The following is a 288,358-nucleotide window of genomic DNA, read 5'->3' as shown; positions in this document are numbered from 1 at the left end:
TAATCCCCTTGCACCTTGGGCTCGGGTGGTCAGAGAAAGCCCTCAGGCAAAGAAACACATTTGGAAGTTGGTCTTGTATGTGTGGAAATAGCAAAGGCAAGGGGAATATGGTTGGGGCAATGACCCATATCCATCTACTGCCATAACTAATGATCTTAGTACAATATCTTATTCCAATTTATCTAAACACTTAGTAAATGTCAATTACTGATAAAATGTATTCATTCAACAAATATCTAGTGTACCACGTACAATAAGGCACATTGATTGTGCCAGTTGCTGGAAATAAAACATGACAGAGAATTTCCCATCCTTCAGGAAGCTGACAGTCTATATAATAGAGCTAAGCAAGTAAGCAAGAAATTATGTGCTGGCAATAAAGAAAGTATGGGCTCCTGGGAGAATGTGCATTTGAAGAACCTAACCCAGGACGTGTTTTCTAAGCACCTCCCCAGCTTTTGGCAGCAGAAAGAAGAAATTGATAAGAAGATTTAAAAAAAATAAATAAATAGGTGATGGAGGTGGGAAGGAAGTGGAGATTTTAAAGTACATCCTTTTGTATTGTTGCATTTCATAATGTGTGCATGTATGACAGATAAAAAAGTTAACTTTTTAGAATGATAATTATTTTATTTTAAAGGAGTAGATCTAGTAAGCATCAACATAGTGAATAAAATTACCAGCTGTGGTAGTAATCTAAGTGACTGTGAAGTGTGGCAAAAAAGATCTGGGGATACAGATTCAATTTAGGTGATGTGGTCACACGTCACATGAAGGCATAGTTGGAATGCAATAGCACCTGGAAACATATTGCCCTCTGGCTGGTCCAAGGAAAAGACATCAGAGGTGTGGCAGCAGGAAGCTGAGAGGGGAGAGGCGGAAATGACACGTCTGTCATCACGCCTCCACGCGGTCAGGGAAGAGGCTGCACAAACGAGCCATCACAATTGTTGGTCCCTCCTCGTAGGGCTTTGAGGATGCTCGACAGACAGTTACTGAATTAAATTAATTCTACTTGAAATGAATAAGCTAACCTAACACAACTCAATAACACTAACCATTAGGCACATCCCTGGCTCCAATTTTGCTCTCACTATAGAAACTCTTTGATTATAACTGCTAACACTGTGGAACTGGAGTTGGCTCTCTGAGCGAACTTTCTGGCCTCTTTGATATAGTTACACCTTTCTTTTTTGTTTGTTTGTTTTGGGGGGTTTTTTGGTATTATTTTTAGAAACATTTATTTTTGTTGAAGTATAGTTGATTTACAATGTTGTGTTAGTTTCTGGTGTACATTTTGATTCAGTATATATATGTATATATTCTTTTTAATGTTCTTTGTCATTATAGGTTATTACAAGATAATGAATAAGATTCCCTGTGCTATACAGAAGGTCCTTGTTGTTTTTCTATTGTATATATAGTAGTGTGTATCTGCAAATCTTGAACTTCCAATTTATCCCTCGCCCACCTTCCCCTTTGGTAACCATAAGTTTGTTTTCCATGTCTGTGAGTCTGTTTCTGTTTTGTAAATAAGTTCATTTGTGCCATTTTTTTTCAGATTCCACATATAAGTGATATCATATGATATTTGTTTTTCTCTGTCTGGCTTACTTCACTTAGTATGATCATCTCTAGGTCCCTCTATGTTGCTGCAATGGTATTATTTCATCATTTTTATGGCTGAGTAATATTCCATTGAGTTATACATTTCTTAAATGAATGCATTGGCTCATCTTCTCTGCTTGGTTAGTGTGATTCAGGGACCTTAAGCCTGATTTTTATATCAAGATAAACTGAAGAAAATCCTGTTTCTTGACCTATAGAGTCAAGTACAGCTTGAAGTACACCAGCCCCACCAAAATGAGCACCTGGTGATGCCCTAAATCACATTTCTGTTTCATTTCACTCTAACTGCCAAGTACATACCCAGAATTTTGATAAAGTTCATTCAACTCAGCACCATCCTATTGCTCAAGAATGCCACTGATCGCAAGGGCAAAATCCATGTACCCACCTCAGGATTTAATCAATGTTAACATTTTATTATTTTGCTTCATGTATATATATTTTTATTGTAGGAAATAAAATGTGCTGTGGTGAACTTTGTACCCTTTCATGATCCCATGCTCCTCCTTCTCTCCTTTTCTTCCGGAAGTTACATTATCTGTGGTTAGTATGCATTGTTTTATCTGTGTTTTTGTATTTTTACTAAATCTTTTGAACATATAAGCAATATAATATGGTTTTATAAATGTTTCAGCTTTAGATGTGTGGTATTCTCTCTCTATTATTCTGTCCCTTGTTTGTTGACGTAGTATTGCTTCCTAGACCTATGTAGCTTTACACAGGAGTACTTACACTTGAAGTTTTCATATGCATACTCAGCAACAAGGTTCTCCAGTCATCTCAAGCTAGCCACTGTCTCTGTTCGCTGCCTGCACAAGACAAAGACCGGCCTGCTTTTAACCACATCCTAAAAATCCTTCCATCACCTTTCCCATTATTGTTGTTTGAAATTTAATTCTTACTTATGAATACAAAATTTCCGCATTTTTAATTTTACCAATTTATATGTTATTGTTACATCCCTCTCTACCTCTCTGGGTGCAATTTCTTTCTTACTGAATGACCTCCTTTTACCATTGTTTCAGATCATCCTGAAGTTTCAGTGTCCTCTTGACTGAAAATCCACACCACGTTTTTCACAAAATGGGATTATATTATAAATATAGTGTGAATTTTCTTTTTGTTGAATGATAAATATAGTTCTACAGATACATTTCTAAAGCCCATTTAGTTCTGTAATTTAACCCACTGATTCCCCTGTTGGTCAATATTTAAGTTGTTCCCAAATATTTACTAATCAAAATAACACTGGAGTGAGTAGCCTGGGGTACCTGGGTCTTTGTGCCCTTGATTGGTTCTTGTCTTTGGTTAAATTCCTGATCATTTCATAGTAAAAGCTACATACATTTCAAATTTTGATATATATTATTAATGTGCCTTCAGAAAAATTGTTACATTTCTGCCAATGTTGGATGTTTTTCTAATTTTCCAACATTTCATTCAATATAAGTTTATCAATCTTTAAAATTTTTTCACCCATTTTTCTTTGATTAATAGTAATGTTGCGAGGCCACACTGACTTCCCTCTGTTCACAGAAGACACTTTGATCCTTGTTGCCTTGTGGTTCTTCATACATGCTCTTCCTTTTGCCCAGAATATGCCCCACTTTTTTTTTTCATTAAATACTCTCAGAAAAAAAAAACCTCCCAGATATATTTCATGACATTGAAAACATAAAGGATAAAATGTTAGAGGTCGGTCTGTACTTAGAAAGGAGTGGGACAATTTGCCAAGATGTTGAAAAGATGCTTGTTCCATGTTGTAAATTTGCCTCACTTTCTTGTCAACTTTCAGACCTCATCGTCAGGATCCCTCAGAGAAGCCTTCCCTGGATCCCAGATTAGTTTAGGTCCTCCTGTTACAGCTTCTCAGAGCACTCTCCACTTCTTCACATCCATGCAAGCGTTGACATAATAATCCGTATGATCATCTACCTCATGCCTACTTATTCTTCTAGTTTGTGCGGCCCATGTAGGCAGGAACTTTGTTTCTCTCACCAACAATAATATCCCAGCACCTGGGACAGGAGCTCTCTGACGCCCTCTTGGAGAGTAAATGAATGAAGCATGCAAACACTGTTTGGCATAGATTATTTTGTATCATGTTAAGAAAATATTCAAACTCTTCCAGTTTTTAATATTAAACTTTTGCACATCTAGTCTGCTTCTGAGACAGCAACAAAAACAATAAATAAATCAACAACTAGTTCTTTTAATTCCAAGTGCTAACATAATTTCCTCTTTTACTTAAAAAGCTACTGACACACAATTCAACAATAAATCTTTACTGAAAGAATTGTATATGCAGGGCATTGTGAATACAAATCTTTAAGAAGATGTGTCCCTAAGTTCTTTATCTCGTACAGAGAAATAGGCTTACAAACAGCAAGGTCAGTAAAGTATAGCATACTATAGAACTTGACTTAGGGTGTGGAAGGAGCACAAAGATTTCAATCAGGGGAAATGGTTCTCAACTATCTAGAAAGGTTCTTTCCCAGCAGAGAGAATGGCAGGAGTAAAGTCATGGACGTCTCTTGACAGGTTGGGGCAGACATCACAATGAGAAAGAAGACTAAAGAGTTAAGTAAGAGACCAGACCTTGGGGAGCCCAATGGGTCATGATTAAGTTTGGATTATTCTTTAGGCAATGACAACTCATGTTTCAGCAGAAAGATCTAAGATTAATGGTGATTTTAAAAAGTACTTGGAAACACTTTGCTTAAAGTAAAAACCCAACAGATATAGCCTTGCAAATGTCTTACAATGCCGTCTACCTTTGTAATCCTGTCTTCTTCAAACTTTTTCAGTACAGTCCATTAGGAAAATGTATTTCTGATGTTATCACATTTGTCAGCAAAAATTCCATTCAATTCCCTTTGTCATATGTTTACTGAACACCTAGTATGCTTAGATCATTATAGAAATTACAAAAATAAATCAGACATTGTCTTCTTCTTTGTACTACCCAAGGTGACAGAAATTATACGAACAAAATCCGATGTACACGTGAGGCAGAGATACCTAGTTCTGAATTATTTTACCAAAATTCATTTATCTTCCTCTTTGCTGAAATACATTTATTTCTCAATAGGATATCTTTGGAGGGAGAAGGAAAGGAAAATATACAGATCAATCTAAGGAAGACTGCTATCCCTATGGCACAGAATGTCTCTCTAACATCCCATTTATGCCACCTGTAAACAGAGCCCTCCCCAGCCGGTATCTGCCACAGGTCTGCCTGCCCCTGAATTCCTGCCTCCACTTCCTACACTCAGTGCATAAACTCCTGGGCCCAGGCCTCACTGCCTTCATGCCCCAGCTGTTACTGGAGCCTCCTTTTGACCCATGGCATGGTATGGGAGCTGCCCAGATGCTGATTTTTCCACCAGCCTTGATCCTGTTCTACAGCATGCCTGGGTTGAGAGAAATTCTAGTTTGGGGGTGGCTCCAAACTAACAGGGAACTGGGCTCTGGACTGAGAAAGATTGAAAGTTCAAACAGTGCTCAGGGTTTGGAAAAACATAGGGGGAGTAAGTAAACTCTGATTCCCTAGGAGTAGTACTGAAGCTGCACTTATGACGTCAACAGCCTTTTCGAGCTTACTGAGAACGACGTAACGAGGCCAAGACTTAAAGTTGACCTGGGTTAAAACCCCAGCGCTGCTATGTGTAAGCTGTGTGATCATCAAGTTACTTAACTTCTTTCAGCTTCAGTTTCCTTGTCTGTGAAATGGGAGTAATTTACACACTATATAATATTTTCTGGGAGACTTGAAAATCATACACTTATAAAGCACCCAATACATAGAAGACACTTTTAAATGCTGACTGTAATTATTGTTTTATATAGAAATACAAGGGAGAGTTCTAACCACCTGTTTATAAATTGGCACTACCCAGGATTAATACCTGACTAAAATTTTTTATCACTTTTTTTTAATCTTCTTAAAAAAATTTTTTTTGGGTGGGTAAAATAATTAGATTTATCTATTTATTTGCTTATTTGTTTGTTTGTTTGTTTAATGGAGGTCCTGGGGATTGAGCCTAGGGCCTCATGCATGCTAAGCATGTGCTCTACCACTGAGCCCCCTAAAAATTTTTTGTATCACTTTTAAATAATATTTACTGACAAAAAACTATTTAATGTAAGGCAATCAGTCTCTCAAATCTTTCACCCTCTTAATACAAAGGAGTGTTTTCAATAGTTATTAACTTAGATTCGTAAGCATGAAGCGCAAAATAGATACCCTAAATGATTATACAACAATGGAATCTATTCATAGAAAAATTAAATATTTTAACACAGCAAAAAAAGGGGAGTTTTTATTTTCACAGTTATTCTAATTCTATAACATGCTTTGTTACAAAAACAGAAAAATAAGGATATTTAGCCTCACTTTGAAATACAACAGAAACAAGCAAACAAAAGCAAGGTGATTTTAGATCCCTGATTCTCAATGGATGGTTTTCTTCCTGTTCCGAGTCATAGCCCGTTAGCTCAGCTGTCCACGTTGTGGTCTGGCTTCTCACTTTTCTAATGTGTTAGGGTGGCTGAGCACTTAGTCTGCAAACTTGGGTCTCTCTCTGGGTGAAGCAAAAACATCTATCTTACGGAATTCTTATGAGGATTAAAGGAGAAATCCATTTTAAGTCTTCCTGCAGTGCCCCGGCCCATAGAGACCTTCAATTAATATTAGCTATTATTTATTGTAACACACACTGAAGCCAGCTACACTGTACGAGACAGCACTCTGGTTCCATCTTATGCTGGGAAGCAACTGCACCTGATTGTCTTATTGCACCCAATCCATCAATCTAAGCCGCCATCATTGCTTCCCTGGACCAGTGTCAGTGCCTCCTGATTGGTGGTTTCATCACATCCACGTTTGCCCTTCCTACCCTCTGTTCTGTATACAGAAGCCAAAGTTATTGTGTCAAAAATAAATCAATATAATTTGGGGAGAGGGCAATGGCAACAACATTGTTCTAAGGCATGTATTTTTTTTGGAAGAGGAGTTAATATGCTGACTGAGCATTTTCAAGTTGTTAAGTAACCATGGTAACATTTCAAAGATTACTACTAAAAAAATAGAAACAGAGTAAATAATGAAGTGAGAAAAGAAAGAAATAAGGGGAGAGGGTATATAGCTCAGTGGTAGAGCAAGTGCTTAGCAAGCATGAGGTCCTGGTTTCAGTCCCCAGTGCCTAAATAAATAAATAAATAAATAAACAAACCTAATATCTCCCCCCTCCAAAAAAAATTAAAAGAAAAAAATTCCATTTCTTTCTAAAAAAAAAGAAATAGAAAAAATTAAAATAAAATTTTAAGTCAGAAACGTAATCAAAAGAAATGTAACCATAATATCATACAAAATAGACTTTATTTTAAAAATTATTTTTAAGGATAAGACATGTCATTACATAATAATAAAATATTCACTTCTTAATAATGAAAGATGTAACAATTCTTCAGTAGTAATAAATTGACTTTAAAATATGTAAAGAAAAATATATGAAACTATAGGAGAAATTGATAAATGCTCAATTATAATGGGAAATTTCAACACCTCTCTTCTAAAGACTGAGAGATAAAACAACAAAAAATCTGTAAACAAATAAGAGTTGAAGAACACAATTAACAAGCTTTATTTAATAAATACATAAGAGATCTGAACCCCAAAACTAGCCTAAACTTCTCCCATCCAATACCTAATGCATCACTGGCTGCTCATAAAGTAAAAAATTACCAAAACAAGACAGCAGCCACGCCAACATCAGATAGGTACAGAGGGAAGCAGGTAAGCCCCAGAGACTTAGAGGGGACGCCCTGGGTCTGCAAGCCGTGCTCCCAGATGAGCTAGAGACACCAGACCTTTTCCAGCCTGATCATCTGAGAATAACTTAGGTGATTTATTGGCTTTCCCAATCGTTTTTGAAGGTGCTTCTGGCACTGTGTGGGATGCAGGACTTATTGATTGATAGGCTTCCTCTTTTTTCCGGGCATTGCCAGGAAGGGTGACGGATAGCCCTTAAAAGCAATTTTTGTATAGTCCACTCTTTTCTGCTCTACTAGTATGTTTCACGATACTTTTGGTGAAAACGTATATTTTAAGATAATTCTAGTGTGCGGAATGTTAAATACAGGGGTTTTGTAACTTTAAAGAAAACATGCAAAGAGATTATTTTGAAAAGTTGACAATTTATTTTTTCCATTTGGAAGGAAAATATAATAATCATCTTAGATTTTTAAATACATTCGTTAGAATGTATAGTCTCCCCAACCACCCCTCCTCGCCCCCCACGGAATTGCCAGAACCTTTTATGTGGAAGGAATACATGCCCATAGGTTGTTAGATATTCTGGACTTTTTGCTTCATACATGTGAACTTTATATCCACATTATTGAGACATTGAAATATTGAAGTAAGCCAGAAAGAGAAAGAAAAATACCACATGCTATCACTTATATGTGGAATTTTTGAAAAAAAAGACAGATGAATTTGTTTACAGAACAGAAAGATTCACAGACATAGAAAACAAACTTATGGTTACAGCGGTGAGGGAGGGGGTGGGAAGGGACAAATTAGGAGTTCGAGATTTGCAGATACTAACATACATAAACCAGATAAACAAGTTTATACAGTATGGCACAGGGAACTATATTCAATATCTTGTAACCTATGGTGAAAAAGAATATGAAAACGAATATATGGATGTTCCTATATGACTGAAGCATTGTGCTGTACACTAGAAATTGACACAACATTGTAAACTGACTATACTTCAATCAAAATATATATAAAAAATAATGAAACAAAAACCCCCCCAAATATAATATGTTAAAAAAAATTCCTCATTTTATTGGTTCAAAGAGGGACTGTTGCCTGTTTAGCTCAGGAGAGAAATACTTCTAGCCTTCCTCACCATGCAGCACAAACATAATGTGAAAAACAGTATTATCACACCACATAGGTACAGTCTTCAACGGTGAAAAAAAGCAGCACATAGAGTTACTCTGCCTTTGTTACTATAGTCAGACGGTGCTGTTACTTTCTCAAAGCATCCTTAACAGGAAGAACCAAAGCGGGGGGGGGGGGGGGGTAGAGGGTGGGAAGGAATAGACTGGGATTTCAAAATTGTAGAACAGATAAACAAGATTACACTGTATAGCACAGGGAAATATACACAAAATGTTATGATAAATCACAGAGAAAAAAATGTGACAATGAGTGTGTATATGTCCATGTATGACTGAAAAATTGTACTGAACACTGGAATTTGACACAACACTGTAAAATGATTATGAATCAATAAAAATGTAAAAAAAAAAAAAAAAAACAGGAAGAACCAAAGCAAGTTTTGGCCAGAAACACCAATTAACTACCACTTCCCACAACTGGATATTCCCATTAATCAGGATTTTGCTCCACCTCATCACAGATTCAAAAAGATTGTATGCATTCATATAATCCAAATCTCTGGTCTCAAGAAAGATGGTCCCAAAATTATCTCAGAGATTATAACTGCTTATTGAATTTGTAACCATCATCAGGTAGTCATTCTCAACTTTGCCTACATGCGAAATCACCAGGGAAGACTTTTAAAATATCAATGATCCACCCGGTGCTTAAACAGGTGTTTGCTTTATTACCATTTGTTAAACTGTATATCTGTGTTTTATGTTCTTCTCTGTGTGAATGTTTTATTTTATCATAAAAAGAAGTCTTTAAAATGGAAAAACATATGAGATACACCACAATATAGGCAGATCAATTTCTAATTGTTTTGCTAACTGATTTTTTTTTTCTTCAGCTTCTTCCTCTCCCGATGTTCTCCCTCTCAGTAAATGGGATGTCCGTATACCCCAGACTGATGCTCAGGCTGAAATCTTGGAGTCATCCTTGAGACTCTTTTTCTCTCTATCTCATATCCAACCTATTAGCAAATCCTATAGTTTCTACTTTCTAAATATGTCTTGAAACTGAAACTGACCATTTCTCACTATTGTCATGGCTAATACCCTAATCTGAGCTGCCATCCTCTCTTGTCTGAACTATTGTTATAGACTTTCAACTAGCTTCCCTACTCCCAGCTTGGTCTTCTAGAGGCTGTTCTCAATATGGCAACCAGACTGAGCTTTTAAAGCCAAAACTTCGTTTGAATCACATTCACTCCGCTGACTTCAGTCCTCCAATGGCTTCCTGTCACAGTGGGAAGGAATCCATCTTTACCATGCTTTACAAGGCTCCACATGATCTGTCCCTTCACAACCTCTCTGAGCTCACGCCCTGCTCCTTCTCCTCCTCCTCCCCAACCCCTTCACTCCACTGTAGGCACAGTGGCTCCTTGCAGTCCTTCAAGAATCATGCCCCCTCCTGCCTCCAGCCTTTGTGTAACTCCTCCGTCTTCCCGGAATACACTTCTCCCATTGGTAAGCCTTTCCAAATCTGCTTTATCTAAAATAGCACACCCTGATCTTCTCTAACCTCTTACCTTCTTTCACTTTTCTTCATGGGTTTTAAGCATCTGATTTTATACATTTATTTGGCTATTTGTTAATTATCCGGCCATCCCACTAGAGAGTAAGTTCTGGAGTTTATCTTCTTCACTGTTAATTCCATAGCACCGAATAGGATACGTAAAACTTAGTGGGCATTTGATCATTTTTTTCAGCTGAATGACTAAAACAGTATTTCGGCTTATGAAGCATATTTGATTCAATGACTGGTATGAAGAATATATAGCACTTTAAACTGCCATTTTTCATCTTCCCTCCAATCCAGGACAAACTGAGAATGTTTTAAAGCATAAATCTGTTCTTGGTATTTTATATATATATTTATTTGTTCTTGATATTTTAAAACATCTATGTCTCAAAACCTCTATATCAAACATCTAAAGTTGAACTTTCTGAAGATACATTCTACTTTTGAAATAAAAGATTCCAAATAAAATTCTTTTTTTTATTCCTGGGGGTGAGAAATGTGGATCATGGATCACGTTACTAATGACCATTCCTATAATTATATCCACCGAATTCTCTCCATCATGGAAAACACTTTCCTGGAAGCAGGGACCTTTAACATGAATGAGAAAAAAATGAAAATTTTGAATACTGAGGAAAGACTTTCACTCTGGGTTTAAAGATTTCTTTCTTTTTCTGCTGATATCCGTAGAAGACTATGAAGTCCCTCTCCAAGTTCTAGGAAATACACAAGAGGAAAAAATCATGTAGAAAGAGCGTGACCCAGGACAATGGAAATCAAGGACAAGATTAAAACAGAGAAGACGAAAATGAATGGACACTGCCAAGAGACAGAAAGCCTGCAATCTAAGGGAAGAACTTAAAACAGTTTCAGACAAAGTGACTCAAGTTCTCTACAATTACTGAATAAATATTAGTATTTGAAAATGGCCAAATATGGATCAAAGTAAAGTGAGGAATAAATGATGGGTCGGAGATACACAGCTAAGACATGAGCCATGAAGGACAGTCTCCCAGGCACTGGTTCATAAATTACTATACCTGCAGGATGAGGGCTTGGAGGCAAACTACAGATCAACACTGAGCATCAGTACTGATTCCTTGTTTAAATTACCTGAAAATAAACTGTTCATAATGGGTTTGCAGTTAATTTATCCATTTGTTGGCTCAGTAAAGAGCTGAGCAAACACAATTCCTTTAGATGCTAAGGAGGCATCCCACATTATCTGTACATCTGTATGTTCAAGCTGAGTTTCTTCAAGCTTAAATATAATACATTTTTCTAAAGTCCAAAAAGTCACTTCATCAAAGTTCAATGTTTTGATTCTCAGAAAAATGTTTAGCCAAAATACACTCCATTTTTCTTTTACTAAGAAACTGAGATAATAGTACTGCTTATATCACTGGAGGTGAATAAGAATGACTTAATTAGAATTAATCCCATAAATAAAAAGCCTGGGAAAAAAAGGCTGCACAATCTCAATGGTCATTTTGGCATGAAAGCACTGTTATCTAAAACTGAATATGTTCCTATTTAGGTTTTGAATATACAATTAATAGTCATTTTTTATTCAATTACTAGTAATTTTGTTTAAAAAAAGGAAACAGAAACAAGGTGTCTTACAATACATAGATAGTCTGATACCATTTAACTAAGTCTCATGCATATAAACACATAGGTACTTATCCATAACCACATGTATCTTTACTGGACTCCTTATAGCTGGACCTTAAGGATGTTTTTAAAAATTTTTTTCCTATTACAAACAAGCTAAAGAACACAGACTTGATTTCGTAAAGAAAAACTTTAACACACCATGGAGATTAGGCATTAAATTTTCAACTAACAATCAGTATCTCAGTGTAATGGGATTATGGTTGATTTAAAAAAATAATCTACATTATGTATTTTCTCAGAAAATAAATATATATTACTTGCTTAATAAATATACAGTTAAAGTGGACAAAAACAAGCAAGCAAGCAAGCAAGCAAGCAGGCAAGAAAGAAAGAAACAAGGTATCTTAGAATCTCCCAAATGTTACTGTGTTCAGTCCATAGCTGACACTTAGGATTTTCCTTAGCCTCTGACTACAGGAATCTGCATTTAGCAAAGCATTCAGAATTCTGTATTAACAAGAGATAACTGAGGATCAGGGCCCCTTCCCTAGCTTGCCTTCCTCCCCACAGTTAAATTTTATAAAAATCCTGCAGATACAGAGCATGGAAGAGAAAAAAGGAAAAACACCATGTGGTATAAGCTAATAATTATTTATATTCCTAATCAAAGTCTCGTCACTTTACATGAGTGGTTTACCACACTGGCCCGCCCAGGCCCTGAAGCTATTTTTCTTTCTTCAAATTAGGAATTTGCTGATCAAATCAAATGCTGATTCTGTATCTAAAAATGCTATGTTTTCTCTTTGTGCAAGTGACTAGTCCCACTAAGAAACTAATTGCTGCCATTTCAAATTGCACAAGGAGCAGAATTGCGTTCCTTATAGGAAGAACTCCAGCTGTATCTCTGACAGTTTTTTCACCATTTTAAAGCCATGTTTTCCTTCAACTCTGTTGTTTGATCCATGAAAATGGCAAAGAATAGTTGAATGAAGTAACATGGTCAAAGTGGGTAAAATTTAAATATGTATTTCCTTTGACAAGTGTCTTATCTCTCATCAATCTTATATGCATCGGATACTTACACGCACATTGAATTATTGAAGCTAATACTTCAGTGTTGTCCTCAGTTTTACCCATGGCCTATTCACAGGTTTACATTCTCTCGGCAACGGGTCAGCTCTCCGCTTGTCTTACCAAGCGAACCTAAGTGGTTTTCCCTCTTTTTGTCCTGTCCACCCTAAAAAGTAGTGGAATAAACAGCAATTCACATTCTGTGATTTGAAGCCCACTTTTCTTTCTCCATCATTGTCTTCTTTACTAATGTTGGACCCTCTACAACTAAAGATTCACTTTGAGCTCTATTAAACTGCAGGTTAAATCTGCAGATTGCCTTGGATGGGATGGACATTTGAACAATATGAATTCTTCCAACCCATGAACGCAGTATAATCTTTCCATCTGTCTGAGTCGTCTTCAGTTTCTTTCATCAGCGTCTTGCAGTTTTCCAAGAACAGGTCTTTTACCTCCTTAGTTTGATTTATTCCTAAGATTTTATCCCTTTTGATGCAATTGTAAAGGGGATTGTTTTCTTAATTTCTCTTTCTGATAGTTCGTTGTTAGTGTACAGAAATGCAACAAATTTCTGTGTATTAATTTTGTATCCTGTAACTTTACTGAATTCATTGATAGATGTGATATATGAAAGTTATTAAGAGAGTAAATCCTAAGAGTTCATCATGAGAACAAATTTTTCTATTTCTTTAATTTTGTATCTGGATGAGATCACAGAAGTTTACTAAACTTACTGTGATAATCGTTTCATGAGGTTTGTAAGCCAAAGCATCATGCTGGACACCTTCAACTTCCATAGTGCTGTGTCTCAGTATGTCTCAATAAAACTGGAAGAAAAAAATTAATTAATTAAAAAAAATAAAGAGGTCGACAGGGCGTTTTCCTACATAAAATGTCTTTATAGGGAAATCCTCTATGAACAAAATGTGCAGCCCCTGAATCTTCTTTGAGGGTTCTTGTTAGTGAAGAGTAATCAAAAGCTGCCCATTACAGCGACCTCACGTGTGTGGTCTCAGTAGGACCTCTTTCTCCAGTGATTCCTCTTCCCTTTTTGTGTTGCTGGGAAAAACTGGGCCAGGTGATAGGGCCAGTCATTTGGTAAAAACCTGAAGTTGCCAGAGGAATGAAGAATGAAAACAAGCAAAATTAAAATGAACTTACCACTGAAGACTTTAAACATTCCATCCGTAAGGGGAAGAAAATGTCAAACTTGCACTGAAACATCTTGAATCAAACTGTGTGTGTGTGTGTGTTCACTATAGAAAAGTTTCATTCACTCAGTGATTTCATATACATGAGTGATTTACTTCCAGGGTTCAGTGTTGCACAAAATGAACTGAGATTTTGAGGAAAACTCTCCGTGATGCTACAGCACTTCTTTTCAGATTTACTTCTGTTCGAAATAGTAGTTGAAAATACAGCACTAGTGCTTATTTAAAAGCTAAAATAACTTTCAGGGGGAAATCAATAAGAACATAAAGATATTATTGAATATACTTTAATTTATTGGTAAAGTTGGCTCTGAAAATCATCTGTATCCTAGGGGAATGGGGAATGGGGAATTTTACTAGGACACCTTTTTTAATGCCTAAATTATAAATTTCAGACAATACATTTCACTATCCAAATGATAGTACATAAAATGTTAAATCGAACATTTGAACCTCAAATAAAAATTCACTGCATCATGCTATCACTAATGGTTACTTTAAACATTTTCTCTCATTTGCTTTTTTTCTGAAAGAGACAGGTAAAACTAGTCATTTGGTCCTATTTCCTGGAATTATTGATTTTTTTCATAAATATCTTACTTTAAAAAAAAAAATTCTCCATTCTCAGGTGTAGTCCATCCAAGCAGTACTGCTTTCAAACCAGGGCAAACTAGGCACTGTGCCAGGCCCATCCTTCGGGAGGAGCCCTGTGCTTTGGTGTACCTTCCTTGAAATTTTTAAAGTCATCCTCTGATGCCTTGAGTTGGCCAAGACCAGCAGTGCCATCCAGACAGGGCTTGTGGAGCTCGGGCTTGATCTTGCATGGGTCCTCGTTGCCAGAAGTACTTCCCGGAATCTTCTAATTCCTCTTCTGTTGCCAAAATGGGACTTGGCCAGCATGGCTGTCTGTCTGAGAAGGGCATCTCGTGCCTGCACTGGGACCTGTGTAGATCCTGGTCCCAGTTTTCTCCTCAGCTTGCTTTTAGACCCTGCACTCTACTCGTGTTTTCAACCAGATATCCCAAAGACATCCACGAATGAAGCCTATGGGGTCATCCTAAATTACTGTAGCCACATTCTTGTTCCAGGAGGACAGTTTAGTAAGTGGATTACTGCTGCTGGCCAGTGTAGTATTCCTTTCACAGAACAGTATGAGACAGGGGCACCAGAATGCTGTTGACACTCTAATTTGGGGCTTGAGCCAAGTGTCTAGGCCTGTGTATTGATTTTTGGCAATCCGTCTTCTAATCACCATGTCACCGCTAAGCTACAGCACCCAGGAGCAGAGGAAAAGGGGAGGGAGGGTGTCAGGCTTTTACTGCTCGCCTTCTGCCCCTGGAACTAAAAGTGGTTATCTCACCCTCTTTACCCATACCAAGCATCCTCTGGATGGCCATGCTTCCTCCTCTGAGAGACTTTGAAACTATGAGTCCACAATGTCAAAGCTCTTCTGATCAATGTCCTCTTTTGGCACTATTCCCAGTTAGATGCTATGCTCTTCTGGATCAGTGATGCCGTATTCTCCTGGATCAGTGATGCCGTGTTCTCCTGGATTGGCTTTATGTTGTGCCAAATTAAGGATGGATATCATTGAGTCCATCTTTTTCTCTGCCCATGTGAGTGGCCTCACCTATCTTTCCTGCCAGTGATGGGGTGTGGAAGGCAGGGTGCAGTTAACACTGTACAATCTAGAAAGGCACTGTTTATGGCCTAAAAAATTTCAAGAGAAAACATGGTTGGAAAATATACTATTTTATCCTTATTCTATAAAACTCTGAGAGGTAAATTTAACATCACCAGAGAACAAATTATAATTTACATTTTTCTGGATACTCTGAGTGTGACTTGCATTTGAGGTCATTGTCAACAAGGCACACTACAATGTTTGAGAAGATCAGCGGATGTCAGTATTCATGGACCACAGGAGGCAGGATGCAGAATCATGAACTATGATGCAACCAGCATTAAATAAATGGTGTTAGGACATTGCAGAGCAAGAAAATCTATATTGTATGAACACAAATATGTTCTAAAGAGCTATCTTTTTCTTATCATAGGAGATATGATAATCAGCCAGGAAGAGCATATGTAACAATTAAGAACATGAAGAGATGCTTCCGGGACATGTACAGGAAGAGGTGGCCCCTGTATAGTGTGAAGAAAGAATCCTCACATGTACTAACTTGACAGTAAACACATACATAAGTGCCTCTTCTCTATCCATCATTCTAAATCTTTATCAACAAATCCGTCTATATCACTTGAGCCCATGAATCTCATAATGCATTTTTCTTTTCTTAAAAAAATTTTTGAGGGGGTAGGTAATTAGGTTTATCTATCTGTTTATTTATCTTTCTAATGGAGGTACTGGGGATTGAACCCAGGACCTTGTGCTTCCTAAGCACACACTCTACCACTGAGCTATATCTTTTCCCTTTCATGATACATTTCTTGATCAAATTATTTAGCTAGACAAAGCCCTATAAGGTTTTCTTGTCTTATATTTCGTCTAAGTTTGCTGTGTGTTTGCAGCTAATGGGGTGGTTAAAGATTGAAGTTACTGCACCATCTTGAGTATAAATCCAATCATCATTATGTGTTCATTTTTCAATTAAAAACAACAACTAGTTTACAAAAGTTCTGCAAGTGTCTATCATCCAGGGAACCAAGATGGAAAATATAAGGGATCCTGCCTCTGAAAGTAGAGATGCTTTCTCAGTCAAGTGTCTTTTTTCCCTTAAACTAACCAACTGTGCATTTTTCCCCTAATAAAGTGTTGGAAAGGGTGAAAATACAGGGTCTGATGATACACGCCTTCTTGTCCCTGTCTTTTAGCGACCTAGGGAACATCTTGGTCCCACTCTAGGCAAAGAGAGGTGACATGGATTGCAGCTGAAATGATTGAGGCCATAGAGGGTCATCCTGTGTGATCCACAGTTGAGTGTCCGGTAGTTCAAGACTGGCTTCTCTGTACAAAACTGTGAGCTTTGCCACATTTTGGAGATGTACTATAAACCTTAGATGGCAAAATACATCCTTCTCAAGTCAATTAAGTACCATTTCCAATCTGTAAATATTCACTACAGCTAGTGATAGTGAGTGAGTTCAGCTGATGATTCAGCTGATGGATCATTTAGTTACAGCACTTTAAATAAGAGATGCAATGAATCTTGCAAGAACAAGTATGCAACCTGGGAAAGTTCTATCCATAACAACATCAAGTCCATACACACACGTAATTCTGATAATAAAAATACAGTTCATCATAGATAATTCGGAAAATTAAAATCTCTCACAATGCAACCCTTAAATGAAACACTTATTTTTTCACTATTTTCTGTGCATCTCTACACTTCTTTTGAACAACAACCAAAAATCATTGTTTTATATTGTTTGCTTTTTCTTAAAGAGTATATTTTCCCATATCATTAAATATTCTCTGAAAACATGATTGCAATGGCTGAATATTAAATAAGATATAGCTATATTAGTTTACTAAATTATTTCTCTATTATTGGACATTTAGATGTGCCCAGTTTTCACTCTGTGGCTTTTTTTTTCTCCCTAAGCAAAGCCAAATTGGTTGTGGTTCTTTTTTTCAGCTGTTTAGCACTAATTCCCTATGGGGAAGGGTCCTCACTCGGTCCTTTTCAGACACCCAGGAGAAGAAGGGGTGGTAGCTCCTACTAGGCTTCAGAGGAGAGGACTCACACCAGTGAATGGAAGTCCCAGGTACTGAGCTGAGAAAGGACCTTGCAGGGTGAAGAGCTGTGCAGAGGCAGAGCCAGCTCGCAGGAGTGGTGACCCACGGGAACAGGGGTGGAAGCAGGGGAACCCATCAGGGAGGGGAGGCACCCTTCCAGCTCCCTGGCCAGAGCACTGCTCTACCACAGGCTCTTGAGAATCAGTGCCTACTGGACACCAGGCTCCGAGACTAGGCACTGGGGATGGCACAGGTCACCCTTGTCTTCGCGCTCAGCCTGCAGGTCTGTACAGCCTCGTTTTCATGGAGAAAACATGTCTGTGGCCTGAGTCCCTTTCCATTCCACATGTCCAGGTCACATCTCCCTGATGCATCATGCAGACCTGATCCAAATCTCTGCTACTTCCTTCTCTACATCTCTAGTCTGGGAAAGTGGTTTTCTTGCCCATCCTCACATCTTTTTTTTTTTTAAATTGAAGTCTAGTACCACTCTTAGATTCACACCAACAGAGAATAATGGAGCCACATCTCTGCCTTTCAGTCACAGCCAGCGCCTGAACTGTAAGAGAGTCTGGAAAATGTAGTTTTGAGTTTCGCAGACTATGCAGTAGAGGAAGTCACACCGAAAGGAAGTTGAGTGCCAAGCTACTACAGATGCACATATCTGTATATATCTGATATGGATATATTAAATGAGTAGCATGAATATATGGTAAATTGTAATTTAAAGAGAAACTAGCCTATTCTTCTATGTCCAGTGAAATCAGCAGTCTGTAGACAAAAGTAGAAAAAACAGAAAAGGTAAATTTGAAATCGGAACTGCAAAGGAAAAAAGAATCAAGGTGTCTAGCAGGGTTTCTATAGAACTGATTGATCACGTGGTCCAGACCAGACAATGGAGTCCAGGAGAAACCAATGGAATATGAATACAGGACTATGTCAAGTAAGCACCATGTTGACAATGCCTTCTTTGTCCTTGCCCTTGACAAGCAAAGAAGGAGTTCAGTGAGCACATAGCATCACAAAGTGCATAGCATTTGTGTTTTGAAGAGGAGCGATCTTAATGCTTTCAAATACAGCATGCTTATCACAATGCTAGAGCAATTGAATGTCTTGAGTGTATTTCAGAAAAAAACTAGCCAAGGTACAAAGTTCTAACATATTCCAGAGCACATGTTAGCTGAGCTGGATCCTGATGACCTACATATGCATATAAAGGAGAGAAAAGACGATAGTACATATTTGGATTCATATATTATAATTCTATGGTTGATTCTCTCACTTCAGTATCTATGAGATTTATACACAAATCATAGGCAATATGTAAAATTTCAAGAAAGGATAAATGTTTAAACATAAGTTTATTATTGTTGTCATAATGTTCTGCTGCTGCATTAAAAAAAATGAGAGTGGACACCTACATGGACTCTAACATGTTTTATGCACCCAGGTCATATTTGTATAGCTAAGAAGTATTTATAATCTTTGCAGGCAATCTATTAGTATTTTTCCTTAGGTTTTTCTGTTTCCTGCAAAAGACGTGCTGTTTTTGTTTCTAATTCATCTGGGGATGGGGAAGGAAGGAAGGAAGGAAGGTTCAAATTCTTTAGATTTGAAAGATTTGACGTGGACTGTAGGTCTCCATTTCCTGATAGGTTCCCAGCAGATGCCTCAGCCATGACTTCACTGAATTCCACTTGTATGTCTGCAAATCTCTCCTTTTGTAAGAATTCCCTTTATCTCTTAAAAGAGGCAGTGAAGTTTGCTTTCTGCCAGCCTGCTTTGATTTCCTCCCAGTGCCTCCAAACATCAACGGAGCATTCTAGGGCAGTCCCATGTGTCTCTCAAACAAAATAAAGAAGAATATGCAGTGAAAAGCAGAATGTAGTCACTGTATCTTCCTTCCCAACATATTTTTAAAGGTTTAGTGCATGATTAAAAGTTTGCTCCACGATTATGTGTAGAAAACTGCTCTAAAGACTTTGGACACTGAAAACTATATACTGGAAAGAAAATAGATATAATTTAGGTAACAGAAAAACACACACACACATTTTAAAAAAATACTGGGACACATTTCCTTTGATCAGCAGTACAAGAATAAGGATGACAATGAATCCTTAAAGGATGACTAATTTTTTTTTAAGTGATCACAAACGGAGACAGGGACCAAACTGCTGCTTCATTGTTTTGTGAAATCCTTGTGGAATGGAACTGTCCACCCAAAATCTATTAGAGAAGCATGTGTCTCTTAGGCACCTATAAATATTTGTCAATGAGGATAGTTAATAGACAAGCCATCTGGTGCCCCTGATCTTCACAATTCGATAAGGTCTGTGTTCTTATTGCTCAAGAGATTTCTGTTGCATAAACTCTGACACTCAGGGTCTATGCTGAGGGAAGGAGGAAGGTCCAAGGTAACTCTGAGAGAATTAAAATATGCAGGGGAAACCAGGAAACTCGTCTCCTCTGACAAATGCACAGTCCTTGGTTAACTTCTCATTAGCAGTCTGCTCACATCTCATTCCCATTAAGAGTATTCCGTTTTCTTTGTCTAAAGTGTTGAATAGTAAGGATAGACTATCTGTAATTATTTTTTAATTATTAATGGTTTTGTTAGATCCTTTCACTTTTACATTACATTTCTGTTAATGTAAGTTAAATCAAAATGTACTTCAGTTTCCAAGCTTTTCCCCAATGTATTTTTCATTCTTTCATAACATTACTTCAGATTTCTGTAAGGTGTCTATGAAAAAGCTCGTCTTTCTAGGATCACCCTCACCATGCCAATAGATTCAGGGACCACTCATTCTGCACATCCACTGGCCATAGCTTTAGTAACCACCAAATTTCTAAGTTCCCAATAGTACCAATGTCAGAATCACAATATGTACAAAACTCATTTGATTTTAGCCAGCATCCTTAAGCTGAATGTGGGAGCATCTGTTTTATTTAGTGCCTCCACTTGAAGATCTTTTGACACTTCATAGATATAAAGATTTTCAATCAATTAGAAACCAAAGGAGAGGAGAAAATGGGTGAGTCTGAAAGGAACAGATATCAGAGAAAGAAACTAGTGTTCTCGGTTTGTGATCCAGCTAAATACCTTGAAGAGTAGTTTAGTCAGAACAAATATTCTAGTAGTGTGCCTTGGGAAGATAATGAAGATAGGGAGATAAGGGGGGGCGGGGGAGGAGGAGAGGAGAGGAGAGGAGAGGAGAGGAGAGGAGAGGAGAGGAGAGGAGAGGAAAGAGAGAGAGAGAGAGAGAGAGAGAGAGAATTTCCCTGGAGGGAAGGGGGGAAAGTCCACCTTTTAATCAATTTTTCCATCACCAGCCAAATGGCATTTTTTGATGGTACACTGTTCCTTCAGAGAAATGGTCCTGGCTTGTATTATCTAAGGGTCCCAGTTTCAGATCTAGTATTAAGAAACTCACACAAATTCAAGTACAGCCCCAGTGAGCAAAAAGAAGAGAGAATGGGTGAGATTTTTTTATTTTTTAACTATACACAACACTCAGCCCCAGGGATTCTTGTACGATTACAGTTGGTGACTTCTGAAAAGAAATGTTACGAGTTCAGCTCTGAGGAGTGGGAGGAAGGGGGAGCCTAGGGCAGGGCAAAATTCCGGCTGAGGTCAGGTGCAGCGACTCCCAAGGAATCCATGAAGGAAGCCAGATCTTAGCCAAAAGTATGGAGTTAACATACACTGCACCGAACACAAACGCTACTAAAAATGACTGGATAAATTATGCAGAGGGATTTCTGGATTTCTTTCAAGTAATTAAGTTTCGATTTCTTGCATTTATTTTAGTTCCAGGAAGCGCAAGGCGCCATGGATTGCAGAAGTCTTCATTGATTGTTCCAATGCTTTAAGTTTGATTTCGTGCCTGGACTTAACTTTGGGAAGAGGTAAACACACGGACCAAGGAAACTCACTGCGACGAAAAATAACAGTGTCGTTGGGGAAAGTAAACACTGGGGTGCTTGCCTGCGGGCGGAACTCGGAGGTCTCCCTCCCCTCCCCCTCCTCTGCCCTCGAAAGTGGCGCGCCAGAGGGGGAGGGGAGAAGCAGGTGCGAGCTTGTGTGAGTGTGCGTGTTAGCACGTGTGTACCTGCGTGCGTGGGCGTGCGAGTGTGCCTCTGGGTGTGTGCCCGTGCCCGGGATGTGTGAATTCACGTCCCCGCGCTCTGGGGAGTGCGGAGTTGGATACCGAGTACTCACTCCTTCCCTCCTGCAGAGGTTAATTTCTGTTCAATTCTGCGCCATTTGTGTGTCCTCCAAAGGTTGGTCGACTCCGGTGGGTGCAATCAGCTGTCCCCGCGTGCGGGTTCCTCGCCACACTCGGCCTCAGCCAGCCGACCCGGCGGAATCCGGAAGGCGGTTAGGAGCCCCGGGGGCATTCCGCGGGCCTGGGGCTGGCTGCGTCCCGCGGCCCCTTCTTCCCGATCTGCTTTATTTGAAATTCTGCTCTGCGCCCTCCCCTCCACCGGGGAAGGGTTCCTTTCCGCCGTGCCTCCTCTCAGCCTCTTGTCCCCTGCCCAGCCGCTGTTCTCAGTCCAGTCCAGAATTATCTAGAGAGAGCCCCACTTGGCTCGTTCAGCGACTACAGGGCCCTGGCCCTGGAGCAAGTCTTTCCCTGCCTTCAAAGTGCGCCCTCCGGAGCGCTAATAGCCACTTGTTTCTCGTCCCCTTCCCTTTTCCCTGCCAGACTTTGATGGGAGGGCAGGAGTTTGCAAGCCCGAATTTCAATATAGAAGGGCCTGGGAACTGCCTGATACAGAGGTTTCCGGAGACACTCGCTGACTGCTTGCAGTGGCATTGAGAGTGAGAGAGAGTCAGCCAGGAAGGCACCGAGTCGAGCTGTGTCATCAGGCAGGGGGATGCCTGGTATCTTTGGGCAAAAGAGGGGCTCCTTCAAATTTCTAAGCGAGGGGGACTTGAGACTCACGGCGAGCCAATGGAGAGAGAAAGTAAGAGACAAAAGCAAGAGCAATGGTGGACTTGCTCGGAAGAGGAAAGATGTTTGAGCAAAATGCACCCGTACTCCTCAAACTTAGCCCCAGGACGTGAGAAACCCAGGAAAGCCTTCCTGACCAGCATTCCGCTCTGTGACCAGCTCTCTGTACATTCCCAGAGGTCTTAATTTCAGGGAAAATTCCCTCCTATTTTCTTCCTTGGAACAGCCAAGGCCAGGGAGGAGTTTAATCACCCCATATCCTTCTGCCCCAAGCTACAGAGTGCAGAGAGAGCTCAGAGGGTCTGGCTTTATTCAGAATCCAGAGTGGATTGACCTTGAGAAGATGGGATGAGGGAGAACCCATGCTTTCCCTCTTTCCTCCTTCAAGCCCTGTCTATCCGAGATCGACATGGTGTATAGATAGGGCCAGATCTGTCCTTTAAGAAATCTTCCTATAATCCAACTCAATTCTGTTTGAAATACAGAAAAATCATACTGCCCTTAATGGATTAAAATTTAATAAAACACATTAGGTCCAGTAAAATATGAATGCACTGCTTAAAATTTTAATAGTAAATTAGGTCCCAGATACAGGGGAAGAGACAGTGATTACTCCCCTCGGGATGGCTGCGGGCTGATTTCGGGGTGGGGGGCGCCTACTGCAGGGACCCCACTGTCGGGGAGCTTAGGTGGAACCTCAAGCGATTCTTCGCGTGCCCGAAGGGAAGCTGGTCACATCTATGCACATCTGGCAGCAGTTGGGACAGAAGCTATTGTCAAACAAAGAGGCCTGGAGAGAAGAAAGGCGCTCCTTGTGTAGTCACACAGTTGATTCATTTTCCACTTCTCTGCTTAAAAACAAACAAACAAAAAACCAAATCACTTCCCTGTTTTCAGTTTCTTAGGTAGGTCCGAAGGTGTGCAGAGGCGCCAGCGTGTATAGGTGCTTGGGCATAAAAGTGTGTATTGAGATCATGTGAAGCAGATTTCCAGTGTGGATCCGTTCACTGCCATCCTTTGGGTTCATTCCCAACTTTCCAGTTGTTTAGATGGTTTCTGCTGTTCCAGGGGGCTGGAGACTTACTTCCTCAGAGAGCAGCTTCCACACTTGCGGAGTTCTTCATTGCCTGTGGGCAAAACCGAAATGGGTTTTATTGATATCACCGCAAAGATTTTGGTATTCTGAACACTTCTGTTAGTAGAGATTGTAAGACTGCAGGTCATGGTGATGAAGGAAGAAGAACTGCATTTTCCCTCTAATACAACACAATCACTGCTGTTGATTTTTCACTAGGAGTGAGAAAAGGGAAAATTTAACTGTAACCTGTTTTTTTTTTTTTTAAGTCTGTGTTTTCTGAGAAGTGAATACAGATAAACTCGAATTGCTCTACAACTGCAAATTAATTTATCTCACCTTGATAATTAGAATAAAGGGCTTCCCTTTTTTCCTCCCTAAAATTAGAGATATCACTGAGAGATATCTGGAAGATTTTTTAAAGTTATATTAATTTAATGATATACGGATTTTACTCATCAGGAAAATATTCTCTTGGGAGTTGTCTTGCTTAAAACAGTTTTAGTCACTGAATTCCATATCAAACAAAGTTTGTCCAGTCATTTTCACAGTGCCCTCTTTATTTCATGAATTTATTATACTACCTTATTTACCATATGAAGTGGTGACAAGTGTTTAGCATTTTGGAGATCAGTTGTCAGTTGCTATTAAAATCAAGATTAATTCATATTAACGATATGCATTTCTCAATACTCCCAGGTGACAACATACATTAAAACAACTATTGCAAGTAATTAAGCTCAATGAAGGGGGAGGGGACAGGGAGAGGTTCAAAACACCCCCCAAATACTTGATTTTGCAATCCAAGTTCAGCAGACTGATGCCACAATAATGCTTGAGAAACTCCTCAGGGTTGCTTTTCAGTTTACATCTAATTAGGCACCTAATGAAAGAGAAGAATTTTTTTCCCCTTGTGGTTTTTTCTCTCCTTGATATTCTTATGCCTTTATTTAAACACATAAACACACTGTTTAGGAGGTGCAATACCCACAAGTTTCTCCCGTGGTTCACTTAGCACTATAATCTGGGGCAACTAGGTGGATGTAGACATTTGTCTTCCAGTTATTTTCCTCCTCCACTCTCACTTTTAGCTCTTTGGTCCTTACACAGTACTGAGAATATATATCCAAAATATTTTAACAGATTTTATTAGGCTTTAAAGATGCTCAACAGTTTATACTAATTAGACCATCCAAAGCCTTTTGAAGATTAAGCAAATTGGACAACCCTGGTTAATTAGAACATAATTTGAAGTTTGAAATTATATCACTGATGAAGTAGTCTAATTAGTATGACGATATGTTAATGGACCAGCGAGACCCAGCAACAGTGGAGTTTGGCGTGAAACTCTCCAAGGCTTACGCGAAAATCCTCCCTCCTATACCGCCATTAATAAAAGATTTCTATAGACTTCAGCCTTTCCACGATGACATACAATTTATAGTACACACAATGCATTAGCTCATAGTGCTGCTCAATTTTTTCACTATTATGAAAACTAATAAATTCGTCAAGCTGAATTAAGCATACAAATCAGATGAGGCATAGCAGATTACACAGTGAAGCGCGGTGTCTCCCGAGCCTAAATGAAATTTCAATCTAATAATTCCTTCCTGGCCCAGTCATAATTTGTTTAGAGATGTTGTTCTACTTCTTTCAAAGCGCTATTCGCACTATAATTAAATGATACTCAAGCCTTTAACTTTGATTTATTTCATTTCTCGAAGCTTGAGACAGTGAGAGCTGTACAATGTCAATTTTTTTTATTTCTTTGAAAATTACCCTGGCTGTTGCTGAGGTAGAAATTAAACACCTAAGCATTTACTTGAACCATCCGGCACAAGGCACGTTCATTTATGTCAACACCCCCTCTCCAGTCCCTTGTCCAGGATTCTCCGAGCTCCTGCTCCGGAACACTGCTGGTAGGAATCCCCCCTTGGCTACTATTTATTATTTTCCTCCACTTAGGGGAGGAGAAAGGCAAGCCCAGGAGTATTCCAAGAAAGCGCAAGGGGTTTAAGCACCACGGACAGAGCCCGCCGTTTGCTGCAGTCTTCCTAGTACTCCGGCAACTCCCGAGGACCGTGCTCCCGACTTGAACCTGCCCTCCCGCCCCGCGGGGGTCATGGGCGAACAGGCGGCCCCCTACTTGCCGCCTCCGGGGGGCTTCCAGGCGCTGACCACTCGAGGGCCCCCCTTCGCCACGCTCCTTCCCACTCTGTTTTGTCCCCAGCGCGCGCCAGCGCCTCTCAGGCCTGCCTCCTGCTCTTGCACCTGCTCGCCTTCCCCAGGCACCGTGTTCCTGCACCTGCTCCCAGCCACCCCCGTCCTGGTTGGGCCACCCGCGGGCTCAAGCGTACGGGTCTCAGGGCTTTCTCACCCTCGCCTGCACCTTCTTCCACGCTCTGGGGAGGTGACAGCAGCCCCCAACACCGAGGGAAGTAGAGAGAAGACCGGAGCGGAGAGGAGAGGAAGGCTGGGAGTGTGTGTGTGTGTGTGTGTGCGCGCGCGTCTGTGTGTAGGAGAGGTTGTCTACTTCTTTTACAACTGGAACTAAGAGTGTGTGCCCACTTCTAAGAAAAGTGGTCCGCACTGGGACAAAAGTGCTAGCGAAGTGTTGGCTAAAAATAGGCTGTCTCTTCACCGAGTGGCTGGAAATGAAGATAAGTGGGGCTTGTGCCAGCCCCTGAGGGCGTGTGTGTGTGTGTGTGTGTCTGTGTGTGTGTGTGTGTTGGGGTGAGGGGGATGTTCTGCAGCACATGCGCTGTGTGATCTCTGGCCCTGCCTCTCCGTCAATTGCCCCTTCCTCCTTTGATTGTGGCTAATGAAGAATAATAAATCCAGTGGCAAGGTTTACCAGTGGATCTGCCCAAGACCCAACTCACACTGAACTGGAGACAGGAGGGAGGAGGAAGATCCGGAGGAAGAGAAAAGAGGGTGGAGAGGAGTGTATGTCGGTGGTGGCGTTGGGGGAGTACAAGGGGGCCTGGGAAGGGGGGGAGGAGTCGCATGCGCATAGGCGACCGAAGCCGGCTCCAAGGCTGTCCAATCCGCTGAGAGCTGTGAGAAAACGAGTGAGAGAAAGCCCTGCAGCCCTGTGGACCCTAGGTCTCTTCGGCACCAGACACCCGCCGGGCGAAGGGTCGCAGAGCCGAGCGCCTACCGCTACGCGTACCAGGCGGAAGCGCAGGGCAGCGGGGAGGATCCCGATCGGCGGCAGCGACCGTGTCCTCCACTGTGGTCGCGAGCCAGGGATCAGGGTCACCTGAGCTGCAGGGAGGGGCAGGCTGAGTTGGGGGCGGAGGCCTGGAACTTAGCGGTAAGCAAGAGGCGGGGGAGGCAGCCAGGTAAGAGGCGTTCCTTGTAGTGGGAAAACCTCACCCGAGGCTTCCCTGGCCCGCAACTTTATTTAGGAGTTTCTTTTGCCGGCGAGGCAGAGACGCGGCGGAAGAAGCAGAAGGGGCTGGAGGGCGGCTCTTAGGTAGGAACTGCCCCGCGACTAGAGTGCAGACCTGTCCAGCAGGGTGGGGTTGAGCAGGGGCGCAACTGTAAGTGAGAGCTGCGGCCCGCCGGGTAGGGGCGGCGGCATCCGAGCGCGGGCGGGGGTAGGAAGCGGGGTGTGGAGGGCGCGGAGGGGGAGCGGGAGGCGGGTGTCAGGAAAGCAGAAAGGACCAAAGCCTGGAGGAGGCAACCAGGGAGCTGGGGGACGCTAGAATCTGAGGAGGCTCTTCCTGGCAGGGGAGGGCGGAGGCGCGCGAGAGGGAGGGCGGGCGGGGGGTGCGGGGGCAGGCGCGGGGAGAGAGGAGTATAACTCCGCGGCCGCGAAGAGCGGGGGCAGTTTCGGGCGCCCAGGTCTGCAGCCAGTGGCAAGCGGAGCCCAGCATCCGCTCAGATTGACCGCGGAGCCAGCGCAGGAGCGCGTAGTCGGGGCAAGGCGAGAAGAGCTTGGAGCAGCGGAGAGTGAGAGCAACTTTGCATCTCCCTTCCCCGCTCTCGCTCCCGCCCAGCACTTCTCGGGAGGGTCCCGGCCGCCGGGGCCAGTGAGTGCGCTACGGACAAACGCCCGGGCGGGCGGGGAAGATGATGATGATGTCCCTGAACAGCAAGCAGGCGTTCAGCATGCCTCACGGCGGCAGCCTGCACGTGGAGCCCAAGTACTCGGCATTGCACAGCGCCTCGCCCGGGTCCTCTGCACCCGCGGCGCCCTCCGCCAGTTCTCCTAGCAGCTCGAGCAATGCTGGCGGCGGTGGTGGCAGTGGCGGGGGCGGTGGAGGCCGGAGTAGCAGCTCCAGTAGCAGCGGCAGCAGCGGCGGCAGTGGCGGGGGCTCCGAGGCGATGCGGCGAGCGTGTCTTCCAACCCCACCGGTGCGTATTTCTGCATAATCACCGCTTAAAGGCACATTTTGACAGCCCCCTTTATCTGCTTGATGTTTTTTTCATGTCTGCACAGCAAATCACCCCACACCTCCAACCAGTTTTCCCCTCTCTCTCTCTCTTATGTATTCAGCGGGTCTTTCCTTTCATATTAATTTTTATGACCTGGAATGCGTTGCCTGTGCGCGTGTTACGTTGTGTTGTGTTTGCAGGTTCACTTTCCTCCTCCTCGTGATCTCTTGGCTTCTCTCCGTGGCTCCTCTCCTCCTCACCTGCTAGTTTCAGGATTATTATTATTATTATTATTATTATTAATTATTATTTTAACGTTCTGGGAATGTTGTAGGCGCGGCGGCGGTGTCGAGCGCTGGGCCGTTGCTTCCGGAGAGAGTGCGCACAATTCCCTGCTGAGAGTAATGTGTGCCTTTTACTTGCAATTGCAGAGCAATATATTCGGCGGGCTGGATGAGAGTCTGCTGGCCCGCGCCGAGGCTCTGGCGGCGGTGGATATCGTCTCCCAGAGCAAGAGCCACCACCATCACCCGCCCCACCACAGCCCCTTCAAGCCGGACGCCACTTACCACACCATGAATACCATCCCGTGCACGTCGGCTGCCTCCTCTTCGTCGGTGCCCATCTCGCACCCGTCTGCGCTGGCAAGCACGCACCACCACCACCATCACCACCACCATCACCACCATCAGCCGCATCAGGCGCTTGAAGGCGAGCTGCTGGAGCATCTGAGTCCCGGGCTGGCTCTGGGTGCTATGGCGGGCCCCGACGGTGCCGTGGTGTCCACTCCAGCTCACGCGCCGCACATGGCTACCATGAACCCCATGCACCAAGCTGCGCTCAGCATGGCCCATGCACACGGGCTGCCCTCACATATGGGCTGCATGAGCGACGTGGACGCCGACCCCCGGGACCTGGAGGCATTCGCCGAGCGCTTCAAGCAGCGACGTATCAAGCTGGGGGTGACCCAGGCCGATGTGGGCTCCGCGCTAGCCAACCTCAAGATCCCCGGCGTGGGCTCGCTTAGCCAGAGCACCATCTGCAGGTTCGAGTCCCTCACGTTGTCTCACAACAATATGATCGCCCTCAAACCCATCCTGCAAGCGTGGCTAGAGGAGGCTGAGAAGTCTCACCGCGAGAAGCTCACCAAGCCGGAGCTCTTCAACGGCGCTGAGAAGAAGCGCAAGCGCACGTCCATTGCGGCGCCGGAGAAGCGCTCGCTCGAAGCCTACTTCGCCATCCAGCCGCGGCCCTCCTCCGAGAAGATCGCCGCCATCGCGGAGAAGCTGGACCTTAAGAAAAACGTGGTGCGCGTCTGGTTCTGCAACCAGAGGCAGAAACAGAAAAGAATGAAATATTCCGCGGGCATTTAGGAGACCCATGACCTCTCGAGAGACAGGCCCCTCCTCACCTCTTTTTCTCTCTCTCTCTCTCCTGCCTCTTTTCTTTCCACTTTCCGCGATCAAAAACAAGTCCAGTGAATGTGAATCCAGAGAAAGCGAGGATTGGAGAGCAAGCGAACAAGCGAGCAACTGAGCCCAAGACCGGTGAGAATGTGAAACGATTTCTCAAAGGAAAGAAAAACAAAAGAAGGGATTTGTCAAGTTGTAGCAAAGGTGTCCCTTTCGACCCCACCCCACCCGGAGAAGGCACGTTGGCCTCTTCACAGGAAGTCTGGAGCTGGCTGTTTGCAGGAAGGCAGACGAGACAGCCTTTTAAAAGGCCCCCAGAATGATCAAGTAAGATTTGTTTTTATTCCTAAAGACATCACCCTTGTTCAAGTTTAAAAGTACACTTTGCAGCTATTTTTCAGAAATAGAAATTGATTCAGGACTGAAACTTTAAACTAGAGTTGATGCTTAATGTGATAGAGACATCTCTAAAGTATTTTGAATTTTAAAAAAAGATGGCAGATTTTCTGCATTTACACTGTATATTATATATATATTTTTATTGTGGTTCCTACCCCCTCTTTCCTTCTCTGAAGTGTTAATGCTTAAGAAAGGAGTTGCGCCTGCTGTGTTCACTGATCTTGAAAGCTATTATTAGATTATTGCTGAACAACCCTCTGTAAATTATTAATTTATCTCTCTAGCAACTTAATTTGTGCACATTCTAATTAATTAAACTTCTTTAGTCTTAAAAATGGGGGTAAAGTATGGCTAGTGAAGTTAATTTTTTTATGTTTGATAAGTTTACTGAATTTTTACAGCTTTCCTCTTATACTGTATTCCTTTTAGCCCATTTGTATATTCTCACTTTGAATGAAGATTGTTTTTCCTTTGTTTTTACTGGTAGTGTTCTGATTTGTGAGTCGACACTCAGTAATGGACGTCTTAATCGTGTAGACCTGATTCACTGTCCAAAGTATTGTTTACTTCGTTACATATTTAATGGGGATTCCCACATTGTCCCTGCTACACACGCGCTCTCTCACTCACCCTTACACACACACACACACACACACACAGGCACACGTACACACACCTCTAATGAAAGAGAAGAACTCAAGCAGTTGGAAGCATGACTGTGATGCATCATTTTCTAGCTTTAGGTGCATTTGTCACTTGGTGTTCGCCTTTCCAGATTCTAAGATTTCACCAAGGTATTTCAGTCTTCTAGTTTTCAATTGCTTTGTTGACTACATTGTAACATTTACAAGAATCCTTCAGTTTTTCCTTTTGGAGGTTTGTTTGTAGAAAAACTAATTTGAACTATAAGAAAAGACAGTGCACTGCTTGTAAATTCACATTGTTTGGTAGAATTCTTTTGGAACAAAAAAAATTAGGTACGTGATGACTGGTACCTTATCTATTGTAAATAGTTCATTCAAAATGCACATATAGATATATTCTTACAAATTTTGTTGTATTGCTGTTCCCTTTAAGGCTCTCCGAAGTCTTGAGTTCTGTATATGACCTGGTTTCTTGTTTTTGTTAATAGATGGTTTATTTACTATGGTAATGTATTAACTTATTTTTGGTGTTGTTTGATTGTCTTTCATTGAAAAGATGATTTTAATGTTTTATTGGCAAAGTATGCTGCTTTTTTCATTAAAATATGCTATTAAAATTAAATGGCTTCTAAAATGTGATGTTGTTTTTAATCATTTACATGGGAATAATTTTGATGGGAGATTTTTTAAAAGCAGAAACACATTTGATGGTTTATTATGGACTGGTTGTTGTCAAAGTCTGACTTGGATTTAGTAGGAGATGTTTCTCTAGGAAAGTATGAAAGAAGAGAGTTTAGAATAGCCTTCTAATAGCTAGAGCTCATCTCAGGGGTGCTTTGCTTTTCTGCCTAGATGAGATCACAATATTTGGCTCCGGCTACCTCCCTTAGATTCCTTTCTCTAGATCTGAAAAATTCTGCAAAGAAAATCTTTGTGAGCAGAGATATTGCTTGGGTAAAAGGAAGAAAGGAACTCAGTTCAGTTATCAGTAGCACTGGGAGACTGGGTGTGGCAAGAGTCAAGGCCTGGTTAGGGGAGTAAGACACCTTGATTGAGGCCTAGGGGCTGACCCACCATAGTTCTCAATTCAGTTACCACTCCTGGAGAGCAGTGCCCCAAAGCCAGAGCAGGAAGCATTTGGGTTACTAATTACAAATTAAAGCATCTCTCTCTCTCTCTCTCTCCCACTCTCTCCATTTCCATGATCTTTAAGGAAACTCACATTCTGCAATAGGCAGAGTAGGGCTGAGGAAGAAATCCTGGGTGGTTAAAAGGAGCAAAATTGTGTCCTCTTTCTATGACTCACCCAGACACCAGAGTTGGTGGAAGTCTGTCTACAGGTAGTTTGGCAAAGTAATTCTGCCCATTTGATACACTGAGTTTTCTTTTTCTGATCTTAGTTTAAAGGATCCTCACTAATTTTAATAATTTTCAGACTTCCTACAACAGTTGGGCAACATATTAAATTTTCAAAGTTTTCTTCAGGATTTAGATATTTACATTATTAATAATGAGAACATCATATTAAACTATAGGTCCTACAGGAGGGAGGAGCCGGGCCATCCTCTACAGGTAATTCTGCTAACCTGAGCTCTTAACCCTCTAATATGAATCTGCCTTGGGATATTTCTTATTTTGAGGATGAGATTAGGAAATAGCCCACGAGTCAGTGAAAATTGTTATAAGGGTTCAAGTTGGGATTAAATGTTATTGGAAAATTGATTATGATTTCCAGGTGTAACAAAAAGAGTTGTGAAAGTTGGATGGATAATGGGTGGAGGGACTTCCTTCTCTACCGCTGAAATAAAAAGGACTCCTGAAAAAACAAAATCCATATGTCCATTTAGAAATAATGATATACATTGCATAGACAGCTAAGAAAATACAGAAAGTTGTGAAAATTTAAAAGAAAGAATTGTAACTTCATATATACTGATAGTGATGGTTTAATTCTATTTCTCTGTTTAGGAGGCCGAATGTCCCTTCTTCCACTTTACCCCCTGTTATTAGACTCAGTTTTCTTAAGTCTTTTCAGAGAGCCAGCCCCCAATCTCATTGTATGGGATACTGTTTCAGCACCACGGATAGTAACCACACGACTCATTTTTGTTCCAACAACACGTTTGACCCTGCAGTTCTAGCTAGTTGGAGAACTTTCTGCTTGCTTAGTTTTTCTGGAGTGGAGAAAGTGAATTAAATAGCTTGAATGTGTAGCAAATCAGGCTTTCTGATCTAGAATAAAAATTATCTTCAATAAATAACTCCTCCTCCTTCCCACAAGTGGCTGTTAGCTAAGGGTCTAGGAGATGTATGTTAGGAGGGAGGAGAGTCAGGGAGGAGACAGAGGTGTGTGCTTGTGTTTTCTTTCTACAGATATGACATCTTTAACTGAAGTGAGAAATCCTGTAAAAATAGTTGAAATTGAGAAATACAATGGATAGAAATAAAATAGGTGTTCTTTTTAGTGCATTTTGAGATGTATGGTAGCTTGCATGTATGCATGTTTGTCCTAGATTTTTGTGAGGAAAGTGACAGAAAAGCAACTATCCATTTACTTCAACAGTTGACAGTGAAGCCCTATATCCTCCCCATCCCAACCACATTCACCGAGTGTTCTTTGTCTCCTGTGTTCCTGGACTTTTAAAACTGTATCACACTCTAAGTTCCTCTTCCTTATGTTCTTACAATGGTTAGAAAAAAAAACTTTCTTTACTACGAGATAGTAATTATATCCATTATTCAAGCCTGCTTAAATGTGTTTGTTTTATGGGGAAAGAAGAATTTTAAAAAGAAATGTATTCTGAAAGTTTCTATTAATGCTAGTTGCAAAACATACCAAAACAAACCATAGAGATATGGAGAGAAGAGGATTGGTCTTAAAGAAGAAATTAAAGGTAAGGCTAGAAGAAATTGTGTATATATTGTTGAGAAATACCCATTTGATACTGGCTTTCAAAACACTTAGATGGATAAATAGCAAACTGTGGTGGAAGGTACTTGTCATATCAATCAAATCCATTGGCATTCATGACTCCTTTCCTAAATTTCCCCCCTCAAGGTTCACAATTACTATTTTATTCCAAAAAGATCTTTTATGAATTGACTTAGCAGCATGCCTAGTCTTCCTTATTCTGATGTTGCAGAACTATATAATTTGTTTTCTTTTAACTTCTTTAAAGGCAAATGATCCAATCTTTTTGTTCAAAGTAGAATCATTTAAGTGTAAGCTGGAAGGGAATAAGTGACTAATAGCAAAGATCATGTAAGGCCTGGTTGATATCTAAGTAAGTACTCTTTACACCAATTGGGTTATAATGTTATCTGGAAAAAATGCAATTTTCTTTAGATGTTTGTCATTAAATCAGTTGGTCAGCTCTTTATAGATTGTTTCATTGACCCAGAGCTGAGGAAAAATAGTGGAACTATGAAAAAGCAAATGAAATAATTCGGATTTTCAGTCAATGTAACACTTCCCTATTTTCTATACAATGTATTTTAAAAATAAATAACAATAAGTAACTAAGTACTTTGGCTATCAAAGACATATTTTGTGACTCTCTTTGGAATTCTGGAGGTAAAAATGCTTTACTTTATACTTTAAATGAATCATTTCATTTTGATCTATCTAGTGGGGAAGTGCTTGAAGAGATAGTGGAAAAGGCATTTAGAAATTCACTTGATTTTAAAAGGCATATTGTTCAAAAGATAAAGCTCAAATTTTTCTATGCAAGCTATGACATTAAGTTTATAGATTCATCTTTTCAATTGTTTGGCAAAAAGAATTTTTATCTCTAGGTAAATGGTCCACGTTAGAACTTAAAACTCCACTTGATTTTTCAGTTGGCCTTGAAGGGAGGGGCTACAACAGAAGGAAAAAAAAGTTGGATTGGTATCCTGATAGGATAAAAAAGGAAGACAAAGGTTCCTGGATAGTTATGATGATAGAAATGTTCCTGAAGTCTACATTTGTCAGGAGACAGATTTATGACAATGAGAAAAAAATCGCTAAATTTTGCCTGCTTTGCCCCTTTAAAGGAGCCATTCCCAGTCCTGAAAGGCTATTATGAGCGAATTAATAAATTACACAGCGAATTATTAAATCCAGATAATTACAAGGAATAAGTAAGTAATCATTAGTTATCTCAGCTAATTACTGTGGGTCACAGCCAGCCGGAATGTGAAATCCTCCTCGGGAATTGAAATTAACTTTGCACAGTGAGTCTCTCTGCTTGACATCCCCAGTCTGTAGGCACATGGCAGCTCCCTTGTGAGCCAGTCTTTCTATTTAACTTGGAGAGAATAGAAATAAAATTAAGTGGCGATGTGATAATAGGGAGCTGCTCACAAAGCAAACTGTGGGTTTTACTCTGCCTGGAGATGAAAAGCTTTATTTACACCAGTTTCAAAAAATGTTGACGCACCCTTGTTGAGACAGGCTTCCGGAATACACAACACACACACACACACACACACACACACCCCTACAGTCGTCTAGTGTGACAGTCAGATTAGTAGCACATAAAGAAGGCTCAAGAAGAACAGACGTTTTGAGGTGTGTGTGTGTGTGTGTGTGTGTGTGTGTGTGTCTGTGCTGGGGGTGCAGCAGTGAGAAAGAAAGAAATAAAGTGAAAATATGACTCTTTGCTTTCATCCCACACAGTGGAAAGGCTGTCGAAAAGTGTAGCTTGGTCTTATAATCTGTTTGTTTTGTTTGGGTAACAATATACTTTCATCTTGCCACAGGAAAAACCACCTTAGTGCAAATGTTGTCTCTCGTTGATCTTTTGCCAGATGCTTCAAGAACTGATGTCACCTTTTTTCCCCAAATAGCATTTCTGAAGCCAGTCTCTAATACCCTTCTCCCCCTTCAACTTCCCCCACCCCCAGGCCTTCTCAAAGGGCAGAGAAGACAGCCAAGCCTGGTGCCTGTTGGAAAGTAGAAACTGTATCTGTGTGATAAACTGTATTTATCACAGGGCTGGGAAAGACTGGACATACGAAGAAAACTGGTCTTAATATATTAAAATGAGGGGGGAAATCTAAGAGCTTTTTTTTTTATCAATTGCAATTAGATGGACAGTCTTTCCGCTCATTCCTTGCTCTAGTCTGGGATGATAATAAAAATTTAATGAAGCGTGGGACGAGCAGAGAGCTCTGTCTAGGGACCGTGGAATAGAATATTTTAACTGTACATTTATACCAACTGTCTGGCTTCAAAGACGTGACTGCTTTTAATCTCGAATTAGAAAACCACAGACCTGAAATTAAATATTAGATACCCTCGGATCCCCTTCCTTTCTGAAATATTGTCACGACTCTGTTTTCCTCCACTGGCCCGTAACACACATATCGTAGGTCTCCAATTACATTTCCGTGAATAATAGATGGCTTTGATAGGGTGCAGTATTCTGGTGCTTTTGTTTTTTTTTAATAGAGTTAATGCAATATTAATTGGCTGTAGATGTTATAAGAATGCATAGCCCCCTTTTCAGGAACAAATCGATGACATAGGGATGTGAGAGAGAGAAAGAGCCAAGGCGAAGGCTTTTCCCAGCCTAGGTCACTTCTTTGTGGAGGGGACATTCTTAGAGCTTTGGGTAAGTGAAGGGGCGCCTTAAGTTCCGAGACCCCGGCTGCCTGGTCTCGGCAGCCTGGAGAGAGGACTACCGGTAAGGGCGGAGGTAGAAAAAGAACAGTGAGTGTGAGAAGCAGGACCTGGGGACAGCGACCGCCGAGAAGCTTTCCTCGCTTTTCAAGGCTGAGGCTTCTCGCCCGCCTGGTCGGTTCTGGCGGTGGGAAGACATCAAGATCTTTGCACCCACCCTCTGGCTTACCATCACTTGGTACCCGCTGGCCTTGATGTGCCTGCAAGCCTCAACTTCCCCCTGCTCCAGGTCGGGGTGCACGTTGGTGAGAACCTGGTTGGGAGAGGGTGAGTGTTAAGGTCCATCGCGCTGGGGTGTGGGGAGGCGAGCCGCCCTCCGCGCTGGACAAGCTCGCCCCGGCCCCGCGTTCCCCTAGAGCCCGGGGGAGCAGGCGCCTTGCCAGGCGCGCCGCCGGGAACCCGCGAGAATGAGAGGCCTGGGCGCTTCACCCCCTTGCATTTTACTAATCACATCTATTTAAATTCTAGCGCGGTCCGCCGCGCTCTCACCGGGAAAGCTCTGGAGAACTGGACCCATCAATTATTCTGAAAAAATCCCAGACTACGTGAGGCTTCCAGCCTGCGGGAGGGAGGCGGCGGGAGGAGGTGGAGAACCTAGCCCCAACCCCTCTCCCCTCCTCTCCGCCCTCCCCAGCGCGGATCCCTTGGTGTACACTTAACTTCAGGCTTGTAGGGCCCAAGGGAGCGCCTGCGCCTTCTGAGGGTCTGCGCTCTCTGAACCGGGAGGGGACCTGGCCTCGATTTGCCTTCCATCCTCGAAGAAAGGTTTCAGTCCCGTGCAGCCAGAGGAGACGAATCACTGTTTCCTGGGCTGCTACCCACTTCGGCATCGACCCCCATCCCTCACTTTTTGCCAGGTGCCTAATGTGGGCCGAGTGGTTGAGGGCTGCTAGGCTTGGAGCAGTCTCTGCTCAGCCTTCCTTTGCGCCAAGGCCCTGCAAGGGTGAGACCTTGGGGACATTCTAGTTCAGAAGCCTTTTAGGAACCTCGATCTAAAGTCCTCTAGCACTCACCCCCACCCCCCACCCCATTCAGGCTCCAGGATGCCCCGAGGCCGAGCAGCCAGCCGAGCGCGCAGCTGGACGCGCAAAAAAGAACGCGGTCGCTCTAAAGTAGGGGGGCGGGTGAGCCTGGTTAGTAATTACTGCCCCCCTCCGCCCCCACCCCCGCACTGGGTCTACAGCCATTACTCCAGCTGTCACTTGGCGGAAAGCAAGAGCCCTTCCCCACCCCCAGACTTTGCTGTAGCTAACAGAAGCCCCCCTCACCCTCTCATAGTGTCTGAGTCGTGATTCTTAAATTTTTGTTATAATTTTTCAAAAATAGTTCTTCCTTCCTCTTTCCCTTAACCTTCCCATCTTCTGGACCCTGGGAGGGTATTCAAAGTGTTATTTGTGTCTATTGATGACTTTTAAAAAATTCGATGGGTAGGTTCTCTTGTAGCTTCTAGGTTTCCCTGAATAATTTGAGGCAACAAGAAAATGAGAAGTATGTGTCCAATATTTTTTAAAGAAAGCCCACTGGCTTCTGGAATTCTTGTAAGATGTTGAAGTCGTCCTGTTAATCAATGGAGTAAGATTTAGGGGAAAAAACACAAGTAACTGATGGATTTGTAAGTGATTGAAGGGCATAAATCGACACCCTTTGCATGAGTGGCTGGGGCAGTGCTTGTATTCTTGGAAGGCCTGTTGGACTCGGAGGATGCTGGGCTCGCTGGGAGACCGAGGGTTAACACACACAGAGCCAGAGAGTCTGACTTTCCCAGTGGGCCCCCAGGGCTTTGCTAAATGGCAGTCTGCATCTCTGAGCATTTTGGTTAAATGGGGTGGAGGCTCCCTGATTTCTAGAAACAGAGTAGGTCCTTGGTTTGTGGGGGTTATTGGCCTGGGTGTGCAAGGTGATGGAGGTGAAGGTGAGGGAGGGAGGGAATCCCTTTTGGAAAAAAAAAAGATCACTTTCAAGTTCCAAGTTCAACAGCAGTCTGGGGCCCAGATATGTAAGCGTAGATTTCACAGGAAGGCTCCTGACCCTTGCCAAGAATAGATGCCTTTTCTGCTCCAATCCTAGGTGAGCCTAATCACTTTGCAGCGTGGGGGAGGCACACAGCCCGCCAGAGTACACGGAGCCTCCGCGGCCTTGGCCTGAAGCTACGGATCAGAAGAGAAGTGGCGACCCTCTACTTCATCTACAGCATCCTTCCTCGCTACTGGTCATCCGGGTAACACACGCACAGATGGACATTCACAAACCAACACACAGGTAGACTCGGAGCCATTCCCTGAGGCCCGCTTGCCTTGGTGAAACTTTTCAAACTCACTCAAAGTCTCTCCTTCTTAGTCTATTCAAGACACGCAATTCGCCTGGGAAAGTGCTTGAGACTCCGGGCGGCGTGCCTTTTGTTAGTGCACCGCCGGGCTTTGACCTTCTGTTGGCCACAGGTGTCTTTCCTTCACGTCCTGCCTCTATACAGAGCTCGAAGACAGTGTCTCTGGAGCAGACCTCTGGCTGCAAAGTGGAAGCAGTCTGTGACTCCCAGGGAGGACGCGAGGACCCGGCCTGCCGCTGCGCTCCGAGGGGGTGGGAGGCTGGAATTAGACCAAGGGTTCCCTTGGGAATGAGGGTTCAGTGCTTCAGGCTCTGGGCTCTCCTGGACTTTGCGGCTTCCAGAGAGAGAGCAGCCTGGCTCACTGGTTTCAAGTTTCCTTTCAGTACCAACTCTGAGGTTGTAACTAACAATGCCTGGACTGGCTAACTTTCCATCTCAGGACCTGGCAGTGCCCACCTGTTCACCTGAAGCCAGAATGAAGGCACATGCTTTCTCCTCTCCCTCCAAGGTCTTTGGTCTTTGGGGAGGGCTGTGATTGGAGAAGAGACCCCAGCCCCTGGCTGCCCAGCTAGGACAGCCTGACTCCTTGAGAGGAAAGTCATTTTTGAGGATGTGGAGTTCACATCCCTAAGTTAAGTCTCTAACTTCCACCAAAGGATCCTAAAGGATTAGATAAGAATCAGTTGGCAACTTGCACTTTTTTTCCATCAAGTTTTCACTTTGCAGCTCTGAGAGCTTTTAATTGTCAGAGGGGTTCATTCTTCCATTTCCTAAATCATTCCATTGATTTTATTCCCCTTATGCTGCTTTCTTTTTCAGTAAGACTCCCCTCCTCCCCGCTCCTGGGATTCACTCAGAATCTGGGAGATGAACAAGTGAAAAAAAGGGAGTGTGAGGGGGAGATGGGTAGTTAATACGAGATGATCTCTATCTTTCTCCAGGGAGAGGAAGAAAGGCACAGTGACCAGATGTGGTCACACCTGCCCTCTCCCTATCTTGATAGTAACTGTGCAAAAGAGAAAGGGGCATTATAATAAAATAGAAAAGGCGTGTTTTGGGGAACCAGCCCAGCTTCATCTGGTCAGGGATTCTCCATTTGTCCCGAGGAAAAGTGGAAGTACGCAGGTAACTGGGAATTAGTCTTGATACAATGCGTTCATTCGCTGTAAATAAAATCACAAAGTTCCCTAAAGATGACATGAATTATCCCCTCTGGGCAGAAGGAAAAAGTGGGAAAATAAGCCAGTCAAGCTCTTGGAGCTGAATATGTGCCAAACACCACTTTCCGTTCCGAAAAGCTCAGCCACAAGTCCTCTCGCAACCAACTGAGGTCAGAATCCTGCAGCCTTGTTACTAATTTTGCTATTAGTGTAGCTGTTGCATTTTTCAAAGTTGGTTTTTAACCATCTGATTCTACCATCTGCCTGAGGATTGCTCTCAGACAAAATGAGAGCTGAGTCTGCTCTTCCTACTTGCTCCCATTGCTACAGAATCCCACACTAGTGGGTTGAAGAAATGTCCAGTTGTTTCTAGCATGGCTTATCAGCACTGGAAGTGTGTGTGATTGGGGAAGAGGGTTGGAGGGAAGAGTAGACAGATTTAATGCAAGACAAGAACAATCATATTTATTGTACCCCAATTTGAAACTACTTCATAACTCAGTCATGAAGGTAAGAAGCATTCTTATTCTCCACCATTTAACTCTTGGCTATTAGGTATCAGTTACTGAAAGATAAAATGATTCAATCAGTCTAGGAGAAATCTCTTTAATACTCAACCCCTCATCTTTCCATTTTCCCCTCCCCGTGCCCTTCTCATTACTTTCATCTCTCAAATGGCTTGAATGAGGAAATCTTAGAAGCTGGTGTCACTGGTAGAAATAGCTCCCTTATTGAGGCAGGATTTCTATATTAATTTTAACACTGCTCATGAGTTGCTTATAAAAAAAGATCCCCTCCCCAGAACATACTTTTCTTGTGCGTTTAAGGCAGAGAAAACTGCCATGAGATGAAGTAATGCTTTACTTTCCTGCAGCAGAAAGTTTGAGCTTTTGTTTGTAATTCATAATAAACAAGCCATTGACAAGCGAGAGTTGGCTGGTTTTTCAGGTTTGGCAAACTCACTCTTACACAAACTCTTTTCCCTTGTTCAGGAAAGGATGCTATTCCTGAAACTGCAGCCAGATGCAGCTCGAAGCAATCCCAGTGTTACACGTGGCATTTGGGCTGGCGGATGCCAAGTAGATGTGATAAAGCAGAAACTGGACACAGGCGACACATCTTAGGGTAACTCCTCTTCAGGCTTCCTAAGAACCATCAGAGCAGAAATAGGCTAGAAGATAACGCATTTTAAGAATCAATCCCCAGACCCTTTTATGCACTCTGAGACTCAACACTTACAATATGGGAGGCATAGAAGGGGGGAAAAACAAACAAAGCTACAAATGTCTCTTCCACTTTAAATTGGGTAGGCATTAAGAGTTCCTCCAATCTTTCCTATCTGAACTCCTTCTGCCCTCATGCTCATTTCTACTCTCCTTCTTCCCACCTCACCATTTCCATCATAATTTCCCCCAGCTCCTCTCCTCACTTTCCTTCTCCCAACCACTTCTTCTTCCCGGCACGTTCTTGTAGAACCTGAATTGTGTGCAAATCTATGAACGAGATCTCAGGCAATTTCATAGTGAGAGGATTCTAAAAAGTGATCAACAGATCTTAGATCCCAGTAAACTTGACTGTGTCTTTGAAGATGCTGTGGGGATATGTGGCTAGGGGGCATATAACACAGATTTGGGTCCCAATGAAATATATAAAATTGTGGCTGTTCTTGGCAGCTCGGTTGGTATGAGGTACAGGTCTAAGGGAGATGTCTGGATGCTCTTCTTTTGTGAACATCTTTAACCACGTGGAGGAGATGCCAAGAACATTTTTACCCTTTTGGTTGAAGAAGAAGCACACATCGACACTAGAAGCTATCCTATTTACCACCTAAACACACTGACTTTTAGATGGAAATGCCATCAGTTGTCTCTGCCCAGTTCTGTTGCAGATCTATTAATCATATCCGCAAGGATTGCCAAAATGGCAGGGCTCTCTTCGCTTTTCAGTTTATACAGAACAGAATCATTTACATAAAGTCCTTAAGGCAAATAACTGTTGGGGCTCTAATTTATATCTGATCGAAAATTAGCCGTCATTATGCGCTCCATTAGCAGCGTCTTTAATGTGCTTCTAAGCACCATTTGTCAAGCGGCTTGTTAATATCCTTCAAGTCTTTAAAGTTGAGAGCTCATTAAAGAGTGCGCTCTGTTATTGATGTAATTTAGATGAGTTTGGAAGAGCAAGTACACCATGCCTTGAATGGGCAACCTCCAGAAGCCAGGGCAAGGGGGCATGTGGTGCCCAAGTTCAGGGTTAATGATTTCCCAGAAGCCTTTGTGCTTCCTTGACAGAAGATCTCTGGGTCCTGCAAGGTGTTTTTGAAGCTCCCCTCCCTGACCTGGGTGTAAGACATTCATTTCTCTGGAAAAGCCTATGTTTGTCTTCAATGTTTCATGTTTTTCTCATCAATTCACTGAACGCTTATGAGAAAGAGTGGGGAGTATGAAAAAATGGGCTCTACTCTAAAATCCTTGATCAGAGAATTGATCAGTTTTCTTTTCTTTCCCTTTTGCCATCCCACACTTAGTCCCTCGTTGTTTGCTTCCTGAGGTCTGCCCTTTATTCCACAGGGTGGAGGAAGTAAATATCCATTGAGAAAACTATAGGCCTAAAGACAGAGATACTGCCCTTGAACCTATTTGGACTGAGGTACAGTAAACCCGCTTAATTATGTACGTATTATTGCATTATCTATCAACCACACCATCAGAAGAGCATAAAGTCCAATAAATTACTTCAGTTATTTATCTAAAAATCCATATATTTTGTCATTTTCTTTCTGGAGGAGATTATGTTAATGTAACACAATAAAGAAAATCATTAGCACGGCCAGAAATTGCAACTGAGCGCAATGATAACTCCACTGGCAGGGATAAATAACAGTTAGGAAGCTGCATTTTGCCCTGGATTTTCTGGTAGGTTAGATCAGCCTCTTTTGGATTCAGATATTGAGTGTCTCTGTGAATCTTGGCATCAGTGGTTTAGTAAAAGATTGTGAACTACCCCCCTTCTAAATCTCACATTAAAAGAAAAGCATTCAAACCACCACGATTTTTGAACCCCACTTCTATCTCCACTCTAAATTCACTTCCCTTCCTGAGACCTTCTGGGAGCTCGGAGATTAATGCAAGATAATGAAAGACATTAGGCATTTTATTCTCTCCACTAAATTTCCAAGATTCTTTCAGCCTTAGAAGCTTGCGTGCGAAGATGGCTCTACTTTATCAGATTGAAGCGAAAATAAAACCAAGAGTTTAGAAACTGAACCTGGATGGGGTTGGCTCAAACACCTCAAAGTCTTCTTAAAGGAGACCCATCTCCCCCTGTACCTCCTGCTTAAAGAATAATCTCATTTTCATCATTGTTTAACCAGTTTATTCCTGCACTCTACACCTTAAAAGAGTTCATCACATACACACGGAGAAAGAGAAGGGAGAAAGAAATTTATAATAAGATCAATCTAAGGACATATTGAGGTCATATAACAGCACAAATATTCTCAAGTGCTCTGTATAATGTGCAGCGGGGATTTTGGGCAGTTTTATTGTGTGGTAGGATCCTCATCTCCGTTGTTTTTTACAGGATTCCTCCAGGCTAAAGTAATAAAGCGAGTAATTAGAATGCTAAAGACAGATGTAAATAACAGGAACGAGACAGCGGTGACAGATGAGCGGCTGGGTCAGGAAAGAGCCCAGTTGGTGGAAATGACACCGCTTCCTCGCTCCCGGCCCCCTCCCCCACCCATTCCCTTTTTCTCCCTCGGCCTCTTTTCCGCCCAGCCGTGGCCTTAGGCGGCCGGCCGGGGACGCGCCGGTCAAATTGCTTTCGGGAGGCGCAGCGCGGCTGCGGTGCTGGGCAGCGGCGCAGAGGGCGTCTCGAGCCCCGGGAGCCGCAGGCTCGCCCTCTGATCGGCCGCGAGGCGGGCGCCCCCCGGGGGGTCAGGGCCTTCCCAGGGCCCCTCCCAGGCCGCCGGGGCTCGCAGCCACGCAGCCCTCGCCTCCCGGCACGTCCCCGCCTGCGCCCCGCCGGGGACCTCGCGCGCGGGGGCTGAGCCCCGGGCCGCTTCGTGCTCCCCTCTGACCAGCTGCCTTTGGGCCTTTGTCACCTTTTCTCCCAAACCAGATGCAAGGGGCCCCAGAGGTGCCTTCATCGCCCACTTTGGCCGATGAAGCCCGGGCGCGCCCTGGCGCCTCCGCTGGCCACACGGCTGTGGCCCAAGACCCGGGAAGCGGCCCAGCTGCGCCGGGGTCTCAAAGGCGCTTTTCCTCCGGGAAATCCCACCCTGGTGGTGCATTACAGGCCTTCCCTGGACTCCCCTCCAAGGCCACCCTGGTGAAAGCCAGCCATTCCTTATGTAAATATACAAGTTAGCCCACGAGGAGCCCGAGAAAAACAACTCACCTTGCCTTTTGATTAAAAGACGCAGCAGCAGCAAATTTGACTTTCCCGCCACTGACCTACCAACAGCCATACACGTAGGAGAGCAAATAGGGTAATTCCTAAGGGAATGAACTTCAGTTCCCTCCCTACGATGTAAACAGGCTGAGCAGCCTGGTCTTAGCTTGTTATATGTAAGTCAAAATACGTAAATGCTACTTAACTTCTGTCTTTAGTGTTAGAGAAGCAAGAATAATCAGATCTGATTCAAATCTCTTAACAGGTCGTTTAATCACTAAAACTCTTTTAGTGATGAAAGAAACCCTTTTATTTGTGGTTTGAGGCCTGGGGCCTGTGCAGGTTTGAAGATTCATTTTAAGGAGAGTCACAATTCAAAGGCCTGCTGCTACACTTTGGAGTGGCCGTGGTTAAGCCTAGACAGAAGGGACCATTGTCACCTTCTTATTTTAGCTTTAGAGCACTGAACGTCTTCTGTATAATATCAGTACTCTCCAATCACACACACACACATCAAACAAACAAAAAACCCCTGGGTGAACCAAACTAGGCCAGGGGGCAGGCAGCTCTAACCTCCCCTGGTAATGTTGGTCCTGGGGTAGGTTAGCAAGAGCTTATGAAATGCAGTGACATGTATGTCTTCTGAGAAATTCCTGTTACTGCCCAGATTGTTAGCATTAGTTGTACCCACCAGAGGAGGAAGAGAACCATTCTTCCAGGCTTTTAAAGGAGGATTGTAAATAAGTAGGGCAAAATGAGAAATATATTTTAAAATCAATTTTGGTTTTAACTTTTAATATCTAATCAGTACATATATGTTCATCATTTGTATCAGTAAATGCAATGGATGCATTTCTGAACCTGTTCCCTGACTGATTCAGACTGATTACTGTTTTGTTTTGAGTTAACATTTTATTTTTAAACAAACTCTCTCTTTCTTAAAAGAAACACTGGGGAATGTCTGTAGAGTATTTATGAAGCTGGTAATAATGGAGGGCATTATTCCTTTTAGGCGCTTAGGTCAAATCTATAGGGCAGAGTTTTGGAGGCATTTGCTAAGTCTATCCTTAATGAAAGCCAGTATTTCAGACATTCAGCATGACTAAAGAATGAGACCTCCTCCCCAGATAAAAAGTTTATCAACATTCGTGGGGATTGATGAGGGTATCGCTGGATGATTCATGTAAGATTGGTAGCCTACTCTGCATGATATATATTTTTCTAACTCTAGTAACTGCATTAAAATGGACCAGAACAATTTTAAAAGCTCTGACTTTGGAAAAACTGCATGGGGTCTAAAACTAATGCTTACGAAGAAACATACTGGACTAAGGGATAAATGCCCTCTGTTCATGTGTTGCCTCAGGACTTGAAATATAGGTCTGATCTGAAGTGTCGACCCACCCATAGCAATAACTCCATATGGGTGACAGCAATCTTCACTCACACTCGGGTGAAGGAGCTTCATACGTTTCCACTCAGAATCAGGCTGGTGCTGCTGGCGGTGGAAGATAGTAGGGGGGAATAAAGTCTCAGAGAAGGTTATAATGTAAATTTGTGGTGCAGACGCATTCTGAGTGTGGAGGGTTTTGTTTTGTTTTGTTTTATTGCTAAGCCAGCTATGTGACCGGAAATGAAGGGAAGGAAGAAGGAGGATGAGTGAGAAAGCATTAAGTCACGTTGGCTTGGATCACTTTTGTAGGAGGTGAGAATTCCTTTTGTGTTTCCTTTTGTTTTGTGAAGAAGTCTCACTGTGTGCAGAAATATTTTCTGTTATAGAAATCTCACATGTTAAGTTGTGACTCATTAGTGGGTAATGAACTTAATTTAATGGATTGGGACCAACATAAGGAAAAACGTAAGAAAGTGAAGTAGAACAGAAACAATCAATTGGACCACATTTGGTGAGAACAAGTTTTGCTTCACAAAACTTTAGTTTTATTATTTTTTTCCATTGATTTGATTTTTTTTTTATTTTTTAAACTTTTTTTTTATTGAGTTATAGTCATTTTACAATGTTGTGTCAAATTCCAGGGCAGAGCACAATTTTTCAGTTATATATGAACATGCATATATTCATTGTCACGTTCCTTTTACTGTGAGCTACCACAAGATCTTGTATATATTTCCCTGTGCTATACAGTATAATCTTGTTTACCTATTCTACATATGCCTGTCAGTGTCTACAAATTTTGAACTCCCAGTCTATCCCTTCCCACCCTCCTCCCCCTTGGCAACCACAAGTTTGTATTCTGTGTCTATGAGTCTGTTTCTGTATTGTATTTATGTTCTTTTTTTTTTTAGATTCCACGTATGAGCGATCTCATATGGTATTTTTAGTTTTATTATATACATCTCAATGTTTCTATTGGGCCATAGTGTAAAATGTATTTCTTACTGTATATGTTAGTCAGAAACACTTGAAAACTATTGTTGCAGGAACTACATCACCTCCTGTTGTCCCAGAGAACTCTTTCTGGGTTACACTAGCCCCTAAGGGTTTATCAGTCCCTTTGCCCGTTGTCACTTACTTGTGCCACTTATTCGATGCCTTTCTAGTGCTTTCTTGTATTATTGACTTCTCACATGCATGCATCTTTTCTGTGTAATTGAATTTAAAATTTAAACTGCTTCAAAGATGTGACTGTCAGGCTTCTCTGTATACTTCTTGGTCTCCAATATGGTGCTGCACACATGGTCCTTAACTGGCAAGGGTAGATGATTAATTATGTACTTAATAAAAGCAAGTCAGATCTCGGCTCTTATGCCACTTTCTCAGGGATGCATTTAATTTTTTTTTAGTTTTTTTTTGTTTTTTTTGAGGAGAGTAATTAGGTTTACTCATTTATTTATTTATTTTTAGTGGAGGTCCTGGGGACTGAGCCCAGGACCTCACACATGCTAAGCATGTGCTCTACCACTTGAGCTATACCCACCCCCTAGGGATGCATTTTTTAAACATGCTCCCTACCTCTGCTCTAAGCCAAATCACATCCCGATTACTGGCTCTCAAAGCCCTTTGTAATGCCTTAGTAACACTTCCTGGTGTTTAAATATAAATATCTGTGGGACTCAGTAAATTGTTTCCTCGACCAGAGTGTCAGTTTCATTAAAATGGACCAGATCCGTTGGACTCCCTTGTATTTAGCACAGTTCTTGGCACATGGTGGGCACGCAGTAAATATTTGTTGACTGACTGATTGATTGACAAGCTAAATGACTTCAAGAATGACCAGCGGTTCTGGCGGAGGCAGCTGGCCCACTCTTACTTGTTATCAGAAAGGTGTTTGCTAATGACCTTGGGATGACAAGAGAAGATTCTGATCTAACGATCTGAGGAAGTTAGAACTTTCTATGGTGACATTGTTATTTTTCTTCAGTTATGCTGTCCCCATGTTATTTTGGTTTGCCTGCACCTGGCTAGAGACGTGGGTCTGTGTAAGAAACACTGCGTGAGTGACAGCTCAGCGATTTCTGAATAACTGCTGTGGAGAAAATGGTTCTACTGTGTGAGGCGCAGTTTGCGCACAACATAAGAAATCTCTCTTTAGAACTTGTGAGCTGTTTTTCCTTCTTAATAGACTGATAGTCTTTATATTAGGTAAATGAGAGCTGCTACCCTTGTGACCTCCCTCTTTGCTTTGGCTGATAGTGCAGACCTAAGATTTGGGTTAAAATGCAATAGGTTTTTTCAATATGTGTATTTTGGGAATACGTATTTATCTTCTTTTTCTCTAGACTTTTTTCTGTGTGTGTGTGTGGTTTTTCTTATATCTATTTATCTATCTATCTGCTGTCTATCTATCTGTTTATCTGTCTATCTATCTATCTACCTACCTACCTATCTGGAATTCTGCCCTTTCTGGTTTTGTTATACCTATGTGATTTTATTATACCCATACAGGAAATAGTGCGCATCAGCTTTGGAGTGGGATAGACCTGGGTTCAAATTCTGAGCAAATCTGGACTGTCATAGTTCCTAGCAATGGGATTCTTGGAAAAGAAATCTCTCTGTGTCTTACTCTTCTCAACTGTAAAATGAGACCAATACTACTTTCTTCATTGTTTTAATTATTATCTGAGTTATTAGCACAGCGTTTAGCACATTTTAGGCTCTCAGAAAATATTAGTTTTCTTTCTTTCCATTCGTGATGTGTAACTTCAAATTCTTCTTGGAGGAAATTAAGTAGGATCCGTGATCACCAAAGGGTTTGATGTGTTAATGTTACATTTAAAAAAATTTTTTTGAGAACCTAGGAAAATAATCTTGTTTCTTTCAATAACTTTATCTACAAAATTCAGAAAATAATAATCCGCATATATCACCTCAGAGAATTGTTAATAATATTGATGTATATACTATTTGAGGATGCCCATAGATTGTCTCAAGGATAATCCTGATAAGGATAGAAAGAGATAACTTGATATGAGAATGTCATTTCTAGTTTTAATAACCAGGTTTTTGTATTAATCATGTAAAATGTAGTTTTTTTTTAAACTAGTGTTTTAAGTGGAAATTCATCTCATGTTTCTTGAGAAAACTGGAGATGAAATAATTTACATTCTATGCTGTCCTAAGAGGTTATCGTGTATCTGGGGAAATGTGAACAGGATTCCTGCCTCAGCTCTTGAGGTGGAATGCTAGGATATAAGCAGTGGCTGCAGAACCATAGGGCTAAGATTTAAACAGCAGCCAAGCAGCACTGGGTAGGTGGGCACACGGGCTTCTAGCAGAGCCTGGTTATCAGACACCAGCCAAGTGTCTGGGATCTAGGCGCTCGATTACCTGGGGATGAGAAACCAGGTGTCGATGTTCCAGGTAGGCGGGAGTTCAGGATGCAGAGAAAGGAGGCAGCTCAAAATTTGACGCCATCAACATATGCACAGAAAGGAAATGAACAGAGTGCGTTTCTCCAGTTTCTTCTACATTTCTTGGGCTTTACGTATGAACCTGAGGTTGAAGGTAAATTCTGGAAGTCGTTGCAATTTCAGGAATTTTGCTGTTCTATTTATGGTCTCAGTGAGATACGAGACCTTGTTTTCCAAATTATATGATTTTTTAAAAAACCAAGATACCTGAAATTACTATAACATTTAAATCATTTGTTTAACAAAGTTTTATTGAGCGTCAGGTATTTTGAAAGATGTTGAGGATAAAAGACAAGTGATACTTTTGCAAAGTTCGTGGGTTTTGGGGGAGAAGGATACCTGAAGGAAAAGAGGAGCGAGTGGTGGGAGCGGTAGAGTAAGCACCTCGTGCTCTGGGAAGAGAGAAGCTGGGGCAGCGGTTTTGTTTCATCAGACAGTGGTTGATACCAACCTCTTCTTCCCTTCACCCCTGAGACACACACCCTGAATGGGCACAGGCAGAATGAAGAATTTCTTTTTTTCGGAGCCCATTTTGGCTTATGTGAAACTCTACTTATTTGTTTAGGTCAAGTGGGAAAATGAGACAACTGTAGTGGAGGTTCAAAGAAAGATTCTATTTTGCCATTGGACTTTGCATGAATCTGCTATTTTGATGAACATACTTAAAAAATTTTAAATTAGTTATTTTTAATGGAGGTCCTGGGAATTGAACCCAGGACCTTGTGCATGCTAAGCAGGCACTCTACCACTGACCTATACCCTCCCCTCGAACATACTTTTTGATATATACATTTGCTCAAGCATTTTAGGTTTGTGCACATTTATGGTGAACGTTCTTGGCTCAGTGAAAACAGTACTCCATCCACTATCCCTTTAATGAAACTAGATCGTTTCTTTTGGCTTCTAGAAAGCAGAGTATTAGAACTAGAAAAATTTCCCTGTCTTTATTTTTACAAAAATGGCATGGTTTTATTTTTAGAATCAACAGTTTTGAGAAATTTAGTAGGTTGCAAAGTGGGCAAAGTTTCTCCTTTACTCTTGTTTTTCTTCTCAGAGCCATATGACTGTATTTCCTGTGCTACTGCTTCAAAGATATTTCACTTTTATTATCTGCAAAACATGTCAGCTCAATATGTGGAGAAAATGTTGTTTTTAGGAGAGAAATAGCCACTCCGTGCTTTAACAATTGTGGATGTTTGCAAGATGAGAACCTCATAGTGCTAATAAAAAACTTAAGAAAAGGCTAGCATGTTCGTAAGCCTCAGTTATCTGTTAAAAAATCTCTCTGTTTCTGATTTGCTTTTAGTATGTAATAATCTGGCCACTCTGGAGTAATCTGAGCCCCACACTTCCCAGCAGCTGGGACCCTGTCTTTGGCAGTCCGCTGCCCTTCAGGACTTGGCTGGGAGCCAGGCCACAAGAAAAGGCCGTGTGGAAGTCGGGTGGGGAGAATTAGTTAAGCTTTTAATTAACTCACCCTTTCCTGTTGCGGGGATGTGCAGAGACCCAAATCTTCAGTTATCCTTCCAGTGCTCAAACTAGCCCGCTCACTGAAGTAAGCAATAACAGAGTTTACTGAGCTGTAAGCATGCGGGTGCAGAGGTACAGAAAGGCTTTAAAGATACTCAGAGACGGAGGAGCCTGCCAGCATTTGTAGAGATGGAGAGATCTGAGGCGCCTCAAGGAACCGGGCGCTCAGCTCCAGTCAGTGTAGCCACCCCTCAGGGCGTGGAAAGCAGAGGTGGTGCTCACCAAAGTCATGAGACATTTGAACACGTCCCGCTTACATCTTTGCATGCGGCTAACCCAGGCACATCCAGACACGTTCAGTTTATTTACCTCCGGGGACTATTGTGCCTGTGGGGCCCTTGGTCTGGGCATGTTCTCCCTACAAAGCTGCTTTTAAATCCCCTAATTCTTATAGATTACAGTTTTGAGGGGTCAGACCCTCAAGTGGTCCCTGTCTCTGAAGTCAACCTTTCCATCTTTAGTACTGAGAAATGCTTATTCTTATCATGTGATAGGAAGTCCTGAGAGAGATTCACCCAATGGGGAAACAAATTTCATCCACTGAAGGGAAAGAAGGACGAAACCTATCGCCTAGCACAGTGTGGAGCATAGTCTACGGAGCAGAACTGTCATTTGAGTCTCAGACTCTAAAGCATGCAGCCCAGTGGGGGCTGCAGGCGGTGAGGGCGTGGCCGGAGGCCAAGGCGGTGGCTTGTGACTCTTTCTGTTCTTTTGGGAGGCTGGGGAGGGAGCTGAGGGGCACGAGTGTGTATGATAAAGACGGTCTGATCTGTATTTATTGTCTGGCAGATTTAGTAGACATTGCATATGACACAAGACATGATGAAAGGTGACTTCTCTGGTTGTCTCTTTCAAATACAAATGATAGTTTTAGCTGAGCTTTTAGTTTTCCCAGTCTGTTCTCATGGTACCTCAAGGTAAACAACTGCCTTCTCTCCTCCCTTCACCGCTTCCTGGGTTCCTCTCTCTCCCCATACATCCTATTCCTCATTTTCAATCTCCCCCTCAAAGGGCTCTTCTTTCTTTTCCTTAGGACAGGTTTTCATCTGAAACCTACTTCACACGACAGTGGTTATTTAAATTTTAATCATAGAGCTAAATTGTAATAGCTAAAATTTTTCTCTGAAAATGTTAAATGAAAGTGATTCTTTTTGTTTTTTAATACTAGCATTTTGATTTTATAGTGGAGCTTAAAGGCTTAGTATATAATAAGCACATTGGTAAACAGAAAAAGTTTCAGATTCATCCTGTGAGAAGGACCCGAGGGAAACAGAATCAGCAAGCGCTAACAAAAGATGTTGGATTTATTGTGCCCTATATCTTGAAGCACAGTAGCTAAGGCTTTGTGAAAAGACTTCCATAGAATAATAAAATATTATAGCCAAAAGAAGTCCGAGAGACAATTTAGTCCAGAATTCTCATATTATAGGAACAAAGAGATGAAATGGCTTATCCAAGGTCACACAGCAGGTTAGCAATATCGTTGGTGCTGGACTTCAGGTAGCAGGAGCATTTATTATGTGCCTTTTCATCAGATAATGACTTTGTTAGAAACTAGGATCACATAAATGTAAAATAAATTATTACCAATGTCCACCCCTGTAGTTGCACTGTCGTCACAATTATGTTCAAAGCAGTTTTTCATTTTGTTGACTGTGAGGCTGAATTCTGAGAAACCATGACAGGAGATTAGTCTCTTCTGTCTTGGTAGCATAGCTAGGATGGGGCAGCTGTTGCGTGTGTCTCTGTCTCTGACGCTGTCTCTGCCATATCGCCCTGTCTTGCCTTATTGACCTCTTGACCAGAAGATAATTCTTGATGACCTTCCTCATCCTCCTCTGTAGACACTTGAAAAGAGTCATGAATTACACTCTGCCTGGGCTGTCTGAAGTTCCATATGTCAAGCATCCCTGCACCCTCCTGCAGTGAGAGCACCTGCCTTGTGTGGATTTACCTCACCCCGTGATGTGACTGGGTGATGTCACGCAGTGGTGTACTTTCCTGGGTCTTAGCCATTGGTCTAATGGGACATGCGACCCATGCTAGGCCAATGAGACTTCTTTCCTTGGGTTTTTATACACTGGAAGTTAAGCTGTCCTGTCCTCCGGGGTTTCTAAGCTGTGATGATATAATTCGGGGCTTTCTGTTGCCAGGATCCCTGACGTAAGGAAGAAACTCTACAGTTGGGGGAAAAGAGGGCAATACAAAGAGAAGTTGAGATGAATCACTGTGGGTTGGGATGGGGGACGAGGGGAGAGGGAAAGAGGGTGAGATGGTAAGAGATGTGAGGAGAGGGGAGAAGGGGGTGGGGGAAGGAAGCAGAACAGAGAGGAGTGAGCTGAGTTCCTTAATTCAGTTATTCTCAAAGGCATCCAAATCCTTTCCTGTTACATCACCCAGTAATTCCTTCTATGTGGTTAAGTTGATTTGAATAGGATATCTCTGACTTGTCTCTGAAAGAGTCCTAATATACATTCCCACTTTTTTCTGTAGTTCCACTTTAAACTAAAAGTCTACAGTGTAAACTTCCCACTCACCCTTGCACCCATGCCAAGCGTGAGTCATAACCAGCATCAGTGTTAATCACAACAGAGACCCCTGCTGAAGCTAACAGTGCTGAATTGGTCAGCATTTGAATCCAGATTAGTGGCAACAGAAGCAAACACATTTTAAATGACTAATCGAGGGGTTGAAGGAATATTACAAGCTTATGGGACGTTTATTCTTCACCCTGAACTTAATATGATAGGATCGTAACTTTTTCTCTCTCTCTCCATCCTGCTCTAAAATGTCTATATTCTCAGGCAGAAAAGGTCCAGGAAAGTGAAATCCAGCACTTTTCCAGAAGTCAGATTTAAACTATATTTTGTCTTAAGCCTGGAAGTAATTGATCAAAGGCTTCTGAACACCAACGACCTGCTCAGGGCCCTTGGGGCTTCGTGAGAGAGGCTGAGCACTGCCACTGAGTTCTCACCCAGTGTTTGAAAAATAGGCAGCACACATTGTTAGTACGTTGAGTTAATAGCAAATAGCGGTGAAAAGAGAGAAACGCAAAAAGTTGACAGAAAAACTACAGAAGCACAGCCATCGGTGGCAGGTAGTGTTTAGGGACAGACTGACACCCCTCAGTCTTTGCTCCACAGGACTTTACAGTAGCTCCATGAGTCTCCATGAATTTAAAGAGTGAAATTATTTTTCTAATACCCTTTATTTAAAAAATGGTAATGGGAGATTTGCAAATGTTAGCCACTATATACAAAAGTAGATGAAAAACACAGATTTCTTCTGTATAACACAGGGAACTATATTCAATATCTTGTAATAACCTTTAGTAAAAGAAATATGAAAACAAATATACGTGTGTATATTGCATGACTGGGACATTGTGCCACACCAGAAATGGACACATTGTAACTGACTGTACTTTAATAAAAAAAAATGGGGTGCAATTTTTTTGTACGTGTTTAGAATGAAAAAACATTGCTTTGAAATAACGGCTTCTGTCATTAGTAACACACTTATGTGGAATATCTAACAAGGAAGTGAATGTATTTAGTAGTTGCTAAGAACGTCCAGATTAAGGGTATTTACTTGCATAAGAATTACCACTCTTACACTTAAAATCCTGCACAATGCTGACTTGTTTTTCTTGTAAAGGAGGCTGTACTTTCTCAACATTCTCTTACCCACGCTACATGGAGTTTTAGAAATCCTTTGGAGACAAGTATTTATCTCCTCCCTGAAGGATGCACTAGGAAGAACTCAGATCATCCCCTGATCAGGATTCCTTTGAACCCTTGATAGGAGAATCCTTCCTGCCCACTGACCAACCAGTTTTTTGGGAGCTGGAGCACTGTTTGCTGAAGGATATTGACTGGCTGCATCATCGCTTATTGGACCTGATTAAAGGCTCCCTTTGTTTTCTTTAGAGTATGTTGCAGACCTTTTCTGAAAGAGTTTTGTGATCTTACTCTGACAAAGTGTTTATTTGCCAGGGTATTTCGTGGACGAGGAGGGAGAACAATGGATGGGCAGAGATGATGTATGTGCCCTTGATTTCAGTTGTTGATAGACATCAGCGATGACAATACTGTGCCACAGATTTCTTTATTCTTTGCAGCTGAGGTTCAGAGACATGAATTGCCCTTGATTGCATGATATCTCCACATAGAAATTGTAAGGAGACCGGCAAGCCCTAACGTTGTTTATTTACACAGAACACTAGTTCGCTGTTTCCCCTCCGGCTTTTCTTAAACAAGCAATTTATTCTCAACAGTTTTAAATTTAAAATCAATATTTCTAATAAAATAGTTTTACACTTCTCCTCTTTATGAATGGACAAGTATTGGAAGAGAATCCAAATGATTCTGAGCTGTAAAGACGAGGCTATCAATAAAACATATTCTAGGCGAGTCTGTGAAAAGGAAATATTTCTGTTTATCTTTCAACACTAAAATATACGTGAATGGACATATAATGTAACTTTCATCTGTTGACTAGATATTAAGTAGTAAAATTGGTTTCCAAGAAAGAAAGTTAATCGACTAATGTCAAATTTTAAAAATGCATTTGGTAGTTTAAAAATAATAAGCAGCTTGCTTTTTAAAGTAAGTCTTGAGTACTTTTCATTGGCAGGATATTTCAGTAGAACACATGTAGAGAAAATTTACTTTGAGGGGGTCCAGGGATTTATAAGCATTTCTGGGGTTGCTCAAAATGCACATACTGAGATACTACCTAAATTATTCTTCGTTAACTTGGGGAAATGATATGATAAATTTTTAAAACTACTTAAAATTACACAGGTAATACATATTTGTCATTAAAAACTCACAAATACAAATCAGTAAACAGAACAAAAATCACAAACAAGTAAATGAAGAAAAAATCATACAGACATAGTGTCGTTAATAATTTGCTCTAGATTTGATCAGTGTGTTTAGGAAGATTACATTATATATGTATTATTTTGTTATGAGTTGGCAATACATTTTGTGAAACAGAATTTAAAAATCCACCGAAGTATGGATTTCCAAGCCTAGTTTTCATTCATGTCTGTTTTCCCTGTTACCCAGACCCACTTTCATTAGATTTGTGTGTATCCTTTCACTGCTTTTTTTTTTTAATTAAATTAAAAATTTGAAAAGATACTATTTTTTAGAGTACTTTTAGGTTGACAACATTGAGAGGAGGGTACACAGATTTCCCATGTCCCCCTGCCCCTTCACATGCATAGCCTCCACCATTATCAACATCCCCTGCCACAGCGTACATCTGTTACAATGGATGAACTCACAACATAATTTGCCATTGGTGTTACCATGCAATGGGTTTATTATGTTATTTTAAAATAAATAATGCTTTTTAAAAATTCTGTTTCAATTTCTAATATGGTAAGCATCAATATAAAAAGCCCACATAAACAGAAGCTCTTTGGGGTCATCAATAAATTTTTAGAATGTGAAGCCTCCTGAAACCAAAATGTTCAAGAATCATATTCTTGTTACTCTGCTAGGGCTGGGCAATTTGAAAATGGGTGAGGATGGAAAGTTCAAGGCAAATCAATCATTAGGGTTTGTGTTTTTTTTAAATATGCATGATCTATTCTCTGAGTCGGTCCTCACATCCTCATTGACGTAAATGGAAGTTTGCTTGCTTTAGCACAGTGCATAAACTGAGCTAAATAAACTACAGTGAGCATTTTTTTGTCTTTTCCTCCTCTTTCTGTTTTTACCATTTTGATTCTAGCCAGATGATTTCTATTAGGTCAATGCCTTCTATGCCTTAAATAATCTTGTTTTTGTTCTTTTATTCAGAATTCACCAAGAAGCCTACTTTGTTCAAGTCTATTCTGAAGCAGTGCTATCGCCTTGGGTGGAGTACGTTGAGCGCGGGGCATGGCTGTGTGTGGTGTCACTTGAGGGGCTGCCATGAAGTTTTATAAGTGACAGCAGATTGCGGATAAGAAGTCATCATTATCAACAAGAACAAGAACAACCATAACATGACCCACTGAGCATCTTTACATCCCATCTCTACGTTTTTGTATCTGGGCAAATTTAAACTTTGCAGATAAAGTTTGTATATGTATTTATGTGCATGCGGAGTAGGGTTCTGTCTAGGAGATGGATGTTTGGTTACATACGCCCTTTTAAGGATGCATCGTAGCTTGGCGTTAGCTAAAATACTTGGCTAACATTTCTGTCTTTGATTTAGGCTAAGGCTTTTGGAAGGATGACTAGACCAATGTCTACTTCAACTGTCATCCCTAAACCGTTGCAGAATCCAGCAATGTGGTCCTATAAGTTACTACCAGCTTGAATCAGCATAAAAATGTCAACAACACAAACAAGGCATATAATTCAGATTTACTGCTAATATCTGCATATTCACTTTTAAACAGATAGACATTCTATATGTAGTTTGAAATGAAAAAACTCTATTGATTCTAAATGTTGAAAGCCTGTCAATTTGCTGAAGTGTAAATGTAAATATTATTGCAAGAGTAAAATGCAGCAGTAATTAATGATTATAGAACTTGTTAACTTACAAACAAAAATAATCAGAATATTTCAAATAATAAATGTATAAGGAGATAGACTTAAAGTAAAGGTTAATATTCAGATAGACTATAGGAAGACTATTATATCCTCTGAGAGCCTTAATAACATTTAAATAATCAAGAAAAAATAATAGAAATCATAGCATAGACATTAGAATTAATCTTCGAAATTGTATTAACATCCAAACATTAATGAAAACAACCTTTAAAACTATTCTTTTTGTACAATATTTTTTAGCTGTCTAATTCCATTTAGGCCACGAGTCTTTTGGGATAAAGTTCTCTCTGGAAATTCTTCACATCTTGAAGGATGGGATTAAAAAGCAAAATGTTAAGTTTGCCTTGTTAAATTTGACAAGGTGGGAAAACAACCCAAATCATGTGCAACATCTGTAAAAAGTCATCTTTGATCTAGACATGACAAAGAATATACAGAATAGAGGGAGACAGTGTTAAACAAAAATGAGGAATTCCTAAAACACGCCCCTATTCCAATCTCTGTGACTGAATCTATTTAGTATCACAGATGAAGTGTAAGAAGTGTACGGTGAACTCAGGAGCAGTCCATCAGCTGACAGTGCCGAGGAATTGTTCTTTCTATATTATGTCAAACTAAAAAATTTTTACTAGTGGTTTTAATGAAAAATTATAGTAAAAAAGTACTTTTTTTTGTAAAACCCAAGATGGTGATATCTACAAAATTCAATCTGTGATGGTAAACTAAGAGTTTAGTCTTAGGTTGGGCTAAATATTGATTTTTTTTTTTGGCTTCATTTCCTTTTTTTTAAATTGAAGTGTAGTCAGGTTACAATGTTGTGTCAGCGTCTGGTGTACAGCATAATAGTTCAGTCATATGTATACATACATATGTTGATCTGAACATGTGTTTATTTTGTGTTAACACATTGATTTGCTGCACCCCTGCTTTTTTTTTTAAAGCATTACCCTCCACCCCTGTTTATAATAAATAAAAAAGGAAGAGCTCACAGTGCTGCAGATGAAGTTGGGCATTTTTTCTGTGTGTGTGTGGTTTTGTGTGTGAGTTTGTGTGTGTGTGTGTGTGTGATTTTATAATTTTTTTCTTCTCAGAAATGTTTATTTCTTTTTGTCCAATTTTTTAGGGGGAGTTGTGTATCTCTTTCCTTATAGTTTCATGAAAGTTCTTCACAAATTTTGTTTACCCTTGTTTTATCATTCATTTTGTGGCTTTTTCCCCCCCACTCTGCTTTTGGTGTCTCTTGATGAACAGAAATTTAAAATTTTTAATTTGTCAAATTTATTGATATCTTTTGTTTGAAAGGTTCTTTCCTAACATGAGGCCATAAAAGTATTCTCCTATATTTTTTTCTGAAGGTCTTGAAGTTTTGCCCTTCACATTTAAATCGTCAATCAATTTGGCATTTATTGTTTTGTGTATGTATTAAGATAAAGCTCCAATTTTATTCCCATGCGAATAGCCGAGTCTCCCAGTACTAGTCATTGAATAGTCTGTTTTGGTAATTTTTCAGTGCCATCTCTGGCATAAACCAAGGTTCCATCTGGGTATCATTCTGCTGTGGGCTTCTGTATTCCATTGGTCAGTTTACTTATTCATTCACAAATGCTACATTCTAAAATTACAATGGATTTACAGTAAGTCTTGATTTTAGTGCAAAAAATGTTCTCCTAATTTGTTCTCTTCCTCCTCCTTCTTCAATGGTGTCTTGACTATTTGTAAGCTTTGCGTTCCCTTATTTATTTAAAAATTGGGGTGCCAATTTATTCGAAAATTCTGTGGTGATTTTTGTTTCTTGAAGTAAACTTTACCTGCCATAAAACATGTGTCTGTTCAAATACTTTGCCTTTTTATTAAATTGGAATGTGTGTCTTGATTTTATTGAGTTGTATGAATTCTATATTCTGGGTCTAAGGTCTTTGTCATATAATTGAATGGTGAATAGTTTCTCCCAATCTGTGGTTTGAGTTTATTTTTTAATAGCTTTCATTAGCAGCTGCTTTTGGATTGTGTGTTTTTGTTCATTTTCAAATGTCTTTATTCCAACCATTCAGGATGTATTCATTCGACAGAAAGTTCTAATTTGATAGCTTTTTTAAATGCATAATTCAGTGAGTTTCAAAAAAGTGCATAGCTTTATATAAACAATAACTAATCAAGATATAGAATGTTTCCATCACCTCAGAAAGTTCCCTTGTGATTCCTTTCAGTTAATCTCTACCTGCCAGAAGCAACCACTTCTCCCTTCAGCAGTTTACAAATGTTATTTGATTGTCTTCTGGCTTCCATGATTTCTGATGTGAAGTCTGCCATGGCTTCTGTTGTTGTATATCATGTATTTTTTTTCTCTATTAGATTTTCTCTTTAACCTGGATCATCAGCAGTTTGACTTTGATGTACCCAACTTTGCTACCCTTTTTTATTTGGGGTTCCACTTGTTGGATTTGGAAGTTGATGTTTTACACCACATTTGGAAAATTTTGGCGTTATTTTTCTCACATACATATATGGCCTTGTCTCCTCTCTCCTCTCCAACTGGGACACTAGTTATACTGTATGTGTTAGAATATTTTGTATTGTCCTTCAGGTCACTGAGTTTGTTAATTTTTTTCGATCATTTTCCCCCTCTGGTTGGATAATTCTTTTTGATTTGCTGTCAAGTTCATGATAACTTTCTCCTACAGTTTCCAATATACTCTTAAGCCCATCCAGGAATTAAAAAATATTTATAACACATAATATATATATATCAGCATAGTTTATACTTCCAGGACTTCCATTTAGCTCTTTTTTATAGTTTCTATTTCTCTGCTGAGATTCTGCGTATGCTTACTTAGTATGACTATCTTTCCCTCTAAGCCCATGAACAGAGTTATAATATCTGCTTTAAAGTCCTTATCTGCTAATACTAAAATCCAGATCACCTCAGGTCTGTATCTATTGCCTGTTGTTTTTCTTGGTTAGGAGCCATCGTTTTCTAGTTTTTCTTAAATCTAATAATCCGCTGCTGTAAGCTGGACATTGTTATGACACATATTTGAGAGACTGAATTTTTTCTGAATGTTGTTGAATGTTGTGCTATAAGACACAATAAATTACTAGCAGATCCTTTTAGCCTTGACAAGTCTGCTTTGACTTTTTTCCCCTATATTACACTTACTTGTGAAATTACAAAAATCTCTCATATATGTATATTTACACACACACCTATTTGCATGAAGCTGAAACATCTTGTACCACTTGAAGATATTTTACTAATCATGAAATTATTGCATTCTATTATTACTAATTTCTTTGTAAGTATATTCTATTTCCTTAATTACATTGTAGGCCTCAGGGATGGATTTTCATTTTATAGCTTTTTGTAGTCATGGGATTTGACACACAGCTGGCACTCAATAAAAGTTATTGTTTTAATGATTATGAAGAATGTCTTTTGTGGTCCTTTGGGCTTTGCTCCAGTATTTCTTCCATAGCTAGTCTTACTCCAATTTTATGAGTCTGAAACATTGAGTTTATTCATTCATTCATTCATTCATTCATTCACATACATCCATTCATCTGTTCACTCAACAAACATTTATTGAGAACTTACTATATGCCAGTCCCTATCCTGGGGCTGTGAATACAACAGTGACGAAGATGAATGGTGTTCACACCCTCATAGAACTTATGAGTTAGTGGGGTATTGAGAGGTCAGCCTGGCTACTCCATGGTGTTGCTGCCTTGAAATCCATCTTGTTTTGCCAACTAACCTGAAGGGGCCTTACAGACACGAATCCCCTTGTGAGAGAACATGCCCTAGATAACAGCGTCTCAAGCAGTTGTGAGTTCTTGATATGACTTCCCCAACAGCCCTTGTGGTAAACGTCTTCCCTACCTCCCAGGACCTTCCCCTTTTGTGCCTCTTAGATAAGACCCCATGGAGCTTTCTGAAACCCTGCTTCCTTTGGTTTGAACTGACCAATCTGGTCCTCGCCCAGGAACCCTAAAGCACTCCACCCATGGACACTAATAAAGGCATGTGCCCCAGGTCCTGCCTCTCTCAATATCTGCACCTGCCTGGCCTCCCAGTGTGGTTGCTCAAAATGTGCTGTGTACTTCCGCCAGGACTTGGGAGCAGTAAACGTCATTTCAGTTTCTCCTGTGGTCTTTTGCTGCTCATCATCTGGTACCCTGTGTTCTGTTTAATTAATGTTAATTTAGCAGTGGGGGAGAATAATAACAAGGAAATAAGCAAGAAACTACATAAGATAAAGTGAGCACTCTATGAAGATAAAGAATAAAGGAGGTAGTCATTGTGATGAAGATGCATGTGTATTTTTAAAAATAGGATTGTGAGAAAAGTCTTGTCTGAGTAGATGATATCTGAGCAAAGATCTTAGGCAGAGCATTTAAATGAGTTTATATAAAGAGAATAAGGTGTTATTTATTTATTTGCACATCTATAATTTTTATTCACGATAATGATTATTGCTTTTTGATACTGACAATACATTCTCCTAGTGGTATGTCTTCTCTCTTTGTTAAACCAGTGGCTAAGTAGAATTTTTCCTGATGACCCAGAATTGGTTTTAAGAACATAAAATTGAGTACTCAAATACATCATACTACAACTATCACAAGCTATAAACAGAACTAGAATTATTTGGATTGTTTCAAGTTTTTTTGTTATTATGAATAAAGCTGCTATGGACATTTACATACAGCTTGGATACAGTAAACAAAGATTTTAATTTCAGCAAATCAGTGGTTCCAGTTCAATTATTATTTTACAAATGGAGTTGAGTTCCAATCTGCTCTTTTCCCAATAAAGGTATTGTCATTAAATTTGATATGTAATCAACTGTAAAATCATTTTTCAGCTCCAAAAAATTATTATTAAACTGAAACACTTTTAACTTCAGCACCACTTATTTCAGAACTTCACTCAATAATCAGTGACATGAGGGATTTCTTTACTGAATTGGATGATAGTTTTTGAGAACTGGGAGAAATTGCCTCAGTTTGTGTGTGTGCATGTGTGTGTGTGTGTGTGTGTGTGTGTGTTATTCACAATGTAATGACTACAAATACAACATACTTTTAAGTTTAATCTTCATTTTTCTCCATCACCTTCTTGTCTGGATAATCAACAAAACAGTCAAGCCCTGATTTGTAGCCTTTGCCAACATTCATGGTGTAAATGCTTCCACTGCTGCTGAGTTGAGGCTATCAGTGTGATATCCATGAAAGTGGGGTTGGGATGAGATATAAATGGGATGAGATGAGATGGTACAGTTACGTAATATTTTCAGCACTCACGAACAGCCACAATAGATGTAGGCAACACCTAGAGCATGGGTCATAGCGAAATGAGGTACAACACCCTGCAAAAGGTAAAGTAGTGAAGTGAATACAGTAAAATGAAGTTTACTTTTTAACAATGGCCGTGTTAAACTTGTAAAATTCTTAAACATTTAACGACTGGCTCTCGCACACCTGTGTAAACTGGCTCTAGCACACTGCTGAGGGAGGGTGACTTCGCAGTGCCCCGAGAGAACCTTCTGGCAGCCTCTGCAACACTACCCGGGTTCGCTTTAGCCAATACCCCTCCTCTGGAGTATGCCTTCCAGACACTTACACACAGTCCTGGAGGGACTTGCACAAGGGTCCGCATCGAAGGCTGTAGGATGGGCAATTGGAAGCAATGTGAAAGTTTAACCTTAGGGGAATGGAAAGCTTTAATGTGGTGCACACAGACCTGGCACGATCTCATCTGTGGCCATTGAAGACACAAACTTAGACCTGACAACACTTATGTCTCTCAGGGACACACACATTAAGGCATAGTCTGGACAGACTAGATAGAGTAGGGGGTGAGATGCTTAAGGAGAGAAGTGAGTTTTGGGATTGGTGGTGAAAGGAAGAAAAACAGACTTGAATGAAAAAAAAAAAAAACCCTAGCATTGGTCCTCATCCCACTCAATGAGGAGAGCAGGCCCTGATCTGAAGGGTCTGGGTTTCTGACTTCGCAACCCAGGGGCAGAATAAGGGCCTTCGAAATGTGAGCGGATGTGATATATATAATTTACAGGCAGAAACTTTAAGGAACCATCATTTATGTCCACCATTCCTCTTTTCTCTCTGTCATGAGAAGGGTGATGTCTCAGATGGGGGTTTCCTCAGCCTGGATCCCAGGGTAAAGAGAACAGGAGGCAGAACCACAGCCAAAGTCAACACGTGAGAAAGCTGCCTTGTTGCCATGAGCCACTGAGATCGGGGTCGTTTCTTATTGCTGTATTGTACAACTTAACCTTATGGATATAAATGAATTATTTTAAACACACTTGTTATTAAACATGCTATTTTTATGCATTTGTTTTTAATTGAAGCATAGTTGATTTCCAACATTGTGTTAGTTTCTGGTGTACAGCATAGTGATTCGGTTATGTATGTATTCTTTTTCATGTTCCTTTTCATTATAGGCTATTACAAGTGTTGAATATAGTTCCCTGTGCTATACAGTAGGACCTTGTTCTTTATCTATTTTTTATAGAGTAGTTTGTATCTGCTAATCCCAAACTCCTGGTTTATCCCTCCTACCTCTTCCCTTTGGTAACCATATGCTTATTTCTATGTCTGTGAGTCTGTTTCTGTTTTGTAAATAAGTTCATTTGTCTCGTTTTTGTAGATTCCCTATATGAGTGATACCATATGGTATTTTTCTTTCTCTTTCTGGCTTACTTCACAGAATGATGATCTCTAGGTCCATCCATGTTGCTGCAAGTGGCATTATTTCATTCTATTTTATGGCTGAGTAGTTTTCCATTGTATATATATAACACATTTTCTTTATCCATTCATCTGTCAATGGGCATTTAGGTTGCTTCCATGTCTTGGCTATTGTTAATTGTGCTGCTATGAACATTGGGGTGCATGTGTCTTTTTGAGTTAAAGTTCCCTCTGGATATATGCCCAGGAGTGGGATTGCTGGATCATAGGGTAAGTCTATTTCCAGTTTTTGAAGAAATCTCCATACTGTTTTCCACAGTGGCTACACCAAATTATAGTCCCAGAAGCAGTGTGTGAGGTAAACGTGCTATTTTTAACTGACACATAGGGTAAATAAAATAAATAAAGAAATATGATCTTGAGGGAGTCTGGCTGCTGCAGAAATACTTACAGAATTGCAAGTCCAAGGCAGCAAAACTGAACTTCTTGAGTACTTCCTGATTCTGCCATAATTTTGTATGCTAGACATAAAATATGATGATGTATCATTATTCTTGAGATCTGAGCCATATGTTAGAAATAAGATGCTGGAGTTGAATAATTCGCTAATGTGTTGCATTATGAGTGTTTACAAAATATATATTACAGAGTCCTTGATCTTCAGCCCCTATCTACACTTGTTCAGAGTAGAGGTTTTACAGCATATTAAAGAATATGTACAGAAAGCCTATTCTCACAAAACAATCTCTCCTTAATGCCTATTGACTAACTGGATAACCATTAGAAAAAATTAAATTCTTAATCCAGAAGGTTTAAAAAAAGGAGGGTTCTGTTCATCCTGTACATGTTTTGAGAATGAACTTGATTTTCCTAATCACAGTCTTTTGGCTTTGTTAGCTAAGTTATTGCACTAAATTCTGAGGCTTGTATTTCTCCTTAGGTTTTTTTTTATTAGGAGTTTAATTATTTCTAAGTTATTCTCACATAAATTGCTTCTGGTGAATTAATTGAGTAAAGGAAGAATGAAGACTATTCCTTTTTCTTATTTATGTCCATCAAAAAGGTCGTAGGTTCAAAATATATTAGATATTGGATATAGCAATAATACTTTTTTAAAGAGGATAGATTAACCTAAATTGAATAAATTATGAGTAAAGAATGATGCTAAAGTTTGACTGAACAATTTCCTCCTTGAATCATCACACATAACCTTAATGGCAGTCAGGACATGCAGTTTCAAAGCTAGATTAAACCTACAGCATCTTGACAGTTAGCAAAGGTGAAGAGATAACTGCACTGGGAACCTCAGTCCTGAATGAATTATATCACCTTAAAAAGCAATTGATGTTTTCTACGATGTGCATCAAAAATAAATTGATATCACCTGAAATTCTACCTTTAGACGTAACAACTGTTAACATTTTGTGGTATTTCTTTCAAGAACAGCTTTCTGTGCATATTCAATAATATAAACGCTAAATTTGTAGTAATTTGTGGCAGCAGCAATAGAAAACTGATATACCTAGTATGAAGGCACTATCAGTTATTTGACCAATTACTTATTATTGGGTATTTAGAGTGAATCTAGGTTTTGTTTGTTCTTTTGCTAGCATGAGGAAGAAACTTCAATAAATAGCTTTGCACCTTCAACATTTCTCACTTGTCTGATTACTTCTTCAGATAAATTTTTAGAGATGAAATTGCGAGGTCATAAAGTTTTTAAAGGCTTTTGGTACATGCTGTCAAATTGCTCTTAGATTAATTTTTTTAACAATTTCCATTTCTTCCACCTTGTTTTACCCACAATAACGCTGGTTATTTGTATTGTTTTAAAATTTTCATCATATGTGGTAAAGTATTAGTATGAAGTCATTGTTAATTTGCATTTCTTTGACCACTAGTGGGTGCAGAGCGTTGTTTTAAAGTTTAGGGCTTTACAAGTGGTGACAAGCTGATTATCCTCTGATGCTAAACTTATTCAGCCTCGTAAATTCTAGATTGTCCAAGCAAATAGCAATGAAAACATTTTTTTTACATGTTGTAGTAATTCATATATATACAAAATATAAGGTTATGGTATATACACTCAAAATTTTGGAGACAACAATACAGTCAATTTCAATTTCATAAATTTTATGGGGTGATTTTATGAACTGTTACTTCATACAGAGCTTGAGAGGTTAGAAACAGAAGCAAGATGTTAGGAAAGAAAAGCAGTTTTTAGTGAAGTATTAATTAAATCTAGGGCACTTGAATCTTTTTCTTTCTTTGATTTTCTTTGAATTTCTTTCTTTCTTTGATCTCAATTCAGGTCATTGTTTTTAAAATATAAGAATCTCCAAATAATAACATGGCCATATTACTCTCCAGGGCATACTTTATAATTTCTATAGTGTGTGTGTGGGAGGGAAGAGGAGATAAATACCAGTTAGGGATAACACTAATATGATGTATTCCTTGAAAAATATCCGGGTAAAGTTACTTAGGAAAGAAGGCAGTTAGGGCCTTTCACCTTAATGGAAGTTATGTTCATTTCTTTTTCTAAAGACTCCTTATATTTCACCTTTAAACGAGGCTCCTGATACGTCTTCTACATTTCTCTACATGCCATAATTTCTGTGTAGATACATTATGTCTATCCTGTGAGAGGAAAGGAAGGCCCCCAGAAGGGAAGATGTGGGAAAGAGAATAAAGATAAAGGGTCCTTAAAGGATCCGTATTTAAAAATTAGATCAGTAGGTGTCTATGCCAGGATATTATCAGTGTTAACCGAAAATGCGGGAGCACAAAGATATTTGTTTACTGTAACCTGGGATGCAATTTTTAAAAACCACTTTTAGGGAATCTTCTTAGAAAGTATGAAGACCAGAAAAGGTATGATGATATGGTAGCAAATTTTTTAAGGGAGCAACTGAAACCTCAAGTAATGGTGGTACACTATGGAATGCTGTATTTCAGGCACTGTCATTTTGATAAAAAAGGAATTAGAGACCATTGTAAATACTTATACTTTCTCGGTGAGTGGTCCTCGCTGCATTATTTATGGAAGGATCTTTTATAGGTAAGAACCAGCATTTGATGCAATTGTGATTTGCATCTGTCATCATAAAACCTTGATTTTGTTTTCAGGTTTGTTTTCAGTTTCACAAGTAAAAATGACTCAAATTGAAATTTAAGGAGAAAGCGCTGAAGAAACCTTTTGATTAAATCTATCAGAAGGGAGAGAGCAGTGTGGCTGTTTAGCATTTGATCATAAATCCTGGTTTCTGTTGACCTTCCCAACAGGTTTATGTTTGATATATCTAATTTCCTGAAGTGTTTTCAAAGGTGCGGACATTTTGATTAAAAATCTTCTCACGAAATTTTCCGGACACCTTTTTAAGGGATCTTAAAATTAATTTAAAAAGACACTATAAGCAAAAGGCTGTTATTACAGAAACGGTTTCAGAGGAAAAAAAATCAGTACTTGTTGTTTGGATTTAGAACTTCAAAGCTAGAATTGTTCTTATAAAAGGAAAATAAAGTTTTCTTATGGTTTATCTCATTTTTTTAATAGAGTGAGATGAGATGGGGTATTTGTAATGAAAATGGTTAAGGCAACACTTTACACCACAGTAGGAGAATCTTCTTTGTCTTTAATATTTTTATTGTTAAAACATATACACACAATAGTCATATATGTGGAAAAAATTTAAACAATGCAGATGTATAAAAAGTAAAATTATTTCCACTTTCCCATTCCCTAGAGGTGTCACAGTTCACATTTGGGTTTAGAATGTTTAAGACCTTTTTCTGTATGTATTTAAATATATACGTGACCACAAATACACAGAATTATATTTAAATAACAATGTGATCAGGCTGAATTTACTCTATAGTCGGAAACCTCTTTTCGTCTTTTGCTTCTTTAAAAATCATATTTATTGAGCTATAATTTAATAGTAAAATGTACCTTCAGGTGTACAGTTCAATTTGAGTAATGAGAAGCATTTATAACGTGTGTAACCGCTGCCAAAGCAAAACGCAGAACATTTCAACAGCTCCCAAGATTCTTTTTTAATAGTCACTTCCCTTTTTCTACCCCCAGCTATTGGCAGCTACTGATCTGATTTCCATTCTGTAGTTTTGTCTTTTCCAGAACGTTATCTAAATGGAACTTTTGTGATTGGCTTCTGCCACTTAGCATTGATGTTCATTTTGTTATATTTAATAATACTTGCTTTCATTTTATTGCTGAGTTGTATTTCATTTCATGAATATACTACAATTTGCTAATTCATTCACCATTGATGAACATTTGGGTCATTTCCAGCTTTTGGGCTATTATGATTAAAATTGCTATAAATATTCACACACAGGTCTTTGTGTGGACAAACGTTTTCATTTCTCTTAGGTAAATACCTAAGAATGGGTTGCTGGTCATGTGGTGTGTGGTTAAATTGATAAGAAACTGCTAAACTCTTTCCCAAAGCAGCTGTACAGTTTTGTATTTCCATTACTGATTTTGAGAATTCTGGTTGCTCTAGCATTTGGTATGTTCAGACGTTTAAATTTTAGTTATTTCAGTAGGCGTGTAGTGATAGCTCATTGTGGTTTTAATTCGCATTTCTCTAATGACTAATGGTGTTGAGAATCTTTTCAGGTGCTCATTTGCTATATGTATACCTTCTTTGGTGAAATGCCTGTTCAAATCTTTTGCCTATTTCTTAAATTGCATTCTTTATCTTGTTACTGAGTTATGAGAGTTCTTTATAAAATATCAATACAAATTCTTATCAGACAGATGTTTCGCAAATATTTTCTCCTGTTCCTAAATTTCCTTTACATTTGTTGATGGCTTCCTTTGCTGTACAGAAGCTTTTTAGTTTGAAGTAGTCTCATTGTTTAGTTTGCTTTTGTTTTGTTGCCTTTGCTTTCGTGTCAATTCTAAAAAATTCATCATCAAGACTGACGTCAAGGAGCTTACCCACTGTGTTTTCTTCTAGGAGTTTTATGATTTCAAGTCTTGCATTGAACTTCTAATCCATTTAAAGTTAATTTTGGTGTCTGGTGTAAGACAGTGATTCAGTTTCATTCTTTTGCGTATGCCTGTCCAGTCTTATTGGAGTGACTTACTGGACTGCCTGTCTTATTGGATACACTTGGAACACTTATTGGAACATCTTACATTTATAACTATTTTAAACTAATAACAACTTTTAAATTCAAATGCTATGCTTTGTTCTTTTCCTATTACGTTTTCTTTCTCTTTTTCTTCTGTTCCCTTTCTTGTGTCTCCTTTTCTTCTTTTCCCTTTCTTCTTTCTCCTCTGTTCTTTATGAATCTTTTTAAAAAATAATTTGTGTTTTATGAGCATTAGCTTTTGTTGTTGTTGTAAATCCTTCTCCTGCTCTGTTATTGGTGTTTTAACTTTGTTAACTTTTCACTCTATGAATATTTTTAATGTAGTCACATATGTTGTAGTCATTGTCTATTCTGTACCTGACCTTGATTTTTTAGTTAGGAAGGTGTTCCCCAAACACAGTCCTCTATTTGATTCCGGGTTACTTATAATTCTATCTGATTAGATGATGTAAGGTAGGGAACACATTACAGATTTTGCTCCTTTAAAGATAAACAATGGTTTCAGCACATCAATTACATATGCCATCCTTTCCCAATTGTTTTGAAATACTACCTTTATCATAAATTAAATTTTTATATATAACTGTGGCTGTTTCTGAGTGTTCTTTGTTCCATTGACCTGTTGGTCTGTTCCTGACCAGCACTACCCTTTAAATGCTTGTTTAAATACCTGTTTCTGGCTACAACAGGAAACTTCTGGAAAAAAGAGACCTGGAGATTGCTATAGAAGGTGTCAAAAGAGACGCTCAGACATTAAAACGTTTTAAAGAGATATTTAAGCAAAAATCAACCTGAATCATGGCAAACTGGAAGATTTTAGGAGCACTCCACTGACAGGAGCTTGGGGCAAGACTTTTACAAAAGCAAGGAAACTATTTGATTAGCTACAGCTCAAGTAGTTGCTTTATTTGGAAAATCCCAGTTGGTTGTTTATGATCGACTGTCTTTAGATTTTGATTTCTTAACCTTGAGGCATGTATAGGCTTAGGTTTTGGCTTGCTTATGCAGGCCACTGAGATATTAGAACCACCTTCAGTCTAATGGCCTCCTTGTTTGTTAATTTAACAAAGGTGTCTTCTCAGAGAACTCCCTTAACCACTTTATTTCTCTGTCTCAACATTTTGCAAGACTTGAGGGAGATATCTGGGGTTTCCTTGAAGAGATAAAGATACTTTAATTCTAATCTTAGGGCAAAACAAAACATGGAAGTCTGTGTGTATGGCAAAAAAATAATTCAGGAGTCAGCAATGCTGTGCAAATTGGTGCTAGTGATTTAATAAATAACAAAGGATGACTCTTCTATGTTTCCATATACTCATCTACAGTTTTTGGTGTTTGCACTGAATCATCTCCTTGAGCAGAAGGCTGATGCTTCACTAGCACGTGGAAGCAGTATGACTCCACGCTGCAGTGCTCTAGGGTTAGCCCCAACCTTTAATCATGAGGAATTCAAAGGAACTAGAATTAAAGTGTATGTTGACCAAGGTTAAGTATGAGCAAAAGTCTTTATTTTTGGTAAAGTACTTCATTTGTGGATTCCCCTAGACCTGCAAATCTCTAGATATTGTACACTTAATTATTTCAGCAATGCCCCCTCATTTTGTAAGGCATATTAGGGGGAGGAACTGAGACTGAAGGATTTTCATAGCCTTTTTAACATTGGTATGGAGACATGATATACTATCAGTTAAAAGTATCATAAAATATACTTTTACATAGTGTGATGTTGTAATATAATAAGAAATACATATGTGGTCTCCATCTCTGGTTTCTGGCACAGAGCTCCTAATGTAATACAGTAAATTAACATTAGTTTTTTGTCCCTGGCAACTCTGGAGAGAAGGATAAAGTTGAATAAAGCATCTTTTGTCATTAATAACAAGACCCTCTCAACCATGCTTCCATTTATGTTAATAAGGTGACTTTTGGAAAGCCCATGAGAACTGGGTCGGGGGGGGGTGGTGGGCTGGTTTCCAAGGGAGCCAACCATGTGATTAGAGGCTTGGAACTTCCGGCTCTAGACCCTGACCTCTGGGGAGGGAGAGGTTGGAAGTTGGGTTAATCCCCAATCATCAATGATTCAACCCATCATGCCTAGGTAATAAAGCCTCCATAAAAATCCTAACTGAAAGGGTTTGGGGAGCTCCTGGACTGGTGAATGAACTGCGGTCTGGGAGGGTGCCCCACCTTGGGAGGGCACGACAGCTCTGCACCCCTTCCCCATACCTTGCCCTGTGTGTCTCTTTTACTTGTCTGCCCATCTATATCTTTGTTATATTCTTTGTACTAAACTGGCAAGTGTAAGTACCCGTTTCTCTGAGTTCTGTGAACTGTTATAGCAAATTACAGAAGTTGAAGGGGGGGTTGTGGGAATCCTCGGTTTGTAGCCAACTCAGCCAGAAGTACAAGTGACAACCTGGGACTTGGAATTGGCGTATGAAGTGGGGGAAGGTCTCGTGGAACTGATCCCTTAATCTGTGGAGTCTGTGCTAACTCCTGGCTCTTAGTGTCAGAATCAAGTTAAATTGTAAGACATTCCAGTCCGTGTCCGCTGAGAACTGAAGAATTGCTTGGTGTGGAAAGATGCACACATTTGGTGTCAGAAGTGGTATAAGCAGAGGAAACAGTTTCCCTTTACTGAGGTAAAGCAAACTGTTTTGAATATTGCTTATCAATATACTAGTCTTTATTGCCTATAATCCTTTTATTCATGTTGAAAAGCTTCAAGAGAATTTTAGCAGATTTTTTCCTACATTTATCCACCACAGATTCTCTTAAGCTTAAAATGATCTTCTCATTAGACAGAACCACATTTTGACTCTATAGTAGCACTCTTTCTTGTAGAATAGTGGAAAAGAGGGAAATTTTACAGTTCATTTTATAGATAATTATTGACATTTCTAGGCCTTTGGGGTATACTTTTGATGTTTAAACATGGATTTGGATGTCTTAGACTAAATTTGTAGTAGCAAATTGCCATACAAAATCCAATGAAAACACAGTCATAGTTTTATTATAATTCTATCTGTATTATTTGTAACATATCCTTATTATTGGGATATAATTGAAGATGAAGGTGATATGATAAAGTTCTTCTTGCTTAGCACTGAGTCAAAAGCTGGTTTAAGTCTTTTTTTTGATTATCTGGAAATCTGAAATAAAATACATTATAAAATTAAATTTTATACTGGGCTAGAAAGTAAAAGACATTTGCTTTTAAGATATTACAGTTGACCCTTGAACAACAAGGGTTGGAACTGCAGGGGTCCACTTCTATGTGGATTTTTTTCAGTGGTAACTACTACAGTACTGCATGATCTGTGTCTGGTTGAATCCATCGATGCAGTACTCAGGATACAGAGGAACCAAGGGCTGGATATCAATTATATGCATATTTTTTACTTCAAGGAGGGTCCGCACCCCCAACCTCCAAGTTCTTCAAGGAGTAATTTTCCGACACTGCTTAAAACATTAAAACTATTCAAACTTGTGTAATATTTAAAAGTAAATCTTGATTTGTTTAAAAACAGTGTTTCGGTATTAGTTTATCAAGTTAGATGAAGTTACTCCTTTTGTGTCCGGAGAATTGCATTATACTTAGTATCTTGCATAATGTGGATACATAGAAACTTTAACTTGATTTACCATACCCATTGAGATCTTCTGAGTGCTCTGAGGTTTGACATAAACCTTCCATTGTGGATCTTCTAGACTCTCCTAAAGAAAAAAAAAAGAGGTATAAATTTAATGGTTTATCACAAGTACAGTTGACAGTTATTTTATTTTGAGTTTGAACATGGGAATCCCTTTTCAGGGATATCTACCCCTATCACCTGTATGATAAAAGTGAAAATATCACCTGTGTCACCAGGGAAGGTTGTGTTGGTCAAAGATGGCCTCATGATATCTCTCACTCTACATGTTCCTCAATAGTGTGACCTTACCACACCCCCTTGAAAAGGTGGAATCTAACTCCTGCCATCTTAAAATTGGGTTAGGCTTAGGACTCTTTTGTAATCAATAGCATGTGGAGGAAGTAACTACATGACTTGTGAAGCTAGATCAGAAAAGGCCATGCAGCTTCCATCTGGCTCTCTCAGGATGCTTGCTTTGGAAGAATCCAGTCACCATATAGTAAGTCCTACCACCCTGAGATTGCTATCCTGGAAAGGCCATGTACTGATGATCCAGTTGACAGTCCCAGCTGAGCCCAGCCTTCCAGCCATCCCACCAGAGCTCCAGTCTGTGAGTCAAGTTGTCTTGGTCCTTCAAACCTGCCCATCTGTCAGGTGAGTATCATCACTGGGTACCCTCAACTGATGTCTAACCAAGGCATGCTCAAATTCCTAACCCACAGAGTTACTGTGATGTATGAAATGGCACCTAGAACAGTCACTGCCTGGGAATAAGATGACTTGTTACTAATTGTCAGAAGGACAATTAACTCAGAGAGCAATATAAAGTATCCAAATGATCAAATAAGATATGGGAAGTGTGTATATAATTAGACATGTTAATTTGTTACTTAATTTTTATATCTTCCCTTCTCCTTTTGACTTGAATGCACCAGGACTTACCTAATAGGATGCTCTTTATCCTTGCTTATGATGGACCTCCAGGTCCCCGTCATTCCCTGAGTTCTACTTTTTGTAACGCTCTACACATTTCCTATTTTGTTCCCATCTACCCACCACAACTCCTGAAACATTTCCACTGTATTCTCACTCTATTTTCTGAAGTCCCCTTTACCTTCTGGATCTAACAGAAACTTGTCCTTTGAGGACACTGACAGCCTAGAAGCCCTTTTTGTTTTTCTTTTCCTCAGTCCTGTTACCATTGGACTTGGAGGTCAGAGGTGTCCTCCTCCCTACTGTATCTCTTTCAGGGCATTTGCCTTCTCCTTTTTCCTTCCTAAAACTTACATTATCCGTTTATATAATCAACTATTGCTGCGATCAACCTACAACTGGTGTCATTCTCAGCTGATTTTATCATTGGCTCATTGTCACTTTCCCACCACTTTAATTTAGCAATTTAAATGTGCATGTAGAAGATTCTTTCACCCTGGGTCTCAATTCCTTGAACTCTATGCTTTTAGATCTTGTCCGTTACCTTACTGCAGCCATTAATTCCCATGCTCACTCTTAGACTTTGTCATTACCATTAACTGCAAGCCCCTCTCCAACTCAGTTTCCTGCATTCAGCTAGTTGACTGCCAGCTTTTACCCTTTCTGGATAACTCCCTCTATTACCCCAACACCAGCAATTCCTTAGCCCCACTGGAACTTCCAATTCTACCATCTTTTCATTGTTCCTCCCTATCTTGATTTCTTCTTTCCCCTCTTCATATCATTTAAATTCCATGGTCATTCATGGTTTGCATATAGGCTGACTTCTTTGTCCTTTTCTCACTTTGTTATACTCACTTGACTAGTATAACCCTAGTTAAATCCAACTGTCTGCCTAGTCCTCTCCTATACGTTAAGGCTCAGTGTGGTTGGAAAACAAACCAATGGTCCTCACTTAAAATTCACGGTCACAGAGAATGTTGTATTTTGACAGGGGCGGCACTGGATCTGTAGATTGCTTTCGGTAGTAAGGCCATTTTGATAATGTTGATTCTTCCAATCCAAGAGAACAAGGTATCTTTCCATTTCTTTGAATCATCTTCAATTTCCTTCATCAATGTTTTACAGTTTTCACAGCATAGGTAACCTCTTTGGTTAAGTTTATTTCTAGGTATTTTGTTGTTTTTGATGCAATGGAAATGTTTATGCCAGTTATAAAATTCTGGTTTTCAAAGTGAAAAAAAAAAGTGAATGAAGGACTACAAATGGCAAAATATCCTTCTTTCTTATGGGTGAGTTGTTTTCCACTACATTTTTATGCTGCATTTCTTTATCCATTCATCTACTGATGTACACTTAGGATGCTTCCGTATCTTGGCACTTATAAATAATGTTGCTGTTAATAGTGGGGTGTATCTTTTTGAATTAATTCTTATTTTGTGGTTGTCTTCATTCCTTTGATAACTATGTAAGTTTAAAAAGCTAAAGCTCTAAACGTTCTTAGAAACAATGAACAGTACATATATGTAAATTTAAAAAAAAGGTGCAGTATATTGTGTATATGTATTTATATGCAATATAGTGTGTACATGCAGTCAAATTGTAACAATTCTACCTAATAAACTGAAAAATGAAAACAAAATTCATGGTCACAGACATTAGGAAGCCCTTAATACTTTCAGGCCATCCTATTAAACATTTCGAGTCCACTCATTCTTTTGCTTTCCTAGATGACTGATTTACTCTTTCTTCCATTTTCTCAAACCTCCAACCCTCCATATGCATCATTCTTCTCAGCTGATTCTTTATTTTCCAGTTTCAGAGAGGAAATAAAACATAGCTGGAAAAGGCTTCCACAGGCTCCGTGTCAAGAGTTACTGACTTACTTGTTCCTGTTTGATACACTCCGTATTCCCCATGCTCCCATGTAAGGCCAACTCCTCTCCTTCTTCGCTAGGTCTCTTCCTCTCTTGCCTACACAAGACATGGCTCCAGTAATTCCTTCTGCCTTTCACTTACCAGGGTTTTTGTTTTTTGCACTCTACTAGATCTTCCCCTTCAGCATATACATATTTGGTTGAAGCCACGTGAGTTAAGTTCTCACCAATGAATGTGGACAGAATGATACATCCTCCTCCAGGTCTGAGTGTTAGGCATTGGGCATCCATTGCCTAACATTCCTGTTTCCTCAATCTTGAACATGGAAAACTATGATTTCGTTTCTACCATGCAGACAATGACAACATCCAAGTCAACGGTTCTCAGTGGGGATGGCTTTGCTCCACAGGGAAGATTTGGACATATCTGGAGATATTTTTGTTGTCAACACTGGTAGGTGTAAGTGCTCTTGGCATCCAGTGGGTAGAGGGCAGGGATGCTATTAAATACCCTACAGTGCTCATGAGAGCCATTCCCCATCCTTCTCCTCAACAAAAAGAAATCATCTGGTTCAAAATTTCAATAGTGCAATATTGAGAAACCCTGCCCTAGGGGATGGTGGAGCAATAAGATGGAAGGTCATGCCCCCTGAATGCCTGTGGGACTAGATTGTAAATGTCAACGGCTCACTTCAGGGTTGCGGGAGAAACAAACTTCTATACTTTTAAGCTACTGTACTTTTGGGACTCTGAAATAGAAGCTTAGCCTTTACCTTAACTAATATATTCTATCACTCTTTGAGGTAAAGAACTACTGCGGGCTTCTCAGTTTAATATTTTCATTGCACGACAATAAATAGAACCACCCTGACACCCTACCGCCTATTTGATACTATCTAATGTCTTAAACAGCATTCCCTTTGGTTTGGAAGGATGGAACAATATTTCTTAAGCTGGAGAAGTCATTCCTAGGTTTTCCAAGTTTGAAATTATGCTTGGTTGGTCTCAAATAATTGCTTAGCATTCATTCCCCAGATGTTGTGCAGAGGTGATTTTTTTTTTTATTGTGGAATATTTCCCAAGTAGATTCTCTGAGAAAGCTAGCTGTATCTGGAGTTATTCTTTTACTCAACTTGGGCCACAGCTGCTTGTTTACATAAAAGATATTCACACCCGCTGTGTTAGGAAACCTTAGCAAAGGTGAATTTACACAGGGGAACAGCTGAAGTCCTCACTCAGGTGTTCTCAGACTTCTGTTCATCTGCAGCAAAGTGAGCATCGTGGGATTGTTGCATCTTGGTTCCATCTTGCAAAAGCACTCATTTTGATTCCTAACCCAGGTTTCCTACTGTAGGTCTGACTTAGGATATGATTTGAGATATTTGATCTGTAAGGTCTTCAAGGAAGCTGGAAGATTAGAACCCATATCACTCCAGCAAGGGGGACCAGAACCAGTGCACAGCTGGGACTATGGTATTTGCTTACACTGCCTACCATTCCAGTAGAAACAAGTACTTCCCTGTTGCTAATAGTAACAACTCTCAAAGGGCAGATTCCCACAAGTGGGCAATAAAAGGATCTCATTTTACCATCTTTTAGCCTACCTTGTACTAAAGAGCAGTAGAACAAGTCAACGATGCTGAACTGTAATAAGCCTACAATCCCATCCCTTTACTTGAAAACAATGTTAACATAATTTTTATATAATACAGTATTATATATAAACGAGATTTTGAAAACGTTATCTGTAGGGGAGTATAAATTGAAATGGAAAGGATGCTACCTGGTAGTTTTGTGACTGAAAAGGCAAATGAATTTTTATAATTTTGTCATGCAAAACATTTTTAGTGGCCTTACTAAAAAAGGGTAAATAATAACTCATACATAAAGGCTGTGTCAGAGTTTATAGACTAGACCCCGGTAATGGATTCAACCTTTCCACAACAAATCAAAAGTATTGTTGTGCGCGCACATGAATATACAGCAGTTATTACCTTAAATTTAAAACTCACTGTACGCAGCAAGCGCACAGAGCAGGAGATGAAGGCGGTATTGTATCAGTGTGGTCTGCAGAGAATTTCTTCATAAGGTTTTTGCCTTTTTGAAATATGTGTTGCAGTTCAAAGCTAAAGGCGTTACTTCTGAATAGTCATCACAGAGGTTGATTACGTTCGTATATTATATTTAGCTGGACCCTGCAGGCTATTACTCCATTAGCTATGCTGGTCCTGCTACTGTCAAAAAGTTGATCATCTAATGTTAAAAGACTGCGCTTTCTGTTGACCTTATCAAAATCTCTCAAAAGGTTCTGTCAAAAAAAATAAAATTCAGATTGTGTTTTATGAAAATGATTAAGAATAAATACCAGGTCTAAAAAAGTGTTCATATCTTATGGGTGACTCTAGCATTAGGCCATTATTAATGATGAGATTATATTTTGCTTTAGTATTTCAGGACATTTTACTTAAAGACGTAGATTCAATTTTAGTAGAAATAGTTCTTTTTCAGGCTGATAGTAGAGTCTCAGAAACTGACGTGGGAAAGAAGAAGAGAAGTCTCTCCCCTCGATGTATTCAAATCGTATAAAATTAACACCATCGAAGTAAGCCCAGTATATCAATATTAATACAGCAGCTTATTACGACATGGTTTTAGAAGGTGTTTGTACTGACGAGAACAGAGTATATACACTAAAAATTTGTTATTCACACTTGATAATCAGAAAATCACTTTAAATAAATAAATTAAAATTTAACTATTTACTCTTTAGACTGTGGTTATGTAGTTGGTTATATAGTTTCATTCATTTAATCGTTAACAGTTGAAAAATTTTAAAGAGATGAGCTGAATATATATTCTTACAAACCTTGAGTCCAATTGCCAATATAAGGCATATTTTGATAAATTTGACTTTTAATCATGTTATTCTGAATTAGCTACAGATTAAGTAATAAATGAAAATATATCTTTGACAAAGATATTGACAGGCATGGCTTTATTTTTTAAAATAACATATAACACTGTCACTAGAATCACAGTATAAAAGCTGTCCTTCGGGAACAAAGATGATTTTGAAGCTATCTCAGTTGAACAGCTAGCCTTTGAATTATGTCCCCAGAAGTGGTGATGGATTGGCACAGACTCATGTGTCCTTTCTGGCATGGTCCTCCTGGTGACTGATGGTGTGTAAAATGGCCGGTCAGGGGTACAGCCTGTGAGCCTGGAGGACAGCCAGACACACATTTTGGCCTCATTAGCACTGTTCTCTAATCAACTGAACTCTTCAGCAAGTGCAAGTTTCCTGATATTTCTTGCACTTGTTTGCCTTTAGCCACCCAGCTTGATACTCACAATAGAAGAGAAGTGAGCATCAGTCAGGATGAAACAGATGGCACATTCGACTGGGATTCTGAAGGGACTTTAATGAAGGAACTACTGAGAGATGAGGGCAGGGCTGGAGAATGACAAGGGGTCCTGAGGCACCCATGGACTCGCGATGGAAGGATGTTATGCCATTATCCTCCCCAGGCTGAGGGTAAAGGGGGAGAGGATGGCTTTACTGGACCCTGAGTGAGAGATGGAAATTTCGAAAAGGGCTCATCCATTTGCATCTAGAAGCAGCGGTGGTAGAGTGTCACAGCTGTCAGAACTGAGCTGAAGTCAGGGGCAAAGGAATAATTCCTGACCTCTCCACCTTCCTAACCTCTGATCTCCTGCTGGTGACTCCTTTTGGATAAATCCAAACCAGGAAGACATAAGGCAATAGAAGACAAGTGAACCTTCAGATGCAGTCTGAAGTCAGTTTCCTGGGACACAGAGCAGACAAAGTGGGAGAATGGATCTTGTGTGTGTGTGTGAAATCACATACCATAATCACAAAGTGCAAATGTTGCCACTTTGGTTGTGTGAAGCATGGCTTAAATGTCAACGTACTTGATGCTAACAAATGACTTGATGCTTCTCTTTCCCTTGTCTTTCTTTTCTTCTTTCCCTTTCTCCTTTTTCTTATTTTTTTTGGGGGGGGTGAGGGGTAATGTTGGTTTGTCATTCATGGCACTTCTCATTTTACAGTCTATAAAAATTCTGTGAACCAAAGCCTGAGATTACAGAGTTAATCTCGCTTTACAAAAAAAAAAAAAAAAAGCTAGGTTTCTTGTTAATACTTTACTACTCTTTGTTAACAAACAAAAAGGTAATCTGTTCTGTGTTTTAAATTAGAAATCATGATGTGGTTATTCTATATCTGAGGAGTATAAAAGTCAAGACTTAAACACTTGTAAAGCAGGACACATCTTTCAAGTTGGGCAGATTCTCTTAAGTGTCAAAAACTGATATGTGGTCTTTCAAACTACAGGTTCTGGTATATAGCAATTCCCTTTTCAAAGGCTTTTGTTACTATTTGAAGCTTACTGAAATCTATACAAGGATCAGAAGTATATTTGAGCTCAAAATTATAGGTTCTTTTTTCCCCTTTAAAATCATTATCTTAAATAGAGCTGGACTGGGATGAAGCATTGAAGAGACCACACTGAGGCAGAATTATACCGAATTTCTCCTTCTGGATACCTAACCCTTTAATGAGAGTATCTGAGTCATATCTATCAATCTACTCAGACACTGAATACTTTCTTAAGACAAATAAATACAGTGGTGTCTTCACATAGTTTTTAAAATTTCTATTAATGCTACATTACAAATTCTGCATTTTTTCTAGTCAAGATGCAGTAACTTAAGTCAGATAAACCTCTTTCCTGAAACAACTTCCCCTTCCAAAAGAACCCCCTAAATCTCAGACCCCACTCTAGACCTGGTAAATCAGAATCTGCATTTTAAAAGGGTACCAAGGTCGTACGTTTGCTCACAAAAGTTTGAGACTTACTGTTTTATATAACCTTATTCTTATTTAAAATCTCGATGACTTAAAGTAAAATAAAACCAAAATGGCTTGCTTGGTAAGAGGAGGAAGAAACAGCTGCGTGTTTTTTTCTTCAGTTGAAACATTCAGATATGAATAAAAACTAAGTTCCTTTCCATGACTGAGAGTACATTTTCTGTTCGGGAATGTGCTAAGATCTTTTTTTTTTTTTTAAGTGTTCAACCATCCTGTGCTCTAGGTATTAGTATCCCTGACACACAGACAAGGAAACCAAAGGTTGAAGGGATGAACTTCTTCAGTATCACACAGGTGATGACTGGCTCAGTGAGATGCAAACTGCAAACCCAGGTTGGTTTGGAGCCAAAGCCTGTGCTCATGAATTCTACACTCCCTCACCCCGGCGAATTCAGCAGGAAGGCGGTAACAAGAAGGCCTCCTAGGCAGCTGTACTGTGTTGGGCTGGGAGGGGAGGGTTTATTTGACTTTGTGGAGAACTGCCGTGGAAAGCCCGTTTCATTCTTGATTGTTTGTCTATGTATTTTCTTGTCTTCTAGAGACCGTTTCTAATGAAGCAGTTAAAAAAATTGCCACAAGCCCAGGGACCTCCCTGAAGACCACAAATCTGATGGGTGGTCCAGGACAGCCGGGCTTGGGCTAGCGGGGACTCTAATCCAGGGTTTCCATGAGGTGCGTTGTTGCCTTTATTTCATTATACTTTGACTCAACCTCTAATGGATTCAGCTTCATAAAGTCAGAAAAAAGAGGGAAGGAAAAGCAATTTATTCATGTTTTCACTGGAGCTCACTGCAGACATGAAATTTCTCTAAAAATGCAAATCATTTGGTGCAACACAAGAGAAACTCAGTAGCTAAAGCTCTTAGAGGAAAGCACTTTCCCAGAGCTGATGTTTTTATGCCCTGTGATTGAATAAATCGATCCATTTATTACAACATCTTCACTTAAGTTTTTATCCCTAGATGACTGTGTCTAAGGGTACTAGAGGACTTTTCTTTATCACTCAGAAAATTGATTACACTTGTTAATTTGGCTTTTAATCCTGGATATATCAAAACAAATACCATAAACAGGTGTAGAAGAAATCAATATAGATCTGTTCAATATCAGATTGATCAAAGGAGGATTTAGTAAGACTCTAAGATGTAAAATACTGAAGTACAAACAAAGCCCTTCCTTATGTAATACGGCTTTGGACAAGCTCAGGATCTGAGAGAAACTATTTCTGAAGACAGAAATGGTGCACTTTCGTTGCATTGCATTAAAGCAAAATCCCCAGAAGGCCCACCTATCCAAGGTGTTTAATGTTAATGTTTGTTTTAAAAAGATTTCTTGTCTTTTGTCCAGCTATTCTTGTTAATTCACTGGGCACCATATCACAGATTTTTTTTTATGTTACATAAAGCAAAAATTACAGTTAACAAGTATAAGGTTGGTCATAAAAAATAGATAAAACAACACTCTTAAAAGCTCAGCTATCACAAGGCAAGGTTATCAGCCATTCTTTTCAGAGAAGGTGAAGACAATGAGAAATAAAAATTATACACAAAGACTCTTGACATGCTGTTTAGACCAGCTCTGGGCCATTACCACATGTGTTCTGCAGAACCCAGGTAGCAAAACAATTGCTCAGGGAACACTCTTTTGATTAGACATATTTTTAATTCCCCTTGCATGATAATGAATGAGACAGAGAGTCATGCTACCTTACTCTCCAACTGACACAAATTTTAAACTGTTTTCCAGTAGTGGGTATAGTTTACGTGCAATATACACTGTGTCTATCCACTTAACCAACCTGTAATCAGTTGTCATTCATTCAGCAGATATTCACTGAATACCCACTGAGCGAAAAACACATCTGTGGGCTAGGTGCTGGTTGGTAGCAGTGTTCAAATGAGACGGATTCAGGAGTACATGGCTGGCGGGGTTGGGGTGGGGTTTTCAGTGGGGGGCTCAATCTATAATCACAGCATGATTCTCTGTATTTGTGCTTGGTCTTCAGAGAAGAAATGAGAGTTTTACGTACAATTTGCTAAAGCATTAATAGGCGTCTAGGAGGCAGCATAGGGCTTCAAAACAAATACTAAGACATTAACAGAATACATATAAATGTACTTAAATGCTTGTCTCAGGAAAAGTAAGCCTGTTGGGTTCTCCATGGTAGGACTGAGTTCTTCAATAGCTTGATCGATGGGTCAGAATTTGAATCTCTGTGTTGGAGCATGTGCACATAATACACCTGCACATATATTTTGACCTATAGGTAGGTAGAAGTCATTTTTGAAAAACTTCCTGTGAATGTAAACTTGAATTTAAGCACAGAATCACCATTTCTTGGTGGTCTTAGGATTATAGACTTTGCTCTTTTGAAAAATAATATATTCATCCCTGTACCCTGCCTGATGTCTGAGAGAGAGTACACACTTGATGGTTTCTGAACGAACACAGTTTGTACCTTATGATTTACTTTTTAAAATGTGGCATAATAAAGTATTGCTTGGCATATGGCAGATGGGCAATAAATCCCTGCTGAAAGACATAGTGAATGACCATGTCTGCTCTTAAAAGTTTAGGTGAGAGCACAAAAGGTATATGAAGACAAATCTATTGGTTTGAAAAGCCATCTAATTAAGAAAGAATTCTCCAGCAAGATCTATGGACAACTCTTTAATGAGTATATAAGAAATACGCAGTTTTTAAGAACTGGTTTTCTTCTTGGATATATTATTTGCTCATTTTGAAAGTAAAGCAGAGAAAGTCTAAACTTTTAGTCACAATATCTGAAGTGCTTCAGAGAAGAAATGGGCTCTTTACGTACAATTGCTTAAGATAATTTAAAAGTTAAGTTTGAAGAACTATTTAGTTAATTTTTCCTTCCTGTCTTCATGAATGAAGGTTTCAGCTACATAAAGTATCTTTTTTTTAAATTGAAGTATAGTTGATTTACAACGTTGTGTTAGTTTCTGGTGTGCAGCACAGTGATTCAGTTATACACACATACATTCTTTTTCATATTCTTTTTCATTATAGGTTATTACAAGTTACTGAATAGTTCCCTGTGCTATGCAGTAGGTCCTTGTTGTTTATATAGAGTATCTTAATTTTCATGGATGCAGTCGTTTTAAAGAGCAAAGATGATATCAAGTCGCCTTTCTGCATTTTGGTTATATAATTGTATTGGGCATAGAGTGGAGAAGAGAGAAAGGAGAGCAGAGTTAAGACATTTTCCTTACTACACAAATAACCTCTTCCTTTCAAGTTAACCTTCTCTGGCTCTCTTGCACTGTGGTTGGGGAAAAAAGAAAAAGGTACTATATCTGAAAGCTGACAAATATTATATAGGAAAGCACTATATAAATTATGCTTTAATGAATGAGAAGATATTAAAAATGATAATACATATTTCAGATGACAAAAATTACTGGAAAAAGACTACTTTTATGGCTAACCCCATGAGAGTGAAGTAAATTGAAGAAAAATATAAAATAGGTTTTTCAGTGATAAGACCGCATCAAATTTATAAGTATATAAAAACATATAATTGTATAAATATTGAATATATAAGCAATATAAATATAAGTGAATATAATATAAACATATTAATAGATGTACAATATAAATACAAAGTACTTTAAAATTTTTTCTTCATCATTCTTGCCATTTTCACCTGAACTAAGAAACTGGGAGTAAAAAACCCAAATACTCCATGTAGTTTAAAGTTGTGTGGATTTGCTCCAGCATCTTACAGCATTTCATCCCAATTGGGATGCCAAGTCAATTACATGTCAACTTGAATAGAGTCCCTCATATCTATACACCTAAACCACCTATTTAAAAAATTTCCCTGACAGAGCCTTGCCCTGATACCTGGGTTATCTCTCACTCACCTGACCTGTTTTCTTATTTAAACACTGGTACATAATGGCGTTTTTCTCTTTGATACCTGTTATCTTGCCCAGGTTGAATGATACTTTTCATTAAGATGGTGTACAAACAACTTCTCTGGAATGACATTAAAGAGAAGTGATATGCTTCATGCATATATCACCAATGACTCCATGAACTACTTTTTCTGAACTATAGTATATAAACTCAGTGTAGTAAAGAAGTTCCAGCTTTAGAAAGTGAAATAAATAGAATATTCTCATGGCATTGACATTATTACAGAGGAAGAACTTCATTAAATCCTTTTTGAAGGATTAAAAAAAAAATAGGCCTTGCTATAGACTCAATGTTTGTGCTCCCCCATCCCCCGCCCAAATTCACATGTTAAATCCTAATGCCCAGGGTGATGGTATTTAGAGGCGAGGCCTTTGGGAGGTGATTAGGTCATGAGGGTGGAGCTCTTATGAATGGGATTAGTGTCCCTATAAAAGAAGCCACCAGAGAGTTCCCTCACCTCTTCTGTCACATTAGGACATAGTGAAAGGATGGCCTGCTATGAAGACACTGAATCTGCCAATGCCTTTATCTTGGGCCTTCCAGCCTCCAGACTGTGAGAAATAAATTCCTGTTCTTTACAAGCCACTCAATCTATTGTATTTTTGTCATAGCAATCCAACAGACTAAGACAGGCTCTAAGAATTCTATAATTATTCCCTGCATATCATGTTTTTTAATTTAAGAGTTATTATAATTACTATTTTATTAAAAAATTTTTAAATGTAGTTTACAATGTTGTGTCAATTTCTGGTGCACAGCATAATGTTTCAGTTATACATGTACATACATATATTCCTTTTCATATTCTTTTGCATTATAGGTCACTATAAGATATTGAATATAGTTCCCTGTGCTATATACAGTATGAACTTGTTGTTTATCTATTTTATATATAGTAGTTAGTATCTGCAAATCCCAAACTCCTAATTTATCCCTTCCCACCCTCTTTCCCCAGTGTAACCATAAGTTTGTTTTCTATGTCTGTGAGTCTGTTTCTGTTTTGTAAATATGTTCATTTGCATCTAAAAAGTTAAATTATTTTTTAAAGAGGTGATACATACACATTGTCCTTTTTTTTTAAGGTTGAACAGTAAAAAATCTGTTTGAAATCCTTGACTGCCAACAACTTACTTCTCTTCCCTAGAGGCAACCACTATTACTATTTCTTGAGTATCCCTTTAGAAACACTTCATGTGTATATAAAAGAGTACATATTCACATATAAATACATAATACATATTTATGTCTTATTTATGTACACATATTTCTGTAATTTAAAAGAAACCATATATATTGGATATCATTCCTTTCTCTCTTTTTTTTTTTTTTAGAAAAAGAATAGACTTAATTTTTTTAGAACAGTTTTGAGTTCACAGCAAAACTGAGTAAAAAGCACAGAAAGTTCACATATATCTCTCTCCCCAACCCCATGCACACAGAGCCTCTCCAACTGTGAGCAGACTCCACTTGGTTCACTCTTGATATTGTACATTCTATGGATTTGGACAAATACATAATGACATGTATCCACTATTACAGTTTCATACAGAATAATCTCACTGTCTTAAAAATCCCCTGTGCTCTACCTATTCATTCCTCCCTCACCCCCAATCCCTGGCAACCACTGATTTTTCTTTTTCTGTGCCTATAGTTTTGACTTTTCCAGAATGTCATAGAGTTGGAATCACACAGCATGCAACCTTTTCAGGTTGGTTTCTTTTACTTCATGTAATATGCATTTAAGTTTCCTCCATGTCTTTTCATGGTTTGATAACTAATTTTTTTTTGCACTAAGTAATATTTCATTTTCTGGATGTATCAAAGTTTATTCATCCATTCATCTACAGAAGGACACCTTGGTTGCTTCCAACTTTTGGCAAATATGAAGAAAGTTGCTGTAATCATCCACATGCAAGTGTCTGTGTGGACATAAGTTTTCAACTCTTTTGGGTAAATACAAAAGAGTGTGACTGCTCACTGGTAAGATAAGAGTATGTTTAGTTTTGTAAGAAACTGCCACCCTGTCTTTTAGGCTGCAGCATTTAGCATTTTCAATGAAAGAGAGTTCCAGTTGCTCCACATCCTCACCAGCACTTGATGTTGTCATGCTCCAGATTCTGGCCATTCTAATTAGTGTGCAGTACTAGCATGTAGAGATGCTTAGTAAATAGTTGAATGAATGAATGTGTTAGTCTATCTGTTGGATCAACACAGAGTTTTGGATCAAAGCTTTGTGCATTTAAAATTTCTATGTTGCCAAACTACTCTCCCGAGAGGCTGCATTTATCCTTTCACCAGTTTTGCGGGAGATCGTCTATCATCACATGCTCACTAACATACGCATTAACAAACCTGATAATCTGATAGATGAGAAACCTTCCTATACTTTAAATTTACATTTTCTTGTTATGTGTAAAGTCCAGCATTTTTTTCACATTAAAATTTACTTTTTGGTAAACTCCCTATATCCTTTTTCCATTTAAAAAACTGAGTTATTAGTTTTTTGCCTGCTGATTTATAATTTTAAATTTATATTTATAATGTATATTTATATTTATAATTTTTTTGTAATAGAGATGAGCTTTCTGTGACATCTGCAGACTCTTTTCCAAGTTCATTTAAAAACTTGAAAAATTTGTGGTGTTTTGTCATACAGAAATGTTTTGTTTTTATAAAGATACATTTTTGTTTTTTTTTCTCTTTTGGTTGTAGAGTTGGGTTGGTTGCCCTGTGATCTCAGGTCTCTTATGGGTTCAAAAAAAATTATTTCGCAGATCTTGTAGTTTTGTTGTTGCTGAAAGGGTGAGAATGACATTATTTCTAGCTTTCTACACTTAAGCAGAAGCTAGAAGACTACTGATTTTTACCTATTACTTTTGTACCTAGCCATTTTATCAAGTTCTTTTGTTATTTATAAGGCATTTCATTGCTTTTCCTTGGTTTTTCAAATGACTATACACTGTTCTCATCCTTTTCCAGTTCTTATATGTCTTCTTTCTTTATAATAATGTTAAATGATAGCAGTGATAGTGAGCACTTTTATTTTATTATTGCTTTTATGGAATTATTCCTAGCATAGATGATGAATTTTAGTAAATATATTATGAGCACCCATTGAGATAATCATGCAATCTTTCTCTTCTCAGTTGTTCATTCATTCAACAAATACTTGGAAAGTGCCTATAATGTATTTGTGTTCTAAGTTTTGGGAATACTACACTGGGGAAAGAAAATAGACAAAATCTTATTGTCATGAAGCTTATAATTCTAGAGGTTAAAGACAGACAGTAAATAAATAAAATACATGTCAGATGATAATATATGTTACAGAGGGAACTGTATAGATATAGGGAATGTATATATGTGTATGGGGGGTGGTTTGCAACTTCTAAAAGTACGATGAGGTGAGAGGGGAGGGTATAGCTCAGTGGTACAGTGCATGCTTAGCATGCCTGAGGTCCTGGGTTCAATCCTTATTACCTCCATTAAAATCAATAAGTAAATAAATAAACCTAATTACCTCCCTCCCAAAACAAAACCAAATTCAAAACAGTATGACCATGTGATATTTGGCTAAAATTCTAAGGGAACTAAGCCATGGGACTATCTCAAAGAGCAGCACAGGCAAAAGGAACAGCAAGTCCAAAGGTCCCGAGGTGGGGCCTGCCTGGTGTGTCCCAGGAACAGAAGGAGACCTGTGTGGGAAGAGGGGGACTAGCACAGTGGGCGGGAGGAGAAGGAATGGTTATCAGACAGGTAACTGAGGGCCAGATCACATACGATCTCCTTTCACTTCATGTGAGATAGGAAATCATCCAGAGGGTTTTAAGCAGAGGAGTGACATAATCTAACTAGTATTTTAAAAGGATTACTCTGACTGCTGTGTCAAGAAGAGACTGCATGGGAAGCTATTTCAACAATCCAGGCAAGATATGGAGGTAGCTTGGACCATGTTGGTAGCAGGGGGATAGTAAGAAGTTACATGATACTAGATATGTTTTCCAGGAACAGGATATGTTGGCAGATTTGAAGTGGCATGTGAGGAGATTAAGGATGACACTCAGGTTTTAAATTTGTGCAAATGGAAGGATAATGCACCCATTCATTGAGACAGGACAGTCTGGAGGGAGCACCATTTGGGCGCAGTTCGGGTAAGGGATGAGAGGGTGATTTTGCACATTCCAAGTCTGACGTGTCTTCTAGATATTCAAGGGAAGATGTCAGTTAGGAATTTTGTATACAAGCTTGGAATTTGGGCGAGAGGAGAGCTCCAGGGCGTATAAATAAATATGAGCATTATTAGTGAATAGATAATATTTAAGGCCATGAAATTGGATGAGACAAACAAGAGTATGAGTGCAAATAGAAAAGAGAAGAAATTAAAGCTTGAGCCATGGGTCACTCTAACACTTAAAGATCATGGAACCAGCAAAGGGGACTGAGCAGGAGTGGTTAGGGAGGAAGGAGAAGCCAGTATGGTGAGCCATTTGAAAAGCATATTTAAAGGAGGAGGGAGTAATTGACTCTGCTCAGTGTTGCTGATAGGTCAAATAAGATGAGGAGGACTGAGAAATGCCTACTGGGTTTGACGATGTGGAAGTCATTGATGAGTTAGAGAAACACAATCTTGGTAGAAGGTGGGACTAGGCATCTGACGTGAGTGGGTTCAGGAGAGAATGGGGAGACAGGAATTAGAAGCAGCTAATGTAGATGATTCTTTAAAGAGTGTTGTGATGAAGTGGAGCAGAGAAATGGGGCAGTAACTGGTGAGGACGGTGAGGTCAAAAGATTTTTTTTTAAGGTGAGAGAAATTACTGCATGTTTATATACCGATAAGAATGATCTACAGATCATTTGATGCAGATGGAGAGAGGTGAGAACTGTTGGAGGTAATGGCTCTGAGAAAATGAGAATGGATGAGATATAGTACACAGGTAGACAGACTGGCCTAGGCTGGGAGCATGACAGTCAATCCTCAGCAAAAGGAGAGAATGTATATATTGAGCGGAGATGTAGGTAAGTGAGTGGATGTGATGATGCTGTATTGGGAGTTCTCTTCTGATTGTTTTTTAATAAAATAAGAAATAGGATCATCAACTGAGAGTGAGGCTGGGGGAGAAAGTGTTGGAGGTTTGGGTAAAGGGGACAAAATGTGAAGTAGCCATCTACAAGAAGGGGAGAATGAACTCGAGGAGTATAGTGATTGGGGTCAGCATTAAAGGCCCACTTGAGGTTAGTGATCATGAATTTAAAATTACACCAATCAGCATGGCCGTCTGCTTTTCTGCAGCAACATTCTGTTTTAAGGATACAAACAAGAAGTCGACAGAGAGTGGAGTCTAGTTAATGTCATGGTTTTACCAGGCAATTATGAAGAAGACAGAGGGGCAAGAGATGGACCACAGACTCTAAGCTACTTAAAGACAGAAAAGTAGTTTCCATGTGGCAATTTCTTCCTGGAATTTTTCAGGAAATTTGTATGTTTTGTTCAATCCTGAATCCCAGGGAAAAAAAGGTAAGTTGATAGACTGGGGAAACAGGTAAAAGCATTATAATTCCCCTGTGAGAATGAATGCCTAACAACATAAAGACGTTACTTTGGGGGAAGAAATCCACTAGCATCAAGCTGAAATCAAGAGCAGGAAATGCTGAAACTCAGGATCAAAGCTAAGGTTGACATTTCTGTAAACTTAATGAGAACATGTAAGAGAGAAATAGTCATGTTCTGGTTAGGCTTGTTTTGGGCTGTGGCCGTGCTATAAATATGTGCTTATGGCATTGTCTGCTGCTAATGGTGAGTTGATCTTTCAAGGAAAATAACTGTTATTCGGCTTACATGAGTAATATACTTTACACAAATTCTGTGAATGGTATTCCAAGAAATATGTTTTCAAAGCAAAAAGAAAAATCTCTCAGTCTGCATTTCTGATACGTGATTCTTAGTGTTGTTACACTACTAAGTGACTGGAATGTTATGTTATTTGAATTCTCACCCAATAATGTTTGCTGGCATTTTCTAGGGTTTGAATAATCACTCTAAGCAACAGCTCTTTGTAAATTTTACTCAACTTAATATTTCCTCATATATTTATATTTTTAGATTATAGACTTTAAAATATATTGATAGTAAATCAAGAGTATGAAGACTATGGAAGTATTTTAAGAATAGCTTATGATTGACGGAATTCCTATGAATTCTGTTTCTCATTCCCAAATCGCAAAAACTAATATATGCTGGGAACTAGGAAACAGTAGAATGAAGTGTGAACATGAGGGAACTGAGGGAAAATGAAAAAGTGGGAGGACCAACTGATAATAGGGCTTGATAGGAACTCATTTATTATGTGAAGCAAAGTGCAGGGACAGGAGATGGTGGAATTTTTGAAACTGAGTTGAAGGCAGTGCAGTTTTCACTATTGAAAAGGTCTATTAGGTTTAACTACAGGAAAGAGTAGGTAAGATAAGATGGAAGACAAGGTCATTGAAGTAGAAGAGGTCAAGAAAGTGAGAAGAGAAAATGCTGGAGGATCATTATGCATAGTGACAATGAACCAGGAGATAAGAGCTTCAAGGGATGAAAAGGAGAGACATGGAGACAGATGGAGGGTATTCCTTTTCTGACCATGAATTTCTAAGGAGTCACTGAAAGGATTTCAGTGGTTGAAGAGAATTGGGAGATGGGATGGGTGGGGGAAGGGTGTGTAGAAAACCTTATGGATTGAGTCTTGGGAGATCAGGATGTTTTGTCATCACTGCTCTGAAGAGTGATAATAGATACAGGGAGATTACACCTGATAGCCACAGGCAGAGAGTGGGCGTAAAGCTGGGAGTCAGGAGCCAAAGCTAGGGGAGGACTTTTGCCTGCAACTCACAGAGATTGGCTGCGCTCTCTACTCCTGCCAACTTTGAATGTGGAGGCAGAAGTGAAATGACATTATCCAGAACACCTGGGTCTCTGGAGGAGTAGGAGGAGTTTTGGGATACATCTTGAATCTTACAGGGGAGGCTGAGGGAAGGGCAGTGAGTTACATTAATAAATCTCCTCATACTGGGCTGTCTCTACACTCCTGTTACAAACCTCATTTGGTCACGGCATGTTATTCTTTTAATAGTCTACTTGATTCTGCGTATTCAAAATTTTGTAGTACTGTTTGAAAGTCTGATAGTTCTATAGTTATTTTTCTCTTTTAGTGCTTTGTTAAATTTTTGTATTAAATTCTATACTGGTTTTGTAAAAATAATTGGATGCTTCTTTTTTATCTGTAACCTTGAAAAGTTTAAATAGCACTGGAGATATCTATTCCTTAAAAGTTGATAGAATTCAATTGTGAAAGCTTTTTATAGGACTGAAATGTTGCTATTACTTGTTTTTATTATATTGAATATCTGAAAAGAGAATCCAAGTTTTTTTTTATCTTAGCACCTAGCTCAGTGCCTGAAACAAACTAAATTATCATCAACATTACAAATTATGATTCATATTTCAAGAAAAAGGAGTTTAAGTTAAAATATCTTAATATAAAGATTTTTATTAGCTGTTCCTCTCCATTTTCAGGCTCCAACCTTAATTTAGCCTCTGTTACTTGATCTATTACAGTAGTCTTTCAACTGGTCTCTCTGGCTTCTCTCTTCCTTGTCTCTAATATCTATCTTGTATTTTACTCCCAGATTAATCTTCCTAAAGGTCTGCTCTGCTCATCTGACCCTGGGATAAAAATCTTGAGAAGCCTCCCAATGACCAAAACACAAGTCCAAACGTTTCGCTGTTCTCCATTTAATAGAGCTCACCTTTATTTCCCACTATTTCCCCATAGATACAGCATGTTCAGATAAACTGGGTTCCTTGCCATTTCCCTCACAATTCTTGTCTTTTCATTTCTGTCCTTTGTTCATGCAGTTCCATTATTTATTTAGATTTTTCTTCTATTCCCCTTTGCCTATTGGCCAAAGAATCCTGTTCATCTTTTATTTTTTTATTTTTTAAGGATTTAAAGTTTAATTTTTTTAACATTTTTTATTGATTTATAATCATTTTACAATGTTGTGTCAAATTCCAGTGTTCAGCACAATTTTTCAGTCATTCATGGACATATACACACTCATTGTCACATTTTTTCCTTTGTGATTTATCATAACATTTTGTGTATATTTCCCTGTGCTATACAGTGTAATCTTGTTTATCTATTCTACAATTTTGAAGTCCCAGTCTATCCCTTCCCACCCTCTGTTCATCTTTTAAGCTCAACTCTTCCATGAATTTGTCCATGAAAACAGAGTTATCTCTCATAGTTCTTTGAAAAAATCATAGTATCTCACATCCTCTGTTAAAATGAACACTTCCTGAAGGCAAGAATCCTAACATACAGCTCTTTAGAACACTTAGAGCTTTTCTTCAACAATTAGTTTTTGAATGGGTGAATGAATAAATCTATAAACTGATAATGATTTATTCTAACAATTTAAGGTAAGTTCTGAACATTCTAATATAGTACGGATTTGACATGCTATGGAATTTAGCATCATGTTTTGATTAATACATGACATCTGGATGAAATATATATGTTCTGTACACTTCTGTAAGTATGATATATATCACAATTACAAAAATTCATGAGCTTGCATGAAATAATGGCAGTCATACACCTAATTTCAAATATGTTTTCCTTGAAACAATAATAGATTAATATTTAATGGACTTTCAGAAGCATATTTTAAAATATTATTAGAACTATTATTTAAGAAGAATCTATTTACTTATCCTATTTTATGTTAGTATGTTATCTAGCTGTAGTGTTGGATAACTTATTGTTTAAAATCAACTGGTTTTCATCTTAAGAGTGACAAATGCCTACCAAAGATGTCTTCCGGAGTGGCTTTCTCAAGGCCTCAAATAAGAACTTGAGGAAACAGAACTATTACACTGATGATTTTCAGAAAATATTTAATATTTGAGCAAGCCAGGATGTTATTAGCATATAAACACAATATAACAGCTTTCCCAGGTACACAGACATTTACTTCTGAGAGACCACTGGAGTCTCTTTTACCATATCTGTGAGGTATTTTTTAAAATTCAGCTATGAAAATTCGTGAGACTATTGAGCTTAAATTTTAGCCAGAATAGCATCTAGTGACTCAAATGCTTTATCTTTTTAAGAAGAAAATAATAAAGCACTTCTTCCTTTCTGATAAATGGAAATGTTAGGTAACTAAAGAAGAAATGTGAAATTATTGGTCAAAGAATAGCTATAAATCTTTTAAATACTGGTGTCTTTCTAAGTGAAATAATTGGTTAATTAGTGATATTTTTCTTTGATTTCTCCAACTATTATTGAATTTCTTCATAATTAAAATTTTGAACACAATTTTAGCTATAAGTTTTTGCTGTGAAATTTTAAAGAAATCATAAGCATATAACATTCACTTTTCTAGATTTAAAGAAAATGAACATGAGTTTCCAATAACATTCTACCATGAAGACACTGGTGCTGGAAAGCACCATTTTGGAGTCCTTTTTCTAGCCCATTAGTCTGGAGGCTTACCTGCCCACCAGCCAATTGGCACCAGTCCTAAGACCCCTCCAGGCCAAGCAGCTAGTGGACTGGGAACTCAGCCCTGCCCACCAGTTGGCCCAGCCCAGCCCCTGTGGCCAGCCATTCCTCCTCAGTGGGCCAGCAGCCACCCTTGGAGATAGGATCAGGCAGCTAGACCCCCCTACCAGCTGCCCATAGTAGTCAGCGCCACCACAACAGAAGGGCTTATGCAGCCCACATAGGGGGTGCACCTAGAGCATATAGCTCTAGGGGAGGGTGCTGCTGGGCTCCATAGTATATCTCCTATTGTAAGGCCACTTCTCTAAGATCAGGAAATGTAACTGACCTACCTAATACAGAAATAAATGCAGAGAATTAGGCAAAATGAGGTAACAGAGGGATTTTTTTCTAAATGAAAGAACAAGATAAAACCCCAGGAGAACTAAGCAAAGTGGAGATAAGTAGTCTACCTGATAAAGAATTCAAGGTAATTATCATAAAGATGCTCAATGAACTCAGGAGAAGAATGCATGAACACAGTGAGAAGTTAAGGGGGTAGAAAACATAAAGAAGGATCAAAAAGAGCTGAAGAATATAATAACTGAAATAGAAAATACACTAGAAGGGATCAACAGCAGATTAGATGATACAGAGGAATGGATCTGTAAACCAGAAGACAGAGTGGTGGAAATCACTCATGCTGAACAGAAAAAAGAGTTTTTTTTTTTTTTTTTTAAAAGAGAACAATTTAACAGATGTCTAGGACAACATCAAACATACTGATATTCACATTATATGGGTCCCAGAAGGAGAAGAGAGAAAGGGCAGAGAACTAATTTGAGGAGATAATAGCTGAGAAGTTCCCTAACCTGGGAAAAGAAACAGATATCAGGTCCAGGAAGCACAGAGAGTCCCAAATAATATGAACCTAAAGAGGTTCATGCCAAGAAACAATGTAATTAAAGAATGAAAATTAAAGACACAGTCTTAAAAGCAGCAAGAGAAAAACACTAGTTAAGTACAATGCAAGTCCCATAAGGCTATAAGCTGATTTTTCAGCAGCAACTTTGCAGGCCAGAAGAGAGTGGCATGATATATTTAAAGTGATGTAAAGAAAACACCTACAACCAAGAATACTCTACATGGGAAGACGTTCAGATTTGAAGGTGAGACAAAGAGTTTTACAGATAAGCAGAAGCTAAGAGGGCTTAGCACCCTTAAACTGACTTTATAAAAAATGTTAAAGGGACTTCTCTAAGTGAAAAAGAAAAGACCACTCTGAAATATGAAAACTATAAAAGGAAAAAACTCTCATTGGTAAAGGCAAACATATAGAAAAGGTAGTAGATCAACGACTTGTAAAGCTAGCAGGAAAGTTAAAAGACAAAAGTAAAATCATCTATATCCACAAGAAATAATTAAAGAATACTCAAAACAAAAAGATATAAAATATGATGGCAAAACATTGTGTGTGTGTGGGGGGGTTGTAAAATGCAGGGTTGTTAGAGTGCATTTGAACTTAAGAAGTCATCAACTTAAAATAATCACATATATGTCATTACATATACACCTTATGGTAGCTACAAACCAAAAATCTCTAATAGACACATACAAAAAGAGAAAGAAATCCAAACATAACCCCAAAGATAAACTAAACACTGAAGTCATCAAATCACAAGGGGAAAGAGCAAAAGAAGAAAAAGGAACAAAAAAGATCTACAAATCAACCAGAAAACCGCTAACAAAATGGAAGCAGCATTATGTACATATCTATCAATAATTTAAATGTAAATGGACTAAATGCTCCAGTCAAAAGACATAAGGTAGCTGAATGAATAGAGAACAAGACCCAATTAAATGCTGCCTATAGTAGACTCATTTCAGATATAAAGACACACACAAACTGAAAGTTAGGGGATGGAAAAAAGTATTCCATGTGAATGTAAATAAAAGGAAATCTGGGACACCAATACTTATATCAGACAAAATAGACTTTAAAATGATGCCTGTAACAGGACACAAAGAGGACATTCTATAATGATAAAAGGATCAAATCAATGAGATGATATAACAATTGTAAATATATGTGCACCCAATTTGGAGCACCTAAATACACGCAGAGAATATTAACAAACATAAAAAGAGAAATTGACAGCAACACAATAACAGTAGAAGACTTTAACATCCTACTTACATCAATGAACAGAATATCCAGACAGAAAATCAATAAGGAACCACTGGCCTTGAATGACACATTAGATCACGTGGATTACACAAACACACACACATACACACGTATAGATAGATAGATAGATAGATAGATAGATTGACAGATAGATAGACCGATAGATAGACTGATTGATTGATAGAATATTTCCAGGTTAGATAGATAGAGAGACAGAACATTCTATTCAAAAGCAGAATATGGTCTTTTCAAGTGCACATCAAACATTCTCCAGGATAGATCACATGCTAGACCACAAAACTAGCCATAAAAGAAAGAAGATTGAAATTATACCAGTATCTTTTCTGACTATAACAGTATGAGAAATCCTAAAGACGCCACCACACTATTAGAACTAATACATGAATTCAGTAAAATTTCAAGACACAAAATTAATATGCAAAGTCTGTTTCATTTCTGTACACTAACTATGAACTATCAGAAGGAGAAATGGAGAAAACAATCCCATTTACAGGTATATCAAACAGAATAAATCCATCCAAGGAGGTGAAAGATCTGTACTCACAAAACCATAAGACATTGATGGAAAAAAACTGAAGATGATACAAACAAATGGAAAGATATTCTGCACTCATGGATTGGAAAAATTAGTATTTTTTAAGTGACCATATCTACAGATTCAGTGCAATCCCTATCAAAGTATCAATGGCATTTTTCACAGAATAAGAACAAATAATTCTAAAATTTGTATGGAATCACTAAAGATCCTGAATTGCCAAAAAGTCTTGAGAAAGAACAAAAAAGCTGAAGGTATCACACACTAATTTCAAACTATAATGCAAAGCTACAATAATCCATACAGTATGGTACTGGCACAAACACATACACACACTCACACACTCTCACACACACACACACACAGATCAAACAGGATGAAAGCCAGGAAACAAACATATGCTTATGTGGTCAATTAATCTAGGACAAAGGAGCAAGAATAGACAACAGGGAAAGGATAGTCTCTTCAATAAATGGTGTTGGGACAACTCAACAGCTACATACAAAAGAATCAAACCAGACTACTCTCTCACACCATATATCTAAATTCAAAATGAATTAAAGACTTAAATGTAAGAATTGAAAACCTAAAACTCCTAGAAGAAAACACAGGCAGTACACTCCTTGTCATTGGTCTTAGCAATATTTTTCTGGCTATGTCTCCTCAGGCAAGGGAAACAAAAGCAAAAATAAACAAATGGGACTACATCAAACTAAAGATATTTTGCACAGCAAAGCAAACTATCAACAATATGAAAAGGTAGCCTACTAAATGGGGGAAGATATTTTCAAATGATGTATCTCATAAGGGGTTAATATCCAAAATATACAAAGAACTTATGCAACTGAAATTCAAAAAACAATCCAATTAAAAAATGGGTAAAGGAACTGTACACACATTTTTCCAAAGAGAAAACGTAGATGGCCAACAGACACAAGAAAAGATGCTCAATATCACTAGTGATCAGGGAAATGAAGATCAAAACCACAATGAGATACCACTTCATACCTGTCAGAATGGCTGTCATCAAAAAGACAACAAATAACAAGTGGTAGTGAGGATATGGATAAAAGGGAATTTTCGTGCACTGTTGGTAGGAATGTATATTGTTACAATCACTGTGAAAAACTGTATGAATGCTCCTCAGAAACTTAAAAGTAGAATTATCATATGATCAAGCAATTCCACTTCTGGGTATTTCCCCAAAGAAAACAAACAAACAAACAAAATTTGAATAGATATATGCACCCCAAGTTCATTGCAGCATTATTTACAATAGACAAGATATGGAAGGGCAACCTGTGTCTAGAGATATATAAATAAATGAATGGATAAAGAATGGGTATATAAATAATGAAATATTACTCAGCCATAAGAATGAGATCTTGCCATTTGCACAACACGAATGGATCTAGAATGTATCAAGCTAAGTGAAATAAGTCAAAGAAAGCCAAGCACTATTTAATTTCACTTGTACGTGGAATCTTGAAAAAAAAAAAGAACAAATGAACAAACATAACAACATAGAAATAGATTCATAGATACAGAGAACAAATAGGTGGTTGCCAGAGATGAGGGGGTTGGAAGATGAGTGAAACAGATGAGGGAGATCAAGAGGTAAAAACTTCCGGCAGGGGGAGGGTATAGCTCAAGTGGTAGAGCGCATGCTTAGCATGCAGGAGGTTCTGCGTTCAAACCCAAGTACTTCCTCTAAAAATAAATAAATGAATAAACCTAATTATCTCACCCCATCAAAAAAATTAAATTAAAAAAATAAACAATTAAAAAAAGAGAGGTAAAAACTTCCAGTTGCAAAATAAATGAATCACAGGTTTAAAATGTACAGCATGGTCTCCATCCAAAAAAAATTTTTTTTAAGAAGTGGGGAGGATATAGCTAATGAGAGCACATGCTTAGCACACACTAGGTCCTGGGTTCAATCCTGGTTACTTCCATTCAAAAAATTTTTAAATTTACAGCAGTAATACTGTAATAACTTTGTACAGTGACAGATGATAAATAGATTTGTTGGGGTGATCATTTTGTAATGCTTAGAAATATCGAATCACTTTGTTGTACATCTGGAAATTAACATAGTGTTGTAGGTCAATTTTACTTAAAACAAAACGAAAAAACCCCAAACCACACACTCAGCTGCATAGAAATGTGTCTGACAGGATATATACTAAGCTGGCGATAGTCTTATTCCTCAAGAAAGCATCCATGCGCGGAAGGCGCTTTTACTCTTTAGCATATACTTTTTTGTCTTTCATGAAGCATTTGGGGAAATTATGCTGTATGAGTATTAATAGCTATATGTGGAGCCTCTCGGCAAAAAGTTAAGATATGATACAGAATAGTAAAGAATGTGACATTTTGGTTAAAAAAAAATTTATCTGTGGCACTTCTGGAATAGTGCTGAAAGTGTTTTGCTGGAGCTACGAAGTAACTCTAGAAGGGGACATGAGGATTCTTTCCATTCTTCTCTCTGCGAGGAAGGTATCCTCACATCCCCTACAGCTGGAAGAGCACAGAACTCAGTTTATACAGCAAATATAACTAGTCATTAGAGATAAAAGAAATACTGCATTTAAAAAAAAGAGGGGGAGGGTATAGCTCAAGTGGTAGAGCACATGCGTAGCACGCACAAGGTCCTGGGTTCAATCTGCAGTGCCTCCTCTAAAGATAAATAAATAAATAAGCTCAATTACCTCATCCTCCCCCCAAAATAAAATTATAAAACTACAAATCTTAAAAAATAATAATAAAGAAAGAGATAAATGCATTAAAAACAAGAAATACTTCAAAACACTAAAAAAGTTTTTTATGTGAACTTTTCTCCCTTCTTCCCTCCCTCCTTTCTCGCTCTTTCCCTTTTTTCCTTTCTTTTCCTCCCTTCTCTTCCTCTTTTTAAAACAAAATAGCTGATCAGAGGACTAGATTGAAGTAAGCATTAGATTAGAACAGGCTAGGCTATATAAAACATTTCTTAATGATGTAATTTTCTTTTCAGAAGAGATTTTAATGTAATATACAACAAAAAGAACACAACAGAAAACGCAATGCAAAATAAATTCCTCTGATAGGACTTTTTTCTTCCAGCAAAAGTACTAGTTAACATCTCAGCCTGACATCACAGGAGAAATCTGTCCTCAGGCCCTGACTGAGCCTTTTACTCACCACCTACATTAGTTGGAGACCTTTTGTCCTAGCAGGAAGGCAAGGGACAGTCTCTAAATCTCATATGGGAAATGTCCTCAGAAACATAGATTTTTCTAAAAAAGAAAACATGCAAGTAAGTTTGGAAAGCATTTTATCATAGGCCTTAAGAGGGAGAAAGAATGCAGTTCATAGCGAATTCCACCAAGGCAATCAGAATTTCATCCGAATAAGTGTTTTAAATGCTCCAAATTGGAAAATTTCTATTACCTTCCTTACAGATCACTGAAAATAAGTGCCTGGCCGTGCTCTACCTGAGGTACAGTCACTCTGTTTTCAAGCTCAAAACAGATATTGATTTTCATTTCAAACTCTAATGCCAAAATTAGCAGTGTCAGGTTGAATTAGAGGTGGATGGTTTAGAGAGTTCAACAGTGAGCCAGCAGCACAGCCAGACTGCTTCTTCTGTTTTTTTGTTTTTTCTTTTCATGTCTTTAATACAACAAAACATGGAATACAAGACACCCTTCAGTTTCACAGCATTGGCAAAGAAATATCTAGTCCAATTTCACTCATATGTCTTTAGCGTATCAGTTTCCTTCAAGTGACAATTAAAGGGTAATAAGTACATCTAGTTTGAGGATTATTATAGTTTGCTTTGATCTCCTTCTGCTGGGCCTTTTGCTTCTTATTTAGCTTTGGAAATACCAAGATTCGTCTAGCAGTTTAAATTGACAGAGCATTTCATCTGCATTGTCCCAGCGAGGGGGAGGAGGCTCAGTTATTGAGTTGGTCCGTCGGCAGAGTGTGCATGTTTTACATCTGGGAATGATGGAACAGAAAGAGCTACAAATTGCACCATGAGAGCTTCTCTCACATGGAACAGTCAATCAAAGGAACAGACTGGAATAGGGACATTTGGAGCATTCATCCACTGTGAGGAGCAAATGCCCACAAACCTAAGTCACCTAGACTTGATTTATCAATAAGGAAGAGCGTCTTTTTGATAAGAGTGGCTTATTTATCAATAAGGATGAATACTGCCAAATGGCTTCAGAGAGCAGGGAGGGAAAGGAATGAGCATTGACATCTTCCTTATTCTAGGAAATACCCCTATGTCTGTAGGAGTACTATCCCATCATATCTGGTTGTTGCTTCTCCTTACTCTGAATGAAACTGGCTTTTATTAGATGTATTTGGAATATGTGTGTACATGTGTGTGAGAGAGAGAGAGAGAGAGAGAGACAGACAGAGATTGAGAGAGAGAGGGTGAGAGAGGGAGTGAAGGGAAGCAAGGCTGCGGAGGGGAGGCAGAGGAGAGAAGTAAGCGTGAACAGGTAAACAGCAGCAGAGGTAGAATCTAGAGGTCTTCAAATATGGGTTTCCCAGGATAAATAGGATTGATGTAATAAATAAGAATGAAATAATGCCATTTGCAGCAACATGAATAGACCTAGAGATTATCATACTAAGTGAAGTAAGTCAGACAGAGAAAGACAAACATTATATGATAAAATTTACCTGTGGAATCTAAAAATAGTTGATACATGAATAAATGAACTTATTTACAAACCAGAAACTGACTCACAAACATAGAAAACAAACTCATGGTTACCAAAGGGGAAGGGGGGAGGGATAAATTGGGAGTATGGGTGCATTCTACCATAATTAAAGTAGATAAACAACAAGGTCCTACTCTATAGCATAGGCAACTATATTCAATATCTTGTAATAAAGTATAATGGAAAAGAATAGAAAAAAGAATATAGATATATATACACATACATGTATAACTGAATCCCTTTGCTGTACATCTGAAACTGACACAATATTGTAAATCAACAATGCTTTGCTAAAAAAATAATAAAAGAGATTGATGTAGTAAATGCCAATGAAGTTCCACAAGCCGCCTTCTCATATACTTTCTAGTTCCACAAAGGGTGTAGCCCAGTTACTGAGTTACTTTCTAAGCATAGTATGGAGAGTCAGTAATCCTCTCTGTTGGGTGGGACGAGGGCACGTCTCTGTGTTCCCAGGTGTGATGTATGCCTGTCTCATCAACCACGGAAATATACTGTCATCTGCTTACTCGTCTGAATGTGAGCCCTTTGATGGCAGGGATTGTGTTTTATTCATTTCGTACTTCCAGGGGCCTGGAAAATGTCTGGCTTATGGTTTGTACTCAAGTTTAGTGAACGAATGAATGGTGAGATATGTGGCCACTCCCTGTGGGGATGTGTAGGGAGGTACTGGAGGTGGACATGGGGAGTGGTCCCCCATGCTGTAATATTTTATGAGTAAAAATCTGAAAAATTAAGAGGAAAGTGGAGAGAGAGTCCCTGTCATTCACCATCAATAAACCAAGAACCAGAGAGCAAATACTGAACATTAACACCCAGATGCCTGGTGTGGGTGTTGGACTATCACCAATTTTGATCAAGCATGTGCCAAAAGCACATCTGGGGATATTGGATGAAGGGTCTGGGGAGGACAGTGGCAGAAGCTGGTGGATGGGTGGGTAAGGCAGGAATGGAACAAGAGGAATGGGCATTTTCATGATCTCATGGAACTGTTTAGAATTGGTGGCAAATCACCAGATATAAGTTACTTGTTTATGGAAGATTATGTGGACAGAGGCTATTATTCACAATTACTCTGCTTGTAGCTCTTAAGGTTTGTTATTGTTAATGTATCACCATTCTTTGTGGAAATCAGGAGAGCAGACAGATCACACAAGTATATGGTTTCTACGATGAGTGTTTTTCTAAAGGGCAGGGGGCAATCTGGGCCGAAGAAGAGAAAGAAGACATTTGTTGGCAAGAACCAAAGGCTCGGGGCAGGCAGGGAGAGCGCCCCTGGCCGAGGAGCGGGGACTGGCATGCGCTGCTGGGCGCGCGGGAGCTGACCTCCACTGGTTGGCCGTGGCAGTATTCTCTGCCTGTTGTAGCAGATAAAGCTTGTCTAGGCAATCGAGAGAGAGAGGAAATGAAGAATGCCTTTTCCTTCCTGTTTTGGCCATTAAGTAAAGTTTAGCTAAAGTCTGAAATATAGACCATAGTTCAGTTATTAAATATAGTCCTACTAATACTCCGGGGGCAGAAGGCCACTGAAACGACAGTTGATAGGAACAATATTTGTGCTTTTGAAACCCCAGGTCTTTCTTGCATCATGCTGCATTAGTGTTTTCAATAACCTATGGAACAGCACAGTCACGTAGCAATAGTGTGAAGACCCTCAGGTTTGTTATTCAAATGCTAATCTAGAGATGGTGATAGGTTTTCTAATAAACATTTTTTCCTCTGGCCTTTAGTACTGGCCTCTAGCACTCGCATGGACAGAAAGGGCCCTGCTACCTCACAATGGCTTTCTCTCAGTGTGTTCTATCTAAAGAATGCCACAACAGGAAAACCTGTTTGCAAAGAGATGCTTTGCTTTCTCTATTGCAATTGGGAAGCACAGCTAGTTTACTCTGTCTAAACACCCAGCTCAGCGATTGATGTTAGAGAAAGAAGCTCAGGCCCCTAGAGTGAGTGGAGTTTATAGACTAGCCTTCAGCTTGTAGATCCTCTGTACCAGCCCTAGGGGAGGACAGATTTTATAAATAAAATATTTGTGAACAGCAGTAGCCACAGCATTATTACAAAGTTTAAAAAAAAAGATATCAAAGGGCACGGTTACATGAAGCCAGCAACAAGCCAGCATTTGCTTCTCTGAAACATGCAGGGCTGCACCAGCAGGTAGGACTTGTTAGTTTGCTCAAAGAAGGATGGAGAGTTGTATGGAAAACCCAGGGATGTTAAAAATGTCTCAAACTCCACATACACTTGGTGCTGATTTTCCAGCTGGCTTAACATTACAATGTTAGCTCTTTGTACTTGTGAAGCTGTTGTGCCGTTTGATGGTGAACTTGAACTTGAGAAATTAAAGTAGTCACGATTTGCCCTTTGGTCTGATCCTGAGGCCAATATTCGAACACAGTGAAATAAGGGTTCACAAGTATTTTCCAGACAATTTCAGTTTAAACAAAACTATTAATATCAGGTCATTTTTATCTGTTGTTGTTGGGTCGGGGGCAGTGGTGTTGTCTCTCTTCCTCTCCCACTGAGATAAAAGTATGTTTAGAGAAATGCTGGTGGGAACTGTTCCTCACTTCCCCAGTTTCATGGGTTGGTCTGGTTTCTGGCCCGTTCCAGGCGTAACTGCGATACAAATTTAAGGTTCTGCACCACATGTCCTCAGGGAGCTCGGAGAAGGACCCAGAACCAAGTCGAGCCTATCCCAGGAGCTGGTTTATTTCTGAGGCTTCAATTCAAAAGGCCTGTTAGTCTTAAAATGAATGAATGTCTCCTGACTCAACAAATTATAGTTTATGGAAATTCAACTCTCATGTTTGAACAGAATCAGACTCTGATTTTCTTTAGTGAAGTCTTTAATCAGGTTTAGAGGTCTATTTTTTTTTAAGCTTATGTTTTCAAAATCCTGTAAGTAGACGTTACAGCTATGAAGTTTGAAACGATACATAATATGAATAGCATTTGCAGAACAGAATAAAATTAGGTCTCTGAAGTCTAACAGTAGTTTTTGTCCAAAAACTATTCTGTGATTGGCCTATCAAAAGTTTCCCTATTTGTTTAAGAATGTAAAGGAATATCTCTTTAACAGGATTAAGAAAAGTTGCCCCTGTATCCACAGATGAATTTTCAATACAAACTAATCATCTTCTAAACTATTCCATCGCAAAGACAGTCTTAGATGGTGGGCGGCTATGCTGGGCCTCTAACTCTTTTTATAGTCTAGGAAATAACCCTCAATTACATAAATTAGAGTAGATCAATTAAAGAAAACAAGGGCATAAAGATTATGAAGAAGATTCTCTTGTGTCGCAAATTATGCATGAAAAACAATTGTTCCTCTCCTATTCTTTAGTAATCAGTAATCTTTCTAGAACAAATATATTCAAGTAAGCTTCCAATGCACACTTTGTACATTGCATACATAATCAGTGTTGAAATGAGAGCTGGATGTTGGTGAGTAATATTTTTTGAATTGAGGGTCAAGGCTGCCTTGTATTCCTCTGGGTAAGACATGGAAGTTGCAGGAGATTTTAGTTGAGTATTATCCCTAAACAGTTTTTTTTTTTTTATATAGACTTGTCTCTTTGCTCCCTTTTACTTACTCTTTCTTTAGTATGGTGTAGTATACATAATTTAAATAACCAGGGAATGTCTCTGGGCTCAAAACCACCTGCTGGCTTATATTAGCTAATTAATGGTGATTTATCTGAGTTACTAATTTGAGTGGAGCTGATTGCCTTTAGGAATTTCGGAAGCGTTGTAAGAATTCTGATTAAAATTATGCCTTTGTGATGGACAGTCTCCTTAACAGGCTTAAAAAAATGTTGCCTGTTAGCAAATTAAAAAAAAAAATACCCAAAACAACTGCCAAATCGATGACCTTGTGCTGTTTTCTGGCTCAGAGCATGTCTTATAGCAGCTTGCTTCCCCCTCTGCAATTCAATGTTATCTCTGCCAGTCGTCTTATTTTGTCTCTTACATTACGGTTTATTTGCCTTTGACTGCTTGAAAAATAGAACTGATCTGGAATCCACAGAGCTTAATCAATTTCACAAAAACTAATACAGTAGATTTATTTTAGCCAAACTTATGTGTCAGGTTGGCTTGATTCCCAGGGCCTGAATGTGTGAATTTAATGGTGGTACAATGTCTGAGGTAGGAATATAATAGAAAGCTCTCAGCAGTGTATCTATTGGATCAGTGCAATTTCTTTCTTTCTTTCTTTTTTTCCTCTCTGCCGATCTCAGTGTCTCTTAAGGCAATGGAGTCTGTAGACAACAAAAGCTGGCCATCTCTCTTACAGTGTTCCCACAGCTGTTACAGCCACCCAAGAATCACCTCCCTAAAGTACATAGCAGGCAACTGTTAAATACACAGTGAGGTTTTCGTGAAACATTGATTTTATTAACTGTGTTCAATTTTGACTTCAGGAAAATGAGTAGTAATGAACATATGATTACTGCTTTGAGTCTTCTGGATTTAAAAATAGTTTGTCTAACCTAGGCAATTGCCTCTCAGCCCCCCTTCCCCTGCAAAAAGCAATGCAAGTAATGATAAAATACATACAGGGCTTAAAGTGTATATATTTTCAGTTTCTACTTATTAATTCACAAATGTCTTTTAAGGAAGAAGGTACTTTTTGCATATTCACATTGAAAAATAGGCATAAAGGAATTCAGGTCTGGAATTCAGGGTTTTTGAGTACAAGCCACCCGTTCTCCCTGTATTGGTGCCTTATAATAAATGCTGCACTTTCCTTCACCAGACACACACACAAATAATCAGGGCTAAAAAAGAGATAAGAATTGAGTTTTCAATGACCTCAGACTTACAGTTTGTCTGGCTTATCTAATACTAAGCACTGTGACTGACATATGGTTTGCCTCTTTTCCCGACTTCTGATACACTTCTAGGATATGGACACCTTCCTTAAAAAAATAATAAACAATATTTGCCCATAATTTCTACATTAGTTATCAAAGTTGACAACCAAACAGAGCTTTATTATTTGAGTTTTGAGCTGCAAACAGATAGCTAAAGTTATATCTGGATTTGGGACTTGCAGTCTGTTCTCTAGTGATGACATTTTCCTAGCAGTCAGTGCTTTTACATTTTCAATAGTTCTCTCACCTCTTTAGTTACTTAGAGTTAGGACTTTTAGTTCCCAGAACTTTTCTCATCTCTCTTTTTTCAGTTGTGCAACTTCCAGTTTCTCAGGACTTGCAGGGCTCCTCAGTCATGCTAAATTCAACCATTCTCTCCTCTGTTTGCTTGCGCTCTGCTTCTGATGTACTTCCTCCATACCCCTCCATCCCACAACACCTGCCCCTGAACTATGGCTGCTTTAAGTAAAGGAGAAGCTCTTTTTAAAAGTAAATGAGCTCTTCTTAATCTCTTCATTTACTTTATGCTCAAGAGCCATATATTCTTGAGCATTGGGATGAAAAATTGTTCTGATCTTCTCTATAGATACTTAGTCCTCCTATTTCTGACTTTACTAAGTACAAGGCTGCAAGGCATTTTTGTTGATGGCAATCCAAGTCAAAGTCCAGCTCATTGCATAGTGGTTATAGATCTCAGGCATCCCCACTTTCACTGGAACATAGTGTAGAGTATGGTAGAACACAGTATTCATTCGTATGCAAATTAATGTACATATGGTGAGATTGCAAAGGGTTTGTTAAAGGTGATGAACAATGGAATTGAAGCTAGTGCTCTTAAGGTAACACAGAGAGTGGATGTACTTAGCTCATAACTTTCAGATAAATTTAGTTAAATGACATATTTTTAAAAAATGTAATATCCTTCAGTGGTTAACTGATTGAAGGCAGAGAGCATAGCAAACAGAGAAATAGAGGTGGTATCAGTTTCTTTAATCTTAGTCACCATCTACAGTGAGCTCTGAAAGTGGAAGTCATAGACCGTGACCTCCAAACTTGCTGCACTTATAGACTTCACCAAAAAGCCTGTTTTTTTCCATCTGCACCTTATTCCTTTTTCAGAGATGGCACATTAATATTTATAGGCTGACTCTATGCAAGTTCTACACTTTGTTATAGTGAAAAGATGACACTAAACAACAGGGTTGATTACTGCTAAGCCAGAGGAGAGGTGAGTGATGACACCGACCTGAATTTAATTCTCACATTTCCATCCTTCTCCTATGGCAGTGCAACACAGTTATGTTCCCAGAGCACAGAAGTGGAGGAAAGACCCCAAAAGAATCTTAATCATTTTTTTGAAAGTCTAACTTGTGGATTGGGTGTTCTTGATGATTTCTCTTCTAATGCTCAGAACTAGTTTGCCATTGAGTATTCGATCATCTTGTGATCTGCTCCATTTCAACAGTGGTAGAGGGGAGAAAATAGACTCCAAATCACAGCTACTGTCTTGTGCAAGGTTCTTATTAAAAACAGCATATTCCTGTAGCCCAGAGGGCTGACAGCCTCTTCCGAAGCAGAAATGCTGCTCTAAGCGAACCTCAAGGGGCTACTCGAGAGCGATGCAGCCTTCAACCCTCTCATGGGGCGGAGGGCACTATAGTATCCTATCCAATCACAACTCCAAGCCTCTGTCACCCCAATAAGAAATATTCCTTAAGGCATTACTGATATGCAGTTCCCTGGTTATTCAGTTAATAAGTATTTCAATAAGAATAATTAATTTTAGAGAGAAAAAAATACTTTAAAATAGAATCCATTTAGGAGACTACATATACCTAGGCTCAGTTAGGTAACAGGGTTTGGGTTTTTTTTTTATTATGTTCAAACACAGATATCATTTGCTTCTTTTATATCACTTGTGCTTGACATTTTATCTACAGATGATCAAAATATAATAAAAGGATCACCTCCAGACTGAGGTTCTTAACAGTGATGAGCAAAGTGATGCTTGGAGACATGGTGCTGAGAAACAGAAATGTACTGAATAAATTCAGTTCAAAAAGGATGATCGTGTCCTGAGGTGACACTAACGTCGGTGTTTTTTCTTATTGTCTGCCCAAAGTGACAGCAATTACAAAGAGATTGTTTTTCTTTTTTTTCTCATTTCCACCCCCCACCTCCACAAAGATCATCAGTTTCCAGTTTACTGATTAAACTATTTCACTTTTTGATGCAGAGGCTTGTTGACTCTCAGTTTGGCCATAAGCATTATTTGAATATTTTTATATGTGTTTCCCTCCAAAATAATCTTCATTAAATGTTATGTCAGATTTTAATATATTCATTATTCTATAAGTCATAAAAATGTGATGAAAGCTTTGGAAGAATTTTAGGACTTACTTAAAAATAGTTAGCCTCGTATACCTTAAAGGCTTGTACAGATAGGTAGGTTTTCAAGTGTAATTATCTGCTATTTTTAAAATTTAGAGCATTATGTCTTCAGTATAAAAAAAGTGTATTAAGGTAAATTTAAATGGAAGACACAATTTTTATAGAAAGTAATTCTCTGTAAGTTAAATTGTAATTTAAACGCCGAGTTATTTCTTTGAAAGAAACTAAAATCACAATTAGGTAAAATGCATTCAACCTTTCAGGTTTTGACTTCTAAATCAAAGAATGGGATAAATCTGAAAATAAAAGTCAATTTTTATCTTATCTATAAGAATGAGAGCATTTTATGTAATGTCTCCCTGAAAGTATCTTTGGAAATAAGAACATGATCCTTCAGTGACAACAAGGTATTCATCGTTCCTACTTCAGCACAAACACAGTGGATCTGGTTTGTAATGTGGCCCCAAACCAAGTGAATTGATTAGAAAGGCAGCCTTCCAAAGACGAGTAGACCTTGGCACTTGCCCAGATTTACCATTTTAAATGATGATGATACTCTCTGGGTGGGGAGAAAAAAGAATCTTGATCCAGGAGTGCAAATTCAAAGGATATAAATCAACTGTCAATAACACTGACAGAAATGTTTTTAAAGCTTCAACTCTCTTGAGGGGACTGTTGCTCGGACTGTATGGCCTCTGTCATAAACACACACTCAGGTCAGACAGTTGAATTCTCCAGGAGAGCAGAACGTGAAGGGCAAGTTGGGGGTTTCAGAAATGGAGTCCATCTGGGGAGCACAGAGGGCATGAGTCAAAAAATTATTTACTCAGACTCACAGTGTCTCAGTTCAGCTGTTCTCAGCTAAATGTTAGGAAGAAAGCAATCAGATTAACCAACCAATTCTCATGAATGAACGGTCATAACCTTCTTACAAATGTTTGCATTTAAAAATGAATGTTTGTTAACTTAAAGAAATACCTAATTACTGAACCTCAAACAAGAAGCAAGACGTATGTAAGCCAATAATTCTGACATGTGAGAAAAAATGCTTTTGATTAGGAGATCATTATGTACAAGCCTGGTCTTTGGCCTGGCATCTGCCACAGGACATAGTCCTCCTTTCATTTACTGTTTTCATTGCTGCTTCTCTTTCTTTATTTCTGTACCAATAGGTACTCTTAAAAACAAAGTTTACAATTCATTGCAACATTCTTACTGGGTTGATACTGGATGAGGAAGTATCATTGCTTGGATGGGATAGGCAGAGTTAAATGTTTCTAAATGAATATTTTAATGATATATTTATTGCACATGGACTACCTATCTGATAAAAAATTAAACAAGAAAACTCAACAAGTAGTTTTTAAAAGTAGGTTTGTGAGAAAGCCATTAATCTCATAACTCCTAAATTCTACTGCAGTGATTTTCAAAACTGGATTAAATGACATTATATATAAATATATTTCAGCATTAGGTTTTATGGGATCTTTGGCAGAGGATGAAATCACAAGGTTTAATGAATTGTTAAATAACTCTTCCTCAATCAATTTATAACACAGGAAGGAAATATAGCCTCTAGTTTGGTTATAAGGGATTGTGAGAAGGGTTGTGTATTGGGAGGAAGCCTTGGTGGGTAAATCAGTGTCACTAGAACATTAAGATGCTGTTCACTTCTTAAATGAATTAAGGTTAAAGAATATCATTGACAAATTTCAATCAGAATTCCTTTAGAATAAATATGAAAATGAATATATGTATGCATATGCATGACTGGGACATTGTGCTGTATACCAGAAACTGACACATTGCAATGGATTAAACTTCAATTAAAAAAAAAAAGAATTCCTTTAGGATCATTCACGCAATCATGCTGTAAACAAAACATTTAGTTTATCACTGTTTCAGCAAGTTGGCATTAAGATCTCTAGGGCTTCCTTAGGTTTCCTTCATATTATTTTTCACCTCTAGATTTTGACATAAGAAAAAAATGTTTTTTTATGATCCTAGTGCAAAAATGTCCTTCTATTTATGATACTGTGAATTATCCCCCTTGTAGTTAATTATATCCAGTCTCAGGAATCAGAAAGGCCTGGTTTTAGTCCAAGTTCTACACACCTCTGGCTGGGTCACTGGAGTCAAAATACTTAGCTTCCCCAAACCTCCATTTTCTCAGTTACAAAATAGAGCTCCTCCATTGTCTTTCTGTTGGTTTTGACAACCGACCTTGGAGCCTCACCCTTCTGCTCTAATTGCCCGCACCTCAGATCTTTCTCTGCCTTTTCTTCTCCCCAGATGAAAACTTATTGTTTTGTCCCATTGCCTCAAGGCCTTGCTAACGTGTTAGCTAACTAATAATTCCCCTCCCAGATAACAAAATGCCTTAATTTAGTGGAAGCAGACGTTTCTTCCTGATGATAATAACTTATATTTGTATAATGATTTCTAGTTGACAGCGCCTATATATATATAATCTCAGTTAATTCACATGGCATCCCTGAGGTAGGATGTTACTATGCATGTTGAGTAGATGAGGAAACCAATACTAAGAAGAGGGCAAGAAATTTTCTCAAGAATATGTGCATAATTTGGGACTCAAATTCCAGGCCCGATGACCCAAAGTCCTGTATTCATTCTTCTTTACAGCTGTGATCAATAAAGTGCTCATGGAGTATGAAGAAATATGGGAGTTTCAGATCTGAGGGATAGATGATAATGCAAAAATACAATGGAGAGAGCTCACCTGTCACTCACACCGTGTGTGCCAGAGCAATCTATTTAACCTGCCTGGGTCTCAGTCTCCTCACCTTGAACATTCAAGGGTTGGACAAGGTGAACTCTTGGTTCATTTCAGCTTTAACATTTCATGCTTCTATGAACACTTGCTTCACAGTTATAATTTCTATTCCAATTTTCACTTTCTTTTCAGTTTATGTCAATAGTTTGCACAGAGAATTTAGTTATCAGCAAGTACAAGAGTGTTTAAAAATGTGTCATTGATGTGTTATCATATATAATATTTTCAAAAGAAAAAAAGAGAGAGGATAGAAAATTGAATATTAAATGTAAAGAATCAAATAGGAAAATGAGGCTACTAATTTCTCTTGACCAAACAACAACTTCTTTGGGGTTGTCCTCTATATGGAAAAGTGCTTCATTTTAGGGGGGATGTACATGGAGTAGTGAAGAAAGGAAACACCACTTGGCCACCCCCATCAGCCAAATCAACTCCAGCCATCAGGAGTTGGAAATGTAGAAATAAAGAGATGGGAAATAAGATCACCACCATACTCATGGATTACATTTTAAAAAGTCAGATGTAAAACAGTATTAAGCCATGTAGTCAATACTGATGTTGCCTAAGTTAAATACAATTCTCTATAATTATTATAAGCTGGCTGAGAGAATCTGGCCTGATTTTATAGGACAGGCTAAAAGCAAAATTAAAGAAAAAGATGACATTTTGAAGGTTTTTTTCCCCTCCACATTAACACAACGAGGCCGGCTGAGCTGTGAAACGGTGATGGAAATATTGGAGCTGTTGTGCCTGAAAAAAAGGCAGTGATCATTTCATTCTTCCTGTCTTTTAATGCTCCAGGGTTTTGGAGACGAATAGGAGCAATAAGTTCACTTTGCAGAATTAATGCAGTAATTCTTTATCATAAGAGCAGAGCATTACCTCAATCTGATTTTGCTACAAAATGGTTCAAAGTCTATTTTTAATGATGGCCCTAATTTGTTAACACCTTTTAAATTATTAATCCCCTTTATATTCAAGTAGTTATTGCATGTCATAACAATGTATCTATGCAGGGAAATTTAATAGTATTTTCTAGATGTCAAGAAAAGGCTTGTTCTGCAAAATGCTATTAAAACTGATAATGAGCTAAATATTTGCCATAGCAAACACTGAAATTACTATATCAATCAGCATTGGGCTCTCTTATTCAATAAACAGAAATTAACCTATTAACTATGCCTAACTTTCAGCAACAAAATGGTTGCTTTTGAGCATTTCTCTCCTCTTCAAATCTTTCTTTTCTTAAAACTACATATTGCCCTATAATATCAGAGTTTTGAATCAAATCCTTAGTATTTACAGTTGAAATTCTGAGGTACATGTGACATAACATCATGAACTGTTTATGTTAATGACTACAAATATTTTTACTTTCCTTTTAGACACTGATGTGTAAGAAATAAAAAATACTGTATCTGATAAAGTCAAAAACTCAACCTTTTAAATCATGTTTCAGAATATTTTCCTGATTTTGAGGATTTTAAACAATTTCTTTCTTATTTTATAAATTATAGGGTTTTATTAAAGCACACCTATAAAAATATAATAATGAAAGGTAGTACAAGGGTCTATCATTGGTTATTTATAGCTTTTAGATACTAAAATAAGGATAAAGAATATATTTTTCACACGTGCCCAAAATAAAGATGTAGATCCAAAAGCACTTTACACATTATTAAAAACAAAAGAAAGTCAGTCTCAAATCTCTGCTGTGATTTAAGCAGGACAAAACAAATACATTGTCACATCGTGGGTATGCCTTAGTTCCAATGACTACTTTAGTTACACTCTGGGCTGATAATCAGTGTCACACAAAAATTCATTCAGACACTTCTCTGTTATTCCTTATAAAGTTTAAGGAGCTTGTATGTCTTTTAGTTGCTTGAATAATTTCTAAATTTCTAAAAAAAAACCACTGCACATTCTAGGTCATTTAAAATAACATTCAAATGATGAACATTAGAAATTACACGTGTAGTTCAACACAATGAAAATAACACGTGCATTATGCTTTAAACTTTCATAAAGCTTCTTGTGTCTGTTGCAACTCCCCTGAAGTGGGCAGGGTATACATCATCTTCATTAAACAGATTAAAAGACAGACCTAGGGAAGTTAGATGATTTGTTCAGCTAGTGGGGGCACTGGGAGAAGAATCTAGACGTCTCAAAGTTATAATTCTAGTGGTTTTCAATCTTGGTGACTCCTTAGAAATCACTGAGGGAGCTTTTAAAAAATACCATTGTCTGGGTGCCCCCCAATTACTTCCCGTTTAAATACAAATCCCTGGGAATGAGGTCTCTGCATCAGTAGTTTTTAAAAAGCTGACTGAGGATTCTAAGGTGTACCCTGGGTTGAGAACCCCAGGGAACTCATCAAAATTCAGATTCTGATCCCGTAGACCTGGGAGGGCCTGAGATGCTGCGTTTCTAAAATACTTCCAGGTGATGCCCAAATGTTTTGAGTAACAAGGCCATACGTCCTCCTGCACATCGGTTTCTATTACCACCTTGATGTGGAAACTTACATTATCTTCACTTTCTGAAAAATAGGATATTTTCTATTTAAGGAATTGAAAGGAAGTATTTCCTTGAGTAGGTCTATAATTTTTTTGACTTAAATAAACTACAATTTGCCTGACAGAGATATACTCAACTGAATTCCGATCTTTAAGGGGTTCAAACTTAAACATAATCTCAAAAGAGATATCCTCCAAATTCACAAAATTTGGGGTCACTGACCAAGCAGGACAAAGATAGTGGTTCAAAGCATGGATTCTGCAATCAAACCTGCATTCAGATGCCAGCTCTCACTCACTGCCGAGTCTCCTGATCTTCCTAAACCTCAGTTTCCTAATGTGTAAAATGGCAGCACTAGTAATATTGGTTCCTTTATTCAATAAATACATTCAAAGCTACTCAATGCCAGGCACTGATATTTACTGGAGAATAGGGCAGCCAAGGTCTCTGCCGCCAGTAAGCTCACCTTCACCTAACTTATGATATCTTTGCAGGAATAAAAGAGATACTGCTTAGAAATTGCTCAGCATGGGAACTAACATGTAAGGGCTCAATAAATGTTAGTCATTATTTTATATTAGCTCTAAGACTTAGCTGTTATTATGTCCAATTAGCACATACTGTTTTGATATGCTGATAGCCCCAATAAGGACAGGAACCATTGATTAAATATACTAATCATAATTTTGGATACAGAACAGAGCTTACAGGCACATTATGTGAATTTGCCCAGGAGCAGAGAGCTTAAGCCTTCATTATTAAGAAATGTGTGGATTTTAGTTCTCCGTTATATGGACAATTTTTGGTCAAAGGCTATATGTTGTTCAGACGTTTCTAATAAAACTAGTGAGTGTATCTGTAAATGTGATCAGTAAATTGAAGTAATGGCAATATTGAAAAATCTTGAATGCAAATATATTGATTAAAGCTTTGCATCTCATTACCTTAGTATTGTTGAAAATGGCTCATTTTATTATGAAATGTTTTTAAAGGAGATTTTCCTTTTTTTTTAAAAACATTTTTAAAGAGAGATAGTTTTTTTTTTAAGTTGATGTATAATTGACATATAACATGTTAGTTTCAGGTGTATAACATAATAATTCAGTATCTGTATAAACTGTCAAATGGATAAATCTAGTCATTATACAAAGTTACAAATATTTTTTTCTTGTGATAAGAACTTACAAGATATATTCTCTTAGCAAATTTCAAATATGCACTACAATATTATTGACTATAGTCACCATGCTTACATTACATTTCTATGACATTTATTTTATAACTAGAAGATTATACCTCTTGACCCCCTTCACCATCTTGCCCAGCCCCCAACCTCCCTCACCTCTGGCAACCACCAGTCTTCCTCTGTATCTATTAGTTATGTTTTGTTTTGCTTTGTTTTTTCAAAATTCCACATATAAGTGAAATCTTATGGTATGTGTCTTACTCTGACTTATTTCAAACAGCAAAATACCCTTGAGGTTCATCCTTATTATCAGAAATGGCAAGATTTTTAAAATTATTTTTTATGGCTGAGCAATATATTTATCACATCTTTATCCATTCAGCCATCTATGGACCCTTAGGCTGTTTCTATATCTTGTCTACTGTAAACAATGCTACAATGAACATAGGGGTACATGTCACTTTTTGGATTATTGTTTTTATTTTCCTCAGATAAATACCTAGAAGTGGAATTTCTGGATCATTTCGTAGTTTTATTTTTACTTTTTGGAGAACCTCCACACTGCTTTTCACAGTGACTGAATCATTTTACATTCCCACCAACAGTGTATCTGGGTTTCCTTTTCTTTACATCCTTGCCAGCACTTGTTATTCCTTGTCTTTCATCGATGTCTTTCAGTATACAGTTCTTTTACCTCCTTGGTGAAATTTACTCCTAGGTATTAAATTTTTGTTAAAAAATTTTTATTGAAGTATAGTTGACTTACAATGTGTTTGTTTCAAGTGTACAGCAACGTGATTCAGTTATACATATATACATATATATATTCTTTTTCAGAATCTTTTCCATTATAGGTTATTAGAAGATATTGAATATAGTTCCTGTGCTATACAGTAGGTCCTTTTTGTTTATCTGTTTTATATATGCAGTGTGTATCTGTTAATCCTAAACTCCTAACTTATCCCTCCCTCCACTAGATATTAACTTCTTTTTGATTCAATTAGCAACGGGATTATTTCTTAATTTCTCTTTCTGATAGTTTGTTATTGCTGTGTAGAAACACAACAGATTTCAGTATATGAATTTTGTATCCTGCAACTTTCCTGAATAATTTATTAATTCTAAGAGGGTCTTTTTTTTTTTTGGTGGAATCTTCAGAGTTTTCTATATCATTTTCAGAATAATATTATCTGCAAATAGTGAGTTTTACTTTTTTATTATTTGGATGCATTTATTTCTTTTTCTTGCCTAATTGCTATGGCTAGGACTTCCAAAAGTATGTTGAATAAAAATGGGGAGAGTGGCCATCCTTGTCTTTTCCCTGATCTTAGAGGAAAGCTTTTCACCATTGAGTCTAATTAGCTATGGGATTGTCATATTAAGTTGAGGTGTGTTACTTCTAATCACACTTCATTAAGAGTTTTTTTTTATCATGATGGATATTGAATTTTGTCAAATGCTTTTTCTGCATCTATTAAGATGAACCTATGATTTTTATTCTTCATTTTGTAATGTGATGTATCAGGTTGATTGAGTTGCAGATATTGAACCATCCTTGCATCACTGGAATAACACTCACTAGGTCATGGTAAATGATCATTTTAATGTATTTTTTTTTTAGCTACTTTTAAGATCTTTGCTTTATCTTTAGTATTCTGTAGTTTTATTCTGATGTTTCCAAATTGTAGATTCCTTTCTATTTAGTTTGCTTCACGTATTTGTTCTTCTTATATCTGAGCATTCATCAGTTGGCAATTCTCAGTTATTATTGCTTTAGGTGTTGCCTCACTTCCCTTTTCACATTATATAACTCCAATTATTGTATGTTGGGCATTTTTACTCTATTCTTCATGATTCTTAACCATTTGTCTATATTATCTTTATCTTTTGTCCATTAACATACTCTCTACCAGTGTTTTTTTTTTCAGTTTATCAGTTCTCTGTTGAGCTGAATTTCCTCTGATGCTTAGCACAACCATTGAGGTTTTAAAAATATTTTATTCTTGATCACATTAATTCATCCTTTTCATATACCTTTAACTTTCCTTTTTACTTTTTTTGATTTTGGGTACACACTTGGTAAATCCAACCTTTGTGAAGTTCAACTATCTTCATACTGGGTGCCTTGTACCAAAAAAATAGCTTGACTTGGTTTGAAGGAAACCACAACCATGCTGACTGGTCTTTACATTCATGAACACTAACCTCAAGTGGCCCATTAGATTTGCCTTGGAATAGTCATGAATTGATGTAGTCCACATACTCTTTCATTCTCCTAGAAAATGATTTCAATATTTTCTCTTTTTTCCTAAAACTTCCTATCTGACTGCTAGATACTGTTTCTTATTTCACTAAGAAAACTGGGGCAATTAAAAGATAACTTTGATAAACTTCCAATATATCTACTCACCTTACTTGTCTTGTGCCCATACTCCTGTTTCAATGGAGATGTGTCCATGCTGCTGTCAAGGGCCAACCCTGCTATTTGTGCAGTAGATCCCATTCCCCCCTTTCCTAAACAAGAGCATTGCTCCAATTATCCTCTCTTTTTCTCCAAATTTCTTCCCTCTCTGTTGAATTATTCCTACCTTACACATCAATTAACTCTGGGACTATCCTATCACTTGTTTTCTTGCTCACTCCTCTTAAGCCAAAATGACTCCTTTGCTGTTCCTCAAGTACAAGAACATCCTCTTTTAAGCCCTTGGATATTTTCCTTATTTTGTTTGACAGCTTAGTCATTCATTTTTAAGGTTAAAAATTTTTGTTGTATATTTCAATGGAAATAAAGTGTCTCATGGATGCATAGTCCTCTGTGCTCTTTCCTGTCCTCTAATGCTAGCTCTTTTAAATCTCAACTTTTAGAGTGAGATTGTAGAGTGTAGAGTGACCTCATTTTTCTTTTCTCTTATGCTCTCTCAAGGTTACTTCATGAAGTACCACTGCTTCAAATATTATATGTAAGTTATGACTCTAAATGTGTATCTGCAGCCCAGTCCTCCCCTCTGAGCTCCAGACTTACATACTAACTCCTGCTTCAAATCTAGTTGAGAATCTAAAAAACATCTTAAATGTCTAAGATAATACATCCAAAATAGAACCCTTGGTTTTTCCCCAGTGAAAATAGTGTCTACAAGTCAACATTTTAAGAATTCTCTTTTATTTCTCTTTGTTATTCATCCTCAAATATAATCCATCACCAAGTCTTGGTTTTGTATAAAAATACATCTTAAATCTGTTTACTTCTCTTTATCACTACATCTGTGTTACCACCTTGATAACAACCAAATTCTCAGAGAGGGACAGAATTTCATTATGTCCTTTAGCCTTTCTTTTAACTCAATTTTTCTTTTGGTAGGAATTAAGTTGAAAAAATCTCCTTTCCACTTTGCTTTCTGTATTCAGCATGCTTAGGTTCTTACAGATTCTCTGTTGCTGAGAAGCAGCTGCACATGTACATACATCAAATAGCAACTTCCATACCCACATTCAGGCACAACTATATCTTATGTCTGCATTCATACAGATGTGAATACACATTCAACATCAGGACAGAAATAGACTACATAATTTTTGAGTTAATTTTTCAAAATGATGGGCAACAAATAACTATTTTGTAAAAAGCAGTTCTGAAATGCTGTTCTAAGATTTGTAGGCTGGGCAGCAACAACTTTGAATGATTAAAGGAGGAACTTGAAATCTGAAGTGTATTTGGTCTCAATGTAACCTGGTTAGAATCACTATAAATATAATGTATAAACATCAGAATAAAACAGATGTCTCAGTCCACAATTATTATGTGAGGACTTTTGAAAATCATTTTATAATCATTTATTGTCAACCTCAGTGGAATACTTCCTGGTTATAATTTGTAGCATTTCTCTATATTTTGGTTCCTTTCAATTAATTTCTGAATTATCCCAAATAATTTCTAACTCTCTCGGTGTTTAGGTATAGCTTGAAACTATAAACAAAGAGGAGCAGTAATTTTTCAAAGGAATTCACTGTAGCTTAGAAAAATTCTTGAAACAGTATTGTAAATTGAATTCAAGCAAAATATGTGGCACATTCTTAAACTAGATTCATTGGTAAACATTGTATAATAGTTGAGATATATCCATAATTTAAAATATTGACTAAATTTAATATTTTAAATAAAAGATGATATGATTTTCTGTTTAAATTTCTGTTCTTTTAGCTATTACAGTCTGGGACTTTAGAACAGATTAGAATTAGATTAGATTTGGCTTTATCTGGCTGAGTCTGGGCATCGCTACATTTATCCCATAGTCACTGGCTCTCAGCTATTGGTAAAACTGCCAAGGGCTCATTTTACTTCCTTTACATTGGTTCTGAATCTCTTCTTAATGGAAGACTACCCTGGAAGCTAGTCAAAATAAGATTGAATTTATAGGTTTTCATGTAGAATGGAACCACCTGCTATTTCCACTGCTTTTAGGGCCTCTTATAACTAGATAGCTGAAGCTAGAAAGTGAATCTTAAATTCAATACTACATTCAAATAATCTTTTTGTGATAAGATGTTATATTTCACCCCCACCTCATCTTAGTAATGACATTTATAGCTACTTGGGATTCTAGATCTATTGGGAGTCTCAAAAATTGGAATATTTTACAATTTGAAGGTATTATATATATTTTTACTTTTCTTTGAAGTGTCAAGGATAGTAAACACAATTCTAACTCAAAATTTTAGCTTTAAGAGAAAGCAAAGAATGTTTAAATGTGTATCAGTTTTCAGTACAAGAGATAAAAGGAAATAATGTTTAAAACATAAACTTACCTACTTCCTTCTAAAATCCTCTAATTTGAAATAAATGTGACATTATGCTTTGTAGTAGAACTTTTAAAGCATTTTAATCAAATTTAACCAGTTGTGAAAGGGCAATTTTAGAGATATATAATTTCCAGAACTGATATATTCTTCCAGATCTGCTAAAATCTACCTGCTTCCCTCAAATTAAACTCAGTAGAATATTTCCTTTTAAAGAACTTTTCAGTCAACAGTTATGGGGAGAGACCACGATGTCCCAGTCATTTCACTAATAAAGAGTTGGGCATCTTAAGGATATAGCATGGTCAAATGAATAATTTTCTAAATAAACTTTTCTAAACTTGGTCTGTGTGTGTAGATGTTATGAGTACCTTGTTTTCTGCATTATAAATATGTCTTCTTATTGTTTAAATTGCTTTAAGCTGTTTAATACACACAAAAATAAATAGAAGTATGTTCCATCGTACAATCTCTTGAGACCAGCAGTCTCGAGCTCTATTCCAAGGACTATGTGTTCTCTTTGGGAAAATAAGATAAGACATTCAGCCATATATATAATGAAAAATATGTATAGGAATTTTTTTTCTCTAAGACTAAGTACTCTTCCACAGGTGAATTTCAGCTTCCCCTCTCTGAGGCTTTGCATAGTTCTAGATTTGCCTCTTCTGGAGTTCATCTCTCAAATAGCTGAATCAATAGTTCATACCTACTTACATATATTTTATATATATATCTCACTGTGCCAGGTTTTTTCACACTCAGTTCTTTCAATAGTCCTGTACAGTTGGAATGATTTGCTCATATAATAAATTAGAAAATGAAGATCAGATAGTAAATGGTTGGACTTGTATTAGAAGTCACATCTCTTGTGTCTCACTACAGATATTATCTCTTGATTCCATCCCAGGGTATCAGAGCTTATGGATTTGCATGAGTCTCACAAACATAAAAATATCCTGGCAATCTTGGAGTAGAAGATTTATATTAGTCAGATAAACTTTGTGTAGTTTACTAGTCAGATAGATGTGCATGTGCAACATAAACAATACAAGGAAGGCAACGATTTATAAAGGTAAAGAAAATGTCAGCAGACATACTTTGTTATAAAAATACATCCTTCGTAACGAGAAATGAGAGTACAAAAATTGCTAGATTGGATTTTCTGGTATTACATAACTTTATATTTTTCCCAATCAAAAATATATAGAATTCAAATATATAGATTATATCATATTGAAATGAGTTCAATTTTTATATTAACCTCAAGAAATGGGATTAAAGAATCAAGCTCTCAACAGAAGATTATTGTTTTAAAAGACTCTTGGAGCAAGATTTTGAAACCAAAATAAAAAATAGGATGCAACTCCAAAATCCATAAACAAATGATGGTTGAAAAAGTGTAATTTTATAGTTTAAGATTAAAATCTTGAAATGCACATGACAAACAAATCAGTAGACTGTAAAGTTTGCTTGGCACAATGTAAGGTTAATATAAGGATTGTATTCTGAAAGACTTATTCAATAAAAGCAAGCATTATATAAAACCAACTCACTATATTTTGAGTTCAGTAGGACTTCATTACAAGCAAGATTCACCAACATGCTGCTTCAATACTGTATTACCTCGAATTATTCACCTCTGATGTAGGACTACCAGAAAATGAAATTTTATCACAGTAGTATTTTGAAATGTTTTCACTTCGCTATCCTTAGAAAATGAAATACACCTGGCTGTGCACATGGAGTGCCTCTCTACAGAAGTCTTTTTATGCAGGTATGGATTATTGAAGAAATTCGGTGGTAGTAGAAATTCAATGGTAAACTAGATGAGAATTTTGATAGCTAAGAGAAAACCTTTATTTTTCAAAATTTATTTTTTATAGAGATACCATTGGTTTATAGCATTTTCTAAGTTTCATGTGTACAAATTATAGTTCTACTTCTGTATGCCCTGCATCGCGAACACCACCAAAAATTTAGTTTCCATCTATCATGATATAGTTGATTCCTTTACCCATCTTGCCCTTCCACCCATTCCTGTCCTTCTGGTAACCACTACTCTGTTCTCTGTATCTATGTGAGAAAATCTGGACTATCAATTTTCAGTAAACGAAAGTCTAAAGTGACAACCACAAGCAAATCTCCAGGCCAACTGCTGCAAAAAAGAAAAGAAACTGAAAAACAAAACAAAGGCAGCTATTAAGTATGCTGTTTGGCTAATTAAAACATGGCAGTGACATTTTTTTTAGATGTAATAACCCCATTTATAAGTGGATCTTGTGGTACAACTGTCAATTACAAATTCCATACCTTTATTTTTACTTCTACAAACTGATTTCTGACATCCTGATTTAAGACATGTGGAAGACACTGAAACTTTAATACTTTGTAGTACATTTTTTCACTCTTTTTACACAATACTGAAGTCTTATCTGGTTTCCTAATAGTCCCTTCCCCTCCACTTTAGTGCAGAAAGTGACCACTTTTAAAATAGATTATTGAGTTCATTATTTTATAGATATTAAATATTATATCATGGTCATTTGTATGGAAAATGTTACTATTTAAAATTGATGGTTGTTGAAAATGCATTGATTATCAAGAGAAAGGAAAAGTCAAATAATAATAAGATAAAATGTCTGTTAATTATATTCTGTTACTTAAGAAATAAAATATTTATTATGTACTTATTATGACATTAGTCTGTTGGGGAAACACACAGAGAAATAAATTTGGGAATACCACATTCAATGCAACAACTACACCACTGTTTTGTTTAATAAGAAATGGTAGTGACTGATTTTCTTACATCAATGTAATATACTCCATAATGTAAAACGCTGTCCATTATAATGTTTTGTTGTTTTTAAAACTGCCCTGTAATACCTACAGGGAAATGTCTATAAGAATAGAAAATGACAAATAAAACTAATTTATTCTGTAATTATTTCTCTGCTATGAATGACTACGTAGAATAGAATATAAGAGCCTGGAGGCGAGGAATTTTATTTTATTTAAATTGGCCAAACTTTTAATCACCATAGGTACTCAAGTTAACATCAGCAAAAGAAGAAAAAAGTTTTGGATTCAAACAGATAACCTCAAAAGAACTTATAAACCCAGAAACTCATGTGGTCCAGTTTCTGAGTTTTGACACAGGAGAGGAAACAGAGTCCAACAATAAAAGCAGTTGAAGTATAATTCAATGTCTTGCACTTTTGAGGTATAATCAAAGGGGATTCATTCACAATCCAACATACCACATCTTCTCCCATTTCCTTCATTATACATTCCTTTACACTTGCCACACCTCCCCAAAACTTCACACAAACCTTCTGTCTTTTCTCTCTCTTGCTCAGCATCTTAGCTTTTATCCTCACTCATATATCCAGTTTCTGTATATTGATTTTGTATGCTGCAATTTTACTGAATTTATTATTAATTCTAAGAGGTTTTGGTGCAGTCTTCAGGATTTCCTCTATATTAGGATCACATCATCTGCAAATAGTGACAGTTTTACTTCTTTCTTTCCTATTTGAGTGCTTTTTATTTATTTTTCTTGTCTAATTCCCATGGCTACTAGTTTTAATACCATGTTGAAAAAAAGTGGAGAGTCGACCATCTTGCATCATTCCCGATCTTAGAGGAAAAGATTCAGCTTCTCACCATTGAGTATGAAGTTAGCTGTGGGCTTGTCATATTTGGCCTTTATTATGTTGAGGTAGGTACTCTCTGTACTCACTTTATTGAGAGTTTTTATCATGAATGATATTGAATTTTGTCCAATGTTTTTTCTGCATCTACTGAGATGATCTTATGCTTTTTATCCTTCATCTTGTTAATGTGGTATAACACATTGATTGATTTGCAGATGTTGAATCACCCTTGCATACCTGGAATAAATCCCAGTAGCTTACACTGTATATGCTTCTTATTGTATTGTTAAATTCAATTTGCTAATATTTTGCTGAAGATTTATACATCTATGCTCATCAGGGATATTGGTGTGTAATTTTGTATGATATCCTTTTTTGGTTTTGGTGTCAGGGTAATGTTAGCCTTGTAAAATGTGTTTGGGAGCACTCCTCCTCTTGAATTTTTTGGAAGAGTTTGAGAAGAATAGGTATCAAATCTTTGAATGTTTGATAGAATTAATTAGCAAGGCTTTCTAGTCCTAGACTTGTTTGTCGGGAGGTTTTTGATACTGATTCAGTCTCCTTACTAGTAATTGGTTTATTCATATTTTCTATGTCTTCATGATTCAGTTTTGGAAGATTGTATTTTTCTAGGAGTTTACTCATTTCTTATCCATTGTCCAGTTTATTGGTGCATAATTATTCATAGTATTTTCTTATGATTTTTTTTGTATTTTTTAAATTAGTTATAACTTCTTTTTCACTTCTCATTTTATTTATTTGAGCCCTCTCTTTTTTTAGTGTACCTAAAGTTTTGTCAATTTTGTTTCTTCTTTCAAAGAACCAACTTTTAGCTTCATTGATCTTTTTCTAGTGCTTTTTTAGTCTCTATTTCACTCATTTCTGTTCTGATTTATTATTTCCTTCTTTCTACTAACTTTGGACTTCATTTGTCTTCTTTTTCTAGTTCCTTCAAGTTAAAAGTTTATTTATTTGAGATTTTTCTTGTTTCTTGATGTGGGCCTATGTTGCTATGAACTTTCCTCTTAGAACTACTTACGCTGCATCCCATAGATTTTGGTATGTTGTATTTCTATTTTCATTTGTCTCTGTGTAATTTTTTCCCCTTTGATTTCTTCACGATTCATTGGTTGTTTAGTAGCATAATGTTTAATCTCACCTATTCGTGTTTTTTTTTCAGTTTTCATCTTTAAATTAATTTCTAGTTTCATACCAGTGTTGTTGAAAAAGGTTCTTGATATGACTGCAGTCTTCTTAAATGTATTGAGACTTGTGTTGTGGCTTAACATATGCTCTATCCTGGAGAATGTTCCATATGCTCTTGAGAGGAATGTGTATTCTGCTGCTTTTGGATGGAATGTTTGCTATATATCTATTAATTTCATAAGCTCTAACGTGTTGTTAAAGGCTGATGTTTTCTTATTAATTTCCATATGAATGATATATCCCTTGATATAAGTGGGATTTTCAAGTCACCTATTATAATCGTATTACATCAAAATCTTCCTTTAGGTGTGTTAGTATTTGTTTTATTATTTAGGTGATCTTATGCTGGGAGCATAAATATTTAAAAATGTCAAATCGTCTTGTTGGATTGACCCTTTTATCATTATGTAATGCTCTTCTTTGTCTTTTATTACTTTCTTTGTTTTAAAGCCAGTTTTTGTCTGGTATAAGTACAGCTAAACCAGCTATTTTTTGGTTTCTATTTCCATGGAAAATACTTTTCCATCCCTTCATTTTTAGACTGTGTATGTCCTTAGATATGAAGTGAGTCTCTTGTAGATTAGCTGATTTTTTTTATCCATTTAGCCACTCTATGTCTTTCTATTAAAGAATTTAATACATTTACATTTAAAGTAATTTTGATAAATATGTACTTATTGGCATTTATTATTTTCTAGCTGTTTTTATAGTTCCTTTCTGTTCATTTCTTCTCTTGTTCTCTTCCCTTATGATTTGATAAATTTCTTTAGTGTTATGCTTAGATTCCTTTCTTTATCTTTCGTGTATCTGCTGTAGGGTTTCACATTTTTGTTACTGTGAGGCTCACATATAACAGTTTTTATATATAGCAGCCTTTTATATTGGCAGCAACTTAAATTTGAACACATAGTAAAAATTCTACATTATTACTCCTCCATCCCTCATTTTATGTTTTTGATATTATATTTTAAATCTTATTTTTGTATCTTTTAACTGTGGTAACTTATTTTTGTATCCCTTAATTATGGTAGTTATAATTAATTTTATTACTTGTGTATTTTAACCTTCACATTAGTTTATAAGTGGTTAACTTGCTGTCCTTGCTATATATTTGTATTTACCAGTGAGATTTATACTTTCACATATTGCTTCCTATCAGGTAGTGTCTTTTCTTGCAGCACAAATAAAATCTTTTAAAATTTCTTAGAGCCTTTTCAACTAAAATAAGACCCTAGTGGTGATAAACTGTATCTTTTGCTTGTATGGAAACTCTTTATCTCTCCTTGCATTCTGACGATAACTTTTCTCAGTAGAGTATTATTGGTTGGATGTTCTTTCTTTTCAGCACTTTGTATATATCATGTCACTCCCTTTTGGCCTGCAAATTGTTTTTTTCTTACTGCTTTTATGATTCTCTCTTTAACTTAAGACATTTTAATTATAATGTATTCTGAGTGGATCTCTTTGAGTTCTTCTTATTTGGAACTCTCTGGGCTTTCTGGACCTGGATGTCTTTTTTCTTCCCCAGGTTAGGTAAGCTTTCAGTTGTTATTTCTTCCAATAAGCTTTTCGCCCCTTTCTTTCTCTCTTTTCCTTTTGGGACCCCAATAATGTGAATGTGATTCCACTTGATGTTGTCCCACAGGTCTTAAGTTATCTTCACTTTTTAAAGTTCTTTTTTCTTTTTGCTGCTGTATTTGGGTGAGTTCCACTGCCCTATCTTCCAGGTCACTGATTTGTTCTTCTACTTCATCTAATCTGCTATCGAATGCCTCTAGTGTATTTTTCAGTTCAGTTATTGTATTCTTCTACTCTGTGACTTCTATTTGGTACTTTCTTATATTTCCTGTCTTTTTGTTGACATTCTCACTGTGTTCATCTATTCTTCTCCTGAGTTTGGTGAGCATCTTTTATGATCATTACTTTGAACTCTTTATCAGGTAGATTACTTACCTCTGTTTCATTAAGAGCTTTTTCTGAGGTTTTGTCCTGTTCTTTGGTTTGGAACATATGTCTCTGTTTTCTCAGAATCCCTATGTCTATGTATTAGGTGAAACAGCTGTCTCTTCTAGTCTTGAAGAAGTGGCCTTGTGTAGGAGATGAATTTTATCATCTATTCTTGGCCTAGCTCTTGTCTTCATGATTGCTTTAGGAGCCTGATTTATTCTTGATAGGTCCCAGTTGTTGAGGGTGTGCCAAGACCTTTCAGTGTTCCAAAGGGAGTGATCTTGGTCAACACCAGGATCAGGCTTATTGGAATCAAGTTCTTAGATAGCAGATTTAAAGTACACAGTCCTGTGTACTTTATACAATCCTGGGATTGGAATTGCAGACCCTGCTGACCCTTAGACCAGAAGATCTGGAGGTGTTCTCAGGGCAACAGTTGCAAGAAACCGGACTTCATATGAATGCTGAGGCTCATTTCTGACAGGTAACAGCAAGCTGTGGTGAGGCCAAGGGAAGACACATAGATGGTACACCTGTGTAGCATTTAGATATGTGGCAAATCTGAAGCCTGTCCCTTAGGTTGAAGTTCGACAACAATTAAATAGGCCTTTTTCACTTGCAGAGTGGTGGTGTGTTTTAGTCTGCTGTCTGTGGAGTTTCCTAGATGTGGTATCTTGCCCAGAACTCTGTCTTTCCAATTATTACAGTTCTTGTGGGACCAAGGAACACAAACCACTCTGTCCATCAGAGTCAGACAATCAAGAGGCGTCCTGCATGTGCACTGTGCTGGTTTTCCAGCTTTATTGAGGCTGTGGGAGAGTAGTGGATTGGGGCATGCCCTGGGTTTTAGTGATGCCAGAGAAGAATGCTAATGGTGAAGCACATCCGTGGCTTTAGTGAGTTTGAGGGTGAGTACTGGTGATGTAGCATGCCCTCAGCTTTATTGAGGTTATGTTCCCACATGCCCACCTGTGATAACAAAGTAAAGGGAGAGTGTAAAAAATAGTGCTCTATGACACCTCTGTCCCTGAGGAAAATTCCAACTAATCCCTGCCCCTCCTGCAGACTCTTTAAGATTAGAACTGAATCTCCTTCACATATATTTCAGTCACCTCTCAGATTGTTGCCTTTGTCTTGGCTCCTGGGATAAGTAAGACTGCACGTTAGCCTCTCAACAGGAATCTGATCCCCACAGTCCTTCAGGTCTCCTAGATGTAAACCCTGTTTGCTACCAAAGCCAGATGTTGTTTTCCTTTTTCTTTCTTGCTTGCTTTCTTTTAATTCAAGTATAATCAATTTACAGTGTTGTGTTAATTTCTGGTGCACAACATAGTGATTTATTTACACATACATACTTTTTTCATTATAGACATTATAAGGTATTGAATAAAGTTCCCTGTGCTAAACAGTAGGACCTTGTTGTTTATTTATTTTATATACAGTAGTTTGTATCTACAAATCCTGAAATCCCAACTTATCCCTGCTCACTCCCTTCCCCCCTGGTAATTATAAGTTTGTTTTCTGTGTCTGTGAGTCTGTCTCTGTTTTGTAAATAAGTTTATTTGTGTCCTTTTTTTTTTATGGTCCCACATATAAGTGATATCATCTGGTATTTTTCTTTTTCTTTCTGGTTTACTTCACTTAGTATGAAGATCTCCAGATCTATCCATGTTGCTGAAAATGGCATTATTTTACTCTTTTTTATAGCTGAGTAGTATTCCATTGCATGAATATACCACATCTTCTTTATCCAGTCATCTATCAATGGACATTTAGGTTGCTTCCATGTCTTGAATATTGTAAATAGTGCTCAAAGCCAGATGTCTTAAGGGCCTTGTTTCTCTGGTTCAGGTTCCAAGAGTTGAGATACCTAATACGAACACAAACCCCTTGTGCCTCAGGGAGAGAGGCTGTGGGCCCGTGAGATCCCTTAGTATTGTGTGTTGCTGCACCAGGAATAAGGTTTTGGCAAGACCATGTCTCTGCTTCTCCTACCTGTCTCAATGTGTCTTTCTATCCCTTATTGTGGAGGAGGCTGTGAAACTAGTTTTTAGTTCTTTTTAGCAGGAGTTATCCCATAGACAGCTGCATGTTTGGTGTGTCCTTGGGAGGAGATAAGTTTAGGATTTTTCTGTGCTGCTATCTTGGACCATTCCCCTAAGACTCATTTCCATCTCTAAGCTTTCTAAAGACTTGTGACATAGATTGAATAATTAACTCAGTAGCTAGAATTAGTTTTCAAATTCTCTTGTTTTCCCAATCTTCTGTTTAGATGGCAGAGGGTCAACTTTTTAGATAACTTAATTTTACTCCACTAGGTGTCAAAACTAAAAAAATATTAAATAGTAAAGTTGTTGCAGGCAGAACAGTAAAATGGAAAGAATGTAAGGTGTGCTTTGTGGATATGCATTCAGGTTCTGATCCTGCTACTTCCTCTGTTTGCTCTGGGGTAGGACAGTTCACCTCCCATAAACATAAGTTTATTCATCTGTAAAATAAAGACTGAACTAGAAATCTGGGACTCTTACATCACTAAAATTCTACAAAACAAAATTTCCTAGGATTCCCCTGCATGTTTAAATAAACTAAAAATGAGTGTAATTTAATCTTTTCTTGGTGGCTAAGGGCCATGAATGAAAAAAATGATTATGTAATATAGTAAAAGATCATTGAGTTTGTAAGGTCTCTTTGCTCCCACATACAATGGCCCTAGACTACTGAGTGCTTGTATGAATGTTCTTTTATGCATGTGTGTGTGTGTTTGTGAACTTTCTTTTTATTTTCAGCTAATGTTTATTGATGTTGTCACTATACCTGTTTATAACATGCTGCCTTGTTTTTAATATACTTATTAAAGGGTAAATATACTCTTTTGTAAAGTAGGTTGTAATTGCTTCAACACAGCAACAACAAAGTAAATGTTTGGGCTGTTGAAATCATCAAAGTTTGACTGATCGATAAATGAGGTATTTATATACTCTAATAGTAAATCCATTCTCTTTTGCTCCATTCTCTGAGAAGATGGAGGACGGTTGTCAAGTATCCTTTCCTTAATGACACCTACTTGAAGATAGTTATTAGGTCATTAGGGAATCTTCTCTGTCCACAGTCTAAACTAGTCTCAACCTTAACTCATGTCACGTTTTCCCAATGGTTAAACTTCATTATAATTTTGTGAATCCCTTTCAGTGCTTTCACATGCCTGTCTGGTTTCAAAACTAAAACTGAATCCTGATAATGAAAGACTTGCTGTTTCTGTTAGCATTTCTGTTAATAAATCTCGAAGTGATGTTAACACTTTTGGTGTTATTTCCATTTTTCTAATGAAATCTATGACTACACACAACCATGAACATTCATGCATGCATGCACGCGCACACACACACTTCCATTTGAAATAGTAAACTTGGGTTGGCTGAGGAGACCAGAAGAATTTTCCTGTGAGCTACTAATAAGGCTTGATATCAGTAGTTAAAATGTTTCTGAGAAATAAAACTGATGAATAGGGCTGTGTTTTGGAATCAAGTCACAATTTTAAAGCAAGAATATTCCCTCTTCCTATTCCTCTCCCTGCAGTGTGCCATCTTTGGTAGTCTACTTCTAAATGTGTTGTGAGTATGAGTGGTTGGTATCAAATGTCTGGCACTGCCAGTCAATACTTTGGGCAGTAATCAAGCTTGTGTTCGAAATATCTTCTTTAAAAATAACACAGTTGAGTCAACATGCAAAGCTTAACCCATTCTACTAACACTCAATACAAAGATAATTTGGATCTCATCTCATTTGTTTATGCACACAAATGAAACCATAGCACCATGCTCTGCTCTTGGACCAGCACAATTTTCAATAAATTCTCCCCACTGAAAGTCCTACCTGAAATTACAAGGCAGTCTTGTATCACCACCTTCAGTACAATGACTTTAAATATCAGTTTCTGAAATTCTATTTGTTCTTAGTTATTTTGACGTAGCGTAGAGGAACAGCCTTTCTTTTCTATTATCTGCTGCTCCAACATCCATAAGTATCTGGCTAACACTGTGATCAATGTCTCAGAAATACTGTGTAGGGGCTGAATATTGGTTAGAAAACTATAAAATCTGGAAGCTGATATTTAGGTTCAAGAAAAATGTTTTATAAATGTTATAGAACTGAAACAAGGACAAATAACATTTATATATATTTTTCATGTAAATATTATTTAAGATAGAATCTGTTTCTGAGAGTCACTAAACTCACCTGCAAAAGAAAGATGGGAAATTGTTCAAAATAATATGAAGGTAATGGTACCCAAATATTATCCTATTTCATTAGGATAAATTTCCAGTAGTTTATTAAAGTTGTTGAGATAAATTCCTGTAAGTTTAAAATGAGACCAATGAAAAAATTCTATTAAAATCCTGCTCAAACATAATGCAATATAATTTTATATATACCTAGTGTGCTTCCCATACATCATCTTGTAAATTTTGTGTGTGTGTGTGTAAAGGATCGAAATGGAGGTAGTGACAGTGAATTTATTAAGCCAAATATTTGAGTTGTTCTCCCCAAAGGGGGAAAATTGATTTACAAGATTGTTTGTTATAAAGGCTCAGATAAGTCTACCATGATTTGGTTTTCTCTTATGTTTCTCAATTTGACAGCTGTCAGTTTACAGATATGATCACTTTATCTAAGCATCACAAACATTGCATTAGTATCTTCAAAAAATATACTGTGAAAGCTGCAGTTTCAGTGTCCCAAATCAATTACTGCATTCTTAAACTTGCAGTGTATTCATTTGTGGGCACTGAGGCAGCCAGTGGGAGGGTATTGATTGGAGTATAATGTCATGTGTAGCAGGAGAGAAAGATGAAAAGTCTTTTCTGCTTAATGGGTTGGTATTAAGTAGGTGGGAATGGCTTCTAATTAGCCAACAATTGCTGTGTTTCCCAGTTTCCCTCCTTTCCCTCCTCCTGCCGGTCACCAGCTGCCAATCTGCCCCCATTTTTTTTTTCATTTGGAGTTCATTGCTCACTGCAGTGAAAGCCTTTGTTTAAGAAAGAGGGCTCCCAGGGTCTCAGCTGCCTGGGTGCAGCTTGCTGCGTACGATGAGTAGCAACTGTCAGTTTATTTTATCTCAACCTTTTCATCATTCTGCTGAAACTGATCGACTGAAACCACCTGAGAGAACTGAGGATTCCGTACCTACAAGTCATTAGCTAGGACTGCAACCTCTCACCACCGAGCAAGTCAACTGCACACTTCCTGAAATGCAGTCCACTTTAACCCCATGTTTCCCCACGAACACATAAGAATTCTGTCCTTTTTTGTTTTTGAAGCTGAGTCAATGGGAGAGGATTCCTCTGATGCACAGCATGTAAGTCAGGACATTTTGCTGTGGCTAAGGTATGAAGATAAAGTCCCCGTGATGGGCTTTGCCATGGTGATACCACCAATACGGGAGACACTGTTCCATCCACAGCAAAAGTGAATGTGAAATTGGAAGACATTTTACAGAGTGACTTTATAACACCAGGTCTCAAGCCCCATTCTTTACCAACATCAAATGTGTCAGATTGAAGCCTGATTTTGCGTGCGTGTGATCCCTATGACAGCTGCTTGGCGGGTTTCCCCTTTCATTCTAGAAGCCAGTAAAGACAGATTTTCCCTATACTTCAATGATACTTTGAAAACCTTTTTCTAGAGAAACCATCTAACCTGTTGTATCCAGAATGCATCAAAACAGAATGACATGATGAGAAAATTCCTACCCACACCCGTGCCACAGTGGAGGATAATGTTTAGTAAAAATCAATGACGTGCAAACCTATTGAAAAATGATGCTCTCATATGCCATTTAGAACTGTGCACTGTGAATAGGTGATACTTAGCCATGTTTCAACCTGGGTTGGATGGGTAGGGAGGCTTCCTGGGGAAGTGAAATTTTAAAAACATTTAGAAGGAAAAAAGAAAGGTAACTGAGCAGAGAAAAAGACGATTATTTCTTATAAATGATGTGAAGTAACAAATAAGAGTTCGAATTAGGAAGGAAGAGTTCAAGGACTTTGATTTGATTTTAAAATAGATGTCTAAAGGAGGCAAAAGGAAGAGATGGGCTGGTTTAAAGTGCTTTCCATTTTTCATATGTGAATTTACAATATTGCTAAGAAATGTTATCTGAAGACCCACTAAATAGGTTTACACATTAGTGAAATATCACGTACTCATGAGGAAAAGCTAACCCTGCATTACTACCTTAAAATACAAAAAAATTTAAGAGCAGTTCTCACACCTGAGAATCACCTGGAGAGCTTGCTGAAAGCAAATTCCCAAGTCCCTTCACTAGAGATTCCAGTTCTATAAGTCTGTGGTAAGGTCCTGGCATAAGCATTTATAACAACCCCTCCCACCACCACCACTAATCAGGTAATTTTTGACGCAAGTGGTCCTTGAGTTGCACCCTTGAGAAATAGCCTAAGGCTCATTGTGAAGTTTAAGTTTATACAAGGTATCTTCAAATACTTCTATCAAGATAGAAAATGCAACAGAATTTCTTCAATCACAATGAACAATTCTAACATCAATGTCATTTTTCCCTCAAGAATCTTCTACTTATAATTATTTAAAAGAATTGTTAAAATGGGGGGGTGTATAGCTTAAGTGGTAGAGTGCATGCTTAGCATGCATGAGGTCCTGGATTCAATCCCCAGTACCTCCTCTAAATATAAATAAATAAATAAACCTAATTACCTCCCCCTCATAAAAACAAACCAAAAAAATCACTAAAAACGAAGTAGATGAGACTACACTAGAAAAATACCAGAGTGCATCACATGTAGTAAGTACAGTTTTGTCAAACTCTTGATTCAGTTGTGAATTCTACATCGCAAGGTAAACTGTATTTCTCACTGTAGGTAAGTTTTCGTCAAACAGCCACTGCTTTACCCTACTCTTCACTCAGCAGCCAAAGTGATCTTTCCGAAAAGTCAACCAGAGTCCTATTCTCAGAACTCGATGACAGATTTTCATCACGAATGGAATAAAATCCAAAGTCATCACTATGGTCTGAAAGGTTTAAATTAAACAGGAACCTCAATTCTTCCCGTTCTCCTACTCATTCAATTTGTTCCCACTATATTGTTCTTGTTGTTAGCCACGCAAGCCTGGCTTTACCTGGATGTCCTCTCCCCACCCTCCTAGTCACACAGCTTGAGTCACCATTTCAGATCAGGATCCTCTGCAAACCATGCCTCTTTCTGAATCTTCTATTTAAAATAGCCCTCCCCATACCCAACCACATTCTGTCCTCTTATTCCACTTTATTTTTCCTTCATAGCACTCAGCTATTTCTGGTGGTTCCCTCCCAGCATCTAAACCTGTTTCCATGCTTAAGAAATTCTCTAACTTACAAACTTAAGTGAAAAATTGGGACTTGTTCTCACTCTGATAATTGGAAAGCTGTGGGAAGATACTCACTTTCCCAGCTTCCCTTGCAACTGAGCAGAGTTGTGTAAGCCAGTCTCCACCAATCAGCTGCACACATGCCAAACTTTGCATCAGGACCTGTGACTTGTTAAGGACTGTGCAGAATCCAGCCAGGCAAGGCATGGCAGCAGGCAGGATTCTATATTGTACAGCTTCCTTAATATGCTCATGACAAGAAATTAACCTCCCAATGTGTGTGTGCTTGTTAATTTCCTTTTCTGAATTTTTTTTTTTTGCTGTTATATAAACTCGCCTTAGTATCTGCAAATCTGGAAGATTTGCCATATACATGTTTATTTGTACAGCAGAGCAGTTAGTTCTTTTGTACCCCCTGTTATCAAGCTTGTATAAATATTTACGTAGATCTAAAAATAGTTATTGAATTACACACTTTCAATTGGATCCATTTATGAATAGAGATTGTTTTAATTATAGGTATTTAAAATTTGCTTTAATTTTAGTCTATGGCTTAATCTTTCTTTGTTTCCCTTTAAATTGCTGTGCTAAAAAGAGTCAATAAGACTCCTAAAGAGAAAGCAATAGATTGGTTTTGATCTACGTATCTTTTACAAATTCTATTTTTCCTGGCATGTACTGAGCCAGCTACCAGTAGAAAGCCGTTATTTTTTTTAAAAGGAAAATCCTATGTTAGATATAAAAAGTGACAGTATTATGCATAATTATCTATGCAATTACACTTGCATATGCTTGAAAATTTTTAGCCAGGAAATGCTTAATAACATTTGCATGGTTAAATGAGACAGCAGAAACAACTGGAAAGGCCTCAGGGCATGGTCATCTATTTAAGCATCCACTTGGATTTTCAACATAATTAGTCATATAATTGTGTCTAAACTTAGTAGATTCATGTAAGTAATTATAAATTATTAAAAAGGCTCTGCATGCATTGTTTTGTTCCCTGTTTCCTGCCAATCAAATTATGAAGGAATATACTCTATTGACATTTCATCATATACATCTCCAAATAAGATTACAATGTAAAGCCCTGGAAGAAAGTGAGTGTGCAAGTGAATTCACTCAATTGAGAATACTCTGTCTCTCTCACAGACAGACAGATAGATAGATAGATAGATAGATAGATAGATTATAAATATGTATATATTTTTATTTGAACATCAATATTTTAGGGAGTATTCCTATGATAAAATCATATTATCATTTTGTTCATTGGTCCCTACTAAGATTTTTATGAAAAAATATTGTTTCTTTTGCTGATGTTGTATTCAATACAATGAATTTTAAATTTTTATTAATTTAGTTTTCAATTTTAATTAATAACCTGAAGGGGGCACATAATAGCTTCCTCCTAAATTTATAGTAGATTTTCTCCTTTTCATAATCCCATTAGTGGGTGGTGATGAAAACTTGGGCCAAACAAACCTGAATAGTAAAAATATTAACCCCAAAATTTTATGATGGTCATTTTGACCCAGATTCTCCTGGTTTTTCTCATTAATCTTCTTGATTATTGATTTGAAACTTCATTTTATTTCATATTTCTTCACTGTTATTTTAATATCCAAGTTAACAATATGTGGAGACTTGAGGAAAAGTATGTATCTTTTCCCAGGAGCATACATGATGAGCAAAACTAGAAGATCTTTGAAGGTGTTAAGCTAAACTTCCTTTAATAAGAGTGCAAAATATACTTTACTAGCTGCTGATACAGTGAACTGTATAGTCTTTATTCAGAGAAATCAGACTTGTCTCACTAAACGCTAAAATTAACTGTTTTTTTTTTTTCTCATTTGGGTGCCTGATTCCATGTCAGAAGTCAATAAATGCATTCCTTTAGAGGCCAGCACCTAAGTGAGCTAACTTTCATTTTCCCTATTGGTTTGACAAAGTCCTACTTTGTTTATATTTAGGGCATGACAAAAGAACATCTATTTGAAGATTTAGATTGAAGATTTAGAAGGCAATGAAAAGATGAAAAAAAAACCCCAAGTATGTTATTGCGTTAAAAGAGTTATGGGTAATAAATATTGCACTTAATAGTTATTTTCTTTTTTGCTACAGTAGTTCAGATGATTCATAAAGTATATGTATTCAGGTGCATTTGTAGTGTTTTTGAGGATTCACTTCAGGATGGTCAAGACACCAGTCAGGATAAACTGGCATTAAAATTAAGAAATATGCTAGCATTTCATCTGATTAGACTCTTGGTCAATATGTCCCATACTGAGCACATTGTACCTATCCCCGAGAGGCAGGTATCATCCATGAGAAGTGAAATATATATCCAGGGATTGCTCGTCAAGTCCATCATCATAATAAGGCATTATAAATGATTTCTAATTTCTAAAAGAATATTCATCATGAAGATTATTTATTTTTCTATTAATTATGCTAAAGAACCTAGATTATAGAAACGTTCAGTCATGTCTAGAAGTTAAAAATACAGAGAGGACAGAGTAAAAGAATTTAAAGAAAAGTATATTTTCGGACTGGGGAATATCATTTTTGACTGATGTTGTGATCCAAAAAAAATTCATAATAATGAAAATAGCAAGGTGAAAGGTGAATAGAACTAAACACTCCCACACAATGCCCCAATTAAGGGAAACTTTTGAAAAAAAATAGAATCCTGCAAAATCTGAGCCTTCCATGTGTTCATGTTTTAAATGTTACTGTTAACTTCTTTTTCAGAAGAAGTCATATGGAATTGTCCCAATAGAGCCTGACCAAAGAAGGATTAAATACACTTAGAAGAGAGTCTTTTTGCCTCTCAATTCTAGCAATGGTAGAAAGTGTTTAGCTAAATGGACACAGTATTTGGGACCCATTCCACAAGTAAAGGGACACAGACTGAAGCAGAGGTAAGACCCCTCTCTGGGAATCAGACAAACACAAAAACGGGGGACAATAGGATCCTCCTGGAATGTCAAACCCTCCCCTCCTACGGATACAGCTCCAGCCTTTACTCTGGTTTTACTCTGGTCTAACCAACCAACCAACCAACTTTTCATAAGCTTTTCAAACTAGCAATTAAAGACAAAATTGTAATACAACAAGATTAGAGAAACCCAGCTACATTTTTCTTAGGAGTAGTGAGTTCAGTGTACATTGGAAAGTTAAAACTGGTCACACCATCAGCTACCACGAACTGTGAGCAGAATCTAAAAGAAGTATAGTTTTTGTCTGAGCAATCAAGAATTCTCTTTTATTGAACCAAGGCAGCAGATAGAGAAGGAGGCTCTCAGAGGGGGAAAAAAAAGAAAAAGAAAAGAAAAAAAAAAGATCTTTCAACCCGAGGGATCTAGAGCTACATTATTATTTCCCAATGAAGTGAGCATTAGTTTTCTGAAGAAATACTTGGCTCCTAGGGAAGCAAACTTGTCACTTACAGAAAATATATAAAGATGGGGAAACTGTATTTGAATGAGGAGATTTAAAATTAAGGCTCAAGTTCTGTGATCTTTTTTATTTAAAATTTTGGCTATAATTAAGTATTGATTTGTCTTTTTTTTCAGCATATTTCATCTTTGGAATTATTTTATTTTCTTATCGGTTACAGAAGCCATTGAATTCTCTAAGCTCTTTCTTGAAATTTATGAGAAGCACATTTTGTTAATCTATCATGATTTAAATGAGATTAGCAGAAAAGATGCAGAAAAAATGTTCTTAAGTTTTTTTTTTTGACATAAGAGTATATAAAGAATACATTTTAATGTTTTATTCCCCATTTGTCTTATCAAACTTGTTTTCTGTGACTGGGAATGGAAGTGAGACACAAAGAATTTTAAAAGATCTCTGCCCCTAAAAAATTACAGGCAGACCTACAACCTATGAACACATAATTCATAAATTGTCACACAGAGAAACGGCTATCCCAGCTCTCCCACTGGAGTTCCCATCGCTGCTAACTAGGGAGCCGCCACGAAGAATCCCGAAGCTGGTGGAGTCAGGGCTGGCTAAATTAAGCAGTGGTAACAAACAACTGTGAAACTCTCAGTGGGGTTCACCACAATAAAGGATTATTCTGTGTTCACACAAAGTCTGCTGCAGATATGAATGGCTTCCCAGGACAAATATTCTACCTGTAGCGACGCAGTGATCTGGGCTGCTTCAATCTTGTGGCTCTGTGATTTTTAAAAAGGCTTCTCCGTGATCACTGCAGTAGGGAGAGAATCAACTGCACTACCTCAGATGGGCTCTGCTTTGCTTTCGCCTGGAAGTAACTTTTGCCCATTGGCCAGAACCAGTCATAGAGCCCTGCCTCGTTGCCAACGGCTGAGAAATGCCCTCTGCCATGTGCCCAGGAGAGTACAGAATAAGACACTGGCAAGCACTTGTCGAAACTACTCCATTCAGCAGTGGTTACTGAACCTTCTGAAAATTACATGTAGTAATTTTATGTTTTTCAGGAAAGGAGAGAGAATTAACTTTCATCAGATTCCTTAAGGGGAGAGTGACTTGTCATTTAAAAAATTCTAATAAGCATTTTTTTTTAAAGCCATGGATTTATATATGAGGAAAGGAACGCTTTGAAATTCAGACTAGGTTAGAGAAGTTGAATTTAGGGCAAATTCCAAGACTTTGGAAGACCAGTCCACATATTGGCCTCAGTTATTCATAATTAGCTTGCCCCACCCTACCTGAGTGATTCAATTACATGATATATTACAACTAAGTTCTGACAAAAGGTAATCTTCCAACATTTAAAAAATCCTAGTTGCTCTGAATAGGTTAAAGCACTTTCAGTTTTTCATAGTAAGTTGTGAATCAATTCAATCAGATTGATTTCTTCCTGACAATATTCACAACTTTGATCCTCTGAAAAATAGGTGTCCTAATTAGGAAAGACATTAATTTGGGTGGAGGGGTAAATAAATTTAGAACACGGGGCATTTTTAAAATTCAGAAAGGTCAGATTCTGAGATATTGTCTAGTGCTTGGAAACTGAATTTAATAAAAAGTAGGCGTTGGGAGTTCAGGATTTGCAGGTACACACTGCTATCTATAAAACAATAAACAACAAGGTCCTATTGTACAGCACAGGGATCTATATTCAATATTTTGTAATGGCCTATAATGAAAAAGAATATGAAAAAGGAATATATATATATTCCTTTCCAGTTATATATATATATATATATATAACTGAATCATTATTCTGTACACCAGAAATTAACATATTGTAAATCGACTGTACTTCAATTTAAAAAATTAAATGTTTTACAGTTAAAAAATTAAAAAAATTAAAAGTAGGTTTTTCAACAAATAGTCCCAGTTCAGGCATTCCTCAAGCACTATTCCTTGCCAGGCACTGCGGCAGCTGCTGGGGCTGTGACCACAACCACAGCTGCTACTTATGCTATGATAATGTGTCAGTACTACTTCACATTTTATTGTTAGAGTGCTTTTAGCTGCAAGTAACAAAAAACCCAGCTAAAAGGGGCTTAAGGAATAGAGAAATTTATGTCACATAAAAAAAGGTGGTGGTGGCAATTCTAGGCTTAGATAATTTAGCATGTAAGGATGTCATTAAGGATCTAGATTCCTCCTCTGCTTTACCACTGCCATCCTTGTCATTTTGATATCTTAGTCACATGCTGGGTATGGCAGCTCCAGGCATCACGTATTCACACATCAACATTTAAAAGTCAGGAAAAAGGGATTCTTCTTGTTTGGACCCCTTTTTAAGAATGAAGAAAACCTTCCTAGGAATTCCTCAGATTTTCTCTTATATCATTAATTATAATTGTGTCACATACCCTCCTGAAAGCTATCACTTGGCAAGTATAGTGAGGTCAGAATGGCTGGCTTATATTAGTAAATACTCAAACCCTGGGGGTGGAGAAGGGCCTAACCTTCTGGCGAGGATATAGAGGCTTTAGGAGGGAGAACAATCAGGGTTCTGTTAGCAGGAAAGAATTTAGGCAGTGGCCACTGGGGAGGCAACCAACAGGGTTTTCCATACAGATGCATTACGTCACTGGACCTTCAAGGCAAGCTTGACGAATAGGATTGTCATCTTCCTTTATAGCTGAGGTAACAGGTAAAGTCACCCAGGTCCACCAGCTATGAAGTGAAAGAACTGGGATTCAAACAAAGAGACTGTCTGACTTCAAAGCTCAGACTCCTCACTACACACTATCTGGTGAATTTGGTCAAAGAAGACTGCCCATCACTGAAATATGCGTTTTCCAAATTCACAGCTTTGTCTCTTTTGAATTTACCTTAATTCTGTACTTCAGTTTGTCTGTCTAAAAAGCCTTACAGGAGCATTACTGTAGAGTATGACTAGGGAACTTTGAAGTAATTGGGTTTCAGATTATGTAATGATTCTTCTGACAAACCTTTATTTCTTCTTTCCCCCTCCTCACTATATGTTGATATACTTGTAATATTATGGCCAAAACAATGTAAAGGACTTATGTGGGGTTTATTGCAAATCAGATTGAGGACATGATGCTTTAGAAACCCATACTAATTCTTTTGGCATCTCTTTGGCAATCTTTTGCAGGATTTCCTTAAATTTAATTAGAGCAAAGTGAATTTTAAAAGCATAAGTATTTTCTGAGAAATCTACAAATCATAGATTTAAAGAACTAAAGAGAAACTCAGAGATCATATAGTTTAACCACCTCCCTACACTGATTTTACAAATGAGGAAACTTGGGTAACACTGAAAATCCCAGTTCACAAGGATGCTGGGAATAAAAGACTTAATATATGAAATAAGTATCTATTTGATGTATCCTACGTCACATGCAAACATTCTCACAATAATAAAACCAACATCAACACCAATAACATGACTACTGAAAACAGTTTAACTTTTTTGCAGGGGAGGGCTGCATTTTTTAGGATTTAGCCACCTAGAGACACACAGCCCAATTTCTCTGTTTTAAAGCTACTTGGGATATTTTCTTTCTGTGTGATTATGTCACCAACTGGATACATATTTAGGATCATTAGTTTTTATTTTTATATTTTTAGAGACTGCTTTCGCTTTTTCAAAATTTACTTTTGTTAGTGCCCCTTGGAGAAGAGGCTGATTTCAGATGTGAAGTCAAAGACGTATATTGTAAATCTGAAACAACGTTCATACCAGATAGCAAGGAAGCTATCAAAACCCACAAAGCATACAGCAGAGGCTGTTTTGCGGAGGCTGCGATGATCTGGGACCAAAAGATGCTCGGGGTAAAAATGGATCACTCATCCTAAACCAGATTGTTTTTACAATCCAAGAAAAAAGATGGAAATCAAAATAAATCCCCTCCCCTCTAAAGAGACCCAACCACTAAGCAAAGAGAATATAGCTTCAAAAACAGGGGTTTCCCCCAAAAGAGATTGATGGGGTAAGCACTAAGAAATTCAGTCCAAATATTGAGTTATTGTGGTCCCCAACTTGACAGCTGTCTGCCTGGCTGAAACTGAAAGTACTTGTATAGAACCAGATTTCCTGTTTAGTTTACATTTAACTCAACATTTGTTATAAACTCCACAATACTTTGTCATTACTTTTGCTTTCAGTATCCGATTATATTTTTCAAGCGATTTAAAAAAGAAAAATATTTTATTTTTACTAATATTTCTCATTTCCATGTTCTTCATTCTTTGTAGAAATTCTAGATTTCTATCTAGATTCATGTTCCTTCTGCCTGGAGGAGTTTAATATTCCTTGTATTGATGTTTTAGTGATGAATTTTCTCAGCTTTTGCGTGCCTGGAAAAAAAAATCTTTATTTTACCTATGTTTTTGAAAGATACTTTGATTGGATATAGAATTCCAGGTTTGATGGTCTTCTTCTAGTACTTTAAATAAGTTCATTCATTCATTCTCTTTTGATTTACATTGTTTTCAGGGAGACTTCCACTCCCATTAGCTTTGCTCACCCTCACCCTTACCATAGCTGCTTTTAAGATTTTTCTCTCTATTGCTGCTTTTAAGTGCTGTGATTATGAATTACCTTGGTTTAACTTCCGTATTTCTTTTGCTTAGGGTTCGTGGAGCTTCTTGGATCTCTGGATTTACAGTTTTCATCAAATTCAGAAAAAAAATCAGTCATTTATTATTTGCTAAAATTTCTTTTCAGTGCTCTCTTTTCCTTTCTTTAGGATCTCCAAATTACTCACACATTAGGCTTCTTGAAGTTGACCCATGCTTCTCTGATACGCTCTGTTCATTTCTTTTCAGCATCTTTTTCCTCTGTGCTTCATCTTGGATAGTTTCTATTGCTATTATCTCCAAACTCATCTTCTTTGTTTTTTCTAAATCTGTGGCTAATCCCATCCAAGTTGTTTTTATTTTCCATCTTGGATATTTTATTCCTTACTTCTAGAGGTTCAATTTGGCTTTTTAACATATCTTTTCTGATTCTATACGTTTAATCTTTCCATTACATCCTTGAATGTATGGAATGTAGTCTTAACCTTTTTATAACCAGGTCTGCTAATACTGTCATCTGCTGCATTTCTGGTTCAGTTTCTATTTATATATTTTCTCTTCATTATGAGTTATTTCTCCCTGCTTCTTGGCATGTCTGTGTCATTTTGTTTGGATGTCCAATATTGTGCATTTTACCTTGCTGGGTGCTATGTATTTTTTTATTCCTATAAATATTCTTGTGTTTTGTTCTAGGATTCAGATAAGCTACTTAGAAACAATATGAGTCTCTTGGTACTTGTTTTTAAACTTGGGTAGGTGGGACCAAAGTAGCCTTTCATTTAGAGCTAATTTTTCTCTACTGTTAAGGCAATGCCCTTTTGAGTTCTCCACCTGATGTCCCATGTTTTATGAGGTTTTTTCCATTCTGGCTGGTGGAAGCACAAACTCCTCCCAGCTTGGTTTGAGATTAGGTTATTGATCTGCCAGAGTCTACTGGGTGGTACTTTTCCTAGCCTTCAGTAGTTTCTTTACATGCACATAACTGATCAGTATGCAGATGACTCTGCACACCTCTCTCTCTCTCTCTCTCTCTCTCTCTCTGCAGCTCTTTCCTTTATAGTACTCTTTGCTCTGAACTCTAGCCACTTGGGTCTCCCTGAACTTCTTATTCAGTCTCCTTAACTCAGGGAGTCTGCTGGGCTCCGCCCTGGCTCCCCTCCTTGTGTTATAGCCCAGCAACTCCCTCCAGGCAGGATGCTGGGAAAATCACACAGTTCAGCTCATTTGCTTCCCTTTTCTCAGGGATCACACTGTCTTGTGCTGTGTGTTGTCCAATTTCTGCACTTTTGTCTTCCATGTTTTGTTTGTTTCCTTGTTTGTTTTTAAGACAGGAGGGTAAATCTTTTCCCTGTTATTCCATTTTGGCCAAAGAGCAAAGTCCCATTTGTTTCTTTACACTATGAATATTTTTATCCAGACTTTAATTCAAAATGCAATATTTTAAAATGTTAGACATGGCTTTTACTAACTATAAAGTAATATGTAAGGAAGGGCAACACATGGAAAGAATCCTGGACTAGCATTCTAGAGAACTAGATTATAGATCCATTTCATCTTTTGGATTATTGTATGACTGCCTTCCCCTGGTCCTGAGGACATTTGGAAATAAAACATGTGGACCAGGTAATTTCTTTGGTACCACACAACTCCATCATCTCCTGATTCTATAAAACTCAAAAAAATTCAAGAAAACTTTAACTCATTTTCAGAAGCTAGAAAGAGGCTGTCGGCATGGTACCAGATTTAGGAAGGCAGAGATAGCTGCAACTAAAGTGCACGAGGAAGGAATAATGACGGGTAGAGAACCAGACATGTACAGGAATCGGAGGCTCAGAGAGCAGTGGGGGAAAAGTAGGGGTTGAAGAAATGCTGAGGGAAATTATGACATAGGGTTGAAAACAGGCGGATGAATTGAAAGTCTGCAGATCAAATAGTTAACTAGGTTTAGCAACTTCAACAGTGCCAACCAGGGAGAAGTTAAATTGCAAGTGACATCAGATAGCTATAAACTCCTTTTTTAATAAATTCTAGCAGAAAGATGAAGTCATATATCTGGTATTTATACAGCTGTTAGATATATAATAATAGTGACAATAATACTAAAATTACCTCTTGTGGAAACCCTCAGAAACCAGTGTTTATGGGGAAAAGTAACAAATAAAATGCTCATGAAAATCTGTATTGTATTTTTAAGGACTACAAAAATTCCTTACTTATTTAGAAGATGCTCTTACTGAGGAATTGTGGTCAGTTCCAGAGGAATCTGATCAGTGATCTATTTCAAATCTCAGATAACAGACTAAAAAGACTTGAAATGAAATCTTTTGCCAAAAGTCATAAACTAATTAGTGCTCAATATGGTATTAGAGCCCAGGTCACCAGACTCTTGAGTGACAGTCTCTCTCACATACACCAACCTGCCAGTAGGGTGACTGTTGATTCAGCCACATTTTCCACCAGAATCTTCTTTTTCTGTGTCATGTTTCTGAACTTATTATTACACACAAGTTTGTTTTGCGAAGATAGGATGATGTTAAAACCTGCTTGCTGACTTTTTGGCTAGTTCCTTAACATTTTTTCACTGTTACTGTTATTTACAAACAGAAGTTGCGATCAAAGTATAGTAGAACATGAGACTCACAAATGTGGCTTTTTCACATTGTTTAAAATGGGTGAATTTATGAATGGAAAATACAAGCAAAGGATAGGGTAAGAAAATGTGGCTCGACATTAAGCCAGAGGCCACAGATCAAGCCAGCACAAACCAAGGCTGAGAGATTCATGCTCTTTATCATTTTCTTTTAAGAGTCTTAATTCATAAAACCAGGGTGAAAGTTTTGGCAGTCAAGAAAAACTTTATATGCCTTTTTGTAGAAAAAAGTGTGTCTTTACTGACTAGCTAGTTTCTGTACTCAGGACTTCCATCTTATTTATCTGATATAACTTACATTTGGCTACAATAAGGATGTGCTTTAAAACTGTGTTACTGATATCACCAGTGAAGTGGTTAACCACATTGGCATTTAAATGGCTATAATTACATTTCTAGGTTAACAGTTCTATTAAGTTGAATAAAGAAAGCTTTTGCTTCCGTGTCACTGTCCCTCATCCGGGTCTGTGATCTCCACAAGGCAAGATGAATTAGCCTTTCACTAAAAAAAATTAATTGATTGTGCAGATAACAGTTCTGGTATGGAAAATAAATTATATTCTGGAGGAACCAGCAGAAATTCATAGACCCTTAAGCCTTCGAGAGCCAACCGAATTCTGCTACTTCAGGCTGGAATAATTTTATTGAACTGTAATAAATTTGAATTTCTTCTAAATTCCTAAATTTGGGAGGAGAATCTGTTTTTATTTTACTACTGGAAAGGAAGGGAGGAATATGAAATCATTCCAACCATCTCTAAGCCAATTAGAATAGTATGAAGGTCCCTCTATTTGCTGTGTTCCCTCTGAAAGGTGCAAAGATGAGAGATGACTGCTGGTGAATCACTGTTCTATTTTATCTAGAGACCCGAGTGCTCTCAGTGCTCTATTCCCTTAGGGGGTCATGTACCTCTGCTTAAAAGAATATTGCCTGCTCTGTGAGCTAATGATTTGTTTGGAGGATGTAAGTCTCAGAGGTGAAGATAACTGCACCGCTTTTATAATGTATCTTTCAGATCTTTGATCTGCTTTTCTCTGAATACATGGGACCCCTCAATAGCAAGATTAAAGATGCCTCTTCAGAGAAGAAAGGCAAAATCTGAAAACCTAAAAGCTCCTCAGATTTCTAAATAATATTTCCATATTTCTTCATTTTGTCAACATCATACTTAGTGCTGTCCTGCATCCGTGAGCTAATTGGGTGGTAATCAAAATACAGTGTTTGGATTATTAGGGTTTTTTTTTTCATATTTCTCAAGGAGACAGGGAACAACAAATCTTGCTTTAAAATTGGTTAGTGCACACTAGTTTATGGCTAGGACATACATACTCATTTTGAATTCTATTTAATTCGACAAATATTTACTTGGTAGGTGTCAGACACTGTGCCTTCTTTTGTAGGGAATACCAAGAATCAGGACCTGTTTTCAAGAGACTCATTCTCTGATCAGGCAGAGAAGGCAATTACAGAAATGGCCATGATAGGACGCGGAAGATAACAAATGGAAAAAGCTTAAGAGAGAAACGAACAACATTCAATGTGGGAACAGACAGACAATATTCAATTGAGAGGGCAATCAAGAAAGACATCAGCATTTGAGAAGGAACTTGAAAGGTGGGTGAGATTTCCCTGGATGGAGCTGGAGCTGGAAATAAGGTGACAGTAGGGTATGTTGTACGGGGTGTGTGTGTGTGTGTGCAGTCGGGGGAGGGAGATGGTCAAAAAAGTTTGAGAAGCTTGTATTTAACTTGTAGACCGTAGCGAGTCCATGAAGATTTTTAAGCAGAGCAAAGATAAAAAAGTAAGAGTTGTGATTTCAGAAATATTTTTGAAGCCTTGTAAAATTTTACAGGTTTTATTTCCAAATAGAATACCTACCACTAAAAATGCTGACTATACCAGCAGTATGAGAATTAACCTCCCATTTATCTTTGAATCTGAAAGATTATTATTTTTCACTTTTATAATGATGTAGCCCATCCATGCACAGATTTCTAATCTTGGTCAAATCAGTAAGTAAGGAGGTGTACTGTTACAGAATTCTGGAGAATTTAATCTTCTCCACCGTACACATAGCTGAAGTTTTATTTACTGTCTGAATATTTTTAAATTAAGGTATCATTGGTTTATAACATTATGTAAGTTACATGTGTACAACATTACATTTCTACTTTTGTATACATGACAGCTTACTCACCACCAAAAATTTGGTTTCCATCTGTCACCATAGAGTTGACCCCTTAACTCATTTTGCCCTTTCCCTAGCCCCCACTCTTCCCCTCTCATACCCACTACTCTACTCTCTGTATCTATGTGTTTGTTTTTGTTTGGTTTGATTTGTTCGTTTATTTGGGGTTTTTTGTTTGTTTTTTATGTGTCTGAATAATATTTTAAACTCCAGTTTTTGGTCCTGCTCCTAAACCTTTTAAAACACAACATGCCCTTACTAAAAAAAAGATGGGGAGATAAAATGTAAAAAGAATAGAAAACTAAATAGCTTTATAGAGTAAAGGAATGCTAAAGAGATTTTTAAAAAGCCAAACACAGGACTACAGTAAATAGACACATGGCTCTGATCAGAAACTATTTTTGAAGAGTATTTTTTCATGATTATCATTGTGATGGTTAGAGTGTAGTCCAGATAAATCTGGAAATGTGAGTAGCTCAACTTACTCTCTACCGAACTGTTCATCCAAACAAGTCATCTAGTAGATGGCTCACACTTCCTCTGCTTTATCTCCTGGGAGGAAATAGTGAGAGCCTAAAGGGAAGATAACTCAAAACGACACAACAAATGCCCAAATATATGACAAGACAACATCCTGAGCAAGCAAAGTATTATCTGAAAGTAGCCAGTTAGTAGTGAACTATAAATATTTTCGGGGCACTTAAGCGCGTTGAAATTCAACAAGCCATCTCTTTCTGAGGACTTCATCTTGGTTCCTCCTACTGTGCATCTGTCAGGAATGAGACCTTTTCTTATTTTCTAGCTAGAGGACAGACAGTGGTAAAGGAGAGTTCTACTGATGTAAAAGAATCAATAAAATTTCTTTATGTCAAATTTACTATTATTTGCTATTTATTCTATGGAGGAAATAAATACTAAAGCAGATTATTATTTCTTCTAAATGACCTGAGGTAGAGGGGAAGAGTTTCAAATAAGAGATGCACTAAGACCCAGCAATTCCACTCCGGGGTACATATCCATAAAAAACAAAAACACTGATTGAAAAGATATGTGTGCCCCAATGTTCATAGCAGCATTTTTTTTACAATTGCCAAGACATAGAAGCAACCTAAGTATCCATCAACAGATGAATGTATGTGTGTATATATACTGGAATATTACTCAGCCATAAAAAGAATGAAATTTTGCCATTTGCAGCAACATGGATGGACTTGGAGGGCATTATGCTAAGTGAAGTAAGTCAGACAGAGAAAGACAAATGCTGTATGATGTCACTTATATGTGGAGTCTAAAAAGTACAACAAACTAGTGAATATAACAAAAAAGAAGCAGACTCAACAGACACAGAGAAAAACTAGTGATTACCAGTGGGGAGGTTGGAGAGGGAGAATATAGGGTAGGGTACAAACTACTGGGCGCAAGATTGACTCAAGGATGTATTATGCAACATGGGGAATATTGCCAGTATTTTGTAATAACTGTAAGTGGAAAGTAACCTTTAAAAACTCTATGAAAATTTAAAATATTTTTAAAAATACAAATGAGATACCTCTTTACATTAAAGAGTTTTGACTATGATTTAATTTGAGTTCCCAAACTTTTAAAATAAAGTTTTGCTTTAAGAAGTTTGATTTGCAAGCAAATAGTTATGTAACCCAAAGGTCTTTCATGGGCAGTACTGTTTAAAATTAAAAAGAAATCCTAAAGTTTTTAACTAAAGACTAGAGCCTAGTCAAGTGGAAACACAAACTGACCCTCACATCCCCTCTAGGTATTTATTTTTAACTGACTATTTTGACTAATTATCACAAGAAAACTACACAGGAAAAAAGTGGAATTAAGAGAAATTACCATCAAATATTTTCTCAATTAATATTCACACTTGAATTGAGACAAATAGGAAAACTTAACCACCATCAGAAAAGTAAGAGAATAATACTAATTAGCATCTATGAACACTTGCTCTTGTCAGTAAGGTATAGCAATAAACGTTTTTAAAAACAAGCTTATTTCACATTCCTTAAACTAAACAGTACCTGCTGCTGACTTTTTAAGATAACTGAAAAAATGGTGATTTATGAAGTTGAATAAATCATTATCACTATTGTATGATTTCCTTAGACACTGAAGGTACAACATAGCATGAAGGTGCATCCAACATTCACGTAGTAATGGATAAAGAAAAATAAAATTGCCAATAAAATTAAAATCGCCAATGGTTGAGTAAACCTTTCCAACGAAAATGACTTAGCCATGAAGAATGATACAAAAACCAATGACTCACCAATAATTGGATCAGGTGCAATGTCACTTCTCCTCTCCTTCCATGACAGCAGGCAGTCAAGGCTGGTGAGATCTGCAGTTTCTATATAATTACTAACCGTCAGCATCATCTGATGAGCTTTTGCTATTCCATAATGAACTTTTGTTTCATCCATCAGAAGCATGTTCATTATCTCTGCTGTCATGTCAAAAGCTTGCTGAAAATATTCAGAGGCTTTGTTGTAGTAGCCCTAAAAGTGTAAGAGAAAGAATTTTCTTCTTAATTTTTATTTTACCATTCCACATATTTCCCACCTTGGCATGTCTTTCAACATCTTTCAACAATTTCAGCAGCTCATCTTCAAGAAGAAAGAGATGAGGAGCAGGGCCTCTATTGGAATGAGTTTCTTTTTAAAAGTTGTGTTTGCTAACCATGCAATATCTTAAGGTTAATTCACTATGAAAGGTGTATCTATGAGATTGGACTGTAGGAAACCAGAGTTTTTTGGATTAAAAATCGTCAAATGTTAGCATTTGCATATGGTTCAACCTAATATATGGAAGCAAAAAGGAGTCTGGGAAAGATAGAACTGAATCACATTGATTTGGATGGAATTTTCTTACTTGTAGCATTGGATTTACCAGATGAATTATTTTAAACAAGCTCTTGTTTTCAGTCACAGCAAGAGATCATTCTCAGCCAACCCATTTAATTAATGGTGAGTGAAAATAGATGGAGGTATTTGCTGTTTGGTTTTTACTTGTGTTTTCCCATGTGCATGTGTCATTCTTGACTAAGAAAGTGAAGGTACCCAAGCTTCTGAAAACATATGATCTTGACAACAGCACTAGCATAACTTAAAGGATCAATTAAATGTCTATCTTTTCTCCAAGTCCTTTGGAACATTTTAACTTGAAAAAATTCAAGGTCTTTTCTTTCTTTCTTTCTCCCCTCCCTCCCTTCCTTCTTTCTTTTTTCCCTCCCTCCCTTCCTTCCTTGTTATCCACATCTCTCTTTCTAAAAGCTACAAATAACTAACAGTTACCTAACTCTTACGAAGTGTCAAGGCCAGTGTTAAGTACTTCATATGTATTATGTCATTAGCTTTCGTAAGTCACCCGATGAAGGAATATTATTCTTTTTGCAAATAATGAAATAGAGCCTCAGAGAAGACACTATTTTCTGCAACCCCCCAAGTCTTCTAAAAATTCTCCTTAAAAACTCTTCTTCAAAGACGGATATTATTTTTGGTATTAAGCTATACTTTTAAAAACTCTGGGGAACAAAAATTTCCTTTCTTCACTGATTTATAACCCTGAGGGTCCTTCGTCTCCCCTCCCTCTACCTCCTTTTCTCTCTTTCATACACACAAAAACATGCACGCACACTCTTGTGAAAAGAAATGTTTTACTATGAGCTTTTGAGCCATCTTTCTTATGACATTTCATGAAGGAACTTGAAATAAAAAAAAACATAGAAACAGCTTCATATCATACACCAGTACGGATAAAATGCATACTCAACACCTAAGCTCCTCTGTACAATCATGGAATCCAAAGAGCAGAAAAACTGACTGAATAGGGAGATTGCTGGCAAGGTGAGGAGGGGGGAAAGTAGGGCATCTGTGACAGTTATGTCACCTGAGCAGCAAACATAACAGTTGTACGCTCACAAGGACAGCTTGGGTGAACTGTTTATTCAAATGGTTCATTCCAGTTAAATTTGCTGATTTAAACAGAGTCCCTCCATATTACATCAATAGTAATTTTTGTTTGTTGAGGCAAACAGTTCTTCTTCTTATTTCAAAGTATGAAACATAGAGTGTATATGAGGATAAGATTACTTAATTAGAAAAAATTAAAACTGTATCAAAGATCTGTATGTCAATTAAATAAATTATATGACAGAGAAACAATATAAATATTAAAGATGACAATAAAACTAGTTAAAATTATAGATGGTCCTGCTAGACATCAAAGGTATAGGACAAAAATAGATGAAAATATATAACTAGGCCAAATGTTTATATTTTTTAAAACAAAATACAAATATCTAATTTTATTATTTTAGTTGTAATTTTGAGCTTTAGGCTACTTATTGTTTTAGGTGAGAGCCCCAATTGGAAAAATTAGGGGCCATAAATAAATGGACATATATTTGAATTTCCAGAATTATTTTTATATATTATTATTTTGGAACAAACTCATTCACTCATCCATTCATTCACTGAGCAACTCCTGTGTACCAGGCCCACGCCAGGTAGCAGGGATTCAGCAGTGAACAGAATTTATGGTCAAGGAGCTAGCTTGCTGCTAGTGGAAGTATTCATATGCCTAAAATTTTTATTAGATCTTATTTAACAAATGCTTTTTTCCCCTAAAATAGAAGCATTATAGTTAGGTAATTATTCTTCCACAAATTGTGCCTATTGTTCAATCTTTAGACACATACATACCTACCATGAAACTGGTATGGATCTAGATTTCTCTAGTTTAAAATGCTCTTAAGGAAATATAACATTAATTCTTTTCAGATGCAAGAATTTTTATACGTACCTTTTTAGAATGTGGTTTCATTACTGTGCATTGTATTTCCAGATTTTTCATTCATAAAGAGTTTAATATCTAATTTTTTTAATATCTAAATTTAATCTCCTCTCAAGGGTTCTGTCTGACCTTCCACAGTTCTTTTCTGTTATCAGTTAATCCCTATTCTGTTATAGAATTCAGAAGATTTCAGAAATTAATCCTTGCGATCTTAAATAAGAGTTCAAGGATATATAAGTGAATTTATGCACTTCACAAATGCATCTTATTGGAAGAGGTGATGCCTTTAATGTACTAAGTATCACTAATAAGCATGTGGTGGACAATTTCAGGACAGGATATTATGACATCATAGACCTTGAATCAAAACTTGCATTATTACACTATAACATAGAACTTTCACGCATTATTTTGATTCTTACCAGATCCTTCTTAGTGTCTAAAATGTCACTCTGTCCAATAAGCAAGCTCAAAATAAGTGGGGATTTCCCCCAGTACTGAGGAAGGATCATTTCTCACACATTTTCCTTTCTATTCTAGTATTGGAATTACCATTGTTTTAATTATGTGATTCTCTGATCTTATTAGACAATAAAAAACATCTCATGAAGGATCTATACCTAGTTATTTTCCCTAAAATATCCTCATTTGACCCTTTACATTAACAATATATTTTCAATTAAAAACCCATCACATCAAGAGAGTGGGATGGGTGGCCCATCTTCCATGATTATATAGTAAAATGTAAACTAATGAGGATATTTTTAAGGTGTATTAACTTTAGTTGTAACAACACTATAATAATTAGAGAAAATTATTTTTCCAAAACTATTTCATATGATATCTGTGGTCTTATAGTAGTATTATTTCCTGGAAATTATGGTTAAGAATACAATTAGAATACATTGCATTGATAATATGAAGCCAGAAAAGGTATATGATGAGGGCAGTTGGCAGAGAGCCTCAAAAGGTAGACTGACAAGTATCAGCAATATTAGATTTACTTTTAAAGATTTAGTCAAGTTTTCAAATGCCAAAATATTAGGAAAAAAAAAAAAACAAACCCAGAGGTTTGGAATTTCAAAAGTGAGAGAATACTAACTCTCAAGTGGTATAAAATTGGTTACAAATGTATTGATTGAATGAACTTGCTTATTTTTGTTCACCAACTCTGTGCTAGGTTCTCATCAAAGAATTGGAATGAAAAAAAAAAAAAAAGACAGATCTGGTCCCTGTTCTCATTAAGCTTCTTTCTGTTCTAGACACATTCAGCAACAACAAGAAGAAAAATATCAATAAGAAAACTGTAAGTGCTACATGAAAAACTGAAGTAATGTTAAAGAGTGACCTGGTGGCTACTTTTGATTGAGTTGCCTTAAGGAAGCTTTCTCTAAAGATGTGGCATTTAGCTGAGTGAATGACAAGAAGCCAGCAATATGAAGTTCAGACTAGGGAGCAGTCCACGCGAAGCATTCCAGCTAAAGCGAACGTTCTCAGGCAGAAAGAAGCTCAGGTTGTTTGAAGAACTCCATGAAAGTCCATTTGGCTGTGGTAGAGACAATAAGGAGGAGTGAGGGAGGCTATAAAGTCAGGGACTGGGGATGGGTGGTTAATGCAACTCATGCAGACTGCTTCAAGTCAAGGTGAGGATGCATAGATATGTTCTGAGAAGAATACGAAGCAATGGAAGTATTTTAAGCAGAGAAATAATATGATTTTATTTATATTTTAAGATAATTACTTGGGCCTCTGGGTGGGGGCTGGATTTGATGGAGGAGAAATGAGGAAATGAGTTCAGAGCTTACTGTAACAGTACAGGTGAGAAAACATTGTGTCATAAACTGATGTGGTGATAGTAGCGGAGATAGAAGAAATGAGTGGATCTGAGGTGTGCTTTGGGTGCATAAAGATTAGGGTTTACTTCCGGATTGGATGTGGAAGGTGGGGGAAGAAGAATCAAAGAATATTCAGATTTTTGGTGTGAGCAGTTGGGTTGATGGATAATGGTACCATTCATTAAGATGGGGAAGACTGGGGAGAAGTAGGTCAAGGGAGAGAGGAATCACATTTAGTTTGAGATGTATATTAGAAGACATCCAGGTAGAGATGCTAAGCAGGCAGTTAGCTTTACAAGTCTGCAGTGCAGAGGAGAGATTAAGGCTGGAGACACAAATCTGGGAGCATCAGCATATGGATGGTAATTGGGAGTGGCAATGGGAGTGGCTGAAATCATCGAAATCAACGATAAAGCAAAGAAAAGATTGTAGTGATTAAGAGTATGCATTTGAATATCACAGCCACCCAGAAGCTTGGAGACCTGGGGGGGTTAGTTAAACTCACTGAGCCTGGGAAAAGGGAAATCAATGGAATGATACCACTTAAGGGTGTGGAGCATAATAATGGCTCTACCACTTATAAAGATGGTGCTTACTTCCTCTGCCAGGCACTGTTCTAAGTGTCTTACATTTATTAACACAACATACAAAACAACCTTATGAGGTGAGAAAACTGAAACATCTAGAAGGTAAGTAGCTTGTCCCAGGTCACAGATCTTATAAGTGAAAGAGCTTTTAATTCAGTCTGGTCTCAGAGTTAGTGCTTTTAATCATTACATACAGAGCCTCAGAAAGATTAAGACAAGGGGTATCAGAACAGTTTGAGAATGTCACTACCTTCAAAAATGACAGATCTCATTCATGATCAAAACAGCGATTGTAATAGAGAAACGAGCCTCTTTCATACTGTTTCGAAAGGAGAATCTAGGTAATAAAAGATAAAGTCAGAAGAAGATAAACCAAAAGTCCATCTTGACCAATGCATTTCACTAGCAATGGACTCTTGAATGAGATACTTTTATTTTAGACTTTTTCTCTCTTCTTTCACATAACCAATCTGTTGCTAGAACTCCTTATTTCCTTCAGAATTACTCTTGGGACTGTCCTTTCTTCTCCTGAGGGACCAAGCAGGGGCATCACAGCTGGATTAAAAAAAGCAAGAATTTGGAGCAAGGGAGGTGAATGTTAGTGTCAGCAGTAAGAGCCAGTTGTTATAATGAAGTTCCTTTGAATTGAAATATTTTAATTGCTTTTCAAATCCAAAATCACTTAGACTCTGCACTGGCTGTGAAGATACGAATCAGTGTTAGCAGCTTGCAGTGACTGGACCAAGATGGCGACCAGGTCCCGGAAGAGGAGGAAGTAACAGGCATCTCTCTTCCCAGTCACTGCCTTGTGCATTGACTAAGTCCTGCATTCCTGGGGCCATTCCACACAACTTATTATGGGAAGGAGAAGAGCAAATGAAAGAAGAATTTTAAAGTTTTGCAAATTTCTCCCTATGAACAAGGAACACATTATACTCACTTTTTCATTGTAGATGTCCCCAAGCATTGTACTTGCTCTCACAAAATCTAGGCTTTGAAAATTGTTTCTTGCAATTTTCACAACTTTTTTCAAGTATTTAATTGCTTCCATCATCTGTCCTTGGCTAGAATAAATAAAACAAGAAACTATTGGAATATCATTCCATTTAATGTCACAGTCAAGAGAAGATTTTTTGTGTGTCTTTGCTTTAGAAACTGCAAGATGGTTATCAGGATAATGAAATGTAAAGTGTACATTTTAAAAATAAGTGGCTTGTCTTTGTTGGAGTATACAGTGAGTTAGAACTTAAACTTTTAAATGCCTATGCATTGTTGGTAGGATTGTAAAATGGTGCAGCTGCTTGGAAAAATAACTTGGCAGTTCCTCAAAAAGTATAGCATATAGTTACCATATGACCCAAGAATTCCACTCTTGTGCATATACCCAAGAGAAACAAAAAAACATGTCCACACAAAAACTTGTACATAAATGCTCATAACAACATTATACATAATGGCCAAGAAGTGGGAACCACCCAAATGTCTATCAATTGAATGGATAAGTAAAATATGCTATATTCATACAATGGAATATTATTGAGCCATAAAAAGGAATAAAGTAGTGAAACATGATACAGCATGGATAAACCTTGAAAACATGCTAAGTGAAAGAAGCCAGTTACACAAAAACACACATATTGTATGGTTCCATTTATATGAAATGCCCAGAACAGGCAAATCCATAGAAACAGAAGGTAGTTTAATGGCTACTAGAGGCTGGGGAGAGGGGAGGCAATTGGGAGTGGCTGCTAATGGTTAGGGGTTTCTTTCTGAGGTGAAGAAAATGATCTGAAATTAAACAGTGGCTGGGGTAAGGTGGTAGCTCAGTGGTAGAGTGCCTGCTTGGCATGCACAAGGTCCTGGGTTCAATACCCAGTACCTCCACCAAGAAATAAATAAAATAAATAAATTTAATACTTCCCCCCTAAACAAAAACAAAAACAGTGGTGATGGTTGTAAAACTCTGTGAATATACTAAGAACTACTGAATTGTAGATGTTAAAAGGGTAAATGTATGATATATGAATTATAACTCAGTAAAGTTATTTAAAAAAAAAAACTCTAAAAAGGTTGAAAATTTCCACATTCCTTTGCAAATGAAACCAGTTCCTTGAGGGGAGGCCTATGTGATTCATAAAATATCTGCTGGAAATATTAGAACAAATATGATGAAGACAGAGGATTCTGAAATCTCCTAACTAGAATTCAAGGCAGGAGAGAGAGTCAGTGTCTCGGCTCCTGGCACAACCATCTGGCAAACAGCAAGAATTTAAAAAAACAAGAAAGAAGATTTTACTGTTTTACGCCACTAGGATTTTGGTGACTGTTCGAGTAACTCAAATGACCAAAACTGACTAAGACAAATTTGACTATTTTTTTCTTTTGTAAAGAATAGAATGGTCAAGTCAATATGGGGTATACCTTAAATTTATACAGTGCTATATGTCAACTATACCTCAGGAAAACAAACAAGGTTCAGGGGGGAAGTAGAGGGATGGAGGAATAAAGTGGGAGTTTGGGAATTGCAGATACTAACTACTGTACATAAAATGGACAAACAACAAGTTTCTACTGTATAGCACAGGGAACTAAATTCAATATCTTACAGTAACGTATAATGAAAAGGAATATATGTATGTATATGTATGACTGAATCATTATGCTGTGAACCAGAAATTGACACAACATTGTAAACTGACTATACTTCAATTTAAAAAAAAAAGAAACTGGAAGAAAAAATAATGTACTTCTATCTGGAATATTAAATTAATTAATTAATTAATATCATCAGAAAAAGAATAGAGGGGCACATTATTTTTAAGATTTCAATGAATTATATTCGGGTACTTCTATTATTTGAATTCAGCTCTCGTTTTACAAATCTTGAGTCCCCAGTATGCATTAGTTTCTCATGATCTGAATGGAACTCCAAGGATACACAAATCATAGTTTCATAGGATTAAGAGCTAAATGGTCAGGGAAGAGAGAAGTGGGAAAAGTCTAAAAATCTCTCTCAAGGAGCTAATTCTTTGAAAGGCTGTCTAAAGAGACCAGCTCTTTTCTTTTAGGAGCCAGTTGTAGTGATGTCCTATGTGAAGAACACTTGGGGGTGTACTGAGAGAGGTACACTTTCAGAGGGGCAAATGAGATTAGCAACCAAGGTGAAAAAATCTTTGAGCAACCAAAGAGACAGAAATTTTTGTAAACAGCTACATCCAAGGTAAAAAAAATGCTCTGACTGACTCAGCTCAGGCAGCTGAAGACAAAGTCCAGCTCCAGGAAAATTTGACTGCTGATTCAGACTCCTGATTCAGAGCCATAAAGATTTAAAACATTATGAGCCAGGCAAGACATGATTCCAAAATAATGGGTCCAAATTAAGTATGCTAAAGAAAATTCAGTATTTGTTGAATGTCTGGCTTTTTTATTTTTTATTTTTTGATCAATCCGTAAAACAGAAAGGTGAATCTAAGTTTATATGTGATTCCATTGTTAAATCGTGTCCAAACTGTTAACATTTTGTATTAAAGTGATAAAATCCAGAATTTAGAGGTTTTAAAATAACAGAAAAACCTATAAGGTGTTCTTTAATGGAGTAAAGTAAAGGAGGCACTCTTACTGCTGAATGTCTCTCAATCCCTACAACTACCTCTTTGCTTTCATAGGTTAATAGCTTCCAGTGAGCACCTATCCCTTAGTAAAACACAAGATGAAATTCTGAGATGCAGACACTGGTTTGCAATTGAGTTGATTCTTGCATGGGCATTTCTCTTTGTTTATACAGCAAGGATATACTCAGAGGACCTCCAGATAGGATGGTGACAAATATGACATATAGAGAAGCTTTGCTACAAATCTTTATGTTATTGCATCTAAAGAAAAATTTAGCAACATTAATACAATGTTTCACTTATTCTAAAATACACACATTCCCATATTTTAACATTTCTGAAATCATGATCCATCGCAACAGGTGGCATTCTATAATCTCAGACAGGGAGCAGTCAAGTCACAGTTGTTGCTGAACTCATCCGTGTTCCTGGAGATAACCTACGATTGCAATGCTTTGATCTTTCTGTCAACAACTACTTAAAGATAATTTCAGAAAGGAATATGGGGACTCGCTGTTTTCTAAAAGTCTTTCCCTGAAATTTTCTGGAAGACAAGAAAGTGCCACTTTAAAAACTGGAGATTGAATGTCCATGACTTGGCAGAAATCCTGGAGGTGATACTGGAGCACTTATTTTAAGAAAGGCTATATAGCATCAGTGTTCTTGATTTCACAAAAGATGACATGTATGAGAGAAAAAAGATAGTGACAATTCCAAGTTTAAAAGCGATTCAGAAGAACTGGGCTTTGAATGCAAAGATGTTTGAGGAGTGTAATAAATTTACTTTGCTTATATTTTCTTTTCACATGAATTCTCAAGAGTAATTATAAAAATATCTATGTATAAATGAGTCTAAAATAGCTTTTATTAAGTATAAAATCAAAATTCTAACCAATAAGAAAAGTAATGTCAACTTAGTTAGAATATTTTTCTTTCTTGGGTATGTTAAGGTGTATCTTCCAATAGGAAGAATCTTAGATTCAGTGAAATCCAGAAATAAAGCTACTCCTTCAGTGTAATGGATTAGGTTAGTTCATTGGCTAGTGAATGATGAAAATTTTCTGGGAAGTTTAAAATTCACATTGTACTTATGAATGTGTGCACATGATATGACTGGAACATAATGAGACTGAACAACTTTAAACTGGTCTAATTACTTTATAGGACTAATAAATCTCTATCTGTATTGACTCATTTTGATTTAATTTTATGCAAAAATCAATGTAACTAATTTTTTTTGTTTTTGTGTTTTTGTCATGTGTGTGTAGCCATAAAGCAATCAAATATTCACTGTTCTGGTTGTATGGCGGACATCAAAATATTAACAGTTCTAACCTTACACATTCTTCTGCAAAGTGGTTCTCATTTTCCTGGTTGTAGTTAAAATAGCAAAATTTAACACGCACCCAAATCTCTGAGCAAACAGAACTCACCACAGAGTCATTTTTTCCCTGAATGTCTACAATAAATAATTGATGAGCTCTATTATTACTATATGCGATAAATAGTTGGAAAAGCGCTTCTTGAAAAAGTAATACAAAAGGTAATATTTGATTTTTAGTGGCAAGAAGTTGAGATTTTTTCACATCAGAAATGGTCAGTAAATGGAATAATAACTTCATGCAAAAACATTTTTGTACATTTAGAATATTCATAAAATAACCCCATGAATGGAATGTTTGTGTTAGCATCACTATTGGGCAAATTAAAATTTGTCTGGATGTTTTACAAAATTAACTAGAATGAGTTGGGAAATCATGTTCACAACCAAGGAGAGTTATATAAGATTAGGATTCATACTTGACTTGGAAAAAATGTCTAGCTGCCTTGAAACACTGACTAGAATGAAGTATTGTGTCTAAATGCTGGTTTTCTATGATCTGTATGGAAATAAACACAGCAGCTCTGAGGATCATTATTCCATGGTCTTTGATCTGTACTAAGCATTTAATAAAACTAGTCTTTAAGTGTCAAAAAAGATGGGAGAATTGTATGGTATATGAATTATATTTCAATAAAGCTGTTATCTAAAAAAAAATAAAACCTTTAAAAAATTTATAAAATGTGAGCGGTAGTTTGTTCTTGCAAGTGTCCCTTAGCAGTGAAATCTCAGGTATCACTAAAGTCACCTAGACAAGGGACAAAATGCTTAGAAAGACATACAGTTTCTGGCAGAGTGCTTGGTGTATATTAGGCTTTCATATATTTTTGAATAAAGAAATGGTTGAAAATTTGAGATGGGAAACACTTACGCAGCACACATAAAAACTAAGCTTCAAAAAAAAGAAAAAAGAAAAAAGAGAAAGAGGTAAGTTTCCAGGTAAGTCATGAGAATGTCATTGGATGTTTAGAGTCCATGGCTATAAACTGTGTCCTGGATATTTCAGTAACATCAGGAATATTTTTTTATTTCAGGAACATCTTTTGAGAGACTATCAAATGCCCTAGAATGTTCTAGAGACAGGGGAATATGGTTCCTGCCCTTGAACAGTTTCACTGTCAACTTGGAGAGACAAATCTATGCATTTGTATGTGGGATTAACTGTGTTAAGCACTGATAACACATACAAATGGCCAACAGGTACATGAAAAAAAATACTCAATATTGCTAATTATCAGGTAAATTTAGTCTTAAAAGCCAGCCAAAAGGATATGGAGCCAAATCTAAGGAATACAATAATGATCTCAAAGCATCTACACAAATCTGAAAAATGGTAATATGCGTTGTGGGGAGACATCTTTGAACTATGAGCTGCATAAAACGTTCCGTGTGCTTATAGCGTCACAGGCTATATGCTCTATTCTCATGTTTCCTCCTCCTCCCCCCTAACCCAGGTCTTCAGCACAGACTGGGGGTCGCTGCTGTTAACCATCCAACTTTCTCCAAAAGTTTCTCCCTCTTTAGCATCTAGCACGCTCAGCCAATCTCCATTCTCTCATTTTTCCTATATCTCTCATTTCCCCAGTACTTTACTGACATTGAGGTCTCTGCCCACCCAAAGCTGGCTGCTTCCAGAGTTCTGTCCAAGGCCTTCCTCTCCCCTCCATTAAATGCTTGTTATGGGCAACTTCATAGACTGCTATGGTGTGTCCTAACTCCTATGTACACATGCCCAGCGCATCTGTATTTCCAGCTGTTATTTTCACCCTGTACTTCACATCCGTATTTCCAACTGTCCGGACATAACCAGTATGCAAAGGAAGACAGTTTCCTCTAAGTGAAGTCATCTGATGATGAGACTGATGGCATTTTTAAATTACTCTTTAGGAAACTCCTTCATAGTGTTGTGGTTTAAAGCATTCCCAAGTAATTTAATGAATTTTGCTCCAAAATAGGATTACCCACAGAGATTATTTTCTATGTTTTCTAAACATGGCTGTAGATCCTTCTGGCTGTTCCCAAAGACAAAACCCATCTCTCAAACAATGATGTGCTGCTCTAGGGGCTATTCAAAAGAATATGCCATAAGCTCAGAAAGTATTTCAAAGAAGTTTTTAAAGGAGGTAGTGGCAGGATTAGAGGTGTAAACTTGAATAATCTCCCAAGATTTGATGAGAACAACATTGACTTTCATAGATATGCTGTGGCATGTTTGTAAAAATAAATTAGATTGCTTTAAAATCTTTTTGCTTAAACCATGTGTGCTATGGTGGATATTAGAAAGATCTAGGCTTGCATCCCAGCTTTGCCTCTTAGATGAATAGTACTAATCACATCTGCACTCTTTCTCATTTTTGAAATGGCCGTAAGTTCTCATGAGATGAAAAACTGCATATGTGTGTAGTCTGGCACATAGTAGTGATTCAATAAATGATGGCTGGTATTATTATTACCTCTCAGAGAAATAAAAAGAAATCACACCCACAGCTCTCTACTTGTCTCCCACTAGTCAAGAAGAAAAATTCAGCTAAGCGTTACTTTTTGAAAAATCTTCCATTATGTAATGAATTAAACATCATAATTTGAATGCACACTGTGCAAGACAAACACAAAGCCCTGGTGTCTATTTTCTAGAGGGGCAGAGCCATAGAACTTTTTGTTTACTTGAGTATCAGGTACTATCAATGCATTCTTTTGTCCTTTCTTATTGGTAAAAGAATGCTCTACATACCAGAATTATTATATGTTATTACATATTGAATGGAATTTTACATTCCCAAAGGTGTGCGTGTTGCCTTTTATGATTCTGTTCTCACCTTCTCATAACAAAATTATGAATAATCTTCTTCTACACTTAAACATCATTAAATTCTCCAGAAATACTATGAATTGTTTGAGGAATATTTCAAGTGGAGATATGGAGTAAAATACCATAAAAGGTGCACTCATTACTTTAAATATGTGTTTTGTGTAACAACTAAAATGGTATTAAGAGAACTTGAGGGTATAAAAATATTAGTAAATAAAATAGTATACTATTTAGAATTTTAAGTAGAGTTGGAGATTTCTAGGACTAGAAATGTTTTCTAAAATTGGTGTTAACTCGAAGATCTTTCTTGGACTGCAAGTTTAAAGAAAAATTGATGAAATAAGAAAAAAAGTAGAGACTTCTTTCATACTATTTTAAAACCTTAGGGAAAAATGATCATTTTTATTTAGCTAAAATGAATTCACTGGAGCATACTTATGTTCATGTTTCTAAAAGCTGATCTATTTTTGATGGAAGCACATTTTGGATTAGGTTTGGCTAGCTGAGGACTGTTAAATCACAACATACACAAACAAAAAAGCAAGTTCAGTGAACAAGAAACACAAAACAGTATAAATAAAACTACTGCTGTGCGAGTTGAGTTGTTTTTCTCCCAGAGGAGCAACAGATCTCCAAAACATCCAAAATTATCTGGAACTTGCTCTAACATTCGTGCTAGAGAAAAAGGATTTCTATTATAAATTATATGCTCCACTCAATGAATGTACGGTGCTATAGCCAGCAAAGCTGTTAATAAAGCATCTGAAATAGAAAGTTTATGCTGCTGAAAGGCTTTACAACTTTAAAAGTTAGCAATAGATTTAGAAACCAGTCTTTCTTTGGAAGGGAAAGAATCAAATATTGTCTTACAGAAAAGCTACAGATTATTTGTATAAGTTAAAGGACAAGGTTAAAATGTTAGACAAATATTAATTCCTGTTTTCTATATGCAGTGCACAGGTGCAACTTGAACAGCATATTATATGGTATAATCATTAAATTCATTCAACCAGACCTTAGAGAGTTAAAAACATATATTCTGAGGAACAGGACTCCTCGGTCCAAAGAATGAGAATGAAACAGCGCAGAATATTTGTGTATCAAGGTGATTCCAGTTTCCAACTGGGAAAACAGGACTGTTAACACCCACATCCCCTGACAACTGTCCAATTATGTATATCACACTTGGCCTACTGTTTGCAGTAGAAGTAATCAATAAAGGATGTGGTTGAGTGAACATAGATTTTGGTTGAATCAATGCATGAAAACTTAATCATTTACTCAGAGAGAAGAAATCAAATAGAGCAGAGATGAAACAGCCACTAAGGGGTTTGTTGATTGTGCCACCAAGTTTGTGGGCCACAGATGAAAGTAATAAGGCAAATGGAATCAGTGACAGGAGAAAATGTAAAAAGCTATTCTTAATTTCATGAATTAATAGAAATGTTTTGATGTATTTTGGGGGGGTCGTTTTTAGGAAATTTCGCATCAATCCTGGATGTTCCATTTTAAAGAATATATGAAAATTACTAGGGCATGTCATTTCTCTCAAGCAAGAAGAAATTAATTTTCAGCTATAACAGAAAGGTAATTTTCACAGTGGAAACTTTGTCCTGATTGATTTCAAGATCTCCACTGTGGAAAGTTTTCTAGGAAATAATTTAACCCGAGTTTGTAAGAAAATTTACAGTTGGTAAGGAACAAACCCACAGATGGGTTAGTTCTGACCAGTCTGTCTTCAACAACTCTCATTTTTGTGATTTTTTTCCCCCTAGATTCTTTTTAAAAGTCATCCTGTTTATTTGGAGAGTTGTAGCATTTCAGTAAATGAGCCCAAAAATGCCATGAAGAATATTGAGGATTTTTCCCCCTCTATATTTACTCAAATTGTTTATCTATGCAATAACAATATTTACTTGGTAGTTTCTCAACTCACTCTCTGTTTTATGGACCATAATTCTGGTTTTTATAGCTGTGTCACAGGCAATTGTTATCATTTTAGAATATCAACTCTTTTTTTTCTCCCACTAGTATTCCAAGTGTGGGGGTGGGGAAGATACAGTAAATGCTTATTTTCTGTTATGCTACTTAAACCCTTGTGCAATCAGTATTATTAAGACCAATAGCAAAAAATACCCCAGCTCACTATTAAAACCTTCATCAAAAACCCTAATACCAGGACTGGGTCTACAATTACCAAGTGGGCAACTGTATTACCAAGTCCTGAGTCTTGAGCAAATGTGGTATGTTTTTCAATTGAAGGCTTAGTATAAATTCTTATAACCATTTTAGAAGCCTCCAGCCTTACAGCTTATTCACCTTTCATGAATGCTCAGCTGATGGCCTTAGACACACACTTAGCCTAGACACGGCTATCCTCTTCCATTTTCTTTAAAGAGATAAAATATGTTTATAGAGATAGGGCTCCCATTAGTGAAACTTGTGGGATTGCACAGGGTAGGAGACAGAGATTTAGAGGTAAAGCTAAGCTTCATTCGCAGCCTGATTTATTTCTCAGTCACCACCACCATAATTTCCTCTGTTTTGGCTGTGTTCCACTGTTTGCATGTCACTGCTTATCCGAGCAGTTAAGGACTATGAAATGGATATACATGTTTGTGTGTGTGTGTGTGTGTGTGCACGTGTGCATCAAAGAACACTAAGCCCTTGAAGCAAAATTTTCTAAAAATGACCACAAAATGTGTATCAAAGCACTTCTAGTGATTAGTGGACTCAATTTAATAAGGCTTCTCAGATACCCAAGGTGCTGTTGTCTACCTGTATAGAATTTTTGTTTTTAAAGCATCTGTCTGTCTCTAAAGGTCTTTTGCACAAATGGTGAAAGACTATTCCGAGGTTTACACTGCCCCGAGTGCTCCTCTGTAACCACCAACAGTGCTGCAAAACGGCAGATTTGGAGTGGAAAGTTTGCGGTGGCCTCAGGACACTATTTCCTAATGACCTCAGAGTAAGCACTTCCTGTACTCTTGTGCATTACATAACATTATACAATTAAGAACCTATATCTACTGCACAAATCACTGATGGCTGCACTGGTATTTTAGCAGATGGGAATTCTTATAAGTGGAATTCACTTTCATTTGGTGTACAAGTGAGATGGGGTATGTTTTCTTGCCCATTGTATGTCTGCGCCAAGGCAGGCTGCTAGAGTGTCGAGAGTGCTGGGCTGTAACCACCCCCATTCCTACCCGAAACATACCCTACTTCATGATGCATCAAATACAGCTGGATCCTTTTCCACACCCCAACCCCAAATAGTACTTAAGCAGCCAAATGAGCACATTTTAATTGTTGTTGTTACCAATATTTATCAGATAATTGTTCAGTCCTCCCCTTAGCTTTTAGTGTACAGATCAAGAACTCAAATCCTGGAGTGGAGACCAACATATTCCAGATGAGACACCAGTTTAACAGGTGAGAATATCTGAAGATAAACTCAGGTCTCCAGAAGTTTCAAAAATGATTATAAAGACTATCAATAACCCAAAATAGTTATAAAGACTATCAGTATATCAATTTCTAAAATAGTTATAAAGACTGTCAGTCCAACGCTTGTCCTGTGACACAGTAAGTGCTTAATATATGTTTATGAAAGAAAATATTTTTCTTTGAGGTTTTATGTCTTTAGTTATGTTGGGACACAATGTCATTTTGTAGAAATTATTTTATAAACATGTTAAGGGATGCACTTATTTCATTGTACAGGTTTAGGCCAGGTCTGCTACTACAAAGCAAGACCAATAACCCAACCATTTTCTACTGATTCTAGGAAGGGTTAACAGCAGACTCAAGTAATTTAATAATCAAAATGAGCCGGACGAAAAGGCACAAAGTGGGTATGTACAAACAGACATTAAATTGAATCCTTACATGTCTCTTTTTTGTCTTCAAATATGTTTCTTTCTGGTAGTTATTTGAAAAGTAAAAGTTTAAGGGATAGCTGGATTGATTGTCCATGGACTGGTTATCAATTTTTATTTGAAAGGACCACAACACTCATGGGTTGCTTGCTTTCCCATGGCTCGCCCTGCCTTCCTTGAGTAAATGTCCATACTCTCCTTATAAGTCTGTCTGTCCCTAACCATTCATCCAGCGAGGAATGCACTGCATTTTTTTTTTTGTAGGGCACCTTTCATTTCATTGGTGTTGGTATTTTAATATTTAATTAGTTATTTATATAATATTGAATGATGATTATATTGGTAATGGTAATTATGCATTGATGATCCACTTTCAATGCACGAGGCATTTTAAATCTTTTGAATAGCAATTTTACCTTTTAAAACATCACCTTGTTTTTTTAATTTTTTTCCTTTTTTTTTTTGGAAGTATAGTCAGTTTATAATGTTGTGTCAATTTCTGGTGCACAGCATAGTGTTTCAGTCATACATAAACAAACATATATTCTTTTTCATATTCCTTTTCATTATAGGTTACTACAAGATGTTGAATATTGTTCCCTGTGCAACAGTATAAACTTGTTCATCTATTTTATATGTAGTAGTTAGTATATGCAAATCTCGAACTCCTAATTTATCCCTTCTCACCCTGTTGCCCCCCTGGTAACCATAAGTTTGTCTTTTCTAGGTCTGTGAGTCTGTTTCTGTAAAACACCACCTTGTATGTGTTTACCACTGAAACACAAATGGGAAGAAATTAGAATTTGACACAATCTATACCTAATTATTATTACTACTACTAAAATTTTTTTTAAAGCTGTATCTTGGATATAACGTACCAAAAACCAAGGCCTTAACTTTAATAGCTTTTCTCATTCTGTCTTGCTTAAATATAATGCAGTGATTAAATGGAGTACACAATGACCACAATACAATGAGCAAGGGGCACATAATATATTTTCCATGGAAAAATTTCTATCAAAAGTTGTTCATGTATACTTTTGTTAAATCTTCTGTTTTAAAGGAAATTTTTTTTTTGCATCCACTGCTTATCCAGATATGCTTAAAGGAGAGATGTCTTAATAGAAGAAGCATGATTGAAGCATAAGATGGAAACTTTCTTCAAGGAAGAGATCTGGAAAGGTTACAGTGAGCCACAGTTACTGAAGCGTATGATACACCTCTGTGCTGTCGGCTCTTCAAACCTGTGAGATGTGACCTGATTTTTCCCTCGCATTCAAGGTCACCGCTAAACTTACCAAAAATCAAAAATAAAATAATACGAAAGAGGGATAGACAAAGAAGGGTTTAGGAGCTTATTTAAAAAGACTGCATTAGTTTAAAATAACTGATGATGAAAGGGTCACTTAAGAAGGGCACTGCTTAAAATTTAAGCAGGCGGTAATGGAAAGCGACAGACCTCAAACAATTTAAGTCTTTCACAGTTGAGTGAATTCCCAGTGACAGCAAGACAAGGATGTGCTAACTTACCTCTGCAGGACCTTGGCCGTGGCTTCATAGCCTCTCCCCAGGCTGAGATCATCATCCAGGTCTGTAGAGATTTTAATGTAAGTGTTAAGGACCTACGGGGAAGAAGAATATGGATGAAACCTATACATGACCAGATTCACGGATGTTCCATTTCATAACAGAAAAAATTAAAATTAATAGTTGTTTTTAACGTTCCCATAAAATTTTTTTTGTTTATTAAAAATTCATGTTGGTTTGGTTTATTTTTATCTATAGTCTAACTTGTTTCATAGCAATCTCTTTGAGCCATGACAGTGAAGTCTCCCTCTTGTAAAAATAATTCTTTTCCTGCACAATCCAAAATCTTCCAATTGATATAGCTTAGGTGTGAATAAATAATTGAAGGTTTACAACATTATCTTAAAATATGGGACTATTATCTTAGGTAATATAAGGCAGATTATAGTAGCCCACTATGGTAGCTTAAATATCACTTTTCTTTCTATAAATAGCTGTTTGAAAAGCATGAATTTCAGTGCCAGGCAATTTCTAAATCTATCATTTTATTAGACACATATCTCACAGTTGGTACATGTATTCAGTATACACTAAGAATATTTCTTACAAATGTACTTCATTACCAACAATCTCTTCAATAATCAAAAGATTACAGCTGCCACAGCCAAACGTATGATCTTAATTTAGCACTGCCATCATCTGCATGGGATAATTTTCCTTTTTATTTTTTTTCCCTTTCAAGGACCAGAAGAAGGAAAATATGTAAAATAAAATGCCCTTCCTCCTTCCTCCTCCTTCATTGTTACTTGACCCAACCTATTACACACATGAAGACACAGGAAATCTCCAAAGACCTCTATGGAAATCCTTTTTGCACATTTTCTAAGGAAGAATTAGTGAAAGGCATTTGACAGCATTGGAAAGAGTCAGCGTGAGGGAGACATCCATATGTGATGGGGGCCTGAACTGGGCATCTTAGAAAGTTTGCATATTAGAGGCAGTGTTGATATTCATCTTTACTTTCTTGAAGTTAATATTTGGGAAATAAATTCAATGAGGCCACTGTGATACCTCATAATTCGTTGATGTGTCTGTGGGGTTTATAAGTGACGGCTTGACATAATACTGATATCAAAACTTAACTGATACATATTGACCCAGTGTTTCAATTCCCAATTAAATCTGCAAAGTTCAAATTTTTGACTCTTATTTTTAAGCCTCTTACTAAGCCCTGTATAAACCTGAGAATATTCTTTTTTTCACTCTGTCGTGCATAACTGACAACATCTAGATTAAGTCTGATATGACTTGACATAGAGCTTTCTGAGTTAAGGGGCAGAACCCTTGAGTTTTGTGAATATAAATTCAGAGACTAAATATGAGACCTTATTAAATCCAAATATCAAAATATTGAAGAAGTACCTTTCTAGTGTCTTTTTTTGGTTCGTATGTATTTTATATGACATTCTAGAAATTCAAAGATTAAATTTTAACTTTTTAAAGTAACAAATGTACTTTTAAAGATTGAGTATTACATTTTGTGTCAAAAATAGTTCATTTATTCAGCAAATGCTGTTACTGTATGCCAGAGCTGTGTTAGACCCTAGGAAATCTTAAAAGAGAAGAGAGCATGCTTATAGCCTTCAAGGCATTTACAGGCTAGCAGTACAGAGGTTTGTACGGATGCAGTGGTGTGAATTAGCAATGACTAAAGATAGTTTCTCCAGGGCTTAAACTCTGCTTATCCTGCATCAGTCTCCCACCCACTGGCCATGGTGGACCCAGAAGCAGTACACAACATTCTGCAGCACCCAAAATTATCTTAAGGGTAGGACTCTTTGGCCCACGATTAGGAGAGCAGGTGCCTGAGAAATCACAGATAAGTACTTCAGAGTTGATGCATCCTATTCTGCACACATGGGCAGCGCTTCCAGGACCCAACACATCTGGTGCAGGAAACCTCCCCGAGTGGCTAAAGGAAACCTCTCTCTGAGAGCTGTTGTGAGATTTCTGTGAGATTATCAGAGTGGTATTAAACCTGGGACAAGAATTCTCTGGGACTCTGTAAACCAGCCATTAGCGGACAGCTTCTGGAGAGTTCTCTCAGAGTAAAGACAACACATTTTATTTGTGGCTTGAGGGAGTTCCTCTCTCAGCTTAAATACTTTACCTAAAAAGAATATAGTTCATTACTGGCCCAATAAGGAAATAATCAATTATGGTGGACCCCCCCTTAGCCATAGGGGCTACGTGTCCCGACCCCCAGTGGATACCTGAAATCTTAGACAGTACTGAATCTTTTATAAACCATGTTTTCTTCTGTACATATATACCTATGATAAAGTTTAATTTATAAGTTAGGTACAGTAAGAGGTTAACAACCATAACTGATAATAACATAGAACAATTATGACAATATACTGTAATAAAAGTTATGTAAATGTGGTCTCTCTCTCAAAACATCTTACAAATTTAATGTGTTTTGCATCTTAACTATGTACTTATCACACACTGTGGCTGTAACTTTTGCAGTTTGAGATGTGACAGCAAAATTAGCAGGAGATTCTTTTTCCTTCTTCACATTTTCACAGATAGAAGATTCGTTCTTACTGCAGATCTTGGCAACTTCAGCATACAATTTTTTTCTTTCCTTATTGAATTAAGAACTTCTATCTTTTAAAGGAAGCACTTTAGGCTTCTCTTTAGTATATCTGAATTGCCAGCAACACTCATTTTGCACTTCGGGCCATTATTAAATAAAATAATGGTACCCTGAACACAAGCCCATGAGACCGAAACAATAACCCAGTAACTTAGATAGTTACTAAGTGACTAATGGCCAGGATATGCCGGGCAAGGGGATGGTTCACATCTCGGATGGAGGGGATGGAACGGAAGGAAGACACAAGATTTTGTCACACTACTCAGAATGCTGTGCAATTTAAAACTTATGAATTATTTAGATCTGGAAATTTCCATTTTATATTTTCTGACCTCGGTTGACTGTGGGTAACTGAAACTTCAGGAAGCTAAACCATGAGTAAGAAGGGCCTACTGTTCATGAAACCCACCCTGAGGACCATGAAAGTGCTGTAGAGGAGCCCGCCTAGATCAAAGACAGGGCCTTTGCTCCTCAGGAATGTGAGCGCTGGTGGGGGAGTCAACTCAGGTGAAATCGTAAGGAGAATACAAGGCAAAACTCAGTAGATTGGTAATTGTATAGTTCAAACTAAGAGGACAGAAAGGACATTGTTAAACAGGAAAAAAATAAAAGTGGAAAAATAATATGAGATTACTAATCGTGTAGAAAATAACTGTTGGTCAGAATGTAAATTTGTGCAATCACTATGGAAAACAGCACAAAGTTTCCTTAAAAAACTAAAAATAGAGCTGCCATATAATCCAGCAATCCCACTCCTGGACATTTATCTGGATAAAACGCTAATTCAAAAACATACTTGCATCACAATATTCACAGAAGCACTATTTACAATAGTCAGGATATGGAAGCAACCTGAGTCCATCAACAGATGAGTCGATAAATATGTGGTGTATATACAATGGAATATTACTCACCTGTAAAAAAGAATGAAACATTGCCATCTGCCGCAACATTTTGAAGTAAGTCAGACAGAGAAAGTGATATGATATCACTAATATATGGTATCTAAAAATTAACACAAATGAATCTATATACAAAACAGAAACAGACTCAGAGGCATAGAAAACAAACTGAGGGTCATCAAAAGGGAAGAAGTGGGGGATGGATAAATTTGGGGTATTATATATAAAATAGATAAGCAACAAATATTTACTGTATAACACAAGGAGCAATATTCAATATCTTGCAATAACCTATAATGGAAAATAATCTGAAAAAAAATATGTAACTGAATTATTTTGCTGTATACCTAAAACTAATACAATATTCTATACTTCAATTTTAAAAAGCATGAATATTAAATATCTCTAAAAAACCCTAAATTCTGTAGAAAATTAAGATGTTTTATATTGATCTTATGGTAAGTTACTTTACCTGCTTTTTAATTAAGGTATAATTTATAAATTATTAAATAGTGATCAACTTGAATCATTAGATAAATAGTGGAATCCTCTTTACAAAGAATACTTTAAGTGGGAAAATACAGTGTGGAAATCTGAGGAATCCATACTACGTGACTAAATATCCCTGTGGCATGCAATATGTCAGAAACAAATCCAAGGTCTGGAAGGTTAAATTCTATTATTGCAAATCAAAGGTAGGAGAGAAAAAATAATCTCAGGTGCAAGATATTTTGATGAGTAGAAAATTCAGTGTATATCCTTAAATTTTATGAACAATGAACTTAACTTTTGTCAAAAGACAAGAAAAACACTGATCAAGCATGTTACTATGTAGATTTCAATGAACATGATTACATGATTACCAAAGTTGGAAAACTCAGTTCCTGTACCTAATAAAAATTGAATGCTATGTAGCCACTTGATCACGTTGTTCCAATAATTTCAGTGAATAATGGAGATGAAGTTTTGAAAGCTATTTTCCTAGAAACTTTAAAGGCATGGACTTTATCGTCCCACTAGAATAAAACTGATTTACTTGAAAAGATATTTCCCAATAAAATCCAAGTTCTTAAAATGAGATAATTTCCATTGGTTACCTAAAAGCAAAACCAGCAGAATACCTAGCATTAAAAAAAAATGAGAGTGTGCAAAAGAATAATTCTGGCAATATGCTACAAGTTCTTTAAAGAATTGTTTGCTATAAAGTCAAATTTTAAGAATCATTAATTTATTTTGTTGCAATAGCTTTCAAGGGAGCATTGGATTTAAGTCAAGATTGTCACCTGTCAACAAAGTGAATGGTATATACATATATATGTATATATAGTGTGTTTATATAGATAGGTATACACTAACACTAGTATATATCTATATCTATATAGAAAGATTGTATGAAAACAAAAATATGTATAGATATGCATGACTGGGACATTGTGCTGTACACCAGAAATCAACACATTGTAACTGACTATACTTCAATTTAAAAAAATAAATAAATTCTGTGCTTGAGCTTTGGCACCTTTAAGGCAGGACACTATGAAGTCATTATTACATCTAACAATAGTAGACAACAATTGCTTTCTCTCTTTTACTTCTTTAGGATTTCCAGTTGTGAGGGTACCTTGGAACGAAAGAAAATAAACTCTTGGATACTGATCTCATTCTTCTCTTCCTCTGTTTTCCCATTCCTTACCCCACTGCAATCCCTGTCTTACGGTCTCTTTATTTCAGACAGTGTTAAAACAGAAGAAATTCTAGAAATCATGGTTTTTATAACTGCTTTCAAAACTGAAACTTACTTTAACCACTGTGATGATTATCACTCCTGGACTGATTTTCCAAAATTAGATGGATTCTCTCCCCACCCCTCTGTCCGCCCAATCATTGTAAGGAAACACTGTCCCAGTTCATTTGTTTTAAGCCCTTTTTATTTTAAGATAATTGTAGATTCACATGCAGTTGTAAGAAATGCTGAAGAGCACACTCACAGCCTTAACCCAGCTTTCGCCAGTGGTAACATCTTGATAGTGTATCACAGTCAGGGAATTCATGTTGATACAATTCACCCACCTTATTCAGATCTCACCAGTTTTACATGCGCTTGTGTCTGTATACATATGTGTGTGTGTGTGCACCTGCCCACGTACGTGTGGGGGGTGTTAACTGTATGCTATTTTGTTGCATGCATATATTCATGTTACCACCACCACAATCAAGATACAGAAAAGTTCTACCAGTACAATGATCTCCCATGCTACTCTTTCTCAATTCATTTTTAATATGTTTGCTACTTAGAAAAGAGAGAGAAAAATCTTTTTTTCTCTTTCCCTTGGGTGAAAGAAAGATCTGCCATGGGAAAAATTCTGAAATAACTTGGCATCTGACCTCTTCCCTTATGGTACACCTCCCCTACCTTCTGTGTTCGTATTTCCCCAGGGAAGTTTCCTCAGTTAAGTGACAGAAGAATAGTAGTTGATGAAACTAATTTATCCTTTGGTATGGATGACTCAAAGATCACTAACTCTGCCAGAAGAAGCTATAGTTTTAAAAAGAGGATGCTTTGAAGCTCCAAATCATTTCTTCTGAGAGGAGTCTTTCGCAGTCTAACAAAGGGAAATGGAATAATTCATATAGTGTATGGCAGGATAATTTGGGAAAAAGGTTATTAAAAAAAAAAGGCCAACCTTGTCTTGAAATTCCATCTCATGCTATGATCCCTTAAGCAAATACTGATTGCTATAACCTCCTTTTTGGAGGTCTACTTCGGTACCTTCAGGTTTTCTAGAAGTTCACATGCTTTTCCTCAATGTTCTTTACGCCAGGGGCATGGAAGAGATAAAAATAGGGAAGAGGAGAGTGTGGAGCAGCAGATGTGAAAATCAGGCCTGTGTAAGTCACTGATAGCTGAAAAAGTAACTACATGCTATTTTTACTCTCTCTTGTTACCGCTTTCTTTATAATGCTCAACCTTTAAACCACTGTATAATGCAAAGAATCCTTCCGGTACATCCCATTCGATCATTACATGTGACTGCGAGATAAAACTATGTGTATACATTTATATACACATATATATATATTCTAGGTACATAATATATGTGTATTATATAGATATACCCCTGCTCTCAAAGACCTTACTATCTAAGGCAATAAGACATACAGATGCAGAAATTACATAATGCTGCAATCCTGCATAAAGAGCTAACAGTTGTTTAACTCATTAGACAAATACTAGTGTCTTCCCTGGACCGAACCTTGTTCCAGGTGTTAATGAGACAGCAGTGAATAATGCACAATCCCTGCCCCCATGCAGTCTATGCTGCATTTAGGTGATGAGGAGAAAATGTGTAATTTGTAATAAATGAGTGAATTTCAGATAATCATAAGCACAATGAAAATACAACTGAGAAAGGCTTCATATAGAAAGAGAAACTCTATGTGCATTTTAAAGGAATAATGGGATTGGGGCAGTACTGAGCGGAGCTTGAGCAGAGGATCAGAGGTGGGAATGAGTGATACAATGAGAAAAAAGCTTTCCCAGGGAACACAGAAGCAACGATGACCGACAGAAAAGTTTGCTGTAAGGTTCATGCATAGAACGTCGTGTCTAGTAACATGGACTAAGTAATCACAGTTTTAATTGATGGTATTACATGGAAAAACTTCCCAGTGGCAATTCATCTGTTTGATTACAAAGAAAGAATTTGACCATTGTTTTGAAGGCAAGGCAGGTCCTTCACTTTCATACTTTATATGCACATAAAAGGAGTCTTGTAGGGCTTTTTTATTTTTGTTTTTGTTTGTTTGTTTTGGGGGGGAGGTAATAGGTTTTGTTTTTGTTTTAAATGGAAGTACTGGGGATGGAATCCAGGACCTCGCGCATGCTGAGCATGCACTCTACACTGAGCTATACCCACCCCTCTTGCAGGGCTTTTTTAATTCATAGTTTTGGTCTGTCTACTTTCTAGGCAGCTCGAGGTGTTTGGTTCTAATATGACACATCAAAGATGGTGTGGTTGGCTGCCTTGTTTCCTATTATTCCAAGTTTCCAAAGTTCTATGCAGAGTTGCTCCCATGTCTAGGGAAAGGAGAGGAAGTATTTTTTCTTTCTCCGTCTGGCACAGTACAGAGCATCCATAACTCAAACTAATACAGATCAGTGACATGAAGTTTCAGTGGGTCTCTGTGCTCTGGCTGGGGACCCTAACTGCTATTGTTTCTGTAGGAAAATAGTTCATAGAAAGTATTATATAAAACAAGTTCTAGCATTAGTGCATCTGAGATGGCAATTCTGTAATTTTGCAAAAATTTCAGTAAACTCTAATTCTCTTTTTATTCCATATTTTGGGTATTTTTTTTTTCTATATACATTCCTTTTTATACTGACACCTTCCGCTCACTGCTCTCTTCCTTAGTTAACTCAGCATAGGGACTCCTGCTCTGAGGGCACAGACCAGGCTTTGGAAGGGCCTTATGGGATAATTGATCAAATCTCCCTCTGGGCGTTCAAAGTTTCTCCAAATATCACAGGCTTCGGAGTCAGGCAGGTTTAGTACTGGGCTGAGTGACATATGTCAAGAGACTTAATGTCTGTGAGTTCATTTTCTCAGGTGTAAAATGGAAACGAATAAAGTCTACCTCGAAAAGACTTTATAAGGTTCCTGAGATGAGGTGTTTAAAAGTACCTACAAAGAATTTGAATGAAACTGCTTATTTCTCCCAAGTGCTTATCTAACCTAGTGGTTCTCAAATGGGGGCAAGTTTGCCCCCTGGGGGATACGTGGCAGTGTCTGGAGACGTTCTGGGTTGCCATAATTGGGAGAAGCCAGGTATGCTGCTCAACACCTTGCAATTTACACGACATCCCCCTATAACAAAGAACGGTCCAGCTCCGAATGTCAGTAGTGTGCTGTTGAGAAAGCCTCATCTGGCTTTTGCTTGAACAGTTTTCCTGATGGGAAACTATCCCCTCGTGAGACTAGCCACTCAATCATTGGGGAGTTACGTGAATAAAACTACTGGTTAAGTTAAAGCAAGATCTGCAACTCTGCCTGCTTGCTAAGGTTGTGCTGTGTGGGACAGTACAGGGTAAGTGCATCCCTCCTCCACGTGTCGGGTCTTTCAATACTGAGAGATAGCTGTGTTCCCTCCTCAAAGCCTCCAATTTTATAGAGGCGTCCAGGACACTCTGAAACAAGTGAGGATGAAACTGCAACAGTTTTGCTACATTGGAACATTTTCTTTCTAATTTTGTCTATAAGTCTGAGAGTTCTAGAGGAGTTTAAATAAACCCACCTGGACCAGAATACATCTGTAAAACGATAAAAGGGTATCCATCGGACTTGTCTGTAAATAAGAAGTTATGAGCCTATTGCCTAGGGTCTGTTTTTTGTCTCTTTCTTCCTTGCCCATCATAAAAAAGGCAGCAGAGGTAACATTTTGTGATACATCCCCTATACGAACCTCAAATCGTGCCATTTCATAACAAAAGTTCAGCACTGCACTCAATATGGTGCATTACTTCGAGGAGAAAAAGGCAACAATACCAGATTTATTCTTGTGCAATAAGAAGCACAGAAATAAAAAAATCAAGTTTGCCATCTTGAGCTTGAAATCATTGTCAAATCTTATCGGAAATACATTTATTCTGATTTCTGGCAATCTAACCCCCTTTAGCCATTTCACAGTTGGTGAGCAGAAAGGATGTTTCTGCCTCATTTGCAGTGTCTGAACATGATTCAGACAATCAACTGCAACATTAGTCAAAGATATCAGTGGCTAATGATTTCTGACAAGCACTGCAGTAGCAGGCTGAGGACCAGACCGGGCAGCAACAGCATTCAGAGCATTTTCCTAGAGCTGGCAATAGGCAGTGGGGGAAGACGATAAAAACGGAGGTAAACAGAACTGGTGTCACATCACTTAAAGGCTCTTACATACTCTCTGCAAAGGCATGGTATCTGACATGCAATAAATACAGTGATCTTTTTCTACAAATATGTTATGTTGAATGAACACTGAGGACCATCAAGTGTGCAGCTCTGTAAACTATAACACACAAAAGTAGTTTAATATTTTGCATTCTGCTCAACTATAGCCTTAAGTTAAGAGCAGTCTAAACCTTACTATTTATATTGATCATTTGGACTGTGTACCCTTTTTCCCTGAAATGCATTACTCATCACTTGGACTGTTACACACAGACTGTTTACATCACCTAGCACATAAAGTGATGGCTGTAAGGTCCGGGGTGGAAAGGACTGAGTGTTAAAAGACATGTGTTTTGGCTTCTCTTCTGCCATGAACTCAGAGTGGACCTTGGACAGGTCACTTGGTTACCCTGACCTTCAGTTTCCAAGTATGAAAGATAACAGGGCAGGACCAGAGATCTAGAATTCTCCCTTCCAAAAATATGATTTTGATTTTAGACTCTACATTTCCATATTTAGTAATTTAAGATTAAAAAAAAAAGAAAAGAAAAAAAGAAGACACTAGTGAACTTACCTACAAAACAGAAACAGACTCACAGACACAGTAAACAAACTTACGATTACCCAGGGGGGAAAGGGGGTGAGAAGGGAGAAATTGGGAGTTCGAGATATGCAAATACTAACTACTATGTATACAATAGATTAAAAAAATTTCTTCTGTATAGCACAAAGAACTATACTCAATATCTTGTAGTAACCTATAATGAAAAAGGATATGAAAACAATCATCTGTATGTATATGAATGACTGAAACATTTTGCTGTACACCAGAAACTGACACATTTTAACTGACTATACTTCAATTAAAATAAAAAAAATGCCCTAATTGTTTTCAATAATTTATCTTTGGATTTAAAATCTCTGACAAATTTATTTTATGTTAAAATTTTTTTTATAAAAGAGAAACAAATGATGTCATTTGACTCAGGTGAAAATTTATTTTCATGGTTCCTCCTCATTTGAAAAATCTTGAACATTCTAAAGGATCTGCTTTCAAAAAATGTCCCTACCATGGTATTGGTGATAGCAAGGAGAGCTAAATCTAAGAAGCTTTTGATTCGTTTTAAATAGCAATTGTTACGAATGCCCTGATCAGTGCATCAGCGCTCTTCAAACACAGCAAACATTTTTACAGTCTGAAATTTTTAAAAAATTTGATGAAATTTCAAAATTATCCTTAAATTTATAAACTGAATTAGAATTGATAGTTAACCTCTCACATGCTAGAAGTCTATACTGTATTTTCAAAAGGTGTAAGGATAGAAATGCCTCTCAAAAAATTTCCATTCACCCAAAACTCTCTACATATCCAATGTACAGATGTCTCTCAAACCCCAAAATAATGAAATAGAATTCCACTGACAGTTAAAAGTTTCCTCAGGAGTAAATTGGGACATATTGCTTAAAACTGCCATTTTCTAAATTGGTCATTATAGTTGTGCACTATTTTAACAAGAGACATATTTGTGAAGAATTTTTATTCTAATTCTCAATTATTACTTTCTATACTGTAAATCAGAAATCACAGAAATATTAACCCTGTACAGCCCAATCATAGTGTCAGTTATATTTACAGCTCCACGAAAAGAAAATTTCTCTGCCTTTAATCTCCTGCTATAGAATTTCACAGGAGGATTTGCTTTATATTTCGCTAGAAGGCCCTTGACCAAAGGTAGTCCAGTAATCTATGAGATGGCCTGACATAAAAAGTCCTATTCAATGGCAGAGTATAGCGATTAGTTAGTTCAATCATGTTCCCTTAGGAAATTCAGACCCATTGAGTGGTTGGTGATGGTGGATATGCGTGATCAAGTCATGTCAACAGAGTGGGCAAGACGGATGTCCGCTGTGGAGGAGACAGAGGAAAACAGCCCCTCATCTCCCAGGGCTCCTCCAGTTCCCAGGAGTCATTCAGTCCAAGAGGGGCAACTGCATGCTGGTCCTGTGTATTCACAGGCTATGAGCTCATTCATGGCCATAGGAATCGCCACAATACATCCCCTTAACCTGAGGTCATCGGGATGAATCCTTTTCTTGCACCCAAAGAGTATAACTGAGGAGCACAGAGGAATGAAAGGCTTCTCCAGAACTAAAGTGGCAAGTAAATAACTTCAAGCCTTTTCTCCTTCCATGTTTATTAGTGAGAGCCAATTCAGGTGGATTCTGTCCACGGCGATAGGCCAGTAGACACAGGTGGTATCTAATGATTAGAGCTTTCATTGACGCAAAAGGGAAAAAAGTTTGCATATTTTTTAAACTAAAAAAGTCTGAAATTCCACTTGGTTATGTTTATATGAGGATGAAAAGTGAGTGTGACGGATGATTCCATGACACTTGTGATAACATGACCAGTAATTTCAGTTCTCTGTTCTCTATGGAGACTAAAGATGGTGGTGGCAAACTGAATCAAATGAAATGCCAGTCAAATTGAATTTGACCAAACACATACCATCATTCACTTTGCCCATGTAGAAAAGGCAACATGGATATCTTGCTGGAATGTGCAGGACTCTGGGAACATCACTCCGGCCACATAAACCTTTCACTGTCAGGAATGACCTCAGTTCACTCCACCTCCACATCCATCTGCCTGCATGGCTCTTTATTTCACACCTGGTTCTTCCAGTGCATGTTAACCTCTCACATGCTAGAAGTCTACACTGTATTTTCAAAAGGTGTAAGGATAGAAATGCCTCTCAAAAAATTTCCATTCACCCAAAACTCTCTCTCTACCTATCACACACACACAGACACACACACACACACACACACACACACACACACACACACACACACACTTCTTTGTGCTGTTCCAGTGCTTATCAAAGCATCATATATATCTACCTATATAATAGTTATCTCTTTCCAATTAGATCTAAGTGCCACTGGATCAGGAACCATATCTATTTTGCTCTTCATTGTATCCCTAGCTCTTAGTCTTATGCTAACATAGAATAGTGCTAAATGAATAGAGTAGAGCCCTTGGAAGGTGCTGGTGGTGGCATATCTGCCGAAACATTAATGTGGATATAATGAGCTGCTGTATTCTATAATATTACATACAACAATTTACTTGGCTTAAAGAAAAATAAGCTCATACACTAAGTATTACATAATATTAATATATGTTATACAGATGTTAGAGCTTATTATATATTAATTATATTATATGATATACTGTTTTGCATTATATCTCACTCAAGGAGGAAAAAATATGGCACGTTATCACTGTGGTAATGGAAAGTATGTGAAAATTTTCAGTAAACAGCCAATCCTGGAGAGTTCAAGTATAGCAAACAAGCCTAAAGGAGGACTTAAATGACATTTTAAAATGACATCAGAACCCCTACCTATCTCAATGTGTGCCTGTTTCATCCAGTCACACTGCCAAATAAATAGGTTTCTCCCATTATGAGCCCTTGTGAGGACAGATGGATCAGAGGCTGAAATTATGCTCGATTCATCATGGTATCTTGAGGAATAATTCTTCCGGTCTGTGGAAGAAATATAAAATATTTTTTTCTCTTTCTTTTAATCTAGAATGACATTTCCACCTTCACGAGCAACAAGTTAAGACATAGAGGTATGTGGTAAAAAGTCACCAGCTTGGTGACAAACCAAGTTCTTTATCTCCCCCCGAAAGTGACCACTTCCAAGCCTACTTCATTTGACCATTTTGCACAAAATGGTTTCTGGCTCTGCAGGCAAGGGTCAAGGAGTGTTCTATATTAGTGAGTAATTATCTAGGAGGTTTTAATAAACACTAATACGGTGAAAATTTCTATATTTCTCCATGAACCAATTACCACCGGGAGATTTGTCTTTTCCCTGGCGGTAAAGCCATCCTCTATTCATAATCCCTCTTCCTAGATTTCTTCCTCATTTAAGGCAGGATTCAATAAAATTTCATTTTGGTTCCCCCTTCTCAGAAATCCATAAAAGCCCTGAAAAACGTTTTGAGCATATTGTCTCTGTACAATTTGATATCCTTTCCACCACAGGCCATTAATCTGGTAAACTCGGTAAACCCTAATTTAGATCCACGATGTAATTCTTTCATATCAGGCTGTGTGAACACGTTTCTTTAAAATAAAACATGGTAGGAAAGTCTTCTGCTGAATGCCTGCACACAGAGGAAGCTTCATCTATTACCCTTTCACCGTGATAGAAGAGACAAGAAAACAATTTATGAGTCATTTCCATTCTGACAGATGTGACAATGACTGAAAATGCGATGCCTGCCAAGAGCTTTTATCAAGTAGGTTATAACAACGCGTAGTAAGTGTAAATAATAAATGGCTGGAATCTTAGGGGAAACGGTGGCAATATGAAACGCTTTTTGGTCCTTCTGAGGGGGCTCTGCTGCTCTTAGAATTCCCTGCCTCCCCAGTAGAGTTTTGGCCTGACAATAAACAACAGTTTAGTACTTTATCTAATCCCAGCCAGGAGGTGAGCTCAACAGCAAGCTTCTGCAGATGTTCACATCCAATAATCTATCCATAATTGATGGAACAGGGAGGTCAGATGTAATGGCTGCTACTATTCCAGCAACAAATAAATGGTTATTGACAAAACAAGCCAGTGTGGTGCAGAGCGCTCAGCAGTGACAGGCGGGCGATGGTGCTGAGCGGAGGCAGGGAGGATGACATGGATTCCTCAGCGAGCCGCGTGGCAGGAGGGCCACGCTGACACACGAGCAGATGGAGGTGACTTGGAAAGGAAAAGGGAGGTTGCTGAAGTACAAAAAAAAAAGAAGAAGACAGATCAAGGCGGAGAAGAAAAGGATGCATGAGCCCTGGGCAAGGCTGGGGACCCAGGTAAGTACAGATGCATGCGGTTCATGCCTTTGAATGCATGCGCTGTGATGCAGACCTCGGGCTGCTTTCATCGCCGGCGTGTCTGAGCTCACGTAGCTGGCTGTCATGCCGTGCAGCCCAGGTGACTCTACCACCAAAAGTGGATGCATGGGATGCTTTGGTGCCCAGATCCTCCCACTGAGGGACATTCACTGATATTCCTATGTACACTGCAGATACCAGGTTTTTCCTCTGTATATTGAAAAAAAATCTAGAAAAGCACGTATGCAATTTTAACAATATATTCAAATAAGCCACAGATGTGAAAATTGTGCAGTGAGAAAATTTCTCAAGACTGGGACTAATCCTGAAATAAATGCTGCTTAAAATCAAATGTACTGCAAAGGAATGTGAGTGGAAAAGTTTTCTTCAAAAATAAAAACCAAACATGGCACTTGATTCACCTTAACCTAGGCAAAGAGTATAATAAAAGCATTAATAGAGTATACTTTTATCGACTGAATAAAATTCAAGATATTTAAACATAAATAAACAGCTGAAATCCTACACTTCTATTCCAGAGCTAAGAAATAATATTTTTACACTGTTTACTATGTAATATTATAAAATGAAGAATGGTAGAATGAAATGGTAGTTATTATCACTATAGGTAGTCATAAAGAGGCTTGGGACAGAGATGTTTTAAATATTAATATTCCTAAAATCACTTAAATCAATTTAACACTCTTTAGTGGTTTATTTAGAAGTGTGATTTATTTTATACTTCACAACCAATGCCTTTGATCAGCTCTGAAATAACACATGAGCTGAAAATAAAATGGCAAAACAAATTGCTGCTAACATTCTTATAGTAAGCTTTAGGCTTTACAGGATAAACCAGAAAATTACCAGTAGATTTGGCATTTTCAAATTATTTATCAACTTAGAAACGGAGAATTATAGAGCCCCAAGATCATTTTTGTACTAATGTGCTAGTCGTTCTGCTTTCTGAGCCCTGCTGTCCTCCCTGCTGGGGCCCCCCCAGTGAGCAACTTTGAACTCTCCCAGTCCCAGTCCCCACCCCGTCCCTGGTCTACCAGGGCACGAGCCTGTTATCACATCAGTTTGCCACTGATCACATTCTGATCTTAACCTTTGTGGAAAGTGCCCAGGCTCTTGCCGTGTGCCTTGAGACCAAGCCCCCAGCATATGTCCCAGCCCTTGGAGCTGCATCTCTGTCTTGTTTTTCTTGTTTGCATCTCTGTCTTGGTACCTGGTCAGGTCCCTACTTAACTGAAAGTTGGGAGACCTACCTTGATGCCATCAACATGCTTCTATCAGAAGTTCCACTCCTGAACCCCAGTCCCTGTGGCTTGGTGCCTTGTCACTTGCCAATGGTGGTCACTCCCATTAATTGGGCAAAAACTACATGTGTGGAGTGTTTTATATTCTTGGTACATTTAATCTTCTCAGAGCCCTTGGAGGTAAATATTAATACTCCCATGGTACAAATGAGAAACAGGTGCAGGGAGGTTGAGGAACTAACTCTCTCTAGTACATGCCGTCCTAGAGTTGGGGGAGGAGAAAGAATCTGAACTGGGTTTATTGGACTTTGAATCCTGCTTATTTTCGTCTTAAGCACTGTGATGTGCCTGCTGCCGGGTAACCCTGAGCGTGACTGCGCTGACCTAGCTTCACCTACAGCTTACTGACTCTTGGCGTCATTCCCAGAAGCTACTCTGCACTCACCTGCAGGGGTACCCACTGTCCAGTGTCCCACGTTCTAGACGTTAACCTCATGCTTGCCTGGTTACAGCTTTGCCTGTTACCAGTTGCTATTTTTTCATCACATGGCCTAATTATAATCACTGATAATAGTTAATAGAAAATATTTCTTACGTCATTTCCTCTGCTTGTATGACTCCCTTTTTCAAACAGACAAAAAACACATCACTTTATAATGGCCTCCTAGACCATCCATGATGTTGTCTCTCTGACTTCAGCTCCTGTACTCTGCTCCCCTTTTGCTTCTCCTCCGCCCCCCTGGCCCCAAGCCTCCTGGGCATGTTGCTGCCTTGGGGCTTTGGTCCTGTCCATCATGCCTGCTTGGAGCGAACTTCCCTCCCCTGCCTAGCTGACTGTCTCATTTGCTTCCGGTCTTTCCGCAAATGCCAGCTTCTCAATTAGGCCTTCTCGTCGTCTATTTGAAATTTCTCCCGCCTACCACTTGCTTTGGCCCTCCTGAATCAGTCCTTTAGCTTTTTCCTTCTTTTCTACAGTGCTTATTATTGTCTAACAATCAACTGTTTGTCATAACTCAGTTGTTCATTATGTTTAATCTTCATTGTCTATCTTTCTTCAATAGGATGGAAGTGCCATGAGGACAAAGATCTTTGTTTCGCTATTGATGTATTCCCATTGTCTAGAGCAGGGTTTGGCAACAGATTCTCTAAAACTATTTGTTGGATGAGTAAGTTATAGATTGCTCTTAAGACTATACGTATTAACTAATTTAATCTTCCCAACACCAGCAGATAGGCATTATTATTATCCTTACCTTTTTTCAAAGGTGAGGCAACTGAAGCATATAGAATGAAGCCTCTGGACCAAGGTCATACAAGTGGTAAGTGATCAAGGAAAGACTTAGACCCAGGCCATCTGATTTCAGTGATGGCACTATTACCTGGCCCTCTCTCCCTGCTCAGTGCCATGATGCTGCCTGACAGTGCCATCATGCAGGCCAGCCTCCAATTTGTGGCTCCTTTTGGTACCACCTACCCTATTGTCAACCAAGATTATAATGGCGTCCTACAACAATGTCGTTAAGGAAACTTAACAAGGTTTAATGACTTGTCCAAGACCAAAAAACCTGTTGATAAAACCACAACTAGAACTCAGGATGTCTGACTCCCCTTTTGGTGGTCTTTCTGGCACAAATCCGATTTTGAAGATTGGAATGATTGCCTGGACAGTACTTTTCCATTCCCATATAATCTATTATAATACACAGGTAAAAAGTAATTTTTGCTTTGAAAACTTGTGACAGATATTAATAATAATTATTTATGTACCATTTTAAAAGGAAAATGTTTATTTTGTTAATATCTGTGATATTATAGATGTAAAATGAACATCATAAACAGTCACTCTGCTGTAAGCTAATATAAGCTCATAGGGAAAATGAATATGTTTAATTAAATTTAGGAAAAATGTATAGTTAAATCATTTGCAGTACAATAATAAGGACCAATAAACCATTCCATTGGAATTTTCATCTACGTGCTCTATTAATAAATACCATCTTCATTTTACAAAGCAGGATGCTAAGAGATTTGTCTATGACCTGGGAAGTCAGCGGTGCCAGTAAGAATAACAATCCTTGCAATAACCCAGAAAATCATACTTTTACTATTCTGTAATATTCTGCAGCGTTTATGGCGGGAGTGGAGGATGCCAGACATAGTTCTAAGTACTTTCCACATGTTAACCCATTTAACCTTCACAACCACTTTGTGGGTACCTATTAGTACCTAACTGATATTAATGTAATCCTTATGCTGCAGGTAAGCAACGGAGGCACAAGAGAGGTTAAGTAATTCACCCAAGGTCACAGAATTAGAAGTGGCAGGACCAGGATTTGGAATCAGGTAATGTAACTCTAGGGGCCATGCTCTTAACCACTACATCACACTGTGATAACGGTTAAGACACTAACAGAGAGAACTGAGAACTGAAGTTTACAGGAAGGACTCTATCTCCCTCTCCCTATGTTATTTTATCCCAAAATTATAAACATTCTGTCCTACCAGATTCTTCAGCTGAAAATCTAACAAATGATACTTCTATGCCCTTTCTCTTGCATTTACTAAGAGTTGCTGGTGGATAGCAAATTTGCATCAGTAGCAAGAAGAGACTAGGGGTTGTAGGAATAATGTGTCGAACACACTGCTTTTGAAAGAGAACTCTATTACTTTTCCTTTTTACAGATGTATTAACTCTAGCACTGCTACATATTTCATTGTCAGCAAAGCATCCAGAGAAAACAAGGCAAGTTCAGCTAAGCAGTTAAGTCATAACCAATGAAGAATCCGTGGTACCCCACTGTCTATGCCAATGGAAGATAAGAGGGGGATGGGAGATGAGATTAGAGGCGAGAATTCCTGACATCTCTTTCTCTGGAGAAGCTACAAAGCAGTGGGTCACTCTCAGCCTGATTCCACCTGCCCTCCCCACTCCCTGTGTCCTCCTGCCGTCTTCCCCCAATTCTGTGCTGACACTGAACTGGCCCAGGAGCAGACAGGCGATTTTTCTTTTTTAAGGTTCGAGTGTTATTCTGTAATAATTTCCACTGGACAAGAATAAGAAAGTGTAATTTGTGCCAATCAGTACTTCATTAAGCAGAACAGATGAGAATGCTATTAAAAATTTATATGGGAGATTTGTGATGAGACTCAACAAAGGAGTTTAAAATCATCTTACTGACAGCTTCCCCAGTTGCGACAGCATCGGCAGTTAGGAATGTAGCCTACTCCTCAGTCAGTCTTGGCGCTACATTTGCTAGCTTTGTGACCATAGGGAGGTCACTTAGTCTAAGTCTCAGCCTTCTTCATCTGTGAAATGGGAACTAATACAAAATACTATTAATATCTGTCTTTTAGGGGTCTTGTGAGGATTCAGTGAGATAAAGCATATAAGTAATATGGTTGGGCACAGTTCTAGACATGTATCACACAAGGACCCAGCAGGTGTTACTGTTGTTCATGAGGATGCTGTCCTATCAGGTAGGGCTCATTTGATTTCATGGGGCAAAAACCACCCCAATCTAATTTAGGCAAAAGGGGAAACTAGGGACTCAAATGCTGCTAGCAACTGTTTCTTCCACTTCTTTCCTTTTCTTTTTTAAATGAAGGTATAATTGATTTACAATGTTATATTAGTTTCTGTTGTATAGCATAGTGATTCAGTTATACATATATACGCTCTTTTTCATATTCTTTATCATTATAGGTTATTACAAGCTATTGAATATGGTTCCCTGTGCTATATAGTAAGACCTTGTTGTTTATCTATTTTATATTTAGGAGTATCTGCAAATCCTGTACTCCTAATTTATCCTCTCCTTTACCCCTAGTAACCATAAGTTTGTTTTCTATATCTGTATGTTTCTGTTTTGTGAATAAGTTCATTTGTGCCTTTTTTTTTTTTTTAGATTTCACAAACAAGTGATATCCCATGATATTTGTCTTTCTCTATCTGGCTTCACTTAGTAGGATAATCTCTGAGTCCATCTATGTTACTGCAGATGGCATTATTTCATTCTTTTTTATGGCTGAGTAGTATTCCATTGGAGATAGATAGATAGATAGACAGACAGACAGACAGACAGACAGACAGACATATAGAACATCTTCTCTATCCAGAAATCTGTCAGTGCACATTTAGGTTGCTTCCATGTCTTGGCTATTGTAAATAGTGCTGCTATGAACATTGGAGTGCATCTCTATTTCTTGTTTTTTTCTCTTGGTGTGTTAATTTTATTCTCTCAGCCAACCATTCTCCACTCCTCTAGAAGCTCCCAGGCTAACTCCTCACCACAGAGGACAGGCTCTGATTCAAAAAAACATCATGATCAGGGAAGCAACCTGATTGGCTTAGTTTGTTTAGGGACCCTCTCCTAGAGATGTGCTGGGGTGAGATGTAATGCTGGTGGTGATATCTGTAACCCCAAGGTTAGAGACAAGTTCATAGCCAGCAGAAAGGTGACGGTGGGAACAGTGCAATATTCTGGGAAGACAAAGACAATAGATGTCCTCCCATTTGCTATTAAAAGTTCTTCTGCCTAGCTGTGTCTCCTCCTGGGGCTTTATCTCAGTTAACAGTATCATCATACCTTGGATTACTCAAACTAAAACATATCAGATTCATCTTGGTCTCCATCCTGTCTGTGTACTTTATCTACCCAGTCAGGAAAATTGTAGAACTGTGAAATGTCTCTCAAATGTGTCTATTATGGGCTACACCACAAACACCCGAGTTCAGGGGCTCATCATTGCTTACCTGGAATATCTCAGAAGAGCCCTATAATTAGTCTTCCCTTCTCCTGTCTTTCTTTTGGTCCTATACACAACTGCTGGGCTGTCTTCTAAAACAAGTTCCTGCCCTACTTAGGCTCTTAAAGATCTCATCCCACCACCCTGTCTTTTAGGCCTCTCCCCCAACAGCCCCACTGCCTCCACACTCACACTCCAAATGTGATGGAAAGCATCTTCTGCCCTCCCAGGTGTTTACTTGTGCTGCTTCCTCTCCACTGAGGGGACAGGCACCATTTATCTTGAATGGTTCAATTCAAATGTCATTACCTCAATCTCCAAATCAGACAGAGCTTCCCCATTGCCTCTCTAGCTCTTGGGTCTGGTTCCAAGGATGGCACAAGTAGGCCTTAGGTGTCTATTTCTTCTATGGATAATGCAGTCTTGCAGCCTAATAAGCATCTACTTGAGTGAGAGGAAACTGCTCAGATCTGTGATTGAACAATGTGTGCCAAACGGAAGTTTAAAACAAATAATAGTCCCTCATTGACATACCTATTACTAGTACTGTTCATATGGACTCTGGCCAGATTGACTCGAGATACTATGAGGGTAGGGCTGTTATTTTTCTTCCTATTTTATTATTTTTGCTTTATAATTTATGTGTTCTCTTTTTACTTTATCAGGTCATCTTTAAATGTCCTTTATTACTTCTTAGGCATTTAATAACTTTCTTTAATGTTTTCCATTGAGATGAGCTGCAAAAATGACTAAGTGCTATGATCAATCCTATGCTGAAGATTTTTACTATGAACAGTCTATATAAAACCAACTGAAATTATTAATTAAAATCTTTAAATTTTAATGGGAATGGAAAGAAATAATAGTTTACTTTTTTATTACAAAATCAATGTATGTTAATTGTAGAAATTTGGGGGAATACAGATCCATAACTTCCCCCAAAATAGAAAATTAAAGTCATTCATTACTACAGTTTCCACAGAAAACTGAAAACAATTTGATGTTTCTAGTATTTTCATATATACATGTATGTATCTATGTATGTAAAGTTATATAAGTAGTCATAATGTACATTGTTCTGTGCCCTAATAGTTTACTTAATTCATAGATAATACTTTTATTGTTATAAAATATTTACATTTTGTGTCACAGGATACTCAATAATGTTTAATCAATTTGCTATTGTACACTTACTTTGTTTCTGGATTTTTACCCATCACAAACAACAAATAACATTGCATATAAAAGTTATAGCTAAATCTCTGAATATATTAATAATTATAACAAACAATATTACAGCTAAATATTTGTATACATTAATAATTATTTCCTTTACATAAATTTTGAAATGAGTAATTCCTGAGTCAAAAGATATGCAAAACCGTGAGTGTTCTTAAAACAGAACAAAGCTATCATTTATTGAACGGTAACTAAATGCCAAGCACATTACTATTTTGTCTCATTTAATCTTCACAGGAAATTTATTATCCCCATTTTACAGGACGGAAAAGGAAGCTTAGAAGTCAAGCGATTTGCACTGGCGTCATCGACAGTGCCGCTCCCGTAGTCTCTGCAGCCAAAGGCTTCTGAGCCAGCACCTGGCACTTTCTGCCTGATGGCTGGGCTCACGGTAAACTGGAACTGCCAGAGCATCAGTGTTCCTGGAAGCAGCTCTCAACCAATAAAGGTTGGGAACTGGTGGATAAATACACCAGCTCCCTTGTTTCTCCATTGGGATAACTGATTTGTTTCCCACAGTGCTCAGCAGGACTGATGCTCCTGCTGGTGGAACCTCTCCCAAATAAACCACCTGTACTCAAATGTATGTCTCCAAGTCTGCTACTGGGGAAACTCCAATCAAAACATCGAGATTGTTCATCTAATAGCTGGGCAAAAATAGCCACCAGAAACTCAAAGAATGCTTTGTAAGTGTTGCAAAAAATATCTGAAAAATGCATATTTGGGTAAGAACCATGAGAAATATTCAGGCTGCAATCCAAAGTATTTAGTGATGGCTATTTTATGTCATTCATTTATTATGAAACTCGAGCACATAGAGTCAAGTTAGCCACACTCCTTAAAGCAGGACACGCTAATGGTCTGTGCACAACCCTTGATTGCTTTTCATGTTTTTTTCCTTCATTCTCCTTCCATGTTTTATTCCCTTTCCCCTCGTGGGCCTTCTCTAACGTGTTACTGAAGAGTTTCTCTGTGGAGTAGGGGCCAGCACCATAGAGTTATCACACACTGACACTCACCCAGCTGATCACTCTCTAAACCAGCCTCCACCTCTAATCCCAGTTCCTGCTGTCTCACATCCTTGTCAATCTTTGATACTATTTGATTTTTTTTTTTGCCTCTAAGTCATGCTTTTATGTAAAAGAATACTAACTTTCTCCTTTGAAATGCTCACAAACTAAAGCTATTACACACATCTATATAATCAACCCTTAATTATTCAGGAGCCAAACATTGTTTTGTGGTGGGTTAGTTTCTTCATTACCTTCCTTCTCTTTCTTCATCTTTGGCCATCATCATTATCATTTAGAAAAAAAAAAGGAGGGTCAATAGACATTCATGGAAAAAAATGTCGATTAAATCGACAAGTATGTTTTATTAGTTATTAAGTGAACTTTTATGTTTCTTTAAGGAGAAAGTTGAAATTACTGGATAAAACAGTTTTAAAATCATTTTTTTAGTACACAGGTTGAATATTAAGATTATAGAATTAATACTATTTTTTAAAGTCTAGTATATGTTGTTTTTATTGAGCATTAATTACACCGATAATCTCTAAAGTCAATATGGCTGTTCGCTGAAGTAACTGTCTGCACTACAGATGCTTTTGAGAATACTTCAGGTAAGTTTTAAGATGTTGAATTACATTTTTCTTGCTGAAGCTACACCTCTTGTGTTGTAGAGGGGAAATACATAATTTGGCTCGATCTATAATGACAAAGTACGGTCCGCACACCATCGCTATTTAAAGTGTCTAATCCTATAATCATCTCCGGGTTCTTGCAGGTGTGATGTCTCTTCTTTGGGGGCTTCTGGATCAAAGGGGGCTAACAGCTGTGCCATTGCCTCTAGGTCTGTTATACAATTAGTCCTGTGATGAACTATGCAGGTTGCTTTATTGCTCCAGAGAACATTTTCATATGCTAGGCCTTGAACTTTAAGGAGTCTACAGACATTATATCCCATATGTCACTATTCGGGATAGTTGATTAGAGTACTCAATTTTCAGAGTCTCCGAGTTCATCCTTTTTAGAATGAACCAAATACAAAAATAATGATCCTTCTCTTCATTTTCTCTCAAAGCAAATATAAGAAATTTTTGCACTATTTCTTTTTTCTTTTCTTTTTTTTTTTGCATTATTTCTTAAAATGTGAAAGACTGGAAACAAAAATTTCAGCACCTTTATAAAGAGCTACTCTAGTAGCACTTTTTAAAAATAATAGTCAGAAAGTTTTGGTTAAGGTGGTATTCTAGGTCTCAAGGGAATTTAAAACCAGCTTTCACATTTCAAAAAAAATCAATAAATTGTATTACTAGAAAACCAGTGTTTATATTAATTTAGGCCATCAACTTTCTTTTCCTGACACACAGTCTCTCTTCATTTCCATAGGTCTACAATTTGCATATTTTGCCATGCAGATTACTGTCTTAAAAAATACAGATTTTTATTTTCTGAGTTTTCTAATTTTTCTATGATGTTTTTGTCATTTAAATGACAAATACTATAATTTATATCACAAATACCATATGTATTTATCATTTAAAAACAAGAAAAAGCACAAATGTTATTTTCCTAAGCTGTAACACTGTAAATAAAAAGAACCATTAGGAATACTTAAAAGCAAAAAAGTTTAAAGAGAGTTAAGCTCCTCATTAATGAGGAAATGTTAAAAATAGTCAATTTAGTAAGAGTCTATTCTGCAGTCTTTGTTACAGAAATTCATGTTAAGTTGTTACCGTAAGGTTATCTGTTTTAATGCTTTAGAAAGGTCATGACTTTAAATACAAAGATAACAGTAGCAAAATTATTAGTAAAGCATTTTGTGTTTTCATAATCTTCAAATTATTAAAACACAATTTTTATGAAGTACTTAAAATACTATTTTCCAAATGAGGCTAACTGTTTAAAAGGTATTAAGTAAGCTCAGATATGGAATACATGCTTATACTATGCCTCAAGTTATGGCATGATAATTTTGAAGAATATAGTTCTATGAAGTTCGGAAATAAGCCATTTGTTTTAAATTAGGAACTATGACTATTTTCTTCTTGCATCAATATTCTTTCTAATTCTATAAGCTTTTTTTTGCCAGTCAGATAATGGATATTTTGAACATTTCACTACTTAACAAAATGTATGGAGCGAAGCGGAAGTAGGAAGTATGTGTGTTCTGGTGGGGAGGGGATACGATGCTGAGGAGAAAGAGGTCTGTGTGGCAGCAACTGGGGGAAATGGGAAGTGGAACAGCTGCTCCTTTAGGTTCCCAAGAAGGAGACTGCCTGAGGTGGGTCATGGGACAAAAGGATAAAGTGGATGAAACTCTGATGTAAAGCAGGAAAATGACTGCTGAGACCCTGAGCTTGCACATGAACCGTCTGCAGCTGCATGGCGAGCCCTCTTTAGCTTGTTTCAGAAGCTGGGGATGGACGCACGCTGGCTGCAAGCAGGCCTGTCCGCCTGTTCTGCGTAATGATAACCAGCGGTCCTCTGGGAGGATGAGGCCATGGTTTCCTTCGTGCCAGCATCTGAGCTTACATTAAACAGGAACAGAAGGGTCAATTTTGGGTAATGATTTCTAATCACAAGTAAAGACAACTTCTATTTAGTGGGTAGGGAAGAGCTCTGATCTTTAAATAAAGAAATGACTCAAATTCCTTTTTTTGGATAAATGCCTTTTTTTTTGACTCAAGGAAAAGTTATTAACAAATTAATAATAAGTTGTTCATAAAATGTTGGTCTGTTATATTTCCATTATAAAAATATGTGCTAATACAAAGATAAATTTAAGCACTATGTAATTTACATGTAATAGATATAGTGAATTACAGTTAAGAAAAAAATAAGTACAAAGGAGGCAATTTGAATAGATTCTCAATCAATGTTACCTACTTGAGTATCATTGCTGTCATTATTCATGCTAAATATATTACAACCTGTAGTAACAACAGTATCTTACATTTGAAAATCGTTTATAACTTAAAGTGTAAATATAACATTTTTTCATTTGATTTGCACAGAGATACAGTGAATCTGTCACTGTCATCCTTATTTTATAAATAGGTAACTGACTCAACATTGTAAAATGACTATAACTCAATAAACAAATGTTTAAAAAAAAAATAGGTAACTGAGCCTCCAAGAAGTTAAGTGACTAACCTAAGTCAGCAGCCAGTATGTGGCAGACAGGACTAAGACCATGCATGGCCTTTAACTTCAGCTCTCACATGCTCTTGCTACACCACAGTTACCTTCCATGCAGAGACTGCAGTTCAACACCTACGGTCAGTGCAAATATACAATCACTTAACAGTGAAAGGTATCTCTTATATGTGGAATCTAAAAAACCAAAATAGACCTACATAGAAAACAAACTAATGGTCACCAAAGGAGGAAGGGGAGAGGAGGGATAAATTAAGAATTTGGAATTAACAGATACACACTACTATATAAAATAGATAAACAACAAGGACCTACTGTATAGCACAGGGAACTATAGTCAATATCTTGTAATAACCTGTAATGGAAAAGAATCTAAAAAAGAATATACATATGTATACTTTTATATATGTATAAATGAATCACTTTGCTATACACTTGAAACATTAAATAAATAAAACAATTTGATATTACTATGTACACTTGAAATATGTGATATAAAGCTGATCTTTATCATGTAACATAGTGTCTAAATAAAATCCTAATTCCAACACTTTTTTAAAAGACTTTCACCTACACATTTAACATTTTATCCTATGCTAACTGTAAGTTTGGGAATACTCAGGCCTAGAGCAAAACCCAGAAGTCATGATTTTGTAGGTGTTTGACCATCTGGTGGCACTTTGGAAAATAATTATTTTATGCATATTAATGGTAATGTAATAGTTACAGTTTTCTATATGTTAGATCTTACACCACAAATCTTACACACATTTTCTTACATAAGTGCTGAGTTAGGGAACAGTATTATTGCCATTTTATAGATGAAGAAACTGATGCTCAGAAAGGTTAAGTCACTTGTGCGATGTCATGTGGTGAGGTTCCAACCTCCAGCAGCCTGATTTAAACTTCACTATCTTAACTATTTCGTTCCCCTCTCTCCCCAAAGAGCTGTTAAATATTCTCTCTAAGAAGCAGTTGAGAGTTCCTTATCTGAGAAATGGTGGTATTTACTGCCTTTCTTCATGCAGACTTCTAAGAATTACAGATTTGGTAGATGTGAGCATTTGTGTCCACCCTAGACAACTCTACCTAAAATATTATGATACCCTATTAAACTGGCTCCAAACTGTCTTCTCACAGTCATGTACACAGAGCCAAATGAAGACAGGACAGGGTGGAAGGCAGATCAAAGAAGCAATTGCTCCTGCAGACAGCTGATTCAGACTCTATACATTAGTAGGCATGGTCCATCAGAAAGATTTGTCACATTATCCTACACTGCAAACGTGCAGAATTTTGCAGAGTTGAAGTACGTGAATTAATGCAATGAAGACATAAAGGAGGACAGAGCTGCAGAGAGCCCCTTTCTTGATCTCTCCTTCACCTTGGCTTCTTAACTTTCTTTCCATTTCTCTCTCTCTCTTTTTAAATGTTTCTGTTCTTCTGACATGTAGTTTTCAAGAATGTGTCACGTAAGGAGCAAGAGAATCAAAAGTGTTCCTGCCAGAGTATTTGCAGCTACTAGTTCTGGCCTGGCCTACCGGCATCCTCCTCCCCAATGCTGGGTTTTATTATGCAGATGAGAGAATTTGAGGGAAAAGTAGGGATGCAAGAAGTAGAATTGATCCTGCTAAAAAGAGCCATGATTTCTTGATCTGAGAGAGAAAAATAGGCAGAAGGAGAGAGGGGAGGGAGAGGGGTGATTAACCACGTGTGAGTAGAACACAGAAGGGGACTTCCGGGTCCAGGGAGTGCCATGAAGATACAGGCTTCGGGATATCTAGAGCTAGACAAATAGAAAAATCTTAAAGATGGAAGGAGAGAGGAGTAGAAAAAATACTGTTGTAGTGAGTTAAGAATTTTATCTCCTGTTCTTTGAGGACAAGTAAGAAGAAATTGAAATATGTTTTAGGTTGCTGGATGTTTTTTTAAAATATGGTCTCCTACCGAGAAAGCCACGAAGATCTCGCATTTACTTGGGCTGCACATGGTTTCAGTGGTAGATAAAAGTCTTCACTTAGGAAAGTGGCTAAAAGCAAAACTTGTTTTAGGTGTGTTACTGTGGAATCTGCCAAGGCATGTGTATGTCAGTTAGATTATCACTTACATGAGGAGCACACTCTTAGCAAGGATGGAGTGAATTTTAACGGAGAAGATAACAGAAAAAGGTAGAGAAAGGAACTAAAACGGGAACAACTATAAGAATCCTCTCCCCACAAACTGTCTGTGCCTTAAACATTGCAAATTAAATAAAGCATCCTTTGTCAGAAAGGCCTTCTTATGTACAATGCTTTTGCCTGTGTTTGCATCCATTAAGTTAAGAGAATAAGTAAAATTAAATGACAATTGCTTAACAAAACCCTAAGTATGTATCATTTTACAAATACATCCATATCCTCCATTGTTAATATTTACCAACAATCCATGAGTTGCTAGAATATTTGTGTAACGGTTTCTTTCTGATATATTGTTTATTTGCATTTTTCTTTGGGACGCTGCTGAGGAGGCTAGAGATTTAGATCAACCACGTATACCAGCTAACACCAACCTCAGAAATATCCTAAATTACTCTAATGATGCTGATATGTCTGCAAACAAAGAAATAGCTATTGCTTTGTATATGGAATAACTAAATACTAGTACAAGAATTATGTATTATAAGAGCAAACGAAATATCACTAGGATGAATTTTTCTTTCATAGTATAATTTTTGATAGGCTACATTATTGCTAAATAATGTGAAGCAAATAATTCACTGAAAGTAATGAAGACTGAGTAAAGTTTATGTTCCTAAAATTAGGAAGTAGAATGGAGTATTTAGAGAGGAAGAAAAGTTATGCCTAAAAACAATGCACTAAGAGAGGACTGTCCTATTTCTTTTCTTTTTTTCCCACTGCTCCCTCCCCAAATTACTTTTCCCTTTAAAAAAAAAATTGAATCCTAGTGATTTACAATGTTAGTTTCAAGTGTACAGCAAAGTGAATTATACATATACATACTTTTTTTCTTTTCAGATTCTTTTCCATTATATATTATTATAAGAAATTGAATTTAGTTCCCTGTGTTATATAGTAGGATCTTGTTGTTTATCTATTTTATAGATAGTAGTTAGTATCTGCTAATCCCAAACTCCTAATTTATCCCTCCCCGCCCTTTCCCCTTTGGTAACCATAGTTTGTTTAGTCTGTGAGTCTGTTTTTGGTTTGTAAATAGAATTTGTATCATTTTTTCTTAGATTCCACATATAAGTGATAACGTATGAAATTTGTCTTTCTCTGTCTGACTTACTTCACTCAGATAACTTTATGGTTGCAATATTTGATTGTGGAGCTGGCCCAACTTTGCACAAGGCCTTGAACACAAGGCTGTGATTTTTAGTTAAGTATTTTTCTCTTTGAAATCTGAGGACTTCATGAGATACATTTACTTTCTAAAGTTCAGAATTTACTCTACTTGGAACATTTACAGGTCGAAATTGATGATGGCCAAAGGGAATCACCATTTCCTTCCTCAGCACCTGATATACACGGGTAGCCTTCCCTCTTTAAATGTCAGACTGTCCATGACCTCCTGCACAGGTTTATCAGAGTAACTACCGCTTCTCTCCACCAAATGCCCTTTCCTCACTAGGAGGTGTTTCAGCCCTAAAAAATCCATTATTTGTTTTTAAGTTAAACTCCGTTCCATCATTCAGCAAAGACTGCTTTATCAGCAAGGAACAGATGATCAAATTTTATTCATATACGTGTTAGCATAGTCTTCTATCACATGTATTAATCATTCATTAATAAATGAAAGCCTTTAAACTGAGATACTGTAGCAAAATTTCAGAGTCCCTTCTGCCTCAAATCATCAGAACCATTCATTAGGAATATTTACTTGTGACAGGTTTCTCTTAAGCCAAGTTTCTCTGAAAAAAAGTCACATAAAAATCTTTAAATAGATGAACAACATTATTGGATGGGAAAATTTTTTGAGAGGAAGTGGTTGAATAAAAGGGCAAGAAACTGAAAATCTGAGAACATTCCAAATCATAAACCTAAAATACAAATAAGAGAATAAAACCTGTACAGAATTGATGATGAGAATTAAAAATAGACTGAATTGGGGAAGGCAAATGCCGAATCTGATCCCCACATGACGAAGCTGATTTTGAGGGCTTCTTACTTCTCTCCACTGCCACACTGTGACAGAAACACCACTAATGCTTTCAGACAGATGCAGATGATGTTGATAATACTGCCCAGAGTGGGAAAGTAGGATAAAAAAAGGATTTCAAAAGAAAAATTCTTTTTCTATATGTTAAATTTTTACTTTGTGATTAGATAACCAGGCAGATATGTAATCAATAAATTGGAGAATATATCTGTTTATTAATTAATCATGTAATTTTTAAAATAATATATTCACTAAATAAGGTGTGGGTTTCTAAAAGACATCCTGTAAACTAGAAGCCATGCTTCAGATGGAAAGACAGGCTGTAGTTTACTAACAGAGAATAGATCACTATGTAACACTATCACCTTCACCAGGTCCAGAAATGAAAAAGTGAAAGGAGGGGAGGGTATAGCTCAGTGGGAGAGTGTGTGCCTGGTATGCATGAGTTCCTGGGTTCAATCCCTTGCCTCCATTAAGTAAGTAAGTAAGTAAGTAAATAAATAAATAAATAAATTAATTAATTAATTAACAAACAAACAAACCTAATTACCATTCTCCTCTGCCTCCTCCTCCAAAAAGTGAAAGGAGATTCAAATGAAAGTCTGAAGAATGTCCTTTTATTTCCAAAAGAAAGCAGGGCAAAATGGCTCAAGTAGGATATTAGAGAGAATGAAAAGATGTGGCCTTCAACCTGAAATCAAAGCAAGATGTCAGGTTTTGTGGGACTCAATTTCAGTGCAACAGCAAGAACACTCTGCCCTCTGAGATCAGCCTGAGCTGGAAGATCTCCATGCCTCGAATCAAGTCCAACTGCTCTGTGTCCATTCTCCACCCCATCCACAGCCCGTCCACACTTTTCAATCCTTGGTGACTCCTTGGTACTTCTTTCCTGACTCCTGTTTTACAGCTGATGCCTTCTCAGTTTTGCTCTTGGAACCCTGTATCCAGACCGGACAATGGATCCTTCATTCGCCCCTCAGCTCTGTCCGCGGGTCTGGCTTAAGTTTTATGCTTAGTTCCTGTGAGTCCTCAGTTGTGGGTGAGCTGTGTTCCAAAAAGGCAACAATATTCTGCCTCAAGCAAGACCTGGGCTCTGAAGAAAGCCCCTAGTTCTTCCCACCTGCAAAGTCTACTCTTGATGGTAGTAGGGAGCCGAGTCCTGGAATATGGCCAGCCTGGTTTTCCAAAGCCTTCACCCTGGCTGGAGAGTTAAAAGACAAGAATGAACCAACCCTGACTCTAACCAAGGTACCTTCCTGGGGGAGGGGGGTTGAGATCTCACTGGAAATATCTGCAAGGAGTTCTTTCATTCCAGTGTAAAACCTGGGGTAGGAGGCAGAAGGATTGTGTTCATGTCTGTGTTTTAGACACACTCAGCTCAGTTTCCTTAGCTTATATGCCATCATCTATTCCTGGTTTTCCTCTGCCTCCTTGGATACACTGCTTATTCTTCTTTGTAACTCCGTCACCCAGCTTGGCCCTACAACTTTTTCATTCATCACTATCAACTGACTACTTCCCTTCATCGTCGCTACTACTGCTAAAGCCCAGAGACTTGGCTAGGTTAGTGTAAAAATAGTAAAAGCTAATAATTATCAAAAGTTTATTCTATACCAGGAAGGCACTCTTTTAAAACTTTATATAAATTAGCTTTTTAAATTGCCCTATGTATTAGATTCCTAAAACTGAAGTATCAAGGCAAATTCAATAGCTTAAAAATTAAGGAATTGATTGTTTCATAGCTTTGAAGGCTATTCTGAAATTGAAGGATTGGTAAAACCGTGTTCTCTTTGGGGTAGGATCAATCTTTCCTGCCTCTTCAAGCTCCTATTGGCTCCAGGCATCCCTTGATTTGTGGCACTGCAGCTCCAGTCTCTACCACCATCTTCACGTGGACTTGTCCTCTGTGTGAGTGTCTTCTTGTCCTCTGTCTGTATCAGACCTCCTTCTGCCTTTTTCCTTATAAGAATCTTTGTCATTGGATTTAGAACCCACCCCAATTATCTAGCAGAATAATCACCTCATCTCAAGATCCTTAACTTAATTACATCGGCAAAGACCCTTTTTCTAACGTAAAATTCACAGGTTCCAGGGATTAGAAAGTGGACAACTCTTTTTAAGGCCACCATTAAACACCCCAAAAGCAGAGTACTTAGTAGTCCACTGGATAGATGAGGCAACTGAGACTTAGAGAGTTTAAGGGATTTGCTCAAGGTCACATAATTCATATGAATGGGAGATTCACATTTGGTTTATGGCCTCCTTACCTCCAGAAAAACAATTTCAATACTTTTCTGAAAGGGTAACAGTATCAAGAAATTTTGTTACTTGGATGTCAAGTATTGCTTCTTCAATCCATTGATGCTAGACTATCCTGTACCACTAATGTTATCTTCCAAAATGAGTTCAGATCCAGTGCCTGGAATGCTATCTGTCATGTAGAAGATACTCAATAAACAACTGGGAGTAAATTAATGAGATCTTGTCACCAGCCTCATCAAAGTCATCCAAAATCCCACACTGCTTAAAAAATGAGCTTCACACTCTTCAACAAAGCATTCCAGACCCTCCAACCTTCTAAAAGATTAAAAATACAATCTTGGAATGAATATAGCTTTTCTAAGAATGTCCAGAAGTCATACAAGAAGTTGATAAATTTGGCCACATACATAACTAAAAGCTCAGGGTGGAAAAATTTCATAATAAAATCAAAAAACAATGGCCAGGAAAAATATTAATAACACATATTATATATATATATATATATATATATATATATATATATATATGCCTTCTTTCCTAAAGATAGAAATAGCTCGTGAAAAAGCAGGCACTTTCATTTATTGTTGTAGGAATGTAAAACTGTGAAGCTTCGTTGAAGAGAAGATTAAGAATAAAAATAAATTTATTTTTAAATTCATCTGGTCTCTGACACAGAATTTCTACCTCTAGGAATTTATTCTGTAGCGCATCTCTCACTTTGGCACAAAGCTGTTCAATGCTACAACCTTGGCGATAAAAACTGATCGGAAATAATCTAAATGCCCACCAACAGGAGATGGTTAAATCCATTATGGCGCAACTATACCATGGGATATCATGAGTAGCTTTTAAAACGAGGCATCTCAGTATATGCGTTAGTATGGAAGGAGTTAGCTCAGGGTGCAGAACAGTGTGTATAAAATGCTACCATTCTGCAAACAACAAAATGGACACCTGTGTATGTGCTTATATGCCCTGTATATATAAGAATATTTTTGGAAGGATAAACCAGAAACTTGTAACTATATTTGCCTTTGAGAAAAGAACTGTGAGACTGAGTATAAAGGTGGAAGGAAGATTTATTTTTCAGTGTAAACACTATTGTATTTGCTTGAATTTATTTTGCCATGTGCTTGCTATGTGCACAGTAGAGAGAGAATTTATCAGCTAGTTTTGACCTGATTTTCCTACTTGATCTCCTATATCTTCATCTTGCACATGACAATTCATTGCTTCTCAAACATACTGATTACATTCATGTTGAATGAGTGTATGTGTGTGTGTCTAATATTCTATCATCCTTGACTCTCATACCTTCTCCCTGTAGAAATCCTGCCACTCAAAAGCTCTTTCATGAAACCTCCCTGATCTTCAGTGTTGGAACTAACCACTCTTACTTCTGCACTCAGAAAACCCCTGCTCATCCTGCTTTGAATTATGGTTGTTTACAAGTTGGCCACCTTCATTAAATTAGCTCCTAAAGGGAAGTGTGCATCTTGTTGGACTCTCTGTTTCTCATGGTACCTGGAACACAGCTTTGCTAAATGCATACCATTAACTTAAAAATATTAAGCAGAAGAGTCATCTGGGAAGACCTAAGTTTCCTATGATGACCCAATGTTAAGAGTGATAGAGGAAAACTATCTAGCTCAATTATAGGAATGCTACTTAGCATGAACATCTGAAAGAGCAAGTAAGGGATCTTCAAAGCTGAACAAAAAGTCAATACTCTGCATCAAATAGGATTATTACATGAGATGTATGTGAAATGAACTAGGAAGCTACACTTGCAATAAATTAGAGGTAAGAGAAGAATGAAAGAAAAATAATTTCCATTATAATATGGGAAAGATAGTACTTGACATATTTTTGTTTGTTTGTTTTTAAGTCAAACACACCAAGCTTGGTCATAAAATAGGCAAACACTGATTTTTACCATGAAGCAGGCTGCTTCTCAGATTGAGACCAACAATGCCCTACACCTTTGCTGCCCTCCCTCCCCTCACCCCGTCAATATAAATGAAAGGTCCATAGCTACGCAATTCACTCTATTGCTTATTGACCACAATCTTTTCTATGAAAAATCTCACAAATCATAAGTTTACTATATTTTTTTCTCTTACTATTTACTTTTTGCTGTCATTTAAACCCACTTCCTCTTGTCCTTGGTGATGTATATGGGAGTTGGGGGGGTCACTTTACTCCACATAGTTAATTTTCATATATCCTAAAGCGCTTCATGGTATTTGATTATACATGATCTTCTATAAACAATAAGACCAATTTATTAATGCTTCTAGAATATTGCTATTCTGCTTTAGTCTCTATAAATAAGTACCCTGATATCAGACCCATCCCACTTCCACTGGCCTTGTAACAACATACAATAAAATCAATATAATGAAATAGAAATTTATAGTGGCAGCGATGGAAAGTCTACTCGAACTTACTGTTAATGCTGTTTCATGCTCTCCAGCAGCCAAGTGCGCTAAGCCCAAGTAATAGCAAGCTTCTCCTTCCATCTTTTTGTCATTTCCTAAAGTCAAAGTGTAGAAGAATTATTATGGTATTAAAGAAATCAGTGTATTACAACCAACAGGATCTTTGCTTTTTAAGGCAATAGAAAGTTATTATAAGAAGGTCTACGACTTATATCAACAATCCCTGAAACCTAGCTGTGTACTGATCAAAAGGCTAATGTTAATACGATTTACCTGGATCACAGATGTTAGAGAAAGGTGCATTAGCAGTACAATTATGAGGAGTTTCTCTCTACATACACAACCTAGTATTATCACTTTGACATTCATATATAATTTCTATACTGATCCACCCTGTGAATCCTGTAGTCATCCAGCACAGCTGTTAGTACATGCATGAAATAAATGGTAAAGAGTATCAACCTTGCCTGGTGCACCAACACTCATACACAGACTGGAATCCACTCAGTCTCTAGCAGGGCTGATAATTGGCAAATTAAGTAACTGTTGTTTTGATTAGGTTCAATTTTAAAGCTATTGGTTAAAACTTGGGTGAGAAGGACTGACAGAGCTTGGCTTCTTGGTACAGAATTCCACGCACATTTTGAAATCCAACCATATTGTTCTTTGCTAATGACTGGCAATGTTTTCACTGCCTTTTCACAATGAATTTAGCCTAATTTCTATGTAATGTGTTTTATCCATGGGAATTATCAAATTCTTCTTTCCAAAATCAAAATGTATAAATATGTAACATGGTTCAACAAGACAATCATACCATCCAATAAGTACATTATTTATTTATGTTTAATATACTAAATATAACATACAAATCTAATATACATACAAGAACCACTGAAGGTTCTTATATTTAAAAAGAATGCTATCCTTTATCTACTTTTGGAAGTCTTTGGCTTTTAATGTTACCTAACTCCTGGCTAAGGCAAATGCTGACAGATCCACCCTCCGTTTTGATCTCTGGAAAGTAAGCATCCTTAGATTTCTGAACTCTGCATCCCCACCTTGACGGATGTCAGCAGGACCTTGCAATTCTCCATGCTGCATTCACTCTCAGCATTCACTGAATCACCACTTGTGAAGCAATGGCTCAATGGGAAGACTGTGGGGAAACAGGATGGCAAATGCCAGTGACAGTATTTATTTTCTTCTCTGCAATTTCATCTGTTGCAGAGAATTATACCCTCAAGATCTCATGTCAGTAGGGTTGATGATGCTAGTGATTCAGTCTGGGGATTTTAACCCTTACTTTTTCTCTGCTATAGGTTGAAGGTTTATGAGTGCTGGGGATAAGACTAGGACTAGGGAAGGGACAGAAAAGGGGTAGAAAAGAGAATAAATGCTTCTTTTTAAAAATAAGAAGCACCTTTCCACTTTTAAAAACTTAAAAAAGAGAGAGAGAAGTGTTAACTAAACCCAAAGCAAACAGATGGAAGGAAATAATAAAGACTAGAGAGGAAATAAGTAGAGAATAGAAAAAAAATAGAGGATATCAACAAAACCAAAAGTTGGTTCATTAAAAAGGTCAATAAAATTGGCAGACATTTGGCTAGACTGAACAAGGGGAAAAAAAGAGAAAGTCCTCAAATAATGAAAACCAGGGATGAATGATGGCAATCACTACAGTCCTTACAGAAATAAAAATGCTTAAAAAGGACTGTTATGGACAATGGTATACCAACAAATTAGATACAGTAGATGAAATGGAAAAATTGCTAGAAACATACAAACTACTGACATTGACTCAAGAAGACATAGACAATCTGAATAGACCCACAACAAGTAAAGAGCTTGAGTTAAAAATCAAAATACTTTCCACATACAAAAAACCCCCAGGCCCAGATAGGTCCACTGGCGAATTCTACCAAATATTAAAATAATAATCAGCACCAACCTTCACAGACTTTACAAAAAATTATGAGAAAATACTTCCCAAATAATTCTATAAAACCAATATTATTTGACATCAAACCACCAAAGACATCACAAGAAAAGAAAACTACAAATAATAATCAAGTACCCATTATGAATATAGACACAAAAATTCTCAACAAAATATTAGCAAATTCAACCCAGTAACATATAAGAAAGATTATACACCAGGATCAAGCTGGATTTATCCCAAGAATGTAAAGTTGATTCAACATATGCAGGTCAATCCATGTGATATATCATATTAACAGAAAGGACAAAAACTGCATGATCATCTCAATGGATGCAGAAAAAAATTTGACAAAATTCAATCCCTTTTTATGATAAAAACCCTCAGCAAATTCAGAGTAGAAGGTAACTTCTTCAACCTGTTAAAAAGTATCTACAAAAAATCCACAGCTAACATCACACTTAACGGTAAAAGGCTTTTTGCCCTAAGATCAGGAAGAAGACAAAGATGTCCTTTGACATCAATTCTGTTTAAAACCTACATGCTTTATTATTGGGTTTAACAAAGATAGGCAATAGTGGAAAAATAACTGAACAATGCAGGGAGGTTAAAGGAAGTTGAGGATTTTTATTAACAAGATCTGTTTGTACAGAATTCTCTTATCTTTGGCTCCCAAAGAATGTTGCTTTTCTCATGGTACAGGGCATCCTGCACATGGGAGTTTTAATTTCCCATTTTCAGGAATAAAAGGGGAGATTAGAATGGCCTTCTTGCCTCTTGTTTTTCAAGTACCTTAAGCTCAAAGTACTTATGCCATAGTGGCATTTGGGGTGGCATAGTCTGTCACCCTTCAGCATCAAGAGCAGAAAGAAATAAGTAAAAGTATACTTGCAGATGACATGATCTTATATATAGAAAATCCTAAAGAATCCACAAAAAATTCAAAGCTAATAAATGAGTTTATCAAGGTTGCAAGATACAAGATCAATATACAAAAGTTGATTTTATTTCTACACCCAATGAACAGTTTGAAAATGAAAGAAAAATTTAATTTTCAACAGCATTAAAAAGAATAAAATATTAGAAATAAAATTATAAAAACAAGAGCAAGGTATATACACTGAAAGCTATAAAACATCCTTAAAAGAAATTAAATAAATGAACAGAAAACCCATATTCATGAATTGGGAGACTTAGTGTTAAGATAGCAATATTCCCTAAACTGATTGACAGGTTCAATGCAATCCCTATCGAAATCCCAGCTGTCCTTTTTGGAGAAATGGACAGACTAACTCTAACATGCATGTGGGAATATAAGCAATGCAGAGTAGCCAAAGCAATACTGAAAAAGAACAATCCTGGATGACTCAAATTCCACAATTTTAAAACTTACTACAAAACTAAAATAAACAAGAATGTGTGGTAGTGGAATAAGGACAGATATGAGGCTCACCACAGTGAATTAAGAGTCCAGAAAACAACCCTCACATTCACAATCCATTTTTAACAAAAGTCCCAAGATAATTTATTGAGAAAGAATAGGATTTTCAACAACTGGTACTGGGACAATAGGATATCCACATGCAAAACATGAAGTTGGACCCTCCTTAACACCACACACACGTGCACACACACACACACACAGAGTTTTAAAAATAGATCATAGACCTAAATATAGGAGTTAAAACTATAATACTCTTAGAATAAAATGTAGGAGTAAATCTTCATGAATTTGGGTTTGTGGAAGTGTTCTTAGTTATGATACTGAAAGCACAAACAACAAAAGAAAAAATAGATTATTTTGAACTTTATCAAATTGAAAACTTCTGCTTCAGTGGATTCCATCAGAAAGCAAAAAGAAAATCTGATGTTTTCAAATCATTAATCTGATGAATGACTTGTATGTAGAGTATATAGAATATTCTTACAACTCAATAATAAAAAGACAACCCAATTAAAATGAGCAAAGACTCTGAATAGGCATTTCTGCAAAGAAGATACACAAATGGCATAAGCACACGAAAAGATGTTCAACATCATTAAACAACAGGGAAATGTAAAATGAATCTACAGTGATTATCACTTTATACCTACTAAGATGACTATAATAAAAAGAGATCAATAAGTGCTGATGAGGAAGTGGCTAAACTGAAATCCTTACACATTGTTGATGGGAGTGCAAGATGGGGCAGTGCCTTTAGAAAACTCTTTGCCAGTCCCTCAATAAGTTAAACATAGAGTTACCATGTGACCCAGCAATTCCACTTCTAGGTATACAACAAAAGGAACTGAAAACTTGTACACAAATGTTCATAGTAGCTTTATTCGTAACAGACAAAAGGTAGGAGCAACATAAATGCCCATCAACTGATGAATGGATAGAGAAAATGTGATACACCCATACAAGGGTGTGATAATTGGCCATAAAAATGAATCAAGTAGTGATGCATGCTACAAGATGAATGAACCTTGAAAACATGATGCTACGTGAGAGAAGCTGGACACAAAAGGACACACATAATACGACCCCATTTGCGTGAACTATCCAGAGGTGGTAAATCCAAAGAGATAGAAAGTAGATAAATGGTTGCTAGGAGAGAGGAAGGAAGTTATGGGGAATGACTTCTAGTGAATACGGGGTTAGTGTTCATCATTGTACAACTTTGTGACTATATTAAACATCAATGATGATTAAAATAAGAAAATAATAGAATAATAGAGTCATGAGACCGCTGTACGGCTGGTGCTACCCTTGTGCAATACACCGAGGTGCCCAAACAAAGGAGCTGGCCCACAGTGGATGTCAGTACTCCTTAAGTAATATGTAAACCAATGTGGGAGGCAGACCTTATCCACGCAGTCATCAGCTTGCTGCTTCAGGTTCCCTGACCGCAGTAGGAGATAACAGGGAAAAGGGATGCTCTGTCCCAGAACATTACAGAGCTGTCAGAGCTCTGTAAAATATTGTGTGATCCCTTAACCTACGTACTTTCTTGTATGAAAAATATGGAGACAAATATTTATCGGTTTTAAAAGATACTAAAAATTAAGACAGCATGAGAAGTACGTTTTCTCCTATTCTCTCTGTCCTTTGGAAAGTGAGAGATGCTCTCAGAAAGAAGACTGCCTGGCAGGTTCTAACTGTTGGGAGAGACCCTAGGAATCTCGCTTTCTTTGTGAACTACCTTACAATTTAGCAAATATGAACCTAAAGTGAAATACCTTTTCCTAATTGATACATTGCTTTACATTAAACTGCCACAGAACTTTTCACTTGACTCAGGTTAGCTGCTGAAACTGATCTAAGAGCTAACTATTTATGTCAGTGTGTGCCCCTTTGGAGAAGGTACTAAATCACTCTTCACTCAAAAGCAGTTCATTCAATGGGATACGTCTTTCAGTGGGGGCGATTTCCTATGGGTATTTCAACTAATATTATTTTACAAAGTAATAGAGAGAATAAGCTAAGATTTTACTTTCACCCTTTAAAAAAATTAAAATCAAATCCAGAAAATCAGTCCTGTTTACTCCAATGAAGCCATCTGTTACTCAGTAACCAATCTATTAAATATATCTACAAGCTAATCAACTTTAGTTCAAGAGCATAACTTCCATTTTTTCTCCTTCACAAAAAGGCTACTCGATTAATAAATTACTATGAGATAACAAAATATCCTTTCATTTCACAAAGTAAAAACTTATGAATATATGTTCCAAATTTTTTCTTTATATTTTTTACATATGCAAATGATACAGAATATTAAGGATGTGACCAGCTCTCACAAAAACGTTTTCTCTGCTTTAAGTGTGCATCCAAGTCACCTGGCAATCTTGCAAACCTTCAGATTCTGATGCAGTCGATCTGGGGTGGGGCCTGAGAGGCTGAATTTTTTTTTTAAGCTTCCTGGTGATGCTCATGCTGCCACTCTGAAGGCCACACACTTTGACAGTCAAGGGTCTAAAATATATTTAAGTTCTAACTTTCTGTTATCCCTAACTGAATATTTATCATAGCCTCTCTATTACCTGACAATAGGGAATTGACAAACAGTGCAAGGTCTCTCAGATTGTTAGAAACATATGACCTTAAGCACACACACACACTCTTAACTTTTGCAAATGACCTTACCTTCTCATTAGGGGTTTATTGTTTTATAACATTACTCCCAGAGGGTTGCAATTTTGGAGATAAAGCTTTCAAGAAACTAATGGATTTCTCATTGTCAGCACTAAGGCACCTCTGTTTTACGTGAAATTTGAAAGGATATTGATGGCATTTGTCTCTGCATTTCATAGGAAATAATCACCCAAACACTTGACGATTTTTACTTCCCTCTTGGGAGAAGCAGTGTCTGCCCATTAAAGGCTGCAACAAGAGAGTGCTCTTTTCTACCCACCTTCTTTGGCTATTTCAGAAGCTTTTATTAGAATTCTGATGGCCTGTTTGTATTCTTTATTTTCCAGCATTTTGTCTGAGAGTAATCTGTAGGTCCTCAGGAGACTCTCGCAGGCCAACAAGTTGAGAAAGTGGCCTGTCTCGTCTTGCCATATCCGCCCTTGCGTCAATTGATGGAAGGCTTCATAATGCTCCGCCGCTTCCAGAAGCTGACCTGAAGAATAAAAGCCATTCATAAACGCAAACCACAGGCCAGAACATATTTTCAAATATTTTGCATACATCTTGCGCTTTACTACGAAAGGCAGGGGAACTATGGACTGCAGTCAAGTATTTCTAAGGCTGAAGAAGTGGGGTAAGGAGCTATCTCAAGTTGGACCACAGATTCAGCACTGATTTTGGTTGGACACCTGCTAGAGGGATATACCGGGACTAGTCGAAATTGATGAGAATTGCCCATCTTTATAGATGGTCCAGCAATAATTATTAGCAATCATATTAACTAATATTTATTTATCATTATACATATACAAGGCACTGTGCTGTGTGTTTTTCATGTATTTCTCACTTTTAATCTTCAAATTAGTCCTACGGAATAGGGATTGTTGTGACTCTACTTTCTAGAAGAGAGAGTTAGGTTAAGAATTTTGCCCACAATTGCATGTCTAGTGGCCTAGTAGATCCGGGCAGTCTGATGCCAGAGCCCATGCTCTAAACCACTGTCCTCCACTGCTTTCCCAACAGACGGCGATTCTTCATTCTCAAGGAGAATTCAGGTATATTGAGAAAGGATGTATCTGCTACAAACTACAAATTTAAATATCATGGATCTTTAAATCACTTCTCAAAGTTTGACTGAAATTTGCAAACAGGCATCTGTATACCCTGTTTAATTTTAAATAATTAAAATGTGACTTAACTGATTTTCTGAATTACATCTTATAATATAGTCCAAAATATATCTTCTCAAAGCCAAAATTCTAAATTAACGTTGTCATGGAATTCCTTGAAATGTGAGCAGTCACACTTTGGGAGAGTAGTTCGCAGTTCCACGCTGTAGATTGTGTTTTACTTGTGAGTTGCCTTGCGGAAATGCTTACAAAATCCTGTAATGTGAATTCTCTTTCATGGTATTGGAGTTACCTGACTGTGATTAACTGAGAAAGCACTTACATCTAGGCATCCCAACAGTAGTAGTTAAGAGTGAGTACAGGCTCCAAGCAGACAGCCCGAGCTCCTATACCAGCTTTATCCTTTTTGCTGTTTAGCCTCAGGCTCATTACTACCCTCTCTGTGCCTGAGTTTAATTCTTTTGCAGATAGGGTTATAGTATAATCACTTAAGGTGTTACTGTGAGAATTGAATTAATACATGCTCAATATCTGATACAGAGTAGGCACTCAAAGAACACAGCTACTGGTATCAGTTAGCATAGTGATAATATTTTTTAAAAATCCACAGGCCAGTTGAAATACAGCCACTATTTTTCCTTTCTTTAAATGCAACATATTCCTCCTGCAGAATATGTACCTGAGTCCTAATGACAATATTATCATGACTGATTAAGTTAATTTATGTAGGCCATACAAGGCTCAGTGTATTTCCTCAAATAGGATGCACTGGCTATTATAAGTTGGATATGCTAGGATACTACAACCATTGCCATGACTATTGCATATAATTTCTCCCAATTTTTGCACTGAATTAGCTATCAAAATAAATATTCAAAAAGTACGCATAAATAAAAATAGTATTTTCAAAGGAACACAACAAACAGAGGTGTATGATCATCAAATAATCCATACAAAAATTCAGTAAAGAGCTGAAAAACAAATTTCTTCTGTATAGCACAGGGATTTATATTCAGTATCTTGTAATAACCCTGAGTGAAAAAGAATATGAAAATAAATATATGTATGTATATGCATGACTGGGACATTATGCTGTACACCATAAATTGACACACTATAACTGACTGTACTTCAATTAAAAAAAAAAAATTCAGTAAAGACATGGCCAGTCTGAGCCCCATGCAGAAGGAAGGCATACTGACAAAGATTCATAGAGAGAGAGGGAGGTGTGTGCTGCTGAGCTGTTTATGAACTTGTGCTATGAAATTTTCACGTTGATAAAAGACTACAAAGCCGTAAGTATTATAGGAGAATATTTCATTACATGGACAGGTGCTTATGATAAGTGAAAATACTGAAAAACATCAGAAACGTGGACAAAGCATTATCAGTGTTATATGGGCGATGGGTGGTTTCTTTTCTGCTTTTCTTTTTTCTTTCTGATTATCGGCATTTTCTAATGTTTCTATCATCAACATATGCTCATTTTGTAAAAAAAGAAATATATAACAGAAGCTATTTTAAAAAAAATGCCCCATCCTTTTTCATTTTGCTACAAATACTCAAGGTGGAAGTTCACTGTCTGTCCTTACATTTAATTGACAATTTTTCTTTTACCTCCTACAAGAGCTGGCATAGTTTTTCACCTCTCTCCTGCAGCACCTCTCAGCAGAAACACCTTTCTCCAAATACCCATGACCCTCGTTTCTTTTTAAAAATTCGAATGGTGCGTTGACATATATGTGTGTTATATGCTATGTTTCCTCTGTTAACTATATTTCTGCCTGTAAAGTATAGCTCTGCATCCCTGGGAAGATGTATATGAGAGTTTTTTTTTCCTTTTGCCAGCATCCATCTATTCATAAAATACAGATACATATTTCTCTTTCGCCATGTGAATAGGGATGGCTAGATACAGGGAACTGTGAATAAACAAGATAGTCCCAGAAAAAATTGGGACTATAAGGAGACTAGGAAAGGGCTAACGGCATCTGTGGTCACACACAGTAACCATATGGAAAGAGGGTCCAAAGGTGTGTTATAAAATAACAGAGTCACTAAGAATTCCAGGAGGAGAGCCAGGAGATGAAGCTCTGGATAACCCAACTAATTACAATGAGATGTAAATAAGGCATAATGATGTAAATAGTATCTGAGAACTGATAGCCGTGTCCAAGATTTGATTCACATGGGGGAAAGGGAAATAAAAGGAGGGGAGGGTAGAAAGTGGGGAAAGGAGACGTGGAGGAAATGAGGAGCGGGCTGAAGGTGGGGAAGGGGGGAGAAGGGTGGGGACCAAGTCTCTGTATTCCAAATAAGCCAGACTTTTCTCTGTGTTAGGGATGCCATTAGGCCTCCTGGAATGAGGTAAGAGAGGTTCTTGGGACGTTCATTTCAGTCGGCTACTGTGGAAGGGGGCCTTGGAATGACTGAGAAATAGTCTTTGCAGTTGAGTTTGAATTTTGGCTTGAGCACTGGGGACTAGTATTAGTACCTGCTTAGTTCATGATTATTAGCCGAAGTTCATCTCTCAGAAGGACCTGCTTGAGGTCTGCCATGAGGAAGGAGTCTAGTCCAAGGTGCTCCGGTAAAAGAAACAAGGACCTAGTCTTTCCTGAAGCCCTACTGGGTACTAATCAAAATGCCCCATGTATGATCTTATTTAACCTTCCCCAAACTGGTAAATACAATTTTTATTCTTACACCAAAGAGGAAGCTGAGGCTCACAGACATCAAATGACTCAAATTGATTAAAAAAAAAAAAAGGTGCTTGTTTAGGATTTAAACCTCAGATCACCAAAACCCCATACAGCTTGGTTCTACCACATCAGGTACCAGTCAAGAAGCTTAGGTGGAGTAAGTTGCATTCTCTGGACATAAATCTCTCCAGTTATACACAATGCTTGAGTTATGTGATTTCTAGTCTCTTCCAGTTCTATAATTCTGTGACTCTACTCAGGCAATCACAAGGACCTCCAACATAAAAGAACAGATACTAGCCAGTGATGCGCTTCTGATTGGTCTTTCTGAAGGAGTCTGATATACCACCAGCTTTGCAACCTACGGCAAAGTTCCCCACTTTAACCTGACCTGTGAGGTGACATCCATGGGGAGGGGGCACCTAGAATGATTCAGTGCCCCATACTTGGTCATCTGTGGTCCCATCCAGCTCTTCATGGTTTCATGTCCCCTTCCTTAACCACTTTGCCACAGATGAGGTCCCTGGGAATACCGATCAGCACTGATTTAAACCAAAATCCCTATGCAGAGGAAGTAGAGCTTTCCATCGCCTCTGAGCTGTAGGGGATCATTTTAAAAATTATTTGGTGGCAAATAGGTCAGTAAATAAGCCAGCAAGGATCGGTCCAAATAAACACACAAATGACTTGGCTACAATTTCTAAAGGCTGGTCAAAATCTGAAAGAATATATTATAATATGGCATAATATTTGATTAAAAAATATTAAAATATATCTATACTATGAAGAGAGCATAGTAATTTAAATATGCAAGTATTTCCCTTTAAGCATGATTAACAATGAAATAATTTCCATCCAATTTATATTTCCAACTGTGAATAGGATTTTAAAGATTCTCTTACTTCCTGAGTAAAGGCTGATATCCATATTAAGACTGGATATTTGTTAAGACATGATGCCTGCTGGTTTTACCTGAAATTTTTAAATTTCATACACCTGAGATATTATAAAAAGTCATCAATCTAGCGATCATTTTGACAAAGCTAAATGTAAATATAAATTAAGATCATAAATCAGATTTTCAAATTTGGCTCATAGCTTCCCTTTAGATCTTCTTCAGCATGTTCCTATGTTTTGTGCCCTTTGTTACCAGGTAAACTTTAATATATCAGAACCAGGCAAGATTTCCAGATTCCACTATCAATCTCATTGAAGGACAAGTGCCTAGATAACTTTCCTTCTCTGGACTTCTCAAGTGTTACCATTATTTTTCACTGAGAAAGAGAGCAGAGAAAAGAAGAATGATTATACCAAGGTTTCACAAAAACACAAGTTTACTGAAAACAGAAAAGAGAAGGCCTTGGGCACATTCACAGATGCAAAAAGTCTCCTGAGGGCACCTGACCTTTATCTTGTTGCACCAAGAATTATCAGCAAATCTTCATTATCACTATGAATAACAAAGATCACAGGAGTAGCTGTGACAAGGAAGACATACCAACTATTGTTCAGCTAAGTACCTGAAATGCATGATTCTATGCTAAGCAAAATTCTAGAGAATTCACTAATATTTCAAGTGAATCAAGGAAGAAAATGGAGCCAAGATGTTTTGTGCGAGTGACTGAAGGTGGCGTTCCACCAATACCAGCAGTAATCAATTTTTCTCAATAACATCAGGTAGCACCGGAAAACACATCTTAAAAGACACACACAGTGATTGTGTAAAACAATCATTTTTCACAATTATACAATGATTGTGTAAAACAAGAATCCAGGTATGAATAGAAGAGGCTTAAGCCTCAAGTTTTTTGTTTTCTTTCGTTTTTTTTAATTATATTTTAAAATTATATGACATCTACATGAACAATAAGGACGTTGGCATGCATTGATAGTTTTTCACCTAAAACAAAGTGTACTCTTAAAATAAAACTACTACAAAGGAGTTTCACTTTAACTAAAGCCCACATAAACAAGACATCCAGCCACGTATTAGAAAATACAAACAAAACCCAAACAATGTTGTGAACTGCAGAATACTCGGTAGGGTGTTAAGACAAACACTATGTAGAGAAAATAAGATTTCATACATTTGGGTATCACCCAAATTGTAGCTTACCCCTCTTCCCTGTACATCTCTGAAAGTTTATAGATATTTGTTGTATCACAGCAGATGTCTAGAACAAATATTAAGCAAAGGAGAATGTATATGATCTCTCCCATTTTAGTTTTTTTTTTAAAGTAGGAAGATTGACTAGATATTAACACAAATGGGTTTAAATGTGAAGCTGCCATAAAAGCAGGAACATAAATGTAATTCTCCCAGCCGCTATTTTGATGCACATTTTTGATTCCATGAATATTTTATGAAATGGCCCAAACTAAAGCCATATAACATTCCTGCATTACTGATGCTTGCGCCCGTAAGCTACGAACATTAGAGGCATGATTGAGTGCATTAAAATGAACTCATTCAGCAGTGCATTGATTACTTGAAGGGGGAGGGAAAAGAAAAAAGGAAAAAAAAAAAAAAGAAAGAAGTTGCTCCACTTAAGAAAACAGCACACAAATCTAAAGTTTGCAATATAATAAGGGTGAAGGCAAGTTTGAAATAAAATAATATTTCACAAATAAAGTATGACTGTTTAAATCTGACATTAATTAGACAAGGTGTTAATTATGTCCAAAGATGCTCCGATATTGTTCAGGTAATTTAAAATGTCACAATCTAAGATGCACAGGCTGGCCTGCTTTAGCTCCACGCATCAGCAGTTCTGAAAGTAGCTAATTATTTCCTTTTCTATCAACTTGTACATTTGCCAGTAAAAATAATGCTACAGAAACAATTGCATGAAAATAATTTGACAGGTCCATAAAGCCTATTTCTTCAGCAGCACTGGTATAAGTCATAAGCATATTTAGTTGTAAATTGTGCAGATTTGTTGAAGAATTTAAGGCAATATTCCACTTTGGTTTAAAACAACAACCTAAAGGAACAATAAAGCTTTATGTATATTGTATTACATTTTAATCTGGAGCTACTGGACATCTTTGGCAGTAAGTTACTGTTCTGTACAATGTAGACATAAAATCTGCTAGAAGCAATATTGAACAGCAGCAAAATGAGAAAAATGTTATGGTCCTTTTGTAAAAACAAAGACATTGTTTTCCATTTCAGTTTAACTGCACAAACAATTTATATTATCTTTAGGTTTTTACATTCAATTATGATAATTATAACGGCGCTATACATGTGGAAATATTAAGGGCTTGTCATACTTCCCAATGGAAACTACCACTTTCAGAGGTTTGCCTCTTGTCAGGGGAGATTTGTTCAGTACTATAACCCACTGCACACCATTGCAAAATGGAATGCCGGAAAACAGATTTTGTTTCTGTAACTCAGTAGCATCCCTAATGAACTGGGGAGAAAATGTGCCTGTAACTTTTGAGTAGCTACTTTGGGACACTTAGAAGAAATTTAAGGTGCTATTTACAAAACGAAATCCTTTATTATTTTGAGCAAAGATTTCAGACGGACATTATAGGAACACTACTCTTATTCTGTTAAAGAGGATAGGTCACTAAACGAGACAATGAAAAGGATCATAGGAAGACAGGAAGGCAGGTGTGGGGAAAACTCACCAAGGGCTTTATCCCAAGTGTTGGCAATACTAGTAAGTTAATTTTCAAATTCCAGAAAATTTTCCTGGACCTCTAAAATATTCTGGAAGGGCTGTTATTAATTCCCATTGTTTTAAAAAATTTTACATCATTTATCTTTTAATTTGGTTTATTTATTTATTTTATTATTATCTTTTTTAACAGAGGTACTGGGGATTGAACCCAGGACCTCCTGCATGCTAAGCAGACACTCTACCACTGAGCTATACCCTCTCCCTCTAATTGTTGTTGTTTCTGATTTTAGATAGCTGAATAGTGGTCAGTGATGGAAACGGTGCCCAGACTTGACTGCTCCGTGTCATAATAAACCTCAGACAGTAGTTTCCCTCCAAGTGTTTTCTGAGGATTAAGCATGAGTCAGCTTTGCTCTAAAGTGTTCATAATTGGCAGTATCAAAATTACTCAAATAATTTTCAAAAAGGTAAAACACTTGTATAATGTATAAAAAATAGGAAATTAATACTAGCCATTAAAAAGCGTATAGAGCTTTCCACCTCATCTTAAAATAATAAGTAAAAAGTGTTGACAAGCATAAAAATCTGAGGAGAAATAAAGTCAATACTGACATTAGATCAACTAATGAATTATATTGCTCTGGACTTAATCAATAACGTAGTTCTTGCTTGAATTATATATTGCTCATGATTTTAAATAAACCACGATCTGACTGTATATCCTGTATGTTTATATGAGCAAAGAGGAAGGTGTAGAGCATATATACTGAAATATTAGTATTGCTCCTCTTATTAAGGAAGATGGAGGTAAATATGAAGGGTATTAACTTTTCCCTTATACATCATTGTTTTGATTGATAATAAGCAGATGCTAATTTTGAATATTAAAAAACTAACTTTTTGAATATAAAAAAACCTAGCCAGAAAGAGAAAGAAAAATGACATATGATATCACCTATACGGAGAACCTCAACAAAAAGGATACAAATGAACTACTTATTATTTATAACTTAGATGATTGATTTTTTTGAATTTGTGTAAGCACATTTGACTGTCCTTTATGATTGGATTACTGCATTTTGTTGATTCTTATTTTGTGGTTGGCTTTATTCCTTTGATAACTTTGTAAGTTTAAAAAGCTAAAGCTCTAAACTGTTCTTAGAAACAATGAACAGTACATATATGTAAATTTTTTTAAATGTGCAGTATATTGTATATATGTATTTACATGCAATATATTGTATATGTGCAGTCAAATGGAATCAATTTTACTTAATAAAACTGAAAAATGAAAAAAAACCCTAACTAACTGTAAGTAATCATTTTAGGTGAGTATAGAGTGAGAAAAATAATATTAGTGGAGTACTTACTATGTGCCTGGAATGACAGTAGCTGATATATATACACATGTATAGACATATATATGAATTTATATTTTATTCAAAAATTTTTATTTTTATTGAGGTATAGTTGATTTATAATATTACATTAGTTTCAGTTCAAAATAATTCAAAATTTTTGTAGATAATTTATATAGTACAGTACAGATAATTGGCTGTATTTTCTGTGTTATACAATATATCCTTGTGGCTTATTTATTCTATATATAGTAGTTTGTACCTCTTCATCCCCTACCCCTATCTTGCCCCTCCCTGCTTCCACCTCCCCATTGGTAACCACTAGTTTGTTCTCTGTATCTGTGAGTCTGTTTCTGTTTTGTTATATTCATTCATTGGTTTTATTTTTTTCCAGTTCCACATATAAGTGATAATGGTATCTGCATTTTAGGGATGAAGAAAATGAGCCTTAGGGATTCTCTTGCCTAAATTCACATACCAAGTAGGTGGCGGAGCTGATGCCTAAAGCGCGTGATGGCTTTACTTAGTCAAAGTGTGACCCCTTTTGGAAACTGTCCAAAGTCTGACTTAAAGGTAGAGACCAAGGTTGAACCTCAAACACCATGATGTAACTGGACCATTCCCACCCTTCCTTTAAGGAGAAACAAGGAGAAGCATGCCAACCTCAGGGTGTGGCTGTAAGGGCATTCAAACAGCTGCAGGGGCACCCTGCGGTGTGCCTGGGGCTTTGTGGATGCTCAGTAACTTTTCATGCCGTTTTATCTTTTTTTTTTTTTTAGGTTTGCCATTTGGAGCCATATCTGATGGGCCTGTTATATGGAATGCTTCAAAGCTGAAATATTATGGAACAGTGTCATTTATTCAAATTTAAAGACACTAGTTTTAAGACACTACTTGGAAACAGCACCCTTCATCCAACATTCGCCCAACAGCCCTGTCACTCTCGGTCAGTGGTACCTCTGAGGAGCTATTTCTGGGGAGGTGCCTCTTCTCAGAGAGTCAGAGGAAACACTGTCTCCAGAACAGTTTATTCAGTGGGGCAAGAACTGCAGGCTCAGGGCAGCGATTCAAGACCTCCTTGCAAAGCTTTGAAAAACAGAAACCTGCTGCAGAGCAGGCACCTCTGAACGAGGCTTCCTCTCCCTGCTACTCGTTAAGCAGTAAATAATTAAAACACCCTGAAAAAGACAGGTAAAATACAAGCAGCCATGTCAGTAACACAGACATGAAAGAGAAGGGGAAGAAAATGAATTTTAAAAAAAGGCCAGGAAATAATTCATTTGAAGCTCTAATAAAGTTTCATTTGCAGTCTTGTTTAAAGATATATCAGACTTTAGGGATGTAACCTAATTACATTTTTATTCTAAGTTCCATTCAAAGATCTTGGACTTTGATTCTTTAACACAGATCAAACATGGAATAATTTTCTTGTGGCTATCAATACTTAAAAAGGATCTCTTCATTAAATACTATAAGGTCTTAGGAACGTGTACACATAGTAGATGGAGAATAAACTGACATGCCCTGAAAAGTGACAATTAATTTATGTAGAAATAGCAATGCTAATTCACTTAACTTCTGGAAAAAAAACCAAAACCTTTTTAACTATTACATCTGCTTTCATTCAGATAGAAAGTGACTCAGTTTCTAATACTGATCAAATCGGATGCACCTTAGAAAATGTATGCTGGTGCCCACTTTTAAATCCATTCTTGGAAATTTACCCAGAAAAATGAAGTAATGGAAGGAGGAAGCCTTGAAATCATGCAGAGATTAAAGGGGAGATGCTTTCAACAAACGTACAGTCAGCCCTAGAGCCTTAGTGATGGGTGGATGTGTTACAGTAATCACTGTTCATACTTAGAAACTTTCTGGATTGGCTTTATTTTATATTGTTACTAAGAAACCTGAATGGAATAACACATTTTCTCTTCAGAGAATCTTTTTGGAAAAGTTTCCGTCAAAGGGACTTTTAAAATGCTAAATTAGAAGCAGTTTATAAGTGGGTGGCAACAAACAGGATTTTTTTTTTTTTTTTTTACTATTAAGAGGAGAAAAAATGTTCCCAATGAACGGGGAGAGTTGTACTAGAAGTGAGAGTAGGCAGAGCAAAGTCACTTGGCCTTAAAGAGTCCAGTACGGACTCCTGGGTCATGATTCAGCAGGAAACGTTGGAAAGGCTTTGTTGGGGTTGTTTTTTGTTTGTTTTCCCCCTTCAGAATAGCCACAGTGTCCACCAGTGAATCTGTTTTCAAGGATAAACACTGCATGTGATGTCCTTTGTCCGTTCCAGTGCTATTTTTCCTTGCAGTGGTCTGTATGTAAGGAGGCTTCGTGGTTACAAATTTTAAAATATAGTAATTTAAATAGAAAGTAAAGGTCATTTAAAACCAAAAATAACCATATTATGCTTGTCAAAAATCTATTAACAGCAAATAACAAAGACGTTATTGTCTTACCACTGTTTGATACATGAATAAAACACTAGGTTTAGAAAGACAAAAGAAAAATTTAAATTTTTGTTATATTTAAGATGACCAATTCCTCCCAGTTTGCCAAGACTTCTTTTTGTTCCTATCCCAGAAGTCTTGAGTCCCAGGAACTCCCTCAGACTCAGGCAAATTGGGGTGACTGGCCACCCTAATCCTGACCCAAAATACAAACGAATTCGGAAAATATAATTGAGTAAATTATGTAAGTGGTATTTAGCAAAAGTATAATGCAATATAGGCTTTACGTATTTTATGGGCAAAAGTATTACATCAGCATGAATGAAGCACTCCATGGAAAAACCTGAACAATTACTGACAATGACACCGACAATCAATCAAAATGTTTTTGTTTTGGTCAAGTATCATTCTACTCCTTTTTTACCCATGTATATCTTTTACACAGTTATAAAGAGATTACTATAATTATTTTGTTTATCTAAATTGTTTTATTAGAACTATCTTCCATATTAAATATTTTCATAACTTTAAATATTTATCATTAGCATTATAAAAGGCTGCATAATATTTCTTTGGGGGGGAATGTATACTTTAATCATATGTCTAGTGCTTGGATATTTAGATTATTTCTCCATTATAAATAATGCTTCAATTAACACCTTAATGTATTTTTCTATATTTAAATTATTTTTAATTTCTAGAAGTGAAATTAATAGATAAAAATGTATGGGATGTTTTTGTCATTGCTGTGCATTGCCGTGTTACTTTCCAAAACTATTTAAGTGATTCACATTATTACCAGCAATACACAGAAGCATTATTTTAAAGAACCAAGATTGTTTTGTTTTTGTATTTTAGGAAGTTTAAATGGTATTTCACAATTATTCAAATTGATTTTTTTTAGAGAAGTTACTTATTTTCCTAGATATTTATTACATATCACTTTTCCTTTTTTGGCAAATTATCTGTTTGTATCCTTTTTCTATTAATTACAGTGGTCTTAACATTTTCCTTCCCAATTGATGTATGCTTTACATAGAATACAGCTACTAATTCTTTATAGCATATGTTATTTATACAAAGTTGTTTTTTCCTCCTTTCTCCGATCCCCTGCCCTATATCTGACTTCTGCCTCTTCTGCTGTCATGTCTAGAAGTCATCCTTTCCATCTATTCAGCCAGCAGACCAGCCCACTCTCCCTCCCAGTCTTAGTGCCTCCTACATCTTCCCCTGCTTCTAGGTTATCCCACCCACAATTATTGGACAGCCTGACTCATACATGGATTTCATGGCATGATGAAAAGCCCCGTTATAAAGGCACCCAAGGCTGCCTATCCCCGCGCATTCAGTCAGCTAATCATTTTCTCTTCCATCTTCTTTTCCATGTTGGCAAGGCCCTGTCTACAGTATTAGCCTTCACAGAGATAGTTTTCTTAGAGAACCATCCTTTATGTGCATAATCTGGAGAGGCTAAAAGGGGAGTGGAGATTAAGTCACGAGGGGGTCATGTCACCAGTAAGCCCTGATGGAATGGGATTCTTACTGTGCATTACATGGGACTCTCAGGGGGATGGGGCTGGGGGAAGGACCATGGAGGCAATGGTTGGACAAGTTGGCAAATGACAGAGGACACAGAAAAGGAGATACCACGTTTTGTTATTCATAATTTTGTCAGGACCAGTTTTATTTCAAAAGCCTTTTCTTGTCACAATTTAAATAAAAATAAATCAAGGAAAGATAAACCTGGAAGGTCAACCTTGTGAGGCGTTGGCTGATCAAACCATTGTATAGGGAGGTAGCATTGGGTAGTGGTAAGGACACTGAACCTAAGATCCGAAGACCCAGGGTCCCATCTTGGTCTTGACATGCTTTAGTTGTTATTTAACCTCTCAGAATTCCTTTTTTCTGGAATAATATCACCAACCTCATTCATGAGGAAAAGCACTATATGTATATAAATCTATACTATGAATATCTTTGTATACATGGCTGCCATTACGTACATTGCAGATACATCTGATTTGTTCTACGTCTGTCTAAATGGCAGCTGAATCAGTGTGAAGGGCCATATACCTATAGAGATAGTCCGTGTGTATTTGTGCTGAGTGTGACACAGAGAGGGGAAAGGGAGCTGATGTGGATGTGGAATTTTGGATCCAAGTCTTGCTCCTGCTACTAACAAACTATGTGGCCACGGCAAAATCCTTTCATTACTTTGTTTCAGCTTAGGGTCTGGACTAGATGGCTTCTAAGACCCAAAACAGCTCTAAAATTCATTCATCTAAAAGAACTAAACAATATAATTTCTCAACTCAGTTTTAAACAATTGAGAACTATTTCGCAATTTGCTAAATCCGTATCTACCTGTTCATCCATAGGAAGGAGTTTTTCCTGACCCTTAGTGACATGCTTACAGCATCCCTTCTTGAACGTCAACTGTAGGAATCAGGAACACATAACATTAATCATGAGAGAACAATTTTCCTCTTCTTCTAGTTCCCACCCAAGCTACTACCCTTTAAAGGGTTTCCTCATTTGTAAGCAGCAGCCCAGCCTCCGTGTGAAACAGCAGGGACAAGCAGAAAAAGCATTCGAGCTCTTGAGACCAAAAGAATATGTATCTACTAAGCACCTACTGTGCACACAAAAGTGATCCTACCACTTGGAAAGACGGCAGGGATGTTATTCACGGAGCAAGGTCTCCCCTCTCCCAATATGTTTAATGTTCTGAACGAAAAGTAAAGAAGTTGCTAGTTTTTAAGGATTGATCTTTCAATAGCCATTTAAGCAACCACAGAAATCAGAGCTGGAAGTGGACTCAGAGCACAAAACATCTGCTCCCACCCCTTCATTTTAAAGACAAGGAGAACAAGATCCACAATGACTAAATAAATTACCCAGATACACATAGTTACCTAGCAAATGGCAGTGTCAAAAGAGAATCTAAGTTTATTGCCCAACCTGACAGTTTTTCCTCTGCTAGACTTCATCTCTAGCCTGATGTTCAAATGCCGTTTGGTTAAGTATGCCGACCAAGATAGTCATCCAATGTCTATTAACCATCACTAATTTAACTCTTGTGTGTGAATGTGCAGGCTTCCAATTTTATCTTGATTAAAGATTGTGTCCTATATGTCTAATATCCCTGAAGATCTGGGTTTCCCTTGCTATCTGAAAAAAAACAATCAATAATTAACATTTCCCCCTACTTTTTTACATCATTAATAATGTGACTGGATCTATAATACTTCTGTAAACTTCACCATTATTTTTTACTAACTGAAAAAACTTCTATCCTTTTTAATACTTTTGAATTCAGTGAAATCTTAAAAATTAGCTAGTCACCCCCTTCCCCACCCAGTTAAAAAATAAAACATTCCACAAGGTAACCAATTCTTTTAGCGTGGAATGACAAATGATGCAAAATAAGTCTCCGGCCATCCCACAACATCGGTGCCCTTCTCTGGGGCCCAGGCAGCTGAGATTTTGTGTATTTGATGGGTTTTTAAATCCTCTCAACAGCGTTTACATCTCTATTAATTTTTAATAAAATGAACGAGAAAATAAAATACCACACTAAAAACTGATATATCCTTTGCATTTCTTTTAGTTATTAAAGCTGTTTTTCTAATAAGCTGGCAAACATTATTCCATGACAAACAAGTAATTACCATGAAATTTCTATCAATTCTGATATGGCATCTTTGATGATATTAAAATCTTTGATGACACTGTTGTATTTTAATCTTTTTTTTTTTTGAGAACTGAATACTGTGATGACAAACTTCATTTCAAATGCTGAAGCATACAAATATTCACCAAATGAAGTCATATTTATAATGGAATAGAGAATAAGGTAAAAAGCCAAAACTCTTGGAAGAGATTGTTTCCATGAGATATTAAGGACTTCTTAAAAAATGTCCTTGTATTATTTTAGATAGTATTCAGTTGATCACCACCCACGATACACGTTCTGACTTTAAAATGAAAGAACATTACATTATTTACATGTCAAGTCATATCACACCACCATTATTATATTCCTTTATTTTTTTCCTGAAATAACATCTCTCTCTCTTTTTTTTTTTAAGTTAAGAACAATCAGTGACACCGTATTGAATATTCTCCTGGTTTCCTGAGGCTGCCATAATAAAGAACCACACACTGGGTGGCTTAAACAACAGAATCTATTCTCTCACAGTCCTGGAGGTTGAAGTCCAAAACCAAGGTGTGGGTTGACAGGCTGGTCCTTGGCTTGTAGTTGGTGTTCTCCCTATGTCTTCACATCATTTTCCCTCAGTATATGTCTGTCTTTATGCCCAAATGTCCCCTCTAGGTAAGGACATGAGTCATACTGGCTTCGGGCCCACCCTAAAAACCTCATCTTAACTTGATCATCTGCAAAAACCCTATTACCAAATAAGATCACATTCACCGATCCTGGAGATTAAGAATTCAATATCTTTCGGGGGGAGGATCTACAATTAAACCCATAACAAATATGATTGAAAATTTTCTCTCAAACGAGAAAGTAAAATGTACCAGCATCATATACAATACTTGTCCTGTCTTAGCTGTGTAGTTGCTAAGCGCTGTCAGCACCAACCCTGGAGAAGCAAAGCAAAGTGGTGCAGCATGTGTGACTCCAAGACAAGAGACCACCAGCTGGATGGAGAAAGACTTAGCACAGACCAAGCACAGAGGTAACTAGAATCCCAGACACAGTTCCAAGTGAGGTGCCTGGGGGAGCTCAAGTCTGAGGCAAATCTGAGCGCAAAGCAGAGAGGAGACAGGGTGGAGTTTGGAGGTTTCTTCTACTTTCTGAAGGATCTGTTGAAAGAGGCATCCAACAAAGGATGGGTTCTCATGGTCTAGCAGATGATGGATGTGCAAATATGGAGTGTACGTAGAGAGATACAGAGCGAAGTTGAGAGGAAAGACACCAGACTGATGATAGCAATGATGAAAACGGTCTTAGAAGCTTATCAGGCAAACTTTGGGATGGATGGATGGAGCAGAGCCAGAAACTCTACCCTAAAATGTGTTGAGGCTCAACTGTGTGTCCTGATAATTCTAAATCGTGCTGCCAGTAATTTTTATAACAATAAACAACCAAAGTTTTTAAATGGTTTTTTTTTTACATATAATGATGATTTGCTATTAGTCATTTTAAAAAGTATTACTCATCTGAATTCCAATGTGCTTTGTAGGCAGGAGAGAAAGGCTGTGGAACTTCAGGTAGCAGATGACCCACAGCCTATTTGACTTTGACTGCAGCCCATAATCAGTGATGGTATTATTATTACTGCTTTGGAGGCAGGAGGGGGGTGTGTGTGTGTGTCTGTGTGTGTGTGTGTGTGTGTGTGTGTGTTTGTGTGTGTGTTGAGATCTCAGTATTCTCATAAGCATGCTGTCTAAGTCAATATAAACAATCATATTTGCTGCTGTGAGAAAACAGGTTGAGAACGGCAACCACCTGCAGAGCATAAAGACCCTAAGTCTGGGGCAGCTGGAAGATAAAAATAAAAGGATATAGAAGCCAGGGGGGTGGGTATATAGCTCAGTGGTAGAGCGCATGCTTGGCATGTAGGAGGTCCTGAGTTCAATTCCCAGTACCTTCATTAAAAAAGAAAAGGATACAAAAGCCCATGAATATTACGTGGTGAGCAATGGGTCCAGGGTTTTCTTATTTAGTAGATATACTGACATGGTTTGAAGCCACAAATTGTCCCTACAGGCAAAGCAATACTGCCGCACAGAGCACGAGCATCCGTGTGCTCAGGATGGGGATGGGACAGGCAGCACATCTACCTAAAGCTGCTCTTCAGCAAGGGAAGCCGGTTCTGGGGATGTCCATGGATACTGAGATGCTTCTAGTTGTATGAATGACCTGAGATAATGGTTCAAGTGGGACTGGGCGACAGAGATACTTTCAGGATAGATTACCTTCAGGGATGGCACATCAGACATCCCTGACTTCTCACATAAGGCATCTAAAGAACCTGTTAAATCTGTTGAACATTTCATTTGATGAGTTTCTGGGGTGTCTGTGAGCAGTTTTCAGTGCTGACAACCACATCTACTACACCTGTGCTTGTGACATCTTTGCTCTCATGGTTGGTTCTCCGTCCACACTGAGTTACTGAGTTAGCTGGGTGGGAACTTCCCAGAGACTTCAGTGAGGGGGATTAGGAGTCCAGAACTGAGTCAGAGAGCTCAAGTTTTGGATCCCAGCTCCAAGACCCATGATCGGTAGTGACCAGTGACCAGCCTTTCAGTATCTAGGCGGCTACGATGAATTCTGGGAGATAATAGAGTTTGATTTGAACAAATAGAAGCTCTGCTCCCCAACTAGCCTTAGTGATTAATCATGATCTGTCTGATTCTTGTGTTTTTTCTGAAGTGGTTCTGAACTTGGAGCAGGAAGAAAATATTTATCTTTAACTAAATCTTACCGTTTTTCTTTGTTCTCTGTTCAATTGTATTTATGTTTTGAAGATCTTCCCCATCTAAGATCAAAATATTTACCTATAGTTTCTATGTTTTTATAGTTTATTTTTAAATGTTTCTCATAAAATTTAATTTTAAAATAAGATACAAAAGTAATTAATTAATATTACTATAAAATGTTTGGAAAATCATAAAGAGAAAAATTTAAATCACACAATTTTTCTACTTTGTATCTTCTATTTCCAAAACTATTGATATTTTTGTATTCTTGACTTTATATTTAATCAGTTTCAGTGTATACTATCAGTTCTTTTATATGAAGGCTTTCCTATTCTTAAAATTTTTAATTTTGATTTATCTCTTACTGGGTTGCAGAATATGGGATACACAGAAACTACATTCATAGTGAACTTTCTGAGTCTTGCATATGTAAGACTACCTTCCTGTTGCTACTGCAGGAGTTACTTCTGTAGCATATTCTAAATTCTCAGCTCTATAGCATTCCACTCTCTTTCCCCTACCCTCAAACTCCATGAACTCTACTTCTTTTTGTTTTATGGTATTCATTGTTGCAAAAGAGAAAAAAAAAATGAGTCCCATCTGATTTTTATTCCAATGCAGGCAATCTGTGTATTCTCTTTGGATGCAGGTGGGAGTGTGTCTTAATATGAGTCATTCAAAAAGTTCCCCAAAACTTATTTAGTTATGAATCTTCCCTTGTTATTTTTGACTGACACATGAAGAGCTATTTCAATCTGCCTATTCAGATCTTTTTAGGGTCTAGAAAGGTTTCTTTTCTTTCCTTTTCTTTTAACTTTTTAAAAATGAAGTATAGTCAGCTCATACTTAATGGTGAAAAGCTGAAAGCATTTCCTCTAAGATCAGGAACAAGACAAGGATGCCCACTCTCACCACTTTTATTCAACATAGCTTTGGAAGTCCTAGCCACAGCAATCAGAGAAGAAAAAGAAATAAAAGGAATCCAAATTGAAAAAGAAGAAGTAACACCTATAATGAAAAAGAGTATGAAAAAGAAAGCTTTCTTACAGTGTCTTTGATTATTGCTTTCATTTCAGTTATTGTCAATTCTACTTCAGAAACTTCCATTGTTTTCATTTCTGAATCTTTCCCCTATATTTTGAGAAAATGTTTCAAATTTGTATTCAGCACCATCGAGTCAACATTTCATTGTACCAATCCTGCTCTTTACTTTTTCTACTCTGTATTTTAATTCTACCAACACATTTTATTGAAAGCCTTCCTTCTTTCATCTGGGGTGCATGGCCATCTCACTTGGTTCTGTCCTTAAGCTTTTCTATCATCTACTTGTATCTTTCTGAAGAAACTAAGAATTTTTCTAAAATTATCATATTCATAAGTTTGTTCTTCAGATTAATGCTTTGTTTGCCTTGCATTTTCTACATCCCTCAATTAAGAGCAGTCTATTTAGTCCCAGTATTTAAAGGCAAGTCTTGTAGACAGTCAGCCCTTGGCTCTGCTCGCTGGCTATGTGGAACTGGTAGGATCCTCCTCCAGTTGGAGGACAGCTGGTAGGCACAGCACCTCACTCAATGCCAGTGTCTAGCAGGCATTCTTCTAGGACTGAGATTTGCTCTTCTCTTACTTTAACTGATTGGTTCTCTTCTACTTTGAACTGCTCTTTATCTAGTCTTTGGTGGTAGAGCTCATTTTGAAGCTTATAGTCCTGATCATGGTTCTATCTCTGTCCTAGTTCTTAAAGGACAGCACTTCTGTGTCCATAATCTGACCCTAGTCTCTTTATGTTAAAAGCACTCTTTACCTAGAACTTAAAGATTTAAAAGGTCAGGGTTCACTTGTTCAAGTCTGATATCCTGCAGGCTGGTTTCCTGGAAGAGAAGGTGGACTCTAGCAAAGTTCCAAGGAAACCAATTAGGCTCAGTAATTTTAGGGCAATCATTCCCGACCTAATGCAAAGGCTTAGACCCTAGAGTTCCTCTCTCCTGACACTGGAGAGGTTGGTACCCCCTAAGTTGTGAATGCCTACAGGGCAAATCTTGCTATATGTGTGCCATATCCTATGACTGCAACCACAAGGCAGAGACCTCAGCCCCTGTCTCTTCCCTTCCTCCCCTACATGCAGATCACAGAATGGGAGGGGCTGGCTGATTCTACATCAAGTAATGAATGCTAAGGTGGCAGGATAGAGCTTATATCAAGGCTCTGCAACATCACATAGCTATTGTGTCTGGCCCCCAATCACACCAGGAGTGTGACAATACTTCCCTAAACATACAGCATCCAATGAAAGGGCAATGGGAGACCAGCACACCTGCTACTGCTCCTGTCTCTGTGAGTTTTCTAAGAGCAGCATTGCTCCAGCAGGCCTGCTGTGAGAGCTGCTGACCAATTACTTTGTTAGCATGGCAGTTGTCCCAGTAAACTGGGCGTCTGTCCAGGCCCATAACATATCCTTCTGGAAGCAAGTCAGAGGACTGGAAATAGATCAAAGACCAAGACTGGAGCAGGAAGAGTCTGCTGGTGATGTTGTGACCAGCCTTCAGGATGTCTGGTTAGTGATCATTAGCAGGAACTAGCCTTGAAGAAATCCTTAATCTTATGGGGCTAAGACTCTCAGTGACAGAATTCCTTTTTTGTGTGTGATATTAAAGGGAGTTGCCTAAGATGAGGTGGACACTTCACTAAAAGGAAAGTTGAACTACTGCACCTCATAAAATTCATGCATAAAAAGAGGAAAGAGGACATCTTTCCCATGATCACTAAAAATGGGTGGAGAATGTAGGAAAGAACTGACCATCAGCAAGACAGGATAAGTGGACTTCCAAATTCTATTTCTGTCCATGAGATCAAGATGGTAAAGGGGACAGTCCTTATAATGGTGGCCTCCTCCACAAATCTGTTACTGGATCTTACTTTCATGATTGGATGCATTGAAGAAAAGGGGAGCCATTCCAGTGCGTCTTCACAGCGTTCCCTTGCTCTTGGTTCCTCTCAGCTCCCAGAAAACCACACTGAAATACACCATCTAGAATCTGCCCAATGAACTGACTGTCAACAATAAATTCTAGGCCCTGAACTGAACATGTCGACTAGGACATCTCTTCTTCAGAAGTTCCCCAGTCACTGGGAGAACTTGGGATCAATGCTGTAGACCTGGGCTAGCCTTTACTCAATTCCTGTGCTAAAGTCAGATAAAGGCATTCCGAGCTGCAAGATGTGTACTTCCTGAGCTGTTCCTACAATGATCTTCCCCTGCCCATCTTCAGAGAACATGATCAGCACCTGGGATCACCTCCCAAAGTCTATTTCTAATCATCCACCTGGTCTCCCACAGCAAGGTCTGGACTCAGAGCCCATATGGGTTGAAATGGGATGCATTATTGACAGAATGAGAGATAATGCTTAGAAGCCACCTCTCTTTGAATTGAGGGAGAAGAGAAAGGACAAAAATGAAGAAAGAAGTCAAGGGTCAACTTGACCAATACTAATCCGTCCAGGCTCACCCTCCAGAAAACACTCACCTCTACACAGTTCCATGGAAATCAGCTAGTCTCAGTGCTAAGGCCATTAATTTGGTCAAAGGCAAGGCTTGGACTCAGATCCTGAATCAATGGAATGGGGAAGAGGACGGGTGCTGGTGTTTGCTCAATTATGAATGCTAATGTGGTCAGCCGTGGTCAACCCCACCACTGGTTTGCTCCCCATGAATAAAGCTGCAACTTCAAGGCTTAGACCCTAGTCCCCTGACCCAACCACTAGTGCCGACCTGGCCAGAGAGGATGAAAGTTAAGGTTCTGCCCCATCATCTTGTTATTGTTGCTCTGGCCCCAGATGGTACTTGGGGAGATGCCAGTGCTTCCCTAATCTTGTCTCTTAAAAAGCCCTCTCTGTTACAGGGTCTGACATCTGGCCCTACTAGACCTCTTTGTGCTGCTCCAGAATTCATGGGTACATATCCTATGGACCCAGTGTCCGAAAGCTTTCTACAGTGCTCCTCAGATGTGGTGTGAATGCTGCCTTTTCATTAGTCCTTCCAAATAGGTCACAGTTCTTAAGAAGATACAGCTACTGATTTGCTACAAGTGTCTGTCAGACCATGAGTACTCCATGCCTGCTATCCCAGCTATAATCTGAAGATATGTGACCTGAAGAATGAGACTAACAGCACTGAGTCCGTGGAAAACAGGCCACATTGTATATTTGAGCTCCATCTTTAGCAGCAGTGGGGACTAGAACCTGTACTCGACTCTGACCAGGCGGCTCTGGTCACATATGTGCTCATGGGCTGAACATTGGCCCTGCGTGCACCCAGGTGCCCAGTCCCTATGACTATGGTTTCTGCTCATGTTCATTTGCTCTGCAGTTCCCTGAGGGTGCTGGAGCCATGCCCTGGACCACAGCCTGCCCTTTGTCATCTGCTGGCTGGTATCCTACTTTAACCTGAATGGACATCCCTGGAACTAGGATGCTGCCACCAGCCCCTGACACAGCTGCCGCCTGGCTGTTGCTATGGGGCCTCCATATGTGGGTCTTGTCTGGACCAATCAGAGCAGTTATGCGGAAGCTACAACACCATCACCTCAGGGGTAACCTCATATTCAGGGAAGTCCTCACTGCACTCTGGCCACATATTTTAAGTAGCCCTAGTTTACCCTCCTCATGAAAATTCTACCCCAGATTAAAAAAGTTGCACAGACAATTTTCACCACTGCTAGGTACATCAAACACTCAGAGTCAATCTCTAGAACTTTCATCAACACCAAATCAGTCATTTTATCCATCCGGCAATAAAACATGGTTCTTGTGGCCAATGAACTGATTAAGGGCACAGAAACATAGTTTGGATCTTTCAAAAAGTAATTACAAAACAAAATAACACAATCTAACTTGAAAATTGTTTCATAGCCAAAACATTCTTTTATTATGGAATATGGGTGCATTTTATCATGCTAGAGGGTGGGGCACCTAAATGTGAGCAAGCCATTGACCTGTGAAGGTGACCTCACAGCGGCCCCACCCTGATCACATGTCCCAAAGTCCTCCTCACTCTCTCTGCCACTAAAATGATACAGTGCCATGGTTACTAATCGTGTTAGTGGCCATTAAGTGCTCCGGTATTTGTTGAGTGAGTGAATGGACAGATGAATGAATAAATAAGTAAGTAAAGAAAGCAATGAGTAAATCCTCCAATAGAAATACATACAGAGATTTTAAAAGATCAGAAGGAGAGGGAAACTGAGAGTTGTTGTTTAATGGGTATTGAGTTCCAGTTTTGCAAGAAGAAAAGGTTCTGGCAACCAGTTGCATGACAGTATGAATATACTTAACACTACTGAACTGTACACTCACAAAGAGTTAGGATGGTAAATTCTGTTATGCACTTTTTACTGCAATCAGTTTTTAAATGATCAAATCAAATTTAAAAAATCAGAAATAAAATTTATAGAAAAACTCGGAATACAGCTATGATCACTATCCGAATCTCACTGGAGCCACTCTTAAATTTTCATCAATGTACTCTGGCTGCTTCAGCCCTAATTTTTTAAAATTATATTATTCCTTATTTCTTTCATGACTTATTTTTTTGGAGTCAGTAATTGACAGTTCCATTATCATCATCATTGGAGAATTTGATGGTTCCAATTATAAAAACAAACAAAACCAACTCTTACTCTTTTCAGTTGGATGATGGTCTGATAGTAGAGAAAAAGTACTAAATTGTATTGTAGTATACAATTTTCATAATTAGCACATCATGAAATTAAAGTAATTCTTGGTTTGCCTAGAGCAATGCCTATCAGCACAGACTCTGAACCCAGCTGACTAGTTAATACTAGCCCCACCACTAACCAGCTTAATTTCTTTGTGCCACAGTTTTCTTACCTTCAAAATGAAGTTAGTAATTCCTAAAAGCTGAAAAAAAATTTTACCTCACCCAGAATCAAGAATAATAATTTTTAAAAGCTTAAGCAAGGATATGACTTGCAATTCTACTTAAGCAAGAATTTATTCCATTTTTACAAGCTGGAAAACAAAACTCTACTTTCAACAATGGACTAAAAGTTTTATCAAGTAACTTCTCAAATCATTGTTAAGTCATAACTCTTCAGTACATAATTTGGTAATCACCTATGACCCTCACATTAAAAATAATCACTGTTGGTATATGATACATACCAAATATAATTCTATTTTACATTGTGTTTTGTATCTTACTACGTAATGTATCATGAGCATTTTGTCAAAGCAATATATGTTGAGATTTCCTGTACAATTTAGAATGAAATCCAAAGCCCTCAGCTTGGCCCACAAGCCCCAGTGTGACCGCAAGCCTCCTGGTCTAAACTCAGCTCCTCTCCTTTCACCTCCAGCCTTCCTCACTGAGCTCACAAGTGGGCCTTGCAGGTTCTTGAGCCTGCTCAGCATGCACTTGCCTCAGGGCCTTTGCACTTCCTAAGTCCTCTCTCTAGAAACTCTTACACCAGATTTTTACAAGGCTCACTCACTCACTTCATTCACCTTCTAACAGGTGAAGAAATTCTGTAAAGTAGTGTGAATGAAAAATACTGCAAACCGTATCAGTAAACAAAGAATGCTGAAGCCATCAAGTCATTAGCGGCTGCCACCACCCCTCAGTGAAAACACGCCTGCAGCCTGGCCTCTGCAGCCACTCACAATGGTGCACTCTGAGGGCACTCAGAATAAGAAAGAACAGGATACTGGCCCTAGATAGCTCCGTGCTTGTCAAAGGAGTGAATTCAATGAGCCCAAATGTTTGCTTCCTCTCATACATAGAAAAGCGCTAAATTCTTAAACTTGAGATATCTGGTTTTCTTTAGTTAACAAGTAATCTTTTAATGTTCCAACTACCTGGTCTTTGCTGTAAAGCTTCTATATATCCTAGCTCCTCCCCTACCTCTTCGGAGCCGTCCCTCAGGGCGATCTGAGAGGCTGTCATCCCGGCTGAGTCCTTAGAATTGTCCACCGAATGAAACATAACTCTCAACTTTTAGGTTGTGCATTTATTTCAGTCGACGGTAGCAACCACTATATACCCCTTTACCCTGCTTTATTTTCCATCTGAGCACTCACCACTACTTACCATGTTACGGCTATTAGTGGTTAAGGCCTGTTCTTTCCAGTAGAATGTTAGTGACATGAGAGCAAAGATTTTGTCGGTCTTGTTAACTGTTATATCCCCAGGAACTAGGCTCTAAACAAATATTTGTTGAATGAATGACTTTTGCTCTGATTTGTCATTCATGACAGCACAGAACTCTGCTGCATGAATTTACTTAACGCATTTAACTAATCTCCTATTTTGAGATATCATACATTGTATCACCATGGCTATGTTTAAATACATTCTCTTCGATGCTTCTGGACTGTCCCTTCAGGGTCAAATTAGTGCAGCTGCCTCCTAACCATCCCCCTTCTTCTTTCTCCTTCTCCCCCAGGACGCATCACAACCAGACTCACAGCATCCTTTCTTTAGCCTGAAGGTATGGAAGCCCAAACTCTGAATGCTGGCATGGTCCCAGTTTGCCTTTCCATACTCAGTTCACATCACTGCTCAAAAATAAACTTTCCACTTTAAATAGGTTGCATTTCCTTAATGCAATGAACTGTGAGTTTCTGCAATTATGCTTTAGTGTATGTAGGTCCCTCTTACAGAACGTATTCCTGTTTCTTTACTTGTCTGAATTCCACCCGTCTTCCCAGGCCACCACCAGTACTTACTGACTACATCACGCCTTCCTTGCATCTAGTCTGTGTGGTCTCTCCCTTCTTTGCGTTGCTCTGCTCTTCCTGCATCTCACTCAAGACAGCCCCCGACTACCGACCAAGTTCCGGCTCCTACCACGCTGTAGATTACAATGTGCAATATCCTGAAGTACAGAAACCTTTTCCTCCTCTTTCTCAAAGTCCTATGCAGTTCTAGCCACAAAATAATAAACATTCTCTAATTTAACTCTCTTGCCAAAATCAAAACTCTTGTGGAAAATGAGACAGTGTTTCAAGGGAAGAAACAGAATTATTCATAATCAAATATTTTCATCTTCCCATATATTTTACTTGCATACTCTCTACCCACTATCCTTCCATAAATAATTTTAATTCTTAAAATTCCAACTTTTTTAAACCACCTTATAAAACACGTTGCTGATGAAATTTCTGTTGTTTCACACTTTGGCTTGTCTTAAGATAACATAATTAAGTATGACATTATTTTTAAAGGAACATTTCCTTCAGAAATTATCATAAAATCAGAATAGGGTGGTATTGAGTTATATAGATTATAGATATCATATCATAGGACTTGGAACGCTAGCAAAATCAAGAAGTCTGCCTTTCCTTGTTCCCATTTTCGGACATGAGAAATCAAGTTAAAATGGACAAAGAGGTTTCTAAGAAAGGAAAAACAATTCAAAAGGATGCAGCACCTATGTGGATGAAGGACATGTCGAGGGCTGGAGGAAGATGCTTTCTCTCAGTGATGACACGGCTGGGAACTCTAGGCTGAGTGCTCGGCAGAAGTATGACTGCAAAAATACCCAAGGTGAGTCCAAAACCGCACCCCTTTGCTTTTTGATCTCAGTAACTTACATTCTCATACTAAGCCTCAGGTCTTTCTCTCGATCCCCACGTGCTTCCTGGTTGCCTGGACTCGGGATCCTTTAAAGCACCTAGGGCAGCGGGCTAAAGAGCTACTCACCCTCTTCCTCGAAGAGAAGTCCCATGTGTGCATGCGCCTCGGCTTCCTTCTTTCCGCCGTCAATTTTGATGAGTTGAGCAATCTTAAAGCACCGTTCATAGAAGTGGTTTCTTACCCACTTGTCTTCAGAATTATTGAAGTAACAGGCCAGAGCATACAAGTTATTATAGACGTCTTCAAAGTATTCTTCAAAGAGAGAAAAACGTCATAAAATGCATTAGAAAAATGTCTGATGGCACATCCCCTCTAAGGGCAAACCAATACTGTCACATTTATTTTCCATTTTCCCTTAAAAGTATGATTAACTTTTTAAAATGGAAATGCAAAAATTAAATTCATGAGTTTTCACTATTAAAAATATTTATATTAATTAAAGGATGTGCACATGAGAAAAGCAACAAAAATCTTTCTGAAAAATCAGACTGTGTTAGAAATTGATGTACTCTTTGGTTGAAACATTAGTCTTTTGTAAGACAAAAAGCAAAACCGTATCAGCAATGTGCTCAGTTCTTTTGGAAGAAATGAGTATGTGGTATCATCAAGTACTTTTTTCCATTGAAGATATGAAAGTATTTAGAGATTCCAGAGAAAGTAATGTTTATTAACCATGGCAAAAAGATAAATGAAGGAAGCAGACAGAATCTGAAAATAGGAGGGAAACAAAGCATGCATGCAGCTTATAGATACCAGAAAGGATAATCAGGATGATTTGATAAGCTCATACACTTACTAGTGCTCTTTCTGGCAATACAAGTTACTAGCAGTGTTAAGAAAAAGTGGATTTCTATGCTTATCTTTTCTGCTGAAAATACATCAACACTAGTAATCCCTCTCACTCAGACAGTTGCTGGCTTATTTAACCCCTCTTTTTATTTCTAAAGTGGCATGAAACCTATTTGTACACAAAAAAAGTGTGTCAATATATTGTGAATCAGTCTTATAACGTTCACTGCAATCAGTCATAAACAAAAATGTATGTGTGTTAAACTATGCCTCACTCTTATAAACTTCACTCTATTGGTGAATATGAACAAATTCATAATCTTTTTTTTTTTTGCATTTGTGCTGAAAGCACAGTTGTAAATGTGTAGTAGCCTCTGGATTACCCTTCCAAAGATTTTTGTTTGTTTGTTTGTAACAATCATTATCTGTTAGAATTCACTGATTTTAATTTTTCACTACTATCAGAAGAGTCAACCTATATATTCCTGAAAGAATTACAATTATGAAAAGCATTTATATATTGCCCACTAGTACTTCTAGAAGATTAAAATACAAAGAATCAGAAAAAATGAAGTCACGCTGAGTATGACAAAAGTTAACTTTAAAGAACTGTATATAAGTCACTCCAGTGTTTCAAAAGAAATTCCTAAAACCTGTATCATTTCTTTACATACACTGCTTCATAATTCCATGGGAAATTAAGATTTACCTCAAAATAAGTTTAACATCTAAAAATTAAAGTTAAAAAAACTCTCCCTATCTCCCAGTTTTGAAGAAGCTGGGGATTCTGGAGAGCCATTCTGCTTTTAAGGTTATTCACAATAGGCAACAGCTTCGGTGAAAAGTGGAGGGTACCCTGACTTATTTACTTGAAACAAATACTCTCATTTCAGAACTGACTTCTCCTATGCTTTCTCTCGCCATTCTGAACCTTCTGCCTAATATGAATAGAGCACTAACATCGTTTTGTAACATTTTATATTTATTCTTTCTCATATTTAGTGACTAGAGTAGTGATATTTTAAAACCTGTAAATAAAACATTTTGTATTTTCCATTTTAAAAAGTTATATAAAGATTTTAAAAAATATATCTATACAATCCTGAAATAATTTTTCTGCTTTTCAGTAATTAAACCATAAGAGAAAAACATTTCCAAAATTTCATAAGCCAAGTTTGTGGTTTTATTTAGAATGAATTACATAAACTATTTAGATTATATATTTAAAGACTACTTGTCAGCTAAGCTATTTTTCTATGGAAGAATTGAGTGTTTTTTCAGAGTATTAAGTATAAAGGAATATACTCAAGTTTTGAATCTCTGGATAATCCAAATATATGGCTTGTATCCTTTCTATTCTAAGCAGCCTTTTCTCCTTGTTTGTGGAACATTTCACTTCCTTGAATTGTCAGCAGGTATGTTTATAAGATGAAAATAAATTTTATTGTTGATTTATTATTTAGACCAGTATTCATTATGCTACCTAAAAAAGGAGATCTCATTATGAAATAAATTTGGAAAATGCTCCTACTAATTTCCCTCTTTCAGTGAACCACACAATACATATTAGTATATTAAAGGCTCTGATAAGTCCTGCAATAAACCAACCTGCTTAATGTCAATGTTAATTCAGCTGGTTGTTTCTCAAACTTATTTCACCAGACAATTATTTTTGTTTTCCTTTACATAAAATGTATAAAACATCCTGTAGGACTATGCTTGAGTAGAACATACTTTGGGTAGCTTAAATAAATGTTATTAGAAAAAAATCTGCTGCTTAACCCTTGACAACAATTTAAAGTCAAGTGTAAATAATGTTTGAATTATCTATTGATTCGGTTACCCATTACCATTATTGCCATCTCTTCCCCTGCCCCATGGGGCATAAGGCCCTAATCATAATATTACAGATGGTACAGAGATGATTCACAACAATGGGAAATATCAGAAGTGTTATCAGGGACAAAGGAACACTTTAACAAACTCAAAATAATCCAAAAAGAAATGACTGGCTTACTTTAAGCACTTCTTTGCTATAAGACAGAAAGTGATATTTTGAAAAGTAATTTAAATAACTTTAGGTTCCTGCTCTGCGAGTCTCAAGAGACAGAACTGACCCGAGATGACCATTGTTAGTGCCATAGCTTTGATTAAATGAACTTCATTGTGACCCTAGAGTGATGGTCTTTCCAATGAGAAGCAATGAGAATGCTCAGAGATATGCTGCTCCAGGATAATTGTCTCAGATCCCACAACCATATGGGATGGAATCTTTGAGGTACCATTAACAGATTTTTATATTCCAGATTAAAAGTGTGTGTTGGGGGGGTGTTGAGATTTAGGATAAATTCAAGTTAATAAGAGTGAATGTGCATATCCCCTATACCATTCTTAACTCAGTTCACAATTTTTCTCCAGTAAAGTTCATGTGTTAAATGTGAAAAATTATATATATTTAAAAAATAAGCATACAAATGTTTACATGTCCTTCAACCAAAGTATTTCCAGTAATTTTCTCTCCAATAATTTTAATTCTCCATATTTTAACCAGGCAAAAGCCACTGCATTTTGAAGGCAATAAATCTACAGAAGAGTTGTTCTGAGCAGGAAGTAATTTTGTTCCATTTAATAAATGCAACTTTACTTACCATGAATATATGAGAAACCACTCAGTAAAGAAAATGTTTCATTACTTGTATCATGTGTATAAGATACTGTCTGTTATAAAGTTCTGACTTTTACAATTTTTGCAATTGGGGAAACATTTTAATTTATACATATATTTACTTTTCTTTAATAAAATGATAAATTAAAAGTTTTCTATCTTCAAATAGATTATTTAGCATTTTAGTTTATGACAATTTTCTCATATTGTGACTAGTGATGTGTTTGGCTCCTATTTATGCTACTAAAATGAATACCTCTAAAACATTTAGTAAATCTTTATTAAAGCAACTTGAAAAAAATGACTAGTGGGCAAATTTTATCTTGATCAATTCTATTTTCAGTGTAAATATCACTTCAGAATTTGAGGCTGATACTGAATGTCAGTTTTTTACAATAGCATTTTAAAATTTGTAACAGTTAATTTCTGGAGACATTATATCTAAATCACATTTTAAAAATGACCAAAGGACTCTATTTTTAAAGTCAATCCTGAAGTTACTTTCCATTATACAAATAATCAAATAATTACCTCTTGTTTACACACACACCCACATACTCTAGCTCACTCGTGGTAGTGTTAGGATTTTTGTTATGTCTCGTATTTTTAAGTCAGCTCACAACCTGCTCAGAAATAATGTACTGACTCCACTATAGAGACTAAAAGACTTCTGCTACCCCTCTCATGCTGGTTCTACGTCTCCATCAGTTTTCCCCATTGTAGCACTGGGTAGCAAAAAAAATTGTCTAATACTCTATTTTCCCATAGAAAGGCCTGAAATGAAATAAAGACATTGTCATGTTGGGGCTTGAGCTTCTCTTTTGAATTCTGTGGTATTTTCACACAGAAAGTTGAAGAAAAGAATAACTGAGAACACCAAATTTATATGCCAAATTTAGGGATTTCCCTTATTACATAAAATGACGAATTCCGAATAGGTTAAGCTAAGAAATACTTATGACAACAATATCACTATAATTATAGTAGAGATTAAAATATTTTCTTCAATACTTGAAACATATTGACTTTCTGGAAAATTTTAGGATACCAAAAGAATAAAAGAAATTTATTAGTGATGTGATAGAAAATATAAAGCTAACAGTTTTATTCACAATTGTGAATTGCAGGCTTTTCATGTCTCCTCACTATTCACTAATAAAAATTCCCTGAAATCTGTAGAACTTATTGATTAAACCTTCCATTTACATTATATAAACACTAGCAAATAAGTGTAATTTTCAAGTGATAGTACTCTTTGAAAGTATCTCCTCAGTGGAAGTTAGTATTTAGATTATATATAAAGAAAAAACTATGGTAAGGTTTATAGTGAATGAGACCAAAGATTTTAATACAAAGGAAAGCTCTGGAGAGCTTTCATCATCTTTCCTAGCTTAGAGTGACATCACCAGGATGGCCCTGTGTCTGGGCAGCCCTGTGATTCAGTGTTCCTATCGTTTATTCCATTAAGATGCTTAGTTGATGAGGCTGAATTGTGCTAAGGTGTCTTCACGTTTTAAATTCATACAGGAAACAATTTGGAACCTTCCCTGGGGCGCTCACTGTTCTGGCTTCTGCAGCCCTGCTTCCCCAGATCCCTCCTCCACTTACCTTTCCTTTCAGCTGCTTCGGCCCTGGTCAGGTAGTAGTAGAAGTGATCCAGCTTGTCAGGCTGCTCTTCCAGGGGTCTCTGCACCCACAGGAGGGACCTGACTTTCGCAGCCTCCCTCAGGGCATCCCACTTCTCCATCAGAGAGAAGAGCTCCGTAAAGGACTTGTGATAACCATCTCGCAGCATGTCCACACAGATGTTCTTCTTGTACGAGTTCCGGTAACTGGGAATAAGAATCAGAACACTCAAAGCCTTATTTTAATCCTTGAAATCTGTGCAGCTGTTTTGATCCTATAATAATTAAAGGTTGAATCATGCTGTTTTTCTTTTTTTCCCTCAGTGAAAGCACTGAACACCATCTTTGCCTCAAACACTTATAATTGAACTTCAGTTTAATGAAAGATGCCAGGAGCTATCTAAATACAGTAATTTTAGTGAAATTACATTATAAATATATCAGTTCCAGAGCTAAGCTCCCTTTGATAAGGACAAATAAGCTAGTTGACTGATGTCTTAGTCTGGGCTGATAGAACAAAATACCCCTGGACGGAACAGCTTATAAACAACTGAAATTTATTGCTCACAGTTCTGTGGCCTGGCAGTCCAAGATCAAGGTTCCAGGAAGGCTGCCTTCTGGTGACCTTCCTGGTTCAGAGCCAGCACTTTCTAGTTGTGCCCTCACATACCATAAGGTGCCAGGAGGCTCTCAGGAGCCTCTTCTACAAGAGCACTAATCCCATTTATAAGCGCCCCACCCTCATGACCTAACCACTTTCTAAAGCCCCATTTACCTACATCTTTGGGGATCAGGATGTCAGCCTATGAATTTTAAGGGACACAACATTCAGACCACAGCAACTGACAATATCCAAAAATACTTAATACATTAGCCTCCCACCAAAACAAAACAAAAGAGCAAGCCAAGCAAAAATTAAACATGTCATTTAGTATCAAAACAGTACTCTACTACAGTGAAAGGTTCATTCATTCATCCACTCATTTATGCAGAAAATAATTATTGAAATCTCTTGCCAAATATATTTTTAAAAATTATTTTCAGTTTGGATTAAGTTAATGATTTGTTAATGTAGTATCTCACTTCTAACTTAATAATAAATCATATGCAAGGAGATAAAGTGACGAATGAATAGTCCATTTATTTATTCAACAAATAGCTATTGAGTTTCCTACTGAGCGACAGGCACTGTTCTGGACCAAATAGATTCAGTGCCCTTGTGAAGTGTGTATTCTAGTGGGAGAGCACAATCAACAAATAAGTAAACAAATCATAAATAATTTCAGCTGATGAAAATTGCTGTATAGGAGATAAGCAGGGTTATGGAATAACAGCTGTGTGGTGGCTATTATTCTACTAAGCAAATAATCAGAGGCCAAATGACACAAATGCTTTATACTAATTATTTTATGTTATTCTTTTAATAGGAGACAATTAAATATTTAGAACTGACATGATCTGATACTACTAGCAATGAGCATTTCAGTATGGACTGAAAAGCCTAGATTCAGAACACCCAAGGTTGAGGCCAGCTCTTCCTAACCTCATTTCTTCTCATCTCATTCCTTCTCATCTGTGAAACGTACATATGAGTCTATTCCCTACATACATCACAGGGTTCTTCTAAGAACCAACTAAAATTACATGTATGAAAATGCTCTAAGAAATGTGACATTCTGAACTACTGGCTCTCAACTCCTGGCTCTGCAATCAACTTACCTACGGAGTTTAAAAAACAAACAAACAAAACAAAAATGGCCAAGCCCCATCCACCAAGAAGTTAAGAAGTTTTACACAGTGGATCAGCTTTGGTCTAGAACAAAATGCAGTAATAAGGAAGGGAGTTGGGAGAGGGAAGTTAAAAAAAAAAAAAAAGAAGGCAAGACCCAGATCATGGAGACCTCAAAGCCATGGCAGGAAGTTTGGACTCCAAGCTAGGAGTGAAGGGAGCCACAGAAGGGTCTAAGTCAAGAAAATGACTCAATGAGATTGTATTTTCAGAACCATCCCAGCTGAACTGCAATGCTCCCCTCCCTGGCAGCCGATGCAGGACACCTATTACTACAGGACTAGTCCATAAAGAGAGAAAAGAAAGCACATTCCCAGGCCAAAAAGTCAAAAGCCACCATTTTGTCAAAATGAAGACCAAAAATATTTAAAACGGAGAAGGGAGAAGCAATCGCAGATTTTTGTTTGTTTCTGCCCTCTAGCTGAGACAGAGGAGGAGGGTGGGAGAAGGGAGCGGTGAGACACTGAGAAGAGCCAGGTCCTCTCTCCCCTTCCCTCCCAAATGCCCCCCTACAAGGGTATGGAAAGGCAGCAGAAGTTACTGCAGAGGTTTTCTCAGCTGAAGAGGATGTGAACCAGCATCCCCCACCCTGTAATTTCCCACAGACCATGGATAGTACTGGCTGAGCGCCATAATTGTCTAGTGGGCTCTGTGTGTGTGTGTGAGATAGAAGTGAACGGCAAGAGAGGGCTGGTACATGTGCCACAGTGTCACTGGCTGCAGCAAGGGGATGTGTGCTAAAAGTCTTTTGGACGCACTGCCCACTGGAGACTGAAGGGGGACCCAGCTGTAACTGCGAATAAGAGGCACTGGGGAGCTACAGAGAGTCAGGTCAGCATACTTCCAGAGCTGACCAAAAGGGATGAATCAAGGGCATCAGGGACAGACACCTGTATAGAACCCCGTGGTCAGAAACGCATTCAACTACAAGTAAGCAAACCTGGCTCACAATGCCTTCAAAACTAGAGTTTTCGATTTCCCACAGCACAAGACACCTCAAGGCAGGCAGCTGCTGGCCTTGATTCAGTGGCCTGGCAAGTTCAAGGCCCATGCCTCTGGGATTATTTTATCCTTCCCCTCACTGGTCACTAGAGGGCTGTCCCAGCTCCAGACATCTTGTCCACCTTCAAGGCAAGAAGAAAGGGCAGAGTCAGGTGGTATCAGCTGTGTCTTACTCTATCACTGGGGAAAACAAAAGCATTCCTGCAACTACTATTGGGTTTTCCACTTTGATCCTGTTGGTGAGAACTGTGTCATGGGGCCACCCCTGGCTGCAGGGCACACTGCCTGATCTTGGGCACACTGCTGCCCCAAATGAAACTGGAGTTATGGTAGCAAAGAAGAGAGAAATGGATGCTAGAGAAGCAAGTTCGGTGTCTATCACAAGATCCTAGATCAAGACCTGGGAGTAAATGCTGACAAACTCCCACTCCTGGGGTTGCCAGATAAATCTGAGTATCAGATAAACTACGAATGATTTTTTTAGTATTAGTATACCCCAAATATTGCATGGGAATACTTATACCAAAAAAAAGTTTCTTATGTTTTGAAACTCAAATTGAAGTGTATGCCTTGTATTTTCATTTGTTAACCTAGTAACTCTATTTCCCTCTACCCAGCACCAGTGCTGTGCTGTTTCTATGCAGGAAAACAGGGTGAGGGGAAGGAGTGTTAGAATCCAGAATAACCTGAAAAATTACCGAATTGGATTGACTTTACCTGTGAGGGACAAGATTGGATTTTTACACTGGGGAGGATCAAGGCTCAGGGCCAGGAATTAAAATTAAGTTATAAAAAAATAAAGACTTTCAATTTAGCATCCTTGAGCTTGTGATTCTGAAATTCACACCAGATCCAAGAGAATGGCTGAGAGGAGGGCAGAACTGGGAGCAGGGAGAAGGGCAGACTTATGGTCACGAAAAGGCGAGGCCACGGGGCTGAAGTAAAGGCAGTGGGGATAAGTAGAAGCAGTGGGATTTTGTACATATTTAGGAGATAAAATGCCGATTACTTGGTGACTAATTCGATGTTGGGAGGGTGATGGAAAGGGAAGAGCTACGATGACAACCAGGTTTATGGAGTGGGTAGTTGGTAATTTACTAAAGAGGGTAACATAAAAGGATGAACAGGTTTGGGGAGCGAGAATGCGTTTGGGTTCAGATAACTTGACTTTGAGGAGCCTGAAGGGATGTCCAAGTGATACTCAAAAGGGCAGTTCAAGGGGTGGTAAGGAGGTTTGAGAGGACAAGGGATTAGAAACGCAACCTTGCTTCAAACAATCACTGCCACATAGAGAACAAGCTTATGGTTACCAAAAGGGGGAAGGTGGGGGAAGGATAAATTAGAAATTTTAGATTAACAGATACACACTGCTGTGTATAAAATAGATAAGCAACAGGAACCTACTATGTAGCATGAGGAACTATATTCAATATCTGGTGATGCCTATAATGGAAAAGAATCTGAAAAAGAATATATATATAAATGTATAACTGAATCACTTTGCTGTATACCTGAAACTAACACAACACTGTAAATCAACTATACTTAAATTAAAAAAAAAAAACACCCTGTCACCTTTGTATGTCTATGCCCTGGCTGCCAGCATGTTTTCCTGTGAATGAAGGAAGCATTCTGGGGCAATAAATAAATAAATAAATCAGAACATTGATTTAAACAATAAAAATAGACACATGTCAGGGAGTCATCTCAGTTCTAATCCTAGCTGGGACAGAGATGCAGAAAATCACTCTCTGAGCTTCATTTCCCTCACCTGGGAGATGAGGGTGCTTTGGTTGGAGCAGGTCCACCCAGCATCTAGTTTCACTTCCACAGACGGCCATATAAGCAAGTCCTTTTGGAAATAGCACATTGTGTGTCATCTTGGTGGGACTTGATTTTAAAGACTCCCTAGCCAAGGGGTGGATCAGTGACTCAAATGAAGCCACTGGTGTCTCTCCCAGGATTCTGAATCTTGAGGCAAAAAATACAAAGGTGCAGAAGGTTGTTGGAGCTCTGTCAACCCCGCAGCGACATACCGACAAGAGCTGCAAATGGCTCTTGCTACCTAGATCCATTCACGTATCCCATATCCTGTGTCTGTTCTGTTCCTTCTGAGCCAGGATCTCCCCTACGTTCAGCTAGCTACCTAATATCCTTCGAATAAAACCATTTCCAGTTTATTTAGTCAGAATCAGTTTCTGCGGCCTGTGACTGAAGAATATGAAGTGATTCAGAAGGGATTAGGCTAAAATTGTATCCAAGACATCTTTCAGCCTCAAAACATCCATGATATATAACTGATATCAATTTTTAAAATTCCTAGTACATTTTTTAAAAAGACCATTCTTTGCAAAAGAGATTTCAAATAGAAATGTATTTAAAAATGCATATATAACTATGCTGATATCATCTCTATTTTATACACACATTTGTGTGCACACACACAACACACATACATTTACGGCACTGTTTAAGCCTAATTACTAATACTTGAGAGCCGGAAAGAGCAATTAGTGTTTTACTAAATAGGTTTCTATTTCAACTTTCATGCATATTATTTCTTTAAACCAGAATAATTTTCATTTCTTCAAATGAACTGGCTATCTGAAAATAAAAATGTATGTCAATTTCCACCATTATATGTGAATTTTTCAGGTTTTATATTTCATAACAGACAATCATAGCCAGAGCTCACTTGCTTTATAAAAAGGGATTTTTTAAAAATGCAAACAGAAATATAAAGAGGATATTCAAATGCATTATTTTATCTGTTATTCATTTAGATACGAAGTTATGGGTCTTTGGTTTTATTTACATATTAAAACAAATATTTATCCAAATTAAAATATGCTCTTTTTAAGCATCAGAAGAAGAAAAATATCTCCTTGATGTAAAAAAATTATACCACATGGAAATTGAGAATTCCGGTAAAATTTCTGGGAGGTTTGATACTATGGAACTTGAACAGTTCTCCTGACAGAAAAGATGCCATTCACAGATGCAGAAGCTGTGACGTTCATGGATATCCTGACACCTACAAATCTATGTCCTAAGGAAGATCTTTGTCACTGCAGACACCTAAGGCTGCACTGGGCTCAGGGATGCAGCTGGAGAAGAATGGATTTGAAAGTGGAATTACGTGACCATGCATTTCTTGTGGACACTTATGACTACTTAAAGGCATCATTCAACAGAGATTTCTGAGATTGTTAATTTATATCAAAATTTCCCTAAAAATTCTACAGGAAAAAAAAAATCTGTACACTGAAAGAAAGTAAAATTGAACAATTTGCCGTAACTCCGTAGCAGCTGAATGTGTGCAGATGCTGGGAAGTGGAAAATCTGCTGTTAAACTACCATGGAAATGTTGTATCATTTTAAAATTCTGCCTTACACTGTTTCTCATAGCTGCTATGTATAGAGCACCTATGATGTGTCAGACACTGTGTAGGCACATCATTTCTAAATCACACACTAACTCTACAAATATGCTACTTCCATTTTCACAGATAAAGAAACTGTCTTCAGTGAGGTGACTTGCCTAAAGCCATTACAAGCTAGGAAGGGGCAGAGGTGGGATTCGCACCCAGGTTTCTCTGGCTGCAAATTCTAAACTTTTTCACTTTACTGTATTGCCTCCTATTATATCAAGTATTATTGATTTTTCTTCTTCTCCCCCTGCTCTACACAATTTTTTGTTTATTTGCATTGACTGTTTAGGAATTTGACATAGTTATACATTTATGGTGTCATTCTGCAATTAGAAAGCTATTTCATTGTCTTTATCCATGTTAATCCACATTTGCACTGGACTGGGGAAAGAGATCGGTGTCATTCTATGACTCTTTCAGAGAATCCTCTTCCTTTAAAATGAGGGGGCAGACAATCAGTAGCATCTGTGCAAAGCAAATTCAATAGATGTGATTCCCACACAAGGGTTTAAAGTCTAATGGGGAAAACACTGAGAGAGATAAACACAGAAAAAGACAAAGGTACACACTTGCATAAATATGAGAAATATGAATGAATAGATATGACAATTTACCTTATTGTCTTTGTACTTACAGGTATTTATACTAGTTATTAGATGGACTTTCAAGATCAAAATGCATTATCAACTACTGTAATATAATTATAATATATAATTATATATAATCTATAATTAATTCTAACATAATTAATTGAATGATGAATATATTTAACATATTTTTTCATAGGCCAAACTGAACTACTGTATCAAGGTGAAGCTTCACATTCAGTAAAATATTTCAAAAGCAGCTCAATAAGCTCAATACTTTAAAACAAGATCATAAAATTTTTATTTAATCTGACAAAGATAAACTCAAAAGATATGTTATATCTAATCAAAAGTCAGGATAATACTTTTATTCCATTAAGTTAATATTTATAAGTCACTAGTGGGTTATCTGTGTGTCAGTAATAACAGTCTTACATTCATACTGTAGGGATAAATGTTATTGGAATCACCTAAGGGATAATTACATTGACTCAAATTAATACTTAAATAGCTTCAGTTAATATAATTCCCATGGAATAAAGTGAGTCACTATTCTTACCCATACTTTTCAGTGTAGGTAGATATTATGTATAATTAGAAGGAGGAAAAAAATCCTTCTTGGCACGCACACACACTGATACATAATCATATGTTATATGAGTATGTTTTACAGGTTTTTTGTGTGAAAAGGATACTTTTTTCCTAAAAAATTAACAAAGATATAGCATTTCCTTAACTATACAAATATATAAAGAGAGAGAAGTTAGAAAGGAAAAAATTAACTATGTTCGAAATGACTTTAAAAGCATGTAGAATGCTTTTACAAAGAAAACTGAAAGCATTTTTCTTACTATTACACATTTAGGTTTTTAATAATTATTAGAGTGATTAACATGGATTAAGAATACACTACAATCGCTCATATATTTTTACCTAATAAACCACTGGAATTGAGATTCTTAGGAATTTTACATTCTTTGGACTTCAAAATATAGCAAGAAAAAAAGTTTCAATATTAAAAAAAAGGCTCTTTTTAAATTTAAAGGATTTCCAATGAGTTGACTGGTCTCTGGGGGCATCTACTGGAAATTTTGCAAACTGCAGTCACATCATGTAAATTTGATAACTTTCATTACCCATTTTAATACAGATATTATTTTAATTGATATGCAAATAAGGTGACACTCAAAGAAGATAAATGTAAAGTTATGCATGGTATTCTATCTCATCCATCTGTTAACAGCAAAACATGTAGCTGTCTATGGGATCAGTTAACAAATACTCAACTGTTAAAAATGTAAATAGGGCAGGTGGCATATCACAGATTACAGTTTTCAAAACATTCACTTCTCAGACTTGGAAAAATTGAAAATATATTCTAGGAAGAAAACACACATATTTAATGTGGCATTTTTATTAATCCAAATTAAATGCATATAAAAAGCACTTCCAGCCATTTGCTGCAACATGGATGGACCTAAAGATCGTCATTTTAAGTGAAGCAAGCCAGAAAGAGAAAGAAAAATACCATGTGATGTCACTTATATGTGGAATCTAAAAAAAAAATGACACAAATGAAGTTATTCACAAAAGAGAAACAGGTTCACAGACGTAGAAAACAAACTTACGGTTACTAGGCGAAAACGGGGTGGGAAGGGATAAATTGGGAGTTCGAGATTTGCAGATATTACTATATATAAAATAGATAAACAAGTTTCTACTGTATTCAATTCAGGGAACTATATTCAGTATCTTGTAGTAGCCTATAATGAAAGAGAATATGAAAATGAATATATGTATGCATATGTATGGCTGAAACTTTATGCTATACACCAGAAAGTGACACACTGTAAATGACTATATGTCAATTACAAAAAGCACCTCCAAAATTATGTCGGTTTCTCTAAAACAAATTCATTTTGCATCTCAGTATGTCCAATCATTATAAATAACCTGGTAACCACTGTTTACTTTCTATATGACTCAAGTTGACTATTTACATGTTAATATCTCAAAAAGTAGAATTTGGCATACTTGGAACAAAAGAATCTATCCATTATTTCAATAACTATTACATTTGGAATTAGTCATTAATATAAACATTTTTGGAGAGCTTCCTTAAGGAAAATGAACATATAACGAACACAATAATCATTGCAGCTTATACATAGTTTTAAGATATATTTAAAATAAACCAAATAACTCCTAGAATATTATTTCAGTTGTGACTAATCATGTAATAGGAATTTTAAAGTCACAGCCATTATAATAATCCTGATTTTCTTTGTGAAATATATTGGTCATTTTTACTTTAAGAGAAAAATTTAAAAATAATTATGAAGGTATATCTATTGTGCTATACTTCATATTATATCATAACATACTTTTTATTCTTATAATTTTGTATAAAACCCTGTAACAAAGATTGAAATATTTAACTATCTTAGCTTCATTGCAAACAAATACCACTAATGCATGTATGATTTTATAGTTTCTGAAACTTTCACTAGAATTACTATCCAAATAAATGTGGTATCACCTTTAGTTGTGTAAACTGAAAAAACTAATCAACATAAAAATGTTAGCAACAAGTCAGAACCTAAGTATTAATATAGCAGGACTTTCCTTTCAGTTTAGATTTAGATTCACTTTATAACTGAATGTACTTGGTAAGTTAAAAATAAGTAAAATCCACCTCCAAGAGGTTATGGAATAGAATTTTTTGTGATTGTTATAAACAACTTAGAAGTTTACTAATTTGAATCTCTAGAGGAAATGGTTACATACATAAGTTTTGCTTTATATTTTTGGAAAATACAAATTTTTCTTTATTAATAATCAAAGTTAGAAAACATAGCTTGGCTTTCAACATTTTAAAAGCATATGTACAAACTGAAAAATTGTATTTGGTAAAAAAAATACTTAGTTCAACCTTTAGTTCTTTAAAAAAATTTTAATAATAACTAAGAAAGTTTACCCCATAGTATTTTGTAAATGGGACTATTACTAATATAATTCTTTCAATAAAAAATAAAAATTTGATCAGCAAAGAATGCTCTCAATAGCACAGTAAGAATTCACTTCAACATGGGTGATTTTTATTTTGGGACAGATGGATTATTTGTGTAGAATGGAACAGAGATGATTTCTCAGATTCAATTCTGTTCGAACTGGTATTTAGCACACAAGGCAGTAACTTTTTTGTGAGATCAATAAATGTTAATCACACAGAATTTTTGACCGTAATTCTTACTCGTTATCAGAGGAAAGCCGTGGTTATTTAGCACGCAGTCCAGACTGCAATCCTTATGATAGCTTTAAATGAGTCTCTTACCAATACAAAGGCATTTTTTATGTGTGTACCCTGTTGAGAATGATTTACTCAAATGATATCCATTCAGTCAAACATCTGAAGTACAGTGATGGTCATCAATCAGGAATGAATAAACTATTCATCAGTCAATATAAAATATTATCAAAATATTTACCCTTGTAGCTGTTGCAACACATTTTCTTTACTGAAAAATCTCAAACTTAAACACATTTTCAAAGTGTTTCTTTAGAGGCTTAGTGAAAAAGCAGTGGAATGAATCTCCTTATGTGAGGCTAACTACACATATAATCTTTATAAACAGTCTTGTTATTTGCAAACTCCCTCAAGAAATTCAAGCTTTTTTTTTTTTACAAGAGAATGTTTTAAGCCAAAGATCAAATATGGAAAGGTATAAAATGAATGTCATTGTTTAAGAAGAATTTTCAGTGGAAGTATTTTCAAGTTAGGAGTACCACACTTGAATCCAAACACCTTGGGCTAAATGAGAGAATCATATGAATTCCTGCTCTTTCAATTTACTCTGTAACTTTTCACTAGAGGAAAACAAAATTATATAACCAATTGATATTGATTATATTGTTACTTATTCTATAAAATATAAGCTGAAAAATAAAGCCTAAAAATAACCTTTGCTTTTGGATTCAGTTATAATGTTAAGAAATCTGAATAATTCTGTTAGGTTCTGCATCCTATTATAATGGCAATAAACATAAGAAAAAGAGGAGGAAAAAGAAAAATAAACTTCATGCTACATGACTACAAACAATGGACTATGGACGGGTGGAAACATTACTGTGTTAGCTCAACTCCATATTTTTCTCTAAACTAGTATTTACAGTTTTTATTAATATGAAACTCCATACAATATAATAATAGTGACTGTTTTTTCAAACAATCCTGTGATTGCTCTCCAAACTTTTTGAAATTCTATTATTTAGGAAATTTTCTCTTAAATAATAATCGCTTAAATTTTTTTTCAGTTCTTCATCTTTACACCTTTATAAATAAAAGAACTATCACTTTTCCACATAAATTGAGTGAAATAATCAAACTTTAATAAAAACGTAACGCTGGAGAATATAAAGACACAACTTAGTAAAAACAACAAGTTGCATTAAAAAGAAAACTTCAGTTCACTGTGTGTTTTTTTCCTACTAAGTATGTCATACATTTCATCCTTGCAAGAGTTTGACGAGTTTTGCAAGTAAAATTCTGTTTCCTCTACACTTGCTAATAGTCATGAGAATCTGTAGTTTGCACCTTCCCATTAAAAATGTATTGTATTTTTTGAAATTATTCACCCCGCCTTTTATCCAGATCATGTCTTTGAAAGGAGGAAGTAGATAATAAATGGAATAATTCATGATTTCCCATTAAATATGAAACTTTCTTTTGCAGAGTTTAGAAAATGAAGTTCTACATAATGTACAAAAGTTGATTAGAACTTTTTTAACCTTTTCAAGAAAAAATCTTTCACATTAAACAACTGCATGAGTAGGTTTCTTTGGGGGAAGTAAACCAATCAATTTCTTACCTATGGCTTTATCATATATATTCTAATGTTGCTCCTTCCAAACATATATCCCTTTATAAAGTGTGAGTAGTTATTAAAGTAGCGACAAGAAAAATAGTGTACATTGGGCTATACACATGACAAGTATCTAAGAAAAATATAACTGATGGTTAAATTACAAAGGGAAAAATCACATAAATTAAAAATGAAAACAAAACATTATCCGTGCTCTTTTCAGCAGTGGAATGGAAAATAGTGTGAGGGTAGATAACAAAACCTGCATTTAGATTTCTCTTATTATGACATTTCTTCTAGTGAGGTAACATTTTGTCATGAGGAAAAAACATACACCTTTATAAAGCTTTTCTTTGCAAACTATCCATTGGGACCCAGTAACTACATTCTTTTTCTTTTGCCTTTTTTTTTTTTAAGATACAATTTAAAAAATTAAACCAGATGATTTTTAGGTTCACTCCAGCTCTATTGTTCTATATATATTGGATAAGAAATCTAGAAAAAAATTTAGCTGAAGAAAATGTCAAGTTCTGACTATTGTAGGGCAGCTGGTGACCTCATTTCTTTAGGTTTTAAAATTTCTTTTGTGGAATAATTCATCTTTTTTTTTACTAAATGTATTTTAATTTCCTCCATATCAAAAAATAAAGAATATATTTCCCTTTTCAAACTTGAAAGCTTAAAAGATAGGCTATCACACTGTAAGCCATGTGAAGAAATCTTCCGTGTTGTGTGCTCTTTAATTACCATGACAAAGGAGGTGTGTATTGCACATACAAACAGTGAAGCCAGGATTTCTTACAGGCTATATGTACACAGTGATCAAACTTCCAGAACATCGGTTTTGTTTTACATTTAGTAAAAACTAAATTAATAAAAACAAAAAATAAACTAATCATTCTGAAGCTTTAGTTAGACAACACCTGTGTGTAAATATCTCATTTTCCTTTTAATGTTGCATTGATTTTATTGCAGCTATCTCCAACTTTTATTAGAAAATTTCTACTTATAACTAAGAGTATATCAAATCAAACATGTGCATCAATGAAAATATTGTAAGAGCAAAAGGAAATATTTGTGAGAAGATAAAATAAGAGCCTGGAATTCAAACTTTTTAAAAATTGGACAAGAAAGATATTAGTAGGGATCGTAACTTCCTTGAGACAGAGAACATGTTATTTGTTTCTTTTGTATGTTCATATAATAGTGCAAATGCCAACAAAAAGAAAGCTTGTATAACATTATTAATATCAAATAAAATGGAATTCAGGCATAAAATATTAAAAGAGCATACGAATATCAGAAATTCAAATATAGATTATGTCACTAAGAAATATGGCATCTATAAAACAATACACCTAATGACAACAGCTTCAAAATATATAAAATTAACAGAAAAAGGAGGAATTGATTTCAATGCATTTTTTTCATAAAATTATAAATTAAATAGAGGGAAAAAAGATTTGAATAACAATTGTCTAGCTTGATTGAAATAACAGGCTCAATCTAATGATTAAATTCTAATAGTTTTCTACATAAGAACTATCTACCAAATAGAGAATATATATTTATTTTTCAAACATATAAGGAACATTTATAAAAATTAATCATGTACTAGCCATACTAAAAATTTCATAAACTGATACCACGTATGGCACATTTACTGATCACGAGTAAGTAGTCACTCCCCACTCCTGCATTCTCCCTTGCAAAATTAAAAAAAAAACAACCCACAAGAAAAACCTCTTCACCTGCAAATTCACAAATATATTTCTAATTTATCCATTGCCAAAAGGGGAAACCACTGTAGAAATTTTCATATATTTAGAATGGAAAGAAAAAAATTAACTGTTAAATCCTGGGGGAAGAAATCATCATGATGCTTTTGTTAGAGAACAAGAGCAACTCTGATGAGTAAAGAAGCGAATTTTCAACTCAGGAAGTTAGGGGGAAAAAGCCTAACAAAATAAACGATGGCATGAAGTCAAATAAAGGACAGGGAGGGAAATACTAACAGCAAATGCTTAAATTAATAAAATAGGAAACAAAAAATCTGGCCCATAAAACAAAAAAAAGACTATGTGAAAAGACAAATTTGCAAGTACTATATAATCAAGAAAAAATTTTTAAAATGTCATCAAAATTATACCAAAAATGGAAGAGGTAATATAGCTTCTAATTACAGAATTGCTAACTTTTAATGTAGCAAAAGAAAAAAATATGGATCAATATTATCATAGTTTAGATACAATATTCTGCCTACACTGCCCCCCTCAAAAAGAACTCACAGCAAATTAAAACCATAATGAATAAGTAGGGTTTATCCTAGAATTCCAAGGATGATTCAAAATTAGAAAATCTAGTAACTTTATGATAATCTCAGTAGATGCTAGAAAATTATTTAGTAAAGATCAAAACTCATTCATGATTGAGAAAAGTAGAAACTAAAAGATGAATTCTTTATCTTGGTAATATGTATCTATTAAAAACAGACAACATAAAGCTTCTTGTTTCGTGATACATTAGAATCATATCCACTAAAGTCAGGAATTTGAAGGGATGCCTGCTGTCTCTGCTATTGTTTAATACCATGTACTGTTAACTGAAGGTTCTTGTCAATGTGGACTCCATATTTTAATGATACCAATTCTCCTAAAATAACATATAAAATCAAGGCAGTGCCAATAAAATCTCAATGAAATTTTCCTGACTCTTGACAAGATAATTCTAAATTTCATATAAAGTGGTTAATGTACAAGAAAAACCTAAGAGGGGACTGACTGCCAAATATAAAAATATATTTAACTATATTAATAAATGAGTTGTGCCATTGACATGAAAAAAGAAGTAAATCAATGAAATAGAGTATATGTACACGTGTATGTATAGACACATGAAAATTTGGTATTTAGTAGAAGTGGCATTTCAATTCAGGAGAAACTTTTGGGGACAATTGATCTATTTGCAAATTTTGTTGGTATTATTTTTTATATATGAATATCACTATACTTTTATGTAATATAGATGAAAGTATATGTTCTATTACCTTTCTACATTTCATAGAACATTTAATTGATACACTTAAATCTCAATTTCCTAATCATATTCTTAACCTTAATATATGTGATATGTATATATTAAACCTATATCACTAAGAAATTTCAGGTGGTTAATCACATTAGTTTTTTTTTTAAGTATAGTTGACTTACAATGTTGTGTTAGTTTCTGGTGTACAGCATAGTGATTCAGTTATACATATTTTTTTAATATTCTTTATCATTATAGGTTATTACAAGATATTAAATATAGTTCCTTGTGCTAAACAGTAGGGCACTGATATTTGTCTATTTTATGTATAGTAGCTAGTACCTGCAAATCCCAAACTCCTAATTTATTCTTCCCCCACTTCCCCCAGGTAACTATAAGTTTGTATTCTATGTCTATGAATCTGTTTGTTTTGTAAATAAGTTCATTTGTGCCATTTTTATAGATTCTATATAAGTGATATCGTATGATATTTGTCTTTTTCTATCTGACTTAATTTCACTTAGTACGATAATCTCTAGGTCCATCCATGTTCCTGCAAATGGCATTATTTCATTCTCTTTTATGGCTGAGTAATATTCCATTGTGTATACACATGTTCTTTATCTATTCATCTGTTGATGGACATTTAAGTTGCTTCCACCTCTTGGCTATTGTAAACAATGCTGCTATGAACACTGGAGTACATGTATCTTTTCAAATTAGAGTTTCCTCCGGACATATGTCCAGGAGTGAGATTGCTGGATCATATGGTAAGTCTATTTCAGTTTTTAAGGAATCTCCATACTGTTTTCCATAATGGCTGCACCAAATTACATTCCCACCAGCAGTGTAGGAGGGTTCTCTTTTCTCCACACCTTCTCCAGCATTTAACATTTGTGGACTTTTGAATGATGGTGATTCTGATGGGTGTGAGGTGATACCTCATTGTGGTTTTGATTTACATTTACATCATTTTTAAAGTAACTTGTAGACACTTATTTTGGACTTCTGAGTTAGATACTTTTTTTCTTAGATACCACAATTTCCTCTTTCTTGAATTCTCTTTTCTTTCCCCTAGATTCTAAAGATTTGGGCCAGGGATGAAGGGCCCATACAGACTGTATAGGAAGAGATGTTTCCCAGTCCTCATATTTTCTGAAAAGATTTAAATTTTGCCCTCAGCTTTGGTTAATAGTTTATCTAGGTATAGGATTCTGAGTTAAAATAATTGTTCTACATATTTTGAAGACATTCTTCCTTTTTTTTTTAGAACCACATGTTACTACTAAGAACTGTGATGATAGTCTGATCTTTATTTCTTGATGACAACCATTCCTCCAAACCCTGAAAGCTTCTAGTATCTTCTCTTATACTTGGGATTCTGAAACTTCATGAAAACGCATCTAAGTGAATTTTCTTCTTTTTTTGTATTTTGTTTTTTCTTCCTGGTAACTTTGGTGGCCACAGCCCAAAGATCTGTGGTTTTTTTCCAGTCTAAGTATCTATGTCTGTGTATCTCTCCATCAATATTGATCTATGTCTACCTATATATTTATTATCATTCAATCTCTCCATTTTCTCTTCTTTCACTTGTATAAAATATTCACCACCTGGATTATGTTCTGTATTCATTCCTTTTAAAACATTTTCTGTATCTTTTCTGTTTTTAATCCCATGTGTTGAGAGTTATCATTATCTTTCTCTTCTATCCATTCTTTGAATTATTTCAGCTAACTTTCTCTTTGAAGGATTCTTTTTCTTTAAATTCTTTCATAGCATCAGGTTATATTTGAGGGATGTAAGATTTTCTACAGTGTCTGTAAGGAAACATATTGGAAATCTTTCAAAGTTTCTCTTTTCCCTATGGAAAATTTGTTTCAGATCATGTTAAATGTTCTTTGTTCATCTATTTCTTTTGTATTGTAATATTTTCTCAAATATCAGAGGCTATTTGTCTATTCATAATAATGAAGTTCTAGATCTCTTAACATAGATAATAGGCTTGCATTTCCTATTAGTAAGCTTTATCCTGAGGTGTGTGTATCGGGAGAGCGCAGGCTGGGCATTCCTTGCACCAGTGCCAACGAAAAGGATGGTACACTAGCTTCCCTGACAGGAAGAGCACAGGCCAACTGTTACTTTTTAAGATTCTTTGCATCACTGTTCATAAGGAATATTATTCCATGGTTTTCCTTTTATGTAATGGCTTTTTCTGGTATTGGTATCAGGATAATTATGGTCTCATAGAATGAGTTGAGAAATGTTTCCTCCTCTTCTATTTTTTTGAAGAGTTTGTGCCAAATTGGTATTATTTTATTTTTCAAATGTTACAGAGAATTCACCAGTGAAGCCAAATGGGCCTGGAATTTTCTTTATGGGAAGTTTTTAAACTGTTGATTCAATGTCTTTAGTGGATATAAACCCCCTGTGTTACTTATTTCTACTTAAGTGAACTTTGGTAGTGTCTTTCAAGAAATCTAGCCATTTCTATAAACTGTTGAATTTATCAGCATAAAGGTTATTTCCTAATTAGCATTTTAATATTTGTGTAATTTGTGGTGATGTGTCTCTTCTTTCCTTTCTGAAATTGGTAAGTTGTGTTTTCTCTCTTTCTCTCTGTTCAGTATGGCTAACTGATGATCAATTTTATTGAGCTTTTCAAAAGACTAGTTTTTAGCTTTATTATTTTCTCTATTGTTTTTCTGTTTTCTGCTCTCATTTTACTGTTTCTTTTCCCCTGCTTTTTCTAGTCTTTTAAAATGGAAGTTTAGGGTAATGATTTTAGAATTTCTATTTTTCTAATATCAACATTTTAATGCTATAAAATTCCCTTTAAGCACTGCTTTAGCTGCATCCTACAAGTTTTGACATGCCATGTTTTCTTTTTCATTCAGTTCAAAGTATTTTCTCATTTGCTTGAGATTTCCTACTTGATCCATGGTTTATTTGAAGTCTACAGTAAATATGAAGTAAATATGAAGGCTGTTTCCACATTTGTGGGGTTTTTCAGCTATCTTCCTGCCATTATTTCTAGTTTAATTCTACTCTTGCAAGAGAAAATAAATTTTAGAATTTAAATCCTTTTAAGTATATTTAAATTTGGTTTATGGCTTGGAATATCATCTCCTTTGATAAATGTTCCACATGTACTTGAAAATAACGTGTGTTCCACTGTTGTTTGATGTAATGTTAGGTAAATGTCAACTATTTAAGTTGACCAATGGTATTGTTGTTCAAGTCTTGGATAGCCTACTAATTTTTTAATCAATAATTAAGACAGCAATGCTAGAATCTCCAATTATAATTGTGGACTTAACTACTTTTCCTTTTCTTTCTATCAGTTTTTATTTTATGTATTTTGAAGTTCTGTCACAGGAATACAAACATTTAGGATTATTCCTTCTTGATGAACCAACTTGTTTTATCCTTATGAAATGTCACTTTTTATCCCTGGTAATAGTCCAACTACTTTCTGAAAATGTATTTCTGAAAATCTTGGAATCACTCATTTTTCTTCCCTTCTTTCTCATCATGTTAAGAATTTACCATCTTTAGTACTTCTGTGTGGTCATTTCAAATGCAGGAAGAAAATGTGTTTAGCCATCCATCTTGATCTTGGAGTGGAAAAAGCTCTAATCTAAACTTTTGAGACAATTCCCTTGTTCTATTTCTCTGGCTACTTTGGTTGCAGGATAAGAGATTGTTTCAGACAAGCTTAAGAGGATTTTATGGAAATATGAATCAGGATTTATAGAATAATTGCATCCTTAAGAGATGAACCCAGAGGGAGGTTCTAGACCCATAGTAGCAAGGTGTCTAGAGGAACCTAGAAATCTGATCTCTGATGTATGTCTGACTCATTTCCTTTCTAGCTTATTCATTCTTTCCTTCTATGAATCATTTTTTTCTATCTCATTGTTTCTGCTTCTTTATAACATTAGATTGCCTTTGTCAAACTACTTAACCTCCCTAAGCCTTGGTCTCTGGGAGTAATAACAACTCTTCACAAGTTTATTGTAAGGATCACTTAAAACACAGACCAGTACACAGTATTAATTTAATATATCTTACCCATTACTATTTTTGCCTGAAATAAAACCTAGCTAAGAGATGTAATATTTGTGTCAAGCTGTCTATATATATACCCTGCTCAGTGTTCATTAGGTGGGCAAAGTTCTATTATGTTGCTCTGTTTTTCTTATACAAGGTCATGGGATAACTTTCTTTTGGAATTTAGTATCAGGAAAAAGTTTGTCTCTCTTGAAGAACTGCTATGTTCCCTTTCATCAGCTACTGAGAATTCTATCGTCCATCACAGCTCCCTTTTTGCCCAGTCTGCCCAGTTCAGAGTGAAATTTCTTGAGGAAAACTGCATTAACTCTAGTGGGGAGCATACTGACATACTTCTTTAGTTGCCTTTCATTTTCTATATATAATCTGATAGCTATGTAATATAAAATGTTAACTTTAAGTTTCTTCAGTCCTCTCGAGAGTGAAAGTTAGCAATAAATAAAAGTTATTTTATGTAAGTCAGAAGAATCTTACAGGAGAATGAAACCATTTTCAAAGAACTCTAAGTCTAGAGCAGAGTCCTTTCCTTATGACAATTCACAGTAAGAAGAACGTTTTACATTGCAATTCAGTACACACACATATATATCTCATATATGTATCTATGTGAGACAACAGTTTAAAAGCACTAATACTCAAAATATTCTAACCTCTTTATAAATATTAACTCAATTAATCCTCATAACTGTTTCATGACCCAGGCCCTATTATCAATATCCCTAGTTTTTCAGATGAGAAAACTGAAGTATACAAAGGTTAAGCAACTTGGCCAAAGTTGACTAGTTACTTAGTTGGTAAAAGTAGAGGTGGGATTTGAGTCCAAGGAGTCGGGTTTCAAAACCTGTGCTCTACTTCATTACACCTGGCAGCCCCCTCTGTGCAGTGCACCCATTTCTATTTTATTTTACTACAATCTCTTTCGTATTTTAAATGATGGTCATGATCTCCAAACTGATGGGTAACCACTACTCACTAAGGAATCACAATCTATAGTTTTTTTGTATTTTTCAACATTAATCAAGAAGAAAAAAAAGTCCTAGATGTACGTGACTATCAATGGCTATTAAGGGAGTTTAAACAGAAACTCTGGACTCTACCTTGTGGGTAAGGATGGATCAAGAGAGGCCTCACAGAGCAAGAAACAGTTAAGCTGAGGCTGGAACAGAAGTTTACCAAGTACACAAGGTATGGGGGAAGGAGAAGGGCATTTCAGGCAGAGCAAATGTACAAGGCTACAAAGGGGTAAAAGATCACCATTCATCAAATGCAGTTCATCAGCTGCATCAATCTCTGTGAACTGAACCCTGTATGAGTACTGAGGATGCACACATGAGCAAAGCAGCCCTGGCTCCAGCCCTCCTGAAGCTTTAGTCTAGTAGAGGAAACCAACTAGCAGTGATAATGCAGTGTTGTAAGTGCCATGATGGGTGGGGTTCTGGGTATTACAGGGTGCTACAGTAGTAAGGTTATCTAATATAATCGAGCCATTTAAGAGTGAGTAAGAATTAGGCATGAAACAGTAAGGGGAAAAGCATTCTAGGCCAAGGAGATGGGAATACAGTAAAGCTGGGAGATGAAAGAGAGCATTGTCTAATGAAGACCTGAGTAACTTCAGAGACAAAATGGTGTCATGGTTAAAGAATTGGCTCTGGGACCAGATTGCCTATATTCAAATTCTTGCTTTTCTACTTATTAGCTGTGTGAACATGGGCAAGTTAGTTAATATCTCTGTGCTTCAATTTCCTTAACCGTATGCAACTGGCAAAGATTTTTCCAGGAGCAAATGAATCAATACATGTAAGGCGCTTAGAACGATGTCTGAAATATAGTAGGTGTTCAACTTACTATAATGTCAATAATGTCAATATTAGACATTATTATTATTTTGACAAAGAATACATTTCAAAGAAGGAATGGAGATTACCTTGGCAGAGGTGTAGCTGGCTTAGTTTAAAAATTTTGCTTTAATGCCTACTAGGTGCTAGATGATGTCATAGATACTGGAGACCAAACAGTAAACAAGACATCAGTTGGGTGCTCAAGTCAGTTCAGAAGGCGCTGTCAGCTTTCACTACTGCCTTTACTCACTCTCCACATTCATTGTATCGGTAACCTCCAACCTCCCATCACCAAAATATATTCTAAATCATACCATTTCTCAACATTTCCACATCTACCCTGGTCAAGCCCCCATTATCTCTGCCAGGCTGCTGCCTACGCAAATATCCACAGAGCAGCCTGAGTGATCCTTTTAAAATGAAATTACATCATGTAATTTCCCTGCTTAAAATGCTCTGATGATTTCCCAATATGTCTAGAATAAAATTTAAGCTCTTCAAAATGAGTTTGACTCAATAACTTCTGATCCTTTAGAAATAATGTGAACATAATGAAAAAAAAAATTAAAGAGCAAAAGAAGCTTGGAAAGATGCTTTCTCATTGATACCTAAGGGTTTTGGAAGACATGATAGTAGTTAATTATGATAATGAGGAGCAATCAATTATATTATGGCACCCCTATTAGGACAGTTATAACATATTACTAACTGGAGAAAAAGTAGCTTAATAACTCTAAGAAGAGTACCATTCCAATTTTGAAAACAAACAAAAATAAATTAGTACATTCATTTAATTAATTAAAAAACTGAGGTGATCCACATTGTTGAATTTCCAAACAACCAAAAATTTTAAATACAAAAACCTAGAATGAAACCAAAAATTGCAATTAAAACATACTAATAAGCTTTTCTAAACTGTATTTCTCATTTCCCTGCCATGTGAAACAGAGTAAGGTGAACAAAACAATACTTTCTTACCACATTTCAATTATTTAATTCCAACACAACGTAAACATTGAAAAGGGTCCCTGTAGAGCCTAGTCAATAACTGTCCTTCCAAGCTATGTTCCCCAAAAGTTTGACCTTTTAACAGAGGCCTACTCTTTGTCTTCCTTCAAATCTACTGTCATTTCAGTATGTTAGCTTCCTCCTTACAGTTTTGATTCAATGAAGTTGTAAAAACAAGGTTTCCACAGAAAACAATATAGCCAAGCTTGTTAAATAGGAAAATCTAATTTTTTATACATTTCTAGGTCAATTGACTTGTCTAAAGATGGATCCACATTTCTCTTGATGTTAAAATGGAAGGCTATTTTTCCAGAGCTTTTCCATTTATGTCAACGTTTGCATACATATCCCGATGTTGATTAGCCTAAATCTAATATCTAAATAAATACGGTATCTCTGTAATTATCATTATAAGGGAACTGTCAAGTTTTGTCCAGGGTATGAATTACGATGAAGAGGACCTATTCTTCAATATCTGAGTTTTCTAGCAATATGTGATTTTGCTTAGTGTGCTTCCACATTAGCTTGAATAAAAGTACTTAAAATGCATAGAAAGATTTTTATATAGTGGTATGTAGAAAATTGGGATTAACAGTTAAATCACAGAGTCTGAGGAGATATACATATAATACACACACACACACACACACATACATACATACATACAAATACACTATATCAATATGTAAATGTATGTATATTTGTAAACACATGCTTCCAGATGAAAGAACAGAGTATTTAAAATGATCTCAAAAACTCATCCCAATACAAAGTTGTGAAAGTTTCCAAATAATCTAATTAAAAATAATCAAGAAAAAATATCTCCTACAAATATATTTATTCTTATTTCTTATAACTAGACATTAATTTTTTTTTATTTCAAAAGAGTATGATAATGAAGAGGATTTGGGGAAAATGGCAGAGCAAGAAGCACCTGGAAGCTGTCTCCCAGCCTAGACAACAACTGCAGTCTGATGTAACTATCTTGGAACTCTGGAGTCTATTGAAGTCTTCCAACTTACAGGGGAAGGCTTGGACAGTAAACTGTGGTTAACTTTGCTGAATTTCAGCTCTTAGCCCACCAGCACCTACTTGTCCCCACCACCAGTCTCCATCATAGGCATCCATCTTATTGTTCCTGGACCAGCTTTCAAACAATTTGCAGGATCCAGGGTAGATGAGAAGGACCCTATCCTCCAAATATTGGGGCTCTGTTTTCTAATTGTTGATTGTTGCTTCTGATCATGGAGAGACAGACATAGGGGTGGGAGCAGCCACTGTTGCACACAGACTCCCATTCTTATAAGCCCATTCTTCAGGCTAAAGCAACCTTCAGGGGATTCAAAGGGACAATGCCTCTCTAGCACCGTTCCTCCACTCTTCATTTTTTTTTCTCACCTTTTAAGAACCAGTCATTAAACATTAGGACATTTGAAAGCCACTGGTATATAGGGGAAATTAGAAAGTCACCATACACGCCCAAGGAAAGGCACAGGCTCAGAAAAGACCTGAGAAGACCTTAATTTTCACTTCAGGCTGATCCTCATAAGAGGATCAGAAACAGCTTACAACACTAAAACAAAACAAAATAAAACAAAAACAAAAAGCAGCAAACCCTGAGAAAGGAAAAGGATCTGATTACCAGAGTTGCCACATTAATAGATTCAAATGTCTAATTTTCAACAAAAACTTACAAGGCATACAAGAAAAAAAAAAAAAACCATGAAAGTATGGTCCATTGAAGGAAAAAAATAAAGCAACTGAAGCCATCCCTGAGAAAGACCAGATGGCAGATCTGCTGGACAAAGCTCTTAAAATAAGTGTCTTATAGATGATAGAAGAACTAAAGGAAGATTAAAAAAAAAAGTCAAGAAAAAGATGTATGAACTAAATGGAAATAGCAATAAATAGAAAGAAAACATAGGAAGGAAGGAAGGAAAAGAGAGAGAGGTGAGTAGAAAGATTATTTTAAGAAAAATGGCAAAATTTCCCAAATTTTATAAACATTATGAATAGAAACATTAGAGAAGTTTGACAAACTGTAGGTAGGAAAATTCAAAGAAATCTACACTCAGACACATTATAATCAAACTCCCAAAGGCAAAGACAAAGAGTGAACCTTGAAAGTGGAGGCGGAGAAGAAACTCATCACAAACACAGGATTATTTATAAGCAGATTTCTCACCAGAAACTTTGAAGGCCAGAAAGAAGGATCTTTTATATTTCAAAATGCTAAAAGAGAAAAACTGTCAACCAATAATCCTACATCTGGCAAAACTGTCCTTCAAAAGTGAGGGAGAAATTAAGACATTCTTGGATAAACAAAAGCTGAGGAAGTTTCTTTCTATGGGAACTTCCTTGCAGCAAATGCTAAAAGGAGCCCTGCAGGTTGAAACAAAAGGACACTAGACAGTAACTAGAAGTCATATGAAGAAATCAAGGCCTCTGTAAAGGTAAACACATAGTCAATTATAAAAGCTAGAATTTTTGTAACAATAGTTGGTAACTTCGTATTTTGTTTTCTACATAACTTAAGAAATTAATACACTTATAAAAATAATTATTCTAAGAACTAGTATTATTATAACTTTGATTTGTAATTCCTATTTTGTTTTCTACATAATTTAGGATACTGCATTAAAAAACAATTATTAATGTATGTGTGGGAGCAAGGGATATGTGGGAAATCTGTATACCTTCCCTTCAATTTTGCTGTGAACCTAAAACTAAAAAAAAGTTGTCTTTCAACAACAAAAATTATTAATGTTTTTTAACACAAAATTTATAAATATGTAATTTTGTGACATCAATAATCAAAAGTGGTAGGGATGGAGCTGTCAAGGAGCAAAGGTTTTGTACATCAGTGAAGTTAAGCTAGTACAAATTCAAAATAGAGCAGTATAACTTTAGGATGTCAGATGTAATCCTCATGGTAACTACGAAGAAAATAGTTATAGAATATACACAAAAGGAAATGAGAAGGGAATTTAAATGTTTCACAACAAAAAAAAATCAGCTAAACATAAAAGAAGACAGTAATGCAGAAAATGAGGGAAAAAAAGCTATAAGGCATATAAAAAACAAATAGCAAATGACAGAAGTAAGTTCCTCCTTAGTAGTAATTACTTTAAATGTAAGTGGATTACACTCTCCAATCAAAAGACAGAGACAGTCAGGCAGAATGAATTTTAAAAAACATGGTCTAACTATGTGCTGTCTATAAGAAATTCACTTTACATCCAAAGACACAAATAGGTTGAAAGTGAAAAGATGGGAAAAGCTATTCCGTGCAAATAGTAACAGAAAGAGAGCAGAGATGGTAATATTAATATCAGACAAAATAGATTTGAAATCAAAAATGTTTATGAGATAAAGAAGGACACAATATATTATAACAGATGATAAAGAAGAACACAATATATTAATAACAGTTTCAATATAGCAAGAAAATATAACCACCATAAACATTCATCCACTTAGTAACAGACCATCAAAATAAATAAAGCAAAAATGGACAGAATTGAAGGAAGAAATAGACAGTTCATCATGATAGCTGTAGATTTCAATACCTGACTCTCAATAATGGATAGAACAACCAAACGGAAGATAAGTGAGAAAATGGAGGACTTGAACAACACAATAAGCCAACTGGATGTAACAGACATATACAGAACACTCTACCCAGCAACAGCAGAATACACAATCTTCCCAAAGACACATAGGACATTTTCCAAGGTAGGCCATATATTAGGCAACAAATTAAGTCTCAACTGATTTTAAAATATATATATATCAGACAAAGTATCTCCTTTGGCCACAATTGGATGAAGTTAGAAGTCAATAAGGGAGGGAAAACCAGAAAATTCACCAATTTGTGGAAATTAGATAACACAATCAATGGATTAAAAAAGAAATCACAAGAGAAATTAGAAAATACTTAGAAATGAATGAAAATGAAAACACAACATAGCAAAACTTATGGAATGCAGTGAAAGCAGTGCCAAAGGGGAAATTTATAACTAGCAATGCTTTAATTTACAAACAAAAAAGATCTTAAAAATTTTTTAAAAACTTTTCTCAAAATCAACACTCTAAACTTACAATTTAGTGAATTAGGAAAAGAACAAACTAAACCCAAAGCTTGCAGAAGGGAAAAATAAAGGTTAGGACAGAGATAAATGAAATAAAGGATAGGAAAACAATACCAAAAACTCAATAAAACCAAAAGTTGATTCTTTGAAAAGGTCAACAAAATTGAAAAATCTTTAGCTAGATTAACTAAGGAAAAAACAGAGAAGACCCAAACTACTAAAATCAGAGATGAAAATAGGGATATTACTACCAATTCTGCAGAGATAAAAAGGATTCTAAGAAAGCACTATATACAGCTCTGTATAATGAACAGAATAACCTAGAAGAAATGGACAAATTCCTAGAATCAAAACCTACCAAGACTGAATTGTGAAGAAATAATTAACCTGAATTGGCCTATAGTTAGTAAAGATGATGAACCAGTAATAGGAAATCTCCCAACAAAGAAAAGCCCTGGATCGGATGGCTTTACCAGCAGATTCTATCAAAAATTTAAAGGACTAATAACCCTTCTCAAACTTATCCAAATATTGTAAAGGAGGGAACACTTCCTAACTCATTCCTAACTCATTCCTAACTCATTGCCCTAATACCAAAGCCAGACAGACACCACAAGGAAAGAAAACTACAGTTTCAACATCCCTCATGAACACTGATTCAACAAAATACTAGTGAACTGAATCCAGCAGTGTATTAAGACAATTATATGCTGTGGCTAAATGGAATGCAAGAATATTTCAATATACTAAAATTGATCGATGTAATACATCGTATGAACAGAATGAAGAAAAATTACTGTATGATCATCTCAATTGATGTAGAAAAAGCATTTGACAAAATTAAACACACTTTCACAATGAAAACACTCAACAAACTAGGAATAGAAGGAAACTACTTCAATATACTAAAAGCCATATATGAAAAACCCACAGTGACCATCATACTCAGTTGTGAAAAACTGAAAGCTTTCATCTGAAATTAGAAACAAAGCAAGAATGTCCAATTTCCTCACTTCTATTCAACACAGTACTTAGAGCAATTAGGCAAGAAAAAGAAAACAAAGGCATCCAAATTGGAAAGGAAGAAGTAAAATTATCTCTGTTTCCAGCTGTTGTGATTTTATATATAGAAAACACTAAAGATTCCCCCCAAAAGCTATGAGAACTAATAAATTCAGTCAAGTAATAAACTCAGGATATAAGGTCAACATTCAAAATTTGGCAGCATATCTATACACTAAGAATAAATAATCTGAAAAGAAAATTAAGAAGATAATTCCACTTACAATAGAAACAAAAAAATAAAACAAAATAAAAGGTAAAATGCTCAGTAATTAACTGAAATTACTGAAAGACTTATATAATGAAAACTATTAAAACATTGTTGAAAGAAATTAAAGAAGACTTAGATAAATGAAAAGGCATCCGATGTTCGTGGATTAAAATATTTAATATTGTTAAGATGTCAATACTACTTAAAGAAGTTTACAGATCCAATTCAATCCCTATCAAAATACCAACGACATTTTTTTTCAGAAATAGAAAAATCCATCTTAAAATTCATATGTAATCTCAAGGGACCCTGAATAACCAAAATAATTTTGAGAAAGAAAAGTTGGACTTACACTTCCTGATTTTAAAACTTACTACAAAGTTACAGTGACAGTTTAGTACTGGCATAAAGACAGACATATAGGCCAATAGAGTAGAGAGCTCAGAAATAATCCTTCACATATATAGTCAAGTGACTTTTGACAAGACTATCAAGACTATTCAATGGGGAAAGGACAGTTTTTCAACAAGTGATGATGGGAAAACTAAATATCCACATGCAAAAGAATAAGGTTGGACGCTTGCCTAACACCATAAACATAAATTAATTCAAAATAAACCAAAGGCCTAAACATAATGGCTAAAATTATGGAACTCTTAGAAGAAAATGCAGGGCAAAAGCTTTATGACATTGAATTTGGCAATGATTTACTGGATATGATACCAAAAGTACAGACAACAAAAGAAAAATTAGATTTCATGAAAATTAAAAACTTTTGTTATCAAAGGACACTATCAACAAAGTGAAAAGGCAACAAATAGAATAGGAGATAATAATTGGAAATCATATATCTGATAAAGGATTAACATCCAGGATATAGAATTATTCCTAAAACTCAACGACAAAAATAAACAATTCAAAAACAGACAAAGGACTTGAATCAACAGTTCTCCAAAGAAGATACCCAAATGACCAACATGAAAATATATTCAACATCACTAATCATTGGGGAAATGTAAATCAAAATCACAATGAGATATCACCTCACACCCATTATGATGGCTACACCCATAAAAGTGAAAAATGATAAATGTTGGTGAAGATGTGGAGAAATTGGAACTCCTGTGCATTGTTGGTGGAGATTAAAAATGGTACAGCCATTGTGATAGCAGAATGGTGGTTCCTCAAAGAATTAAAAGTAGAATTATCAAATTATTTAGCAATTCCACCACTCATTAAACCTCAAAGGAATTGAAAACTGGGTCTTGAAGAGATATTTCTACACCCACATTCACAGCAATGTTATTCACAATAGGGAAAACATGAAAGCAACCCAAGTGTCCATTGAGAGATAAATGGATAAGCAAAATGTATATACATACAATGGAATATTGTTCAGCCTTAAAAAGGAAGGAAATTGTTATATATGCTACAACATGGAAGAAACTCGAGGACACTGAAAGCCTTAGAAAAGCAAGAGTACTTGTGCACCCACACCTGATTCGCTTTAAGAACTGAGAAGATGACATTGTTTATTATAACATCTTATTTTTCCAACATAGAAAACAGAATAGGGTATGGATATGAGTTGGGGGATAATTTTTATATGATTGTAGCAATATCAATATTTTGAGGATAATTTTTAACTATAATGGAGAATGGAAAAGGGTCAAATTAGTTTTGGATCTTCCCACATATGCTTTTCTTGATATAGACAGAACACAATATCAGAAACAAAACTCAACATGATAAAAACATCTTGCTCCTTGAATTACAGGTGATGTGGCTGGGTCATTGTTCATCTCACTGACTTTTGGTTCCAACTGATTCAACTTCTGTGGTACCTGGGTGCTTATGCTCTTTGTTACTAAATTTTTCAAATGATTACTAAATAAAATGCCATTGTGTACTTCCAGGTTTATGAGCTATTGTAGGAAGAATCATATTCCCTGGCTATATTCTATACATTTCTAAAACAGTAGGTTTGTACTTAAAATAATCTTATAGTAATCATAAGTTTAAGCAATTTTTAGACGTTTAAAAAACTGAAATAGCTGATGAGATAGCTGAGCATAATGCAAATTATGTTGCTTAATACAACATAAACAATTTCTGAAAAGTTTGCTGTAAGTTGAAATTTTTTTTAACAGCCCCCTCATTGGTCAGCATTACTAAGTTTGAAATGTATCTCTTATTAAAAACTTTATCTTTTAAACATGACGAAAAATAATACCCAGTACAAAGTAAAATGTGGAACTATACATATTTAAAGGAAATAATATTACTACATAAATCAACACTTAGAGTTAATGCAAAATAATTAGGTAATTTATATTATTAGTAAATGCTTTAAAAGCCAAAGAAAAATGATCAATGACAGTTAAAGATAATAGCTAAAGTGAAGACTGTCTACATGTGTTTCATATAGAGAATTTCCATGGGAATTTCCTATTATTATTATTATTATTATTATTATCTGCAAATAGTTGTGGAAATCAAAGATTAGCAAAGTCAGGTAACCTGAAAAAGATTACACAGGCATTAATAGCAACAGCAAATTTCCAGCTGAAGAAGAAATCAGCTCCCCTAAGAGCCAGAGCTGCAATGTCATGATTCCTATGCTTTTCTCTGACAAAGATTTTTTAAAGTCTATTTAGAACTGCTAAGTTTAAACACCAGATGTGAAAATAATATTTTAAACAAAACTTTTAAAGGACAGAGAGACATACATGCCTAAGAAATTGGCATTTCTGTGCTCTGTTGACCTTTGACATCTTTCCTTTTTTTTATTGATTTAGATTTGGTTTCAGTGTAAATTTGAGATCCTTTTTGCATCTAGTAAACAATTTTTTAACGTTCCTTTCAATTGCATTTTCCTTCAATTCCCAAATTTTAAACTTTATTGACATCAATATTCCTTTTAAATAAAATATGGTTAAAACCCTCTTTCCTTTCCTAGTTTCACATCCTAGAGACCTGCTGTGGAAGACAGTACTAGAATAAAAATAAGTAAATAAATAAAGAAAAATAAAAAGGAGTGGCATCCCCTACTATTTCCATCTGTATTCTCTGTTGCTTTTTTATTTTTATTTTTTGGCATTCAGGAGAAGGTAAAGTATAGTTGTCTCTCTATAACACCAAATCCTTGTCTCTTTTTCTTGAATCAGGAAGAAGATTTTAAAACCCAATTTGCTACCCAGAAGGAAAGAGGGTCACCTTCCTTTCCTTCTCTTTCTTGCCTATTCCTATTAGTCAGATAACCATTTATTTGGCAAGTGGCATCTTCAGAAAGTTTAATTTGCAAACCTCTGAAAAGAATTTTACTGATTACAGAGGAGCAAAATGTTTTGAAGAGAAAACAAAATAATGTCACAAAGTTATCCAAAAGTAAACAAAATGAGTGAAGCAGAGGAAAAACTCAACTAAAGGGGCCTAAATTCCCATAATGTTATCATGAAATATTATATCCTGAGTAAACATCTTCATCTTGTTACACAGATTTTGAGGGCCTGACCATTGTGCAAATCCAGGTGCTAATTTTGCACATAATAAATATCTTGGTAGTTTGTAAAGGCACCTTTGGAAGACAATTTTGGAATACGTTCAAGATGAAAACCTAAGATTGGCAAAATGCTAATTTACTTTAACTGAGTTATAATACAATTTAAAATGAGGCGGGAGAGAAAAGCTTTAAAAGATATGAAAATAGATGGCTCTGTTTCTTTATAATCCAAACTCGTTGAACATGGTAACTGATAGTCCTATTTGCCACTGTGCTGACAAAGTGACAGTAGACATCAACTGGTGATGCTTGAAAGATACTCTAAAAGAAAGCAGTATCTTAGGGATGTACGCAATTTTGAACTAAAGCTATTCTTCCATATAACAGAACTTGATATCTGAAGCAGAAAATAATATTGAGCAGATTAACATTCTCTGTCCCCTGATAATTTTGTTTATTTGTAGCCTCATACATAGCTAAAGCTGTAAAAACTGCCCCCCAGAAAATTTATTTGAATATATAAATGACACTTTTATTACCTAGCTACTCAAAGCAATTCTGATATGATAATAAGTGATATTTCAAGTCCTTCAAAAAAAAACATATTCTGATAATATAATACAGAATAAAAAAACCAAAGAAATACAATGTGATCTTCTTTAGTTGTTAAAGATCAGTTAAATACTATTAATGAACTATGTAAAGGCTTATCTAAAAAAGTCAAATTATCAGTGTCAAATATATTGTATGTTAGTACAATATGCTTAAAAAATAGCTATTAGGCACAGCAATAATCTGGTCACTTAAAAAGTAATGAAGCATACTAGAATTCTGTCTGTAAATGTAAATGGTAAAAAACTCAGAAGCTGTTTTCCTTTGAACCATTTTACCCATTCCAAAGTAAAATGATCCCTCATCACTTGGACATTCCAGTAACAACTACTTTAGCTTGTCCTGCGCTCAATTACTCATTGAAATTTTATACTCCTACTTGTAAACATAAAACACTTTGGAGGAGTTAAACTTCCTCAACACATAGTCAAACCAGCTACCTACAACACTGAACTAAAAATATTATAACCAAAGAATATTCATAGCAGGATGCCTATTTCATGGTGTTAATAAACTAACATTTACTCTTCACTCATTTATTCATTTGACATCTAGTTACTGAGCTCCGCCCATGTGCCAGGCCCTGTTTAAGCCCTGGGGATACAGTGGCATACACACAGACACAGTCTTGTTCCCGTGGCATGTGCATTCCACTAGGGATGAAAACAGTCCACATATAAACTCCCAACACAAGATGAGGACCAGATGACAGCAGAAGTACACCCAGCTGATCTGATTGGGAATGAGTGTGGGTGGGTGAGACCTACTCAATTATGGGGTCAGGGAATGGTAGAGCAAGAAGGTCACATTTAAGGTGACACCTGCGTAACAAGAAGTATTAGCAATAAGGCTACACCGAGACGAGTGAGTGGTGGGGAGAAAGGTGAGACAAGGTCAGAGAGGTCAGCAAAGTCCAAACCATATAGGACTTTAGGCCATGATGAAATCTTTAGAGCTTATCATAAGAATAATGGGAAGCTCTTGGAGGTGAGTGTCCCCATGATCTGAGTTTTAAAAGATCACTCTGGTGGCTGAATTTGGTGGAATTCAAGGGGATATGAGAAGAGCAATTAGGAGACTATTCTAGCGACCTTGGTGAGAGATGATGGTGGCTATGCAATGAACAGAAGTAGCTGAACACAGGATATATTTTGGAATTATATCTGATAGGACATATTGATGGATTAGATGGGAAAGTAGTGGTGAAGGCAAGGTGAGACTCAAGGCTGCCTTGGTACCATTTAAGGAATTAAGGGAAGACTGGGGGAGGAATATTAGAAGGCAGTAGTGTGAGGGGCAAGAGAGGTAAAGCAAGAATCCACTTTGGGGCCATATCAACCTTGGAATGTCTATTATGTATCCAAGTAAATACATCAAGGAGGCAATTGGATATAAGTTTGAAGCTTAATGGAGAGGTCAGGGCTGGATTTCTAAATGTGATAGTCATCAGGTATTGCTAATATTTAAAGCTATAAGACCGGATCCAAATAATGTAGCTGGAGTAGCAACTCTAAGACCCACCCCTAGGATGACCCACCACCAAAAGTTTGAAAAAAGAAAACCAGCCAGCAAAGGAGACTAAGGCAGCATAGTCAAAGAGTTTGGAGAAAAACATGGAACATGGCATCCCAGAAGCCACAAGCACAGAAGATTCAAGAAGAAAGTGCTCAACTGCATCAAATAATGTGAAGACATCAAGCAAGATGAGGACACTAACATGACCATTAGATGTGGTAAAAATGGAGAACACTGGTCACAGTAGACAGATTTCAGTGAGTGCTGGGTCTGGAAACCTATTTAGAGTTAATTGAGGTAAGGATGGGATGTGGAAATATTGCAACAGGGCTTCTGGTCACTGTGAAGGGTAGAGGAAAACAGTATAGAATCTGGAGGAGGATAAGAAGTCAAGAGAAATACTAGAGTAGATACGAATGCTAGAGAGACTGACCCAATGGAAAAGAAGAAATTGATGATGTAGAAATAAAACATGCTTAACTGCTGGAGAAAGTCTTGAAACAAGGAAGAGGGGATGGTATCCAGAGCACAAGTGGATACAACACCCATAGATAAGAACAGGAACTCTCCACCCACTGCAATCGGAGGAAAGTCCCGGAGTGTGAGTTTATATATAAGCAGGTTGGTATATTTTGGAGTAGATGACAAAGGGTGATTCTGGGACTAGACAAAGAACACACTATAGGATATCAAAGCTAGTGGACATGAATTATGTAAGTATACATTTCTACTATCATCTTACAGAAGAATAAGCAGCATAAAGAGGAATTTGAGGATACACCTTAGACACTGCTTTTGCCTGATTGAAATTTGATTCATCAGTTTCTCCCCATTCCATCTTTGTATACTGAGGATCTGTGATGCACTAGTCTGATCATTCTACAATGCTACCGGGTAGGGAGCCAAACTCAGAATCTGTCTTCTGTGGCCAGTTCCATCCTACCATCTTGGTCCTCTCTACTTTTTTCTAGACTTCTAGGCTATATCTCATAGTACAATCAGCACTCTTTCATTCCATATTTATTTCCTGCTTGCATGTCTCATTGTCTCTAGTGGAGACAAGGATGAGACCAAGTATTTTACAATAAAATAACATTGTTTCTCCCTCTGTGAAAAAGCTAGTTTTAGGCACATAATAAATGCTTGTTGACCAATTTATTTTTTTTTACAGTTGGATGGCTAATAAAAAGTTTCATTAAGCAATTCCTTAGCTAACAGAATATGCATAATTCCTCACAGCATCTGCTGGGTGTTGCTGGGAGATGCTGAAATCAATTTTCTCCTTTACATGCTATTCAATTAGTTTGTCTGGGGCAAGGTCTAGAATGTATTATCACTCAAAAGCTTAATAGTGAGCTAAGTACAATTTCCCTTCCTACTAAAGTTTGCACTTACTATCTTAGGGAAAGAGCTTTGGTCTAAAACAGTATTCAAGCACAAGAAGCTTTAAAGAGAATGCAATAGTAAGGACTGAGAATTACCCAGTGCTACTTGTTTTCTGTAGCATAATAGGGATTTGAAATCAATTTGGTAATATCCTTAGTGAAAAAAAATTTGTTAAGAGAACACTCATCAGCATAGCTTATTTTGCATTGTCTTAGAACAATGTTTTCTTCAGTGCAGACTGAAAGCTAAGCATATTTTAAGTATATGGATGTCTAGTTTGTTAATATATATGAAGTACAGGTTTCATTTCAAATTTAATTCCTAATTCTTAAGCCAATTAGAGCTATTTGGATGTCATTATACTTAAGTCAGAATGCAAATATCACTCACACATTTTTATTTTAAGAAGGAATTATATCATCAGACAATATTGACCTTTAATTTATCCAACAGGTTACCATGAAAAATTAATAAATTAACAATTTAAATAGCCTTTAAAACCAACAGTCCCAAATACTACACTAGGTAGCCAACAGAGCTCCAAGGAAGACAGTGATGATAATTATTATAAAATTTTGTCACTCTATAAAATAAAGTAGCTACTGACAGAATGAACTATTCCATTTTTCCATGTTAAATATAAATTGACAAAGATCATATCTAATAAAAAGAAATGTATCTCAAGAGATTTAGAATTTTAGACTGAAAACTTACACCAAAAATATTACTAGGAATACTTCTTCAGTGGAATCCCATAGCATTAGACAGTACTAATAGAGATAATCTTTTAAAAGCTTTTATTGTATAAAATATGTTAATTGAATCATTTAATGAACTCTATAAGATGCACGTGTATATACAAGATTTCTATTTGTCAATGCTTACATCTAAAAATCTGGTAACAGAGTCACGAAGTCTATAGGTAAGAAATATTAAATCTTTTTAGCTATTATTCTGGGTTTCTATTTATTTCTCACTAACTTACATGGATTTTCATACTGTTTTTACTTGGACAGTAAATTAGGTTCCAACTAGCAGTAAAATGGCAAAGTTTCCATTGTTCATTAAAAAACAATAAATCCAGACAATTTAAAATTATTTTTAAATTAGCCAATAAACTATGTTCCATTAATTCTTTTTGTGGGTTCTTGGTGAAGGAAAGAATATAAAGATTTTTTTTTAATCACCAGGAAAAATAAGATATGAATCTCTTAAAGCTTTCTTTCTTCCCGATGAAGGCAATACATCTTAAAAATGGAAGTTATTAAGCAGTTAATGGCAAAGACTTAACTAAAATATTGCCAACATGATGGTATAATATCTTGGTAAATATGAGAATTTTGAAAGTCATAAAATTAAAGACTTTGATATGTGTAAGATCAATAGACGTGACTTATCACTATTTAATATAAGCTTTAATTTTTAAGTGCCATGTTCCAATGAAAAAGTGAACTGCACAGGAAAACTGAAATTTCAATAAAGAATCCAGACAAAAGAAACAAACTTTCTATTAAAGTACCGTTAAAAGGTTATACTTACGCGGCAACCTCCTCTTTTGACAATCCTTTGAAATTCACCTCCAGATAATGGTCTATGTCATCTTTTTCTTTGATCAGTTGAGACCTAAATGAAACGGAAAGCAATAATAAAGCACTGCCTCATTGAGTTGAAAATCTACCAAACGTGTAAAATGCCACCAGGAGAACAGAAATATTCAGGGTATAATACCATCGATAATAAATGTTCTGCAATAGCTATAGAGTTAGGTTGTTGACTGACAATTTCAAATTTTTAATTTTCTTGAATGGAGAGAGATAGGGAAGAATACCAAACTCAGTGTGTAAACAAATACAGTACCAACACATTAAAATAATCTGCGTTTTTAAAATAAATGGAGTTTTCCCCTCAAAGCTTATAAAATCTTCCATTTTATTCATGTTTAACTTTCCCAGTATAACTTTCCAACTACACAAGTCATATTCTGCTGGGCACAGGATCTTGAACTGAGAATACCTATTTGATACAAATATGTTAAATTATTGGTTGCAAACATTATGAAATTTTGCTCTGAAATGTTGTTTGTGTGGGTTTTTTGATTCACACATAAACTCAAATTATTACTAGTTCAAGATGCAAAGTGACTTTAAGAAGAGTTTACTGAGAAATATATCACATATGTAGTGTATTCAATTCTTGGCACCCTTCGCACCTTTAAAAATAAACACACTGTTAACATCTCAAGACAGTGGGAGTATGGGATACACAAATACCTATTTTTATTCAGAAGCTAATGAAGAATGTTGATACAAAATGTTGCCCTAAATGATTGTGGTAAAAATGTTCTCCTTTAATAAAATGAATGCAAAAATGTTTTTCTTTAAAATCTATCTTATTTTAAGGATGTGGGATTGGACTAAGTTTTCGCTCATGTTGAAAAGAAAATGTAATCTCAGTCATTACAAAAGACAGGAAGAACAAGCTTTTTCAGATTTTGTAAATATTTCACATTATTCAAAAGTAAAATGGAAGATAAGAATGTATATGCCAGAATTATGGATCTATTGAAAATTTTCTGTTTTTCAAATTACTTGAAAAGAAAATACAGTTCTCTACAATTCTGTTTTTTCAGTTTCTACAATTTTCAATTCTATTTCAAAAGAGTTTTTATGGTAGTTTAGCTGAATGTATTTATTTTGGCCCAGGGGTTTGGGTCTTTCCCAGAAATACCAAAAAATGAGGTAGGAGCCTTCTCAGAACAAAGTAGTTTCATAATACTTTGATCATTACACCTTGCAGGAATTGAAAGGTATGCATAAAAAATAAGCAAACCTACAAATTCAAATTATTTATACTGATAAAAATCAATAAAGCTGTAAGTGGAAATTTCTAAATAACACAATCTTAGTTAACATTCATAATTACGACAATGTACATCAAATTCCTGCCCGGTAGTTTCTCAACAACAACTCCAGAAGCTCAGCAGCCATTCACAGGCAGCAGTGGTTTGATGATGCATTTTCAAGCCCCAGGATCATTCCAGGAGCTAAACTATGCCTGCCAATTTACCCTGGTAGTAATTCTGTGCCACCCTTCCTCCAGAACAAAAATCAGTGCTCGAGACCTTGAGGTTTCTTTTTTAAAGCTTCTGCTTTTAATTCTCTACACATATTTTAAAAAGGAAATAGATTTCCAAAGCTTTATGGGAACCACTTTATAATGGTAATAGGGAACAAAATGATCAAATAAGCACTAGCTTGCTAAATAATTATAGTCTTAATATTTGAATGAGGTTCAGCAATCCTTTTGAAATGGCAAATTTGAATATTCTGAATATAACAACATACTTTTGTCTTTAATCAATGTTGTTTTCTGAGATATGCTACTGACATTTCTTATGGCAAGAAATTCATTCTCTAGGAAAAAAAAAACAAAAAACAAAAGCCAGGGTCTTGTACCTGGGAATATCTCTGGAGGAACACGGCAGCTTCTGTCGGGCCAAGGCCGTGAGCTTTGGGCGTGCCATGGGCAGTGGAGGCAGGGTGGTCATTCTGGACTACCAAAAAAATAAACAGAAACGGCATTTTAAAGAATAAAACTTTCAAAGAGTCTTTTAAGACATTATTAGTGATCCATAGTGAGTCATCTGAGCTGAGAATGCCCCTGCATGTGGAACTATAGCTCTGGTGTTCAGGAATAAAGCTCGGTGAGTGAATTCTGCAGGTAGCTTCCCTCATTATTTTCTTCTCCTCTCTGCCTTTCGGCCAATTTATTACTTGTCTGCATCTCCACCAGCAAGTCGATAAAAGAGAAAATCTGATAAATGAACTGAAGATTCAGACAATTCGGAGCTTTGGTATGAGTTTTGTTAATGGAGCTGGCTGCAATTAAAGAGTGAAGATTTTTAGAGCAGCTGTGGATTTCAAATACTCACACTTTGCTTTCCTGTTATTATTAATAATTAAAAACTGTTCATACTTTGCTGTTTTCTAAAAACTTTCTCACTCACAAATAAAGGCTTCGAAGTGATAAACGCTAAGAATTATCTCAACAAAGAGACAGAGGCCCTGAGGGAGCACATGACTCTAATAATGTATAAATCACTAAAAATGCAGTGGTTTAAAAAAGATTGTTTAAAAAGGAATCATTACATTATCTTTCACATTTTACGCGGGTCGGGAATTAGAAGACACACGGGGATGGCTTTTCTCTACTCCACGAAGACTGGGGCCTCTGCTGGGAAGACTCAGAAGCTTGGAGGTAACTGAATGGTGGGAAACAGGAATCATCTGTAAGTATCTTCACTCATGTATCTGGAGGTTGATGCTAACTATTAGCTGGGGCCTCAGCCGGGGCTGCCTGCCAGGATGTACATGCGACCTCCTCACATGGCTTAGGCTTCCTCACACCTTGGAAGCCCCAGACTTCTTAAGTGCAAATCAGGGCTCCAGAGGCAAGTGCCCAAAGAAAAGCCAGGTGGAAGCTGTATTCCCTTATAAGGTCTGGCTTTGGAAGTCACATAGCATCTCTTCCACTGTAAAAATAGGCCTGCCCAGATTTAAGGCTAATGAACATAGACACTTCTGTTGATGGGAACACATCAAAGTCACACTGTAGGAGGAACATGTGGGATGGAAAATATTGTTGTGGCCATCTTTGGGAAATGCAGTGTGTCACAGTGGACAAAGTAAGAACAATAACGAAAGTGGGTCTATAAAATCAAGTTATCGAAAACTTACTGCAAAGAGGAAGAGGTGTGGGCATGATGCTGGTGGACTTAGAACAGAAAAATTGTCACACTTTGCAAGGGCTTTCAGATGCAAAAGAACCCACCTTCTACGTGTTAGAGAGGCATCTAAAAGGCCAGAGCCTCTTGATTCCACCAGCATCATGTCTGCCAGATTTGACCTCTACCATTAGTCTCACAAGCACCTGGAAGGCTTGTTTCAGGTTTTAAATCACCTATGTCTAGTAGTTACTAGCTCTGTGACCTAGGGAAAATCACCATCAATCTGAGCTTTAAATAAATTCAACACATATTTATTAAGCTACTATTTGGTGCCAGTTACTGTTCTAGGTGCTGAAGATGCAGCAGTGAAGAAAAAGACAAAAATCTCTGGCCTCACAGAATTTACATTATAGGATGGATGTGGTGGGGAAACAGACAATACCCAAATAAGCAATATACATACAAGATGAGATTACGATAGGATCAATAGCTAAAAATACATCGTTTGAAATTCAGTGTAGAAAGGGGTAGTCTTCTGTTTCTGAAAAAAAGATTATTACCCCAGCGTGGAAATAATTATTTGCATAATTAAAGAGAAAATTCTAATGGACATCAGGGTCATACTTTAGATTTAATACAATATGAATATTATTACCTAGGTTATCAGAGCATGATATGATCCACGAAACATTAGGTCTACTTATTTTTATACAGTTATAGCTTTAAAGTACCCAGTCCAAACAGCTAATGTTAGTCCTCTCCTCCAAAATAATTAGAAACATAATGTTTTATTCATCATAACTTTATAATATAGTGACTTAATTCTTTTGTATTTAAAAAATCATTTTTCTGATCAGATATTATATCAAATCGTTCAGTTAACTGCTTAACCAGAACTTACTAAATGGCAAAATATTGTGCAGAACATGTGGTAAGAAGGTGTAACTAATATAGGGTTAGATCTTCTCATGCACAGGTTTGAGGGGGCAGCAAAGGCTCCCTGGACCTACCTCTCATGGGCCTATGTCAGACAGCTGTGAAGACTCTGTGTTCCAGAGCCTTCTAATGTTATGGAGCAAATCTGAGCCATCTCAGTTCTTAACCCAGACCTGTCTGTGCCTATGGATTTTGGAAGGGAGAGAAAATAATGCCTGTGCTTGCTTCAGTCCAGGGGTTCCTTCCTTGGCCAATTAAGACTCTGTTCTGAGAATCCCCACTTTGCTTAACAAGGGCACTGAGGCAAGGGTGATCTCTGCATAATTGCAGAGACCTTTGAAAGGTTCCCCAAGGAACTTCAAAAGGTGAAAAAAGTAATTTTTCCAAATACTAGGAAGACCCACCCAGTGACTTGTACACAGACACAGGGGAGACCGAACTCCAAAAACTCTGACCTAGCACCCCCAAACTGATCCAGCTGGTGATTTAAAATTTATCCTTACCCAGGCGGGGACATGGAGGCAAGAGTAATAGCTCAGTGGTAGAGCACATGCTTAGTATGCATGAGGTCCTGGGTTCAATTCCCAGTACCTCCATCAAAAAAAAAAAAAGTCCTTATTGATGTTCACTTGGGTTAGACTCTTTTTGCTAGAAAATAAAAGCATCTAATGAACTCATATGCAAATGTGATACACGGAGAGGAACACATCTCCTTTGTTACGCAGATCAACTGTGATTTTTTTTTTCAAAATCTGAGTCAACGTTTCCAACCATTAAAGTTTCAGCTGCCAGTTCCTTCATTTTGCTCTCCTCTGATCTGAGAACATTAGCAGCAGGAGCACCTTTACTCTTAAATTTAGTTTAATGTAAGTATTGCAAGCCCTGCTGGCAAGCCTCAAGGCACAGCTCTGAATAGGGGGCGGTCAGAGCTGAATGATAAAGTGGAAAAAAAGTTATTAACTGTGTGGCGGAAAAAAATAGCCCTTAACTCATCTATGGTGGAAGTTTAAGCTCAGAGTTAGGGTGAAAGTTGACAGGCTCGCTTTGCTGTTCTGAACCCTACATCCTCCCTGCCTTTGTCCACTGGGAAAGGGGGTTTTGTTTTTCACAATCAATACATGGCTACATGAAAGTATTTTGTTTTACACAATAGGTAATGTGTGAACTGAGCTTTATGACACATATAATATTTGAAATGCATCATCAAAGACGTAAAGGGATACAGTAACAATTTATTTTCTTATCTAAGTAACCACCATATCTTTTATGTTCTATTAAGTTCAGTCTCATTTATGCTGAATTTTCTTAAAGTGGGAAGTAGCTGCATCCTAGCATCTAGCGGGGGAAATGAGTGAGAAAAAAACGCAGGTATGCTTAGGCACCTGTCATTTCAGGCTAAAATTATACCTGTTGCGTGAAAAAAGCCTTTTGCAGTTTGTTAAGGTGAGTTGTATCACTTCCCTGGTTTGATCCAGTGTTCCCAGCTCCTGGGTGAGCTCCAGCCAGGATGAATGGGACTAGTGCTGGGGGTGACTGATCTGGGGGTGACTGATCTAGGTCTGAAGCAGAAATGGAACACAGCATCCTCAACAGTGACACTTCATCAGGGTTCTCTTAGCTCAACGCCACGGAGGAAATCACACAAGATGGGTGCGGCTGCAGGTAGAGGAACGGTTCAGATTCAGGTGCGTAAGGGAGGATGATGAGAGGCACTTCTCTGGCTGGTACCAAAATGAATGGAGCCCCAGGAGGTTAGGGTGAAGCCGTCTGTTAGGGAACTCAGAGGCAGCTCCCCTAGTGCTACCAAATGGGCAGTGCTACTTTGTGGCACCACAGGTGCTGAGACAAAGATCAAAAGGCTGCCTGAAGCCATTCTACTGTTGGTATTCAGAAGAGATTGGGTGGAATTCTTTGATCTCCTGGTTGGCGCCGGTATCACAGTTACAGTCTCTAAGTTTGGCCCCCACGTGCAAAGACAAATGAGAATGGAGAAATACAGGATGAAAGGTTTGAGAGGGGTGCATAAGGCTGAATGTGTCCCATGGTGTGAGTTTAAGTTTCTGGCCCCTAAGTAAAATTCTTCAAAGAGTAACCCCGTTGCCCACGATCCCCAGAGATACCCTCATCAGGAAACACAAAGGAAGGGGAGGCTGAGAGTTGTATAGACAGAGGCTACTTGGGGAGTGACTATGTCTGAGGCTGACCACTGTCTCCAGAATTCAGTCACTTTGGGGTAAAAGCTGATATGTGAGAAATAAAACCAATAAACCACAGCAAGCAAATGTATCATGTGTCATCAAGAAAGTTCAAAATGAATACGTTTTTACTATCAACAAAAGCACTTATAAGAATTAGATCTTTTCATATTATCATAAGCTCTTTTACTATGAAAGTTTAAAGAAAACTACAGAAGAAATATCAATAATTTGCTCCTGAAAAGAGTAAAAGAAAATCACATAAAATAGTGAATAGAATCAGTAAATGTTTATCCCTTGTATCATAATTTTTGGACATTTCTAGCATTTGGTAATTAGGTAGGTTGTTAAATAAAATAAATAGAAATCACACATTTCCTACTAACTGACTTTATGGATGATTAAATCAAAATTTAAAGCTGGAAAAAGTGTTTGAAGGCAGGCCACGTTTCATTCGACTTACATTTGGAGATTACTGCTGAAGGTCTCTCCAGGCTTACAGACTTCAGCCTAAAAATCAGGAAGCAAAGAATAGTAGCAAAAGAGAGGAGAGAAAAGTTAAAAATTGGTTAAGAGAATAACCCCTTCCTGCTCCAATCATAGAATAAGATTTATTCATAAAACAAACGCCAGGTACTTACTACGTATTTAGAAAAAAAAAACCCAGCTGTAATAGCTGAATTATTATGTTAATGATTAAAAAAGCAAACCATAAAAAAAAATCCCAAAGTATAGCTCCTATAGGAGAAACTAATCGCTAATTCAATGAAAGGCCAATACATCTAAAATATGTGTATGTAGTGACAGATTCTCATACAAACGTGACTAAGGGACCATTTGATCTCTCAAACGGGGTTATCTACCAAAATCGAGAGCACCCCAGCTCCTTTTGTGCTGTTACTTAGTTCTGAACAGGACTAATCGATTTATTGCTACTCCTGTTTATTTTTCCCACTGCCCTCACAGCGTGAACTGGGCGGCGGGCGGGTAGAGAGCCTTTCCCGGCTCCTCCTATTTATTTCTTGAGGTAAAAGGTGAGGGCCTTGGCTCAGGAAGCTTGACTCTCTAGCCGTCTGCTGAGGAAGGTCTGTGGGGTCCGAAGAGGGACCGCCTGGAAGAACAACCCGTCTCTTCCAGGACTTTGTCACGAACCTCGATGGACTGGCCCTGGGGAACAGCTCTGGTTTTCCGTTCCGCCGAAGTGAGTCCCCCACCGGTGGCACGACCCGGGCGCCGGCGCTGCCGGGTCTTTCCGCGCTGATTCAGACCCCGCGCAGCCCGCGCTGAGAGGACGCGAGAGCGTCTCCAGGGATACAGAGGGGGAGGGGCGGGAGGGCAGGGGCGGGGTTAGGCTAAACCGGGGCTCCGGATTGGGGCAGCTTCCAGGCTCCCAGGCGCGGGGGCGGAGCCCTGAGGGGGCGGAGCCTCTTGGGGCTGGGCGGAGCCTCTTGGGGCTGGGCGGAGCCTCCAGATCTAGCAGGTTTTTTCCGCCAGACCGCTGTCAGAAGTTAGACTGCTTTCAGAAATTAGTTCACCTAACCCAAGGGCCTCAAGTTTGCCGCCCTGAATCATTTCCTTCGTGGCAATATATTCTCAATATTTTGCAACGTTTCCCTGTCGTCCACTGATTGATGAAAAAACGCTCACCTTGGCATTCAAAACACCCAAGACCCGAAGCCAATTGTTCATGCTGGAGAAATCATTCATTCTCATCTTCCTCAGCCTCTGTGGCAGTCAGAACCATCTCCCTGCCCCACGTAAACACCTTTCCCAATCCTGTCTCCAGAGAGATAATCCAAGTTTGAGTTGTGAGCTAAAAACTCAAGGTCTTTTTCACACTCTCCCTGCGTCCTGTCCATATATATATATATATTTAAATTCTTACCCCAAACTCTCGATTTTATGTTTGCAACGACTTAACGCCAGCCTCGTTAATCCCAGCCCACGATTCCATCCCTTCTCTCACATGCAAGTGTAAGGACGTGAGCGTCCTTGCTCATTGTCTGGTACAGATGGAGGGAAAAAGAGTGAGACTTGCTGCTTATTACTCCTCAAATATAGATGTGCTGGAAAGTGGGGCTTTTATTCATGCCTACTGTCACAGCCTGTAGGAGAGTGAGCTAGCAATACTGTTCACGCCAGTCATTCTATTAACCAAAAATCGATTCTGTTCAGAGTACAAGCATAACAACCATAACCACACTTCCATTCCAACATCCAATTTGCTGCAATAAATTGCTAAATGATTTCCACCGAGGAAGGGCACATTACATATTCAATTGATCACTGTGACTACCTGTGACTGGGCTCTCTGTGATCTCTCACATCAGTAAGGTCCATTCTGTTCTCATGAACTCATTTCCCACTTTCCAGCAGCTCCTTAACACAACTCCACTGTGACCTGTGTGAATTCTGTGCCAGTGCTCCTTGCCTTTTCAGCTTTGAGGTCTGTGAATTCCATGCACCTTCCTTTACGCATCAGTGCTACAGATGTCAATCCATATTTAAGAAAGAAGAACTAGATGTCTGGTCTGAATTTCTTCTATCTGTTGTCTAAATAGGACTGTTTTTCTCCAAGTTTCCTCCCCTAGGGAGAATTTTCATAGTGAATGAGGCAGGCAAGTCACGTCTCCTTGAGTTTCTTTTCGGGTTAGAGCTTAGGGAACCAGCTGTCATGAGTGAGATTGCTAGGTCATATGGTAGTTCTATTTTTAATTTTTTGAGAACTTCCATATGTTTTCCATAATGACTGTACCAATTTGCATTCCCATCAACAATGTACAAGGGTTCCCTTTTCACCCAAGGGTCTCATATACTCCACCACATAGCCAAAATAGGCTATGTAACCAGGCAAAACAGGTGCAGATTATCAATCCACATATTTTTAATAAGCAATGTAGACAAGCTAGTCCAGAGTGCTTTCAGGGGATTTTCAGACTTTAAATAGCACATTCAATGTCACTAGCCAGTACATTTCATTCGTATCTTGGCTGAGGGAGAGCACCATGGCTCTAGGTATCCCTGGAGTTAAAGAAAAGCTGCCATGGATCAAGCTGCAAGCTAACCCCACACTTCCCTACCAAAACTGTAAATCAAAAGTAGTGCTGAATCACTGATGGAATCTCAGACTTGAAAAACTTAAGAGTGATAATTCTTCGTATATTTCCATTTAATACACTGGTTTAGTTGGACAAAATAGATTTGTGTTTTGAAGAATGAAAAGTTAATCAAATGGTAGTTCTCACTGCACTGCTGTTCTAACCAGAGCCCTCTTGCTGGGGCACCTGGTATATGGCACATAACCCCCTGATCTTACATTTTGATTAACAGACAACAAACAGAAGCAATTTGCCTTTACCTAGCAGGGACAGCAGTGCACTTTTATTTTTTAACTCAGTAATCTGTCAACTCTGAATCTTTGCTGCAGTTTAATTCACAGGGACCTTAATTATCTTACCGTCTCACAGACTGTCAGGCTAGATCACCGCACTCACAGGTTATCTGATACAATCTGGAGAACAAGAAATATCAGGCACCCTCCATGCCTTGGCACTATAAATACACGCCAAAATGAATGATGTACATCTTGTGAAAATACAGGAGTCTCTCCCCTTGGTGAAGTTTGCGATGGGGGGTTAGATGGATGGATACTACAATGGAAAGAATAATTTGCTGAAAATGTACACACCCAACCAAAATGTTTATTTGCTTATCTTTGGATTTCGGAGTCTGATGAGAATTATGGCCTCTCATCGTGTCTGCAGCAATATCCTGCACTTATATAATAACCACAATTCTTGTTTTCTAGCCCCAGGATCTGCCCCGATATCAGTTCTTCCCATGTCTGGTTCACAATGGTTTTATGGGCCTTTAATATCATTCTAATAAATTAATTTTTCAAAAGTTAGCCAGAGTTGATTTTTATTCCTTACAACTAAAGAATACTAACTTAACATAATAATTAGGGAAGTATTACAAATGAGATAATAAAATTTCATCTCACATTAGTAGGTATTAATTACAGATAATATCAATTATTCACATTAAACACTTGAGAATATTATATGCTTTCTAAAGTAATTGCTGAAACTCAAGATTCCATTAAGAAATTGCACTAAAGTGTGTATACTACTATATTTATTTTTCTATTGTTACATAGAGATTTGATAAAATTAGGCCACAATATCCTGTTTATATTGTCAAATGATGATGAGTTTTTGACCTGGCTGAAAATATTATAAAACCTTTTTGAGGTTTAAATGTTTTCCAATTGTACAATAAATCAGGTGGGGAAATCTAGTTAATATTTATCGATCTTACATAAACAGTGCCCTGCACTAGATATTCTAGGGTAAAAACAAAGAGCGGTTTGCTTATTGATGCTTGCAAGTAATAATTTTTATGCTGAATTTAGAGTTGAAAGCCTTTTTATAGATTTTACCAGTATATATAACACCCTTGTAATTGTCATAAATGTTTTACAGTTAAAAGAATCTAGGAAAATAGCTTTTCAGATTCAATCAGACAGAATCAGTGAAGAGTTTTCAAATTATGCGTTCTCAAATTGTCCTTTTGTTTGGCAAGATTTGGTAAAATGAAAATAGACTGGAACAGGAGAAGCAGCAAACTGAAGGCGTTATACTCAGGCATCCCAAGGCTAGGAATGAGCACATGTGAAAGCTGAGGGTCTGGGAAATGATTTCCTTCAAACCATCAACATTTAAGACGCCTGGGAAGTCTTCAGGAGTTCTTCAGCTTGAAAACCTTCTTGAATATCTAATGTATGTTTCCTTGGTTTTAATCTAGTTTTAGTTGTTTTTTTCTTAATGTGTACAAACCACACTGTTTTAAAATACAAAGTACACAAAGAACCAACTTTCTTTAATAATGTCTTATAAATATCGGTTGGTGTTAAAACTTACTTGCTCATTTTTTTTCCAGCAATTTCACACTTTTGGTTCTGACTGGTGCAATTCTGTTTTCTCAGACTGCTAGATCTGCTAGTTAAAAAATTATCATTTGAACTTGAAACTACATATACGCTTTATTGTTCATTTTATTCATTATTTTGCACTTTCACACATTGGATAAAGGTATGGTGGTAATGTTTTCCACAAGTGGAAACAAAGTTCCACAAAATAATATGTTTCAGTAGTTGTCAAATCTCTTGAAATCATAATTATCTGTGTATATAATAAGAAATATATACATGCATATACATCCATCCAGCTACTTATGTATACAAATCCCATTCTAAGATATTAAGAGGTATATCAGTATTTTTCCAATGCAATTCAGAAATGAAATTCCCCATTCTTCAAGGACAAAGGCTTAACTGTGTATATGCAAGGAGAGTTCTAAGTTCACAAACAAAAATCTAGAATATAACAACATTTTTGGAAGACTGTTATAAACAAGATGACAAATATCACATTTAGTAAAATTCTACTATAACTTCCAGTTCAGTCTCACAGGGTAATAACTTATTGAATAAAAGTATAAATAAAAACTGAATTAAACATACCAGAAAAAAACAGAAAGTAGCAGTCTTAAACATGAAATTTGAAAGTCTAAATCCATCCCTTTATCCATCCATCCATCCATCATGTTAACAAACCAGGTGGTCTGCTAGGGTAGAATATAAAGGTAAGTCATGTCCTCAGTGAACTCAGAGCTTAGAAACAAAGACAGACAGGTAGAAAAGACAGCTGTTTCTTTGCTTTCAAGCTCTGTGCCCCATCTTTGCCAGCATCAGAGAGAACTGGACTGATGTCCTTGTCTTCTACCATTACCTTCTGCTCCCCAGTCTATTCCTAATCCTCTCTGCTCCTAATTCATCTCCCATATAGGGTCTTAAACTTGACACTTAGATTGGACTCTTTCTTCTCTGGTACTGAAAACTCAGGCATCCCAGGCATTTACACCCAGTTAGTTACCTGCGTGCAGCCCAGTTTGCACAACCAGTTATTCCAATGGAACTTTACAGCACAGACCATCAAGGCTGATACTCCTCCCTGGATCATCCCGTCCTGGGGATGTCCACAGTACTACATGACAAGTGCTGGAAAGATGACATCACATTTGGTGCCTCCAGGAGGGATCACACAGCTGCCCAGGACTGAACGGATGTTTGGCAGTCATGAAAGAGCTCAGAGAGCTCACAGAGGAGCTAGTGCTTGAAATGTGATTTTGAGGCTTGAAAAAAAAAATAGAGGTGTGTCGGGTATTATGAAGGCAACAGAATGGCAGAAAACTTTGACTTTTTGGATATAAAATCAATTCTAGAATACAGAGGCAGAGAGCCGTGGAAGATGAATCCATCTCCAAAACAATATAGCAGTATAAAATTTTGAGCTCCCACCAAGGCAGTGAAAAACTGAACACACAGTAACATACTTTTTAATCTTGTTAATTCAGGATTATGATTGGAATAGATGTTGATTTTATAGTATTAGTTATATCTAGGACATGGGAAAAATTATGAATACCCCTCAGAAAAAAGATTGAAATAAAGTAATTATTTGAAAAAAAAATAAAGAATTCATCAATCTTTTATGGGTAAAATTGGTTACTTACAAGAACATTCTACAAAGAACTTTGGTCTAGCTGACTCCAAAGCTTTTCTCTTAAATTATGCTTTTTATTAACTCTCTTTCCACTGATCCCATACTTACCAAGCAATCTCATAAGTATAATTTCCTTCTCTATGTAGAGATTCCTAAATGGATGGAAAGTATGCTCTGACTAACTGCCATGAATATTTATGTTCTCTGGAAGTTATATTCTCACTGCAAATTAATGCACTGGCATTTAGTTTGTGTGTCAACATGTGTGAGTTTGTTTATTTGGGGTTAAAGCCCTTACCAAGGTTGATGACCATTGGGTATGCTGCAAAGTCACGTTTCTGGATCTCCAAACTGACGAACAGGTCTTTGACTAGGGTAATCTGTCCAGAAACTGCCACCTGATGAAGGCCAGTTTAGTGACCATTGTCCTCTCATGGTAATACATCTCTCATGGCCCTCTTCGTTACTATAATAATAATGAGACCATGTGACTTAATTAAATTTTTTAAGTACCATA

At 37.2% G+C, this 288,358-nt stretch overlaps 2 protein-coding genes, 1 long non-coding RNA gene and 2 other non-coding genes across 9 annotated transcripts; 3 read left to right on the top strand and 2 right to left on the bottom strand.

Moving 5' to 3' along the window:
* Positions 1-16,372: 16,372 nt before the first annotated feature.
* On the bottom strand, positions 16,373-16,447 carry TRNAP-AGG (transfer RNA proline (anticodon AGG)). The gene has a single exon. It is a non-coding gene; the product is annotated as a tRNA-Pro (tRNA).
* Positions 16,448-27,588: 11,141 nt separating this feature from the next.
* On the top strand, positions 27,589-31,227 carry POU4F2 (POU class 4 homeobox 2). Its single transcript, XM_006209929.3, has 2 exons — positions 27,589-28,117; positions 28,570-31,227. Exons 1-2 carry the CDS (start codon positions 27,833-27,835, stop codon positions 29,509-29,511), a joined length of 1,227 nt encoding a protein of 408 aa, XP_006209991.1. The 5' UTR covers positions 27,589-27,832; the 3' UTR covers positions 29,512-31,227.
* A 40,692-nt stretch (positions 31,228-71,919) lies between these two features.
* TTC29 (tetratricopeptide repeat domain 29) lies at positions 71,920-282,594 on the bottom strand. 5 transcript variants are annotated; one of them, XM_072976073.1, is made up of 14 exons: positions 282,428-282,564; positions 281,739-281,785; positions 276,874-276,971; positions 274,958-275,041; positions 239,408-239,631; positions 234,412-234,597; positions 208,254-208,466; positions 201,927-202,012; positions 197,765-197,905; positions 167,261-167,352; positions 154,989-155,112; positions 149,102-149,330; positions 72,584-72,650; positions 71,920-72,085 (listed from the first exon to the last, which is right to left on the bottom strand). In XM_072976073.1, the coding sequence occupies exons 3-14, from the start codon at positions 276,963-276,965 to the stop codon at positions 72,034-72,036; spliced, it is 1,590 nt and encodes a 529-aa protein (XP_072832174.1). In that variant the 5' UTR covers positions 276,966-276,971; positions 281,739-281,785; positions 282,428-282,564; the 3' UTR covers positions 71,920-72,033. The 5 variants fall into 5 exon arrangements, 4 of the variants coding, with proteins under 4 accessions (XP_072832174.1, XP_072832176.1, XP_031548350.1 ...); XM_072976075.1 differs by having other exon boundaries at positions 276,874-276,966; XR_012079909.1 differs by lacking the exon at positions 71,920-72,085 and adding an exon at positions 77,373-77,686.
* Positions 150,593-155,158, top strand: LOC140701088 (uncharacterized). The gene is made up of 3 exons (XR_012079919.1): positions 150,593-150,677; positions 152,889-152,932; positions 154,735-155,158. It is a non-coding gene; the product is annotated as an uncharacterized lncRNA (long non-coding RNA).
* Positions 279,598-279,676, top strand: TRNAT-AGU (transfer RNA threonine (anticodon AGU)). Its single transcript has one exon. It is a non-coding gene; the product is annotated as a tRNA-Thr (tRNA).
* Positions 282,595-288,358: the final 5,764 nt, after the last annotated feature.

This window comes from Vicugna pacos, chromosome 2 (assembly GCF_048564905.1).
Source record: "Vicugna pacos chromosome 2, VicPac4, whole genome shotgun sequence".
NCBI lineage: Eukaryota > Metazoa > Chordata > Mammalia > Artiodactyla > Camelidae > Vicugna > Vicugna pacos.
The sequence above is the reverse complement of the archived record's forward strand: the minus strand, read 5'-3'. Positions and strand labels throughout refer to the sequence as shown.

What these genes read in the sequence shown, in the direction of transcription:
- TTC29 (XM_072976073.1), bottom strand. Translation starts at nt 276,965, where the DNA reads ATGACCACCCTGCCTCCACTGCCCATGGCACGCCCAAAGCTCACGGCC. An exon ending in TCCTCCAGAGATATTCCCAG is followed by an intron (nt 275,042 to 276,873) that starts GTACAAGACCCT and finishes CGTTTCATTTAG; the next exon opens with GTCTCAACTGATCAAAGAAA. An exon ending in TTCTGAAATAGCCAAAGAAG is followed by an intron (nt 202,013 to 208,253) that starts GTGGGTAGAAAA and finishes CTTTGACTTTAG; the next exon opens with GAAATGACAAAAAGATGGAA.
- POU4F2 (XM_006209929.3), top strand. Translation starts at nt 27,833, where the DNA reads ATGATGATGATGTCCCTGAACAGCAAGCAGGCGTTCAGCATGCCTCAC. An exon ending in CGTGTCTTCCAACCCCACCG is followed by an intron (nt 28,118 to 28,569) that starts GTGCGTATTTCT and finishes TTGCAATTGCAG; the next exon opens with AGCAATATATTCGGCGGGCT.